Consider the following 288,358-nt stretch of genomic DNA (forward strand, 5'->3'; position numbering starts at 1 on the left):
CGCACAATTGGCCCAGCATCGTCCGGGGTAGGCCGTCATTGTAAATAAGAATGTGTTCTTAACTGACTTGCCTAGTTACATTTTTTTTTAAGTATCAACTTTGCTGTGGGGTCGTTGGAAGCTGCAGTTTTGAAATATAATTGTAACATTGTCTTAGAAGAACAATATTGGCAAGCCAATTCAAGCATTGCCAATATGCCTAACTTTACTAGTGTCTTTAGTAGAGCATTTTGGCCAGTTTTATGGTAAAGAGAATTTGGTGAATAATTTGCATGGCCTTATACATCTAAGTGATGACTGAATATTATCTCAGGGTTTCCTTTTGAAAACTTCTTAGGTCAAAGAAAAAAAATGGTTTGAAGTTATAAGACGTATGTCAGAGTTTGAACATGCAACTTCTGATTGCTGTACTAAGGTACTATGTGAAAGAATCTCACAATGATGGTCCTATTATAAGATAAGGAGTTCTTTAAAAAAAACATGGCATGCCATTGCTCCATTAAATACTGCATGATGCGTAGGCTGGAATGCTTTCAATTCTTGAATACCTGATATTATTGAGTAATACAATAAATCACTATGCTTCATAGTGATGTCACATACCAGTCAGTGAATGTAAGGAAATACAGTCTAGCCTATGAGCGTATAATGAGTTCACTTCTGTCACAAACCTTTTGACAATCCAATGAACTCAAATGACAGTGTGGCTTTAATGTTTTTCTGAACAATAAATGTACATATGTAAATTGATTATATATAAAATGTAAAGTACTGAGAACAGTTGCAAATGCAAATTGGTCTTAATTTTTAACTTGGGTCAAACGTTTCGGGTAGCCTTCCACAATCTTTCCACAATAAGTTGGGTGAATTTTGGCCCATTCCTACTAACAGAGCTGGGGTAACTGAGTCAGGTTTGTAGGCCTCCTTGCTCGCACACGCTTTTTCAGGTCTGCCCACACATTTTCTATAGGTTTGAGGTCAGGGCTTTGTGATGGCCACTCCAATACCTTGACTTTGTTGTCCTTAAGCCATTTTGCCGCAACTTTGGAAGTATGCTTGGGGTCATTGTCCATTTGGAAGACCCATTTGCGACCAAGATTTAACTACCTGACTGATGTCTAGAGATGTTGCTTCAATATATCCACATAATTGTCCTTCCTCATGGTGCCATCTATTTTGTGAATTGCACCAATCCCTCCTCCAGCAAAGCACCCCCACAACATGATGCTGCCACCCCCATGCTTCACGGTTGGGATGCTGTTCTTCGGCTTGCAAGCCTCCCCCTTTTTCCTCCAAACATAACGATGGTCATTATGGCCAAACAGTTCTATTTTTGTTTCATCAGACATTTATCCTAAAAGTACGATCTTTGTCCCCATGTGCAGTTGCAAACCGTAGTCTGGCTTTTTTATGGCGATTTTGGAGCAGTAGCTTCTTCCTTGCTGAGCGGCCTTTCAGATTATGTTGATATAGGACTTGTTTTACTGTGGATATAGATATTTTTGTACCTGTTTCCTCCAGCATCTTCACAAGGTCGTTTGCTGTTGTTCTGGGATTGATTTGCACTTTTCGCACCAAAGTACATTCATCTCCAGGAGACGGAACCTGACTCCTTCCTGAGCGGTATGACGGCTGCGTGGTCCCATTTTTATTACATTTTTAAAAACCTTTATTTAACTAGGCAAGTCAGTTAAGAACAAATTCTTATTTTCAATGACGGCCTAGGAACAATGAGTTAACTGCCTTGTTCAGGGGCAGAATGACAGATTTTTACCTTGTCAGCTCAGGTATTCGATCTTGCAACCTTCAGGTTACTAGTCCAACGCTCTAATCACTAGGCTACCTGCCGCCCCATGGTGTTTATACTTGTGTACTATTGTTTGTACAGATGAACATGGTACCTTCAGGCATTTGGAAATTGCTCCCAAGGATGAACCAGACTTGTGGAGGTCTACAATTGTTTTTTCAGAGGTCTTGGTTGATTTCTTTTGATTTTCCCATGATGTCAAGCAAAGATGCATTGAGTTTGAAGGTAGGCCTTGAAATACATCCTAAGGTACACCTCCAATTTACTCAAATTTTGTCAATTAGCCTAACAGATTTTTCTAAAGCCATGACATAATTTTCTGGAATTTTCCAAGCTGTTTAATTAAAGGCACAGTCAACTTAGTGTATGTAAACTTCTGACCCACTGGAATTGTGATACAATGAATTATAAATGAAATAATCTGTCTGTAAACAATTGTTGGAAAAATTACTTGTGTCATGCACAAAGTAGATGTCCTAACCGACTTGCCAAAACTATAGTTTGTTAACAAGAAATTTGTGGAGTGGTTGAAAAATGAGTTTTAATGACTCCAACCTAAGTGTATGTAAACTTCTGACTTCAACTGTAGGTATTCCTCTTGTCCAGATGGGATAGGGCAGTGTGCAGTGCAATGGCGATTGTATCGTCTGTGGTCCAATTGGGGCGGTAAGCAAATTGAAGTGGGTCTAGGGTGACAGGTAAGGTGGAGGTGATATGATCCTTGACTAGCCTCTCAAAGCACTTCATGATAACAGAAGTGAGTGCTATGGGGCGATAGTCATTTAGTTCAGTTTCCTTTGCTTTCTTGGGTGCAGGAACAATGGTGGCCATCTTGAAGCATGTGGGGACAGCAGACTGGGATAGGGAGAGATTGAATATGTCCGTAAACACACCAGCCAGCTGGTCTGCGCATGCTCTGAGGACGAGGCTATGGATGCTGTCTGGGCCGGCAGCCTTGCACGAGTTAACACGTTTAAATGTCTTACTCACATTGGCCACGGCGAAGGAGAGCCCAAAGACCTTGGTAGCGGGCCGCGTCGGTGGCACTGTATTATCCTCAAAGCGGGCAAAGAAGGTGTTTAGTTTGTCTGGAAGCAAGACGTCGATGACGTGGCTGGTTTTCTTTTTGTAGTGCGTGATTGTCTATAGACCCTGCCACAAACGTTTCGTGTCTGAGCTATTGAATTGTGACTCCACTTTGTCTCTATACTGACATTTCGCTTTTTTGATTGCCTTGCGGAGGGATTAACTACACTGTTTGTATTCGGCTATAACCCCAGTCACCTTTCCATGGTTAAATGCGATTGTTCGCGTTTTCAGTTTTGCACGAATGCCGCCATCCACGGTTTCTGGTTAGGGTAGATTTTAATAATCACAGTGGGTACAACATCTCCTATGCACTTCCTTATAAACTCACTCACCGAATCAGCGTATACGTCAATATTATTCTCTGAGGCTACCCAAAACTATTAGCAAGCTGGACACAGTCAAGACACTGTATGAATGTAGGTCCATTATACTTTCTACAGTTTCAATTTGGTTTAAGTCATTTTAAAATATATTGAGTTCATTTTCCTCACCCCAAAAATCCATAAGGTGTTGATTATGACGTGTCCACTGTGGGGCTCTATAGAACAGGGTTCTATAGAACAGGTATGTTTGCGGCTCTATAGAACAGGGGTGTCAAAGTTGACACGTCATAATACCCATAAAACCTAGTGGTCAAACACGTAAATGGTTACAATAGTTTTTTCACCTTTCGTTTTTCCTATAGGGGATTTCTAAACCACTTAGAACAAGGTCTGTGTTTCATGTAGGCTTTCCCTGGCGTGACATTTTGATAACCATGTAAATCTCTCAGACAAGGTGACTTATATCAATATATTCAGCTCTATTTACTGAGATTCGAAAATGCTAATTAGTATCAAAGGAGACATCGTACAAGACTACAACATCCCTGCAAGCACCTGCACACCATCTCTAGCTGGGCAGTGTGGAGTGCAATAGAGATTGCATCATCTGTGGATTTGTTTGGGCGGTATGCAAATTGGAGTGGGTCTAGGGTTTCTGGGATAGTGGTGTTGATGTGAGCCATTACCAACCTTTCAAAGCACTTCATGGCTACAGACATGAGTGCTACGGGTCTGTAGTCATTTAGGCAGGTTGCCTTTGTGTTCTTGGGCACAGGGACTATGGTGGTCTGCTTGAAACATGTTGGTATTACAGACTCAATCAGGGACATGTTGCAAATGTCAGTGAAGACACCTGCCAGTTGATCAGCACATGTCCTGGTAATCCGTCTGGCCCCGCAGCCTTGTGTATGTTGACCAGTTTAAAGGTCTTACTCACGTTGGCTACGGCGAGAGTGATCACACAGTCATCTGGAACAGCTGATGCTCTCATGCATGCCTCAGTGTTGCTTGCCTCGAAGCGAGCATAGAAGTGATTTAGCTCGTCTGGTAGGCTCGTGTCGCTGGGCAGCTCGCAGCTGTGCATCCCTTTGTAGTCTGTAATAGTTTGCAAGCCCTGCCACATAAGACAAGCGTCGGATGATTCAATCTTAGCCCTGTATTGACGCTTTGCCTGTTTGATGGTTCGTTGCAGGGCATAGCAGGATTTCTTGTAAGCTTCCGGGTTAGAGTCCCGCACCTTGAAAGCGGCAGCTCTACCCTTTAGCTCAGTGTAAATGTTGCCTGTAATCCATGGCTTCTGGTTGGGGTATGTACGTACAGTCACTGTGGGGACGACGTCCTCGATGCACTTATTGATAAAGCCAGTGACTGATGTGGTGTACTCCTCAATGCCATCGGAAGAATTCGGGAACATTTTATTTTTATTTCACCTTTATTTAACCAGGTAGGCAAATTGAGAACACGTTCTCATTTACAATTGCGACCTGGCCAAGATAAAGCAAAGCAGTTCGATACATACAACAACACATAGTTACACATGGAGTAGAACAAACATACAGTCAATAATACAGTGAAAAAAATAAGTCTATATACAATGTGAGCAAGTGAGGTGAGATAAGGGAGGTGAAGGCAAACAAAATATATATAAAAATAAATAAAAATATAAAAAGGCCATGGTGGCGAAGTAAATACAATATAGCAAGTAAAAAAACACTGGAATGGTTGGTTTGCAGTGGAAGAAAGTGCAAAGTAGAGATAGAAATAATGGGGTGCAAAGGAGCAAAAATAAATAAATGAATACAGTAGGTAAAGAGGTAGTTGTTTGGGATAAATTATAGATGGGCTATGTACAGGTGCAGTAATCTATGAGCTGCTCTGACAGCTGGTGCTTAAAGCTAGTGAGGGAGATAAGTGTTTCCAATTTCAGAGATTTTTGTAGTTCGTTCCAGTCATTGGCAGCAGAGAACTGGAAGGAGAGGCGGCCAAAGGAAGAATTGGTTTTGGGGGTGACCAGAGAGATATACCTGCTGGAGCGCGTGCTACAGGTAGGTGCTGCTATGGTGACCAGCGAGCTGAGATAAGGGGGGACTTTACCTAGCAGGGTCTTGTAGATGACCTGGAGCCAGTGGGTTTGGCGACGAGTATGAAGCGAGGGCCAGCCAACGAGAGTGTACAGGTCGCAGTGGTGGGTAGTGTAAGGGGCTTTGGTGACAAAACGGATGGCACTGTGATAGACTGCATCCAATTTATTGAGTAGGGTATTGGAGGCTATTTTGTAAATGACATCACCGAAGTCGAGGATTGGTAGGATGGTCAGTTTTACAAGGGTATGTTTGGCAGCATGAGTGAAGGATGCTTTGTTGCGGAATAGGAAGCCAATTCTAGATTTAACTTTGGATTGGAGATGTTTGATGTGAGTCTGGAAGGAGAGTTTACAGTCTAACCAGACACCTAGGTATTTGTAGTTGTCCACATATTCTAAGTCAAAGCCGTCTAGAGTAGTGATGTTGGACAGGCGGGCAGGTGCAGGCAGCGATCGGTTGAAGAGCATGCATTTAGTTTTACTTGTATTTAAGAGCAATTGGAGGCCACGGAAGGAGAGTTGTATGGCATTGAAGCTCGCCTGGAGGGTTGTTAACACAGTGTCAAAAGAAGGGCCAGAAGTATACAGAATAGTGTCGTCTGCGTAGAGGTGGATCAGAGACTCACCAGCAGCAAGAGCGACATCATTGATGTATACAGAGAAGAGAGTCGGTCCAAGAATTGAACCCTGTGGCACCCCCATAGAGACTGCCAGAGGCCCGGACAACAGACCCTCCGATTTGACACACTGAACTCGATCAGAGAAGTAGTTGGTGAACCAGGCGAGGCAATCATTAGAGAAACCAAGGCTGTCGAGTCTGCCGATGAGGATGTGGTGATTGACAGAGTCAAAAGCCTTGGCCAGGTCAATGAATACGGCTGCATGTTCCAGTCTGTGATAGAAAAACAGTCCTGTAGTTTAGCATCTGCTTCATCTGACCACTTTTTTATAGACCGAGTCACTGGTGCTTCCTGCTTTAATTTTTGCTTGTAAGCAGGAATCAGGAGGATAGAGTTGTGGTCGGATTTACCAAATGGAGAGCTTTGTATGCGTCTGTATGTGGAGTACAGGTGATCTAGAATTTTTTCCCCTCTAGTTGCACATTTAACATTTTGATGGACATTGATAGAACTGATTTAAGTTTCCCTGCATTAAAGTCTCTGGCCACTAGGAGCACCGCCACTGGGTGAGTGGTTTCCTGTTTGCTTATTTCCTTATACAGCTGACTGAGTGTGGTCTTAGTGCCAGCATCTGTCTGTGGTGGTAGCACAATTGGTTGGGCGCTTGTAAAACTGCTGCCATTTCTTCCGGCGCCATTTTAAGGAGTCTACTACTGTATGTATGTGTGAATGGTGACAAAATATTACCCCAGCTGTAGGTCCATTTGAGTGTGTGTGGTCACTTAGGCCTGCATATCAACCAGTTCTGGGAACATTCAATATTTGGGCTGCTTGAATATCTTCAGGCTTGTGTCTATAAAAGGTCAAGTACAAAATGGAGGACCTTAGTCTGTGGCTTAGGTTGAATTCAAAGTTGACACAAATGATAAACTAAGCAATAAGTTGCAACAAACTACAACACATATGAAAGACTGTACCACACAGGCCAAGTTTCCCAAAAGCATCTTAAGGCTAAGTTCATTGTTGGAACCTTCGTATGAGCATCGTTAAATCTCTGAGCTGTTTCCCAAAACCATCATTACTAAAGTGGCACTTGAAAACCGTAGCAGGTATGACTAAATAAGGTTACATAACCTTGCCTACTTGCTATAACAATGATCTGCTGTACAGAGGGTAACAGAAAACAGATCAATGTCTTCCTGCAGTAAAGTTTGTACACTGTTGACTCAAGAGAAGATGCTAATCAGCCAATCTCTTAAACCTTTCAAAATGCCAGACCAAAATAATTCACCTAACTAGGGTAGCTAAGGGTCAAATAATACTTGAAGTGCCCACCCCTCACCCACAGGCACAAACAAACGTCAAAAACACCTAGCTTCACCAGCTACATTAGCTAGATAGTTAACTAGCAAGCTAGACTGTTGGTTTATAAAAGCCAAGGAAAGCAAATTTTTATAACTAATTTCTCATACATTTAAATAGCTAGACATATAGACGGTGGGTATAATTTGTTGAACGTTCCAACAGAAATCTGTTCCAAAAACTTTGTAAATAACACGGTTGCCAACAAACAGTTGTATAGCGGCAGAATAAGATAGCGTGTAGGGAGTGGGCTATTCAATTACGTAAATACAGGCAAATGTATTGATAAACATCAAAACGTCACGCCAGGGTAAGCCTACTCGGAACACAGATGTTATTTGAAGACGTTCTAAAATCCGCTATGGGAAAAATGAATGGGGAAAAAACGATTGGAACCATTTCCGTGTTTGACCGCTAGGTTTTATGGGTATTGTGATTTATATTGCTGTACTCTATAGGCTACTACTTCTGATACCTGTAAATCTGCCCTTAAAGATTATTGAAAATAAATAAATATATTTTCGTTTCACGCCAGTGGAATTTGACAGTTCCCCTCAATTCTTTGACGTTTACCCCGCCCCATCAATCCTGGGTTGTTTACAATACTGCCACAGGCCAGGAATTGTGAGCGGCTGACGAACATACCTCGTCAACTAGCTACTTTTACGATAGAGGTCGTCTCTGAAAAGTATTAGCGCACAGGGAAAGGTGCCACGCAAGAGCGGCCCGGCAACTCGACTGCAGCACGACCTTGGATTGGAAAAGTAAGCACCAAAGAAAACAACGCCATCGCCACCCGAAAATAACAGTAGCGAGGCTCCCACTTCCTGGTAAGAATGCAGAAGTTTGCTAGCTAGCTAACGTTAGTTAAGTTTTACATGTGACAATGGTATGGACACTCGAACCTAGCTAACGTTAGCTAGCTAGCAAATTACCCCGCAATTTCGATAAGTTTGTTAACTAACGTTAGTTGGTTAACAAACTAAGCGAATTTACGGGGTAATTTGTAAATATTCCACGGAAAGTTTAAGTAAACAAGACGAAAGCAATGCGACTTCACTTTTCATCGTACTTTAACTAACTCGCTAGCAATCCATCTGTTTTATAGTTTCTTGCACGTTACTAATAACGGTATGTACTGTCAACAGTTAGCTAGCTAGGTTGTCAGGTGTTGTATAGTGATAGCTAATGTGCTACCTAGCTCATATAACGTTTGTCGTCAGTTTAGTGAATGCCAATATTTTTGCTTTTCCAAACTTTTGCCAGCCTGCCCTGTGTTTCAGTTCTCGTGTCTTGTCTGATGTCCCAATGGAAATATGGGGTTATTTCAGAACAGTTATAATTCACAGACGGGTTGGCTGACAACGCCACGAAATGATGTGGCCGGAAGGTGTGCGTTGTTATGATTCTGAACGTTGTCATGTCTAGATGGGATCCAGCATTTGTCAAATTTACCAAAAAAGTTTAGCATTTTAGCTAATCCTAACCGTAACATAATTCCCCTAACCTGCCATGTTCATTCTTCTTATATGCTGCGTACGTTCTCCTAAACCTGCTACGAAAAGTAAATCGTTACAAAAGCTTCTAGCCATGACCTCCTGCACTGGGAGCCACATTTTAAATGGAATACATGGATCAGGGTGGGAAAAAAATCGAATTAAAACAATTTAAATGTGTTTTCGGAAGGGCTGTGGTCACCATTCATGTAATACATTTAAATGTATACATCAGATAGCTCCTCAATACTATTTCATAGTTTTTTCATAGGGACATTATTTTCCTATTTCAATCCTATGCTTGGTGTGACTTTTATGGACAGAGCAGACCATCTGATATGCCCTTAAATATTATGATATGCAACCTGGAATAAAAATTTAAGAGGACCAGTGTTATATAGCGAAAAAATCTCACATCTGTGCAGTTTGCAAGCGATGTTGTTTGGCTACATTGTATTGTTGTTTCCTCTCAAGAGTGTATTGGTTGTATTGTATAATTATGCTTGACTGAGAACCACGGGTTTAGGGCTGTCCCCAACCCCCAAAAATGTTGGTCGAACGAAAGTGTTCTTTCAACTAGGAATCGGCCGATATTAGCTAAAAATTCCAACATCGGTATTGGCCCGATGTCAAAGCTGACGTGCATACCTATATAACGTAGATAGATTATGTAATGACGCCACAAAAAATATAGCGCTACAGGTGCAACACAGCATTCCTAACCTAGCCCACAATGTCTGCTGTGTGGATCGAGCAGTCAACAAGTCAAGCAGTCATTTGAAAGAGTAAGACAATTTCAGCGAGACAACTCAAGATAATGGAATTCATTGCCCTTGACAATCAACCGTTCTCTGTTGTGGAAACTTGCCTAGAAGGACGGTAGGGGGAGGATTCTATCATCAAATGTATTTCTTAGTTAGGTTGGCTATATCACAACCGGCTGTGATTGGTTGCAATTTCAGTTTAATCCACCAGAAAAGAAAAAACATAATTCGACAAAAAGTATTATTAATATGTATCACATCCGACTGTGATTGGGAGTCGCATAGGGCAGCGCACAATTGGCCCAGCGTTTCTCTCCCTCTAAAAACAGAAATAAATGTTTTGGCCATTACAAATATTATTTTGGCCTTTTATTCAGATTACAATTGCTCACTTTCGTTTTTTTGAAAATGAAATAACCTCCAAAATATCGTTCTATATTATGAAGTTGATGGCACAGTCATATAGCCCGGCACCTACATAATAAAGCTGAGTGACTCACTCATTCATGGCTTTGGATCAAAATAAATAAGTACCAACATTCTTTCTGATAGCCTTTAATAAATAAATGTTTTGATTATCCTGACCTGGACACCATGTACAGTATTATAATAGCATTCCCGATTGGCAAAATGCGTTGCTACAGATGCAAGCTCGATACCCGTGCCGTCGATACCCGTGCCGGCCGCCACCGGGAGACCAATATGTAATTATTAGCGGTCACGTCATTTAAATAAATATTTTTCGATATACTGGAGGCCTACCGTAGGCGACATGAGTCTCACTAGTGTTGAGTAATGTGCTGTTAAAAGTGGTGTAGGTCTTATTTATTTAAAACGCATATTGAAGTTAGAAGCAATAGGATTTGAAGCAATAGCCTACAACTATTTTAGCACCGTTTCACGCTGCTCTGAGACAAACATGGGGACTGGTCTTGATAAATCAATGAGATTTTTATTTTCACGATCTCCGTTTGGGTATTGGTTAGACTAGAATTAGAAAATTAGGGTGTAGAAATGTTATGCTCTTAGTGTAACCTTTTATTTAACTAGGCAAGTCAGTTAAGGATAAATTGTTATTTACAAGGACAGCCTACTCCTTCCTCCCCGTCGGGAAATTGAACCCCGGTTTCCCGCGTTCCCGCACAACACGGGGGTTCTTTAGCTAAATAGCCCAGTACTGTAGCCTACTCCGACCGTCACATTGTACAGCGCCATATTTTCCGTCCCATCCTAACGGAAACCTGGAGGGTTTGTCTTGGAATAGAAACACCTTAATCAAATGAATTAAGCAACATTTCTTAAAATCAGTCCCATATGCTATGTTCTTACAAAAAGGTTTTACATTCTATAGTACAGCCACTATTGAAGGCTATCAAATGCTTCTCAAAGATGCCCTCTGGTGGTCAAACTAGCACTAACTAGCTTTAATGGCTATAATGGCTGACACTTAAATAACGTGCCATAGAATTATGCGGCACTACGCAAGCTGTGCTGCAGAACGCTGCAACTTTTAAAGGACAAACCACTGTAGGCCTGTTTTGACGTTTCCACTGGTTCAGAGTGTCCCATTTATCGCTTTCACGCTAAGTGGTTATCAAAAGTGAGCGAGCCGGGAAGATTTTTCAAATACATTAAACTCAATGGATGTAAAAACAGACTTTGTTTGCTTGCTCTTCTGAGATGAAGAAAAAAAATTACCTTGAGAAGCTCCACAGCTCATTAGTAGTGCTGCGTTAAGCCAATCAGAAATACTATCAGACCCCCAAATTTGGCACATTTATATGCCTACATTTGTGACTCACCACCTGGATTCGGTCTTATTTTTATTTTTTTACAGTGGATAAAAGTAGAGATTCAGAGCTACAAAATTGTATATCATACACTGCATTTGAGGAACAATGGGAAAGTAATTCTGCTTTGAAAGTTGATGAACTTGTAAACTCGCTTTTGAGAGAATTTCGCCTTTTGAATGTTTTGGTATGTAGTGAATAGCTCCTCTTTGTCTAAACCCATTCAGCATCGTTCACACCCTTTTAAGCTTCAGCACCACCCATCTCATTTCGCTCTCGGAGCGCACACTTGATTTATTTACCTCCTGATAACATGAAAACAGCCTAACCAGCTCTGCTGGCAACCATTTCATTACGCTTTTTTGCAGACGTTTACTGACACCGGCCATATTCAACGGTGTTGTAGACATGTCACGTAAGGTTAGCTAACGAGCCAGCCAGCTAACGTTAGGTAGTTAACCTTTCTAGTACAGGCGTTCCGCTTGCGACGCACCTCGACAACATCCCGGTGAAATTGCAGAGCGCGAAATTCAAACTACAGAAATATAAATATTTAACATTCATGAAAATACATGTGTAATACATCAAAATAAATCTTATCTTCTTGTTAATCCAGCTGCTGTGTCAGATTTCAAAAAGGCTTTACGGCGAAAGCACACCATGTGATTATCTGAGGACAGCGCCCCGCATACAAAACCATAAAACATTTTTCAACCAGGCAGGTGCGACACGAAAGTCAGAAATAGCGATATAATAAATGCCTTACCTTTGAAGATCTTCTTCTGTTGGCACTCCAAAAGGTCCCAGTTACATCACAAATGGTTATTTTGTTCGATAAAGTCCTTTATATCCATAACTCAGTTTAGCTGGCGCGCTTCAGTCAATAATCCACCGGTTTCCCTCCAAAATGCGTACAAAATGAATCCCAAACGTTAGCAGTAAACTTATCCAAACAAGTCAAACAACGTTTATAATCAAACCTTTGGTACCCTAAAAGGTAAATATACAATACATTTTAAGACGGAGAATAGTATGTTCATTACCGGAGATAAATAACAAGGAACGCACTTTCCTCCACGCGCATGGAAACACTACAGCCAAAATGGGAGCCACTTAGAAGAACTACAACTTCTAGCAAATTTTTCCAAAAACCAGCCTGAAACTCTTTCTAAAGACTGTTGACATCTAGTGGAAGCCCTAGGAACTGCAATCTGGGAGGTTTTCGCCTTATAATAAAAGTGACAGCCATTGAAAACAGTGGTAGGCTGAATTCTTTTTTTTTGGGATGGTTTGTCCTCGGGGTTTTGCCTGCCATATCAGTTCTGTTATACTCACAGACATTATTTTAACTGTTTTAGAAACTTTAGAGTGTTTTCTATCCAAATCTACCAATTATATGCATATCCTAGCTTCTGGGCCTGAGTAACAGGCAGTTTACTTTGGGGACGCTTTTCATCCGGACATCAAAATACTGCCCCCTTGCCCAAAGAGGTTTTAAACAACAATGAATAAAGTGCCAACAATGTCTAACATTAAGCTCTAACTAGAAAAGCAAACGACTCCGAGGAAACAAATAATAGCATCCGCTAGGGAGCCAGCCAGCTAACGTTAGCTAGCTAGCTAACAGTACACTATAGCTTGAAATGAAACCCCTTTCTGTCAAATTTGAAACATGTAATTTCTGAAAATGTAGCTAGCTATCTTATCTGTATACACCATCATGCATGATGGACACGTCTCCCTGTCAGGAATGCCATACCACGTTTTCCCTTAGTTTGAAGATGTAATCCGGAGACAGGTGTTTCTCCATCTCATTAGCTATCATACTCTAATTCCACTGATTTCAAAACTTGACACTCCAGAAAGTGGAGAGCAACACTTATGCAGCTCCACTACACAATACATTTTTTTTAAAGCCGCGTTCGACAGGATTACCAACACACTGACAAGCTCAAATAGACAGCAGCCTTCAATATGGCAGACCAATCTGAACTCCCCTCTCAGCATGTCCAGCCCACTCATTATCTCAGCCAATCATGGCTAGTGGGAAGGTTGCTCACTTTTTCTGTGGCTTAACCAACAAGGCTCGTAATTTGACAATTTTATTCATATTTACAGATGGCATACAAGTTTTGTTATTTAGGCACATGAAAGTTCACATGTTCGAGAAGGCATTTCTGCCAAAAAACGCATTTTGACCAAAACATTTTTTTTTTACGTTCAAAAGGCTTTCCTGTGAAGTTGTTACTTGCGACATACGCCTAGTTTCCTGAATCAGGTCACATTTGCATACAGGCCAAGTAGCCTTTAGGCCTACTTCTATGCCTAATTAGGTGCATGTCCTTACTCAACATTGACAGCAGGGCGCAAAACACAAGACAATTACTAAATTGACAAAACTCATAAATGGAATGAAATAAACCAAAACTTGTTTCTCACACATGTAGCATAGGTTGTGTGCTCAACATCGTGTTCTCTCTGACAATGAGAACGGTAAAGACTGAAATAATAATATATTGAATGCATTAACAAAAATTACCTTAAACAAACATTGTAGATTAGACATTTTAGGAATTAACGGTAAATGTACAATCAAACTTGAACAATTCGCACACGTTATGAAACAATGAATGTGCACAAATTGGCGGGAGAGAGCTCATTCTGGAGAGAGACGTGCATTTTAGCCACACTCCCCTTCTTGGACTGTGCCATCCCCGTGGCCTCTGCAATGGATTAGTTCACTGAGATGGGCGCAAATCAGACAGGTGTCTCGTGTGCCATAAAAATATATATATATATATTTGCTACTGCTTTACAAAAAAAAAATATTGGTTGACCAACAGCGTATAGGCTATTACATGTCACTGGAGTAGGCTAGCATATAGGCCTATATTTCATTTTCTCACAGCATCTAAACTGATTGGACCAACTTCTGAAAATACCATGCTTAGATTCATAATGACATCTCCGATTGAATTCTTTGCTAACTGCGACAGTTTTGTTGCAAACAAGACAAACTGGTTTGGCATTGGAGAAATATGGTACGAAGAATATCTTTTAATAGGGTACATACGCCTATTAATATAGACCATGGTAATCTTACCACTGTAATCAAATCAAATTGATCTTATTGTCATTGAATTGATTAGCCCACTAACCACGTTAAATGTGTAGTGTAGCCCACACTGTGTAGGGCTATGAATTGGGCCGCTAGTAGGATATTGGTGACCTTTTAGTAGTGGTTTCTTTGTAGCAATTCAACCCTGAAGGCCTGATTTACGCAGTCTCCTCTGAACAGTTGATGTTGGTTTGTCTGTTACTTGAACTCTGTGAAGCATTTATTTGGGCTGCAATTTCTGAGGCTGGTAACTCTAATGAACTTATCCTCTGCAGCAGAGGTAACTCTTTGTCTTACTTTGCTGTGGAGGTCGTCATGAGAGCCAGTTTCATCATCCCGCTAGATGTTTTTGCGACTGCACTTGAAGAAACTTTAAAAGTTCTTGAAATATTCTGCGTTGATTGACCTTCATGTCTTAAAGTAATGATGGAGTGTCGTTTCTGTTTGCTTATTGTAGACGTTTGCTTACTCTAGACATATCTCCCATGTCATGTTAATGGGTAGCTGCCCATACAAATATAATGAATAGAATGGGCTTGTAGCCTCTCAACCTAGCAATTATGACTGGTAAACTCATTGTTACACTCGCAATGGCTGCATGCTATTGTGATGCAATTCCCATGGTATAGTCCCAGTCGGTATTACACAGAACATTGCAGCCCCGACCGCTAGGGCTGCAAGATTTGGGCAAAATATCTAATTGCGATTTATTATTTTTGGGCAGATATTGCAATTGTGACTATGAATTGCATTTTTTCAAACACGTAGGTGAAAACTTGGTAATTCCATCAGACATCGTTTTAAGTGTCAGTGTAGAGAATAACACTTCTAAAATGGGACCATGTGAATGAGTACATACTGTGCTAACTGAATACAAAACCAAAGGAAATAAATATTTTCCAACATTGTTATAGGCTACATATGATAGTAGATATGATTATTACACCTACATATTAACAAACATGCATTTTTAAACTATACTATGCTATACGACGCTTCTCCCCCGATTGCTCAGTTTGGCCGAGCTGCCAGCTCTAGGTAGAGTCTTGGTGGTTATAAACTTCTTCCATTTAAGAATGATGGCCACTGTATTCTTGGGGACCTTCAATGCTGCAGACAGTTTTTGGTACCCTTCCCCAGATCTGTTCCGACACAATCCTGTCTCTGGGCTCTACATACAATTCGACCTCATGGCTTGGTTTTTGCTCTGACATGCAGTGTCCTCTGTGGGACCTTATATAGACAGGTGTGTACCTTTCCAAATCCTGTCCAATCAATCAATCGAATTTACCACAGGTGGACTCACATGAAGTTGTAGAAACATCTCAAGGATGATCAATGGAAACAGGATGTACCTGAACTCAATTTCGAGTCTCATAGCAAAGGGTCTGAATACTTATGTAAATAAAGTATTTCTGTTTTTATTTTTAATACATTTGCAAGGATTTCTAAAAACCTGTTTTTGCTTTGTCATTATTATTCCATCCATTTTTAGAATAGGCTGTTATGTAACAAACATTTGAGAAAGTCAAGAGGTATGAATACTTTCCGAATGCACTGCACCTAAATAAGAGAATGAAAGGAAGCCTGTACATAATACAAATATTCCAAAACATGCAATAAAGTAAAACTGCGAAAATTGTGGCAAAGAAATTCACTTTGTGCAGAATAATAACCTAAAAAACGCAAGACAAAATGTGTACTGGAGTTGCTTACCAAGACAACCCTGAATGCTTCTGAGTGGCTTAGTTAGTTTTGACCTAAATCGGCTTAAAAATGGGGTATTGTGTTTAGGTGGGTGAGAACCCCCCAATATAATACATTTTGAATTCAGGCTGTAACACAACAACATGTGGAATAAATCAAGGGCCATGAATACTTTCTGAAGGCACTGTGTCAGGTAAGCAAACTTTGCAGTTAACATTTAATTGAGAATGTTTTTGGGGAAAATATTTCTGACGGTTATCATAAGCATCGCTAACTGGCTACATACAGAGTGATAGACAAACGCGCGCACCAAACAGACAGACGGGCAATTTTGATGGAAATGAATTGGCAGATAATGTTACGTTTGCCTTTTTAAGCCAGTTGTGGCTAACTGGGGGTCAATGTGGCATTACCTATTAAGCCCACTTCCATCTTTTGGATTCAAAATAAAAAAAGACATTTTCTGCTGTTAATGTTTCAACCTATTCATCTGGTGGTTATATCAATAACAGCTTTTATTCTAAACCAATCTTTTGTTTTATTAAGTTATTGACAATTATTTTTAAGTTCTCACTAGTAGCCAATTTCAAAGCTGCAAATTTTTTGGGGTGTTTAGGTGACCTGCAGATAAACACTTTTCTTATATTATTTGTACCGTAACCAATAATTGATCAAACTTTATGTAAAATGAAAAGATTAATGTACTGATATATGCACAAATAGGATGGCATTTCAGGGACATTTTTTTTCATGCTGGCAGTCGTGCCTGCACGCCAGAGTCACACAGTAGCAACAAGATAATAGATTTCAGCCATTCACAAGTTACATTTTTAAATGCATCTTGTCTTATTTTACTTTTAAATTAACCTGGCTTTGTTATACATGTATTACATTTGAGTAAATTTGAACATTTCTCAGGTGGGCTTAAAGGGTACAGTAGCACAAACACTCCCTGTGAATGTAAATGGCAATAAACAAATACTAACTTTGCATAATATTGTGGTTTAAAGTGTATATTTATACCCCAAACCTTTCATTTCCAAATATTAAACTAATCATATCTTGTTTGAAGTCTATGATTAGTTGAATCAGTTGTGTACTGTTTTGGCGAGAACAAAAGTCTAAGTCCACATTGATCTCTGTGGATATGATTGGACACCCCCCCCTCTTATGAGTGCTAGGCTTCATGATGAGTAGTAATGATCGGTTTATTTTGATTACTTTAGAGGAGATTATATTAAGCACTTTATGAATAAGAATGGTCAGTTTTAAGTTTTGAACATTTAGGAAATTAATTAAAATAGATGATTTAAGAGGTGGGCTTATTTGGAACACCCATGGGGCTTACAGGGTACATTCGGTATCCATTAAGCTCAGTCCAGAATTTGTTTAATCTCATGTAAAGTTTTATGAAATATGTCAATCTTTCATTTTGTCTCGACCTTTTCTTACAGAAATTAGGACAGTATATGTTAGAAATGTCTAAACTTAGATTTTGTTGGGCTTAATAGGTACACTTTCGCTAGATAGTAGATAAAGTTTATGACAGTTCGCGAGGGAACACATGAATAAGTGCATGGACTTTCAGAATTGATTGGCGGGTTACTACCTGTTGGAGACCCCTGTTCTAGACCCCTATGGTAGAAGTTGAACTATGTACCTAGGCCTTTTGTCCCACTCCCAGAACACTATATTGTGTCATACTGGATTGAGAACAATGAGCTCACCTCACAGCTCACACAGCCATTGTTTTAACAGCCCCATGTCTCTCAGCTCTATTCCATCAGTAGGCCAGAATAGAATGCAACCAAAGATTATCCAGGAGTGGCTGAGTGGTATCACATCATTCTATTGACCTTTATTATTACTCTCCCTTCTGTTTCTACATCCCCTCTCCGTCAAAGACAACAAACCAAGCCAGCATCAGCCAGGTGATGGAGATCAGATCACTGTCTGATTCTCTGAATTACACGATCAAGGATCTAGTCAAAAAACCCGATGGCTGCTCAATCAATGGCAGCCAAAAGCTGCCTGCATCAGACAGGGCTGAGCGTCAACAGGTTGTAAAATTTAGGCAGGGCCGCCTGCCAGTAACCTTGTTTTTGATTGCTGATGAGACGTGAATTGTTTTTGACAGCCTTTGGTGAAATGTCATGAATTGTTGCATTGTAAACCAGGTTATGCCTTTGTTGTTGCGTAGTCTATAAATCTGTCTCGCATAGGCTTATCTCGTTTTGTCTCATGTTTGATATCGTAACAGTTTCCGTCATTAGAGTTATGTTTTTAGATTAGACCTATATGCCAGGGCTCTATAAAATCTGTTTTATTTTTTATTTTATTTTAAAGTTTTTCCTTAAATTCTGCTTTCTCCAGGGGCCTTTTCCAGTTTTCACACTCAATCACTCTTTTTTAATAGAACATCCACAGTGCTTAAATCACATCAGGAGACTACTTTTGACATCTGGGGAAAATATGGGATATTTTGGGTGTAGTTACACTTTGTGATGGTAGAGTTTGCAAAAAAAATGCCCACGAATTAATCAAAATAATCATATCATTTTGCCAGGTAAACATAGAGCCTCGTGAAATTATGCAATAGGGCATTTCCACAGAAACCGAATTACGCTTTGACTCAGTTTTTTCCACTTTAAAATGTATGCCAAACAAAAACCATTGATTTTAAAGTTTAACAAACCATACAACTCTATGCACAATGACTACTTTTAACAATTTCCACAGGAAAAAAAGGGGAAAAAAACGAATTTAGTGGAAGAACTGTGCAGATGCAAACTTTGGTAATGAAATTACGGTAAAATCTCCCTCAGATTTTTATGCGACCTCTGAATTAAGATTCAAAGATGTCTGCAGAAAGAATGGGGTGTCAGCTATGGCCACCTAACCACTAGGCTACCTTTTGGGGCGGCAGGTAGCCTAGTGGTTAGAGTGTTGGACTAGTAACGGAAAGGTTGCAAGATCAAATACCCGAGCTGACAAGGTAAAAATCTGTCATTCTGCCCCTGAACAAGGCAGTTAACCCACTAGGCCGTCATTGAAAATAAGAATGTGTTCTTAACTGACTTGCCTAGTTAAATAAAGGTAAAAAATAAATAAAAATACAGCAGCGTAGGGTAGAGTTCAGCACAGTAAAGTGGAGTACAGTACAATATACATTTACATTTACATTTAAGTCATTTAGCAGACGCTCTTATCCAGAGCGACTTACAAATTGGTGCATTCACCTTATGATATACTTGTTGTACTTTTGCATTGTACTATTGTATTGAACTGTTCTCTACTTAAGTGATAATGCCAGTGAAGCCGGTGTCTGGAAGATATATTGGCACGGGTGTTGTGAGTCCCGAGACGAAGTCGAGGGCCGGCAAAAACAGGGGCCAATATATCCTCCAAACACTGGCTTCAAGGGCATTATCACTTTTATACAACAGGTTACCAACATATTCAAATAAAGATTAACATATTTTATTTTAAAAACCATTTTTGATTAATTTATTCATACTATTTCATCCTTCCACAAGATATAGTCCCGAAACAAATCTAGGGTTGCTACCCAAGCCGGCTGGTTGTTCGTTCTATCGGTTCGATTGCCAGAGACGTGACCCATTCGTTCAGTCTTTTTGTTCTGTATCTATGGACGCAACTCAGCTGTTCGTTCTAAATGTTCTATTGCCGTACTAGCTGGCAACGTTCTTATCCCTTGCCTGCTAGGTAGCCAACTACGGCTAACTTGCAGTCACGTCAGAATAACAACAAAGTATTTGCATTTGTTTAAGCTGATTTCTAGTGACATTTATTTGGATAAATCCATATCAATGATCTAATGATGCACGATTTCACCTGGCATGGAGAATGTGCTCTCTCGTTAGGACACAGTCGTTCAGAGGAGCTAGCCAACAACACAGCTAACACAATAACTTCAAACTGAAGCTGGAAAGACTGCAAACTAGTGGCACTTCATTTAGTTTGACTTGTTTTCTATTGATATATCTTTGTATATACACTGCTCAAAAAAATAAAGGGAACACTAAAATAACACATCCAAGATCTGAATGAATGAAATATTCTTATTAAATACTTTTTTCTTTACATAGTTGAATGTGCTGACAACAAAATCACACACAAACTATCAATGGAAATCAAATTGATCAACCCATGGAGGTCTGGATTTGGAGTCACTCAAAATTAAAGTGGAAAACCACACTACAGGCTGATCCAACTTTGATGTAATGTCCTTAAAACAAGTCAAAATGAGGCTCAGTAGTGTGTGTGGCCTCCACGTGCCTGTATGACCTCCCTACAACGCCTGGGCATGCTCCTGATGAGGTGGCGGATGGTCTCCTGAGGGATCTCCTCCCAGACCTGGACTAAAGCATCCGCCAACTCCTGGACAGTCTGTGGTGCAACGACTGTTGGTGGATGGAGCGAGACATGATGTCCCAGATGTGCTCAATTGGATTCAGGTCTGGGGAACGGGCGGGCCAGTCCATAGCATCAATGCCTTCCTCTTGCAGGAACTGCTGACACACTCCAGCCACATGAGGTCTAGCATTGTCTTGCATTAGAAAGAACCCAGGGCCAACCGCACCAGCATATGGTCTCACAAGGGGTCTGAGGATCTCATCTCGGTACCTAATGGCAGTCAGGCTACCTCTGGCGAGCACATGGAGGGCTGTGCGGCCCCCCAAAGAAATGCCACCCCACACCATGACTGACCCACCGCCAAACCGGTCATGCTGGAGGATGTTGCAGGCAGCAGAACGTTCTCCACGGCGTCTCCAGACTCTGTCACATGTGCTCATGTGCTCAGTGTGAACCTGCTTTCATCTGTGAAGAGCACAAGGCGCCAGTGGCGAATTTGCCAATCTTGGTGTTCTCTGGCAAATGCCAAACGTCCTGCACGGTGTTGGGCTGTAAGCACAACCCCCACCTGTGGACGTCGGGCCCTCATACCACCCTCATGGAGTCTGTTTCTGACCGTTTGAGCAGACACATGCACATTTGTGGCCTGCTGGAGGTCATTTTGCAGTGCTCTGGCAGTGCTCCTCCTTGCACAAAGGCAGAGGTAGCGGTCCTGCTGCTGGGTTGTTGCCCTCCTACGGCCTCCTCCACGTCTCCTGATGTACTGGCCTGTCTCCTGGTAGCGCCTCCATGCTCTGGACACTACGCTGACAGACACAGCAAACCTTCTTGCCACAGCTCGCATTGATGTGCCATCCTGGATGAGCTGCACTACCTGAGCCACTTGTGTGGGTTGTAGACTCCGTCTCATGCTACCACTAGAGTGAAAGCACCGCCAGCATTCAAAAGTGACCAAAACATCAGCCAGGAAGCATAGGAACTGAGAAGTGGTCTGTGGTCACCACCTGCAGAACCACTCCTTTATTGGGGGTGTCTTGCTAATTGCCTATAATTTCCACCTGTTGTCTATTCCATTTGCACAACAGCATGTGAAATTTATTGTCAATCAGTGTTGCTTCCTAAGTGGACAGTTTGATTTCACAGAAGTGTGATTGACTTGGAGTTACATTGTGTTGTTTGTGTTCCCTTTATTTTTCTGAGCAGTGTATTTCAACTGTCTGAGAAAAGCTGCCTGCCTGTCTCTGTCTCATCCCGACTCCAGCCTCATTCATTACTGTGTGACAGCTGTAGATCGAATTTGAATATTGAAACTATGTTGCAAATGTCGGAGAGACAGACAGTAATGTTTATACAAATCTCCGCTGTTGAAAGCCAAATGTTAGTCTAAAAGAAATGTGAGATAATGTCTAGAAGATTTTTATATTGGAGATCAAGTTTATAAATTGCCTGGGTGGGCTGATGAGACAGTGGATTGTGCAGTCAGATCGAACAGAGTAAATAGGCAATTTAACGTCATAGATTTAGCCAGTGTTAACTTGTAAAATAGACCGTCTGGAATGCAGTTTCAACCAATCAGCATTCAGGATTTCACACACATTGTAAAATGTGCTCTACTCACTGTGCTGTATTGTATTGCATTGCTGTATTCTTCTGTATTGTACTATACTGTGTGCTCACTACATTGCTGTACTGTACTCTGGGCCTAAAATGAACACCCGCTACCTGCCAAATGCGGGTATATTTTGGCATTGGCGGGTAAGCATGTCTAATTCACCAGCCAAGTTGGCGGGTGGCCACACTCGGGGCTCTACAGTGAGAGCATTTCATAAAAATAGTCAATTGTCAAGTATAGGCACATGCACGAGTTATGATTTATAGAAAAATAAATGCGTCAGTAGCGGTTTTTAAAGTATTTATGCTTTTGTTTCATATCTGGTTATCCGCAAAGAAATCCTAATCCTAAAATTATAGCAATCCCACCAGAGCAGCAACACTGCCTGTCGGAGGGCCTGTTCGTGCTGTTAATGAAGTACGGAAATATTTGTTTTTAGAAGCATTGGCACAGGCATAAAAGTTGGTCTAATTTACTTGAACGTCTACTGAAGTGAGACTTTGTCTTTGTGTTTCCTGGCTATTTACATTGTGTTCTCAAGCTAGGTTGCTTTTCAATGTTAGCAAGAGACATCATAGTCCTCTACTAGTATAATTCTCACAGGCACATTGATGACTCAAGTGGCCTGTTACCAAGGTAACCTTAAAGGGGACCTGAACATTTATATCTTATCTGTGATATTTTGTTTAAAAGACTCCATTCACAGAATATCAAATTAAGTTGAGGAATATCCCACATTTACTTCTTACTAGTAATACATTTCTTGTTTTAGAAACATTACTATGCATGCTCGTCTTATGGAAACAACAAATTGGCTGGTAAAAAAAATCTGAGTGGCTGTTACATTTTATCTACCTGCCACAGTGGATGGAATACGGAAAAGTATTATAGGCCCTGACTGTACTGTACTCGAATGTGCCCAACTCACCGGACTGTACTATCCAAACTTGTGGAACATACAGTACCAGTCAAAAGTTAGGACAGAACCCTACTAATTTCAGGGGGTTTCTTTTACTATTTTCTACATTGTATAATAGAAGACATCAAAATTATGAAATGACACACATGGAATCATGTAGTGACCAAAAGTGTTATTTTAGATTCTTCAAATTAGCCAGCCTATCACGTTTTAAGGTATGACCCAGGTGCAGACAGTGTTGAAGAAACAAAAGTTTATTCTTTAAACAAGGGGCAGGCAAATGACCGGTCAAGGCAGGAAGGTGTCAAAAGTCCAGAGAGGGTGTAAGGCACCGGAACAGCAGGCGGGGTCAGGTCAGGCAGAGGTCGGTAAATCCAGAGTAGAGACAAAGGTACAGGACGGCAGGCAGGAAAGGTCAAAACCGGGAAACTAGAAAACAGGGACTATAGTGAAGACAGGCGCAAGGGGAAAATGCTGGTAGGTTTGAAGGAACAAAACGAACTGGCACAGACAGACAGAAAACACGGGTGTAAGTACCCAGGGGATAATGGGGAAGATGGGCGACACCTGGTGGGGGGTGGAGACAAGCACAAGTACAGGTGAAACCGATCAGGGTGTGACACACCCTTTGCCTTGAGAGCTTTTCGCACTTTTGGCATTCTCACAACCAGCTTCATGAGGTAGTCACCTGAAATGCATTTTAAATTAACAGGTGTGCCTTGTTAAAAGTTAATTTGTGGAATTTATTTCCTCAATGTGTTTGAGCTAATCAGTTGTGTTGTGAAAAGGTCCGGGGGGGGGGGGGGGGGGGGGGGGGGGTGTATATAGAAGATAGCCCTATTTGGTAAAATACAAAGTCCATATTATGTCAAGTACAGCTCAAGTAAGCAAAGAGAAATGACAATGTTTAACACTTTAGGTTACTACATGATTCCATATGTGTTATTTCATATTTTGTCTTCCCTATTATTCTACAATGTAGAAAATAGTAAGAATAAAGAAGAACCCTTGAATGAGTAGGTGTGTCCATACTTTTGACTGGTACTCTACGTCTACAGTGACTTCAGAAAGTATTCACACTTTTACTTTCTTCCATATTTTGCTGTGTTACAGCCTTAATTTACAATGGATTCCGTTGAGATTTTGTCACTAGTCTACACACTACCCCATCATGTCAAAGTGGAATTATGGTTTAAGAAATGTTTACAAATGTATTAAAAATGAAAAGCTGAAATGTCTCGAGTCAAGTATTCATCCCCTTTCTTATGGCAAGCCTAACGTTCAGGAATAAAAATGTGCTTAACAAGTCACATACGTTGCATGGACTCACTCTGTTTACAATAATAGTGGTTAGAATGATTTTTGAATGACCACCTCTACAATTATCTGTAATGTCCTTCAGTAGTAAATTTCAAACACAGATTCAACTACAAAAACCAGGGAGGTTTTCCATTGCCTCGCAAAGAAAGGCACCTACTGGTAAAATGTCTTATACGCTGCTGCATAAATTATGTAATATGCCTGGGAGATATGAATACTGTAGCTAGCTAAGAAAGTAATATTAAAGTGTATGTTGTGTAGTAAGCAGTTAGTAGCCCATGTGCCTCACCCTAATAATTTGGTCCCTTTCCCCCTCATAACTTGTACATCTCAATTGTCAGTAGGAACCAACTTTGTTTAAGCAAGTCAGCCATATCCGCTATGCTTTTTTTTAAAAGGCAGTGAATGAGGCTGAATGAACTGTTTCGCTACCAGACAAGGCTCTGCTGATAGGCAGGTGTAGCAGTGTTAGATGGGCAGGTGTAGCAGTGGTAGATGGGCAGGTGTAGCAGTGGTAGATGGGCAGGTGTAGCAGTGGTAGATGGGCAGGTGTAGCAGTGGTAGATGGGCAGGTGTAGCAGTGGTAGATGGGCAGGTGTAGCAGTGGTAGATGGGCAGGTGTAGCAGTGGTAGATGGGCAGGTGTAGCAGTGGTAGATGGGCAGGTGTAGCAGTGGTAGATGGGCAGTGGTAGATGGGCAGGTGTAGCAGTGGTAGATGGGCAGGTGTAGCAGTGGTAGATGGGCAGTGGTAGATGGGCAGGTGTAGCAGTGGTAAGGATTCACTCCATGGCGCTGAAAAGAAAGCTCTGCTGTTGGGACAGCTGCTATAGTGCAAGTAATGTATTATTATTTAAAAAAAACACCTTTATTTAACCAGGTAGGCCAGTTGAGAACAAGTTCTCATTTACAATTGTGACCTGGCCAAGCTAAAGCAAAGCGACACAAGCAACAACACAGAGTTACACATAGAATAAACAAACGTACAGTCAATAACACAATATAAAAAAATGTGTTTGTGTGTTTATATATATATATATAAATTATTTTTGTTCAGTGCTGTGTAGTGTCTTTGCTGGCATGCGTACAATTTTATATTTTTAATCGTTTACACCATCAAGATTTACATGCTAAAATTGCCACTGGCGCTGTGAAATGTTATAAAACCACTTATCTATCACACAAATCTGTCTCTGTCATTCTGTCTGCTTGTGTCCCTCTCCCCGCCTCTAACTGGGTCTCAAGTTACACAACCGGCTCATGAGGCTGCTTCAAACATCGGCAAAAACAATTCTCTGATGTGATTGAGGTTGTGGCCACTTGTGATGAATTATAAAAGCAATGATCGGCTTACTTTCCAGTGAGAACTGCATGTTGTTAATCCTTTTCTGGATGTAATGAAATGATGGCTAAGATGACTGGGCACGAGTCAGCCTATCAATAGCCTATGTAGCCTTTCTCTTTCTGACCGTTCGAGTTGAGATGAACTCGTTCCAAATTCTTGCAGTGACAGTTTTTCTGGGCCGCTTCAAATTAGTTTGTTTACACTGGAGTTTGTTTTAATAAAATGACTTTATTCCAACCAGCAAATGTCTTTTAGGAAATCATGCAATCATTGCAGAATACAGGCTAATGCATAACATGGTGGTTTTGAAGATAATATTAATATTAACATTGCTGGACTGTGGGCAGGAGCTGGATGAGATCTGGTGGGATGACGGCAAATAAACCTGCGGGGAAAGCTCGTGGGAGAGGGTGGGCACGGTACCAAAAAATCTGTCCCGCGCAGACCCTTCAACCAAACCAACAGTCCTAGCTTGCCATTATGAACCTCAAATTTAACAATGCCAATATTGTTTTCAATTCGACTTTTGCTTTCAAAAGCAGCTCAAACAGAACATGTACAAATGACCTATAGCCATTGAAATCTGCAGTGCAAATAACATGCATTATAGGGAACTAATGCACGCTCTAGAATGCCCTTCAATACAACTATTCAACAATACCATGGTATAAAATACTGTCTTATATCACACATATAGGTGGGCTATATTATCTGAAAAATACAAAATAAGTGTGACATCTTGTGATACCCTTCAGCATGATGTAAAGAGCTGAAATTGTGTGGTCATGGCTCAGGCTAACCCAGTTTGTAGTCAGTTTTCCTTCGGAGCACAGCAGACCTTGATGAGAAAGGGATCAATGTTTCAGAAAATTGAACACTTTCATATCAAACTAGGAGCCGGGATGCATCCTCTAAGGATATTTGAATCTGTGAACATCAGTGACCCTCAGAAGATAGAGAGAAATTCTTGTCAAGCCTGTTCCTCAGATAGGAGAAATATTGACAGCGTAGTTGTTTGACGGGATAAAAACAGCCTACTCTTAGCACCCCACCAAATATCATGATAAGACCGTAGAGCACTTTTAGAGGCCAATTTTGGCACACAATAAGGTTGGTCAATTTATTAAGATAACATACTGTTCAGGAAAAGCCTCGTAAACGTTCTACCTATAGCCTAGGCGTAGTATGTATCATTTCTGTAGCGGCGGAGAGGGACTCTTTGACATCATGCAAAAGGCAGAACTTAATGTAGCTTAAACAGCCTCAGGAGGCTTCCTAAGTCGAACGTGCATTGAGATAGGGGAAAAAAACGAACAAAAAAATTGTTATTGTAAAATCCCCAAGGGCATGATGACTGTAAAAAGTGGTCAGATGACAAATGTCTCATCCCATCTTTAATACGATACTGAACCTCGCTGCACGGCTACAACAGGAAACTGCCACAGCAGAACAGATTTGGGAAATTCCACTGTGCCGAGGCACCAAGGCATTTGAACAATAGAAAGGGACAGGGGGATACCTAGTCAGTTGTACAACTGAAAGCATTCAACTGAAATGTGTCTTCCGTATTTAACCCAACTCCTCTGAATCAGAGAGGTGCGGAGGGCTGCCTTAATCGACATCCACGTCTTCAGCGCCTGGGGAACAGTGGGTTAACTACCTTGCTCAGGGGCAGAATGATAGATTTTTACCTTGTCAGCTCTGGGATTCGATCCAGCAACCTTTCGATTACTGGTCCAACGTCCTACCCGCCAGGCTACCTGCCGCCCCTAGAGGTGAAGCAGCACTGATTCACGGAAACCTCTACAAATATAACTGCACTGTAGCCATTTCAAAACATATTTCAATCAAACATTTAAATTTAACGGATAAAACAAATATATAATATTAGGCCAGGCACGCGGACGTAATCACAGAATACCGACATTTAAAATGGAATTCAACAATATTCAAAAATGGATTAAGCATGCTAGGGAATAAACCAAATGGATTGAATTTGCCCAAATTTATCATAAGACATTAACAGAATGTAGGGCTGTCCCCGACATAAAAAAATAATAATCTTGGTCGACTGAGTCGTCTGTTCTTTCGACGAATTAATTGGTCTACATTTTAAAAAGTGTATATTTTTTCTCTCTCTCTCTCTCTCTCTCTCTCTCTCTCTCTCTCTCTCTCTCTCTCTCTCTCTCTCTCTCTCTCTCTCTCTCTCTCTCTCTCTCTCTCTCTCTCTTATTTATATATATATATATATATATATATGCAACAAAAATATAAATGCTTTTACTGAGTTACAGTTCATATAACGAAATCAGTCAATTGAAATAAATGTTTTACTCCCTAATCTATGGATTTCATATGACTGGGCAGGGGCGCAGCCATGGGTGCACCTGGGAGGGCATAGGCCCACCCACTGGGGAACCATGCCCAGCCACTCAAAAGTAGTTTTTCCCCACAAAAGGGCTTTATTACAGACAGAAATACCATCAGCTGTCTGGGTTGCTGGTCTCAGACGATCCCGCAGGCAAGGAAGCCGGATGTGGAGGTCCTGTGCTGGCGTGTTAACACGCATTCTGCGGTTGTGAGGCCGCTTGGAGGTCAAATTCTCTAAAACAACGTTGGAGGGGGCTTATGGTAGAGAGATTAACATTCAATTATCTGGCAACAGCTCTGGTAAACATTTGTGCAGTCAGCATGCCAACTGCACGCTACCTCAACTTGAGACATCTGTGGCGTTGTGTGACAAAACTGTATGGAACATTCTGGGATCTTTCATGAAACATGGGACTAACACTTTACATGTTGCTTTTATTTTTGTTCAGTATACAGTACCAGTCACCTACTCATTCAAGGGTTTTTCTTTTGTTTTTATTATTTTCTATATTGTAGAATACTAGTGAAGACATCAACTATGAAATAACACATATCGAATCATGTACTAACCAAAAAAGTGTTAAACAAATCTAAATATATTTTAGATGTTAGATTCTTCAAAGCCACCCTTTGCTTTGATGACAGCTTTGCATACTCTTGGCATTATCTCAACCAGCTTCATGAGGAATGGTTTTCCAACAGCCTTGAAGGAGTTCCCACATATGCTGAGCACTTGATGGCTGCTTTTCCTTCACTCTGCGGTCCAACTCATCCCAAACCATCTCAATGGGGTTGAGGTTGGGTGATTGTAGCACTCCATCACTCTCCTACTTGGCCAAATAGCCCTTAACAGCCTGGAGCTGTGTTGGGTCATTGTCCTGTTGAAAACAAATGATAGTCCCACCAAGAGCAAACCAGATGGGATGGGGCATATTGCTGCAGAATGCTGTGCTAGCCATGCTGGTTAAGTGTGCCTTGAATTCTAAATAAATCACAGACAGTGTCACCAGCAAAGCACCATCACACCTCCTCCATGCTTCATGGTGGGAACCACACATGCAGAGATCATCCTTTTACCTACTCTGCGTCTCACAAAGACACGGCGGTTGGAACCAAATATCTAACATTTGAACTCATCAGACCAAAGGACAGATTTCCACCAGTCTAATGTCTGTTGCTCGTGTTTCTTGGCACAAGCAAGTGTCTTATTGGCATCCTTTAGTACTGGGTTCCTAGCAGCAATTCGACCATGAAGGCCTGACTCACATAGTCTCCTCTGAACAGTTGATGTTGAGAGTTCTGTTACTTGAACTCTGTGAAGCATTTATTTGGGCTTCAATTTCTTAGGCTGGTAGCTCTAATGAACTTATCCTCTGCAGCAGAGGGAACTCTGGGTCTTCCTTTCCTGTGGCGGTCCTCATGAGAGCTAGTTTCATCATAGCGCTTGATGGTTTTTGTGACACACTTTCAAAGTTCTTGAATTTTTCTGTATTGACTGACCTTCACATCTTAAAGTAATGATGGACTCTCTTTGCTTTTTTGAGCTTTCCTTGCCATAATATGGACTTGGTCTTTTACCAAATAGGGCTATCTTCTGAATACCAACCGCCCCCTACCTGGTCACAACACAACTGATTGGCCCACAAATGTACTTTTTAACAAGACACACCTGTTAATTGAAATGCATTCCAGGTGACTATGTCATGAAGGTACTTTGAAGAATCTCATGTATAAAATATTTTGATTTGTTTTAACACTTTTGTGGTTACTACATGATTCCGTTAATTCATAGTGTTGCTGTATTCACTATTATTCTACAATGTAGAAAATAGTGAAAATAAAGAAAAGCCCTGGAATGAGTAGATGTGTCCAAACTTTTGTGTCCAAACCGGTACTGTATATACACACCCTAATGTGTTTTAATAAAATCAGCTATATACTTGTCTGATACTGTTTGATGAAATTAAACACACATTACTCAAGAGGGAGACAGAGATCAAGATAACCAGAAGAGGAAAACCTGACCGGCAGTCCTCCTTCTGCTCCTGCTGGCTTTCGCAGAATCCACCATTACTCTCCTGAAGATCCCGGTAATAGTCAACAAGAGGAGTCGGCGACCTTTCTCATGTGGAAATGCCTTTTTATCTTAGAGTTTCTACCGATCTGCGTGCCAGTTATGGTTTTCATATGCACATTTTTCGTGGAACAGTTTCATTTCATTTATAATAACGCCTTCGTATCTCAAAATCATTGTCATGTGCTTAATCAAAGTTCTATCCAAATCAAGATCAAAATTATACAAAAACAAAAAAGTAACTTAAGTTGCCATTGCCAACTATGTAAAAATAGCCTACATAAAGCCAACAAATAAAAACATCACAGCCTGCAGGTAGAAAATATGCTCGTAAAAAATAAAAATAAAATCTTCCTATAAATCACATTGGCAACGCTTGCACTAGCAAACTTGCAATATTGTACAAATTATTTTTGCGCCCTCAGTTTCCATCGCCAGTGAGCTCAGGACAGACACAGCTGTAGGCTATTTTGCGCAAGGGATAAGAGCTCATCAGGTAGACCTATTTATGGTTCCTTTCGATCAGAGCATGTCATTTTTCCCTTTCAGGCTGCTTGGTTATCGTAAGAGAGAGAGCTGGAAAGATTTTTCAAATACATTGAGGAACTATTGTCATTCTCAATGGATGTAAAACAGACTTGTTTGCTTGCTGTTTGAAGAAAATATTACTTTGAAAAGCTCCACAGCTCATTAGTGGTGGTGCGTATAGCCAATCAGAAATACTATCAGATCCCTAAATGGGCACATTTTATATGCCTACATTTGCGCTCAACATTGACCGAAGCTCTCCAAACAAAAGACAAGGACTAAATTGACAAAACTCGTACATTTTATGAAATAAACCAGTTTCTCACAAGTGTAGCATAGGCTTTCGGCTCTGCAAACAATGTGTCCACTCTGACAACGAGGATGATAAAAGACTGGAATTATAAAATATTGAATGCATTAACATAAATTATCAGAACCAAACAAATGTTGTAGATGAGAAATTATATGATTTAACAGTAAATGTAGGCTTTTTACTGGTGATATGTAATGTGGAATTGATAGACACTAACAATCAAGGAAAAATTTCACACATTGAATTCATGAAACAATGAATGCGCACATATTGGCGGGAGAGAGACGTGCAGTTTAGCCATTCTCCCCTTCTTCCTGGACTGTGCCTCTGCAAGGGATTAGTCTCAGCCTCCGCAATGGATATGTTCACTAAAATAGGTTTCACGTGTGGCATAATTTATTTAATTATTTTTTTGATATACTAAACAAAAATATAAACTTAACATGCAACAATTGCAGCGATTTTACTGAGTTACAGTTCATATAAGGAAATAAGTCCTTATATGGGAGGCCCACCCATTTGGGGGCAAGGGCCACCCACTGGGGAGACAGGCCATGCCAGTCAGGAATCAGTTTTTCCTCACAAATGTACTTTTATTACAGACAGAAATACTCCTCTTTTTTATCAGCTGTCCGGGTGGCTGGTATCAGAAGAAGCCAGATATGGAGGTCCTGGGCTGGCGTGGTTACACGTGGTCTGTGGTTATAAGGCCGGTTGGATGTACTGCCAAATTCAACAAATCCAACCGGCTTATGGTAGAATGGTAGAACAATTAACATTTCAATTCTCTGGCAACAACTCAAGTGGACATTTTTGCAGTCAGCATGCCAATTGCACGCTCCCTCAACTTGAGACATTGTGTTGTTTGACAAAACTGCATATTTTAGAAAGGACTTTTATAGTCCACAGTATGAGGTGCACCTGTGTAATGATCATGCTTCTTGATATGCCAACTTTGTGGCAACAGTTTGGGGAAGGCCCTTTCCCGTTTCAGCATGACAATTCCCCCGTGCACAAAGCGAGGTCCATATAGAAATGGTTTGTTGAGATCGGTGTGGAAGACCTTGACTGGCCTGCAAAGAGCCTTAACCTCAACCCCATCAAACACCTTTGGGATGAATTGGAACGCCGACTGTGGGCCTAATCGCCCAACATCCGACCTCACTAATGCTCTTGTGGCTGAATGGAAGCAAGTCCCCGAATCTATGTTCCAACACCTAGTGGAAAGCCTTCCCAGAAGAGTGGAGGCTGTTATAGCAGCAAAGGGGGAGCAAATCCATATTAATGCCCATGATTTTGGAACGAGATGTTCGACAAGCAAGTGTCCACATACTTTTGGTCATGTAGTGTATATATGGCCTTGGGTTTTAGATTATTAACCTGCTGAATGGTGAATTTGTCTCCCAGTGTCTTTTGGAAAGAAAACAACCAGGTTTTCCCTCTAGGATTTTGCCTGTGCTTCGCGCCATTCAATTTTTTATTTAATAAAAAAAAAATACTCCTTAGTCCTTGCCGATGACAAGCATACCCATAACATGATGCAGCCACCACAATGCTTGAAAATATATGAAGAGTGGTACTCAGTGATGGTGAAATTCTTGTGCAGTTTCCTTCCTCTCCGACAACTGACTTAGGAAGGACACCTGTGTTTTTGTAGTGACTGGGTCTATTGATTCACCATCCAAAGGTTAATTAATAACTTCACTATGCTCAAAGGGATGTTCATTGTCTGCGTTTGTATTTTTTTAAGACCCTGAATGACGGGTCGCCACTGCACAGCGCATTTTAGACAGCGATAAAAATATTATGAAATAATTTGCGCAAGTAAAATAATATTTTCATCCCAGATTTGTCTTTCTGACCGACGCCAACAGCATGAACCATTCCAACCGTGCCACAAACTTCTCTGATGGGCGACGCGGGAGTCCCGCAGTAATACAGGGCTCTAGTTTGGTTAGCTAAACTAGCAAATCTGTTTGTTTGGTTACCACGGCAACTACTGTATTGATCTAGGAAACTACTTCAGTGGATGTTGAACACATTTCTAATGGCAAATGTGTTAAATTATAACAATGGGATAAAAGGGATAATCAACGAGGGGCTATGCGTTCTCTGGAAAATAATGCAACTTCATGGAAGTTCAGTTCTACTCCGCTAGCGCGTTGTGGAACACACCTTCCACTTTGTTCATTATTTCCAGCGAAAGCATAGCCCCTTGTTGATTATCCCTTACTAAATAGATACCGCTATTTTAGCCTCTTATACTGTGTGATTACCAATATTGCCCTAGAGTAGGCCTAATTAGGCTTTAATTAATAAAATGTTTGAAAATGAAAGAAATGATGTGTAGTAATTAAATATAATGAAGACATGATAGCAGAATAGGGTTTTCCTGATTTTATCAAGAACTTCTGACATGATCCCCCCCCCCCCCCAAAAACAAAATAAATAAATATCCTGGACCGCTGTCTAAACCTTATAGCACCTATGACTAATGAATTTAGATAAAACCTACAGAATTTCTTTATGCTTAAGCCCATATGATTTTAGTTATTTAATCTCTTTCTGTATCATTTTTATTTTATTGCTCAGACACGTGCGAGCCAGGCATAGCTGGGGTGGCAGGTAGCCTAGTGGTTAGAGCGTTGGGCCAGTAACCGGAAGTTTGCTGGATCGAATCCCCGAGCTGACAAGGTAAAAATCTGTCGTTCTGCCTCTGAACAAGGCATTCAACTCTCTGTTCCCCAGTGGGCTATCATTCTAAATAAGAAATTGTCCTTAACTGACTTGCCTAGTTAAATAAAGGTACATTTTAAATTATTATAAGACGCTGTCTGTTATCTTAACTGCAGCTCAAGCCATGTTTGTGGCAGATTGTGAACTGTGCACAAACAGATCACTCAAAAGCACAAAGTGCCTTTATTGGATGTTGTGTAGGCTAGTCCCCTTCCCTCTACATCTCTTTTGATTATCCCTACACACAGACTACAACTACCCCAGGATGCAGATTCACTTTCATGGAGTAATTACAAGATGCTACGAGCCACTGTAAGCAGTGACAGCTGCAGTATGCATTTGTCAGCATGAGACGAGACAAAGGCAGAAGGAATTTGCACTTGGAATGGCAAAAAAATAAAAAGAGAGAGGGCAGAGCATCATTCCAAATGGAGGCGTGTTTACTGTGGTGCTATGGGTGTTTGTTTCAACGTAGATGAGTCTTAATGCTTCACAGAGGATATACAGCAGAAGAGATTGACTACAGCGTGTGACTATGTAAAGGCCTGTCTATCTGGATGTTTCACCTCCTTTTGCTATTGTCAGCTAGGGAGGGACTCTTCCTCCATTTGTAACCCAACTCGGTGCAGCCTTCTCTGAGCTCTCAGGTCCTGGGTTTGGCCTGGGGGTCTGGAGCTCTTGTCAAGTCCGAGAGGCATGGAGAGAGGTTCTATAGAACCCTACTCTCCTGCCCGGCTGTCCCTAAACACTTTGGGACTCTCCTCTAGCCATGACCCCATCTCTCTGGGTCTCTGTCAGTGGCAGAGAGGTAGATGTATATCGTTTTTTTTTTTTACGCACATCCAACTTGACACAGGAGCTAGACAAAACTAGAAATAATAAAGTAATATCCACTCTATGTGGGCTTCTCCAACACGTGTTTGATACGCAAACAACATTTTGACCATCATGCTATATCAGATGAAACATTGTTTGGGTATCACATTTAGGCAAAGCTTTTATTAAAGTTGCCTTGTGGGATCAAAGGGCAAACGGTGAGCACCTGGTCTTGGATATTACTCATATATGTTTTTCTCCAGTGTGAGAGAAGATGCTTAGGCAGCCATTTCCTTCCTTGCAGTAGGCTAGGAGCTGCCGGATGCAGCAGGCAGGAGGGAGGCTGGGCTGTAGAAGCAGCCATGAGGTTCAGGAGCTGGGGCTGGCTCTGGCTCCTTCAGAAGTCCTGCCAAGCTGCGGCCGGGAGACTGAAGACCTCTGCCAGTGTGCTGCGGTCGTGGGCCAGCGAATAAAAATATTTTACAGATGTCTGAAGCCAGGCCCGGGAGCCAGCGGGGTATTTAGCTGTTGTTGAAGGTCTCAGGGTGTGTGTGTGTGAGAAAGGGTTGTGTGTGTGTTAGTTTATTAAAGTGAAAGGTGGGGCTACAGCAAACAGGAGCTTACATTGGTCAGTACTTTAGGAGCGGTTGGAGTGCCTGTTGGGGGTGAGTTTGGGGGCTGAGGAGGAGGAAGTGTGCTGTTGGAGAATAGCCTGGCTATGCCATCATACTGTGCTGGGGGGGTTGGAGTACAGTAGTGCCTCAGTCTGGTTCATGCCACCATACTGTGTTTGCTCTGCTGGGCTAACAGTAAATACATTTTAACAGTAAATATTTAAGTGGAGCAGTAGCAGGCAAGCGGCATGCGGCAGCAGGCTGTAAACAGGAGCGCGCCTCAGCCCAGCCTAGTCTTATTGAAGCCTGTGCACCAGGGCCCTTGGAAGCCTCAAAACACACCGCTTCGCTCCACGACACAGTCAAAGTTAGCGTTTCGTCAGAAGAAGGCAGGTGGCAGGGGCTGGCGGTGTCGCGACAGAAAAAGCATCCCCTGATTAAAGAAGTTGCCTGTCTTTGAACGGGAGGTCTGGTGTAGCGGCGCGGCCGGTGTCTCCAACGTGGCTCCGGGTCAAACAGTTGCCACGGAACTCCTGGAATTTATGTTTTTTTAAGCTTTTTCATGTTCAAATCGTAACACACACACACACACACACACACACGCCAGTCAAAAGTTTGTGTGTGTGCGCTTGCATAATACACACACACTCCCTACCGGTCAAAAGTTTTAGAACACCTACTCATTCAAGGGTTTTTCTTTATTTTTACTGTTTTCTACATTGTAATATAATAGTGGAGACACAAGCTAGGAGGTAGGGAGGGAAGGCCTAGTTGGTATCAGGACTGCCAGGGCTGGCACCTTCTCTATTGTGGAGAGAATCTCTCCCCCTCCCCCACTCCCTCTGCCTTCCCCTCTCCCCTGCTCTCTCCCTCCCCATCTCCTTCTATTTTTTCCCCCTTTCCATCTCTCGCCTTAGGTCATTTCTATGTAAAATGACCCATGAGCACCAACATTGGAAGTTCATAGGAGCATGTCAAATTGGGTGTCGAATTAAAGCGAAGAGTCTATTTATATATATATTTTTTAATTAAGGCATGTATATATTTTTCAACTATTTTCCATCCTAAAAATGTGGAATAAGCAAAGGCTTTGATTTCTTGTCAAACAGATGGGAAAGGGGTCTTAGAAAACATCTACCAGAAAAAGTCTTAAAAGGTATTAGAAAAGCTTCAAAACATAATAATGTTGAAGTAAAGACCCCTGCCAACTAATATCAACACTTATTTTTAGTTTATGAGAATATTTTCTGCCTTCTGTAAGTTTAAGAAACATTGCCTTGTGCCTTTTTTAATTCCATGACCAAAAACCACGTACTATATCTTTAAGATATTTTCCAATTTCTCTCCCTCATGAAGTTCACAGAAGTAACAATTAAAGGTTGACCTATTCAATGGTTATAGTGTTTTTACTGATATCAATTTTGTTTCTGAATTACTCATTTTATTTATAAATTATTAATCTGTAATAGAATATCCGAAAAATCTAACGGAATTTATGCAATTGAATTTGCTACATTGGGAAGTCATAGCAGTCACAAACCACCGTTTGGTCACCTGCTACTATCCTCACTACCACTGGCATACTGTTATGTTCAGCTCATAACTGCTTTCTTTATCTTTCTGTTGTCTTGGTCAATGCAAGTCTGGACAACCTGTCCTGTCTGTCTGTCTGTGTCTCCAATTAATGTCACCTCGTGCGGCTCTTACTGACACCTACCCGTGAGCCCCCTTTGTTTCCATTTACTGTAACCAGCATCCTCACCCACCGGACCAAATCTGAACCAATCATAGATGTCTATGTTTGGGCCAAATGAAGGCCGGTCCAGATGTCTGTGGACGTTGAAATTAAGACTGGTCTCGAGCGGACCAATAAACTACGTCTGTGGACTACTTTTGGACAACATTTTAAACTACTTTTCAACGTCCATGGACGTGTCACTGGGCAGCTCTCAGCTATGCTTCCCTTTTGTAGTCTGTAATGGTTTGCAAGCCCTGCCACATCTGACGAGCGTCGGAGCCGGTGTAGTACGATTCGATCTTAGTCCTGTATTGATGCTTTGCCTGTTTGATGGTTCGTCGGAGGGCAAAGCAAGATTTCTTTTAAGCTTTCGGGTTAGAGTCGCGCTCCTTGAAAGCGGCAGCTCTACCCTTTAGCTCAGTGTGGATGTGGCCTGTGTCATGTCTCTGACTATGATTAAATGAGATGACATGCTATTTTCAAATCGATTACCTTACGTTTAATTTTTGATTAAATAATCGGGCAATGACTAACTCATTAGGAATCCTGGGGCACCACGGAAGCATTAGTTTATGTAGAGCGGCTATCTCCCAATTCCACTCTTAAAGATCTGAAGATCTTTTATATCAATAGCAGTCACTTATTAATCGTCACCTTATTCAGTCTCATTCTGATTGTCGTAAAGTACTTGGTTATCTGTACGAACCCTAACGAACAAGTTGAATCAGCAATACACAAATTGGCTTAATTATTTATTTACTAAATACCTAAACGATCACACAGAATTACATATATATATATACAGACAGGGTAGATCATACATCGATTACTAATCATGTCATGAAAAGACCCTAGTGGGCTAACCCGATATGACTGCTGGTTACACAAAGGAAGGGGGTTGGGTTTAAATGAAAGAGTGGGAAGACTAAGAGACAAAGGGATTGGGTCTATCGGACCTTGAGAAGCTATGCAACCGTAAATACAGAATCTTATGCATTCCAATAACCGCCCATTCGAGGAAAAGGAAAATGCAAGATATATATATTTACTCTAAGCTGCGCTTCGATAAATCGGTCGAAGATGGAAGACTGGTTTTCCCAGCAAAGATCGCCATTGTCCTTTGACAAATTTTTCTGGTCGTAGAGTGGATATGTTGAAATACCCTGTCGTTCTTAAGAGATTGTCTGTCCTTTTTCTAGGCCACGTACGTTTATAGCAGCAGCTGATAACTCAACGTCTAGGATGTATCACTTCTTCTTTAGTGAATAATAGTTCAAAATTCATACCAAGATGCCATAATAAGCTCGTGCTGTATTCTGGCTGGTCTAGTTGAAATTCACCATTCCAGCGTGGTGATCGTCACCTCCACGTGATCTGGTCTCATGTAAATTTAGTCGTTAAACCATTCGCAACCACAGCTCATGCCGGGGTTTGCTTAGTCTAATGTGAATTGGGTCACGGGGGCTTTTGTACTGGGGACGAGAAGGGCGTGTTTCATCCCTCTTCAACCAATGTCTGTTCACTTGGTGTGGCCACTGAGTGAGCATAAGTTTACTTATGAAAACAATTCTCTCATTTAGAAGCTAAAATCTAATTTTCATCTTCTCACAAATAGTTTCATATTTTAAACATTTAAATTGCATAACAATTCCATGTGAATCTGATAACTAGAATGTGTGGACTTTTGAGATACAATTTATGCCATCCTATCATCAGATGTCCCAGACAACAACTGATTTGACATCATATTCTTTAAGTACCAAAGGACACTTTCAACTGGTTGAGGAAGGGAAATATTGTTCCATTCCCCAGCCTTTTGATTTTACCATATGTTCTCTGTGGTAATACAGGATTTTCCAAGAGTCCATTCTGTGTAGACTGGAGAGAAAAGGGGGAAAGGTATTTATGGGGGGGTCATGAACCTCACCCAACAGGGCAACGTCATGACACCTGTAATCCATGGGTTTTGGTTGGGGTATGTCCGTACAATCACTGTGGGGACGACGTCATCGATGCACTTATTGATGAAGCCAGTGACTGATGGGGTGTACTCCTCAATGCCATCGGAAGAATCACAGAACATATTCCAGTCTGTGCTAGCAAAACCGTCCTGTAGCTTAGCATCTGCTTCATCTGACCACTTTTCTTTATTGTCAGTCACTGGTGCTTCCTGCTTTAACTTTTGCTTGTATGCAGGAATCAGGAGGATGGAAATATGGTCAGATTTGCCAAATGGAGGGCGAGGGAGAGCTTTGTACGCGTCTCTGTGTGAGGAGTAAAGGTGGTCGAGAGTGCCCCCCCCCCCCGGTTGCGCTGGTAGAAATTAGGTTAAACGTATAAGTTTTCCTGAATTAAAGTTCCTGGCCACTAGGAGCGCCGCCTCTGGATGAGCATTTTCCTGTTTGCTTATGGCAATATAGAGCTCATTGAGTGTGGTCTTAATGACAGCATCGGTTTGTGTTGGTAAATAGACAGCTACGAAGAATGCAGATGAAAACTCTCTAGGTAGATAGTGTGGTCTACAGCTTTGGTCATGAGATGCTCTACCTCAGGCAACAAACCTCGAGACTTACTTAGATATCTTGCACCAGCTGTTGTTTACAAATATACATAGACCGCCACCCCTTGTCTTACCACAGGCTGCTGTTCTATCCTGCCGATACAGTGTATAATCCGCCAGCTGTATGTTATTCATGTCGTCGTTCAGCCAGAACTCGGTGAAACATAAGATATTACAGTTGAAAAATGTCCCGTTGGTAGGATATACGTGCTTGTAGTTCGTCCACTTTATTATCCAGCGATTGTACGTTGGCCAATAGTACCAATGGCAAAGCCAGATTAGCCACTTGTCGCCGGATCCTCACAAGGCACCCCGATCTCCTTCCGCGAAACCTCCATCTCTTTCTCCTGCGAATGACGCGGATGAGGGCCTGTTCGGGTGTCTGGAGTAAATCCCTTTCATCCGACTCATTAAAGAAAAATTCTTTGTCCAGTTCAAGGTGAGTAATCGCTGTTCTGATGTCCAGAAGCTCTTTTCGGTCAAAAGAGACGGTAGCAGCAACATTATGTACAAAGTAAGTTACAAACAATGCGAAATAACAAACAAAATAGCACGGTTGGTTAAGAGCCCATAAAACGGCAGCCATCCCCTCTGGCGCAATCTTTACTTTTTATTTTTAATTTAAAAAAATTTGACTCCGAAAGTGATCTTGACTCAAAGGTTCGTGATCACTGATTTATAGTATGACTGCACCAGCTGTTAACATGTCTGCCAGCTGTTGATTGCTCACTTAGTTACTTTAGCTTTAATTAGTGTTATTTAGATGGAAGACGTGAGCCAAATGTGGTAGCTCTACAGTTAGCTAACGTTACCGTAGACGTAGTAAGCTAGCTCTTTCACTTATCCGGTAAAGCCCTGATAATCTATGCTGGTGCTGCTGACTGTTTTGTGATCCGTTATAAGCCACATTGTTGGTTGGGACAGCATCCACTTTGAAAAGTAACGTATTGCTGAAGCCCTCCTTCCATTGTTGATAGCCATAGAAGTTTTCAAGGAGGAAATGTGCCCCTCAGATTGACGAGTAGATGCCTCATTCTCACATGTGTCCCACTTTTTATTTAGTGTTTCATATTTAGCCTCACAATGAAGTGCTTTCCCATTTTCTTTTCAGGACAACCAGGGCTACAAGTAGAACACAAAACTTTTTAAATAGTTCTATTTAAACCGCTCTAGCTCAGCCCCTGTTAATCACACAAACTAATGGTTGGTACCATCGGATACAGAAGAAATAGACAAATCCAAATAGATGAGTCCAGTGGTAAAAAGAAGTCTAGCTCAAACACACTATGTTTAAAATGGGTTAGAAGTCCAAATCGTGTCGGCGTTGCGGCGGGACTAGTTGGGTTAAATAACCCATCAATCCAATCAATCAATTTATCTGTTTTAGAATGCAGCTCTCACTCAGGTCTGACTCCTGGTAGCCTATGCTAATTGTTAGTTCATGTGTGATCAAGGTTTTCTAATTACCCTAAGGTCAGAAAACGCAAAGCTATAATGCAAGCTCACTGATTAGCATAATTTGTTGACAGTTCAATATTGCAAATGCATCTCAGTGGCTTGGGGAATTATTAAGTGAGAGATGAATAAATTAGGTATTTTAATATATGATGGTTGAGCCCAGTAACTTTAACCCTGTAGGTCAAATGGTGTTGAAGATCTGTAGTGGTGTGAAGATCTGTAGTGGTGTGTGAGTGAATGTACGGCGCCTATGGCCTTAAACTTCTTATGGCTGCAGTCCCGTTAACGGGATCGATATGACAACAGCCAGTCGAAGTGCAGGGCGCCAAATTCAAAAAACAGAAATCTCATAATTAAAATTCCTCAGACATTCATGTGTCTTATATCATTTTAAAGGTAATCTTGTTGTTAATCCCACCAAAGTGTCCGATTTCAAATAGGCTTTTCAGCGAAAGCACTACAAACGATTGTTAGGTCACCACAAAACCACAATAATCACAGCCATTTTTTCCAGCTAAAGATGGCTTCACAAAAACCAGAATAGAGATAAAATGAATCACTAACCTTCAATTATTTTCATCAGATGACACTCATAGGACTTCATGTTACACAATACATGCATGTTTTGTTTGATTAAATTCATATTTATATAAAAAAATCTGAGTTTACATTGAGGCGACTAGATTCACTAGTGGCAAGAAAAACAAGTGACTTTGCATAGCCACATCGTTTCAACAAATACTCATAAATATAGATGATAATACAAGTTATACACATGGAATTATAGATATACCTCTCCTTAATGCAACCGCTGTGTCAGATTACAAAAAAACTTTACGGAAAAAGAAACCCACGCTATAATCTGAGACGGCGCTCAAAAGTAAAACACCACAGCAGCAAAGATGGCGTCAACATAAACAAGAAAATATATGATAAATATTCCCTTACCTTTGATGATCTACATCAGAAAGCACACCAGGAATCCCAGGTCCACAATAAATGTTTGTTTTGTTTGAAAAAATCCGTTATTTATGTCCAAATACCTTCTTTTGTTAGCGCGTCTGGTTTACATATCCAAACGCTAATTCTGGTCAGCGTTATATCGGACAAAAACTTAAAAAAGTGATATTACCGGTCGAAGAAACATTTCAAACTAAGTACAGAATCAATCATTAGGATGTTTTTAACATATAGCTTCAATAAAGTTCCAACCGGAGTATTCTTTCTTGTCTTCGTGAGCAATGGAACGCAAGTGAGTACCATGAGGAAAAAGCATGATCAGAAAATGGCTGCTTGATGGACACCTGACTGATTCTGCTATCATTCTCTCCCACAACATCATAGAAGTCTCATTATAATTTCTATTGATGGTTGACATCTAGTGGAACCCCTAGGCAGTGCACAATCATTCATATCTCAAGGGGATTTCATTAGGGACTCTGGTGAATACATACAAGCTCAGATTTCTGACTTCCTGTTTTGATTTCAACTCAGGATTTTGCCTGCCAATATGAGTTCTGTTAATCTCACAGACATAATTCAAACAGTTTTAGTAACTTTAGAGTTTTCTATCCAATACTAATAATAATATGCAAATATTAGCAACTATGACCGAGGAGCAGGCCGTTTGATATGGGCACCTTTCATCCAAGCTACTCAATACTGCCCCTTCAGCCATAAGAAGTTAACTGTGCCGTTCAGTCTTCTCCATTTCAACCATGCTACCAGACCAGAATTACTCCCCTTCTACAAAAGACAGTTCCTCTGTGTCCCATAAAACATTCAGCAGAAGAGACTCTTTTAAGTTACACTGTGCATCTCTGATTAAGAGAGGAAGATGAAGAGAGCAAGAGTGAAGAAAGAGAGAGGATGAGTGGAGAAAGTGATGAGTAAAGGAGCATGGAGGAAGAGGGTCATAGGAGACAGGATTGAGGGATTTATGAGGATAGAGAAAGACAGAATGGGAAAGGAGAGGGGGTGAAGAGAGGAGAGAAGTTTCCAGAGGTAGGACTAGGGTGAAGAAACGCTGCTTTGGGTTAACAGGCCAAGCTGGCTGTGTCTAAATCAGGTAATGTGGAGCTGGAGGGCTGTAGAACACACAGCAACATCCTCTCCACAGCTGAAAAGGGAATTCCCTGCAGGAATACATAGGGCAGGAGAGAGGGGTGGGGGAAGAAAGGGGAAGAGGGGAGGTGTGACCCCTTAAGGCGTCCGCAAGCTTCCCAGCCAAAACAGTTCGGGAAGATTGGTGCATATATTATGATGCCGTTTTTGTTTGTTTTGGACTTCAGTGATGTTTTTTTCTGGCTGTTCGGGCACACACCATTTTTTCTGGAGATAAGCTGAAGTCGGTAGCCGAAGTCTATGCCCCTTCGTCAGTGATTGGTCAACAGTTGGGATTCTTCAATAAAGGCTTTGTTGTCATTCAACGAGAGACAACTCGTGTTCACACACATTTTTTCAATGAGATACTGCAACAAACATCTTAGTTAGATATAAAATTGCGCGACTAAGATCTTTTCGGCAAAAACGACCAAATGAATGACTGATTTTCTTTCTTAGATTAATTCAGACTATTTTGAGGAAGTGTGTTTTTTAAATGTATTTAACCTTTTTATTTAACTAGGCAAGTCAGTTAAGAACATATTCTTATTTTACAATGGCGGCCTACCCCGGCCAAACCCTCCTCTAACCCGGGCGACTCTGGGCCAGTTGTGCGCCGCCCTATGGGACTCCCGATCACGGCAAGTTGTGATACAGCCCGGGATCGAACCAGGGTCTGTAGTGACACCTCTGGCACTAAGATGCAGTGCCTTAGACCGCTGCGCCACTCAGGAGCCCTAAACTGGCTACGGCATCTCAAAATGGACAAACAGTACTATTGCCACTTTTTTTTTTTTTCTCATTTAACAAGCGAAGGTCTTTTTAAGAGAGTATGCAAGCACACTCGTTCGGTTCCTCTGCTAGGCGCTAACCGAACTAAATCTGCCGTCGCCTTAGGGGCAGTGTGATTCTCTGATGGTTGACTCCACTCACTCTCTCTGCAGGAGTGCTAGCCGATGCGTTCCAACGAAGGGGGTCGATTGCAGGAGAGACGCAACCTCTCGTGTGTGTGTGTTCTTGAAATCTCTCCAGTCATGTATGTGTGTTCCTAATGTCTTCATGATTCACCTCAGTAAATTATCTGAGGAGACTGGCGCAGACAACATGCTTTCTGTAGTCTGTTCATACCTCAGACATTAGGGTTGACTACCTCAGGGTTAGACTCCACTGGCTAGGTTCACTCTCTGGCCTTGACACTAGGAATAAACTCAAATGCTAAACGTTGTTCATTACATATTGACAGAAGTTGGTTTTCTTTCAAATACAGGTAGACTGAATTTGAGCCCTCATTGTGCTTCTCTTTGCTGGATCTGGTTAAGGGTGTAGGGGTGTGTAGGCGGTTGCAGCCAGCGAGGCCTACCACAGAACTAGTGGTGTAACGGTTCACCAAACCCACGATTAGGTATTGCGGTGTTGGGGTCACAATACAGTTCAGCGGAAAAATGAAATTCCTGTTATTGTAGATAATTTTATGTTATTTGACAAAATACTCAAAATTAGCCTCCCTTGTGGCGCAGTGGTCTAAGGCACTGCATCGCAGTTCTTGAGGCGTTACTATAGACCCGGGTTAGATCCCAGGCTGTATCACAACCGGCCATGACCGAGAGTCCTATAGGGCGCCGCACAATTGGCCCAGCGTTGTCCGGGTTAGGGGAGGGTTTGGCCCGAAAATCTATCACAATTCAGGTCCACACGTGTTTCCCCAACTCTGTAGTTGGTGAAGAAATGGTGCATGTAGTTGTTGACTGCGCTGCTACCCTTTTTGCCTGCCTCCCATATATATATTTTGGAATTATATTTTTGGAGTGTATATCTATCCATCTATATCCTTAATCAGTATAAATGAGGAAATGTTGCTTACTTGTTGAGCAAAATCAAAGCTGTAATCTATCCTGATGTCTTTGCTTGCTGGTTCAGTAGGGGCCCCCAGAGACAACTGCAGGTCTTGACAGGTGGTCTTGCAGTCAGCAACCATCTTCTGGTAGACAGACTGCTCACTCTGAACCAGCAGGAGATGCTGCTCTTGCTTCTTCAGCTTGGCTGACTTAACAGCTTCTGCCAGATTGGCAGATCTGAAGACCTGATAGTTGAACCTCTGGCACTGCCAACACAGGTCTGTCCTGGTCTTAGTGCTTGAGATGTGGGGCAGCAATTTTCTCCACAGATTCCTGAAGAAAGACAGCCGACTACACGTACCTCTGGAAAATACAGGAAAATGTGAGATCAATAAAGGTTGTGCCAATCATGTTGGAGGTCAATTAAATAAATAAAATGTGTTTATGCTTTACATACCAAGTGTTGTCATCGATTCCTTGTAGAGACGCCACACTGCTGCTTTTGTCACATGGGATAGCAGCAGCTTTCCACCAAAGTGTTTGTGTCCTGGGTGGCGTCCTGGTAATACTATTGCGTTATCCTCTGTTGTTGAAGTTCACAACTCACTGCAAGTCCTCAAGCTTCAGGTGTAACTTGTGCTTGCTTGGGCCAGCTCTCTTTTTGATGGGAGGCAGTAGACCATTCTCCTTGTATGACTGGTGGAGGAGAGTCAGGAGTTGTTCTACTGATGCTGAAAGATACATTTCAGATACTAACGTTACAGACACTTCATACATGTAAGTTGATGTTAGCTAGCAAGCCAGCCATCTAACCTCCGCTAACGTTAGCTAGCTAACAGCAAGCTTTAACTTAGTCTTTTGTTTAGACATGTAACGTTAGCTAGCTAGACATATGCCTAGTTTCCTAAATCGGGCCACATTTGGCAGCGATTACAGCCTTTAGTCTTCTTGGGTATGACGCTACAAGCTTGGCACACCTGTATTTGGGGAGTTTCTCTCATTTCTTCTCTGCAGATCCTCTCAAGCTCTGTCAGGTTCGATGGGGAGCGTTGCTGCACAGCTTTTTTAAATGTTTCTCCAGAGACGTTCGATCGGGTTCAAGTCCGGGCTCTTGCTGGGCCACTCAAGGACATTCACAGACGTGTCCTGAAGCCACTCCTGCGTTGTTTTGGCTGGGTGCTTAGGGTCGTTGTCCTATTGGAAGGTGAAGCTTCACCCCAGTCTGAGGTTCTGAGCGCTCTGGAGCAGGTTTTTATCAAGGATCTCTCTGTATTTTGCTCTGTTCACCTTTCCCTCGATCCTGACTAGTCTCCCAGTCTCTGCTGCTGGAAAACATCCACACAGCATGATGCTGCCACCAGCATGCTTCACCGTAGGGATGGTGCCAGGTTTCCTCCACATGTGATGCTTGGCATTCAGGCCAAAGAGTTGAATCTTGGTTTCATCAGACCAGAGAATCTTGTTACTCATGGTCTGAGAGTCTTTGGTGCCTTTTGGCAAACTCCAAGCGGGCTGTCGTGGGCATTTTACAGAGGAGTGGCTTCAGTTTGGTCACTCTACCATAATGGCCTGATTGGTTGAGCGCTGCAGAGATTGTTGTCCTTCTGGAAGGTTATTCCATCTCCACAGAAGAACTCTGGAACTCTGTCAGAGTGACCATTGGGTTCTTGGTCACCTCCCTGACCAAGGCCCTTCTCCCCCGATTGCTCAGTTTGGCCAGGTGGCCAGCTCTAGGAAGAGTCTTGGTGGTTGTAAAGTTCTTCCATTTAAGAATGGGGAGAGGGAAAGGGCGGATTCGGTGTCAGTTGTTCAACTGAATGCATTCAAATGAAATGTGTCTTCTGCATTTAACCCAATCCCTCTGAATGAGAGAGGTGTGGGGCGCTGCCATAATTGACATCCACGTCTTTGGCACCCGGGGAACAGTGGGTTAACTGCCTTGCTCAGGGGCAGAATGACAGAGTTTTACCTTGTCAGCTCGGGGATTCGATACAGCAACCTTTTGGCTACTTGCCCAGCGCTCTAACCGCTAGGCTACCTGCTGATGGATGCCACTGTGTTCTTGGGGACCTTCAATGCTGGAGACATTTTTTGGTACCCTTTCCCAGATCTGTGCCTCGACAGAATCCTGTCTCGGAGCTCTACGGACAATTCCTTCGACCTCATGGCTTGATTTTTGTTCTGACGCACTGTCAACTATGGGACCTTATATAGACAGGTGTGTGCCTTTTTCAAATCATGTGCTATCAATTGAATTGTGGAGTCCAATCAAGTTGTAGAAACATCTCAAGGATGATCAATGGAAACAGGATGCACCTGAGCTCAATTTTGAGTCTCAGCAAAGGGCCTGAATACTTATGTAAATAAGGTATTTCTGTATTTTATTTAATACATTTGCAAACACATCTTAAACCTGTTTTCACTTGGTCATTATGGGGTTTTGTGTGTAGATTGGTGAGGACATTTTTTTATTTAATCAATTTTAGAATAAGGCTGTAATGTAACAAAAAAGAGAGGGGTCTGAATACTTTCTGAATGCGCTGTATATATAGCCTACAGCAGAGCCATATACTGTTGCTGCGTGCTCACATGTGGAGTGCATGGAACATTGATTATTCTTGGAGAAAGTTACACTTTAAAATAGAGCTCATCTCTTCAATTTTGAGAATTATTTGGAAATGGTAAACATCTTACCTGCATGTGACTCTGTAGGAGAATTTGAAAAAGTAACTTTTTGGCACTCTTAATAAAACTGCTTATAACACAATCTTACAATAGACATATTTATGAAAGTCAAGGATTGAGGGGGTTATGACTGGCAGAGATTTTTTTATTCATATTTAGTCAAAATGACACATCCATATCTGTCATTTCCACGGTAACGGCGCCAGCCCTAACACACACGCAAGGTCATGCACACACACACATAGTCCTGGCCCGGTAATCCTCGACATGAGCGGTCCACCTCACGTTTGCACTCAGCTATGGAACTAGACTTGCCTGGGAACTGCTCTTCTCACGTTTTACTAATGGTTCCGACATCTTACTCTTGTTATTTTGCCTTATCCAAACTGCAACATTGATGCAGGAGAGCTACTCCTAACTACCAGGGAGAAGAAAAAAGCTGCATGGAGGGAATAGGATAGAAACCAATTGTTTTCGTCAGTGAAAAACTACCCCAAATGCCAGATGTTGTTTTTTTTCCCCTTCAAAGATGCAGGGAATAAAAACAACAACGACTTTTATCTGCTAACGCAAGCAGGCACAGACATCACATTCTAATTGGCAGAGAGTGATGAAATGAGTTGTCATCCTATTCCTTGCCTCTGGACATATGCACCAGAAAAGAACGACCGACAGACAGACAGACAGACAGACAGACAGACAGACAGACAGACAGACAGACAGACAGACAGACAGACAGACAGACAGACAGACAGACAGACAGACAGACAGACAGACAGACAGACAGAGAGGGAGAAAAGGGGGCGGGAGAGAGGGACAGACAGACAGACAGGGAGGGAGGGAGAAAAGGGGGCGGGAGAGAGGGATAGACGGGATGCTCCAGTCACGTCTGTAGGCTTGTGTTAGCATGATCGCTACGCGCCTGCGGGGCTAGCCCTCTAGCCCAGTCTAACACAGGCACCTAGCCTAGCCTGATCACGTAGCCTCGTGCCATGAAGTGTCACATTCCATGCTGGTCCCAGCTCATTTGGGGACGGTCAGCGACATGGCTCGTTTGACGACAGTCAGCGACATGGCTAAAAAACAAAACCCTGGCTGCCTGATTAGACCTGGAGGTTTGTGTGTAAGTGTTCATTTTGGTCACCTATTTTAGATTTAGTTTTCAGGACCCTGTCTTTCTAAGATAATTCGTAAAAATCTAAATATATAACTTCCGATCTTCATTGCAAAGGGTTTAAACACTGTTTCCCATGCTTGTTCAATGAACCATAAACAATTAATGAACATGCACCTGTGGAACGGTCGTTAAGACACTAACAGCTTACAGACGGTAGGTAATTAAGGTCACAGTTATGAAAACTTAGGACACTAAAGAGGCCTTTCTACTGACTCTGAACAACACCAAAAGAAAGATGTCCAGGGTCCCTGCTCATCTGTGTGAACGTGCCTTAGGCATGCTGCAAGGAGGTATGAGGACTGCAGATGTGGCCAGGGTAATAAATTGCAATGTCCGTACTGTGAGACACCTAAGACAGCGCTACAAGGAGACAGGATGGACAGCTGATTGTCCTCGCAGTGGCAGACCACGTGTAACAACACCTGCACAGGATCGGTACATCCGAACATCACACCTGCGGTACAGGTACAGGATGGCAACAACAACTGCCCAAGTTACACCAGGAACGCACAATTTCTCCATCAGTGCTCAGACTGTCCGCAATAGGCTGAGAGAGGCTGGACTTAGGGCTTGTAGGCCTGTTGTAAAGCAGGTCCTCACCAGACATCACTGGCAACTATGTCGCCTATGGGCACAAACCCACCGTCGCTGGACCAGACAGGACTGGCAAAAAGTGCTCTTCACTGACGAGTTGCGGTTTTGTCTCACCAGGGGTGATGGTCGGATTCGCGTTTATCACCGTAGGAATGAGCGTTACACTGAGGCCTGTATTCTGGAGCGGGATTGAGGTGGAGGGCCCATCATGGTCTGGGGCGGTGTGTCACAGCATCGGACTGCGCTTGTTGTCATTGCAGGCAATCTCAACGCTGTGCGTTACAGGGAAGACGACGTCCTCCCGCATTCCTGCAGGCTCATCCTGACATGATCCTCCAGCATGACAATGTCATACTGCTCGTTCTGTGCGTGATTTCCTGCAAGACAGGAATGTCAGTGTTTTGCCAGGGCCAGTGAAGAGCACAGATCTCAATCCCATTGAGCACGTCTGGGACCTGTTGGATCGGAGGGTGAGGGCCAGGGCCATTCCCCCCCAGAAATGTCCAGGAACTTGCCTGTGCCTTGGTGGAAGAGTGGGGAACATCTCACTGCAAGAACTGGCAAATCTGGTGCAGTCCATGAGGAGGAGATGCACTGCAGTACTTCATGCATCTGGTGGCCACACCAGATACTGACTGTTACTTTTGATTTTGATCCCCCCTTTGTTCAGGGACACATTATTTCATTTCTGTTATTCACATGTCTGTGGAACTTGTTCAGTTTAAGTCTAAGTTGTTGAACCTTATGTTCTTACAAATATTTACACATGTTAACTGCATTTATTTTGAGCAAACTTAACAGTGACAGGACGTTTCTTTTTTTGCTGAGTTTAGTTGAGGTTTAGTTTAGTTGAGTGAAGTGTCCTGGCTTCGCATCATTTCAAAAGATTGATGATTGACTGTCAATTCTGCCAATGAGAGGATTGCATGAAATGATTGGACAAAACGGATGAAAACAAACTTCATGTCCATTACTCTCACATGGAATTTTGTAGACTAAAATGAAAAGTAATTTGTAATAGGTATTGTTTTATTTTTTCCAGCGTGTCTTGTTATCGTCATGGTTTTAGTCAGGAAAAATAGGTTGTTGAAGAGTGTTTTGTTCGTCATAGTTATTGTTGACGAAATTACACTGATGTTTTGCGCGTGCATGTGTGTGGAGTAGCAGTGTGTTCTGGGTAGTGCTGAGTGATTAGCTCTTTTTGAGGTCTTCTTCAGTTTGTTTTTTGATTATTATTATTTTTTTTACATTAAATTATGTTTTTTAAATTATTTTAGAGCTTTTCCATTGAAATTCCAAAGATAAATATTCAGAACATTAATTTGCCACAACATTGAAAACATTCCATTGTGTTATTCCTTTTTTTGGGGGGGATGACTTTATTATTTAATTCCTTAGTCATCTCATCTCTGCTCAGGCAGTAGCAGCCAGCCAGACAGACAACTATCTAACGTTCTCTGTGCTCTGCAACGAGTCATCCTATTTAGCTAGTAGCTGCCTATGCTGAAGAGCTATCTGACAAAATCATAGTTTTTGTAGTTCTTCGAAGTAGATAGGGCATACTTTAAAGACGGCTAATTACCAAGAAGTACAACTATCAATAGGGTAGAGCTTCCGCTCGAAAGGCCTGGGCGATATGGCCAAAATATCATATAATGGTATTTGACAATATTTCATATTTTTGAATAATGAAAGTTCTAAGTATGCTTTACGACTAGTTCATGACCCTAGGGTGGCAACACATACATTACATTTTGATTTGTTTTATACTGTTAGATTTAGGTCTAAACAAATTATTTTATGCTTTCTCATCGATTTCTGCATTTCCTGCACTTTTGTTTTCATTTCCACACTTTGCCACGCATGATATGGGTATAAAATCTAGACCTAGTTAATTGGTGAACTGATGGAAATATAAAGATTATTCTAATTCTATAGTTTGAATATACTGTAGTGGGCAGCACCTTGAATACATTGTTGTTTGACAACGAATGAATAAACCAGGGAGGAATTATTGACCGGGTAGGAACCAAAGTTTTGGTCAGTGTTTCCAGGTGACCCTAATTAGAAGTAACATTGTTAACTTACCTCATGTACAGTTGAAATCGGAAGTTTACATACACTTAGGTTGGAGTCATTAAAACTCATTTTTCAACCATTCCACAAATTTCTTGTTAACAAACTATAGTTTTGGCAAGCCGGTTAGGACATCTACTTTGTGCATGACACAAGTAATTTCTCCAACATTTGTTTACAGACACAGTGAATTATAAGTGAAATAATGCATCACAATTCCAGTGGGTCAGAAGTTTACATACACTAGGTTGACTGTGCCTTTTAAACAGCTTGGAAAATTCCAGAAATTGATGTCATGGCTTTAGAAGCTTCTGATAGGCTAATTGACATCATTTGATTCCAGACCCTGCAGACTGCATGAAATGAACGGCGAGCAACTGCTCTCTCCTTGAGTGACAGAGGCAGGGCTTGGTGTGGGAAGCGTCATGCAGCAGGAGGGGGAGAAAGACTACTCAAGTAGAAAACGGAGTAAACTATAAAAACTGACACACGCCGGAGTTGCTTTTAACAAACCAAACATTGAAGGCAAAGTTAAAACCCAAACCGGTCCGTGCATCAATACCAATATATAGTAAAATACGGTATACCGCCCTACCTCACTGTCTCCATGCCTCTCGTCACTGTATACTTAAGCAATAAGGTACAAGGGGTATGTGGCCGATATAGCATTGTTAAGTGATGTTCATATGCGCGACGCAACGCAACGCGGATTGCCTGGTTCCAGCCCTTAGCCGTGGTATATTGGCCATATACCACAAACCCCCCCAGGTGCCTTATTGCTATAATAAACTGGTTACCAATGTAATTTAGAGCAGTAAAATTTACATACGTACATACCCTTAGATACTGCATGATATCCTACGCCTGTCAGCCAATCAGGATTCAGGGCTATAACTACCCAGTTTATAAATTGCTTTATCATGCGGTCTCTGTCCGGGGCCGGGAAGAACATGGCAGGCAGGGCATGCGCAATGCATTATGGGCATTGTAGTTAACATATGTTCAGTTTTTTATTGAGAAAAATGTATTTCACCTTTTATTGAACCAGGTAGGCCAGTTGAGAACAAGTTCTCATTTACAACTGCGTCCTGGCCAAGATAAAGCAAAGTAGTGCGACAGAAACAACAGAGTTACACATGGGATAAACAATCGTACAGTCAATAACACAATAGAAAATCTGTATACAGTGTGTGCAAATGAAGTAAGGCCATAAATAGGTCAATAGTGGCGAAGTAATTACAATTTAGTAATTTACACTGGAGTAATAAATGTGCAGATGAGGATGTGCAGGTAGAAATACTGGTGTGCAAAAGAGCAGAAAACACATATGGGGATGAGGTAGGTAGTTGGTTGGATGGGCTATTTACAGATGGGCCCTGTACAGCTGCAGCGATCGGTAAACTGCTCTGACAGCTAACGCGTAAAGTTAGTGAGGGAGATAAGTCTTCAACTTCAGTGATTTTTTTGCAATTTGTTCCAGTCATTGGCAGCAGAGAACTGGAAGGAAAGGCAGCCAAAAGAGGTGTTGGCTTTGGGGATGACCAGTGAAATATACCTGCTGGAACGTGTGCTACGGGTGGGTGTTGCTATGGTGACCAATGAGCTGAGATAAGGCGGAGCTTTACCAAGTAAAGACTTATAGATGACCTGGAGCCAGTGGGTTTGGCGACGAATATGTAGCGAGGGCCAGCCAACGAGAGCATACAGGTCGCAGTGGTGGGTAGTATATGGGGCTTTGGTGACAAAACAGATGGTACTGTGGTAGACTGCATCCAATTTGCTGAGTAGAGTGATGGAGGCTATTTTGTGACCAGCTCGAAAGGGCAGACACACTGAACTCCATCTGAGAAGTAGTTAGTGAACCAGGCGAGGCAGTCATTAGAGAAACCAAGGCTGTTGACTGCCCTCCAACTGCTCCTAGATCTGTGCTGAACTAGGTTGAATATTTTCCTGTTGAAAAATACAACTTCCTATAGCGTTGTCGTGTCTTTGACTGTGCCAGATTAACTGCTATGACATGCTATTCTATAAAATAATTTCTCCGTAATTAATATTACCTGATTGAACTAATCATGTAAATGTTAATTAACTAGAGAGGGACACCACGAAATAATATTTATAGAGCTGTTATCTTTCGAATAAACTCTTAAAGATTTAGTAAGATTTTACATCCATAAGTCACATTAATCGTCATTTTATTCAGTCTCATCTGAAAGTTGTAAATCCTTGATTATCTGCAAGAATCCTGGCTAACAAGTTGAATCAGCAATACAAAATTGGGTTTAATTATTTATTTACTAAATACCTAACTAATCACACAGAATCACACATACACAATGAAATCATAACTTGATCACAAATTACGTCACAGAAAACGTCCCTAGCGGGCGGAATAGATATGACAGCTTGTTACACAAAGGGAAGGGGCTGAGTCCTAGTGAAAGACCGGGAGACTGGAACATAGGCGAGCTGTGCTATCGTAAATACAGTATCTTATGCATTCTAAATTACCGCCCATTTGAAAAGGAGGAAAATGCAATCAATATTTACTCTGAGCTGCGCTTCAGTAAGTTGGTGGTAGATGGACCGTGTCGCCAACCCGAGTCCTCTGTCCTTTGAAGAATGTCTCTGGTGCCTTACTGGATACGTTGGAGGAGCGTTGTGTGTAGTAGGTGGAAGACCGTATCGTCCTTCCTAACCTGCGTTTAGCTGTTGCTAACTCAACGGCTAGGAGATATCACTTCTGTAGTGAATACGAGTTCAAAGTTCATACCATTCACAATCAAAGTCCATGCTGATGTTGGTTTAGTTCTGTAGTTATTATCTGAACCATTCTGACACCGGATCGTCATCCTAGCGTACCCGGAACAGAAAGTTATATTCTTGTCAATGGCTTTTATAGTGGAGGGAGAGGGGTGTGTCTGAAAAGTTTATAACCCATGCCTCTTCACAGGGGCGGGCCACTGTGAGCAGAGGAACACTTATGAAAGTCCAGATCTCTCATTTGGAAGCTAAAATTACATTTCACCTCTTCACAAATAATGTCATATTCAAACATTTGAATTAAACAACAATTCCATGTGAATCCGATACCTCTGACGTTTAGACTTTCCACAGTAGAGTTTGTCATTCTATCATTGAGAATGTGTCAGAGGGCAACCGAACTGACATACTATACCTTAAGTACCACCGCATATGTTCAGTTGGTCGGATTACCAGAATATAGTTCATTTCCCCCAACTTCTGATGTTACCCAGAATCTCTATGTTAACCCATGGGTTTCCTTATGTCACATCAGTTATAGTAGGGAGAGAGAAAAAGGGGGAAAGAGGTATTTATGACTGTCATAAACCTACCCACAGGCCAGCGTCACACAGTTCGTTCTTGATTTGATTTCTCTCATGCTTGTTTTGATTTCTCTTTAGAGAAACGGCACGTTGAGGTCACAAAAAACACGGAACTAAATGGAATTCAAATAATTGAACCGACTTTGGTCAATTACTTGTTTAATAACCCCAATAAAAAACATTTCGGTTAATCGCTCAGCACCAGTTCTGGGTTGTGTTGCGAGAGTTTAGTGTACCCTGAGGCAGTGCAGATATTTTCAGCCAGGGCCTGGCCATCCAGTCCTAAAGGTTAATGTAGGTTCTTCTTTTGAGAAAAAGGTTTGGCAACCACTCTCGGGACTATAGAGCTATAGATAGATAGATCCAGCCCTTCAAACCAATGTCTGGTGGTGTCATATTCAATGGAAAGATCTATGAAAGAGTGTTTGTCAGTGAATACACATTCTATGGAAAGTGTAAGTATGCTAGCCAACATACTGACATTATATATATATATATATATATATAATAGTATACCGATCTTATTGGGTTTACAGTGCCTTAAAGTATTCACACCCCTTCGACTTTTTCAAAATGATCTGTAAGGTCCCTCAGTCGAGCAGTGCATTTCAAACACAGATTCAACCACAAAGACTAGGGAGGTTTTCCAATGCCTCGCAAAGAGGGGCACTTATTGGTTGGTGGGTAAAAATGTAATAAAAAGCAGACATTGAAATATCCCTTTGAGCATGGTGAAGTTATTAAATACACTTAGAAGGGTGTATCAATACACTCAGTCACTGCAAAGAAACAGGTGACCTTCCTAAGTCAGTCGCCGGAGAGGAAGGAATCCGCTCAGAGATTTCACCATGAGGCCAATTGTGCCTTTAATACAGTTACAGAGTTAAATGGCTGTGATAGAAGAAAACTGAAGGTGGATCAACAACATGGTTGTTAAGGCATATGTCGCAGGTCACTAAGTCACAGGAGAGCCATTTGAAAGTAAACTTTTTTTTATTTTTCATCAAAATGTTTTTGTTGTATAAATGCCTCCTGGAACGTGAACTTTAATGTGCCTTAATTACATACTTGTATGCCATCTGTAAATACAAATACAATTGTTTAATTACGAACCTAGTTGGTTTAGCCACGGAAAAAGCGGGCAACCATGATTGGCTGAGATAATGAGTGGGCTGGACATGCGAAAGATGAGTTCAGATTGGTCTGCCATGTAGCGGGCTTCTGACTATAATATGAGCTGGGCAACCAAGGCATCCATGACAGAGCTGGAGAAGCATCCATCCATGTATACAGGTAAAATAGTCTAGCTAGCTAAATTTTCAAATATTACACGTTTCTAATTTTGTCAGTCTTTTTAATTTCAAGTTAAAGTGCACTGTTAGCTAGCTAACGTTAGCTGGCTGGCTCGCTAGCTCGCTAGCTAACGTTACATGTATGATCTGTGTAGTAATGTTATTTGTATCTCAGATCCATTTACATTGCTTGTTATAGCATTGAACCTGGTTGGTTAGCTACCTTCAAATTCATGCAGGGTTGTAACGTTATGAGTTGGGCTTATGGTTGATTGTTTAGCTAGCTACATGTCTAAACAAAAGACTCTGCTATGCAAGTAACCATTTCAATAGAACGTTCATGATGTCACTGCGACAACTGTTGATAGACGTTGCTGGTAAATTCGCTCTGGCGATCTACTCGGATTTGAGCACTCTCGTCTGAGTGTGCCAGAGTGCAGAATCACTGACAAATTGCCGAACGCTCAACACCTGTTGAATATGGCCGGTGTCATTTAAATGTTGACAAAAAAGTGTAATTCAATTGTTGCCAGCAATACAGTTTCAGTCACCAATGGTCTTGATAACATAAATTGTCCGTTCTTAAATTCAATTGTACAACTCTCTGAGTTTACGAACGCCCAGAAAACACTCCAGGTTTAAATTTACAAACACACCCATAGTATAAACCAGCCTTATAGTTTTGAAATCTTTGGTTGTTTAGTACATGGCCTCACATGTGAATCATTAAAGAGATGGGTGGGGCTAAAGCTTAAGAGGGTGTGAAAGATGCTGATGTGGGTGTAGACAAAGAATAGCTCACCATTAGGTGTACCAAAATATTCAAGGCCCATTTTCTCAAAAGTGAGGTTAGTTTATCAACTTTCAAAGCAGTATTACTTTCCCATTGTTAATTAACTGTAGTGTATGATATACAATTTTCGAGTCTCTACTTTGATCCAATGTAAAAAAAAACACTGTTTCAAATTTTGCTACATAAGCCCGAATCGAGCTGGTCGGTCACAATTCACCTTTCAGCAGGACAATAACCTAAAATACTAGTACAAATATACACTGCAGTTGCTTACCAAGACAACATTGAATGTTCCTGTGTGGCCTAGTTACAGTTTTGAATTAAATCTGCTTGAAAATCTATGGCAAGACTTGAAAATGGCTGTCTAGCAATGATCAACAACCAACTTGACAGAGCTTGAAGAATTTATTTTGAAGAATAATGTGCAAATATTGTACAATTCAGGTGTGCAAGGCTCTTCGAGATTTACACAGAAAGACTCATAGCTGTAATCGCTGCTAAAGGTGATTCTAACATGCATTGACTCAAGGGTGTGAATACTTATTTAAATAAGATATTTATGCATTTCATTTTCAATACATTTTCAAAAATGTCTAAAACATGTAATCACTTTGTCTCTATGGGGTATTGTGTGTAGATGGGTGAGAAAAAATCGAATACATTGTGAATTCGGGCTGTTTCACAACAAAATGTGGAATAAGTCAAGGGGTATGAATACTTTCTGAAGGCACTGTATCATCTTGACTCTTCTGGTTTTAAGATTACACAAACGCAGGCAGCCATTTTCCACCTGTTATTGAAAAATGGTACGAAATGTACCTGTCTGTATTAATTGCTAGGCTATAATGTTTGTTTCATGTTGTTTCTTTGAAACAAAATGGAAATAGACCACATTGACAGACAGTCATTAGTCGTTTTGTATCAGATACGCCTAGCTAGCTGTCATCCTTTTATGATTGCAATCATAGTTTGTCTTTACAAACACAAGTGGAATGTGTTTGTTTGTCAAGTGATCATTAGCATCCTCCTTGCCCTTCCATCTCCAGACATCAAACAGAGAGGGTCATACTCAGCGCTAACTATGCTGCCTTCTGCTGTAAGCCACCTGCAGGAGTGACGGCAGCGGGACAAAAGGCCTTCCACCACTAAATGTCCTCAGAGCTGGCCTGAAGAGGACAGGACAATAGGCTGAGAGGTGGCCTTAGCATTCACACATGTGCCAACTAGTCTGAACAACAGAGGAAAGGAGGAGGAGAAGCCTGACACCTGCATGCACTTTAGGCCTCGGCTCAATGGCAGACATTTGTACTGTATGTGGGTGGTGAGGTGGGTTGGGCAACTGAGAGGAGAGGGGGGATGGAGAGGAGCATGCATGCACAGTTTACACACACACACACACACACACACACACACACACACACACACACACACACACACACACACACACACACACACACACACACACACAGGATAATTGTGTGTGCGTTTGTGTGTAGAGGAGAGGTGCTAGAGTGAGGCCACCATTGAGATGAAGACAGAGGAGATAGTATTGTAGTGAGACTGGAGGGCTTCCAGCTTTAATGGGCTGACTAAGTCCTGTTGGCCCAGGAGACCGAGGCCAGATACTTCAAAGCTAGGTGGGGAAGGATGGAGGCAACAAAAGCCATAACACACACACACAATGTGGGCTGGTGAGCTAGTTTGTGTGGGCAGGCAGGCAGAGGCAGGGGTTTATAAATCAAGCAGGCCTCCCATGCAGCCAGGCAGGCAGCGCCATTTGTGTTGTGCTATTTACTTCTGCTGGGAAATAATGATTAGCCTATAAGCCTGTGTGTGAAAAAAAATGTAAAGGAGGCCTATTTATAGTGGGAGAGAGAGCAGTAGAAATATGGATCGCTGCTCTGTGGCCTGCCTCTTCCTTAAGGCCTCAGCACTTTTCCCTCTCTCTTCTTTCTCGCGCTCTCTCATCTTCTCCCTGCTCTGTGCTCCCTCCGGTTGGAGAGGGTGAAGGTTTAAGGAAGAATGGATGAAGGAGAAGGAGAAATAGAGACTAGTGTGTTAGCCGGTATCCAATTCTTTACCAGTTGAATATCGCTATCAGGTCAATTTGATATAATTATTGCTTTGTTCCCGTTTTATTCAGATCATTTCTTTCACTATCATATCTGATTTAACATCCGTTGTTGAATTCTGATTGAGAACTTTTGAAAGTGGAAAGTGTTTGACTGTGTCTGTGTTGCTAACTGTTCTGTGAAGCCAGTTTCAAAGCCTCCTCTCCTCTCACACCCAGAGAGACAATGAGGTCTCTCTATTTCTTATTCCATTACATCCTGAGATACCAATTGAAAGACCGCTGGTGGTGGAACGAACACACACACACACACACACACACACACACACACACACACACACACACACACACACACACACACACACACACACACACACACACACACACACACACACACACACACTTCCATCTGTACTAATGATTTTAATAGTGATTAAAATAAGTGGGAGAATGTAAAATATGTCTCACTTCTTTAATATCCCGAGCCTGCCTTCATTAGTTTGTGTGGCTTCAGTCAAAGCCTAGCTGAGCCGAGCAGCGCCATAATCAGTCCAGATGAGGCATGGGCCCATGGCTTTCATGAAGACTGACTGAAAGGTCCCTGCTTCTTGTAATCATGGGCACCACTTCCACCGTCTTCTGTTGCTCAAAGGTGCCTTTGATTCACACAGATCCTGTACTCAAATCACTGCCACAGTCACATCTCTATCTTTCTACCCCCCCCTCTTTTTCTCTCTCTTTCTCTTTACTTAGGCCTCTACTCCCTCTTTCTTTCTCTCTATTGCTCTGTATCTCTCTTGCTTTACCTCCTCCCTCCATCCTTTTTAGCCGTTCCCCGTTCTCAAACATATACACGGGTCTGGGCTGTATAGGGAGGAACGTCACTCTCTTCTCTACACCTCCCTCCCATCTCGCCTTGAGCCACTGTTTAATCCCCCTCCCTTTTTGTTTTTCTTCCCTCCTTTCTTAAATGAATAACGCAGATGGGAGGAAGTGGGGATGAAAGTGAAGCTAAAGCCAGTGTCCTCTCTCTCTCTCTCTCTCCCGGCGCTGCTCTCCATCACACTCTGAACCAGCTCATCAGGCGAACGAGGAGAGAGACTGGGGAGGGTAGGGGTTTAGGTAACTGGGTTTGGGTGGGAAACTGAGGGGTGAAATTATGTATACTTGTCCGTGTCTTTGTAGCCAAAATTCAGAAAACATTGCTCAGAGATAATTTGAGTCAAGATGGGATTGAACATAGGTGGGATTGAAAAACAGCTGTATGGACATTTTTTAGAATAAGAAAACATTATCTAGATGTAGACCTATCTTTCTTTCTTAAAAGATCTCTGAAGATTTATTTTGTCTCCCCCAGAAACATTTTTGACTGAATTGAACTGTGTGTTTGTTTGAGTGCTACATTGCTCACATGGTTTGCTCCTCCAGAGTGAGTGCTTGCCGTTAATTGTTCTTTCGTCGTTAGTGGTCTGACATAAACTAGCAGTCTTAATTGATCCTGTTAAGAGATGTAGAACCCAGATGCCTCGTGGGTATTTTGACAGGAGCCCGGGTAAGGGAGAGGAGAGGTGCTCGAGTCAGCTCCCAGTTGAAACATCAGCAGGAGAGGAGACTGATGTGTTAATAACCACTAGTGAGGGTGACTCGTGTCCCAAATAACACTCCAGCCTAGCCAAAATGTCAGGCTGGACCAACGCAGACACTCACGGCGTCCTCTCTACTAGCTTATGGACCACAGCAAGGGATCAAGAGGGGAGTGGTCCAGGAAGAAAAAGACCACATCAGTTATGGACATTTTATTTATAAAATGTTATTTTTGGCGTGGCAGAGTATGTCATTTAGCCATCTGTTTTTTTTTTTTTATAAATGTGGGCAATTTTTTGATACAAGATTTAGGGTAAGCTGTCATGCTTTGTTTCAGTTATTCCTTGATCACTTTATTCAAAAATGTCTGAGCAGATCACATTGTAAATAAAATCAAGATTGGATGGGACACAGACTGAGCTGTTCTGATGGTATTATAGTCTCCCTCTCCAGCATTTGTGTATTATTTCATACCCCTAGTTGGAAAAACCCTTTGCATTTTGAATGATGATAAATTGCTTGGAAACAAGCTTTTAAAGGGCGATTGAATCTCATGATTTGGCCTGGTTTTTCAGCAGTGCTCATTAAGAAATGCTAGCGGCCGTGACTGAAGGCAAACGAGAGTTGTCTTGAGGGTGTGGTTTGATGTGGGTGTTTCTTGGCTGTGTCTTTGCCATTTAATCACAGCAAGCAAGGCCAGAAATGAGTACAGCGAGGTAAGCTGAGCTAACTTTGCTATGGAGAGAACATAGGTTGAAGTTGAGGACTTCTCCCCTCCTGACTCGCCATCTCAAGATGGTCAGCTAATTCAGTTCTAAATGCAGTACAGTGAAATGCCTTCCTTGCAAGCTCTTTTCCCAACAATGCAGTAATCAATATCAGCAGTAAAAATATTATAAACATATGTACTATGTAGCTGATATTTCTCTGTCAAATTGGCTATGGCAAGATGGTAAAAGCCCGTGTCTTAGAATGTGTTTCATAAGACTCTCGTTTTACAACACCTTGCTACGAAAGTGGCTTGCAACTTAGGTTCATCACGTCATGTAAATGCATGTTACCGTGGAAATGGTATCACCTCCGAGTTGAATGCCCGGTCTTGGGTCAGCTGTCTTACAGCACAGCTAGTTTTGTCTCATCTCGTCCTTCCTTATGTCCTCTGTTTAGATATTTCCCTGGGAGAAAATCCCAGAACTACTTAAGTCCCTACAATGGGTGTAGGCTACATGTGGACATTGGACAAACATTACCCTGCAATGAGTTTGTTTGTGTTACAAAGACATTTTATGCTGTAAATATCATATTGTTGTGCTTATAAAGACTGTATGCCTACACTTACCTAGCAAATCAAAATAAGTTGTATGTAGAGTAACCTGTCTAACCAGAACTAGATCTTCATTCTATTTGGCTGTCTAATCACACACTGATATGCACAGCTCTCTGGGGTGAGGTTCTGTCTTCAAGTCTCCAGAGGGTGATGAAGTCCATTCCATCTATGTAATGTATTACAGGTTATGGACAGGTGGTGGCAGGAAGGGTGGAGTGCATGACAATCCCTCCTGGATATCACAGAGTGTGCCTCAACCCATGGGTCCAGCAGGCGGAGTTCAATAACTACAGGCAGATGCGAGATGCAGGAGGATGACACTCTTCTCATACCACTCTGTAGGCTACTGACCAGTTCAAGGATGCTTTGCATCGGTCAGGAGCTTACCAAGTAATATGAGAAGAGTGCAGTTGCTTCACTTACGTGGATGATCTAAACAAAGTGATTTAGAGATCCTGATTCACAGCAAATTCACAAGGGACACGTGCCAGCATGGCACTGACTTGATGGCATTGCTCACTTGGGCCAGGAGTAATAGATTGGCACAGTGGAAGGGGGCACCTCGTTGCAAGACACAAGACACATATATACACACAGCACTGATTACATTATCAATGGTGTTTCGGTGAATAACAGGACAGCTAGTATTTTGACCATTGACAAGATAAAATGTGACCAACCTGATTTTAAGTGTCTTCCATTACTCTAAATCGGGACTGGTGTCTGGCAACTGCTTCAGCCTTCTGTAACACCTCCTGATCTGGTGGTGGGGTCTCCCACGACGCTGCTGAACAACAAATCCACCAGGTTTTATACGTAACCTGTGAATGAGATCAAATATCATCACTCAATAAACCTATAGCAAGATAATTACTTTCTGTAGTTTGAAAGTAATTTATATGCTAATAGATGGACTGTAAGTACAGAATAGACACCGTTACTATGCAACCAGTTGTTTGTTGCTGAATACTTGCTGATACATTTTGCTATTTGCTGCCATAGCTATATTTGTAGTAGATAAGTACCATCCTTCATTTATTTTTGCCCTAGAAAATAAACCAAATTTTATGAGAACAGGCATGTTGTTTTGGGTAAGCAGGCTAAGCCCCAAATGCTAGGTAGCTAGCTACCTAACCTGCAAATCAACGGCTCAAACACGAGATGTATGTGGCAGGGTCTACAGACAATCACGGATTACAAAAAGAAAACCAGTCCAGTCGCGGACATATTCTTCCTCCCAGACAAATTAAACAACTTCTTTGCGTGCTTTGAGGACAATACAGTGCCACCGACACGGCCCGCTACCAAAGACTATGGACTCTCCTCCTCCGTGGCTGATATGAGTAAAACATTTTAAACGTGTTAACCCTCGCAAGGCTGCCAGCCCAGACTGAATCCTTAGCCGCGTCCTCAGAGCATGCGCAGACCAGCTGGCTGCTGTGTTTACGGACATATTCAATCAATCCCTATCCCAGTCTGCTGTCCCCACATGCTTCAAGATGGCCACTATTGTTCCTGTTCCCAAGAAAGCTAAGGTAACTGAACTAAATTACTATCGCTCCGTAGCACTCACTTCTGTCATCATGAAGTGCTTTGAGAGACTAGTCAAAGATCATATCACCTCCACCCTAACTGTCTCCGTAGACTCACTTCAATTTGTTTACCGCCACAATAGGTCCACAGACAATGCAATCCCCATCACACTGCACACTGCCCTATCCCATCTGGACAAGAGGAATACTTATGTAAGGATGCTGTTCGTTGACTACAGCTCAGAAGTCAACACCATAGTACCCTCCAAGCTCATCATTAAGCTTGAGACCCTGGGTCTCGACCCCACCCTGTGCAACTGGGTCTTGGACTTCCTGACGGGCTGTCCCAGGTGGTGAAGGTAGGAAACAACATCTCCACTCTGCTGATCCTCAACACTGGGGCCCCACAAGGGTGCGTTCTCAGCCCTCTCCTGTACTCCCTGTTCACCCGCGACTGCGTGGCCATGCACGCCTCCAACTCAATCATCATGTTTGCAGACGACACTATAGTGGTAGGCTTGATTACCAACAACGACGAGACCGCCTACAGGGAGGAGGTGAGGGCCCTCGGGAGTGTGGTGTCAGGAAAATAACCTCTCACTCAATGTCAGCAAAACAAAAGAGATGATCGTGGACTTCAGGAAACAGCAAAGGGAGCACCCCCCTATCCACATCGATGGGACAGCAGTGGAGAAGATGGAAAGTTTTAAGTTCCTCTGTGTACATATCATTGACAAAGTGAAATGGTCCACGTACACAGACAGGGTGGTGAAGAAGGCGCAGCAGCGCCTAAATGTCACCACATTCACAGATACACAATTGAGAGCATTCTGTCGGACTGTATCACTGCCTGGTACGGCAACTGCGCCACCCACAACCGCAGGGGTCTCCAGAGGGTGGTGCGGTCTGCACAACACATCACTGGAGGTGAACTACCTGCCCTCCAGGACACCTACAACACCCGATTCACAGGAATGCAAAGAAGATAATCAAGGACAATAACCACCCGAGCTACTGCCTGTTCACCCAGCTTCCATCCAGAAGGCGAGGTGAGTACAGGTGGATCAAAGCTGGGGCAGAGAGATTGGAAAAACAGCTTCTACCTCAAGGCCATCAGACTGTTAAAAAGCCATCACTAGCACAGAGAGGCTGCTGCCTACCTACAGACTTGATATCATTGGCGACTTTAATAAATGGAACACTAGTCACTTTAATAATGCTACTTTAAGAATGTTTACATATCTCCCATTACTCATCTCATATGTAAATACTGTGTCCTTCGCTATCTGTTCTTGACTATCTATTGCATCTTAGCCGCTCTGTCACTGCTCATCCATATGTTTTTGTACTTATATATTCTCATCCCATTCCTTTACTAGATTGTGTGTTAGGTTTTGTTGTGGAATTTGTTAGATATTAGGTTTTGTTGTGGAATTGTTATACTGCTTTACTGTCGGATCTAGAAGCATAAGCATTTCACTACACTCGCAATAACATCTGCTAACCATGTGTATGTGACAAATAAAATTTGTTTTGATTTCGTTAATTATATCTTTGTCTGAGTTGAAATTAGTTGGCTAGCTAACGTAAAAAAAATATCCTATTTACACTTTGTAGTGAATTTTGACACAAATGAATGTTTCTAACTTACATCGATGCAACATATGCCGTTTAAAACCAGATACGTTGGTTATAAGGGACAGATGACCTTTAATGTACATTTAAGAAGAGTACTTTTTCCCCCCCAATATAAACAAACCCAGGAGAGATTGTGTTGTGCACACTTTTTAAGAATTTCAAAGCTCGGCACTCTTAGGCAAATGAAAGCTGAATACTTGAAAACAAAAGCCTAACCAAACCAAAGTAAACAACAGTGGCGGGCGGACGCGCAGCCCTGGTGCGTGCCACACTGCCACTCAATGACGGGTTGGCAGATTGGCAGCTAATTAGCATGATTAACCTTTACTAAATCACCCTGATTCTATCGCCACGGAGACGGTGTGCCACTCAGTAACTCCTAAACTGGGCATTTTAATTGGCTACGTGGGGGAATACTGGAGCTCTGTCTTCTGTCCTGACAACCAGACGGAGATGGACAGACACTCTCACAGTGAAGGATACACACATCAACACAAGTGTGACTTGTGTGTGTGTATCTCAAGCAGTGTGTTTGAAAGGAAATGTTCGTATTGCATTCCACTCCGTCAGTGCCACAGAATAGTGTGTGTGTGTCATGCTGCAGTGGCGTGAGAGAGCCGATGGTGACAGATGGTGAGTCATTATAAATGTTGAAGCCTTTATCTACCTACAGTGCCTTAAAGTATTCATACCCCTTGACTTATTCCACATTTTGTTGTGTTACAAAGTCGGGTAAAAAAGGATTTAATTGTCATTTTTTTTGTCAACGATCTACACAAAATACTCTTTCAAAGTAGAAAAGAAATTCCAACATTAGTTTTAAAAAAGTATGAAAAATAAAACGCTTATCTTGATTACATAAGTATTCCATCCCCAGTGTCAATACTAGAATCACCTTTGGCAGTGAGCACAGCATTGAGTATTTCTGGGTAAGTATCTAAGAGCTTTCCACACCTGGATTGTGCAACATTTGCCCATTTTATTATTTAAAAAATTCTTTAAACTGTCAAATGTTTTGTTGAACATTGCTAGACAAACATTTTCAGGTCTTGCAAAGGTCAATTCATCTCCCAGTGGCTGGTGGAAAGTAGACTGAATCCGGTTTTCCACTTTGATTTTGCCTGTGCTTAGCTCCATCTCGTTTCTTTTTTTATCTTGAAAAACTCCCCAGTCCTTAACGATTACAAGCGTACCCATAACATGATGCAGCCACCACTGTGCTTGAAAATCTGGAGAGTGGTACTGAGTAATGTGTCATTGGATTTGCCCTAAGCATAACACTTTGTGTTCAGGGCACATGTTTTGCAGTATTACTTTAGTAACTTGTTGCAAACAGGATCCATGTTTTGGAATATTTGTATTATGTACAGCTTTCCTACTTTTCACTCTGTCATTTAGGTTTATTAATGTGGAGTAATTACAATGTTGTTGTTGATCCATCCTCAGTTTTCTCCTATCACAGCCATTAAACTCTAACTGTTTTAAAGTCACCATTGGCCTCATGGTGAAATCCCTGATTTGGTTTCCTTCCTCTCCAGCAACTGAGTTAGGAAGGACGCCTGTATCGTTGTAGTGACTGGGTGTATTGATACGTCATCCAAAGTGTAGTTAATAACTTCACAATGCTCAAAAGGATATTCAATGTCTGCTTATTTTTTTTACCTATCTACCAATAGGTGCCCTTCTTTGCGAGGCACTGGATAACCTCCCTGGTCCTCGTAGTTGAAATTCACTGCTCGACCGAGGGACCGTACGATTATCTGTATGTGTGGGGTACAGAGAAGTCATTCAAAAATCATGTTTAACACTTTCACAGGGAGTGAGTCCATGCAACTTATTATGTGACTTGTTAACCTCTCTGGGGGTAGTTGGGACGCAATCGTCCCACCTGGCCAATAGCCAGGGAAAATACAGAGCGCCGTATTCAAATAAAATGATATAAAAATCAAACTTTCATTAAATCACACATGTAAGATACCAAATTAAAGCTACACTCGTTGTGAATCCAGCCAACATGTCAGATTTCAGAAAGGCTTTTCGTTGAAAGCATAATATGCTATTATCTGATGATAGCACAACAGTAAACAAAGAGAGTAGCATATTTCAACACTGCAGGCACGACACAAAACGCAGAAATAAAAATATAATTCATGCCTTTGACGAACTTCTTTTGTTGGCACTCCAATATGTCCCATAAACATCACAAATGGTCCTTTTGTTCGATTTATTCCGTCGATATATATCCAAAATATCCATTTATTTGGCGCGTTTCATCCAGAAAAACACAGCTTCCGACTTACGCAACGTCACTACAAAATATCTCAAAAGTTACATGTAAACTTTACCAAAATATTTCAAACTACTTTTGTAATACAACGTTAGGTATTTTTAAACGTTAATAATCGATCAAATTGAAGACGGGATGATCTGTGTTCAATACAAAAAGAAAACAAACTGACGCATCTTTTCTGGTAATGTGCCTCTCTCAAACAATTTACTTCAAGTGACTCTCATTTAAGATGTCCGTACTTCATTACACAAAGGGAAAACCTCAACCAGTTTCCAAAGACTGGTGACATCCAGTGGAAGCAGTAGGAACTGCAAACAAGTCCCTTAGAAATCTGGTGTCCCAATGAAAACTCTTGAAAAAATTGTTTTTAAAAAAAAGAGTGACCTCAAAAAAAAAAAATTCTGAATGGTTTGTCCTCTGGGCTTTGCCTGCTACATAAGTTCTGTTATACTCACAGACATGATTCAAACAGTTTTAGAAACTTCAGAGTGGTTTCTATCCAAATCTAATATAATATGCATATCTTATATTCTGGGGATGAGTAGCAGGCAGTTGAATTTGGGCATGCTATTTATCCAAAAGTGAAAATGCTGCCCCCTACCCCGAAGAAGTTAAGCAAGTTCTCACTCTTGAACTTAGATAGACTTGCCATAACAAAGGGGTTGAATACTCAAAGCACTTCAGCTTTTCATCTTTATTTAATTTGTAAAAACATATTTCCATTTTGACGTTATGGGGTATTATGTGTTAGCCAGTGATTTAAAACAAAAATTCTCAATCCATTTTAAATTAAGGCTGTAGCATAATTTTTGTTGAAAAATGTAGTGGTGTGAATTACTTTCTGAATGCACTCGGATCAATCGATCGATCTATCTACTGTGCATTCGGAAAGTAATTCACACCCCTTGCCTTTTTCCACATTTTGTTACGTTAGACTTTTTCTAAAATGGATGAAATAATTTCCCCCCCTCATCAATCTACACATAATACGCCACAATGACAAAGTGAAGACAGGTTTCTTGACATTTTTGCAAATGTAAAAATATTTTTTTTAACAGATACCTTATTTACACAAGTATTCAGACCCTTTCCTATGAGGCTTGAAATTGAGCTCAAGTGCATCATGTTTCCATTGATCATCCTTGATGTTTCTACAACTTGGAGTCCACCTGTGGTAAATTCAATTGATTGGACATTATTTGGAAAGGCACACACCTGTCTGTATAAGGTCCCACAGTTGACAGTGCATGTCAGCGCAAAAACCAAGCAATGAGGTCGAAGGAATTGTCCGAGACAGGATTGTGTCTAGGCACAGATCTTGGCAAGGGTACCAAAAAGATTCTGCAGCACTGAAGGTCCCCAAGAACACAGTGGGCTCCATTATTCCTAAATGGAAGAAGTTTGGAACCACCAAGATTCTTCCGAGAGCTGGCCATCCGGCCAAACTGAGCAATCGGGGGAGAAGGGCCTTGGTCCAGGGAGGTGACCAAGAACCTGATGGTCACTCTGACAGAGCTCCAGAGTTACACTGTGGAGATGGGAGAACCTTCCAGAAGGACAACCATCGCTGCAGCACTCCGCCAATCAGGCCTTTATGTTAGAGTTGCCAGACGGAAGCCACTCCGTAAAAGGCACATGACAGCTCACTTGGAGTTTGCCATAAGGCACCTAAAGGACTCTTAGACCATGAGAAACAAGATTCTCTGGTCTGATGAAACCAAGACTCAACTCTTTGGCCTGAATGCGAAGTGTCTCGTCTGGAGGAAACCTGGCACCAGTGGTGGAAAAAGTACCCAACTGTAAAGATACCTTCATAGAAAATTACAAAAGTAAAAGTCGACTTGAGTAAATGTCTCTAAAATTATTTGGTTTAAAATATACTTAACTATCAAAAGTAAAAGTATAAATCATTTCAAATTCCTTATATTAAGCAAAAGCAGATGGCAGAATTTTCTTGTTGTTTTAATTTACGGACAGCCACGGGCACACTCCAACATTCAGACATCATTTACAAATGAAGCATGTGTTTTTAGTGAGTCTGCCAGATCAGCGGCAGTAGGGATTACCAGGGATGTTCGGTTGATGCATCAATTTTACTCTTTTCCTGTCTTTCTATGCATTCAAAATGTAACGAGTTCTTTTGGGTGTTAGGAAAATGTATGGAGTAAAGAGTACAATATTTTCTTAACCTTTCTGGCGCAGGCGTTATGCTAGCGACCCACCTCGACAACATCTGGTGAAATTGCACGAAGCGCGAAATTTCGCGCGAAATTCAAATGACAGAAATAGAAATATTTAACATTCATGAAAATCCAAGTGTAATACATCAAAATAAAACTTAACTTCTTGTTAATCCAGCTGCTGTGTCAGATTTCAAAAAGGCTTTACGGCGAAAGCACACCATGCGATTATCTGAGGACAACGTCCCGGTTACAAAACTATGAAAAACATTTTTCAACCAGGCAGGTGCGCCACGAAAGTCAGAAATAGCGATATAATAAATGCCTTACCTTTTGAAGATCTTCTTCTGTTGGCACTCCAAAAGGTCCCGGCTACATCACAAATGGCCCTTTTGTTCGATAATGTCCTTATTTATATCCATAAAAACTCAGTTTTGCTGGCGCGCTTCATTCAATAATCCACCGGTTTCCCTCCTTCAAAATGCATACAAAATTAATCCCAAACGTTACCAGTAAACTTATCCAAACAAGTCAAACGACGTTTAGAATCAATACTCAGGTACCCTAATACGTAAATAAACGATACAATTTAAGAATCGTTATTGTCTTTACCGGAGATAAACAACAAAGAACGCGCTCTCATCCATGCGCATGAAAACATTACAGCCAAAATGGGAGCCACTTAGAAAAACTCCAAATTCTAGCAAATTTTTCCAAAACAAGCCTGAAACTCTTTCTAAAGACTGACATCTAGTGGAAGCCCTAGGAACTGCAAACTGAGGTTTTCGCCTCATAATATACATGACAGCCATCGGAAACAGTAGTAGGCTGAAAATATTTTTTGGGGGGTGGTTTGTCCTCGGGTTTTCGCCTGCCATATCAGTTCTGTTATACTCACAGACATTATTTGAACTGTTTTAGAAACTTTAGAGTGTTTTCTATCCAAATCTACCAATTATATGCATATCCTAGCTTCTGGGCCTGAGTAACAGGCAGTTTACTTTGGGCACGCTTTTCATCCAGATGTCAAAATACTGCCCCCTAGCCCAAAGAGGATTTATTAAGGAATGTAGTGAAGTAAAAGTAGTCAAAAATATGAATAGTAAAGTACAGATACCACTTACAGTTGACGTCGGAAGTTTACATACACCTTAGCCAAATACATTTAAACGCAGTTTTTCACAATTTCTGACATTTAATCCTAGTAAAAATTCCCTGTGTTAGGTCAGTTAGGATCACCACTTTATTTTAAGAATGTGAAATGTTAGAATAATAGCAGAGAGAATGATTTATTTCAGCTTTTATTTCTTTCATCACATTCCCAGTGGGTCAGAAGTTTACACACTCAATTAGTATTTGGTAGCATTGCCTTTAAATTGTTTAACTTGGGTCAAATGTTTTGGGTAGCCTTCCACAAGCTTCCCATAATAAGTTGGGTGAATTTTGGCCCATTCCTCCTGACAGAGCTGGTGTAACTGAGTCAGGTTTGTAGGCCTCCTTGCTCGCACACACTTTTTCAGTTCAGCCCACTAATTTTCTATGGGATTGAGGTCATGGCTTTGTGATGGCCACTCAAATCAAATAAAAGTTTATTTGTCACGTGCGCCGAATACAACAGGTATTCTTATCATACAGTGAATTGCTTACTTACAGGCTCTAACCAATAGTGCAAAAAAGGTATTAGGTGAACAATAGGTAGGTAAAGAAATAAAAACAACAGTAAAAAGACAGGCTATATACAGTAGCGAGGCTATAAAATTAGCGAGGCTACATACAGACACCGGTTAGTTGGGCTGATTGAGGTAGTATGTACATGTAGATATGGTTAAAGTAAAAGAGGGGTTGGTGGGTGGGACACAATGCAGATAGCCCGGTTAGCCAATGTGCGGGAGCAGTGGTTGGTCGGCCCAATTGAGGTAGTATGTACATAAGTGTATAGTTATAGTGACTCTGCATATATGATAAACGGAGAGTAGCAGCAGCGTAAAAAGAGTTGTTGGGGGGGCTCACAATGCAAATAGTCCGGGTAGCCATTTGATTACCTGTTCAGGAGTCTTATGGCTTGGGGGTAAAAACTGTGGAGAAGCCTTTTTGTCCTAGACTTGGCACTCCGTACTGCTTGCCATGCGGTAGTAGAGAGAACAGTCTTTGACTGGGGTGGCTGGGTTCTTTGACAATTTTTAGGGCCTTCCTCTCACACCGCCTGGTGTAGAGGTCCTGGATGGCAGGCAGCTTAGCCCCAGTGATGTCCTGGGCCGTACGCACTACTACCCTCTGTAGTGCCTTGCGGTCAGAGGCCGAGCAATTGCCGTACCAGGCAGTGATGCAACCAGTCAGGATGCTCTCGATGTTGCAGCTGTAGAACCTTTTGAAGATCTCAGGATCCATGCCACATATTTTTAGTTTCCTGAGGGGGAATAGGCTTTGTCGTGCCCTCTTCACGACTGTCTTGGTGTGTTTGAACCATTCTAGTTTGTTGTTGATGTGGACACCAAGGAACTTGAAGCTCTCAATCTGCTCCACTACAGCCCACCAATGAGAATGGGGGCGTGCTCGGTCCTTCTTTTCCTGTAGTCCACAATCACCTCCTTAGTCTTGGTTACGTTGAGGGACAGGTTGTTATTTTGGCACCACCCGGCCAGGTCTCTGACCTCCTCCCTATAGTCTGTCTCGTCATTGTCGGTGATCAGGCCTACCACTGTTGTGTCGTCTGCAAACTTAATGATGGTGTTGGAGTTGTGCCTGGCCATGCAGTCGTGGGTGAACAGGGAGTACAGGAGGGGGCTGAGCACGCATCCCTGGGGAGCTCCAGTGTTGAGGATCAGCGTGGCAGATGTGTTGCTACCTTGTAAGAAAGCTAACGTTTAAGTTCCTTGCTCAGAACATGAGAACATATGAAACCTGGTGGTTCCTTTTAACATGAGTCTTCAATATTCCCAGGTAAGAAGTTTTAGGTTGTAGTTATTATAGGAATTGTAGGACTATTTCTCTCTCTACCATTTGTATTTAATAACCTTTGACTATTGGATGTTCTTATAGGCACTTTAGTATTGCCAGTGTAACAGTATAGCTTCTCCTCGCGCCTACCTGGGCTCGAACCAGGAACACAACGACAACAGCCACCCTCGAAGCAGCGTTACCCATTGCTCCACAAAAGCCGCGGCCCTTGCAGAGCAAGGGAAACAACCACGCCAAGTCTCAAAGCGAGTGGTTTGAAACGCTATTAGCGCGCACCCCGCTAACTAGCTAGCCATTTCTCCTCGGTTACACCAGCCTCATCTCGGGAGTTGATAGGCTTGAAGTCATAAACAGCGCAATGCTTGTCACACAACGAAGAGCTGCTGGCAAAATGCACGATAGTGCTGTTTGAATGAATGCTTACGAGCCTGCTGGTGCCTAGCACCGCTCAGTCAGACTGCTCTATCAAATCATAGACTTAATTATATCATAATAACACACAGAAATACGAGCCTTAGGTCATTAATATGATCGAATCCGGAAACTATCATCTCGAAAACAAGACGTTTATTCTTTCAGTGAAATACGGAACCGTTCCGTATTTCATCTAAGGGGTGGCATCCCTAAGTCTAAATATTCCTGTTACATTGCACAACCTTCAATGTTATGTCATAATTACGTAAAATTCTGGCAAATTAGGTGGCCCAATCTGTTGCATATACACTGACTCTGCGTGCAATGAACACAAGAGAAGTGACACAATTTCACCTGGTTATTATTGCCTGCTAACCTGGATTTCTTTTAGCTAAATATGCAGGTTTAAAAATATATACTTCTGTGTATTGATTTTAAGAAAGGCATTGATGTTCATGGTTAGGTACACATTGGAGCAACGATACGCACCGCATCGATTATATGCAACGCAGGACACGCTAGATAAACTAGTAATATCATCAACCATGTGTCGTTAACTAGTGATTATGATTGATTGATTGTTTTTTATAAGATAAGTTTAATGCTAGCTTGCAACTTACCTTGGCTTACTGCATTCGCGTAACAAGCAGTCTCCTCGTGGAGTGCAATGAGAGGCAGGTGGTTAGAGCGTTGGACTAGTTAACTGTAAGGTTGCAAGATTGAATCCCCCGAGCTGACAAGGTTAAAATATGTCGTTCTGCCCCTGAACGAGGCAGTTAACCCACCGTTCCTAGGCCGTCATTGAAAATAAGAATGTGTTCTTAACTGACTTGCCTAGTTAAATAAAGATTAAATATCAGTGTCCAAAAATACAGATTTTCGATTTGTTATGAAAATTAGGGCCGATTTCAAGTTAATCGGCTATTCCGATAATCGGCTATTCTGTAGTCAATTAGGCAGGTTGCCTTTGTGTTCTTGGGCACAGGGACTATGGTGGTCTGCTTGAAACATGTTGGTATTACAGACTCAATCAGCGACATATTGAAAATGTCAGTGAAGACACCTGCCAGTTGGTCAGCACATGCCCGGAGCACATGTCCTGGTAATCCGTCTGGCCCTGCAGCCTTGTGTATGTTGACCTGTTTAAAGGTCTTACTCACGTCGGCTACGGAGAGAGTGATCACACAGTCGTCCAGAACAGCTGATGCTCTCATGCATGCCTCTGTGTTGCTTCCCTGGAAGCGAGCATAGAAGTGATTTAGCTCGTCTGGTAGGCTCGTGTCACTGGGCAGCTCACGACTGTGCTTCCCTTTTTAGTCTGTTATAGTTTGCAAGCCCTGCCACATGAGAAGGGGCGTCGGAGCCGGTGTAGTATGATTCAATCTTAGCCCTGTATTGACGCTTTGCCTGTTTGATGGTTCGTTGCGGGGCATAGCAGGATTTCTTGTAAGCTTCCGGGTTAGAGTCCCGCACTTTTGAAGCGGCAGCTCTACCCTTTAGCTCAGTGCGAATGTTGCCTGTAATCTATTGCTTCTGGTTGGGGTATGTACTAGAGGTTGACCGATTAATCGGAATGGCCGATTAATCGGGGCTGATTTCAAGTTTTCATAACAATTGGAAATCGGTATTTTTGGGTGCCGATTTGCCTATTAATATTATTTTTTTACACCTTTATTTAATCTTTATTTAACTAGGCAAGTCAGTTAAGAACACATTCTTATTTTCAATGACGGCCTAGGACCGATAGATTTTTAACCTTGTCAGCTCGGGGGATCCAATCTTGCATTGATTACATTGCATTCCACGAGGAGCCTGCCTGTTAGCGAATGCAGTAAGCTAAGGTAAGTTGCTAGCTAGCATTAAACTTAGAAAAAACAATCAATCAATGACTGTCATTGCTCCAATGTGTACTTAACCATAAACATCAATTCCTTTCTTAAAATCAATACACAAGTATATATTTTTAAACCTGCATATTTAGCTAAAAGAAATCCAGGTTAGCAGGCAATATTAACCAGGTGAAATTGTGTCATTTCTCTTGCGTTCATTGCACGCAGAGTCAGGGTATATGCAACAGTTTGGGCCGCCTGGCTCTTTGCGAACTAATTTGCCGGAATTTTACGTAATTATGACAACATTGAAGGTTGTGCAATGTAACAGGAATATTTAGACTCATAGATGCCACCCGTTAGATAAAATACGGAACGGAATAAACGTTTTGTTTTCGAGGTGATAGTTTCCGGATTAGTCAAAGGTATATGGTTTAGAGAGAAATAGTCGACGCGTTATAATTCCTGTAATATCTTGCGGCTGAATTTGAAAGGGGTTCCTTCGTTATTTTACCGTTCATGTCTTCCATAGAGAATGTCTTGATCTACTTCAAATAAGGTCTGTGTTTTGTGCAGGCTTAAACCGCCTCGACGTTTTGATACCCGTGTAAATCTCACTAGGATAAGGTAACGATTGTCAACATATTTTCATAAATCCACCCTACAATTTTTTTTATCTTCGCTTATATTTAGCCAATATTGATCAGAGTTACCTTGTCCTATGGATATCTACACAGTTATAAAATTGGCACGGTGATGTAAGCCTACACGAAACACAGACCTTAATCTAAAAATATCCTATGGAATAAATGAAGGAACCGCTTTTCAGATTTTGCTAGGTGTCATGGGAATTATGACTCGCACTTTGGTTGTCAATTCTTACCATGCCCATTATTAAAATAGGATTTCCTGCATATAGAAATTAAAGTTTTTGTTTTCAACATTCATCACAGGTAACTTAAACTCTATTTTTATTCAAAGAGTTGAGAGTATTTGTCTCCTAAGCAGACTCTTCAGTATCATTGTCACTTCAGAGCTGTGTGTGTATTTATGTATTATATTAAGTTAAAATAAAAGTGTTCATTGTTCATTCAGTATTGTTGCAATTGTCATTATTACAAAAATGTGTGTGTGTGTGTGTGTGTATGATATATATATTTTAAAAACATTTTTTTTTTTAAATCGTCCGATTAATTGGTATCGGCTTTTTTTGTCCTCCAAGAATCGGTATCGGCATTGAAAAATCATAATCGGTCGACCTCTAGTATGTACGTACAGTCACTGTGGGGACGACGTCCTCGATATACTTATTGATAAAGCCAGTGACTGATGTGTACTCCTCAATGCCGTCGGAAGAATCCGGGAACATGTTCCAGTCTGTGATAGCAAAACAGTCCTGTAGTTTAGCATCTGCTTCATCTGACCACTTTTTTATAGACTGAGTCACTGGTGCTTCCTGCTTTAATTTTCACTTGTAAGCAGGAGGATAGAGTTGTGGTCGGATTTTCCAAATGGAGGGCGAGGGAGAGCTTTGTACGCGTCTCTGTGTGTGGAGTACAGGTGATCTAGAATTATTTTCCCTCTGGTTGCACATTTAACATGTTGATGGAATTATGCTAGAACTGATTTAAGTTTCCCTGCATTAATGTCTCCGGCCACTAGGGGTGCCGCCTCTGGGTGAGTTGTTTCGTGTTTGCTTATTTCCTTATACTGCTGTCTGAGTGTGGTTTTAGTGCCAGTATCTGTCTGTGGTGGTAAATAAACAGCCACGAAAAGTATAGCTGAGAACTCTCTAGGCAAGTAGTGTGGCTTGCAATTTATCACAATATACTCTACTTCAGGCGAGTAAAATCTAGAGACTTCCTTAGGATTCGTGCACCAGCTGTTTTGAAAATATGCACAGACCGCCCTCCCTCGTCTTACCGGAGTGTGCTGTTCTATCTTGCCGGTGCAGCGTATATCCCGCTAGCTGAATACCCATGTCGTCGTTCAGCCACGATTCCGTGAAACATAGGATATTACAGTTTTTGATGTCCCGTTGGTAGGATATTCGTGATCGTACCTCATCTAGTTTATTGTTCAATGATTGCACGTTGGCGAGTACTATTGACAGTAACGGCAGCTTTCCCACTCGCCTTTTCTGGGTCCTGACCAGGCATCCGGCTCTTTGTCCTCTGTACCTGCGTCGCGTCCTCTTGCAAATAACGGGGATGATGGCCCTGTCGGGTGTTTGGAGATTGTCTTGTGCTTCTTGCTTGTTGAAGAAAGAATCTTTGTCTAATCCGAGGTGAGTGATCGCTGTCCTGATGATATCCAGAAGCTCTTTTTTGCCGTAAGATACGGTTGCAGAAACATTATGTTCAAAATAGGTTACAAATAACGCGGGAAAAAAACACTTAATAGCACAATTGGTTGGGCGCCCGTAAAACTGCTGCCATTTCTTCCGGCGCCACTCCAATACCTTGACTTTGTTGTCCTTAAGCCATTTTGCCACAACTTTGGAAGTATGCTTGGGGTCATTGTCCATTTGGAAGACCCATTTGCGAACAAGCTTTAACTTCCTGACTGATATCTTGAGATGTTGCTTCAATATATCCACAATTTTCTTCCCTCATGACGCAATCTATTTTGTGAAGTGCACCATTTCCTCCTGCAGCAAAGCACCAGCACAAAATGATGCTGCCACCCCTGTGCTCCACGGTTGGAATGGTGTTCTTTGGCTTGCAAGCCTCCCCCTTTATCCTCCAACATAACGATGGTCATTATGGCCAAACAGTTCTATTTTTGTTTCATCAGACCAGAGGACATTTCTCCAAAAAGTATGATATTTGTCTCCATGTGCAGTTGCAAACCGTAGTCAGGCTTTCGCATGGCGGTTTTGGAGCAGTGGCTTCTTCCTTGCTGAGCGGCCTTTCATGTTATGTCGATATAGGACTCGTTTTAATGTGGATATAGATACTTTTGTACCTGTTTCTTCCAGCATCTTCACAAGGTCCTTTGCTGCTGTTCTGGGATTGATTTGCACTTTTCACACAAGTACGTTCATATCTAGGAGACAGAACGCGTCTCCTTCCTGAGTGGTATGACGGCTGCGTGGTCCCATGGTGTTTATACTTGCGTACTATTGTTTGTACAGATGAACGTGGTACCTTCAGCCGTTTGGAAATTGCTCCCAAGGATGAACCAGACTTGTGGAGGTCCACAATTGGTTTCTGAGGTCTTGGCTGATTTCTTTTGATTTTCCTATGGTGTCAAGCAAAGAGGCACTGAGTATGAAGGTAGGCCTTGAAATACATCCACAGGTACACCTCCAATTGACTCCAATGATGTCAATTAGTCTATCAGAAGCTTCTAAAGCCATGACATAATTTTCTGGAATTTTCCAAGCTGTTTAAAGGCACAGTCAACTTAGTGTATGTAAACTTCTGACCCACTGGAATTGTGATACAGTGAATTATAAGTGCAATAATCTGTCTGTAAACAATTGTTGAAAAAATTTGTGTCATGCACAAAGTAGATGTCCGAACCGATTTGCCAAAACTCTAGTTTGTTAACAAGAAATTTGTGGAGTGGTTGAAAAATGAGTTTTAATGACTCCAACCTAAGTGTATGTAAACTTCTGACTTCAACTGTAAGTAGCACTTTAAAGTATTTTTACTTAAGTACTTTACACCACTGCCTGGCACCATCCATATGGTTAATCATGGTGGTGGCAGCATAATGCTGTGGGGATGTTTTTCAGTGGCAGGGACTGGGAGACTAGTCAGGATCAAGGGAAAGATGAACAGAGGAAAGTACAGAGAGATCCTTAATGAAAACTTGCTCCAGAGAACTCAGGACCTCAGACTGGGGCGAAGGTTCACCTCCAACAGGAAAATGAGTCTCCGCACACAGCCAAAACAACACAGGAGTGGCTTCGTGGCAGGTCTCTGAATATCTTTGAGTGGCCCAGCCAGAGCCCGGACTTGAACCCGATCAAACATCTCTGGAGAGATGGTGATCATACGTAATTGGTGATGGACATCCACAAATTAATGCATACCATACTAAACGTAACATATCATACTAAACGGAGTGTATTGGATTTACGTACAGAGTAATGCAAAATGCTCTGAGACCAGGATGGGAAATAGCTCTAGCGCTGCAGTGAGTGGGGGGCTATATAACCACTGTGACGTACCTTTCACTCTTCCTGAGTGAAAGAGGTGCGCACTTTGACATGCAGTCCAGCAACGAGTCCGAGGGTTTTAGGAACATAGACAAATTTTCTAAATCTGCTTTCATTCCCCCGTTTAAGATAAATTACCATAATCTAAATGTGATTTCTGTCATTCTGAGCACTGTGGTTGGACGCCCTAATGGGTTATGGAAATGGGTCCATTAAATTTCCAAATAATCTGTAAAGAAAATCATCCCGGTCACGTTGTCCGGTGTCACATTTTCCTAACGGAAATCCTGGTGTGTGTCTGGAGCCTTTCAGGTCCATAGAAACCCAGCCAGCGAGGCAGATCCAGTTCTACTGCAATGTGACACCTTCTGGGCCACAGACAGACAGAGCGACAGTACTCAGGCAGCAGAGTCCTCAGCAACACACTATTGGCTCAGGCTCCGTAATGCTCAGGCTCCGTAATGCTCAGGCGATCCCCAGGAGTGTGATATTTGTTACTAGTCTGTGTATACTGTCTGTCTGGTGGCAGAGTTCTTCTGTAAAAGGTATGTTCAGGTAACAGGAGGATCTACTTATGTTTCTACCTGGTTGTGAGGGAAAAGAGTCCGGTGTTTTTGTGACTGTAACGCAGTGGTTCTTAACCTTGTTGGAGGTACTGAACCCCACCAGTTTCATATGCGCATTCACCGAACCCTTCTTAATTGGAAAAATAAAATATGATTTTTTCAAATTCAAAACATAGGTATATATTTTACTGGTGCACAAAAGGAACCGTGCATCAACATCAACACCGTGTGTTCAAAGAACAAAATCATCAAAACATGATTTTCACACAAAAACATAATAATGAATATTTACTGCAAATCAGTGTGACTTCTGCTGTTGCCTTTCAGAGATCAGTTCAGAAATGCGCGGCTTCACCTTGGCAAGTGCCACTCATGTCATTTTCGCAACAAAGTCTGTTCCTTTTCTTCATTTTTATGTCCAGCATCCTCAAAGGATTGCTCGCAAAGATATGTTGTAACAAATGGTATGAAAATCTCCAGAGCTTTCTTAGCAATAACAGGGTACGTTACCATTTGTTGACACCAAAACGTTGAAAGCGTTGTTGTTCTGAAGAGTTGCTGTTGAACCTGGCTCTGCTGAATTTCAATGAATTCATCGAGGTATTCATCATTGACATCTGTTGTCTCAACACTAAACATGAACGGCTGTCTCACCCATGCTGGATACGACTCACTTGTAGGGAAGTATCCGTAGAGATACTCATCTAAGTGCGTGGCAATTGCTTGCTTCAGTTCCGCGGGTACAGAAATGTCTCCGATTCCAGATACATCTTCGATCTTACTTACACAGTCGTCCAGCAGGGGAAAGTTTGCGAAGTTATCGTTCTCTGTTCGTCGTTTCCATGACGGTAGCTTTTTTTGAAAAGCCTTCAGGTTTTCCTCCGCTTCGATGATGTTGACTCCACCGCCCTGCATCTTTTGATTGAGATGATTGAGAGCTGCGAAGATATCAGCCATGTACGCTAAAATGAGAATGAACTCAGAATTTTTGAAGCAATCTGCATGACAATGTTGGTGCTCTTGCAAAAACAGGGCTAATTCCACACGCACGGCAAAAACACGATTCAGCACCTGTCCCCGGGATAACCACCGAACGTTAGAATGGTACAGAAGTACCTCGAATTCAGAGCCCATTTCTTTACACAGCTCACTGAAGATGCGGTGCCTCAGAGCACTAGTTCGCACATAGTTCACGCATTCCACTACAATTTTTAATACTTCTGCCAGTTTTGGAGGCAAGGTTTTTGTTGCCAACGCATGCCTGTGCAGAATACAATGCGTAACAATGATGTGTGGTGCATCGGCTTTCACTAGCGCACCAAAACCAGACTTTCTTCCCAGCATGACTGGAGCTCCGTCCGAACAAACTGCAGAAACCATATCCCACGAAAGATTGTTGTCTTTGAAGAAGTCATCCACAAGTTTCTTCACATCGGCTGCCTTAGTTGTTGTTGTAAGAGGCTTACAAAATAAAAAATCTTCCTTTATCACGTCGTCTTTCACATAGAGCACGAATACAGCAAGCTGGCTTAGATTGGAAACGTCTGTGGTCTCGTCGAGTTGAAGGCTGAATTTTGCCGGGCTTGAAATCAGATCTGCAACTACTTGAGCCAAGATGTCTTTGCTCATGTCCTCTATTCTGTCGCTGATGGTGTCATTTGAAAGAGGAATTTGGGATAACTTAACTTCAGCCTCTTTTCCCAGCATGATATTCGCCATCTTCAACACAGCTGGTTCTATGAGTGTTTCACCAATGGTGTGTGGTTTGCCCTGCTTTGCGATCAGGTAAGCAACTTCGTACGATGCTGTGAGGATCGGTTTGTTGATGGGTACAAAGCCGAGAACAGGCAGAGTAGCCTTTTCATCGAATCTGGCTCTCTTCGTGTCATCACGAATCATATGAGTCTGATGTGTGTCTTGACCTCCGCCGAACCCCTGAGACTGACTCACCGAACCCCTGGGGTTCGATCGAACCCAGGTTAAGAACCACTGCTGTAACGTTAACTGAAGGTTGTGTTTGTGTTTCCTTAGGGGTGTGAGGGATTGATCTCCTGTCACCATGGACATGGACACCCAGCCACAAGGCCAGCAGGCAGCAGTACCCGTGTTCCAGCCACAGGTAGGACCCCCTAACCCTAACCCAACCACAAGGCCAGCAGGCAGCAGTACCCGTGTTCCACCCACAGGTAGGATCCCCTCACCCTAACTTACCCTCACCCAAACCGGTTTGGCCGGTGTAGGCCATCATTTTAAATAGGAATTTGTTATTTAACTAGGCAAGTCAGTTAATAAAGGTTAAATAAAAAATATTACAACATCACTTTTACCCTAACTCTAACCCAAACACAGCAAGCTGCAGTACCTGTGTTCCAGCCACAGTACGATCCTCTTACATTTAGGTTTACTCACAAATACTCATTCATATTTAGGGTAGGCCTATACTTGAATTTTAAGCCTGTCAATTAATGTAAATTAAGTCAAGTACAAATTAGGCTACGGGCGATTCCCAGTAAAGTTGGGAACAAAATGTATGTCAAAATTACTGTATTTGTTATTTGTATTAACAATACAGGTTGTAATTTTACTAACCCCTCAATCGTACAGTATAGGCAGATGAAGGCCGGAGAGAGAATTAGTATTGATTGAAACTCTGGAGGCTTGCAGAGCTTGACCTCCCAGTGAGCAGCTTTTGATACGATAACATTCAGGTTGTTATGTTGCAAATCTGGCCACCGTTGGAATTTAATAGCAATATCGTACATAAGCTTCATCAATCTCCTTCATAGCACAAGGATGTTTCTGGCCCCACTATGTATTGAATGGACTTATAACAAAGAGGATTCGCCCGCTATCCATATCCATACGTTGAAGAGGAAACGGGAAAAAACTTTTTTTTTTGTAACGCAAATTTTTTCCCTGTTTTTCTTGTGTATGCAAAGCCAGTGCAATATTAACTGTGAAATCGCCAGGGTGTTAATTTATTTGAATATGTTTAATTACTAATTGGGTTGTGCACAGAAAAGGAAAGAACGAGAACTAGCATCCCCCACACTCGAGATATCATATTCCAATTTAACAGAGTTGTGGTAATAATGATTTCCTCTGTTTTTCACACACTATTTAGCGTCATTTCAGTTTTTTTCTCTTTCATTATTGTCTTAAAATAGAGGAAATATATTTAGAAGTAGGCCTAATAACATGCATATTATTAGTTTAAGCAAGATCAGATTTTACAGTTTGTATTTCAAACACCAGTCCTATGCAGATCCAGACATTATTTTGCTTCCTGTTAGGCATCCAGTGTCATACTGTGTCTATCAGCAGACGGATCCTTCTCTTTCAACAAGTCCTCAATCTATTTCACACGTTTTCTCAATTTAATCTGCTCGGCAAAAATTCCCCTCCTGAAAATGTGAATTGTATCACATCTCTAAGTCCCGGAGGTATGATGCATATGCATTAGGTAAAGTGGATGAGCTGGTATCATGTGCATTTTTAATGGTGCATTTGCTCTTTGAGTGGGAGAGAGATTCTCAAAATGGAATTTGAACGTCGCAGCAGGTTTTGACAGAGTCAGATCTCGTGTGTGTGTGTGTGTGTGTGTGTGTGTGTGTGAGAGACAAGGCGGAGGGTTATAAGTGAGCTAACACACCGTGGTACAGGAACAGATTGAAGAGGAGCAGAGAGAGAAACACCAGCGGGGTAGGGAAGGATGGATGGAGTGATGAATATTGTATGGCGGTGCTAAGCTGGCTGGGGCTGAGGAGAGATGTAGGTGAAAGAAGAGGGAGGTGAGGAGTACAGACCGAGGCTGGTGATGGGGAGAGGGGGGGTAGAGGGTAGGTTGGTGCTCTGTGGGAGATGGCACCCTTACTGGCTCCCGCTGGCCTTTTTCTGGCAGCCGCTGGCAGTGCCACACTGTCGCATCACACCTCACATCTCTCCCCCTCTTTCTCTTCCTCTCCCCCTCTGTCTCGCTTTCTTCATTTATTTTCATCTCCTTCCCTCTCTCTCCATCTCTCCCTCCCTCTCTCTCTGTCTGTCTCTCCCTCTCTCTTATCTTAAATTCTCTGTCAGTTGCTCTGTGTCTCTGTGTCACCACATATCACACGTCATCTATGCTTCTGTCTTCATGCCTTTTCTCTTTTTCTCTCTTCCTATCTCTCTTCTTCTCATCTCCTTGTCAGTGAGTAGCCCAGGGTGTGTGCATCTGTGTCACTGGTGGCCACCCTGTCCCTCTGCCATCTCTACAGCACAGGCACATGCTGTCCCTCACAGACATGCTTGTCCACTCCTCTACAATCCCTCACTCTTCCCAACAAGGAGGAGCTTGAGCTAGACACCACAAGTCTGATTCCCCAAAGCAGAGGCCTAACTTCAGCTCTCACCAACTAAGGGTGTGTTCCTCATTCACATTTATGGCCCAAATTCCCACGATAACTGATTGGAAATTGAGACAGAAAATGATGGACATCTCTGTTACTAACTCCTTTCAAACACGCGCACACCTCCCCTTCCGCAAGCTGCAATCTGTACAAACCTCTCCTCTCTGTGCCACTCCTCTCCTTCTCTCCTCTCCTCTTGCGGTTTGCCCAGTGACCCCTCTGTCGTCAGGGGTCGAGCTGCTGCGCCTCACCCACGTGTGTGTGTGTGTGACGCCAGTGCGGGCAATGAGACAGCCTGTCAGTCAGGAGGGCCCGGCTGCCCTTTGAAGGCCAGGCCAGGGGCCGACAAGGTGCCGCAAATGGCCTGTGAAGTTTACATACACTGCCCACTGCTAAACAGATTAGCTCTAATGAAGTGTCTAATGCCGGGCCCCCGCCTGACATAATCCTGCCTGGCAGCCCAGCCCCTCGGCTCACAAAAAATGGACCCCCTCCGGCCCTCTGCGCTCCCCCTCTCCTAGCCCTAGCCCTCCCCAGCCCTGGTTCACCCCTCGCCTAGCCCTCCCCAGCCCCTTGCCCGCTACCCAAGGCGACTCCACGTGGGAGGTGCCCGTTGTTAATCACACTGGACAGTGTGCGATCTGACATGCAAATATAGGTCATTGCATATGTAAATGTGTGATTAGGGGGCCGGCGTGCCAGAACACATTAGTGAGACTGTGCTCTCAGCAGGAGGCTGTCACAGCGCTTTACGGGCTCATGCTAACATTCGTCAAGCTACCATGCAGCGAGTGAAAGCTATGCCCTCGCTCTATTTCTAGATCTAGCTCTCTCTTTTTTCTCTCATTCCATTTCTCTCTTCCTAACCTAACACCATGGCCTCTGCTCCTCCACTCCTTCTGCTTTTCTTTGTGTGAAAAACACTGTCGTGACCACTGTTTACCTCTCTCTTTGTTCTCTGCGTTTGACCTTGGACAGGGTTCAATATAACATCTGTATAAATGGTCTTTTAAAGGTATGTGTGGGGTACAGATATTTAAAAAATCATGTTAAACACTATTATTGCACACAGTGAGTCCATGCAACTTTGTGAATTGTTTGCCACATTTTTACTCATGAACTTATTTTAGGCTTGCCATAGCAATAGAGTTAAATACTTTTTGACTCAAGACATTTCAGATTTTCATTTTTAATTAATTTGCTAACAATTCTAAAAACAATATTCCACTTTGACATTATGGGTTATTGTATGTAGTGACAGAAAATTTAAATGTAATCCATTTTAAATTCAGGCTTTAAGACAACAAAATGTTGAAAAAGTCAAGGGGTGTGAATACTTCCTGTGTGTAACCTTAATTTATACTTTTTGAAGGCACTGTAAAAAATTCATACTAAGAGGATATAGCGCTGTAAAACAGTAATGTATAACAGTAATTTACGATCTATCAGGGAGTAATGAATATTGTAATCAGATTACAGATACTTTTCAAACACTGATTACTTCTAGGATTACTTTTCAATTCAGAAAGGATGTTTGCGGGAAAAAACGGTCACCTTTCTGTCCTCTCAATGACATTCAAAGCAGCATTGGGAAAAAAAGCATAAGTGTTAAGTTTGTGCCGCCTGAGCGAGTCTGACCGCAAGTCAGAGACCACTATGATGACACACCAAATGCATTTGACGGATCACAGGGAAAAGAGCAGGAATAGGCTTTTGTAGGCTACAGTTGTCTACCAATGTTGCGACTGCTGTTGACATCCAAAGATTATCCAACTTGTATAAACGCTTTGAGAGAAGGACGAGAGCAGTGGTGTAGCCTACAGGCGATACGGATATCACATTGATATCTACAGTTGAAGTCGGAAGTTTACATACACTTAGGTTGGAGTCATAAAAACTTGTTTTTCAACCACTCCACAAATTTCTTGTTAACAAAATATATTTTTGGAAAGTCGGTTAGGACATCTACTTTGTGCATGACACAAGTAATTTGTTTACAGACAGATTATTTCACTTATAATTCACTGTATCACAATTCCAGTGGGTCAGAAGTTTACATACACTAAGTTGACTGTGCCTTTAAACAGCTTGGAAAATTCCAGAAAATGATATCATGGCTTTAGAAGCTTCTGATAGGCTAATTGATACCATTTGAGTCAATTGGAGGTGTACCTGTGGATGTATTTCAAGGCCCACCTTCAAACTCAGTGCCTCTTTGCTTGACACCATAGGAAAATCAAAGAAATCAGCCAAGACCTCAGAAACAAATTGTGGACCTCCACAAGTCTGGTTCATCCTTGGGAGCAATTTCCAAACGCCTGAAGGTACCACGTTCATCTGTACAAACAATAGTACGCAAGTATAAACACCATGGACCCACACAGCCGTCATACCGCTCAGGAAGGAGGCTCGTTCTGGCTCCTAGAGATGAACGCACTTTGGTGCTAAAAGTGCAAATCAATCCCAGAACAACAGCAAAGGACCCTGTGAAGATGCTGGAGGAAGAAACAGGTACAAAAGTATCTATATCCACAGTAAAGCGAGTCCTATATCGACATAACCTTAATAAAGGCCGCTCAGTAAGGAAGAAACCACTGCTCCAAAACCACCATAAAAAAGCCTGACTACAGTTTGCAACTGCACATACAGAACAAGTATTTGATACACTGCAGATTTTGCAGGTTTTCCTACTTACAAAGCATGTAGAGGTCTTTTATCATAGGTACACTTCAACTGTGAGAGACGGAATCTAAAACAAAAATCCAGAAAATCACATTGTATGATTTTTAAGTAATTAATTTGCATTTTATTGCATGACATAAGTATTTGATCACCTACCAACCAGTAAGAATTCCGGCTCTCACAGACCTGTTAGTTTTTCTTTAAGAAGCCCTCCTGTTCTCCACTCATTACCTGTATTAACTGCACATGTTTGAACTCGTTACCTGTATAAAAGACAACTGTCCACACACTCAATCAAACAGACTCCAACCTCTCCACAATGGCCAAGACCAGAGAGCTGTGTAAGGTCATCAGGGATAAAATTGTAGACCTGCACAAGGCTGGGATGGGCTACAGGACAATAGGCAAGCAGCTTGGTGAGAAGGCAACAACTGTTGGCGCAATTATTAGAAAATGGAAGAAGTTCAAGATGACGGTCAATCACCCTCGGTCTGGGGCTCCATGCAAGAACTCACCCCGTGGGGCATCAATGATCATGAGGAAGGTGAGGGATCAGCCCAGAACTAGACGGCAGGACCTGGTCAATGACCTGAAGAGAGCTGGGACCACAGTCTCAAAGAAAACCATTAGTAACACACTACGCCGTCATGGATTAAAATCCTGCAGCGCACGCAAGGTCCCCCTGCTCAAGCCAGCGCTTGTCCAGGCCCGTCTGAAGTTTGCCAATGACCATCTGGATGATCCAGAGGAGGAATGGGAGAAGGTCATGTGGTCTGATGAGACAAAAATAGAGCTTTTTGGTTTAAACTCCACTCGCCGTGTTTGGAGGAAGAAGAAGCATGAGTACAACCCCAAAAACACCACCCCAACCGTGAAGCATTGAGGTGGAAACATCATTCTTTGGGGATGCTTTTCTGCAAAGGGGACAGGATGACTGCACCGTATTGAGTGGAGGATGGATGGGGCCATGTATCGCGAGATCTTGGCCAACAACCTCCTTCCCTCAGTAAGAGCATTGAAGATGGGTCGTGGCTGGGTCTTCCAGCATGACAACGACCCGAAACACACAGCCAGGGCAACTAAGGAGTGGCTCCGTAAGAAGCATCTCAAGGTCCTGGAGTGGCCTAGCCAGTCTCCAGACCTGAACCCAATAGAAAATCTTTGGAGGGAGCTGAAAGTCCGTATTGCCCAGCGACAGCCCCGAAACCTGAAGGATCTGGAGAAGGTCTGTATGGAGGAGTGGGCCAAAATCCCTGCTGCAGTGTGTGCAAACCTGGTCAAGAACTACAGGAAACATATGATCTCTGTAATTGCAAACAAAGGTTTCTGTACCAAATATTAAGTTCTGCTTCTCTGATGTATCAAATACTTATGTCATGCAATAAAATGCAAATTAATTACTTAAAAATCATAATGTGATTTTCTGGATTTTTGTTTTAGATTCCGTCTCTCACAGTTGAAGTGTACCTATGATAAAAAATACAGACCTCTACATGCTTTGTAAGTAGGAAAACCTGCAAAATCGGCAGTGTATCAAATACTTGTTCTCCCCACTGTATATCGTACTTTTTGGAGAAATGTCATCTGGTCTAATGAAACAAAAATAGAACTGTTTGACCATAATGACCATCGTTATGTTTGGAAGAAAAAGTGGGATGCTTGCAAGCTGAAGAACAACATCCCAACCGTGAAGCACAGGGGTGGCAGCATCATGTTGTGGGGGTGCTTTGCTGCAGGAAAAGCATGTGCGAGCAAGGAGGCCTACAAACCTGACTCAGTTACACCAGCTCTGTCAGGAGGAATGGGCCAAAATTCACCCAACTTATTGTGGGAAGCTTGTGGAAGGCTACCCAAAACGTTTGACCCAAGTTAAACAATTTAAAGGCAATGCTACCAAATACTAATTGAGTGTGTAAACTTCTGACCCACTGGGAATGTGATGAAATAAATAAAAGCTGAAATAAATCATTCTCTCTACTATTATTCTGACATTTCACATTCTTAAAATAAAGTGGTGATCCTAACTGACCTAAGACAGGGAATTTTTACTAGGATTAAATGTCAGGAATTGTGAAAAACTGAGTTTAAATGTATTTGGCCAAGGTGTATGTACATTTCCGACTTCCAACTGTACATAGCGCATTGATGTGAATCGTGGTTGTTGTGGATGGCTGTTCACAAATGCAGATGTGTATTTTAACCCAATAATGGTTGAATTGAAGAAGTTTAAGCTGCCTATAAATCATTGTTTTTGCGAACCAGTGGACAACCAGTGAAAAATTTTCTCTTGCAACAGCTGCATAGTGCGGATCCCAGCCTGTGGAATACAAGTTTGATGGAGTTTCTACCTTCTAATCTCCTCCATGGTATTGTGCTCCATACTCTCAAACTAGCCTAACAGACACAAGCTCAAGGAGAGCAGTTGTTCCTCGACCACGAGATCATTTGCCAACCATTCCATCATCAGTCTGCATAGTCAATGCAGCAGATGCAACAATATGTTGATGACAACGATTGTGCTTTCCACTTTGCTTCTTATTATAAAGAACACAAGCGTTCTATAATTACACTTAGTTTGTGTATCTTACTATCTGCAAATAGCTAGTTTGTCTTAGCAAGTTGTGGCTAAAATAAATTGTGTAAGACACTAACGTAAATCGCTAGTTAGCTGGCTAGCTAGCTAATACATGTACCGAGTCAGAGCAAATGAAGCTAGCTAATACAGCCTGATACCAGTCCTGGTGTACGCCTAAATCAGCATGTTGTTTGTGCAACAGCATCTTCTAAATCAGGGAGGAATAGGCAAAGCGTGAATATTTTAGCTACATGATGTAAGAGAAGACATTTTAATGTATCCAAAGATTAAAATTATTTATTTTTTACAAATTATTATTATTATATATATTTTTTTTTACACCTTTATTTAATATTTTATTTAACTAGGCAAGTCAGTTAAGAACACATTCTTATTTTCAATGACGGCCTAGGAACGTTCTGCCTCGTTCAGGGGCAAAACGACAGATTTTTAACCTTGTCAGCTCGGGGGATCCAATCTTGCAACCTTACAGTTACCTATTCCAATGCTCTAACACCTGATTACATTGCACTCCATGAAGAGCCTGCCTATTACGCGAATGCAGTAAGCTAAGGTAAGTTGCTAGCCAGCATTAAACTTATAAAAAACAATCAATCAATGACTGTCATTGCTCCAATGTGTACTTAACCATAAACATAAATTCCTTTCTTAAAATCAATACACAAGTATATATTTTTAAATCTGCATATTTAGCTAAAAGAAATCCAGGTTAGCAGGCAATATTAACCAGTTGAAATTGTGTCATTTCTCTTGCGTTCATTGCACGCAGAGTCAGGGTATATGCAACAGTTTGGGCTGCCTGGCTCTTTGCGAACTAATTTGCCAGAATTTTACATAATTATGACATAACATTGAAGGTTGTGCAATGTAACAGGAATATTTAGACTCATGGATGCCACCCATTAGATAAAATACGGAACGGAATAAACGTTTTGTTTTCGAGGTGATAGTTTCCGGATTAGTCAAAGGTATATGGTTTAGAGAGAAATAGTCGACGCGTTATAATTCCTGTCATAACTTGCGGCTGAACTTGAAAGGGGTTCCTTCGTTATTTTACCGTTCATGTCTTCCATAGAGAATGTCTTGATCTACTTCAAATAAGGTCTGTGTTTCGCGGAGGAGCAGACTGACAGGGGACCATGCAGACAAGCTCTGCTTTCTGCACTACAACCTAAAACTTCTTAACTGGGAATATTGAAGACCCATGAAAGCTGGTGGTTCGTTTTAACATATGTTCTCATGTTATTTGAGACTAAATAGATTTTATTTATGTATTATATTAAGTTAAAATAGTGTTCATTGTTCATTCAGTATTGTTGCAATCGTCATTATTACAAAAATGTGTGTGTGTGTGTGTATGATATATATTTATATATATATATATTTTTTAAATCGGTATTGGCTTTTTTTGTCCTCCAATAATCGGTATCGGCGCTGAAAAATCATAATCGGTCGACCTCTACTCTGTAGTGCCTTGCGGTCGGAGGCCGAGCAAAATGATTTGGCATTTATGTGTTGCCAGCCTAGGGTCATGCACAACTCATAAAGCAAATTTAAAACTTTTATTCAAAAACACAAAATACTGTCAAAAAATGAACAATATTGTCTCATAATATTTTGGCCAAATCAAACTTTATTTGTCACATGCGCGGAACACAAGTGTAGACCTTACCGTGAAATGCTTACTTACAAGCCCTTAACTCTTCTTGAACTGCACTGTTGGTGAAGAAAATATTTACCAAATAAACTAAAGTAACATAACAATAACGAGGCTATATGCAAGGGGTACCGAGTCAGTGTGCAGGGGTACAGGTTAGAGGTTAGAGGTAATTTGTACATGTAGGTAGGGGTGTAGTGACTATGCATAAGATAATAAACAACGAGTAGCAACAGAGTACAAAACAAATGGGTCAATGTAATAGTCTGGTGGCCATTTGTTCAGCAGTCTCATGGCTTAGGGGTAGAAGCTTTTAATGAGCCTTTTGGTCCTACACTTGGCGCTCCGGTACCGCTTGCCGTGCGGTAGCAGAGAAAACAGTTCATGACTTGGGTGACTGGAGTCTCTGACAATTTTATGCTTTCCTCTGACACCGCCTATTATATAGGTCCTGGATTGCAGGAAGCTTGGCCCCAGTGATGTACTGGGCCGTACGCACTACCGTCTGTATTGCCTTACGGTCAGATGCTGAGCAGTTGCCCTACCAGGCGGTGATGCAACCGGTCAGGATGTTCTCGATGGTGCAGCTGAATAACTTTTTGAGGATCTGGGGACCCCATGCCAAATCTTTTCAGTCTCCTGAGGGGGGAAAGGTGTTGTCGTGCCCTCTTCACTGTCTTGGTGTGTTTGGACCATGATAGATCGTTGGTGATGTGGACACCATGGAACTTGAAACTCTTGACCCACTCCACTATAGCCCCGTTGATAATGGGGGCCTGTTCGGCCCGCCTTTTCCTGTAGTCCACGATCAGCTCCTTTGTCTTGCTCACATTGAGGGACATGTTGTCCTAGCACCACACTGCCAGTTCTCTGACCTCCCTATAGGCTGTCTCATCGTTGTCGGTGATCAGGCCTACCACTGTTGTGTCATCAGCAAACTTAATGATGGTGTTGAAGTCGTGTTTGGTCATGCAGTCATGGGTGAACAGGGAGTACAAGAGTGAACAAAGTACACACCCCTGAGGGGCCCCAGGTGGTAGGGGTTGTTGCCTACCCTTACCACCTGGGGGTGGCCTGTCAGGAAGTCCAGGATCCAGTTGAAGAGAGAGGTGTTTAGTCCCAGGGTCCTTAGCTTAGTGATAAGCTTCGTGGGCACTATGGTGTTGAACGCTGAGCTGTGCTGTAATCAATTAACCTCCCTGGGATCGTTCGGGACGCTAGCGTCCCATCTCGCCAACAGCCAGTGAAATTGCAGGGTGCCAAATTCAAAACAGAAATCTCATAATTAAAATTCCTCAAACATACAAGTATCTTTTACCATTTTAAAGGTAATCTTGTTGTTAATCCCACCGCAGTGTCCGATTTTCAAAAAGGCTTTACAGCGAAAGCACCACAAACAATTATGTTAGGTCACCGCCAAATCACAGAAAAATAACACAGCCATTTTTCCAGCCAAAGAGTGGAGTCACAAAAAGCAGAAATATAGATAAAAGGAATCACTAACCTTTGATGATCTTCATCAGATGACACTCATAGGACTTCATGTTACACAATATATATGTCTTGTTCGATAAAGTTCATATTTATATCCAAAAACCTCAGTTTACATTGGCGCCATGTTCAGAAATGCCTCCAAAACATCTGGAGAAGTTGCAGAGAGCCACATCAAATAACAGAAATACTCATCATAAACTTTGATGAAAGATACATGTTTTACATAGAATTAAAGATAAACCTGTTCTTAATGCAACCGCTGTGTCAGATTTCAAAAAAGCTTTACGGCAAAGCACAATATTCAATAATCTGAGTACAGCGTTCAGTCACCAAAGCAAGCCATACAGTTACCCGCCAAATTGTGGAGTCAACAAAAGTCAGAAATAGCATTATAAATCTTCACTTACCTTTGCTGATCTTCATCGGAATGCACTCCCAGGACTCCCACTTCCACAAGACATGTTCGTTTTGTTCGATTACGTCCATATTTATGTCCAAATACCTCCGCTTTGTTCGCGCGTTTAGTTCACTATTCCAAAGGCACAATGCGCGAGCGCAAAATCCAGACAAAGTCAAGAGTTCCATTACAGTTTGTAGAAACATGTCAAACGATGTTTACAATCAATCCTTAGGGTCTTTTTATAATTAATCTTCAATAATATTCCAACCGGACATTAGCGTATTCATTACAGAGGAAAAAGAAGGAACGGCGGGAAACAACGCATTGGCCTCAGCCTAGTCCACTTGTTGAAACAGCTCTTATTCGACCCCCTTCCACAATAGAAGCCTCAAACAACTTTCTAAAGACTGTTGCCATCTGCTGGAAGCCCTGGGAAGTGCAATCTGGCCCCATAGACACAGCATATTGGATAGGCAATCACTTAAATGAAACTACAAACCTCAGATTTCCCACTTCCTGGTTTGATTTGTCTCAGGTCTTTGCCTGCCATATGAGTTCTGTTATCCTCACAGACATTATTTTAACAGATTTGGAAACTTTAGAGTTTTCTATCCAAATCTACTACTTATATGCATATCATAGCTTCTAGGTCTGGGTAACAAGCAGTTTACTCTGGGCACCTTATTCATCCAAGCTACTCAATACTGCCCCCCTTTCCCAAAGAAGTTAACAGCATTCTCACATAGGTGTTCCTTTTGTCCAGGTGGGAAAGGGCAATGTGGAGTGCGATTGAGATTGTGTCATCTGTGGATCTGTTGGGGCGGTATGCGATTTTGGAGTGGGTCTAGGGTATCCGGGAGGATGCTGTTGATGTGAGCCATGACCAGCCTTTCAAAGCACTTCATGGCTACTGACGTGAGTGCTACGGGGTGGTAATCATTTAGGCAGGTTACCTTCGCTTCCTTGGCCGCAGGGACGATGGTGGTCTGTTTGAAACATGTAGGTAATACAGACTCAGTCAGGGAGAGGTTGAAAATGTCAGTGAAGACACTTGCCAGTTGGTCCGCCCATGCTTTGAGAACATGCCCTGGTAATCCATCTGGCTTTGTGAATGTTTACCTGTTTAAAGGTCTTGCTCACATCGGCTACCTAGAGCGATATCACACAGTCATCCAGAACAGCTGGTGCTCTCGTGCATGCTTCAGTGTTGCTTGCCTCGAAGCGAGCATAAAAGGCATTTTGCTCGTCTGATAGGCTTGCGTCACTGGGAAGCTCGGGTCTGGCTTTCCCTTTGTAGTCCGTAATAGTTTTCCAGCCCTGCCATATCCGACGAGCGTCAGAGCTGGTGTAGTATGATTCAATCTTAATCCTGTATTGACACTTTGCTCATTTGATGGTTTGTCTGAGGGCAACGTTGGATTTCTTATAGGCGTCCGGATTAGTGTCCCACTCCTTGAAAGCTACAGCTCTAGCCTTGAGCTCTAATCACATCAAATGATATTGGTCACGTACACATGGTTAGCAGATGTTAACTTCTCTAGGGTAGGGGGCAGCATTTGGAATTTTGGTTGAAAAGTATGCCCAAATTAAACTGCTTGCTACTCGGGCCCAGAAGATATGATATGCATAGAACTGGTAGATTTGGATAGCAAACACTCTAAAGTTTCCAAAACTGTTAAAATAGTGTCTGCGAGTATAACAGAACTGATTTGGCAGGCGAAAACCTGAGAAAAATCCATTCAGGAAGTAGGTTTTTTGTTTGTTTGTAGTTTTCTATTCAATGCCATTACAGTATCCATTGACTTAGGACTCAAATTGCAGTTCCTATGCCTTCCACTAGATGTCAACAGTCTTTAGAAATTGTTTCAGGCTTGTATTCTGAAAAATTAGGAAGTAAGAGCAGTCTGAAATGAGTGGACCCTAAAGTGTTACAAAGCTTTTTCATGCGCACGACCGAGAGAGTGCCTTTCTTGTTTACATTTTATATTGACGACGTTATTGTCCGGTTGAAATATTATTGACTATTTAGGCTAAAAACAACCTGAGGATTGAATATAAACATCGTTTGACATGTTTCTATGAACTTTACGGATACAATTTGGATTTTTTGTCTGCCTGTTGTGACTGCGTTTGAGCCTGTGGATTACTGAAGAAAACGCGCAAACAAAACGGAGGTTTTTGGATATAAAGAGACTTTATCGAACAAAAGGAACATTTGAGTAAATGAATGTCTGCTGAGTGCAACCATATGAAGATCATCAAAGGTAAGTGATTCATTTTATCTCTATTTCTGACTTGTGTATCTCTTCTACTTGGCTGGTTACTGTTTGTAATGATTTGTCTGCTGGGCTATGTTCTCAAATAATCGTAAGGTATGCTTTCGCCGTAAAGCATTTTTTAAATCTGACACAGTGGTTGGATTCACTAGAAGTTAATCTTTAAACCTATGTAAAATATGTTTTGTTTTCTGAATTTTTATAATGAGTATTTCTGTATATGAATTTGGCGCCCAGCAGTTTCACTGGCTGTTGAAGAGGTGGGACGCTACCGTCTCACGTACCCTAGAGAAGTTAATGTGAGTGTAGCGAAATTCTTGTGCTATGATAGATGCGGATGTTGCCTGTCATCCATGGCTTCTGGTTGGGATATGTACGTACGGTCAGTATGGGGATGACGTCGTCGATGTACCTATTGATGAAACCGGTGACTGAGGTGGTATACTCCTCAATGCCATTGGATGAATCCCGGAACGTATTCCATTATGTGCACGCAAAACTGTCCTGTAGCTTGTAAGCAGGAATCAGGAGGATAGAATTATGGTCAGATTTGCCAAATGGAGGGTGGGGGAGAGCTTTGTATGCATCTCTGTGTGTGGAGTAAAGGTGGTGTAGAGATTCATTTTTTTTCTCTGGTTGCACATGTGACATGCTGGTAAAAATGTGGGAAAACTAATTTAAGTTTGTCTGCATTAAAGTCCTCGGCCACTAGGCGCGCCGCTTCTAGGTGAGCATTTTCTTGTTTGCTTATGGGCTTATAGAGTTGTTTGAGTGTGGCCTTAGTGCCAGCATCGATCTGTGGTGGTAAATAGACAGCTACGAATAATATAGATGAGAACTCTCTTGGTAGATAGTGTGGTCTTCAGTTTATCATAAGGTACTCTACCTCAGGCAAGCAATACCGCGAGACTTCTTTAATATTAGACATCGCTCACCAGCCCAGCCCTAGTGTGTGTGTTGTCCTAGGAACCTCTTCTGTCGTTGCCGCAGGTCTGTGTTCTGTTCATGCAGACTTTGTTTAATTGTGAAACGAATCTGAAGTGAACACATCTAAAGCTGCTCCTTCCCTCCCTCCATCATGACACTGTGCTCTCACCCTCCTCTCCTCCTCCTTCCCAGAGTCTGCCTGCCTGTGAGGGTGTCCCCGGGTCGTGGTCGGGGCCAGGCACCGGTGACATGTGGCATTGTGATATCTGTCGCCTCCTCTCTCCCTCCACCACACCAACAGACACGTTTACAAAATGGCTGCAAAGGTCACATTCTGCTCTGTGTGTTTTCACACATCACAACCCCAAGGCTCATTCCAGCCTGTTTTCTTAGCTTTTTAATTTTAGACATTCACTGGCGAGCCGAGTTTCAGGGCGCCACATGCATCCCTTGGAAGAGGAGGGCACTGTGGGGGGGGGGGGTTTGTCGCTAGCTGACTGGTCCAACATAAGTCACCTCAAGTGCAGCAGCGTCATGTTAACTGTGATGTGCCATGGCAGACTACAGCACAGACACACACTCAAATTATTGTCCTCGTTGGACATAATAATGACCTAATAAGATTTAGTGGTTCAGGAAGAGTCAAATTTTTTCTCTGTTAAAGGGATACTTTGGGATTTTGAGTCAGATGAACTCGTTTATACCATTTTGATGTCTCTGTGTCCAGTATGAAGGAAGTTAGAGGCATTTTCCTGAGCCAATGCTAACTAGTGTTACCCACAGACTTCCAGTCAATGCGCTATCTGCTAGCATGCTAAAATCAAATCAAATTGAATTTGTCACATGCGCCGAATACAACTGGTGTAGACTTACCGGGAAATGCTTGCTTTACAAGCCCTGCCCAACGATGAAGAGTAAAATGTATGTATATATATATACATATGAGGAATTACGTTTTATTTATATATCTATATTATATATTAGATACTGTATGTACATGAAGGCAGGATAAATTGACTAGGCATCAGGATAGATGATAATACGAGCAAAATAAAGTACAGAGTAGCAGCAGCAAATGATGAGTGTACAAATGTGTATTAAAGTGTGTTTGTGTTGTGTCAGGGTGTGTGTTGTGTGCATCTGTGTGGGAGTGTTAATGTAGAGTGTATCTATATAGTCTAGTGAGTGTGCGTAGGGTCAGTGCAAGAATATAGTCAGTGCAGATAGATTGGGTACCATTAATTGACTATTTAGCAGTCTTATGGCTTGGGGGTAGAAACTATGGCTTGGAGCGGTCCGAGAGCTGATGCTCCTGTACTGTTTGCTGGACGGTAGCAGAGTGAAGCGTCTATGGCTTGGGTGGCTGGAGTTTTTGGCAATTTTTCGGGCCTTTCTCTGACACCGCCTGATATAGACGTCCTGGATGGCAGGGAGCTTGGACCAAGTGATGTACTGGGCTGTACGCACCAAGCTCTGTAGCGCTTTGTGGTCAAGGGCGGTGCATTTTCCAGACCAAACAGTGATGCAGCCAGTCAAGATGCTCTCGAAGGTGCAGTTGTATGAATTTTTGAGGATCCAAGGGCCCAGGCTAAATCTTTTCAGCCTCCTGTTTTGGACCATATTAGTTTGTTGGTGATGTGGACGCCAAGGAACTTGAAGCTCTCGACCCGCGCAACAACAGCCCTGTTGATGTGGATGGGGGTGTGCTCTCCCCTCTTTCTCCTATAGTCCACAATCAGCTCCTTGGTCTTACTGATGTTGAGGGAGAGGTTGTTGTCCTGGCAACACACTGCTAAGTATCTGACCTCCTTTCTGAAGGCTGACTCATCACCGTCGGTGATCATATATACCACCATTGTGTCGTCAACAAACTTGACAATGGTGTTGGAGTCGTGTGGGGCCACGCAGAAGTGGGTGAACAGAGAGTACAGGAGGGGACTAAGCACACACCCCTGAGGGGCCCCCTTGTTGAGGGTCAGCATGGCAGAGGTGTTGTTGCCTACCCTCACCACCTGGGGCCGGCCCGTCAGGAAGTCCTGAATCCAGTTGCAGAGGGAGGGGTTAATCCTGAATGAATTGTGAATAATGATGAGTGAGAAAGTTAGAGGTGTACTGTAAATATCATACCCCTCAAAAAATGATAACTTCCCCTGTTATTGTAATGGTGAGGGGTATGATATTTGTGCGTCTAACTTTCTCACTCATCATTATTCCCAATTCATTCAGGACTATCCGTAATCATGGTTGCATCCACATTAATGTAGAAGTGTTTAGATTCATATTATAGTCTTATTTTCAATAAAAGTGACTCCAAAATGGCAGAATAAATGTACCAATCATTTCAATTGGGCACAAAATCATCTGAAACACAACCAAAACAAACAGCCAATGCATTCAACATGTTTCCAGAGTCACAAGCTTGATGTAATCATTGTGTTCTAGGAATATGGGACCAAATACTAAACTTTTCACTATATCAATACACATATACAGTGGGGAGAACAAGTATTTGAAACACTGCCGATTTTGCAGGTTTTCCTACTTACAAAGCATGTAGAGGTCTGTATTTTTTATCATAGGTACATTTCAACTGTGAGAGACGGAATCTAAAACAAAAATCCAGAAAATCACATTGTATGATTTTTAAGTAATTCATTTGCATTTTATTTAATGACATAAGTATTTGATACATCAGAAAAGCAGAACTTAATATTTGGTACAGAAACCTTGTGAGGCCAGTTGGACGTACTGCCAAATTCTCTCAAACAACGTTGAAAACGGCACATTTTCGAGTGGCCTTGTATTGTCCCCATCAAAAGATGCACCTGTGTAATGATCATGCTGTTTAATCGGCTTCTTGATATGCCACACCTGTCAGGTGGATAGATTATCTTGGAAAATGAGAAATGCTCATTAATAGGGATGCAAACAAATTTGTGCACAAAATTTGAGATACATTTCAGGTAACTTTTATTTCAGCTCATGATACATGGGATCAGCACTTTACATGCTGCGTTTATATTTTTGTTCAGTATATATCAGGTGGGCAAAAGCTGCTGGCAGATACCCATAGACTTCCAGTCATTGTGCTAACGCTAGTTAGCAATTCACTAGCGCTAGTTAGCAACTTCCATCTCTGCACGCAGAGACATAGAAATGGTATCCACATCTAATGCTGGGGGAAGTAGATAAAAGGCCTCATTGCCAAATCCTGAATTATCCCTTTAACTGTAAATATGCATAAATAATCACTAAGTTCAATGTTGTTTTTCTGGACAGGAAATGCAATGTTCAGTAGAAAAACTAGGAGATGAGATGGATTCTGCTTTATCACACAATCTATTGTAAACGATTCCATGTTCAACATGCTGTAAAACTCAAATCATAACTGCAAGGGAAAGCATCAGGGGTGTAGGCCTACGTGTGTGTGTGTGACTGTGTGTTGTCTGTGTCGGCCTTGCAGAAGCCGCTTCAGCCGGACATGGGCCACAACTCTCTGGCTAACTTCCAGATTGAGAAGAAGATTGGGCGGGGCCAGTTCAGTGAGGTGTACCGGGCCAGGTACCTGATGGACAACACCTCCATGGCCCTCAAGAAGGTTCAGGTGAGAGAGGCGCACACACACAGCACACATCATCATTTTCCCCCCACCTTTCAAGATACCCAAGGACACATTTCAGGGGTATGATGTCACCAATTTTCCTACATATATTCTCAAACTACTTCATATTTTCTAGGTCATAGAGAAAGAATGATTTTAAATTGTATAACCGACTTAAGTCAATATCTATATCTGAATGTTTATCAAAGTTAGCTGACTAACTTCAAATTTATTAGTGTACTTGCTGAAAGCAAGACCACTCTAGAAATGTCACATACTTGTATTATTATAATTTGCCTTCTTCCACTCGCCCTAGTGCTTTAACCGTTTAAAACATTTTGGGGGCATAAAATAATTAGCACAAAATAATCCACCAACAGTAATGGTAACTCTTGAACTAGAGACACCAAACTAACTTTCACATGTTCAGGCTATCTGATCAATCAATCACTCAATCGATCAATATTTCCATCTACCTACTTTTTCAACTATAACCAGTCACTACCGTTACTACTGCAGTCATTAACACTGCTGCAACTTATTTTACAACCTTAAATACTTTAAGACAAGCTAACAAGTACACACATTTTCTTTAGGAAATATACTTTTGTCCTGCTTTGTGATTATTACTCTCTACTAGTGTATACACGATATACCGGTCCAATAATGTCCACTTCACTTTCATGCGTATCTCATGTAGAGCATCTGTGATCAGCCAGCCGATATCTCTTTCCAGCCATCACTCACCTGCATGTCTCTCCATCTGCTCTTCCTTTGCATCTATTCCTCCATCAGTTTTTAAAATATAATTTAGCCATGATGGCGAGCGGGGTTGCAGACCCTGATGTCTTCTGTTGTTACATTTGTAAATGTTTTACATTAGAGCAGTGTGCAGAGCGAGCAAAGTTGATACATTGTATAATTTCATCGCCTGGTATAACCAAGAGCACAGGCCAGTCTGAGTAGGCTTTGCAATTGCAAGTTCGCTAGTCACAGAGGAAAATGGAATGACAACTTCGCGACAGGCATGTTTGCAGCTTTACAGCAAAGAAAACGGCGTGTCTAGCCCAAAAGGTTAGAACAATGACCCATATTACCAGAGTTACCTTTTTAAAATTTCACAAACCATGTCGCAGGCCTTTTTTTTTTTTTGACCCCCTTTTTGACCCCAATTTTGTGGTATCCAATTGTTAGTAGTTACTGTCTTGTCTCATCGCTACAACTCCCATATGGGCTCGGGAGAGACGAAGGTCGAGAGCCATGCGTCCTCCGAAACACAACCCAACCAAGCCGCACTGCTTGCATCCAACCCGGAAGCCAGCCGCTCCAATGTGTCGGAGGAAACACCGTACACCTAGCGACCTGGTCAGCGTGCACTGCCCTCGGCCCGCAACAGGAGTCGCTAGTGCGCGATGAGACAAGGATATACCTACCGGCCAAACCCTCCCTAACTCGGATGACGCTAGGCCAATTGTGCGTCGCCCCATGGACCTCCCCGGTCGCGGCCGGCTGCGACAGAGCCTGGGCTCGAACCCAGAGTCTCTGGTGGCACAGCTAGCATTGCGAAGCAGTGCCTTAGACCACTGCGCCACCCGGGAGGCCTGTCGCATGCCATTATAAACTAATCCTGTTGTTCATTCATGTTACCGAGCTAGCTAACAACCTATTAGCTCTAGGCAAATTAGATTGACACGAGTAAAGTAAAATGGTCTGCTACTCATGAGATGTGCTTCAAAGGTAGGATTTATATAAGCCTAATGTAAGCCTAAACTATATGAAAAACATCTACCGCTTTCTGGTGTTCCTTAAATTCTGTTTGGTGCCTAATCCTTTTAAAGTTGGGAGAAGTTTTTGAGGGAGGGAGATTCTTCTCTATGTTAACTGAAGAGTAAAGAGGGTTTCATGCAGTGTTTTCCCCTTACTGCCACAATGACATGCAGATCATAATGCATGTATATTCCTCCAGACAAATCACGGGTAGGCCTCTGCAAATTTGAGCAAATCAGCATTTCTATGCATTATTCTATTTTACAGTGAACAGTGTGAAGTTAATTCAATATGTGTTGAATTGTGAATATCAGTTACAGGTTTTTTGCATAGCACATGCGCATTACATTTATAAAACGGGAACAAGTGTTCGGGGTATAGGGCGAAGAGGACAAGGACACTTGGCCGCTCTGAAATGTATCACAATATTTTGTGATTTTGATGGATATGATTTATTTAAGTGTCGTACACGTACCAGTGCCCAGTCCACATGGGCTTACAAGATACATAACATTTTCCTTGTACTCAAAACAAAATAACATTTGACAAATTATAGGCATACAATAATCATTGAAAGTACAGATACCATCTAGCCACACTACACAAACAGTACATTTCTCCTTCTCCTCCAGGCGTTGTGAACAAACAATACTACTTGGTTATCGTGATACTTGGCCTGGTATTGTATTGTTAGTAAAATGTTTGTGTCTTGACAACACTACTCTCTACTATCTCTGTATTTAATATTTAACCGTGTCTTTATTTGGGTGTACTGCATTATTGAAATGCTTTATTAAAATATGTATGTGTTAAACAGAGTGCTGGAAGACCGACTCGTCTAACTAGATTCAACTGTCAGTGTTCATGTCTGGTGGTGGTGTGACAGTCTTCATTTACAGATTTCATCTCTAGACTGTAGAAAGTTGGCTCAGAAAGTAGGAAACTAGTGTCTTCGGATTATTCCTTTATAACATGGGAGTGCTTGCCACACTCTAGTGACACATACAGTAGTTTCCACCATCATGTCACCTGAAGTAAATTGTTGAACACACATTTCTATGTTGTAAGGTGCATTATGGCTCTAAAAATATAGAATTCCTCTTTATGCTGATTCGCGTCGTGTGTGTGTGTTCAGACAGCGCTTTCTTTAGCAAGTCAACCCACCACAATTTACCTCCTCGTCTCAGCAACATCACAAGATGAGGTCAATGGGTTCACTTTACTGAGAACCACGCCTGTGATTCTCAATACAGCTAGCTATCAAATTTTATTTGTCACATGAGCCGAATACAACAGGTATAAGACCTTATCGTGAAATGCTTACTTACCATCCCTTAACCAACAATGCAGTTCAAGAAAGAGTTAAGAAAATATTTACTAAATTAACGAAAGTTACATAAAAAAAAAAAAAAAAACATAATAATATACAAAAATGAGGCTATATACAGGGGGTACTGGTACCGAGTCAATGTGCGGGGTTACAGGTTCGTCAAGGTAATTTGTACATGTAGGTAGGGGTAAAGTGACTATGCATAGATAATAAACAGTGAGTAGCAGCAAAGGGGGGGGGGGGGGGGTCAATGTAAATAGTCCGGGTAGCCATTTGATTAGGTGTTCAGCAGTCTTGGGGGTAGAAGCTGTTTAAGGAGTCTTTTTGTCCTAGACTTGGCGCTCCCGAACCGCTTGCCGTGCAGGTGCAGAAAGAACAGTCTATGACTTGGGTGACTGGAGTCTTTGACAATTGTTTGGGCCTTCCTCTGACACCGCCTAGTGTATAAGTCCTGGATGGCAGGAAGCTTAGCCCCAGTGATGCACTGGGCTGTACGCACTGCCCTCTGTAGCGCCTTACGGTCAGATGCCGAGCAGTTGCCATACGAGGCGGTCATGCAACCGGTCAGGACGCTCTCGATTGTTCAGCTGTAGAACTTTTTGAGGAACTGGGGACCCATGCCAAATCTTTTATTTATACATTTTTTCCACTTTTTTTTTAACCCCGGTAGGCCAGTTGAGAACAAGTTCTCATTTACAACTGCGACCTGGCCAAGATGAGGCAAAGCAGTGCGACACAAACAACACAGAGATACACATGGAATAAACAAACGTACAGTCAATAACACAATAGAAAATCGATATGCATAGTGTGCAAATATAGTAAGATTAGGGAGGTAAGGAAATAAATAGGTCATAGTGGCGAAATAATTACCATTTAGCAATTAACACTGTAGTGATAGATGTGCAAAAGATGAATGTTCAAGTAGAGATACTTAGGAGCAAAAAAATAAGTAACAATATGGGGATGGGGTAGTTGGGTGGGCTCTTTACAGATGGGCTGTGTACAGATGCAATGATCGGTAAGCTGCTCTGACAGCTGATGCTTAAAGTTAGTGAGGGAGATATAAGACTCCAGCTTAAGTAGTTCTTGCAATTCATTCCAGTCATTGGCAGCAGAGAACTGTAAGGAAAGGTGGCCATTGAGGAGTTTGCTTTGGGGATGACCAGTGAAATATACCTGCTGGAGCGCGTGCTACGGGTGGGTGCTGCTATGGTGACCGGTGAGCTGAGATAAGGCGGGGCTTTAACTAGCAAAGACTTTTAGATGACCTGGAGCCAGTGGGTTTGGCGACAAATATGTAGCGAGGGCCAGCCAACGAGAGCATACAGGTCGCAGTGGTGGGTAGTATTTGGGGCTTTGGTGACAAAATGGATGGCACTGTGATAGACTACATCCAATTTGTTGGGTAGAGTGTTGGAGACTATTTTGTAAATTACATCGCCGAAGTCAAGGATCGGTAGGATAGTCAGTTTTACGAGGGTATGTTTGACAGCATGAGTGAAGGTTGCTTTGTTGCGAAATAGGAAGCCGATTCTAGATTTAATTTTGGATTGGAGATGCTTAATGTGAGTCTGGAAGGAGAGTTTACAGTAGAGAGTTTACAGTAACCAGACACCTAGGTTTTTGTAGTTGTCCACATAAGTCGAACCGTCCAGAGTGGTGATGCAAGATGGGCGGGCGGGTGCGGGCAGCAATCGGTTGAAGAGCATGCTTTTAGTTTTAGTTGCATTTAAGAGCAGTTGGAGGCCACAGAAGGAGTGTTGTATGGCATTGAAGCGCGTCTGGAGGTTAGTTAACACAGTTTCCCCAGAAGTATACAGAATGGTGTCGTCTGCGTGGAGGTGGATCAGAGAATCACCAGCAGCAAGAGCGACATCATTGCATTGATATATACAGAGAAAAGAGTCGGCCCAAGAATTGAACCCTGTGGCACGCCCATAGAGACTGCCAGAGGTCCGGACAACAGGCCCTCCGATTTGACACACTGAACTCTATCTGAGAAATAGTTTGTGAACCAGGCGAGGCAGTCATTTGAGAAACCAAGGTCGTTGAGTCTGCCGATAAGAATATGGTGATTGACAGAGTCAAAAGCCTTGGCCAGGTCGATGAAGACAGCTGCACACTATTGTCTTTTATTGATGGCGGTTATGATATCGTTTAGGACCTTGAGCGTGGCTGAGGTGCACACACGACCAGCTCGGAAACCAGATTACATAGCGGAGAAGGTACGGTGGGATTTGAAATGGTCAGTGATTTTGTTAACTTGGCTTTCGAAGACTTTAGAAAGGCAGGGTAGGATAGATATAGGTCTGTAACAGTTTTGGTCTAGAGTGTCTCCCCCTTTGAAGAGGGGGATGACCGCGCAGCTTTCCAATCTTTAGAAATCTCAGATGATATGAAAGAGAGGTTGAACAAGCTAGTAATATGGGTTGCAACAATTGTGGCGGATAATTTTAGAAAGAGAGGGTCCAGATTGTCTAGCCCAGCGGATTTGTTGGTGTCCAGATTGTGCAGCTCTCAGAACATTAGCTATCTGGATCTGCTATCTGCTATTTGGGTGAAGGAGAAATGGGGGATGCTTAGGCAAGTTGCTGTGGGGGGTGCAGAGCTGTTGACCGGGGTAGGAGTAGCCAGGTGGAAAGCATGGCCAGTCATAGAAAAATGCTTATTGAAATTCTCGATTATCGTAGATTTAACGGTGGTGTGTTATTCCTAGCCTCAGTGCAGTGGCAGCTGGGAGGAGGTGCTCTTATTCTCCATGGACTTTACAGTGTCCCAGAACTTTTTGGAGTTTGTGCTACAGGATGCAAATTTCTGTTTGAAAAAGCTAGCCTTTGCTTTCCTAACTACCTGTGTATATTGGTTCCTAACTTCCCTGAAAAGTTGCATATCGCTGGGGCTATTCGATGCTAATGCAGTATGCCACAGGATGTTTTTGTGCTGGTCAAGTCTGGAGTGAACTAAGGGATTTATCTGTTCTTAGTTCTACATTTTTTGAACGGGGCATGCTTATTTAAGATGGTGCGATGGTGTTCCCTTTATTTTTTTGAGCAGTGTATATGCACTACATTTCAAAAGTTTGGGGTCACTAAGAAATGTCCTTGTTTTTCAAAGAAAAGCACATTTTTTGTCCTTTTTAAAATAACACCAAACTGATTAGAAATACAGTGTAGACATTGTTAATGTCGTAAATGACTATTGTAGCTGGAAACGGCACATTTTTTTTTTCCAATGGAATATCTTTATAGGCGTACAGAAGCCCATTATCAGCAACCGTCACTCCTGTGTTCCAATTGCACGTTGTTAGCTAATCTGTGTTTATCCTTTTAAAAGGCTAATTGATCATTCGAAAACCCTTTTGCAATTATGTTGTGGAAGGCTACCCAAAACGTTTGACCCATGTTAAACAATTTAAAGGCAATGCTACCAAATACTAACTGAGCTTATGTAAACTTCTGACCCACTTGGAATGTGATGAAAGAAAGAAATAATTCTCTCTACTATTATTCTGACATTTCACATTGTTAAAATAAAGTGGTGATCCTAACTGACCTAGACAGGGAATTTTTACTAGGATTAAATGTCAAGAATTGTGAAAAATTGAGTTTAAATGTATTTGGCTAAGTTGTATTTAAACTTGCGACCATCTCACTGAACTAATTCATTGTGGAGGCCGAGACTTATGCTTGATCCGAAAATGTGGTCGGAGGCAAAATATGGAGGGTATGACGGAATTGCCGAGCCTCCAGAGGCATGCAGATGCCAAATCGAGCTCCATACCACATCGCCATGCGCCTCCCAAATGTAGTAACAATGCGGAGAGCTCTGTATAGCTCCGCACTGACATGATTAGTTGACGGGAGGTGAGGGTGGTACATCCTGTAGAAAACAAACTCACTCACTTGACAACAGCTCTGCACTCAACCCTATAGAGTATGAATGCCCTGACTACAGCTGAGGCTGTATCAACGTAAATGCTGCATGGCCAATGCAGACGTCGGATTGTCCAGATGCATAATGAACTTCTCTCTACAGAATGCACTCTCTCCCGTAAATTCGTGCACTTTCATTGTTACGTAACTTCATTGTGTGAATTGTTTGCATTTGATTGTTAGTGTATATGAATTTCCATTTACATAGATCACCAGTAGTACATTTGCCGTTAATTCCTATAATTTCTAATCTACAATGTTTGTTACTTTGGTTACAATAATTTCTGTTAATGCGTTCACTATTATTATTGCGGTCTTCCTATTATCATTGCCGGAGTGGATACATTGTTTGCAGCGTGCACAACCTATGCTACACTTGTGAGAAACAAGTTTTGGTGTATTTCATTCCATCTTTGAGTTTTGTCAATTTAGTCATTTGTCTTTTGTTTGGAGCCCTCCTGCTAATGTTGAGTAAGGACTCACACGAATAGAAGTAGGCCTATAGGCTACCTGGCATGCGTGCAAATGTAGGCATATAAATATGCCCCTTTGGGGATCTGATAGTATTTCTGATTGGCTAAACGCACCACCACCACTAAGGAGCTGTGGAGCTTCTCAAAGTAATGTTTCCTTCACCTCAAACAGCAAGCAAATAAAGTCTATTTTTACATCCATTGAGAGTTACAGTAGTTCCTCAATGTATTTGAAACATCTTTCCAGCTCTCTCCCTTTCGATAACCACTCGTGAAAGGGAAAAATGTTATGCTCTGGTCATAGCAGTGCTTGACTTGGACTGAAATAGGTTCTGGTACTCATTTTGGGTGCTGGTACTGTTTTATATTTAGGTGCAGCAGAGCCACAATACTTTTGAGCGAGTACTCTATAAGAGGAACAGAAGCTCAAGCAGTAGATAATTTGATGTGCAGGTACTCCACCCCGGTGAGTTCCTGCCCAAGTCAAGCACTGCTTCTCCTTCCTTGCGCAAATACCCAAACTCACTGGTCCGGGGAAACTCTGAGGGCCCAGAGTATTTTATACAATGTTGCAAGTTCACTAGTGCAAGCGTCAGGTGGGACCCAAGTTAATAGTTGATACAATGTTTCAAGTTTGTTCCAGACAGTCCATGTGTAGTGTGAGTGATTTATAGGATATTTATTTTTAGCAGGGTATTTTCTACCTGCAGGCTGCAATGTTTTTATTTGTTGGTTTTATGTAGGCAATTTTTTACATAGTTGGCAATAGAAGTTACTTTTTAGATGTATCATTTAGATTTGGATCGAATTTTTATGAACCACATGACAATGATTTTGAGACATGAAGACATTATTATAAATTAAATTAAACTGTTTCACCATAATGTGCATATGAAAACCATAACTGGCATGCAGATCGGTAGAAATGGTAAGATAAATTGGCATTCCACATGAGAAAGGTTGCCGACTCCTTGTGTCGCCGATTACCGGCAACTTCAGGAGAGTAATGGCTCACTTAGATAATTCCTTTTATACAGCAGTAGTAATACAGGGATGTAACATATACAGAAATGCCTATGGAGGAGGTGTTGTTGCATATGTTCAGAGCCATATTCCTGTAAAGGTTAGAGGATCTCATATCTAATGTTGTTGAAGTGTTGTGGTTGCTGATTCACCTGCCTCATCAAAAGCCTCTCCTTTTGGGTGCTGCTATAGGACAACAATTGCTAACAGTCAGTATCTGGATAATATGTGTGAAATGCTTGATAATGTGTGTGATGTTAAGAGGGGCCTGTTTTCTGGGTGACCAAGCTGTCCGCTCAAGAGGAAGCTTCCTACTGTAACCAGTGCCTGTAATCTGGCTCAGGTTATCAATCAACCAACCAGAGTGTTTACAAACAGTACAGGAACTATATCATCCAAGTGTGTTGATCATATCTTTACTAATTCTGCAGAACTTTGTTCTAAAGCTATATCCACACCCACTGGATATATTGACCATAATATAGTGACTACAGTGGCTTGCGAAAGTATTCACCCCGTTTGGCATTTTTACTAATTTGTTGCCTTACAACCTGGAATTAAAATAGATTTTTGGGGGGTTTGTATGATTTACACAACATGCCTACCACCTTGAAGATGCCAAATATTTTTTATTGTGATACAAACAAGAAATTAGACCTAAAAAAACAGAAAACCTGAGCGTGCATAACTATTCACCCCCCCCAAAGTCAATACTTTGTAGAGCCACCTTTTGCAGCAATTACAGCTGCAAGTCTCTTGGGGTATGTCTCTATAAGCTTGGCACATCTAGCCACTGGGATTTTTGCCCATTCTTCAAGGCAAAACTGCTACAGCTCCTTCAAGTTGGATGGGTTCCACTGGTATACAGCAATCTTTAAGTCATACCACAGATTCTCAATTGGATTGAGGTCTGGGCTTTGACTAGGCCATTCCAATACATTTACATGTTTCATAATTAACCACTCGAGTGTTGCTTAATCAGTATGCTTAGGGTCATTGGCCTGCTGGAAAGTGAACCTCCGTCCCAGTCTCAAATCTCTGGAAGACTGAAACCGGTTTCCCTCAAGAATTTCCCTGTATTTAGTGCCATCCATAATTTCTTCAATTCTGACCAGTTTCCCAGTCCCTGCCAATGAAAAAACATCCCCACAGCATGATGCTGCCACTACCATGCTTCACTGTGGGGATCGTGTTCTCGGGGTGATGAGAGGTGTTCTCGGGGTGATGAGAGGTGTTCTCGGGGTGATGAGAGGTGTTCTCGGGGTGATGAGAGGTGTTGGGTTTGTGCCATACATAGCGTTTTCCTTGATGGCCAAAAAGCTCAATTTTAGTCTCATCTGACCAGAGTGCCTCTTTCCATATGTTTGGGGAGTCTCCCACATGCCTTTTGGCGAACACCAAACGTGTTTGCTTATTTTTTTCTTTAAGCAATGGCTTTTTTCTGGCCTTTCTTCTGTAAAGACCAGCTCTGTAGAGTGTATGGCTTAAAGTGGTGCTATGAACAGAGCTTTGCAGCTCCTTCAGGGTTATCTTTGATCTCTTTGTTGCCTCTGATTAATGCCTTCCTTGCCTGGTCCGTGAGATTTGGTGGGCGGTCCTCTCTTGGCAGGTTTGTTGTGGTGCCATATTCGTTAATTTTTTTAATAATGGATGTAATGGCGCTCCGTAGGATGTTCAAAGTTTCTGACATTTTTTTTTAACCCAACCCTGATCTGTACTTATCCACAATTTTGTCCCTGACCTGTTTGGAGAGCTCCTTGGTCTTCATGGTGCCGCTTGCTTGGTGGTGCCCCTTGGTTAATGGGGTTGCAGACTCTGGGGCCTTTCAGAACAGGTGTGTATATGTATATATATGTATATGTATATATATATATATATATATATATATATATATATATATATATATATATATATATATATATATATATATATATATATATATATATATATATATATATGAGCACAGGGCGCCAGTGGCGTCTCTGGCAAATCCCAAACGTCCTGCACCGTGTTGGGCTGTAAGCACAACCCCCACCTGTGGACGTCGGCCCTCATACCACCCTCATGGAGTCTGTTTCTGACCGTTTGAGTAGACACATGCACATTTGTGGCCTGCTGGAGGTCATTTTGCAGGGCTCTGGCAGTGCTCCTCCTTGCACAAAGGCGGAGGTAGCGGTCATGCTGCTGGGTTGTTGCCCTCCTACGGCCTCCTCCACGTCTCCTGATGTACTGGCCTGTCTCCTGGTAGCGCCTCCATGCTCTGGACACTACGCTGACAGACACAGCAAACCTTCTTGCCACAGCTCGCATTGATGTGCCATCCTGGATGAGCTGCACTACCTGAGCCACTTGTGTGGGTTGTAGACGCCGTCTCATGCTACCACTAGAGTGAAAGCACCGCCAGCATTCAAAAGTGACCAAAACATCAGCCAGGAAGCATAGGAACTGAGAAGTGGTCTGTGGTCACCACCTGCAGAACCACTCCTTTATTGGGGGTGTCTTGCTAATTGCCTATAATTTCCACCTTTTGTCTATTCCATTTGCACAACAGCATGTGAAATTCATTGTCAATCAGTGTTGGTTCTTAAGTGGACAGTTTGATTTCACAGAAGTGTGATTGACTTGGAGTGACATTGTGTTGTTTAAGTGTTCCCTTTATTTTTTTGAGCAGTATATATATACTGAGATCATGTGACACTTAAATTGCACACATGTGGACTTTATTTAACTAATTATGTGATTTCGGAAGGTAATTGGTTGCACCAAATCTTATATAGGGGCTTCATAGCAAAGGGGTGAATACATATGTACGCACCACTTTTCCGTTTTCTTTTTTTCCCATAAAAAAAAAAAAACAAGTTATTTTTTTCATTTCACTTTGCCAATTTGGACTATTTTGCCTATGTCCATTTACATGAAATCCAAATAAAAATTAATTTAAATTACAGGTTGTAATGCAACAAAATAGGAAAAACACTTTTGCAAGGCAAAATGACGCTGGGCCAATTGTGAGCCCTATAGAACTCCAAATCACGGCCGGATGTGATGCAGCATGGATTCGAACCAAGGACTGCAGTGACGCCTCTTGCTCTGAGATGTAGTGCCTTAGACCGCTGCGCTGCTTGGGAGCCCTTCAGTTGTCTTTTTCTTGTTATTTTTTTAAATAGTCGTGGTGTTCTTAGTTTAGATTTGTGTTGCGGTTCCTGTCCATTAGTGTTCTGTGTTTTGTGTGGACCCTTCTTCAGCAACTAATGGGGATCCGAATACAAATCATGAATCATATGCTGAACAATTATAGCCTCCAAGGACCTTCTCTCTCTATAAGACAGGGATGGGCTACTGTAGACCCGCGGACCAATACAATTTTATTCAAATTATTGTATTTATTTGTTTGGGGGGGGGGGGGATTCAGAGTGTCAATTTACTGTTGAGAGTTAGTATAATAGATGCACGAAGTGCAATTCTGAAATTTGGTTGTGCATCAGCAGTCGCTCAATTAGCCCATTCCAGCATAATATTTTTGTTTGATTGGCCAGCTATCTAAACTTGTAGTAAGCATGGTCGAATTACCGACTGGGGTTGGCCCATTGATAATCAGTTATCATATTAAAAACTGCCAACATTTGTCTCCACCCTATGTCAAAATGTGTAGAATTGCAGGAAATTATAGGGGGGTGTTTGCATGTGGATACGCAGACCCACAAGCCACTGTGGCCCCTCATGATGAGTTCTGTTCTTTTTGGGGCCGCACCCCCATCAAAGTAGCCCATCCCTGCTCTAAGACAATGGGTCATAAAAATGGCTCTTGACACCTAGGTGGGATACCATGTGACCTCGCAAGACAAAAAAAAGCACTGCTCCCCTCTCAATTAAATTCAAAGGTTTTCATTGGCATGGGAAACATATATGTTTACATTGCCAAATATGTAAAATAGATTTCAAAACCTCTCTTATCATTGTCTTCTCTGCCCTCCTCTGGACTCAACAGCTTCTCAAAGGAGGGAAGAAGAAACTCCGTTTAGGGGCCTTAGCAAGAAATAGTAACTGATAAGAAAGGGAAAGTAACTTTTCGGGACAGAATACCTGCAATTTAGTACATTTCTTATTGTGACTGAAGAGCCCAAGTACAAGCAGTCTCAGTAAGGACTGTAGACATCCAGGCTGTATCACAACCGGCCGTGATTGGTAGTCCCATAGGGCGGTGCACAATTTGGCCTAGCGTTGTCCGTGTTTGGCCGGTGTAAGCCGTCATTGTAAATAGGAATCTGTTCATAACTGACTTGCCTAGTTAAATAAAAAAAAGACTTAAAGAGCTAGTGAAGCCTGAACCGTACACATAAGCGAACCTTCTTCAAGGAAAGGAGAAGAAACTCCAGATCATTGCCTCTGCAACATCAAGAAGAGAGCCATCAGACAGAGCGACCAGGAACACAAGTCAAGAAGGAGCACCATAAAGGAGCACAATCCAGAGAAAAAGAACAAGCACAAGGACACTCAGATCGAGGGAAAGGACACACAGCCTTCCCCTTTTGTTCTCGCCATGCGGCCTGAACAACCAAGAGGCCACAATAGACTTTGATTACAGGCTAGAGTGTAACTTTCCTTCAATATTCATATATTCTCGAGGTCTTCACTTAGAATGAAAGATAATATTTCCTACCTGTCCTTGATCAGGGTCATTGTTTTGTAAATATTTTTATTAGTGTAATTAAATGTAGATTGTATAAATACATTGTGTTGTCTAATTATTCTGTTACAAAGTGGGCTCTATTTGATTCTCAAATAATTCATACCTTCTGGTAAATCAATTGTTTACTAGTATTCACATTTTTGTCTTATAATGTTATATTAAGTCAGGTCTTCTTGGAATACTATTTTTGTCCAATAACGGACTTGTGCCCCAATAAAAAAATTATAGTTTAAATTTTTTTTAATATATATATTAATTAGTCCTTAGAGATGAATTAATTAATAATTTATAGTAATAATTATACACTACTGTACAAAGGAGAGGACAGTAGCAGGGATGGTTTACAGCATGTGCTGAGGCAGGTGTCTCTAGCTCAGCAGGCCAACTCTCTCCTTCCTTTCCTCTCACTCTCTACTTCACATCATGTCACTTCCTCTGACACACTTACTCACTCACGCACTCACGCACCCCACACACCACACACACCAGGAAGAGAGGAGGAATACTGGATGCAGGTCTAGAAGAGAGAGATTGAAAGAAGAGAGGAGCGAGAGGTTCACCATTTCTAAGTCAATCCCAGGTTAGCCTATGGCACTTGAAGTGGGTTTTGATTTGATTTATTAGGATCCCCCATTAGCCGACGCCAATGGCGAGAGCTAGTCTTACTGGGGTCCGACACATAACAAAAAAATACATTACAGACGAAAGACTTTACAATTTACATACATTTAAAAACGTGTGTGTGTGTGCCTCAATCAGTTACACACATGTCAGTACATACACAACAAGTAGGTCACATGGGGGAAAGGTGTTGTGAGGTGTTGCTTTATTTGTTTTTTGAAACCAGGTTTGCTGTTCAATAGCGCTATATGAGGTGGAAGGGAGTTCCATGCACTCATGGTTCTGTATAACACTGTTTTCTTGAATTTGTTCTGGACTTGTGAAAAGACCCCTGGTGGCATGTCTGGTGGGGTAAGTGTGTGTGTGTCAGTGCAGTAAGTTGACTATGCAAGCAATTTGGAATTATCAACACAATGTTTTTTATAAAAACAAGTGACGCAGTCAGTCTTTCCTCAACTCTTCGCCAAAAGAGACGGCATGCATAGTATTAATAATAGCCCTCTGATTACAAGGAAGAGCAAGACATGCCGCTCTGTTCTGGGCCAGCTGCAGCTTAACTAGGTCTTTCTTTGCAGCATTTGACCATATGACTGGAAAAGAATCAAGATAAGATAAGGACTACTTTTTTCTTTTTTTTCAAAAAAAATAAATATATTTAACTAGGCAAGTCAGTTAACAACAAATTCTTATTTTCAATGACGGCCTAGGAACAGCGGGTTAATTGCCTTGTTCAGTGGCAGAACGACAGATTTTTACCTTGTCAGCTCGGGGATTCGATCTTGCAACCTTTCGGTTACTAGTCCAACGCTCTAACCACTAGGCTACCTGCCTCCCCGCTTTGTGGAGTGTGGTGTCAAAAAGCAGAGCATCTCTTTATTACAGACAGACCATTAAATCTATATGTTTTGACCGTGACCGTTCACAATCGAAGGTAACACCAAGTCATTTAGTCTCCTCAACTTGTTCAACAGCCACAGATGTGAAAGATTGTGTGCGGTAGCTATAGGTCTAATTAGCAGTATGGTAATTGTCCTCTCATAGGGGAGTTTAAATGTTTTATGAATGAATAAATGGGGTGATGCGTTATTATTGTTATTGTGGCTGAGAGCATCACTGACTGCTGCTGAGAGGTGTGTGTGTGTCGTTTAGACACTGAGGCCAACACCACCCCTCTACATACAGCATCAGCAGCCATGATGTTTTGTTGTCATTCTATTAGTGTTTTTTTCTTCTCTTTCTCCTTTCCTTGAACATGCTGCAACAATCTCTCCTTTTGATCTCTTGATAGATATTCGACTTGATGGATGCCAAAGCTCGGCAAGATTGCATCAAAGAAATAGATCTCCTAAAGGTAAAGAACCAGAGAGAGTGAGAAAACAATTGATCTGTACCAGACGCCCGCATGCGAGTGTGTTTGTGTGTGCCTCTCTCTCTTTTGTGTGTGTGTGTGTGTGTGAGACTCCTCCAGGCTTACATTGACTCTTTTTTTTATTTTTTATGCCCAAAACATTTTTTTTTTTTTCTCTCAGTATTGTTTAGAAGGGGGGCAATAGTGGATCGCCATGTAAATTTAGCAGACTCCCTTGTGTGTCTCTTGATGTTTTGTCCCCCCCCCACCCCACGCCCCACCCCACGCCCCTCATCTTTTTGTCTTTCTTCTTTTAAATGAAGTGTTTTCATTGATCAAACTAGCTTAAACATGCGTTGCTTGTCTCTGGTCTCAAAAGCTAACGAACAAATTAATGACAGGTTGAATAACTCCCTCTGTCTAGGTGATCAGAGGTGTGTGTGTTCTCCAGGTTGTTGCTAACTCTGTTCATAACACGTTACTCTCTCTTCCATACACACCTAGCACACCTCCATACACACCTAGCATTTCGCTACACCCGCAAAAACATCTGCTAAACATGTGTATGTGACCCAATACAATTAGATTTGATTTTGATTTGATGAGGTCTGGATTAGCCAACCACAGAGGAGACTAGTGTTATGCCAGGCTTAGCCACATGCCCCCTCTTTTTCCCTCCCTCCATTTCCCCCCTCTCTCCTCCATTCTAGGGCTCAGGAGGCTGATGCACAAGATATGTCACTCCATCCCTCCCCCTCTCTCTCTCCCTCACGCCTCTCTTTATCCCTCCTCCAGGAGTGTGTGTGCTTTTCTGTCTCTTCTGTGTGAGTGCTAATGGTTGTGGTGGTTAGTTCCAACAGTCTGGCTGTGTGTGTGTGTGTGTACTGGGCAGGACTAACAAGGCCAGATTGTGAACGGGGGAATCCAGCCTTCCTTCCATCTATCCATCCTTCTACCCCAGTAGACAGGACAACACGACACACAGCCAAATCAGAGTAATGAGATGCACACTGCCATGGGCCTGACACACACACACACATCTTGGCATGTACGCTCACGGTCCTCTATCTATCTGTTCATATGCTTTGTAAAGTGTAGGCTAGATGATCCTGTTGTCTTGTATGGCTCAGTTGGTTGAGCATGGCGCCTGTACCGCCAGGGTTATGGGTTTGATTCCCGGGTCCACCCATACGTAAAATATATGCACGCATGACTGTAAGTCGCTTTGGATAAAAGCGTCTGCTAGAAGGCGTATACTGTATATACATTGATGAATGACCGTTTAGACTCAATTTCAATTTGCTTTATTGGCATGACGCATTGATACATTATGCCGAAGACACAATGTTACTCGCTCACTCTCACATTTCTCTGTCCATCTCTCAGCCTTTGTGTTGTAGTTTATGTCCATCCAACCCTTACGTGAGTTCTGTGAGATGAGATGCAGTACAACCCCAGCCCAGTCCCAGTGTCCGGCTCAGATTCAATTACTCCAGTCTGTTTCACGGGCAGTCCTGAAGCCTGCTCACATTAACCTCATTTAACCTGAACTAACTGGACAGAAGCCTGGCCCCTTTCTGCACACACACCCTGTAGCTGTCCAGGCCTGGAGCTGGGGAGCCAGCATCTACAGTCATATCTCTTAGCATGGCCAGGGTCTTCATGGGTCAGTGTGAGTAGGGGAAGGAGAGAGATGGGGGGGTGACACGGATGTTTCTCTTGCTCTGAAATGACGCATCACAGAGCTGCAACCCTGATCCAAAAATACGTCTGCTGCAGTGTGTTTGTTTGTGTGTGTGTGTGTGTGTGTGTGTGTGTACAGTATGTATACATTGCTTCTCCTGTGGATCAGTCCACAGAGTGAACATTTCTTTAATCACGTCGGAGCAGTGTCATACCGCATGCCTGGGCCCTGCTATCGCTGCTCACATCACAACCCCTGACACGCAACACGTCTACTGTAGCTCTCTCTCACTCTCTCCCTCCGCTCTCTCTGTCTGACTGCCCCTGATGTGGTTAGTCACTTATTGACCGATCAACAGGAAATAATCTGTTGAGGAAATGAGAGGGTTTTCTAGATCTATTTATTTCTCTGCCAGCGGCGTGTTGAGAGCTGTGTGGAACAGAAGCCTGTTGTAATCAGACAATGGCTGTTGTTGACATGTCACACTGCTCTGTCACACACAAGGACAAAGCCATAGCCTTCTCATTCAACTACGCGGTTCTACACCGGCGTAGCCGGCCAAATGACCGACAACGTTACACATTACAGGAGCACCTGATAATGTTTATTTGAAAGGATTGCAACACTTGAACATACTCGTTGTCACATTGCATTGTATATTATATCTGTGTAAGAAGGGGTCATTGGTTGGAGACTTGGGACAAAATATGTGTTGATTTCACAAAGCTTTACAAACCCTGGGAGCCAGTTAAACAGTCATTGTTCCCTCATCTATTCTCTCTCGCGCTCTCTCTCGCTATATATCTATTTGTCCCCCTCTCTCTCTTTCCCTCTCTCACCATCTCTCTCTCTCTCTCTCGCTGTTTCTCTCTCTCGTACAGCAACTGAACCACCCAAACGTGATCAAGTACCATGCATCATTTATTGAGGAGAATGAGCTGAACATTGTGTTGGAGCTGGCCGATGCTGGTGACCTCTCCCGGATGATCAAGGTAAGATATTTGCTGTTCCCACACAGGTCAACCTTCCTCACTGGAATCCACCCTGGTGACCTACTACCCTGTTGACCCGCTGAAGTGACGATCTCTGGTGTTGATCCACTGGCGATCCACTATAGTGATGGTCCACTCCGGTGATCATTAACAGTAGGCCGCTATAGTGATCTACTCCTATGGTGATCCGCCCTGGTGATCTTCTCTGTCGATCTACTCTGGTTGATTTCTTTTTGTTTGTTGCTTAACTCTTATGTCAAATGTGTTTGCCTGCTGTAATCTCTCATACAGTACAACTCTCCACCAGAACCATAGTATTCACATTCTTCACTCATGCCAGTGTCAAATTAGTGGTATGTTATGTATGTATGTAAAACCCTGGGCAGAGCAGAGCAGCCTCTCCATGTATAAATGATGCCTAGCCAGGGTGTATCTGAGCATCTCAACAAGCTCTTAGCACTCATTTACCGCAGCTCTCAATGTCCAACCATCCAATGCTGTCTCACACTGCAAATTAGGACAGCACGATTAGCACTGCCTGCGAGAGATACCACATGGCAGGCTACACACACACTACACACACGCGGGCACAGACACGCACTGACACACACACACACACACACACACACACAGGTCTTCCTTCGCGCCTGCCTCCTGCCCTCTCTTTACATGATTTGTTTTCCTAATTGAACTGTGCCAGTCCAGGGGTTGGCATCATGACTACGAACCTCCTCGCTCCCCCTTCACTGCCCTGGCGCAATATGAAGTAAATACACCATTCTTACACTGTGCTGCCCCCCCCCCCCCCCCCCCCCCCCCCCCTCTCTCCCTTCCTCTCCCTGGCACTGGCCCTGACCATCTCAGGATTCTAATCAAATCAAATGGTCCTTGATTTGCATGCACCTACAGAATATTGCATGTGCAGTTTTTTGCGGTGGAAGGCATGGAAGGCTTTCTTCTGCTTCCCCATTGACATCAAACACTTCTCTGATATGCTAATGCGGTGCAAGGGGAAGAATGGCCCACCATGCTGCCTTTGTTTGGATGTGGGCCAAGGTCTCTCTATTTCACTCACGTGCACCTACGCAAGCGCACACACACACATGGACGCACGCTGGGACGGACGTGAGCGCACACCACACACACACACACACACACACACACACACACACACACACACACACACACAGAGAGATGCACGTGCACACACACACTTTCTTGCTATCATTCCTGTTCACTCTCTCTTTCTCAACTATTATTCCCATTTCCTCTCTCTGTTTCTCGCTATCTTTTCCGTTCCCGTCACTCTCTCTGCACTCCATTTTGCTAGTTTTTGCCAATCAGTATCCCATCCAGCACAGCAACAAAGCTAGCTCGCCAGTCCATTTCTCACCTGATTGGCTATTACGCTGCCCTAGCTGATAGTTTGCATAAACTTTATCCCATCACTCGTACCATTGATTTCCGGTAATCCTGTCGCACGGCGACTGTTTCTGTGACCTCTGAAACAGAATGAAGTCATAATCGACCGCTAGGAGCTGCTGGGAGGGTGAGGGGGTTAGGGTTGTGGGAATTGTGTGTTGTGTAGTTTGTGTGTGACTGGTTTACATATATATGTAGGAGCTATATACCAGATGTGAGCGTTTTGAACATAACCCCAAATGCCTTTTCTCTGGTTCTGAGAACTCATGTGCTTTCCATCGCAGCATAATGAAAATGAGAAGGGCCTCGGTATGAGAAAGAAAGAGTGAGGGAGGGGGGGGGGTAGAAGGAAAAAGGGACCGAGAGAGGCAGAGCGAGGGGAAAGAGAGAGGTCAGGGAGAGGGTAGCGAGAGAGGCAAAAAAGAGAGAGGTCTGCATCATATTAACGATGGAGTCAAATACATACAGAGGGACTCGAGGGGCTTAGCTAGTTAGTTGTGTATGTTAAGCTTGTGTATGTTGTCTGAAATTGTTGTGCTGTGTGTATCTGTGCAGCACTTCAAGAAGCAGCGGAGGTTAATTCCAGAGAGGACAGTGTGGAAGTACTTTGTCCAGCTGTGCAGTGCGCTGGAACACATGCACTCCCGACGGGTCATGCACAGAGGTACTACACACACACGCACGCACGCACGCATGCGTACACTTAAACCTCAACTTGAACTATGTACCCTGTCCTCTCTACAGATATAAAGCCAGCTAATGTGTTCATAACAGCCACAGGAGTGGTGAAGCTGGGAGATCTGGGACTAGGACGATTCTTCAGCTCTAAAACCACCGCTGCCCATTCTTTAGGTAAGACACGCACACACACAAACAAACACTTTTGTTTGACTATCCTTGTGAGGACCAAACAATTGATTCCCATTCAAACTCCTATTTTTCTTAAATCCTAACTCCTAAACCTAACCCCTAACCTTAACCCAAACCGTAACTTCTAACCATAAGCCTAACCCCTATACTTAATTGTAACCCTAACCTCTAAGCCTAAAATAGCCTTTTTCTTCGTGGGACCAGCAAAATTAAGCCAACTAGTCCAATTTTCATGGATTTACTATCCTTGTGAGGACTTATGGTCCCCACAAGGATAGTAAAACCAAACATCCACACCCACACAGTAAGGCGGGGATGTGTTTCATTAGCTGGTGCAGCCCAGAACCAGAACCATTTGTGTGTTATAAAGTTGGGGGGTTTAGGCCTTCTTATGGCAGCTTAGGGGCTGTCACCTCTTCATTTGCCAGTTTGTCACTTCCTGTTGCCTTGACCTCTGACCTCTGAACTGTTGTCTGGGCGGAACCTGCCTGAAACACACCTCGCCTCTGCTGCCGGATACATAGTGATGGAAAAAGTACCCAATTGTCATACTTGAGTAAAAGTAAAGATACCTAAACAGAAAATGACTCAAGTAAAAGTGAAAGTCACCCAGTAAAATGCTACTTGAGTAAAAGTCTAAAAGTATTTGATTTTAAATATACTTAAGTATCAAAAGTAAATGTAATTTAAAAATATATACTTAAGTATCAGAAGTAAAAGTATAAATACTATCAAATTCCTTATATATGGCAAACCAGACGGCATGATTTTCTTGTTTTTTAATTTACGGATAGTCAGGGGCACACTGCAACACTCAGACATAATTTACAAATGAAGCATTTGTGTTTACTGAGTCCTCCAAATCAGAGGCAGTAGGGATGAGCAGGGATGTTCTCTTGATAAGTGGGGGAATTGGAGAATTTTCCTGTTCAGCATTCAAAATGTAACGAGTACTTTTGGGTGTCAGTGAAAAATTACATTTTCTTTACTAATGTAGTGGAGTAAAAGTTGTCAAAAATATAAATAGTAAAGTAAAGATGCCACAAAACACGATTTAAGTAGTACATTAAAGTTTTTTTTACTTAAATACTTTAAACACTGCCGATACACAGCTCCGACTGCTGTTAAACAGTGGCCCACTGGCGCGTAGTGTGTTGTTGTGGGGATTGTGCCACTCTTGTCAAAAATGCTCAGTTAACATATTCTCACACTCTCAAAAACTTGCCCGGGACAGGATTTTCTCAAATAAACATGTAATGAAAATTACCATTTTAATTAAGAGAGAAAGTCATTACACAATTGTAAACTTTAAGACCCACACTGACAGTTTCCATTTCATTTGGGAAACACAAGCCACAGCGCCCTCTTCAGGTGGTCTGTGAGTAGGCTGCTTCTTCAGCCCCTTGGTCAGGGTGGGAGAGGAGAGGAGCGTTTGGTTTATTCGGATCCCCATTAGCTTTTGCCGAAAAGCAGCTTCCTAGGGTCCACAAAAAAACATAACAGAGCAAGTAGCAAAACAATGATACACTGATAAATTAAAAATACAATGATATACAAATAATACAACTAAAGAATAATGTGTGTGTTAGTGTGATTTCACTGTCCCTATTGTGCCATGAGATAATGTTTTATAAAGAAATGTAAAGGTCATTTTGCCATTTGCTTCTCTTTCATTATTAGATGTTTTATACAAAAATATGATGCTTCACTGTTCAATGTTGTCATTTCACTTCTGAGTGTTTCCATTATGCTAGTGAAATAGTCATTGAAATGATTGGCAATATCGTAAGGCTTTTTATAAATGACCCATCAACTTCAATGAACGATGGAGATGATTTGGGTTTTCTGCCCATGATATCATTTAAGGTACTTTAGTCTTTTCCCATTGTGTTTTATGACATTTCTTCTTCTTTTTGTTAAGTTTAGTCACAACATTTCTCAATTTTCAGTATGTCAACCAATCAGCTGAGCAGCCTGACTTGTTTGCCACCTCTTCCGCATAATTTTTTTGGACCGTACCATTTTTCAATTCGTCATCAATCCAGGGGTCTCAGTTTTCACAGCAAATTTTTTAACAGGTGCATGCTTGTCAGTAGTAATTGTACAAATATTTCCAATGCTGCATCTGTATTCACTTCCTCATACACATCAGACCAACATACATTTTTTACATCTTCAACAAAACATTTTGTGTGATCTATTCTAAATTACTTTAGGCCCAAACTTTGGCATTTTGGCTTTCCTTGTTATTGCCACAATTTTATGGCCACTACAGCAAATGGGAACTCATATTTCTTTGAAGCAAAGTTCTGCAGCGTTAGTGAAGATAGGATCAATACCTGTGACAATGGATGTCATAGATCCAACACAATTGGTATTCACTCTAGTTCGTTGAGTTACAACCTGGGTCATATTATAGGCATTAGTCACAATTAGAAGCTTCCTCTTGAGAGGACTGCTAGTTGTTAACCAGTCAATGTTCAGGTCACCCTGAAAATAGACCTCTGTGTTAACAGCACACATTATCAAGCATTGCACACACATTATCCAAATACTGACTGCTAACACTTGGTGGCCTATAGCAGCACCCCAAAAGAAGAGGCTTTAGATGAGGCAGGTGAACTTGAAACCACAACAATTTCGACAACATTTGACATGAGGTCCTCTCTAAGCTTTACATGAATATGGCTCTGAATATACACTGAGTGTACAAAACATTAACACATTCCTAATATTGAGTTGCACCCCCTTTTGCCCTCAGAACAGCTTCAATTCGTCGGGGGGCATGGACTCTACAACGTGTCGAAAGTGTTCCACAAGTTTGCTGGACCATGTTATGCTTCTTGCCAGGTCACCCTCGCAAAATAGGTTTTTAACCTCAATGGTTCTTACCTGGTTAAATAAAGGTTAAATAAATGGTTCCCACAGTTGTGTCAACTTGGCTGGGTGTCCTTTGGTTGGTGGACCATTCTTGATTCACAATGGAAACTGTTGAGCGTGAAAAATCCATCAGTGTTCTTGACACACTCAAACTGGTGTGGCTGGCACCTACTACCATACCCTGTTCAAAGGCACTTAAATATTTTGTCTTGCCCATTCACTCTTTGAATGGCACACGTACACAATCCAAGTCTCAATTGGCTCGCTGCCTAAAAGTCCTATGTCATGGAAAGAGCGAGTGTTCATAATGTTTTGTACACTCAGTGTATACAGCAACACCTCCCCCGTAGGCATTCCTGCCTTTTCTGCAGATGTTATATCCTTGTATTGCTACTGCTGTATCATCAAAGGAATTCTGTTAGTGAGTCTCCGAGATGGCCAGTATATCCGATCTTAGCACGTTATTGATTTCATGAACTTTTCTAAGGCTACATGTATTAATATGGGCTGTTATTAGCCCTTTTCTGGGTAGCTTATCGGAGATAGACATAATATGGAGGAAAAAATATATACAACATAAAAACATTGTTTGGCTAATAGTCAGTCAATAAGGTATTTATGAGTGCATGTGTGTGATGTTGGGCTGAAGCTACTGACCCGGAAGCTTGGCTCTCTCTCTCTTCCCAGGTTTTTGGGAGGGAGGGTGGACAATGAGCTTGTCGTAGCGGATGTAATCAATGTCCACACGCTCTCTGGCAGCTTCCATAGCTGGGATAAGATCTTTCCGCCTCTGGCGCACAGCTTTAGAGAAGTCCTCGTTGAGGAAGATGGGGGGGGGGGAGGGGAGGAGAAGAGCAGAGTGGTTCAGAGGCTAGTTTCTCCACAAAGGGTTAATCTCCCCCACGGGCATGGAGACCCAGAATCCATCCATTCCCTAAAGCCTCTCTTCTCCTCTCCGGCCCTCACCTTTCTCTCCATTGCTCTCTCCCTGTCTCCTGCTGCCTCTTTCTTTCTCTTTCCCTCTCCCTTTTTTCCCCTCTTTTTTTCTTTTCCCATCTCTTTCTTTCTGCCTCACTGTCTGTCCATGTCTCTTACTCCAGCTCTCCGTTCTGCTCTTGCTCCTTCTCCTCCATTCTCTCCTCCCCCCAACACATTTTTCTCACTCTCTCCTTCCTTCCCTTGCTCACCCTCCCTCCCTTCCTCTACCTCCGTCTCTTTGGGAAGATCTCAATTGCGTACTCCTCGTGTCGTCTCTCCTCGTCTTCTTCTCGAAACCCATTGGACGCGAAGCCCCTCTGACCTTCTCCTCCATTGGGTTTTGAGAAGGTGAGGAGAGAGGACGCCCGGAGTAATCAATTGAGATTCTTCCTTTATCTTTCGACATCGACTTTCTTTCCTGCCCCCTTTCTCCCTCCTACCCCCTCTTCCCTTTCCCCCCCTTTCTCTCCCCCTAGCCCTCTTCATCTCTCATTCCCTCTCTCCCTCCCTCTATTCTCCTTCTCTCCCCATGTCTCTCTCTGCATGGGGGCGGTAAAGTGTGTGTGTGTCTGTGTGGGGTGGGGTGTAATAAGTCAAACCACCTCAGTAGAGCAGGGAGGTGCTGGCTAGATGGAGGTCCAGGCTTAGAGTCTGTCAGCTTTCTCGCTCGCTCGCTCTATCTCCCTTTCAACTCAGCACACACACACACACACACACACACACACACACACACACACACACACACACACACACACACACACACACACACACACACACACACACACACACACACACACCACGCATCACCAGGTTCCATCCATAGATTGCTACCATGACAATATTCTCTTCTCTTCCCTGAGAATGCCACTCAGTTGTCTTAACGCTTTCTAATAATGGAAATCAATCCCAACATGACTTCTAGTTTATCCGCATGAATAAATGATTGTGTTTTAATTGGGAATGAATGAATGCTGACTGAGGCACTGTTGCTCTGCTCCTCAATACAACTATTAGCATAAGAGAGGGTGATGATCTTTAATCAGCTGGTAATGAATGTTAGGGGAACACTGTTCAAACAGCACCAGGAGACCTCCGTAGAAACGCACGCACGCAAGCACACACAGGAACGCATGTGCGCATGCACACACACACCACCAACCTGATGACCTGGGCTCTCGCAAGCCAGCTCTCTCTCTCTCTCTTTCTGTCTTTTCTCTCTCCCCCTCTCTCCCTCTTTCTGTAGTTGATGGTGGAAGTGAATGATGATTTTTAGAGTTATAGGTCACAATTCATTATAGAGACCTCACATTTACAGATAAAGAAATATTTTCGCAGCCCAATTAAAAACCACACTCTAATAAAGAGTGCTCACTTTCAATTCTGCACTGAAAGACATCAACTCTTATAGAATTCCCCGTAATAGGTTTATTAAAACTAATTTACATTATACATTGGAATATTTCCCCTCAACATGTTAATGTGTGCGTTTGTGGACGTGTTTAACTGTGCTTGTGGGCCAGATGTCCCCACAAGAATAGTAAATTGACCAACTGGGGACATTTTGTTAGTCCCCACAAGTTCAAATGCTATTTGTAAGGGGTTTAGGGTTAAGGCTAGAATTAGGTTTAGGATTAGAATTATGTTTAGGGTTAGGAGCTAGGGTTAGGGTTAAGGTTTGGTTTTCGGGTTAAAGAAAAAGGATTTTGAATGGGATTGAATTGTGGCTCAAAAGCATTAGGAAGGAAATAAATTAAACAAATTAACTTTTAACAAGGCACACCTGTTAATTGAAATGCTTTCCAGGTAACTACCTCATGAAGCTGGTTGTCATCAAGGCAAAGGATGGCTCCTTTGAAGAATCTCATATATAGAATATATTTTGATTTGTTTAACACTTTTGTTTTTGGTTAAGACATGATTCCCTATGTGTTATTTCATAGTTTTGATGTCTTCGTTGTTATTCTACAATGTAGAAAATAGTACAAAAACTCTAAGAGTAGGTGTCCAAACGTTTGATTGGTACTGTAGCTAAACCACCTGTATTTGACATATGTATTTGGTCTCTCTATCAGCCATCTTCTCCCCAATCAGGCCCACTAGCGCTCTCTGTGGTGCGGCAGTGTAACTAAACCTATCTGTACATGATCTGTGTGATTGTACTATATGATTGTGTGGTCTGGAGCTGGGCCAGGCAGCATGGCATTGAGATTATTGAGTTTCAGAGCCAGAGTGTAATGTCTGTTTGACTCCTGTTTCTGATCAATGATGAGGTATGTTAATGAGAGCTGAACCAGAGCTGTGATGTAGTGGACTAGCAGTTCGCATGCATGTGTGTGTTTGTGAGATCTCTTGGATCTCTTTTTCTGCCCTTCTCACTCTCTCTCTGAGGTTGTGTGTGTTGGGACATATGTGGTGTGCTGGAATGGCTAGGTTGGAGAGGCAACAGGCTAATGTCTCTCTCTCTCTCTCTCTCCGTCTGTCTGTCTGTTCCAGTGGGGACCCCGTACTACATGTCTCCAGAGAGAATACATGAAAACGGATACAACTTCAAATCTGACATCTGGTCGCTAGGCTGCCTGCTCTACGAGGTAACGTATACACATATACTGCACTGTGGCATACTGTACACAGAAACCCATACCCACACACATTACTGGGACAAAGGTGGATATGAGAGCTGTTGTGTGTTTGAAGCTAGCGGGGAATTCACAGTGACATGTCCATGTGGTGCAGATCAACTGGGTGGTTGTGCTGAGCACTGATACTGACTAGTAAAATTACCCTCTCAGAACCCTTTCCACCTTACAGACCACATGAGAGAGGGGGAGAGAGAGGGGGAGAGCGAGGGCGACAGGTCTTACAGGTGTGTGTGTTGGATGTAAGGATCTTGAATGTCTGTGAGGGTCATACACGTGTGTTTGAGAGAACATACATGTTTCAGTGTTATGCCTGGGGTTCTAGATGGGTGAAAGACAGACAATACCTGGCCATTGTCTCTCTGTCTGCATCTCCTATACTGTTTGATGGAGGATCGTGTGTGTGCGTGCCCACATGCATGCATGTTTTTTTGTGATGAGGTCACCCCATTATATTCACCTGACCTTGCCCACCTCCGGCATTGTGGTAACGGGACGATGCCTAGTTGCCGGGGTGGTCTCCCTTGGTGACCGGGAGGGCACGACAACAGCAGGTTGGAGATTGATGATGGCGCCGGAGAGGATGGCTGCCGTTTTATTGGCTCTTAACCAACTGGCCACTAGGAGCGCCACCTGAGGTAGAGTATCTCATTATAAGCTGTAGACCACACCATCTACCAAGAGAGTTTATCTGTATTTTTCGTAGCTGTCTACATGCCACCACAGGCCGATGCTGGCAATAAGACCGCACTCAAAACCCTTTACTCCAAACACAGAGACGCGTAAAAAGCTCTCCCTCGCCCTCCATTTGGCAGATCTGACCATAATTCTATCCTCCTAATTCCGGCTTACAAGCAAAAATTAAAGCAGGAAGCACCAGTGACTCGGTCTAAAAAAAAAAGGTGGTCAGATGAAGCAGATGCTAAACTACAGGACTGTTTTGCTATCACAGACTGGAATATGTTCTGGGGTTCTTCCGATGGCATTGAGGAGTACACAAGACAAACTAAACACCTTCTTTGCCCGCTTTGAGGATAATACCGTGCCAACGTCGCAGCCCGCTAACAAGGACTGTGCCCCTTCTCCGTGGCCGACGTGAGTAAAACATTTAAACGTATTAACCCTTGCAAGGCTGCTGGCCCAGACGGCATCCCTAGCTGTGTCCTCTGAGCATGCGCAGACCAGCTGGCTGGTGTGTTTACGGACATATTCAATCGCTCCCTATCCCAGTCCCCACATGCTTCAAGATGGTCACCGTTGTTCCTGTACCCAAGAAGGCAAAGATAACTGAACTAAATGACTACCGCCCCGTAGCACTCACTTCTGTCATCATGAAGTGCTTTGAGAGACTAGTCAAGGATCATATCACTTCCACCTTACTGGCCATCCCAGACCCACTTCAGTTTGCATACCGCCCCAACAGGTCCACAGACGATGCAATCACCATCAGACTGCACACTGCCCACTGCCCTATCCCATCTGGACAAGAGGAATACCTATGTAAGAATGCTGTTCATTGACTAGAGCTCAGAATTCAACACCATAGTACCCTCCAAGCTCATCATCAAGCTGGAGGCCCTGGGTCTCAACACCGCCCTGTGCAATTGTGTCCTGGACTTTCTGACGGGCCGCCTCCAGGTGGTGAAGGTAGGAAACAACATCTCCACTTTGCTGACCCTCAACACTGGGTCCCGCAAGGGTGCGTGTTCAGCCCCCTCCTGTACTCCCTGTTCACCGACGACTGCGTGGCCATGCACGCCTCCAACTCAATCGTCAAGTTTGCAGATGACACAACATTAGTGGGCTTGATTACCAACAATGACGAGACAGCTCATAGGGAGGAGATGAGGGCACTTGGAGTGTGGTGTCAGGAAAACAACCTCTCACTCAACGTCAACAAAACAAAGGAGATGATCGTGGACTTCAGGAAATAGCAGAGGGAGCACCCCCCTATCCACATCGACGGGACAGCAGTGGAGAAGGTGGAAAGTTCCTCTGCGTACACATCACGGACAAACTGAAATGGTCCACCCACACAGACAGTGTGGTGAAGAAGGCGCAACAGCGCCTCTTCAACCTCAGGAGGCTGAAGAAATTTGGCTTGTCACCCAAAACCCTGACAAAATTTTACAGGTGCACAATCGAGAGCATCCTGTCGGGCTGTTAAACAGCCTGGTACGACACCCGATGTCACAGGAAGGCCAAAAAGATCATCAAGGACAACAACCACCTGAGCCACTGCCTGTTCACACCGCTACCGTCCAGAAGGCGAGGTCAGTACAGGTGCATCAAAGCTGGGACCGAGAGACAGCTTCTATCAGAAGGCCATCAGACTGCTAAACCGCAATCACTAACTCAGAGAGGCTGCTGCCTACATTGAGACCCAATCACTGGCCACTTTAGTAAATGGATCACTAGTCACTTTAAACAATGCCACTTGAATACTGTTTACATATCTTACATTACTCATATCATATGTATATACTGTATTTTATACCATCTATTGCACCTTGCCTATGCCGCTCGGAAATCGCTCATCCATATATTTATATGTACATATTCTCATTCACCCCTTTAGATTTGTGTGTATTAGGTAGTTGTTGGTAAATTGTTAGATTACTTATTAGATATTACTGCACTGTCGGAACTAGAAGCACAAGCTTAAACATCTGCTAACCATGTGTATGTGACCAATTAAACATTTCATTTGACATCAGTCACTGGCTTCATCAATAAGTGCATTGATGACGTCGTCCCCACAGTGACTGTACGTACATACCCCAACCAGAAGCCATTGATTACAGGCAACATCTGCACTGAGCTAAAGGGTAGAACTGCCGCTTTCAAGGAGCGGTGCTCTAACCTGGAAGCTTATAAGAAATTGTACATATTACCTTAATTACCATGACACCGGTGCCCCCGCACATTGACTCTGTCCCGGTACCCCCTGAGTATAGCCTCACTATTGTTATTTTACTGCTGCTCTTTAATTATTTGTTACTTTTATCTTGTTCTTTTTTTTTTAGGTATTTTCTTAAAACTGCGTTGTTGGTTAAGGGCTTGTAAGTAAGCATTTCACTTTAAGGTCAACACCTGTTGTATTCGGAGCATGTGACAAATAAAATTTGTTTCGATTTGGTCACGTGTAGGTCAATATGGCGGTCTACCTGCACCCACTCCCCGGCCCAGACCTACCGATTGTAAGATGGCGCCGGAGGGGATGGCGGCCGTTTTATGGGCTCTTAACCAACCGTTCTATTTACATATTTTTTTCTCATTGTTTATAACTTATTTTGTACATAATGTTGTTGCTACCGTCTCTTCTGACCGAAAAGAGCTTCTGGACATCAGAACAGAGATTAAAGCAGGAAGAAACAGTGACTCAGTCAATGAAAAACTGGTCAGATGAAGCAGATGCTAAACGACAGGACTGTTTTGCTAGCACAGACTGGAATATGTTCCGGGATTCTTCCAATGGCATTGAGGAGTACACTACATCAGTCACTTTCAAGGAGCGGGACTCTAACCCGGAAGTTTATAAGAAATCCCACTATGCCCTCTGATGAACCATCAAACAGGCAAAGTGTCAATACAGGACTAAGATCAAATCGTACTACACCGGCTCCGACGCTCGTCGGGTGTGGGAGGGCTTCCAAACTGTTACAGACTACAAAGGGAAGCACAGCCGAGAGCTGCCCAGTGACACGAGCCTACCAGACGAGCTAAATTACTTCTATGCTCGCTTTAAGGCAAGTAACTATATGCATGAGAGCATCCACTGTTCCGGACGACTGTGTGATCACGCTCTCCGCAGCCGATGTGAGTAAGACCTTTAACCTCTCTGGGATATGTGGGACGCTAGCGTCCCAACTGGCCAACATCCAGTGAAAATGCAGAGCGCCAAATTCAAATAAATTACTATAAAAATTTTACTTTGATGAAACCACACATTCAATATACCAAATAGAAGCTACACTTGTTGTGAATCCAGCCAACGTATCAGATTTCAAAAATGCTTTACGGCGAAAGCAAACGATGCTATTATCTGAGGATAGCACCCAAGCAAACAAACACAGACCATCATATTTCAACCTTTCAGGCGCGACACTAAACGCAGAAATAAAGATATAATTCATGCCTTTGACGAGCTTCTTCTATTGGCACTCCAATATGTCCCATAAACATCACGAATGATCCTTTTGTTCGATTAATTCCGTCTATATATATCCAAAATATCCATTTATTTGGCGCGTTTGATCCAGAAAAACACCGGTTCCAACTTGCACAACGTGACTACAAAATATCTCAAAAGTTACCTGTAAGTTTTGTCCAAACATTTCAAACTGCTTTTGTAATACAACTTTAGGTATTTTTTTACGTAAATAATCGATAAAATTGAAGACGGGATGATCTGTGTTCAATACTTGAGGAAAATAAAGTGCAGCTAGCCTCTGTGTAACGTGCCTCTAACAAAGAGTACACTTCCCTCCAGCCTCATTCTGAACAGTGTTACTTCTTCATTTCTCAAAGGAAAAACCTCAACCAATTTCTAAAGACTGTTGACATCCAGTGGAAGCGATAGGAACTGCAAGAAGGTCTCTTAGAAATCTGGATTCCCAATGATAACCCATTGAAAAGAGTGACCTAAAAAAGAAAATCTGAATGGTTTGTCCTCTGGGTTTTGCCTGCCAAATAAGTTCTGTTATAGTCACAGACATAATTCAAGCAGTTTTAGAAACTTCAGAGTGTTTTCTATCCAAATCTACTAATACTATGCATATCTTAGCATCTGGGCATGAGTAGCAGGCAGTTTAATTTGGGCACACTTTTCATCCAAAATTCTGAATGTTGCCCCCTATCCTAGAGAAGTTAAACAGGTCTACATTCAAAAGGCCGCAGGGCCAGACGGATTACCTGGACATGTACACCAAGCATGCGCTAACCAACTGTCTTCACTGACATTTTCAACTTCTCCCTGTCTGAGTCTGTATTACCAACATGTTTCAAGCAGACCACCATAGTCCCTGTGCCCAAGAACACTAAGGTAACCTGCCTAAATGACTACCGACCCGTACCACTCATGTCTGTAGCCAAGTGCTTTGAAAGGCTGGACATGGCTCACATCAACACCATTATCCCAGAAACCCTCGACCCACTCCCTTGTACTCCACACTGCCCTTTTCCATCTGGACAAAAGGAACACCTATGTGAGAATGCTATTCATTGACTATAGCTCAGCATTCAACACAATACTGCCCTCAAAGCTCATCACAAAGCTAAGGACCCTGGGACTAAACACCTTCCTCTGCAAATGGATTCTGGACTTCCTGACAGGCCGCCTCCAGGTGGTAAGGGTAGATAACAACACATCCGCCTACTCTGATCCTCAACACAGGGGCCCCTCAGGAGTGCGTGCTCAGTCCCCTACTGTACTCCCAGCTCACTCATGACTGCACAGCCAGGCACGACTCCAAGACCATCATTAAATTAGCCGATGACACAAGAGTTGTAGTACATCACTGGGGCCAAGCTTCCTGCCATCCAGGACCTCTGTACCAGGCGGGGTAGGTCAGAGGAAGGCCCTTAAAATTGTCAAAGGCTCCAGCCACCCTAGTCATAGACTGGGTGACTGTTCTCTCTGCTATCGCACGGCAAGCTGTACCGGAGCGCCAAGTCTAGGTCCAAGAGGCTTCTAAACAGCTTCTAACGCCAAGTCATAAGACTCCTAAACATCTAATCCAATGGCTACTCAGACTATTTGCATTGCCCCCCCTCCTCCGTTACGCTGCTGCTACTCTCTGTTATTATCTATGCGTAGTCACTTTAACAACTCTACCTACATGTACATATTACCTCAATTACCTCGACTAACCGGTGCCCCGGCACCTTGCCTTGACTCTGTACCGGTACCCCCTGTATATAGCCTCGCTATTGTTATTTTACTGCTGCTCTTTAATGATTTGTTACTTTTATTTCTTAATTTTTTTGTATTTTTCTTAAAACTGCGTTGTTGGTTAAGGGCTTGTAAGTAAGCATTTCACTGTAAGATCAACACCTGTTGTATTCGGTCATGTGTCAAATAACATTTGATTTGATTTGACATCATGTTAGCATTATCGGCTCACACACAAGAACAAGTTTCCTCTCTGTCCTTCCCTCCCTGTTACTCTCCAACTCTCCCATCCCTAACTGTTGGTCGTCTCTAACGTGCGCTAATGTGATTAGCATGACTTTGTAAGTAACAAGAATATTTCCCTGGACATAACCATGTTTTATATGGGCAGAAAGCTTACATTCTTGTTAATCTAACCGCACTGTCCAATTAACAGTAGCTTTACAGTGACAAAAATACCATGCTATGGTTTGAGGAGAGTGCACAACAACAAAAAAACTTTTATCATGGCAACTGGTTATTTACCTCTGAAGGTAAATAATGTACTTACATTCAGTAATCTTGCTCTGATATGTCATCCTGAGGGTCCCAGAGATAAAATGTAGCATAGTTTTGTTTGATAAAATAGAATTTTATATTAAAATGTAGGAACTGGGTTCTACAGTTTGAACCCCTGCTGTGTCTTTCCCCCTCCATCTAGATGTGATGGTTAGTGTCTTTTCTGTAGGGAAGCTAATTATCCATCATTTATGACATTTCTGGGAGTGTGTAAACTATTTTTTTTTATTACCATATCATTTTTGTATGTTCTCTATAGGTATGTACTTAAAAATGTATCAGTTGACCAATTTGGTACATTTGGGTAGACTTGATACAACATTTTGAACAGTAATACAATGGTTCATTGGATCAGTATAATGGTTTACACATACACTGCTGCCATCTAGTGGCCAAAATCTAAATTGCACCTAGACTCCTAAATGATATAATAGCCTTTCTCTTGCATTTCAAAGATGATGTAACCAACAATTTTTGGGGAAAACGCATGTTTTTTTTCTTTGTATTATATTTTACCAGATCTAATGTGTTATGTTCTCCTACATTAATTTCACATTTCCCCAAACTTCAAAGTGTTTCCTTTCAAATGGTATCAAAAATATTAATATCCTTGCTTCAGGTCCTGAGCTACAGGCAGTTAGATTTGGGTATGTCATTTTAGGTTGAAAATGGGAAAAAAGGGTCTGATCCTTAAGAGGTTTTAAAGTTTTACCATCAACATGAACACACCAGTTTAAGTCTTGATGTCTCTCTCTGTTGGACCACATGTTTCTGTTTGAAACCACTCTCCCCTCACTTCCCTCACCTCCCTCCCTTCAAATATAGCTTTATGCCACTGGGTGTTTGACCTTTTTAAATGGGACACATACAAGATGAGAACATGCTAAAGATTGTTAAGAGACTTTCCATGTCCCTGTTGTGGGACATGGTGCAGCGATCTAAGGCACTGCATCTCAGTCCCTGATTCCGGCCATGATTGGTGAGTCCCATAGGGCGGCGCACAATTGGCCCAGCGTTGTCCGGGTTTGGCCCGGGGTAGGCCGTTATTGTAAATAAGAATTTGTTCTTAACTGACTTGCCTAGTTAAATAAAGGTTAAATAAAATGTTTTAATATATCAGTCATAGTAAGTACATTTTTCCTCTCATGTTAGATAACAGCTATAAGTCCTTTAAAAGCACCTGCGTAGGTCTGCTGTAAAAACAGTTTCATTTCAGATGAACTTAATTTCACTTTAACTTTTAACATATATTTAGAAAGGCTTCATATAGTATTCCAGTGTTAGTTATCCACTGAGCTTTACCTTTGTGCCTGCTCTCCCCACTCCTCTCCCTACTGTCAGAGTTTAATGTAATAGCTTAGTGAATTAATTTGTGTGTACACGAGTGCTCGTGCACACTCACATTCTCACCCTTTCCCTCTCAGCTAGGCCTGCAATAATTAATACAGTACATTAATACAGCAGATTAACGGACATAAACGTTGTTTTCCCACATAATTTGTCATGTTCTATGACTACGGAAAGAAAAATGAAAGAAAGAAAGAAAGTGATTGCATCTGAAATGTAGTTCTTTACAACAGTTGAGTCAGGAGGGAGAGGGGGAGAGCTAGATAGATAATAGAGGGATTAATGCAGAGGGATCAATATTCATTAAGAGAAGCTAGACCTCCTTATACATTCTCTTTAACACGGCAAGGGCCTCATGCTTACACACGAGCTGAACTATAGAGGACACACACGAACACACACACGCTGGACAGCTAGAGGGTAGAGGAGGAGGCAAAGAACCAGCGAGAGAGAAATTGAGGTGTTTGTGTGTGTATGTGTGCGTGCCACTAGCAGCCCCTTAGACAGACAGACAGCAGGCGTGCGTGTGCGGAAGACGACCCTGGAATACCAATGAGCTGACCCCCCCCCCCCCCCTTCCTCCCCCCACACACACACACGCACACACACACACACAGGCCCCGGAGGTCATAGAGCGAGTCAATCATTTCGCCCAACCTGAAATGAGCCTGTGTGTTCGTGTGTGTGCAGGGCCGGCAGCTGTCAGGGGCCAGGAGTAGCAGACATTAATGAACCAGATGAATAGTGCAAAAATTCCCAAATACAAACAGGACAGTTGACATTTTTCATCTGTCAAAAGAAGAAGATTCATGAAAATACCATGGTCCTTGTTTAACCCTTTACTGGCTACAGCTGCTGCCTGCCTCCCCCTCCTTTCTCTGTTTTTCTCTCTCTTTCTCCTCTCTCTCTCGTTAGCTTGCTCGCTCTCTTTCTCTCTCTCTCTCTTGGAATACATGCAGTAACCCTACATATCCCCCTGCCACACACACTGTGCTAGTGTGGGTAAGTGATGGTGCAGCGGGGGGAATGTCCAGGGGAGAGACTTCCTGCTGAGATTCTAGCACAATCATCCTTATTTCTCATTGGCCGATGTGACAGAGGCTGTCTTAACTATATCCAACACTCATTGGGCTCCTTGATCTCTATTTTATCTCCTCCTGTTGGCACTCTGAGATGGAGGGACGGGCCAAGGGATGGAGAGAGGGGTATATAGTAACTGTTCCAGTGGAAGGAATGGGTCTCATTTTCTATCCTCCCCTCGTTGCTAGGCAATTTCCCAGTTGCTTGATTAAGCGGTGGTAAATTATAAAGATGGTGTGAGGATGGGAGAGAGGACAGGGGGAGAGAGAGCGTAACATCTGGAAGAAAAGTGACACCAGTCTCAATGGCTACTTCTGCTCATGTCTGCCTCTCCTCTCCCAGCTCTTCCCTGCCTCCCCCACTTTCTCCACCCTCCCTATAGCCTCCTTTACCCACGCCTCCTCCTTCCCCTTTCCGCCACTCTTCCTCCTCTTTGTGGCTACAGTCTTCATACTGGAAACAGAGAGATAGAAATGGTATGCACAAGTTCATCTAACTCTGGGGAAGTAGATAAAGCGCCTCATTGCCAAAATCCCGATGTATCCCTTTAAGTCCCATGGTCATTGAGAAGGCCAAATTCAGATAGTGTAGTAGGGTTTCAGTAGTGTGTTATTTTGTCTTCCACTAAGCAGAAAATGTGTGTAACTAACTTATCTCTCTCTCCCTCCCTCAGATGGCAGCTCTCCAGAGCCCGTTCTATGGCGATAAGATGAACCTGTACTCTCTGTGTAAGAAGATAGAGCAGTGTGACTACCCTCCGCTCCCTTCCGACCACTACTCTGAAGAGGTAATGCTTCAACATTCACTTTACCCTCTTTCACCCGACCTTCTCTCCATCTCTCTCACCCTACCTTCTCTCTACCCTCTTTCACCCGACCTTCTCTCCATCTCTCTCACCCGACCTTCTCTCCATCTCTCTCACCCGACCTTCTCTCCATCTCTCTCACCCGACCTTCTCTCCACCTCTCTCACCCGACCTTCTCTCCATCTCTCTCACCCGACCTTCTCTCCATCTCTCTCACCCGACCTTCTCTCCATCTCTCTCACCCGACCTTCTCTCCATCTCTCTCACCCGACCTTCTCTCCATCTCTCTCACCCGACCTTCTCTCCATCTCTCTTACCTGACCTTCTCTCCATCTCTCTCACCTGACCTTCTCTCCATCTCTCTCATCCGACCTTCTCTCCATCTCTCTCACCCCCAAATCACACCTCATCATACTGTGGGGTCTGGAATTATTGACACCCTTGATAAAGATGAGCAGAAATGACTGTTTAACTCAAGTATTGAGCTATATTGTATTCAACATTTGGTAAATTATATTATTTCATACTAATGCAATTTTATACTAATGCAACATTTTGCAATGGCATGTCTCAGTCTCTGGACTTGAAACCCATTACAAACCTGTGGTTTGAATTGAAGAGGGCAGTACATAAGCACAGATGAAGGATATCAAAAATCTGGAAGTATTCTGTGAGGAGTAATGGTCTAAGATCCCTCCCAATGTGTTCTCCAACTCATAAAACATTTTAGAAAAAGTCTCAGTGCCATTATCCTCGCAAGGTGGTGTTTTGAAAGGTATTCCAAACAGGGGTGTCAATAAACTTAACCCCTATCTTTTTGAGAAAAAAAATATTACTTCTCTGAGCAATTGTACACGTATACAATAATATAATTTCCCCAATTTTTTGGGACAACAATATACATTTTTATACAGTAATTTCTGCTAATCTTTATCAAGGTGGTCAATAGTTTCAGACCTTTCAGATCCAACCATACAGATGTCGGATCTTAATTTGACACTTTTCGTTGCATGAGGGAAATTTAAATATCTGAAGAAATATTTTGAGTCACCGCCAGGGGGCAACTGGAAGCGGTGATTTTAATATGCAATGCAGTACTGTACCTACATTTTACCTTGTGTAGTCTATGTGCAGGCTACAGCACTTCTCTTGTGAATTCATATGTGGATTATAATGAATTGACATTTGTAGGGGGTAGGCGTATTTTTTTGTTCGGGAAATGTAGTTGATTTAGATCAATTGTTTTATTAAATGTTGAAGGCAAGCAATAGGCAAAATACATTTTTGGAATTGTATAAATGTATATATATTTTTTTTTATACCTTATTTACATATTTACATATGTAAATATATACATATTTACAAGTATTCAGACCCTTTGCTATGAGACTCGAAATTAAGCTCAGTTGCATCCTGTTTCCATTGATCATCCTTGAGATGTTTCTACAATTTGATTGGAGTCCACCTGTGGTAAATTCAATTGATTGGACATGATTTGGAAAGGCACACAGCTGTCTATATAAGGTCCCACAGTTGACAGTGCATGTCAGAGCAAAAACCTAGCCATGAGGTCGAAGGGATTGTCCCTAGATCTGGGGAAGGGTACCAAAACATTTCTGCACCATTTGAAGATCCCTAAGAACACAGTGTCCTCCATCGTTCTTAAGTGTAAGAAGTTTGGATCCACCACGACTCTTCTTAGAACTGGCCGCCTGGCCAAACTGAGCAATTGGGGGAGAAGGGCCTTGGTCAGGGAGGTGACCAAGAACCCGATGGTCACTCTGACAGAGCTCCAGAGCTCCTCTGTGGAGATGGGAGAACCTTCCAGAAGGACAACCATCTCTGCAGCACTCCACCAATCAGGCCTTTATGGTAGAGTGACCAGATGGAAGCCATTCCTCAGTAAAAGGCATACGACAGCCTGCTTGGAGTTTGCCAAAAGACTCTCAGACCATGAGAAACAAGATTGTCTGGTCTGATGAAACCAAGGTTGAACTTTTTGGCTTGAATGCAAAGCATCACGTCTGGAGGAAACCGAGCACCATCCCTACGGTGATGCATGGTGGTGGTAGCATCATGCTGTGGGGATGTTTTTCAGCGGCACTGGGAGACTAGTCATCATTTGTGGGGGACGACATGTTTACTGTGGCCTTGTTTAGTTCAGTTATCTTCCCTTTCTTGGGTACAGGTGGGCATTTTGAAGCAAATGGGGACAACAGACTGGGATGAGGAGAGATTGAATATGTCTGTAAACACACCAGCCAGCAGGTCTGCACATGCTCTGAGGATGCTGCTTGGGAGCTTTGCGAAGGTTCACACGCTTTAATGTCTTACGTTGGCCACGGAGATCGGGGGCACACAGTCCTCGTGAGCGGTTGGGGCCCGCGTCGCCAGCTCCATGTTTTTTCCCCTCAAAGCGGGCAAAGGTGTTTTAGCTTGTCCAGGAGCGAGGAGTTGTGTCCGCGACGTGGCTGGCTTTCCCTTTATAGTCTGTGATTTTCTGGACTCCCTTCCACATGCGTCTTATGTAGGAGCCGTTAAAATGCGGCTCAACTTTGTCCCTGTACTGTTGTTTTGCCTCATTGATTGCCTTACGGAGGACATAGATGGTCTGTTTGTACACGTCCATGTTCCCAGTCACCTTGCCATGGTTAAATGTGTTGGTTCGCTCTTTCAGTTTTGCACGAATGCTGCCACCTATCCATGGTTTTTGGTTTGCATAAGTTCTAATCATCACAGTAGGAACAACATCCTCTATACATTTCCTGATTAACCCAGCCACCGAGTCCGTGTATACGTCAATACAATTCCCAGAGGCGACCCAGAACATTTCCCAGTCCGCGTGATCAAAATAATCTTGAAGCATAGATTCTAATTGGTCAGACCAACATTGAACAGTCCTTACCAAGGGTACTTCCGGCTTAAGTTTCTGCCTTTAGTGTGTGTGCGTGCATGCGTCTCGCTAGTCGCTACCCATGAACCATCCATCTTCCCCCACCCAGCCCCCATATCACCCCTCTATCACCACATCCAGGAAAGAGAGAGATGGGAAGGGAAAGAGCGAGATATGGAAAAGAAGATGGAGGGATGGGATGGGTGTTGCCTGCAGCGACTGTCTGGATATAAACAATGCTCCTGAAGCATCGGCAGGAAACTGTCAGCTGCTCATCTTTGTTGTGTCATTTACTGTCTCCTCCGTTTGCTCCCCCCTTCTCTCCCTCCTCCACCTGACACCATCCCTCCGTCCCCCCTCCATCTCTCTGCTGCGAAGAGGCAAATCAGTATTTTACATATCTGAATCTCTTCATCGCTAAACCCCCTCTTTCTCCGTTCTGTGGGACTAAGACTGTTTGCATTTGCATCACACACACACACACCCTGACACACATGCGCACACACACACACTCACTTTTACACTCTGTTCTTTATTGAGCTGCTACTCTGTTTTTTATTTTACTCTTATTATTATTATTATTATTATTATTATTATTATTATCTATCCTGATGCCTAGTCACTTTACCCTGCCTTCATATACATGTCTACCTCAAATATCATATACCTCTGCACATTGATCTGGTACTGATACTCTGTATATAGCTCCATTCTTGTGTATTTTATTTTATTCCTCTTGTGTTACTTTTTATTTTTATTATTATTTTTAAACCCGGCATCGTTGGGAAGGGCTCGTAAGCAAGCATTTCACTATAAAGTCTACACCAGTTGTTTTCGGCGCATGTGACGAATACCATTTGATTTGATTTGACACACACCGTACGCTGCCTGACGAGGACTCGCCGAGCCTAGCGCCACGCAACAGCAGCCAGGAAGTTGGCAGGCGGTTACCATAGTGACCTTACACAGGCGCTTTCGATCTTTATTTTTTCCCCTCTTTTTTTTTAATGATGGCGGTCGCTGCTTCCACCTCTGAACCGTCTATCTGCTCCAATCAGCCGCTCCGCTCGGCTTCAAGTGTAAAGGCTGTCTCCGAGACGGTGTGTGTGTGTGTGTGTGTCTTTATGTAATACACGTGCATGTGTCTCTGCCTGATATGGCGATGTGCGAGCGACGTGTGTGTGTGTCTCTCAGGTTGGCTGAAAGTAGATTCACAAGGCCGTGGGGCAATTAACATACTTACCCACCTGCTATATTTAGTTACCGCACCTGTAGCTTGTTAGCTGCTATTGAAACAGGAAGAGGGTGCCAATGAGAGATTTGTGTTTCTGTCATTAGATTTGTTCATTTGTGTGGAATGTTCTTTTAACACGAGACTTTATGCTTTCTCTCAGGATACTGCCTAATAGCTGATATCTCTGTCTTCCTCTCTCTGTTTTCTGTCTCCATCTCAATCTCTCTCCCTCTCTCTGCCCACCCCCCTGTCGCTGTCCCTCTCTTTCCCCTCCTCTCTCCCTCTTCTTCCTCTCTCCATCTAGCTGAGGAAGGTGGTAGATATGTGTATTAACCCCGACCCAGAGAAGAGGCCGGACATCATGTATGTGTATGACGTCGCCAAACACATGCACGGCCAGACGCAGCAGGGCAGCTAAGTCTACACCTGAGGATACAATACGACCCGCATCTCTTCCTCTCTTCCCTCCTCCTCTCATCCCTCGCTTCCACATAAGGACAGGCAGACACCGATCTTGTCTTTCACACAATCATGTATTGAGAAGTTCTGCAAAAAAAAGTTCTCTAATATAAGTGTTTCGTTTTGTTTAAGAGAAGGGGGTTATGTACAGTGCATTCGTAAAGTATTCGGACCCCTTCACTTTTTCCACATTTTGCTACTTTACAGCCTTATTCTAAAATGGATTACATGTTTTTTGCCCCTCATCAATCTACACACAATACCCCATAATGACATACAGTTGAAGTCGGAAGTTTACATACACCTTAGCCAAATACATTTAAACTCAGTTTTTCACAATTCCTGACATTTAATCCTAGTAAAAAATCCCTGTTTTAGGTCAGTTAGGATCACCACTCTATTTTAAGAATGTGAAATGTCAGAATAATAGTAGAGAGAATGATTTATTTCAGCTTTTATTTCTTTCATCACATTCCCAGTGGGTCAGAAGTTTACACACTCAATTAGTATTTGGTAGCATTGCCTTTAAATTGCTTAACTTGGGTCAAACGTTTTGGGTAGCCTTCCACAAGCTTCCCACAATAAGTTGGGTGAATTTTGGCCCATTCCTCCTGACAGAGCTTATGTAACTGAGTCAGGTTTGTAGGCTTCCTTGCTCGCACACACTTTTTCAGTTCTGCCCACAAATTTTCTATGGGATTGAGGTTATGGCTTTGTGATGGCCACTCCAATACCTTGACTTTGTTGTCCTTAAGCCATTTTGACACAACTTTGGAAGTATGCTTGGGGTCATTGTCCATTTGGAAGACCCATTTGCGACCAAGCTTTAACTTCCTGACTGATATCTTGAGATGTTGCTTCAATATATCCACATAATTGTCCTTCCTCATGATGCAATCTATTTTGTGAAGCGCACCAGTCCCTCCTGCAGCAAAGCATCCCCACAACATGATGCTGCCACTCCCGTGCTTCACGGTTGGGGATGGTGTTCTTTGGCTTGCAAGCTTCCCCCTTTTTCCTCCTAACATAACGATGGTCATTATGGACAAATAGTTCTATTTTTGTTTCATCAGACCAGAGGACATTTCTCCAAAAAGTACGATCTTTGTCCCCATGTGCAGTTGCAAACCTTGGTCCGGCTTTTTTTATGGCGGTTTTGGAGCAGTGGCTTCTTCCTTGCCGAACGGCCTTTCAGGTTATGTCGATATAGGACTCGTTTTACTGTGGATAACAGTACATCCACAGGTACACCTCCAATTGACTCAAATTATGTCAATTAGCCTACCAGAAGCTTCTAAAGCCATGACACCATTTTTGGGGAATTTTCCAAGCTGTTTAAAGGCACAGTCAACTTAATGTATGTAAACTTCTGACTCGCTGGAATTGTGATACAGTTAATTATAAGTTAAATAATCTGTCTGTAAACAATTGTTGGAAGAATTACTTGTCATGCACAAAGTAAATGTCCTAACCGACTTGACAAAACTATAGTTTGTTAACAAGAAATTTGTAGAGGGGTTGAAAAATTAGTTTTATTGACTCCAACCTAAGTGTATGTAAACTTCCGATTTCAACTGTATACAAAAAATAATAATAGTATGAAATATTACATTGACATAAATATTCAGACCCTTTACTCAGTACTTTGTTGAAGCACCTTTGGCAGTGATTACAGCCTCGAGTCTTCCCATTCTTCTCTGGATTCCTCTCAAGCTCTGTCAGATTGGATGGGGAGTGTCGCTGCGCAGCTGTTTTCAGGTCTCTCCAGAGATGTTCGATCGGGTTCAACGATGAGACAGCCTATAGGGAGGAGGTCAGAGAACTGCCAGGACAACAACCTCTCCTTCAATGTGAGCAAGACAAAGGAGCTGATCCTGGACTACAGGAAAAGGCGGGCCGAACAGGCCTCCATTAACATCAACGGGGCTGTAGTGGAGCCGGTTGAGAGTTTCAAGTTCCTTGGCGTTCACATCACCAATGAACTTTCATGGTCCAAACACACCAAGACTGTCATGCAGAGGGCACGACAAAACCTTTTCCCACTCAGGAGACTGAAAAGATTTGCCACGGGTCCCCAGATCCTCAAAAAGTTCTACAGCTGCACCATTGAGAGCATCCTGACGGTTGCATCACCGCCTGGTATGGCAACTGCTCGGCATCTGACCGTAAGGTGCTACGGAGGGTAGTGTGTACGGCCCAGTACATCACTGGGGCCCAGCTTCCTGCCGTCCAGGACCTATATAATAGGCAGTGTCAGAGGATAAAAATTGTCATAAAAAATAGGATAAAAATGTCCATAACATTATCAGAGACTCCAGTCACTCAAGTCATGGACACGCACGTCAAGCGGTACCGGAGCGCCATGTCTAGGACCAAATGGCTCCTTAACAGCTTCTACCCCCAAGCCATAACACTGCTGAAAAAATAATCAAATGGCCACCGGACTATTTCATTGACCCGTTTGTTTTGTACACTGCTGCTACTCGCTGTTTATTATCTATGCATAGTCACTTCACCCCTACCTACATGTACAAATGACCTCAACTAACTTGTACCACCACACACAGACTCGGTACCGGTACCCCCTGTATATAGCCTCGTTATTGTGTTATTTTTTAATTTTATTTTTTAACTGTTCTTGAACTGCACTGTTGATTAAGGGCTTGTAGGTAAGGATTTCACGGTAAGTTCTACACTTGTTGTTTTCAACTCATGTGACAAAAAAAGTTTGATTTGAAGTCCGGGCTCTGGCTGGGCCACTCAAAGGCATTCAGAGACTTGTCCCGAGACCACTTATGAGTTGTCTTGGCTGTGTGCTTAGGGTCGTTGTCCTGTTGGAAGGTGAACCTTCACCTATCTGAGGTCCTGAGCGCTCTGGAGCAGGTTTTCATCAAGGATCTCTCAGTACTTTTCTCCGTTCATCTTTCCCTCAGATCCTGACTGGTCTCCCAGTCCCTTCCTCTGAAAAACATCCCACTGCATGATGCTGCCACCACCATGCTTCACCATAGGGATGGTATTGGCCAGGTGATGAGCGGTGCCTGGTTTCATCCAGACGTAACATTTGGCATTCAGGCCGAAGAGTTGGTTTCATCAGACCAGAGAATCTTGTTTCTTATGGTCTGAGTCCTTTAGGTGTCTTTTGGCAAACTCCAAGCGGGCTGTCATGCATCTTTTACTGAGGAGTGGCTTCCATCTGGCCACTTTACCATAAAGGCCTGATTTGGTGGAGTGCTGCAGAGAAGGTACTCCCATTTCCACAGAGTGAACTTCGGTTCTTGGTCACCTCCCTGACCAAGGCCCTTCTATCCCGATTGGGCGGCCAGCTCTAGGAAGAGTCTTGGCGGTTCCACGCTTCTTCCATTTGAGAATGATGGAGGCCACTTTGTTCTTGGGGACCTTCAATGCTGCAGAAATCTGTTGGTACCCTTCTCCAGATCTGTGCCTCGACACAATCCTGTCTCGGGGCTCTACAGATAACTCTTTCAACCTCATGGCTAGGTTTTTGCTCTGAAATGCACTGTCAACTGTGGGACCTTATATAGACAGGTGTGTGCCTTTCCAAATCATGTCCAATCAATTTAATTTACCACAGGTAGAGTCCAATCAAGTTGTAGAAACATCTCAAGGATGATCAATGGAAACAAGGATGCACCTGAGCTCAATTTCGAGTCTCATAGCAAAGGGTCTGAATACTTATGTAATTAAGGTATTTCTGTTTTTTATTTTCAAAAATGTTCACAAATGTCTAAAAACCTGTTTTCGCTTTGTCATTATGGGTTATTGTGTGTAGATTGGGGAAGGAAAAAAATGGAATACATTTTATAATAAAAAAAAAAATAAGTGTCACATTTGCCTAATACAACAGGTGTAGGCCTTACCGAGAAATGCTTAGTTACAAGCCCTTAACCAACAATGCAGTTCAAGAAAAAGAGTTAAGAAAATATTTACTAAATAAACTTTCGTAAAAAATGTAATAAAAAGTAAAATAACAATAACGAGGCTGTATACAGGGGGTACCGAGTCAATGTGCAGGGGTACAGGTTAGTCAAGGTAATTTGTACATGTAGGTAGGGGTGAAGTGACTATGCATAGATAATAAACAGCGTAACGCTGTAAAGTAACAAAATGTAGAATAAGTGAAGAGGTCTGAATACTTTTCGAATGCACTGTGTCCCAGATATATCCTCTCTCTCTTCCTGTTGCGTTTAAAGATTGCTGCGGTTAAGAAACTGTAGATTTTTCTGTTGTACCCTCCTGCCCTGCCCTGGGGTGATGGAGGACTTTCAGAGGATTAGGATCTCAAATTAGGATTTAACATTAAGTAGTCTGCTGACATCTGTGTTACTAATGTATTTTGATAAATATCAATGAATATGTACTATATACAAACACACACACACACACACACACACACGCAGCAGAATCTGAAAAATATTAATGTTGAGTATTGTTATTTTAGGAACAGAATACTGTTAAGTGTAGATTATCTGTAGATTAGATTCTAAATCGTAACAACAACCAGACAGGAAAAAATAAATTACGTGTTTTAATGATTAAATGTTGCTGCGTTGCACTTTTTACCCCGGTACTGATAGGAAGGTGTGGTAATATGGCAGTGAATGTATTACAGGAAGGATTGTGCTATGTATTTTACCAAAGAGCAGGGTAGTGAGCGAGTGAGAGAGAGAGAGAACTAGGAATGAGGTACAGTAGGTAGAGAGACGTCGCTAGTTAACAGCAAGGTTATCCATGTATGTACTTGGTAATGTACATTTTATTGCTAGATGTGCACTGTTGGAGCTAGAAACATAAGCATTTTGTTGCACCTGCGATAACATCTACAAACCGTGTACGCGACCAATACATTTTGATTTCATTTGAATGTTAATGAAATAATAACTAATATAAAAGCTTTGTCTGGGTAGTGCGGTCCATGACATGAGAAACAAAATGAAAACAGAAGTGCCTTTTAAAGTTATTAGTGATAATTCTAACTAATACTCCAACCCTATATTTTAGTTTTAAAATAAGCCCACTCTTAGACTTAGGAGTAGGCTCACCATAGATTTTAAATAGGACAGCTAGTAATCAACCATTTTGTTTTTGTGTGTGCTTTAGTTTTTTATCTGTGGTAGGGTGGTGAACTGAACTGATGCCTAAGTTGAAACAATAATCACGTTGATACATCAAATCACCATTGTGCTGATGTCTGTCGTTGTTGTTTGATTGGGGAAATGAACAACAGTGATACAATAAATTTCCATTGCACGTCTTGCTGATGTTTTTCTTTGTTTCCACAGTTCTCCACAATGTCCCACCAACTGATTGTTTGCTATATTCCATTTCAATATTCAAGTTCTGTCTTTTACAAACTCAGGCCTCTGTACACGCCATTATTACACCTTTGATGCCTTTCTCTACTCATCTTTCAGTGTCTGTAACTAATGGAAAATTAGCTGTACAGTAAGGGAGTTTTGTTAGTTACAATACATGCCTTATCAATAATGTCCTACTAACAGAATGGCTTTTGCACAGCACCATCATCAGTTTATGGAAAATGTTGCAAAGATGATACCAAATGTAAAATGGTATTTATTTGATCAGATAACAGTTAAGAGGATTGACAGTTTATTCAAGTGTCTTTTTAAATGTTTCGCTTTTCTTTCGGCTCTTGTTTTGGTAAAGATAAACATAATTTAGTCCTATTGCTTTGTAGAAGATTAAAGATGCAGTCCAGGATCTTAAGCGCTTACAAATTCGTAAAAAAATATTGTATGAATTTTAATTCGTAACATATCATATGAAATGCAAAAAAAACTGCATTTCTACAAAATGCATTATGTAGTACACAGTTTTCGGGATCCGTTTTGGCTTGTGAGCACTACTTTCAAAAATACTGGCTGAAATTATACAAAACCTCTACAGGATCACTCTAAGTAATGTATTTGCCTTAAAAAAATGTATAACCCTGTAATCACACACAGGTTGTCGTATGGAGGAAAGCACCAAGGCTCTTTTTTTAATGCTCATTGTGGGCACACACACACCGTTCTTTCGCTCGATTAGATTGCTCACAGGGGTGATGACCTCAGCTCCATTGGTAGTGTGATGAGGATACTACACTCCCCTACATATGTATTTGGACAGAGAAGCTAAAACTTTTAATTTTGCTCTATACTCTAGCTTTTTGGATTTGAGATCAAATGTTTTATGAGGCAACAGCACATAATGTCACCTTTTATTTTAGGATATTTTCATACTTATCTTTTTTACCGTTTAGAAATGAAAGCACTTTGTGTATCTAGTCCCCCCATTTGAAGGTGTAGTAAGTATTTGAACAAATTCACTTATAGTGTATTACAATTAGAGAAGTTTAGTATTTGGTCCCATATTCCTACACACAATGACAACATCAAGCTTGTGACTTTACACATTTGTTGGATGCATTTGCAGTTTGTTTTGGTTGTGTTTCGGATTATGTTGTGCTCAATAGAAATGAATGGTTAATGGTTGTCATGTGAGTCACTTTAATTGTAAATAAGAATATAATATGCTTCTGAAAACTTCTACATTAATGTGGATCCTACCATGATTAGGGATAATCATGAGTTAATTGTGAATATTGATGAGTAAGAAAGTCATAAATATTATATCCCCCACCCCTGAAAAAATGATGCTAACCTCCCATGTTATTGGTAATGGTGAGCGGTTTGTTTTTGAGTCATGAACCTTTGTGCATCTGTAAGTGAATTTGTTTGAATACTATAAGTGCATTCATGTCTAACTGCTAAAACAGATGTGTATGAAAATACCCTCAAATAAACGGTGGCATTCTGCACTGTCGCCTCATATAAAACATTTCATCTCAAGTCCAAAATGCTGGAGTATAAAACCAAATTAAAAGTTTTAGATTCACTGTCCAAATAAATACGTAGAGGAGTGTATATTATTCCTACCAGCCCTCTGAAGTTCTTATTGAAGTATTGGGAAGAAAAAATAGTTTTTGAACATTTCATGGCTGTCTTTCAAGATGTGCATCATAATTGCTTTGTATGCTAACTGAATGCAATAAAGTAAAAATGATTTTGCAACATTGTCTGGATGATAACATGTCGCCCGCATACACTTCTTTTGAATGAAGATGGATCTCAGAAAGTCTCACAACTCGTTCAGACATCATTCTATCAGTGAATGCCTTTGACTGTACAAATCAATCAAATCCTGTCACATTCTTTATACTGTACGCTGATTGTCAAATGAGAAATGCTCGCTAACACGGATGTAAACACATTTGTGTACAACATTTGAGAGAAATACGTTTTTTGTGCGTATTTGAACATTTCTGGGATCTTTTTTTTAACTCATGAAACAGGACCAACACTTATTTATTTTTTTAAATAATGTTTTTTAACCTTTATTTAACTAGGCAAGTCAGTTAAGAACAAATTCTTATTTACAAGGACGTCCTACACCAGCCAAACCCGGACAACTCTGAGCCAATTGTACGCCGCCCTATGGGACTCCCAATCACGGCCGGTTGTGATACAGCCTGGATTTCTTTACATGTTGCATTTTTGCTCAGTGTATAAACATGATTGTTTTTGTGTTATGAGAACATTTTCCACAAACTAACAAATGTTCTGGGAACTTTCACAGAACCAATTTTGGTTTGCTAGGAAAACATTACTAGTACATTGTGTTATTACATTACCTGGAAACCTAATTAGAAATTATGCGGGATGTTCTATGGTGGTTGTTACAGATGTTGTGCACAACATTCCAATGAATATTAGGATACATATATATTTTTTAAAGGGGATAGACCAGCTATGAAATTAGCAGGTAGAATTGAAGTCTATCAAATAACATTTCAAATCCTCTTATACACTCAGTGGCCAGTTTATTAGGTACACCCATCTAGTACTGGGTTCGACTCCCCTCTGCCTACAGAACAGCCTGAATTATTGGGGTATTGACATATTGCTCAATTCGTATCAAGGGACCTAACCTATGCCAGGAAAATATTCCCCACACTATTACACCACCACCACGAGCCTGTACCGTTGACATGAGGCACAATGCTGCTTATGCATATCCTGACTCTCCCATCAGAATGACACAACAAGAACCGGGATTCGTCAGACCAGGCAATGTTTTTCCACTCCTCAATTGACCAGTGTTGGTGATCACATATGATACTACTTTTGAAATGTACATCGACAGAATTCAGAACATGGGCTGTTCTTACAGTGTTCTCCCTGTACGACAAGTCAGAACCGTAGGATAAATAAAGGGGGCATTTAAACAGACAATGAAAGATCTTATAATATTCGATGATTACATTTCTCAAAACCAGGTTATAGGCTACATGTGCACCCCCAAGTCAGAACAGTAGGTGAAATTAAGAGGTGAATTTAGCTAAAATTAGGGTGAGGGTGAGGCACATGGGCTACTAACACCTTACTACATAACATCCTTAGAATGACTTTCTTAGCTACAGTATACATATCTCCCTGGCATATTACATAATTTATGCAGCAGCATACAAGACATTTTTGGACTCACCGTGTTGTGCTGTGCTCACTTGAACAGGAAGGTGGTGCGGCGGTCCTTCGTGAGAAAATTTTGTCATCAAAGTCTGGCATTCTCTGAATTTATGGTGCTTTCAAGACAACTGGGAAGTTAAATCATGATGACGTCAGTGATCTTCAACTCGTAGCTCTAGAAAGAGGCTTGAGTTCCCTATTTACAATTACGAGTTGGAGGAAAGTTCAAAACATATTTTCCCAGTCGTAGCTCATTTTCCCCGAGTTCCCAGTTGTCTTGAACTCACTGAAGTCAGATTTTGCAGTTCCAAGTTGTTGTTTTGAGCACGGCACAAATCATGCTTCATTGACAGCATGGCTAATGTTGAATGTTTATCATTTTAAACTAGGAAAAGAGACCCTTAATATTAGACTTGGGACCACACAGCCACTCCACTGAATAGCAGGCCAATGATTGCTTTGCAATGCTTGCAAATAGCAACTGATTCCTTCCAAACCACTCATTGTTGAATTTTTATGTCCAATGGCCGATGAACACTGATACGTTTTAACTATAATTTCTATTCATTATTTCTCTTCATATGACAAGGATTAAAAAGGATTTGCCAGTAGATTGTTGACTTGATTTATAATGATGACTGCGAGCTAAGATTTTGAAAGTATGATGTTGACAGTCCAATCAAAGCTACTGTAGATATAACGTAATTTTATCTGTGGCCAATGACCTTTAGTCTTCTTGGATGGGCACTTCTGATTTAACTCTATGGCAGCACCCAAGGGGCTTGAATTTTCGAGCTCTACCCTTAGACTTGGCAGCTACGTAGTGTCCCCATGAGTGACAGAACACTGAGCCAATCACAGCGCAACGCTCCATATTTTCTGCTGGCTTGCCCCACCACAGAAACACCTGCATTTTGGAGCTTCCTTGCTATGCGGCTTTATTAACTCAATGATATATATTTTTTACATTGGCAAAACAGGCCAGCCCAAAAAATCTAACTTTAAAAATATATATATTTTTTTTTTCACTGCGTGAATCACATTTTCATGAATGGGTTGGTGTACCTAATAAACTGTATGTAACTGGTAACAATTTACTTTGACTACGTATCCATAACACATTTATTACACATCTGAAAGCATTTCTTGAACGTTGTTATAACAGGTTCCTACCGCATTATTAAAAGTTAATCAAATATATCCATAGCATATCTATAGCACATTCATGTCTTGCTATGCAAGTGCTCATATTTAGGTATCTTAATAGATGCATCATTACAATGAAATATGCTGATATTCAGTGAGCTCCAAAAGTATTGGGACAGTGACAAATTGAAATGATACAATGCCTATGAGGTTAAAGTGCAGACTGTCAGCTTTAATTTGAGGGTATTTTCATCCATATCCGGTGAACCATTTAGAAATTACAGCACTTTTTGTACATAGTACCCCCATTATAGGGGACCAAAAGTATTGGGACAAATTCACTTACAGTATATGTGTATTAAAGTAGTCAAAAGTTTAGTATTTGGTCCCATATTCCAAGCACGCAATGATTACATCAAGCTTGTGACTCAACAAATTTGTTGGATGCATTTGCTCTTTGTTTTGGTTGTGTTTCAGATTAGTTTGTGCACAATTAGAATTCATGGTAAATAGTGTGTTTCATTTTGGAGTCACTTTTATTGTAAAAAAGAAAATATCTTTCTAAACACTTCTATATGAATGTGGATTCAACTATGATTACAGATAGTCCTGAATGAATCATGAATAATGATGAGTGAGAAAGTCACTGAAGCACAAATATCATACCCCCAAGACATGCTAACCTCTCTCCATTACAATAACGGGTGGCATATGATATGTGTCTAACTTTCTCACTAATCAATATTCATGATTCATTCAGGATTATCCGTAATCATGGTAGCATCCACATTAATCTGTCCACAATAATCCCAATGCCCAATGGCCCCCTCGCCCCTGGTTGGAGGATTTAAGATTCTTTCGTTTAGTTCTTCGCACTGTTTCAGCCAATCAATCACTCCAATCTTAATTCCAACCCGCAGATGTCCACAAACTTTGGCGTACATTAATACTTTTGTCTCTAATCCATACATTTTATGCCCCCTTAATGTTATCATTAGATCAGAATTTTAAAGCTAACAGTTCAATGGCCATAATAAATAAATATGGTGACAGAGGGCAGCTTTTTTTAACGCCTTTTAACAATTCAAACTTCTCAGAGTAGTAACAGTAAATTAAAGGATTGTTGTACATTACTTTTACCCATTTTATGAGAGATTCTACAAAGTTCATCCAGGCACTTATAAAAAGATTCTAGACGTACTGTATCAAAGGCTTTCTCAAAATCCCCTATAAAAATTATACTTGGTTTCCCTGCATTCTCATAGTTTTCAATAATTTATAGTAGTTTTCTAATGTTGTATCCAATATATCTTCCTTTTAAGAATCCCATCTGATCGTGATGAATAATGTTCGGTTGAACCTTTTTAATTCTATGAGCAATACATTTTGCCAGTATTTGTGCTTCGGCACATCGAAGGGTAAGGGGCCTCGAATTTTTTTTTAAGAGACAGTCTGTCTTTTGTGTGTCCAACAGGTTGCCATTTATATATGAGTAATTAAAACATGATATTAATGGCTCTTTTGGTAGTTCATAAAAAGTTTGATTGGCATGCCATCGAGGCCAGGGGTTTTCCCTTTCTGAAAGGAATCAATTTCCAACCATAGGCATTCGCAATAATTGTTTTGTGTTGAGTATAGTTTCACATGCTTGTTTTGGGAGAAGGATATCACAAAACTCATCCTCAAGTGAGGTTGGAGGAACTTGACAAGAGAAATTTGTTAAAATATTTTACTCCATTGTTTGTAACTATTTTCTGTAGGTTATTTTTGGTCGTGTTTCTGTACTGAACAAAAATGTAAATGTAAATGAAACATGTAAAGTGTTGGTCCCATGTTACATGAGCTGAAATAAAAGATCCCAGATATGTTCCATACACACACAAAGTGAGCATTTCTCCTTTGCCAAGATAATCTACTCACCTGACAGGTGTGGCATATCAAGAAGATTATTAAATGGTATAATCATTGCAGTACATCCAACCGGCCTCCCAACCACAGACCACATGTAACCACGCCAGCCCAGGACCTCAGCATCTGGCTTCTTCACCTGCGGGATTGTATGAGACCAGCCACCCGGGCATCTGATGAAACTGTAGATTTGTACAACCGAAAAATTTCTGCAGAAACCGTCTCAGGGAAGCTCATATGCGTACTCGTCGTCCTCTCCAGGGTCTTGACCTGACTGCAGTTCGGCATCGTAACCGTCTTCAGTGGGAAAATGCTCACCTTCGATGGCCACTGGCATGCTGGAGAAGTGTGCTCTTTACGGAAGAATTGCGGTTTCATCAGTACCAGGCAGATGGCATACGGTGTCGTGTAGGCGAGTGGTTGGCTGATGTGAACAGAGTGCCCCATGGTGGCTTGGGGTTATGGTATGGGCATGCATACGCTACAGACAACAAACACAATTGCATTTTATTGATGGCAATTTGAATGCACAGAGATACCATGACGAGATCCTGAGGCCCAGTTTTGTGCCATTCATCCGCCGCCATTACCTCATGCTTTAGCATGATAATGCACAGCCCCATGTCACAAGGATCTGTACACAATTCCTGGAAGTTGAACATGTCCCAGTTCTTTCATGGCCTGCATACTCACAAGACATGTCACCCATTGACCATGTTTGGGATGCTCTGGGTCGATGTGTACAGCAATGTGTTCCAGTTCCCGCCAATATGCATCAACTTCGCATAGCCATTGAAGAGGAATGGGACAACATTCCACAGGCCACAATAAACAGCCTGATCAACTCTATGCAAAGGAGATGTGTGGCACTGCATGAGGCAAATGGTGCTCACACCAGATAGTCACTGGTTTTCTGATCCACGCCCCTACCTTGTGTACCGAGTCATGTGAAATTCATAGATTAGGGCCTAATTAATGTATTTCAATTGACTGATGTCCTTTATATGAACTGTAACTCAGTAAAATCGTTGAAATTGTTGCATTTATATTTTTGTATTTGAAGGTTTTGGAAGAAGGTTTTATTCACCGTTCAATTTGCTGTTTAAAAAAAAAAAAAAAAAAAAAAATCTTTCCTGAATAAGTTTCTCAAACTCCTTTTGTTTTGCGTCTAGATTATTCAGTGCTTCTGTAGTACATTCATCAACACCATTGATGTGTAATTTTCTATTTCTGTTGGAAGTCTGTTCTCCGTAGACCAATACCATTTTAGACTGACCAGGTGAGTCCAGGTGAAAGCTATGATCCCTTATGGATGTAATTTGTTAAATCCACTTCAATCAGTGTACATTTAGGGGGGGAGACAGGTTAAAGAAGGATTTTTAAGCATTGAGACAATTGGGACATGGCTTGTATGTGTGGTATTCAGAGAATGAATGGGCAAAACAAAAGATTAGTCCCTTTGAACGGGTATGGTAGTCGGTGCCAGGCTCACCGGTTTGTGTCAAGAACTGCAACGCTGCTGGGTTTCTCATGCGCAATTGTTTCCCGTATGTATCAAGAATTGTCCACCACCCAAAGGTCATCCAGCCTACTTGACACAACTGTGGGAGGCAGTTGAGTCGACATGGGCCATCATCCCTGTGGAACGCTTTCGACACCTTGTAGAGTCCATTCCCCAGCGAATTTAGGCTTTTTTGGGGCAAAGGGGGGGGGGGGGGGGGGGGTGCAACTCAATATTAGGACGGTGTTCTTAATGTTTTGTACACTCAATCTAAGTTGATGATCTGATGGCATTCAATTCTCAATCAATACTTTTTAAACTTTTGGCACCATAGAAAAGGATACCAGAAAATCATACTAGCTTGATTAAGGCTCCAAGTATATATTTTGAGGGTTTTTAAGCCTCCAAATGTCAGTCAATTCCAACGTGTCCATAATATTTGTAATCTCTTTGTGCACCAGCAGAGGTTGATACTTGGTAGTATGATTGCCTTTATGGTCTATTGACATACTTAAAACTGTTGTAGTACCATACCATTATAATAGAGTTATTTGTATTTTGGAGACTAATTTGATTATTAGATATATTTTCAAAGATGTTTGGATCGTCATTATTTGGTCCATTTAGATTTATGAGCCATATCTGTTTATAAACAAGTAGTATATTCAATGCAATCTATCTATAGCAGAATGTACCTCAAGATCTAGATTGTTTATAATATGATCATAACAGCTTTTGAATTATTTGGCGGAAATAGATTTGACCATTTACCATCCCACTCTTTCCCCCAGGCCACTTTGAATATATTTAATGAGTTTCTTATAAACAATAAATATGGTCATCCTTGTAAACACTGCCTATAATTTTCCTATTATCAGCGAAACCATTGGAATTATAGCTAGCTATAATCAATTCACCAATTACCACGACGGGTTATATTTTGAGAGACTTACCTCTATCCTTGTCACTATTTTGACATATTTATCCATACCTACCAGAATCAATGCCTGTCTGTTAACACATAGCTGTATCATGATAGATGCCTTGCTAAACATACTGTAGCTCCAGCTGGCTCTTAAGAAGAACTCAAGTTGTCCTCCAATTTCCCACCTGCAAAAACCTCCCTCCATCCCAAGTAGGGTTGTCGTCCCTGTGACTGGCAGACCACCCCTGTACACATGGATCCTAGGGCCCTTAAGAAGTTGGGTCCCCGAGGGCCTTCCAAGTGGCACTGTGGTCTAAGGCACTGCATCGCAGTGCTTGAGGCATCACTACAGACCCGGATTCGATCCCAGACTTTGTCACAACTGGTCGTGATCGGGAGTCCCATAGGGCGGCACAGAATTGGCCCAGCGTCGTCCGGGTAAGGGGAGGGTTTGGTCGGGGGGGCTTTACTTGTCTCATCGCGCTCTAGCGACTCCTTGTGGCGGACGCCTGCAGGCTGACTTCGGTCGTCAGTTGAACGGTGTTACCTCCGACACATTGGTGAAGCTGGCTTCCGGGTTAAGCGGGCAGGTGTTAAGAGCGGTTAGGCGGGTCATGTTTCGGAGGACGCATGACTAAACCTTCGCCTCCCTCAAGCCTGTTGGGGAGTTGCAACGATGAGATAAGATTGTAATTTGATTGCAATTGGAGAAAATTGGAGAGAAAAATTGGGTAAATGGGACCCTTCCCTTGAAAAGAGGACAAGGTGCCACTTACAGAACAAAACCAGGTTAGCATCCATAAGCATTTCGAACCCTTTTGCCTCGGTTGTACTATATATAATTATTACATTTTTATCTGCATTCAGAGAATGTCATTTAAAACATATATATATATATATATATAGTTATCAAAAACTTTGAATGTTTTTGGGATGTTATCCTAATGTTAGATAAAACCCTAATGGGATTCTTAGCTAATGTTCTGGGAATGCCTGTAAGCATTGTTAGCGTGTATGAGGCTATTAACCAAATGTGTCTACTACCGTTGCCCCTCAAGACCTCCCCCACTCGTCCCCCTAGTAATCTATATAAAGTACAGTAATTTGTTATATTACAGACAAGTGTGAAAGTGAAACCATTGTTAAAATACAATAAAATACTGAGATAATGGAAAATCGAATGAGAAATGGCTGATCTTGCTCTGTTGGAAGATTTGGCACGTGGTACATTTACCAGACAGTGCATTTTTAGAGACGGGTGGGACTTTTTTGTTGTTGCAGGAAGTACAGATTGGTTTTGGGAAACAATATCTGATGAGCCAATCTTCTAGCATTTTTGCAAGGATTTAAGACCTACTTTAAAGTAGGTCATTCCCGTGCACATGTACAGTTGAAGTCGGAAGTTTAAATACACTTAGGTTAGAGTCATTAAAACTCGTTTTTCAACCACTCCACAAATTGCTGGTTAACAAACTATAGTTTTGGCAAGTTGGTTAGGACATCTACTTTGTGCATGACACAAGTAGTTTTTCCAACAATCGTTTACAGACAGATTATTTCACTTATAATTCACTGTATCACATTTCCAGTGGGTCAGAAGTTTACATACACTAAGTTGACTGTGCCTTTAAACAGCTTGGAAAATTCCAGAAAATTATGTCATGGCTTTAGAAGATTCTGATAGGCTTATTGACATCATTTGAGTCAATTGGTGGTGCACCCGTGGATGTATTTCAATGCCTACCTTTAAAACTCAGTGCCTCTTTGCTTGACGTCATGGGAAAGTCAAAAGAAATCAGCCAAGACCTCAGGAAAAACATTGTAGGCCTCCACAAGTCTGGTTCATCCTTGGGAGCAATTTCCAAATGCCTGAAGGTACCACGTTCATCTGTACAAACAATAGTACGCAAGTATAAACACCATGGGACCATGCAGCCGTCATACCGCTCAGGAAGGAGAGGCGTTCTGTCTCCTAGAGATGAACGTACTTTGTTGCGAAAAGTGCAAATCAATCCCAGAACAACAGCAAAGGACCTTGTGAAGATGCTGGAGGAAACAGGTACCAAAAGCATCTATATCCACAGTAAAATGAGTCCTATATCGACATAACCTGAAAGGCCGTTCAGCAAGGAAGAAGCCACTGCTCCAAAACCGCCATAAAAAAGCCAGACTACGGTTTGAAACTGCACATGGGGACGAAGATCGTACTTTTTGGAGAAATATCCTATTGTCTGATTAAGCAAAAATAGAACTGTTTAGCCATAATGACCATCGTTATGTTTGGAGGAGAAAGGGGGAGGCTTGCAAGCCGAAGAACACCATCCCAACCGTGAAGCACGGGGGTGGCAGCATCATGTTGTGGGGGTGTTTTGCTGCAGGAGGGACTGGTGCACTTCACAAAATGGATGGCAACATGAGGAAGGAAAATTATGCGGATATAAGCAACATCTCAAGACATCAGTCAGGAAGTGAAAGCTTGGTCTCAAATGGGTCTTCCAAATGGACAATGACCCCAAGCATACTTCCAAAGTTGTGGCAAAATGGCTTAAGGACAACAAAGTCAAGGGGTTGGAGTGGCCATCACAAAGCCCTGACCTCAATCCCATAGAAAATTTGTGGGCAGAACTGAAAAGGTGTGTGCGAGCGAGGAGGCCTACAAACCTGACTCAGTTACACCAGCTCTGTCAGGAGGAATGGGCCAAAATTCACCCAACTTATTGTGGAAAGTTTGTGGAAGGCTACCCAAAATGTTTGACCCAAGATAGACAATTTAAAGGCAATGCTACCAAATACAATTTCAGTGTATGTAAACTTCTGACCCACTGGGAATGTGATGAAATAAATAAAAGTAAAATCCTTATAAATCATTCTCTCTACTATTATTCTGACATTTCACATTCTTAAAATAAAGTGGTGATCCTAACTGACCTAAGGGATTTTTTACTAGGATTAAATGTCAGGAATTGTGAAAAACTGAGTTTAAATGTATTTGGCTAAGGTGTATGTAAACTTCCGACTTCAACTGTATATAGTGTGTGTCTTGCAAAATACAGAGCTTTTTTTTCATAATTTTGTCCCACGTGGATGAGGAAAGGCAGGAATATGGAGTTGTTTTGGAGGACGCCAAAGCCTTTTTTTCCTCCCGATTTATCAATAGTATTTGCACATTTGAAATTCTCGTGGTGCATGAATGGCAACCAAAGCTTTAAAGATATTAGTTTGCTCGTTGACAAGATTCACCAGGAAATGTCTCCAACCTCAAGAGTATACACCCTGGTTTATGATTTGAAAGCTGGTATTGTTAAAAGGTACTTTTTTATGTGTCCTAATGAATTTGTATAAACTATAAACAGGTTCAACTTAACATTTCTGTAGCTCTCAGTGCTCTAAAGGGCAACATGTTAGAGAGAGAGAGAGCGTGGGGTAGAAAGAGTGAGAAAGAGAAAGTGAGACACAAAGAGAGAGCGTTTTGATCTACAGTACTGCAACATCCGTCCTTTAACTGATAAACTGCATAGCCCAGTTGGCAGCTGGTGTCAATCCCTAACATCATCACATACACACAAGGACTGCTTATCCTTAATCTATTATGGTCAGTCCAGTGCTGAGGGAGCACAGTGAAGTACAAGCAGCCAAAATAAAATGCCAAATACCTCTCTAAAACAGTTGAGGGGTTTTAAAAGGCACGCACGGCCTGGTGCAGAAGCACTACCAGAATTTATAGAACCCCGGGCCTGTAAACAAAATTCGGAAGTATCACTGGAGCCTTCCGGAATTGGCGTTTTCACAAACTGTAACTATTGGAAACAAATGCTGTGTTAAAGTGGTTCAAAAGAAACCTGATCCACAATGTGGCTTTACAGGTGGCTGTGGTGGCGGGGCACATCTCAACCCCTCAACACAGCTGGTTTCACTTCCTGGGGGAGACTTTACTCACCCCAAACCCACTTTCTGTTGATCAGTCAGGAGAGACAGTAAATCTAAGATAAGGACACCATGGTTTTTTGGGATGTGGGTTTCTGTATGGCTTTCAATTGAGGTAAATTTGAATAAAAACAACACGTTTTGAGAAATCAGGATAAAATCTAAGTGTTTGATTTCATTTCTGGCCTCTATTTTAATCCAATTTTTGGATGTCTTACAGGTGACTTTAACGTCATGTGTCCAGCACAGTTATTATAGTAAATTAAAACTTAAACTAACCATGAAAACAATTATTAGTTCACTGAAATAAAATAATTTAAAAATCTGTTTTAAAACTAAAACTATACTGAAACTATTATCTTTGACTCCACAACTAACTAAAATAGTTCGGGGGTGGGGGGGGGGGGGGGGGGGGGGGGCTAAAGCAACCGACTAGATGGTTCATGACCTTTGATCATATCATTTTTGCAACGTTCATGCAGTCAACAATTTTTATCCCCAGAATGCAACACACTTTAAAAGGCGGTGCTACAACGTAGTAGCTACAGGACCAAAACAGTGGAGAAGTTTAGGCACGCCCTTCAATGCTCCTGAGCCCTATACTACATAACTGGTTTGAGGAGTTAGCGAGGTAAATTTGGTCAACTCTGACTTCAACTCGTTCAACTATCATTGCTCATCCATATATTTATATGTATATATTCTTATTCCATTCCTTTACTTAGATTTGTGAGTTTTAGGTGGATGTTGTGGAATTGTTAGAGTACATGTTAGATATTGCTGCACTGTTGGAACTAGAAGCACAAGCATTTTGCTGCACTCGCAATAACATCTGCTAACCATGTGTATGTGACCAATAAAATGTTATTTTATTTGATACCCAGTACCTCAAAAATGGCTCACCTTTTAGCCAGGCACATTTCTATGCCAGCAATTTTTTCAGGACTAACCTGCTCCGGGGCAGGATAACTCAAGGCTAACTCCATTTATGTCTGAGCCGCGAGTTGTGAACCAATGAAATCAGATTCCCTGCCTCTCGCAAAGATGCGTCATCTTCCTTTTCATTTGAGGAAGATGACTGATAAAATATTTTATTAATACAAAAAATGTGTGTTCGGTATTTTTACATGACTACTTATCACATTATACATTTAGTAATGACAGAATGAATTTGAACCTTCAGGCACAATAAAACTTTTCTATTTAATACAGTTATTTTATCGATAGGATTGGGGGGGGGGGAAAAGGTGCTTGTGCATTGATAAGCACACCAAAGATGGAATCAAAAATAAGTAATAAAATAAAGACTGCACTTCTAAAAACCTATTTCACATCATAGCCTGCTGAATTTGCTAAATAGCTTTTCTTTCACTTTTATTTCGGCACAAATAAAAATGTGGAACTGACACTCCCATGGATTGATGTTGCAGCATTGTCTCAATGAAGAGTTCGGCATTCAACTAGCCTCAGCTTGAATGTGAAGCTAACTGAAGCTGGCTAGCTTTAGAAAACTCTGAGTAGATCTTGCATGTATCATAGTATACCCCTCTGGTTGTTATGGAAGTTGACCCATTACTACTGTTACAATTGTCCCAGCGTCGTACGGGTTAGGGGAGGGTTTCAAGTTGCTTTAGTGACTCCTTGTAGCGTGCCGAGCACCTGCTAGCTGACTTCTGTCGTCAGTTGGACGGTGTTTCCTCCTACACATTGGTGGGGCTGGCTTCCTGGTTAAGCGATCAGTGTGTCAAGAAGTAGTAAGGCTTGGCAGGATGTGTATCAGAGGACGCATGGCTCTCGACCTCCGTAGGGGAGTTGTAGTGATGAGACAAGATTGTAATTACCAATTGGATACCATGAAATTGGGGAGAAAAAAATGGGTTAAAGTAAAAATGAATAAAAAATTAAATAGAAATGTTTTTATAAAACTTAAACTAAATAAAAACTAGTAAAACTAGATCTGAAAACTTCTTTATTTTATTTATTTTTTATTTAACCTTTATTTAACGAGGCAAGTCAGTTAAGAACAGATTCTTATTTACCATGATGGCCTAAACTAACTGAAACTAAACTGAATTTCAAATAAAAATCTAATACTAATAGAAATAAAAACTGGTGGGTCCTGCAACATTGGTTAGTACCATCAGGCAGTTTTACGGCCTCCTTAGGCCTCCTATATTTCAGCCTGTATGCCAGACTTCCTAAAGGATTTCCTTCACTGTCACGTGTCTGGGTCTAGAAAATAAGTAGTTGGCTCGTAAACCTGCCATTGAGCTGTCCCAAAATAACCACTTCTGTCAGTCTGACTTACCATGGCCCTAAAGACACATGTTCAAAGATGGAGGGAGGTTAGTCAGAGGAGGACCGAGGAGGCAGACACTCAAAGAGAATGGCTACATCAACCGGTGACATCACAATCAAATGCAAAATCTGAAATTCATGTAACAGTTGGACTGTAAACAGGAATTCAAATGGATTGAATTTAATGCGTCTTTATATGTTTACTCTAGAGGAACAACGGAGCTTTAGAAGAAATATGTTGCTTTCACTGACTAAAATGTAATGCACAACAAACCTGCTAATTTCTCCACACTGTCCAACTCTAATTCAGCGTCCTGCTTTAATACCCTTTAATACCTTTAATATCTTCCACCGTCTGTGTGTGTGTCATGGTTGGATAGGTTACTTTCTAAAACAAACTTGAACTTTTCAATGCTGAATTGAATGTCATTGAGAAAACAGAAAGCTGTCATAGTTTTTCAAAAGCATCTGTAATCTGATTTACAGCATTTTTGCTGGTAATGTAACTGATTACAGTTAGTTTTTTTGTAATCCGTTATTCCCCGACCCTATTGTGTGTTTGTGTATACACCTTGTCTCTCGTGGTGTGCATTCTGTAACTCTGTTATGATCTCCAGTAAACTAAACCACTCCCAGTGGCGCCATAGGAGATGGCTGCTGTTTTATGGGCTCCTAACCAATTGTGCTATTTTGTGTGTTTTTTCGTGTTGTTTGTAACTTATTTTGTACATAATGTTTCTGCCACCGTCTCTTACGACCGAAAAGAGCTTCTGGATATCAGAACAGCGATTACTTTTCTTTAACGAGTCGGACGCGAAGGATTTACTCGAGATACGCGACCAGGTCCAAATCCCCATCATTCGCATGAAGAGAAGACGCCGATACAGGGGACGCAGGTCGGGGTGCCTTGTGAGAATTCGTTGGCGAGTGAGTAACTCGCCTCGACCATCCGTCATATTGGCCAACGTGCAATCATTGGAGAATTAACTGGATGAGCTCTGTTCAATACTATCCTACCAACGGGACATTAAAAACTGTAATATCTTATGTTTCGTTGAGTCGTGGCTGAACAACAACATGGATTATATACAGTTGGCTGGTTTTTCCATGCATCGGCACGACAGAACAGCTGCCTCCGAAAAGACAAGGGGTGGCGGTCTGTGTCTATTTGTCAATATCAGCTGATGCACGAAATCAAATATTAAGGAAGTCTCGAGGTTTTGCACTCCTGAGGTAGAGTATCTCATAAGCTGTAGATCACACTATTTACCAAGAGAGTTTTCGTCTATATTTTTCGTAGCTGTCTATTTACCACCACAAACCACACTCAACTGTATAAAGCCAAATAAGCAAACAAGAAAATGCTCATCCAGAGGCGGCGCCCCTAGTGGCCAGGGCAACTTAAATCCGTTTGACCTAATTTATACCAGCATGTTACATGTCCAACAAGAGGGGGAAAAAACTATTGATTCCTGCAAAAACGAAAGCAGGAAGTACCAGTGACTCGCTTAATACGGAAGTGGTCAGATGACATAGATGCTAAGCTACAGGACTGTTTTGCTAGCACAGACTGGAATATGTTCCGGGACTCATCCAATGGCATTTAGGAGTATACCACATCAGTTACCAGCTTCGTCAATAATCGCATCGATGAGGGTGTCCCCACAGTGACCATACGTACATACCCCAACCAGAAGCCATGGATTAAAGGCAATATCCGCACTGAGCTAAAGGGTAGAGCTCTAACTCGGACGCTTATAACAAATCCCGCTATGCCCTCAGACGAACCATCAAACAGGCAAAGCGTAAATACCGGACTAAGATTGAATCCTACTACACCGGCTTCGACACTCGTCGGATGTGGCAGGGCTTGCAAATTATTACGGACTACAAAGGGAAGCCCAGCTGCGAGCTGCCCAGTGACACAAGCCTACCAGACGAGCTAAATGACACTGAAGCATGCATGAGAGCACCAGCTGTTCCAGACAACTGTGTGATCACGCTCGCCGTAGCCAACCTTTAAACAGGTCAACATTCACAAGGACGCAAGACCAGACGGATTACCAGGACGTGTACTCCGAGCATGCGTTGACCAACTGGCAAGTGTCTTCGCTGACATTTTCAACCTGTCCTTGGCCGAGTCTGTAGTTTGGCCGAGTCTGTAATCCGTTCCCAAGAAAGCTAAGGTAACTGAGCTAAACGACTACCGCCCCGTAGCACTCACTTCCGTCATCATGAAGTGCTTTGAGAGACTAGTCAAGGACCATATCACCTCCACCCTACCTGACACCCTAGACCCACTCCAATTTGCTTACCGACCCAATAGGTCCACAGACGACGCAATCGCAACCACACTGCACACTGCCCTAACCCATCTGGACAAGAGGAATACCTATGTGAGAATGCTGTTCATCGACTACAGCTCAGCATTTAACACCATAGTACCCTCCAAACTCGTCATCAAGCTCGAGACCCTGGGTCTCGACCCCGCCCTGTACAACTGGGTACTGGACTTCCTGGCGGGCCGCCCCCAGGTGGTGAGGGTAGGTAACAACATCTCCACCCCGCTGATCCTCAACACTGGGGCCCCACAAGGGTGCGTTCTGAGCCCTCTCCTGTACTCCCTGTTCACCCACGACTGCGTGGCCATGCACGCCTCCAACTCAATCATCAAGTTTGCGGACGACACTACAGTGGTGGGCTTGATTACCAACAACGACGAGACGGCCTACAGGGAGGAGGTGAGGGCCCTCGGAGTGTGGTGTCAGGAAAATAACCTCACACTCAACGTCAACAAAACAAAGGAGATGATTGTGGACTTCAGGAAACAGCAGAGGGAGCACCCCCCTATCCACATCAACGGGACAGTAGTGGAGAGGGTAGTAAGTTTTAAGTTCCTCGGCGTACACATCATGGACAAACTGAATTGGTCCACCCACACAGACAGTGTTATGAAGAAGGCCCAGCAGCGCCTCTTCAACCTCAGGAGGCTGAAGAAATTTGGCTTACAAACTTCTACAGATGCACAATCGAGAGCATCCTGTCGGGCTGTATCACCGCCTGGTACGGCAACTGCTCCGCCCACAACCGTAAGGCTCTCCAGAGGGTAGTGAGGTCTGCACAACGCATCACCGGGGGCAAACTACCTGCCCTCCAGGACACCTACACCACCCGATGTCACAGGAAGGCCATAAAGATCATCAAGGACAACAACCACCCGAGCCACTGCCTGTTCACCCCGCTATCATCCAGAAGGCGAGGTCAGTACAGGTGCATCAAAGCAGGGACCGAGAGACTGAAAAACAGCTTCTATCTCAAGGCCATCAGACTGTTAAACAGCCACCACTAACATTTAGAGGCTGCTGCCAACATACTGACTCAACTCCAGCCACTTTAATAATGGGAATTGATGGAAATTTATGTAAAAATGTATCACTAGCCACTTTAAACAATGCCACTTAAAATAATGTTTACATACCCTACATTACTCATCTCATATGTATATGTATATACTGTACTCTATATCATCTACTGCATCTTGCCATCTTTATGTAATACATGTATCACTAGCCACTTTAAACTATGCCACTATGTTTATATACCCTACATAACTCATCTCATATGTATATACTGTACTCTATACCATCTACTGCATCTTGCCTATGCCGTTCTGTACCATCACTCATTCATATATCTTTATGTACATATTATTTATCCCTTTACACTTGTGTGTATAATGTAGTAGTTGTGGAATTGTTAGGTTAGATTACTCGTTGGTTATTACTGCATTGTCAGAACTAGAAGCACAAGCATTTCGCTACACTCGCATTAACATCTGCTAACCATGTGTATGTGACAAATAAAATTTGATTTGATTTGATTTAATACCTACATGTTTCAAGCATACAACCATAGTCCCTGTGCCCAAGAAAACCAAGGTAACCTGCCTAAATGACTACCGACCTGTAGCACTCATATCTGTAGTCATGATGTGATTTGAAAGGCTGCTCATGGCTCACATCAACACCATCATCCCAGAAACCCTAGACCCACTCCAATTTGCATACCACCCCAACAGATCCACAGATGACGCAATCTCTATTGCACTCAACACTACCCTTTCCCAACTGGACAAAAGGAACACATACGTGAAAATGTTGTTCATTGACTACAGCTCAGCGTTCAACACCATAGTACCCTTAAAGGTCATCACTAAGCTAAGGACCCTGGGACTAAACACCTCCCTCTGTAACTGGATCCTGGACTTCCTGACAGGCTGGCCCGGTGGTACGGGTAGGCAACAACACATCTGCCACGCTGATCCTCAACACGGGGGCCCCTCAGGAGTGCGTGCTTAGTCCCCTCCTGTACTCCCTGTTCACTCATGACTGCATGGCGACGCACGACTCCAACACCCTCATTAAGTTTGCAAACGACACAACGGTGGTAGGCCTGATCACCGACAACAATGAAACAGCCTATAGGAAAGAGGTCAGAGACCTGGAAGTGTGGTGCCAGGACAACAACCTCTCATTCAACGTGATCAAGAAAAAGGAGATGATCGTGGACTACAGGAAAAGGAGGGCCGAGCACACTCCCATTCTCATCGACAGAGTTGTAGTGGAGCAGGTTGAGAGCTTCAAGTTCCTTGGTGTCCAAATCACCAACAAACTATCATGGTCCAAACACACCAAGACAGTCGCGAAGAGGGCATGACAACGCCTATTCCCCCTCAAGAGACTGAAAAGATTTGGCATGGATCCTCTGATCCTCAAACAGTTCTACAGCTGCACCATCGAGAGCATCCTGACTGGTTGCATCAGCGCCTGATATGGCAACTGCTCTGCCTCCGACTGTAGGGCGCTATAGAGGGTAGTGGGGCCAAGCTTCCTGCCGTCCAGAACCTCTATACCTGGCGGTGTCAGAGGAAGGCCCTAACATTTGTCATAGACTCCAGCCACCCTAGTCATAGACTGTTCTCCCTGCTACCTCATGGCATGTGGTACCGGAGCGCCAAATCTAGGTTCAAAAGGCTTCCTAACAGCTTCTACCCCCAAGCCATAAGACTCCTGAATAGGTAATCAAATGGCTACCCGGATTATTTGCATTAACCCCCCTTTTTATGCTGCTGCTACTCGCTGTTTATTTTCTATTATTCATGCGTAATCACTTTACCCCTACCTACATGTACATATTACCTCAATTACCTCGACTAACCTGTACCACCGCACATTGGCTCGGTAACGGTACCCCCTGTATATAGCCTCGTTATTATAATTTTATTGTTGCTCTTTTATGTTGTACTTTAGTTTATTTAGTAATGATTTTTTTAACTCTTATTTTTATTAAAACTGCATTGTTGGTTAAGGGCTTGTAAGTAAGCATTTCACGGTAAGGTCTACACCTGTTGTATTCGGCGCATGTGCAATTTTTTTTTAAATTGTATTTTATTTGATGCCACACAGGGCTGAGCCTACAGTTACAGCTGCTGTGTGTGTGTGTGTGTGTGTGTGTGTGTGTGTGTGTGTGTGTGTGTGTGTGTGTGTGTGTGTGTGTGTGTGTGTGTGTGTGTGTGTGTGTGTGTGTGTGTGTGTGTGTGTGTGTGTGTGTGTGTGTGTGTGTGTGTGTGGAGGGGGGTGTAGTGTGTGAGTAGAATTAAATTGCAGTTAATCTAAGGTCCATTTTTCACCCTGATTCTAAAAAGCATGAATTGGGGGAAGGTAAGATGATCCTAGATCTGTGCTTATGGGCCTGACATACAATACCTTCACCCCCAAACTCCAATTAACACCCTTTTCCTGGCTTCAACGCTTTCCGTAGCCGCTTTACCCATCTCTCTCTCTTTCTATGTGTGTGTGCGGATGTGTGTGTGTGAAAGAGAGAGAGAGAGTACATTGTACTGTAGTGATTGTTTGCTGCTGAAAGGTTTCACTATACTTTATCAATAACATCAAGCCATACTTAATGGAAAATGCTCAGTTAAGAAGTTAGAAGTTAAGACAAGGGCAAGTTGAAAGGCAGGACCTGGGGCACTATGTTAAAGGTGAATTTAGCTTTTTTACATCCAAAGCTCTATTTTTGATGTACATGTTATAGAAGCGTCATGAGACAATTATTTTGCTATTTCACTTGTTTTTGAGAAACGTAACCCCAACCAGTGATTCATTTCCTCATCCTTGTTGGGCAGAATGGGGGCTCTGAAAGAACATGAACGAATGCTCCAAAAACACCCAAATACGTCCTTTTAGAAACTGAAACGCTCTCAGTATAGTGATGCAGGTCTTTACATCTTGTACACATGAAATTGTGTCATTCTGAACTTTGTCCGCAATGTTATATTCCATTTTGTTGCGACTCGAGCGATACCTCTCTGTCCATTCTACAGGTAATTGCCAATATAAAGGAAACTCTTTCGTAAATTAGGGCTACAACGTATTAAAAGCAGGTGCTTCCACACAGGAAGTGCCAGAGACTTGTAGAATCTAGGCTAAGAAGCATTGAAGCTGTTCTGGTGCTTTGTGGTGGCCCAATGCCGTGTTAAGATAATTTATCTTGATATTTCCTTTATTTTGTCACTTTCCTGTAAGTTACACGGAAAATGGAACAATTGGATAGGGGAAACGGCTGGAGTCGCACAAAATCTAATAAAACATTGCGGATAAAGTTCGGAATGACACAATTTCATGTGTACAACATCTACAGCATCACTATACTGACAGAGTTTCCATTTTTAGAAGGATGTATTTGGGTGTTTTTGGAGCATTTTGTTCATTTATCTTTTTTCAGAGCCCCCGTACTGCACAATAAGACTAAGGAAATGAATCGTTGGTTGCAGTTTTTCTTTGTCAAAAACAAGTGAAATCAAAACAAAAGTGTCTGGACCCTTCTATTATATCATTTACATAAAAAATATAGATTTCTCCTTTAACTCAATGTTGTTCATGATGCAGTTGGAAGTGGTTTACCTGGAGACAGTTGTGAGAAGTTGTTTTGACACAACATAATAAATAGACAATGTGAACTTGATCATTTCACTGCATATCTAACATTTTGTTCTACGCTGAGTAAATATGCTGTGTGAAATGAGTGAAATATGCATTAATGCAAATGAACGAAGATGGAAAAGTGTTGGTTGAAGTTATATAAAGGCCAATATTAGCAAACAGAGTCCTAATGAACCCTGTGTACAGCCTCAATCCCTCAGAGTTTAACACACTCACTGCACTCTGTCCATCACACACACATGCTCACACACACACATGCACTCTGTGACAGGCCGTCACTCCACCCCTCTCACAGCACAACCAGAAGAAAGTTCAGCGCAGAGAAGCAAACATCCTCTCCTCTCCCTAACAAATCAGCATAAAGCAGCGTTGTGATGAGGATTGCGATGAGAGTGATGAGATCTAACAGGCTCAGTTTGTTGTTTACCCCGCAACGCAACGTGGCTCAGCAGAGACACACCCGCTACCTCTCTCTCTGTGACCTTGAGGCACACAGGAGTCACTTGATGCTTCTCTTGTCTCTTTGACACAAGCACACACACACACACACACAGACAGAGCAACAGCAGTCCCCCACCGTTATAAACCCTATAGTTGCACTCCGCATCCCAGCGGAGGCCATGCATCTGCGTGCCCCTCTAGGCTAGTCCTGGGGTGCATTTTCCCTGCCCCCCACACACACACACACACACACACACACACACACACACACACACACACACACACACACACACACACACACACACACACACACACACACACACACACACACACACACACACACACACACAGAGAGTAACAGCAGCCCCCCACCGTTAGAAACCCTATAGTTGCACTCCGCATCCCAGCAGAGGCCATGAATCTACGTGCCCCTCTAGGCTAGTCCTGGGGTGCATTTTCCCTGCCACACACACACACACACACACACTTCCACTGCATGGTAATGAGGGTGAGGGTTGTGGGTATAAAGGCGACAGCCTACTCACCAAATACTGACCCGCAGCTCATGGGCGGGAACGAGCACGATGGGGAAGCGTGCTGATCAGAGGGAAGCGCCACGATGCGGCTCGCTCACGCTGAAGGCACAGGCAAACCGGCTGATTAGACGCTACGATGCCGCCGCTTCAGCTGAGCTGGCTGCCGTATCTTTATTTTACATTTTTTAATGTTTGTTTTTTGCTCTCCTTTGTTTTTTTTTTTCTTTGTCCTCACAGAGACGGCGGTGGATGAGAGATGTGCGCGCGAGGGGTTTTGCACGTAATTAACTGAAATGTATTCCCATCCGAGACAAAAATTGTGCCATTTAAACTTATTATACTCGGCATTTTATTTAAAATGTATTTTTAAAGACACTGCTAGTTTTTTTTCCTTCAAAGATAAAAACCTATTCACCCAATGAAAAACAAACGGAAACTTATTGTAGGCCTATTTCCAACTTTTTAACGCCTAATGCAGAGACAGTGGATGACTGGACATCCATTTTGTGTCATCTTGACAAAGAACAATCAGACAACATGCAGATTTGGGGAAAGAAGCCTAATGAGCTTTCTGTGCAAATTGTCTCAAATTTATTGAATTCTCTGTCTCAATACTGTTTTCTCAAAGACAAAAATGTGTGAACTGAATTTCTCCTTCAAGAGATTTTAAAAGTTAATGATTTTCACCTGTCGTGTGCAGATACTGTATCTTTTGGTGCCAATCTATTCCTGCTTTAGCCAACCTGTCGGTACCTTGCCAAATGAGACAACGGTGTGCCATTATTGAGAGCAGAAACCAGACTGGCACCCAGGCTAGAGTTAGCCAGGCTGTGCCCACTCGTCTGTGCTTTTTGGCCTGGTTGTAAGACAAAGAGTAAGGGAGAGAGACAGAGGGCCAGGCCTCCCTCTCTGCCATGCGGGAGTTAACTGGCATACCCATCCTGGAACATGCAAACCCCAGCCTATCCTGGTTCAAAGTGACAGTGAGAACAATGACAAACTCTACCTTTTAGGCTCCACCACTAAAGCATTCTGGCAACGATGCTGTCTCTGGCCAAGATGGACAGATTATGGAGAAGTTGGAAGAAAGACAGGACAATGACCCATTGCAACATCCTTGAATGAGAGAACGAGAAACCGAGAGAGACCATGGCCAACTTATCTATAGCCCTGGCCAGCTTTTCATTTCTCTTTCCATATCTTCTGTAAAACTAAATTCAATGAACCCTGACCTCACTGTGACAACCCTGAGGATGTGGAGAGGAGTAAGTCTACCTTATCTGGGTGGAAAAAGTGCATGAGAGTGAGATATGATTTGGGGAGAGGGAAAGGAGTAAGAGGAGAGGGAGAGAGAGAGAGAAGAAATTGAGAGGGAGAGGGGTGAAACAGGGAGGGGGGTGAGACATGGATATGGGAGGAGAGAGGGTTAGAGGAGTGAGAGGCACAGAGGTGAGAGAAGGGGGCTGAGCGTGCCAATGTGAATTAGTGTCCAGCCCGACAGACACAGGAAAAGCAGAAAGAGGAGAGATCCTGTGAGGCAGTCTGATCAGCACGGCAGAGAAAGAGGAGGAGGAAGAAGAGGAGGAAGACGAAGAAGAGGAGAGATCTTGTAAGTCAGAGCAGTATGGCTGCCAGCACAAAGGATGGTCCTCCCTGTTATTTTCAGCCCCATTAATATCTGAACGCTGAGTACAGCCTCATCCATTATTCATTAGGATCCCAGTACGACAGAGAGGATGCATGTGTGTGTGTGTGTGTGAGAGTGACCCCGAGGCAGAGAGACAGTGGGGCCAAAGGCAGATAGAGCAGATAAATAGTCGTATAAGTGACACTGAGTGACAGAGCCTGGGGCTTTCACTGTGCTCTGTCGGCGGTGCTCTGTGGTGCACGGTGGTGCCGCGGCCAAAGGTCCAGGCTGATCCTCTGCTAACGACCTGCATGATGTATGAGTGGGGCTGGGACCGCTGACATGGGGGCTGGACGCACACTGGGCTGGGCTGGGCGACACACACTGACACATATACTGTATCACAATGACGACATGGCTTTCCCTAACACCACCCCAGGCAACCTCACTCCCCACACTCTAGCCTTGCACCCGGACCTGGGTCCAGATAGTATTTGTTATCTTTCGAAACGAACGCACCCAAAGTATTTGAAAGAAAACAAATGCTATTTGGACCCAGTTCTACCTAACACCTCCCCACCCAATGTGATATACTGTATAGCTTGTTTGATCTTTCTAGGGGTATTTTTGCGTATTACTTTAAACTTAGAGATAATAATACCCTGCCTAACCCCAGTGTATCTGAATGCAATGCGTGGGGATTTAACGATACAGTGAGTATTGACCTAGTGAACATTCACCAGTGAGGATTCAGATGATTCAATTCTATTTCAACTCATGGCGACAGACAGGGAGGGAGAGACGGTCCCTGTAGGCTTTGTGTTGCATGCCCTATTCTCCAGTGATATCGACTCCATCGGATTTGAACCCCTCTCAGCTGGAACCACATTCAGACAAACGCTCTCAACTTAACAAAGGCGGTGTGCTGTGTATGTGTGTGGCTACCTTAAAACGGACTATTAATTGTAGCAATGTGAATAGAGCTCACCTAGGGGAATACTACTATGCCATTCGGGGTTTTCCTTTATTAATTCAAATAAATTAACTGTTACCCTTCACTTCTTTGTCTATAAATCAACTGTCCTCATCGTTTGAGCTGAGAACGCGATTCTCAAGTTAATCGTAACTTATTTGTCCTGTGTCGCTCAGTTGGTAGAGCATGGTGCTTGCAACGGCAGGTTTGTGGGTTCGATTCACACGGGGGACCAGTATGAAAATGTATGCACTCACTACTGTAAGTCGCTCTGGATAAGAGCATCTGCGAAATGACCAAAAAAAGAAAAAGACTACATCGCATAATCATTGTATATACCCATTGGGCACAGACATCAGTTCAACGTCTTGTTTGGATTTACGTTTGGTTGAGTTGTCAACTAACGGCAGGTAGCCTAGTGGTTAGAGCGTTGGACTAATAACCGAAAGGTTGCAAGATCGAATCCCTGAGCTGACAAGGTAAAAATCTGTCGTTCTGCCCTTGAACAGGCAGTTAACCCACTGTTCCTAGGCGTCATTGAAAATAAAAATTTGTTCTTGACTGACTTGCCTAGTTAAATAAAGGTAAAATAAAAGAAGAAAACATAAAATCAACAAAAAATATCACCATGTCATTGGATTTAGGTTAAAAGATGGTTGAAAAAAATACAAAATTCCCTGATATTGATTACTTTTTAAAAATTCAATCACTTTTCCATGTTGATTCAACATGATCACATATACACTACCTGTTCAAAAGTTTGGGGTCACTTGTTTTTGAAAGAAAAGCAATTTTTTTGTCCATTAAAATAACATAAAATTGATCAGAAATACCGTGTAGACATTGTTAATGTTGTAAATGACTATTGTAGCTGGAAACGGCAGATTTGATATGGAATATCTACATAGGCGTACAGAGACCTGTTATCAGCAACCATCACTCCTGTGTTCCAATGGCACGTTGTGTTAGCTAATCCAAGTGTATCATTTAAAAAAGATAATTGATCATTAGAAAACACTTTTGTAATTATGTTAGCAGAGCTGAATACTGTTGTTCTAATTAAAGAAGCATTAAAACTGGCCTTTAGACTAGTTGAGTATCTGGAGCATCAGCATTTGTGGATTCGATTACAGGCTCAAAATGGCCAGAAACAAAGACCTTTCTTGTGAAACTCGTCAGTCTCTTCTTGTTCTGAGAAATGAAGGCTATTCCATGCGAGAAATTGCCAAGAAACTGAAGATCTCGTACAACGCTGTGTACTACTCCCTTCACAGAACACCGCAAACTGTCTCTAACCAGAATAGAAAGAGGAGTGGGAGGCCCAAGTGCGTAACTGAGCAAGATGATGAGTACATTAGAGTGTCTAGTTTGAGAAACAGACACCTCACAAGTCCTCAACTAGCAGCTTCATTAAATAGTACCCGCAAAACACCAATCTCAACATCAACAGTGAAGAGGCGACTCTGGGATGCTGGCCTTCTAGGCAGTTGCAAAGAAAAAAACATATCTCAGACTGGCCAATAAAAAGAAAAGATTAAGATGGGCAAAAGAACACAGACACTGGACAGAGGAATAGTTTTTAGCTGTGCTAATATAATTGCAAAAGGGTTTTCTAATGAGCAATTAGCCTTTTAAAATGATCAAGTTGGATTAGCTAACACCGTGCCATTGCTGATAATTGCCTCTGTACGCCTATGTAGATATTCCATGTCAATTCTGCCGTTTCCAGCTACAAAAGTAATTTACAACATTAACAATGTCTACACTGTATCTCTGATCAATTTGATGTTATTTTAATAGAATTTTTAAAATATTTTCTTTCAAAAACAAGGACATTTCTAAGTGACCCCAATCTTTTGAACGGTGGTATTTATTTTTTGTTGTTGAAATGACGTGGAAACAATGTTGATTGAAACAGATTTTGCCCAGTGAGTATCTATTTACCTCATCAAAGAATATGACCTTTTTCATATATTTTCACCATATGTATGTTCAGTTTATAGTTGTAATAATAGAGACTGTACCACAGTAACAATGATTCCTTATACAATTACCATGTGGGGAAACAACTGATGTCTGAACAGATACCAGTCTTCCCTTCATCTTCCAGCATCATCTTTATCTGAACAACAGAAAGAGTCTCTAATTACATCTTACTGGGCAAACACTGGTTGAATCAACATTGTTTCCACACCATTTCAATAAAATGATGTTGAACCAACGTGGAATAGACGTTGAATTGATGTCTGAGCCCTGCATGAGGATTCAGTGGGATGATTCAGTGACATCCAATCATTTTATACTGTAGGTCTACTCTGTCTATATATTGGACACTATTTTATTTAAAGTGACTGCATGTGTTCTTAGTTTGCTGGCCATTGATAAAGAGGTTGAGACTTGCCTGCTGTAAGATGGCCTTCCTTCACAGCAGGATCATTCAGTTCCAGATCAGAGTCTGGGGTCAGCTCCACTCTCATGAAATGCCTCTTGGTTTTTAAAGGCTAAGGAATAAACAGGAATGTTTAAAACTGAATTAATTGAAATGGCATCAAATGGAATGAATTAACCACCTCCCATGATTTGTGGAATATGATTGATCTTTTAGCACATCATATGAGTCAGATAAAGGTCATGTTTGATTTGAATCGCCATTTAGTGTTACAGGGAGAGATTATCTATGCTTAACATTCTGTAAAGGAGTATATTTATTTTGCGTTTTGCAGGAAAGCCCGGTTTCTCACTGTAGAGGAGATCATCACTCACCCCCGCAGCAAAAGAGAAGGCCTTTTCGGTGTCACAGGACCAATCCGCCCATCTGCCCTTGATGCCAAATGCAACACAGTTCTCTGCCCAGTGGCCAGAAAGACGGTTACTGGGTTGTCCCTCGATCCAGTTTGTGAACGAGGAGTCAATCTGGTCTGACCACATCCAGGGCTCCCTGTCCAGGCTGATCCACACCACCGGGTCACCAGCTACACCAGCTATCTCGTCGTTCTCATCCTGGTTACTCACGTGTGGTTGTCCCTGCACTGCAGTAGCTTTAAACCTCTCTGCAGCCCATAGCCTCTCCTATGTAAACACTATTCTGCTGTAGCCCGAGCTGTATGTGAGAAAGTATGTACAGTACAATCTAACACAGATTTTACTTTACATTTAGTCCCCCTTAATAAATACTTCATTAATGGTTTGTAAAGGCTGGATAAGTAGTTTAAATACTGTTAATTGTGTTTTTATAAATCAGTATAAATAAGCGCTCAATTGTAAAAGTGTCTCTGTGTGTGTGATTGTAGTTTTTGAGAGCAGAAAATATTGATTGATTCTCCCTATCGTAGCTGATGAATAAATGTTCACTGGAATATTTGCTGTCAGACCATTCAGACCACTTCGTCATGACCACACAGGACTCACTACTAGTAGTGATTGTCTACCATAGACCCCTTGCAGCTGTTCATGACATCGTCATACATCATATTGTAAAACCCTGTCTACTATAATGTCCAGCGGCCTGTCCATCTCCTCCATGTTGTTTACAGTGGCCAGGTCAGTGTACCTCTCGCTGCAGTAACTGGGCCCAGATCAAGGTCTTGAGCTCGTTCACAAAGCGGTACTCACGGGGGAGACTAGAATAGTGGGTGAGGGACCCTGTGAACAGAGGTGTCACTAAACACCCGTTTTTGGTTTACTGGTGGCAGTTCCTACAACCAAATATTGACAGTGCAGTAACATAAATATATTTTGAATGAACAAAGTCAGTTCTAGCCTGGCGTACCTAAGACCAAAAGGAGAGGAAGAATGTTCCCTCCCATGGTGATCCAACCTGGAATAGTTGCAGAAATCATATGTAAAACATATAATACACTATTTTATCAGAGCGACCAAAAGCGTTTTTTAAAGCATTGTGAGAAATAACAAGTAATGGTAAACAAAGCAGTCAACGTTATTAAGATATTTTTCTGCACAAGTAAATGTCATATAATGTTCAAACATGTCAAATGAAATGTTGACGGTCTAATATACAGCAGTGTATGAATGAATGAATGAATGAATTCATTCATTCATTAATGAATATCATTTTATTTTCGGGTCAAATCGCCAGCTGGCAACCCATCTCTTATGGGATTAATTGACACATAAACAAACATTACAATAATTCAGCGATAATTCTTCTTCCGATGTTCTCTGCAGTGCACATTGCATTAAGAGTAAAACAATTTAAGATTCAAATCAATACATAATAATAAATAAAACAATAATTATATCCCTAGAGCAGTAAAAAAAATATACATGCTTACATACATACATAACATATAAATTTAACAGAAGGCATTTGAATCCAGTCTGGCACAAAGAGAAGATTAATGTGGGAGACAAGCCTATACACAAACTATATACACACGTGCCATTTACCACATAGAAGCTAAATGTTTTTACATTTTTATTTATTTATTTTACCTTTATTTAACCAGGTAGGCCAGTTGAGAACAAGTTCTCATTTACAACTGCGACCTGGCCAAGATAAAGCAAAGCAGTGCGACGCAAACAATAACACAGAGATACACATGGGATAAACAAACGTACAGTCAATAACACAATATAAAATTGATATGCATAGTGTGCAAATGTAGTAAGATTAGGGAGGTAAGGAAATAAATCAGTCATAGTGGTGAAATAATTACAATTTAGAAATTAAACACTGGAGTGATAGATGTGCAGAAGATGAATGTGCAAGTAGAGATACTGGGGTGCAAAGGAGCAAAAAAAAAAATAACAATATGGGGATGAGGTAGTTGGGTGGGCTATTTACAGATGAGCTGTGTACAGGTGCAATGATTGGTAAGCTGCTCTGACAGCTGATGCTTAAGGTTACTGAGGGAGATATAAGACTCCAGCTTCAGTGATTTTTGCAATTCGTTCCAGTCATTGGCAGCAGAGAACTGGAAGGAAAGGCGGCCAAAAAGGAGTTGGCTTTGGGGATGACCAGTGAAATATACCTGCTGGGGCGTGTGCTACGGGTGGGTGCTGCTATGGTGACCAGTGAGCTGAGATAAGGCAGGGCTTTACCTAGCAAAGACTTAAAGATGACCTGGAGCCAGTGGGTTTGGCGACAAATATGTAGCGAGGGCCAGCCAACGAGAGCATACAGGTCGTAGTGCTGGGCAGTATATAGGGCTTTGGTGACAAAACGGATGGCACTGTGATAGACTACATCCAATTTGCTGAGTAGAGTGTTGGAGTCTATTTTGTAAATGACATCGCCGAAGTCAAGGATCGGTAGGATAGTCAAATAGGAAGCTGATTCTAGATTTAATTTTGGATTGGAGATGGTTAATGTAAATCTAACAGTCTAACCAGACACCTAGGTATTTGTAGTTGTCCACATATTCTAAGTCAGAACAGTCCAGAGTGGTGATGCTAGACGGGCGAGCGTATGCGGGCAGCGATCGGTTGAAGAGCATGCATTTAGTTTTACTTGTATTTAAGAGCAGTTGGAGGCCACAGAAGGAGTGTTGTATGGCATTGAATCTCGTCTGGAGGTTTGTTAACACAGTGTCCTAAGAAGGGCCAGAGGTATACAGAATGGTGTCGTCTGCGTGGTGGTGGATCAGAGAATCCCCAGCAGCAAGAGCGACACCATTGATGTATACAGAGAAAAGAGTCGTGCAGAGAATTGAACCCTGTGGCACCCCCATAGACTGCCAGAGGTCCGGACAACAGGCCCTCCGATTTGACACACTGAACTCTATCTGAGAAGTAGTTGGTGAACCAGGCGAGGCAGTCGTTTGAGAATCTTTGTATAATTGAATTATAGGTAGCTCCTTTTCTTTTATTAAAGGATTTATCTAAATATTCTGAAAACGGAAATTCACAATGGACAAAACAACAGTTCAGTTTCTCCTCATCGCTCAGCCACATACTGCCTGGTGTGCTTTCTGGAATAACAGCAAGCGTATATCGTGGAACATCGTATATTGTGTAATTCTAGATTTTGAACGGTCTACCACTTGTCTTGAGAGGCAATGTGGTAGAGAAGTCTCTCCAATTCGCTATCTCTCTCTCTTTTGCTCGCTCGCTCTCTCATGCAAAGTTGGACTAGTCACCATAGAAACCCTTGACTAGGAGTGGTCAGCTGTAGTCCATAGTAAGGTGACTTTGTTCCTAAAAACTGATCCAAGGTTTTGTCTTAACCAGGCCCCCAGTGCCCGGCTGGAGCATGAAGTCAGGAGCTCTGCTGGTCGGCTACTGCCTAATAACCTAGCGGTGCCAAAAGCCCTGGTCTGCCCTAGGAAGCCTATGTAAATTATGATCACCAGAATGGCCCAACATTTTTTTATGGACCCCATTTTGGACTCTAAAATAACTATATTATGAAACATTTCGATCCCCACGGTGAATTATTTTAAAGTTCACTACAAATTGTGATCCATTCTGACTACTACATGTATTGTCACACAGGCCCACGTGCTGACACAGACCAATCACGGCTACGTGGAGGCTCGTGCCCTCATGCCATAGACATTAAGGTTGACTCGCTCAGGCAGGAGTCTGTGGGTTGGCCTGCTTGTGTGTACTGGGTATTTTGTGGATTTGATTTTCACTGGGCCATTGAAAATTCCATGGAGTTGACCTATTGGAAGCACTGTGTGTTTTGAAGTATATGTTGTTTAATCAAAAAAGGGCAAAGAGTCTGTCCATTCTGTTTAAAGTGGTAATTTGGTTGTGAGCTGACATGTTTTACTCCCCCCAGTTTGAACAGAGGATAGAGCAAGTGTAAAAAGTCCTCCATGTTGAAGCTACAGTATGGTATGTAGTTATACTTACTCTAAGTACAGTGGACTGTAGTTAGTAAGCCTGAACGTTAGTGAACTGTGGTGTAATCATGTTCAAGTGGTCAAGTGCGGTCGGTCAGGAGATAAGTGGTTGGATGAATGGCAGTGACTTTGCGCCTCATTAGTGTGTGTCTGTGTGTGTGTGTCTCTTGTTAGTAATAGGTCAGTGAACTGCTGTCCACATTTCTAAATGGTCATTCAGACCAGAGCTGTTTGTGTGTGTATTACTATCAGACCACTGGGTTTGTCTGCATCTTCTCACTCAGGCTTGCTGTTTACTGCAGGAAATATATAACCTTTCTTTCAGTTTGTTTTCAGGGTAAAAAGACTGTAAAAATTTCCATATTTATCAGTTTGTTATTTACAATCAGGTATAAAGTGTGTGCTCTGGTTCTCCGTGGTCAACGTGAGTAAGTCATTTAAGCATGATAACCCTCGCAAGGCTGTCGGACAAACACCTCCGCCACGCTGATCCTCAACATGGGGGCCCCACAGGGGTGCGTGCTCAGCCTCCTCCTGTACTCCATGTTCACCCATGACTGCTTGGCGGGTTTGGTAACTCATGTTTTTATACTTCAAAAACGAAGTTAGGTGGTTCGAAAGCTTGTTTAGTATAGCTTTGTAAACAAAAAGGGAATAGTGAAGTGATCCACAGGACTTTAATGAGGACCAGCCAACCTTTTGATAGAGGATGCAGTGATGAGTATTAAAACTGTCACCTGTGATAAAGCAAAGGGCACTAAGGTAGACGGCTGCTGCATTCTGGTAAATTGTGTCACCATAGTCAAGAACTGTCAGGAAAGTTGATGGTACAATCTGTTTCCTGCTGTTTAGGGAGCAGTGGAGACTGCTGAGGGGAAGACAGCTCATAATAATGTCTGGAACAGAGCAAATGAAATGGCATCAAACACATGGAAACCACTCATTCCACTCCAGCCATTACCACGGGCCCGTCCTCCCCAATTAAGATGCCACCAACCTCCTGTGTTATGGAGAGGCAAGGTATTTTTCTAAAACAAAGCCCACTTTAAATCTTAGCTTTTTAGCTAACTCATCAGTATGTTTTTTAAACGTTGTCTCCTTGTCAATCCAAAAGCACAGATATTTATAGGTGGGAACCTGATCGATGGGAGGACCATTAACTTCTTACGGGTCATTGGGACTCTAGCGTCCCACTTCGACAACATCCGGTGAAATTGCAGAGCGCCAAATTCAAATGACAGAAATCGTAATATTAAACATTCATGAAAATACAAGTGTCATACATCATTTAAAAGCTTAACTTCTTGTTAATCCAGCCGCTTTGTCAGATTTCAAAAAGGCTTTACGGCAAAAGCACACCATGCGATTATCTGAGGACAGCGCCCCGCACACAAAAGCATTACATACATTTTCCAACCAAGCAGATGCATCACGAAAGTCAGAAATAGCAATAAAATAAATCACTTACCTTTGAAGATCTTCATCTGGTTGCAATCACAATTGTCCCAGCTACATAACAAATGGTCCTTTTGTTCGATAAAGTCCTTCTTTATATCCCTAAACAGTAAGTTTCATTGGCGTGCTTGACTCAGTAATCCACCGGTTTCCCTCGTTCAAAATGCATACAAATGAATCCAGTAAGTTACCAATAAACTTCTTCCAAACATATCAAACAACGTTCCTAATCAATCCTCAGGTACCCTAATATGTAAATAAACGATAAAATTTAAGACGGAGAATACTGGAGATACCGGATAAAAAAGAGATAAATAACGAAGTGCACGCCCTCACCGGAACGCGCAACAAACACTACAGCCAAAATGGGAGCCACTTAGAAAAACTACAAATTGTAGCTCATTTTTCAAAAAACAAGCCTGAAACTCTTTCTAAAGACTGTTGACATCTAGTGGAAGCCTTAGGAACTGCAATCTGGGAGGACTTCCTTTTATATTCCCATTCCCAGCCATCGTAATCATAGGTGAGCTGCCATATCAGTTCTGTTATACTCACAGACATTATGTTAACAGTTTTGGAAACTTTAGAGTGTTTCCTATCCAATGCTACCAATTATATGCATATCCTAGCTTCTGGGCCTGAGTAACAGGCAGGTTACTTTGGGCACCTCATTCATACAAACTTCTGAATACTGCCCCCTAACCCGAAGAAGTTAAATTAATAAATACTTTATGTAGTCCATCTAAAACATTTTTGCGAGAATTAGAGAACAATGTATATTTAGTCTTGCACACATTATGTACAAGTTTTAAACCAAACAGGGCATTTTGTAAGGCAACAAAGTCAGATTGCAGCTCTAACAACGCATTGTCTACAGTTGGGGCTATGGCATACATAACATTATTGTCTGCATAAAAATTTATATTACACGTTTTAAAAGAGAGACCAATATTATTTATATAAATAATAAAGATATGTCTCAATACATCGTAATATCCAGGAACCTATATTTAACTACTGCTGTACACACCTTTTCTATTCATATACTGTCCATACTGTCTAAACACACCATTATATATGTATAACATTGCTCGTTCTGATATTTGTTAATTTTTAACTTCTTTGATTATGTGTGTATTGTTTTCTATTACTGCACTGTTGGAGCTAGAAACACAAGCACTTCGCTGCACCAGCAGTAACATCTGCAAATGTTTTGGGCGGCAGGTAGCCTAGTGGTTCGAGTGTTGGGCCAGTGAATGAAAGGTTGCTGGATCGAATCCCTGAGCTGACAAGGTAAAAATCTGTCGTTCTGCCCCTGAACAAGGCATTCAACCCACTGTTCCCCGGTAGGCCATCATTGTAAATAAGAATGTGTTCTTAACTGACTTGCCTAGTTAAATAAATAAAAAAATATGTGTACACAACCAATAAACCTTGATTTTATTTCAAATGATTCATTATAATTGATAACTAGGGGCTAGATTAAATCATTAACGAGGAAGATCTGCATTATACCGCAATAGAAATGAGCGTTTACCATGAATAATGCAGTCTTCGTGAATGTAGGAACCTTTGCATTTAAATTGCACTATTATCGCACTTCCGCAATACAATCATATCTAATATAATATAGACTCATATACAGTGCCTTCAGAAAGTATTCATACTCATTTTGTTGTGTTCAAAATTCTAAATGTATTAAATATATTGTCTTTCTCACCCATCTACACACAATACCCCATAATGACAAAGTGAAAACATGTTTTTTTCATACATTTTTGCAAAAATGTTAGAATCCCCCAATTCCATCTGTGAGTCTTTCTGGCTAAGTCTCTAAGAGCTTTGCACACCTAGATTATACAATATTTGCACATTATTCTTTTTTTTGTTCTTCAAGCTGGCTGTTAGACAGCCATTTTCAAGTCTTGCCATAGATTTTCAAGACGATTTAAGTCAAAACTGTAACTAGGCCACTCAGAAACATTCAATGTCATCTTGATAAGCAACTCCAGTGTATATCTGGCCTTGTGATTGAGGTTATTGTTATGCTGAAAGGGGAATTCATTTCCCAGTGTCTGGTGGAAAGCAGAATGAAACTGTTATACATTTTTTACCTCCTGTTTCAGGAAGTGATGTCACTGAATACTGCCCCTATATATAGGACCTTCCACCCCCACATGGGATATGGATGCCTGATGAAGACCTAACGGTCGAAACGTTGTTGTTGTAAATAAATATCACCTTGGAGAATGAGCAGTAGTGTGCGGCATTTTCCTTTCTGTTTTCCGGAAAACAGAATGAACCAGGCTTTCCTCTAGAATTTTGCCTATGCTTAGCTCCATTCCATTTCTTTTTTATCCTGAAAACTCCCCAAGCATACCCATAACATGATCCAGCCACTGCTATGCTTGTAAATATGGAGAGTGGTACTCAGTAATGTGTTGTATTGGATTTGCCCCAAACATAACACTTTGTATTCAGGACAAAAAGTGAATTGCTTTGCCACATTTTTTTGCAGTATTACCTTAGCGCCACGTTATAAACAGGATGCATGTTTTGGAATATTTGTATTCTGTACAGGGTTCCTTTTCACTCTGTCAATTAGGTTAGTATTGTGGAGTAACTAAAATGTTGTTGATCGATTCTCAGTTTTCTCCTATCACAGCCATTAAACTATGTAACTGTTTTAAAGTCACCATTGGCCTCATGGTGAAATCCCTGAGCAGTTTCCTTCCTCTCCGGCCACTGAGTTAGGAAGGATGCCTGTATCTTTGTAGTGACTGGGTGTATTGATACCCAACGCAAAGTGTAATTAATAACTTGACCATGCTCAAAGGGATATTCAATGTCTTTTTTTTTTTTTTTTACCCATCCACCAATAGGTGCCCTTCTTTGCGAGGCATTGGAAAAGCTCCCTGGTCTTTTTGGTTGAACTTATGTGACTTGTTAAGAACATTTTTACTACTGTACTTTTTTAGGCTTGCCATAACAAAGACTCAAGACATTTCATCTTTTCATTTTTTATTTAATTTGTAAACATTACTAAAAAACATATTTTCCACTTTGACAGTGTGGATTATTATGTGTAGGCTAGGTAAATGTAATCAATTTCATATTCAGGCTGTAAAAAGTCAATGGGTGTGAATAGTTTTTGAAGGCATTGTAACTCTTCAGATACTTTGTTCCATACTCAGTGTGGTCAGTATTGCATTGTTATTGTGGGGGCAGTTGTAGTGAAATATGAATGGATATAAATGAGAGCTACAGAGCATGAGTATACAGTATTTAAGAGGCATGAATTGTGGAGGATCCTGCAGAGCTATTGTCTGACAAGAAGAGAAGCGCTGCTGCTGGAATGACTGGCAGCTCCCTGTGTCCACTCGAAGGGAGAGAGGAATAGATGGAGGGAGGGAGGAAGGGAGAGAGCGAGCGAGAATGCTGCGATGTGTGTGTGCGCCCGTGTTTGTGCGCCTCCTTGTTTGTGTGTGTTGGATCAGGCCTGGCAGTGGAAGGCATTATCTCCAGGGAGGCCTCTACTAGAAAAGGAGAGGAATAGAATGATAGAAGAGAAACGCATGGCTGCGCGTCTCTGTATGCACACATAAAAAAACGTATGCATTTCTCACACTGTATCAGGAATACGTATGGGATCCCTCCAACACACACACGCACACACACACACAGCAGCATATGTAGCCTATATGAGTGAATATGATAGCGCTTTACTGTTTCAGCTGAAATATGTATTCATCCATACTTGTTATATATTTTTGATACTGTACATCAACATTTAATGTTGCTGGGAGGGAGAAGAAGCTGCTTTATTCCGGTGAATGTAACAGATCTGTCACTGTGGGGAGAGAGAGTGTCATGGAAGTATGTCTTTCTTCAGGGTATCCATCGACGTGCTATGTTAATTGTCGTACCTTTTGTTCAGCTCCTATAGAGGAGAGAGATGACGAGAGATGGAGGGAGAGGACACACTGCTCCTGGTTCCGATCTTCAGCTCTCCAGCTATGTCGTCTCAGCGTAACTCCCGTCTATAATAACCCCACTGTGTGTGTGTGTGTGTCATTCCTATCCCTGTATCCTAGGTCGCGAATGCCTGTTTCCTAGGTGTAGGTGGTGTGTGGTATTGTGTGGTGTGGTACTACTCTATTTTGTGGCATTGTATGAGTTTGTATTTATCCCTGCAAAACAAAGCCATGACTAGCATTCTCTGTGTCGAGATACGACGACACACAGGGAGTGTGTAGATGCAGGGCGAGAGGCAGAGCTCTAGGCTGTCCTCCTAAGGAGTCTGTCAGTCAGTCAAACAACCACACTGCCAGAGATAGCCCAAACCACTGCAGCTAACACGCAAGGCAAACACATACACACACATGCACACGCACACTATAAGATGAAGACAGTACTTATTTGACCATTGGTGACTGAGGCAGCACACCACTGACTGTAGGTATGCCTTTATCTGACCAAATCTGATGTTTGCAGGTGATATGGTGGTAAGCCACTAGCAGCAGTGAATAGACATCTGCCTCACTCTTCTCTGTTTCCTATCTCAGAGAACGTTAATAGTTAGTTCAACATGGAGACACACTGCCATCTGGTGGCTAGACATGCTACTGCATCCTCAGCAATGCTTCATATTAGTGCAACGAAACGCATTTCAGGGGGGACAAAGATTTATTCAATTGAGCCTACCAGTGAAATTAGAGTTATTATTATAACTGATTATACGAGAGTGAGATCCATAAAGATCTGATAGCCATGTAGGAGATACCAAACCGGTTGGCATGCTGTCACATTCAAAACCAACAATAGTCCAGCCTACGCCATACACTCATTACAGTCCCAAGTTAATAAAAAAGACTGGCATCATTTGAATGGGATGCTCTCTTTGCTGTAACACAGGCCTTTGGACATACAAGCATATGTTCATAAGTTGGCTAAAACACCGTTGACTTTCTACAACAAGATCTTTCTACGTACAGTGTGGTCGGAAAGTATTCAGACCCTTTGACTTTTCCCACATTTTGATACGTTACAGCCTTATTCTAAAATGGATTAAGTAAAAAAAGAATCCTCAGCAATCTACACACAATACCCCATAATGACAAAGCAAAAACAGGTTTTTATACATTTTTGGAAATTTATTAAAAAAATATATACCTTATTTACATTTACGAAATTAAGCTTAGGTGCATCCAGTTTCCATTGATCATCCTTGAGATGTTTCTACAACTTGATTGGAGTCCACTGGTGGTGAATCCAATTGATTGGACATGATTTGGAAAGGCCCCAAAGTTGACAGTGCATGTCAGAGCAAAAACCAAGCCATGAGGTCGAAGGAATTGTCAGTAGAGCTTAGAGACAGGATTGTGTCGAGGCACACATCTGGGGAAGGTTACCAAAACATTTCTGCAGCATTGAAGATCCCCAGGAACACAGTGGCCTCCATCATTCTTAAATGGAAGAAGTTTGGAAGCATTAAGACTCTTCCTAGAGCAGGCCGCCCGGCCAAACTGAGCAATCGGGGGAGAAGGACCTTGGTCATGGAGGTGACCAAGAACCCGATGGTCACTGACAGAGCTATAGAGTTCCTCTGTGGAGATGGGATAACCTTCCAGAAGGACAACCATCTCTGCAGAAATCCACCAATCAGGCCTTTATGGTAGTGACCAGACGGAAGCCACTCCTCAGTAAAAGGCACATGACAACCCACTTGGGAGTTTGCCAAAAGGCACCTAAAGACTCTCAGACCATGAGAAACAAGATTGTCTGGTCTGATGAAACCAAGATTGAACTATTTGGTCTGAATGCTAAACACCATGTCTGGAGGAAACCTTGCACCATCCCTACAGTGAAGCATGGTGGTGGCAGCATCATGCTGTAGGGATGTTTTTCAACAGCAGGGACTGGGAGACTTGTCAGGATGAAGGCAAAGATGAATGGAGCAAAGTAAAGAGAGATCCTTGATAAAAACCTGCTCCAGAGTGCTCAGAACCTCAGACTGGGGTGAAGGTTCACCTTCCAACAGGACAATGACCCTAAGCACACAGTCAAGACAACACATGAGTGGCTTCGGGACAAGTCTCTGAATATCCTTGAGTGGCACAGCCAGAGCCCGGACTTGAACCCGATCGAACATAAATACATTTTAGAATAAGGGGTCTGAATACTTTCTGAAGGCACTGTATATACAGACACACCTACTCAATCAAGGGTTTTTCTTTATTTTTACATTGTAGAATGATAGTGAAGACATCCAAACTATGAAATAACACATATGGAATCATATAGTAACCAAAAAAGTGTTAAACAAATACAAATATATTTTATATTTGAGATTCTTCAATGTAGCCACCGTTTGATGGTCTGAAGAGTCCAGATGTGAGATTTTTGGTTCCAACCGCCGTATCTTCGTGAGACGCAGAGTAGGTGAACGGATAATCTATGGATGTTTGGTTCCCACCGTGAAGCATGGAGGAGGAGGTGTGATGGTGCTTTGCTGGTGACACTGACAGTGATTTATTTTGAGTTTAAGGCACACTTAACCAGCATGGCTACCACAGCATTCTACAGTGATACGCCATCCCATCTGGTTTGCACTTAGTGGGACTAATATTTGTTTTTCAGCAGGACAATGACCCAACACACCTCCAGGCTGTGTAAGGGCTATTTGACCAAGAAGGAGAGTAATGGAGTGCTGCATCATGACCTGGCCTCCACAATCACCCGACCTCAACCCAATTGAGATGGTTTGGGACGAGTTAGACTGCAGAATGGAGGAAAAACAGCTAGTGCTCAGCATATGTGGGAACTCCTTCAAGACTGTTGGAAAAGCATCCCAGGTGAAGTTGGTTGAGAGAATGCCAAAAGCTGTTATCAAGGCCGAGGGTGGCTACTTTGAAGAATCTAACATTTAAAATATATTTTGATTTGTTTAAACCTTTTTTGGTTACTACATGATTCCATATATGTTATTTCATAGTTTTGATGTCTTCACTATTATTCTACAGTACAATGTAGAAAATAGTAAAAATAAAGAAAAACCCTTGAATGAGTAGGTGTGTCCAAACTTTTGACTGGTACTGTACAACAACTTATACTTCTGATCAATGAATAATTATGGAAAGCACTGTGTAGATACAAAAGTAACATAACAATATATACAAACAACATCATTTGACATTGTTGTGTGTTCTTATGTTACCAAAAAGTAATGCAGAACATCTCTAGCCATCTCTTCATATCCTCATCTACTGCAGAGCTGTCTTTTGGATCTCCCGTTTTACTACAACATTCAAGTACAGTATTTTTAAGACCTATCCAAACTAAAGGTATTTGCAATGGAGGCTAAGGCAGAATGATAGGTTGCAAGCCGTTCAGAAGAAACAGTAGACATCCCAAGTGGAGTATTCTTTGATAAGAACAGGACAGGAGGGATCTCAGCCATGACATTTGTCTCCTATATCAGTCTCTCCGCCATGTTGGGTGATGGGTTTGGAACTGGGTCCAGGCCAGTGAGTGTGTTTCCTATATGAGTCTCCCAATGGAACAATGTCAGGACAGTTGAGTGGTGGGTTTGGAACTGGCCCCAGTCTTCTATATGGGTCTCTCCATGAGTGTCGGATGGGCTATGTCCACATCTCTACGTGAGATCCCTCTTTCTCCTGTCGGCTGGGGCTGTAGGTGCCGTGGGTGGCCCTCTGGTTTAGCGCCACCACCAGGCCCACGGAGGTACTGACCAGGGCCAGCAGCAGCAGCACAACAGACACTAGACTGACTGACAGCAACAGGTCAGAGGTTAGACCCTCAGAGGTCAACTGGAGACGGATTGAGGAGGGGGGAGGAGGGGAGACAGGGGTAAGTACAAGTACACAACAAATGGGGAAGCAGGAAAAACATGAACATCAATTAAAAGGTGCAAAAGTGCATTAACAGCATGATAAATACTGGTCAGACCAGGGAAGGAACACAGACACACGCACACTCACTCACGGTTACGTTACACAAGGCGCTCCAGTTCCAAGTGCTGTACCAGCGTCATGAGGGATCTGTCCCCGAGCCCGTAGGCAGTAGAGCTGGTACCAGGGATCGACCCAGGCTGGGTAGGAGACTGGAGGGGTGAACCCTGCCTCCATCTGCTGCTGCTCACAGATTTTGGCTGCGACCCCAACGCCAGCACCAGCAACAGGACTATCATCATGCCAACCACACACGGCACAAGCATCGCCGCCATGCGCAAGACACCTGGGGTACGCTCCGTCAGAGGAGAATCACACACCCAGAAACGCACACGCTGTGTAAACGCAATCTAAATCCAAACCACAGACAACCATCAAACAACGCAAAATCATAGCATTTTCCTAATGACCGAATATGTAAGTGAAATAATCACTGTTTTTGATACTGATTCACACTAATTTGTGTGTTGTATATCTGATGATTTTGACAAAATGTGCCATCATACTGAGCCACCGTCAAAATGCCCTTACAAATGTCATATTGCCTGGTATCATATTGGAGCCATGCTGAGGAGCTGCTGGGAGATATGACCAGTTAAACGAAGTCAACAGTTACTTCACTTCACACAGATAAAGAGTTAGCAACATGCCCCTGTGGTGCTACTGTAAAACATTCCTTAAAACAATAACACCACCACAAAATTCTGGAACAATACTACTCTATCTTGTTTAAAAAATAATATGTTGTCTGTTTACCTGTCAGATGAGAAGGGTTTACTCTCAGAGTGAATGTAACACAGAGTACCCAGACCCAGAGAACTCCACAGCCAAGGGTCTTCATCAGTCAGAGGCAGACAGGTTCAGTACTCTACTCTCTAACCAGTCTGCATTCTAAGCAGTTTCTATGGCAGAGCAAGCCCACACACACAGTCTCTCCCTGCTACACAGTACGCATCTCAGCAGCTAGGAGTCTGACAGGTAGATGTGTCCTGTACTGTGTGCCTATATATACAGTATACGTGTGTGTGTGTGTGACTGCCTCTAGATGAACGAGCATGTCTGCCAGTTAAGCTGCCCTCGTGCATTTCTGTGAAACAGTCCCAACCTGCAGGTACGCCACCAGATCAATGCTGAGTTGCACTTCAGATGGAAACACAGGCTGCTTTTAGCTGGCCAAGCACCATCTCTCTCTAACAGCCGTGCCACACAGCTCACCGGCAAACCCATGGAGTACTTACACTCATGGGTCTATGCCCGCCCGTACATACGTACATAAACAGACAGACACACACACACAGACAGACACACACACACACCTCTGCCCGGGACTTGACAAGTCTATGACCAGTGGAATAACTGTTGGCAAGTGGTTAGAGCACTCTGAAACTGTGACAAGAGAGGTAAAGTCATGGCAGGGTGTTGAAGTGACATTTATGAGGCCAGTTTTGTGAGTAGTGGCAGCTTCAAGGGTTGACTTTCCAATGTCACCAGTCCTAGAGCAGTGACAGCTACAGGACACTTCCCGCTGGGCACAGGCATCAGTTGAACAACATTTTTTGAAATTGACATTTGATTCGTTGTCAACTAACGTGAATTCAACGTGAAATCAACAACAAATGTCACCATGCCATTGGATTTGGTGTTTCAAGTGGTGTGAAAATAAAAATCCCTTATGTTGATGACTTTTTGCAATCCAATCCGTTTCCCACGTCGATTTAATGTCATCACGTAGGATTTTTTGTTGTTGTTGAAACGACGTGGAAACTACGTTGATTCAAACAGTTTTTGCCAAGTGGGATGTTTTGGAGCCGTTTCTGATGGCAAGCTTTAGCCATCCGACTTTCTCCAAAACCTACTGCTTTATTTTCTCAGATCATTGAGACGGAGAAACAATTAGGACTGGAAGAAAATAGCCAAGAGTGGTCATGTTGGATAAATTAAGACAGGTAGTGAAAGGAGGATAAACAACAGACGAGGATGAAAAAACAGGAAATGTTTATTTGAAGACAGAAAGTGGTTTAAAGAAGTAAGACATGACAGAACACCTCAGAACGGACACAGACCCGTCGAGAGCCAGATACACTACATGGCCAAAAGTATGTGGACACCTGCTCGTCGAACATCTCATTCCAAAATCATGGGCATTCATATGGATTTGGTCCCCCCTTTGCTGCTATAACAGACTCCACTCTTCTGGGAAGGATTTCCACTAGATGTTGGAACATTGCTGCGGGTACTTGCTTCCATTCAGCCACAAGTGCATTAGTGAGGTCGGGCACTGATGTTGGGCGATTAGGCCTGGCTCGAAGTCGGTGTTCAATGGGGTTGAGGCCAGGGCTCTGTGCAGGCCAGTCAAGTTCTTCCACACCGATCTCGACAAAGCATTTCTGTATGGACCTGACTTTGTGCACGGAGGCATTGTCATGCTGAAACAGGAAAGGGCCTTCCCCAAACTGTTGCCACAAAGTTGGATGCACAGAATCGTCTAGAATGGTGGTGTTAGATTTCCCTTCACTGGAACGAAGGGGCCTAGCCTGAACCATGAAAACATTATTACTCTCCACTAAACTTTACAGTTGGCACTATGCATTGGGGCATGTAGCGTTCTCCTGGCATCCGCCAAACCCAGATTAATCCGTCAGACTACCAGTTGGTGAAGCGTGATTCATCACTCCAGAGAACGTTTCTACTGCTCCAGAGTCCAATGGCGGTGTGCTTTACACCACTCCAGCCGACGCTTTGCATTGCGCATGGTGACATTAAGCTTGTGGTCGGCTCCTCGGCCATGGAAATCAATTTCATGAAGGTCCTGACGAACAGTTCTTGTGCTGATGTTGCTTCCAGAGGTAGTTTGGACCTTCCACTTCATGATAACATCACTTACAGTTGACCGGGGCAGCTCTAGCAGGGCAGAAATTTGACTAACTGACCTGTTGGAAAAGTAGCATCCTATGACGGTGCCACATTGAAAGTCACTGAGCTCTTCAGGAAGGTCAATGTTTGTCTATGGAGATTGCATGGCTGTGTGCTCGATTTGATACACCTGTCAGCAACGGGTGTGGCTGAAATAGCCAAATCCACTAATATGAAGGGGTGTCCACATACTTTTGTATATATAGTATATAGTAGACAGACAGAGAGGTGGATATATATAGAGACATACAGACAGAGAGATGGACATACAGACAGACAGATTTGTAGGTATAGACAACAACAGAGAATGTGTGACAGAATTTTGATTAGTTTAAAATTGATAAACGGTAAGTGTGATTCGCTGCCTTCAAGGGCCTAGGGGAATCCATCTAGCTACACCACTTAGAGTATCAGTATGTACAGTACCATTATCCTCAAGGAATACACAACACCAAATGGACATGAGCCTGACCATATATTGTGAGACATTTTGCTTTCAGAGACAAGATTCATCCAAGAATATATATACATTTTTTCCAAAAGTGAAAAAGTTTTTCAATAGCAAAACATTCCTTTTGGAAATGGTGGTTCTACACTGACAATTCTGTGTAATTGCAAAACCAGTGTCTTGTTTTCCGTTTGGTCCATGGAAAATAGCCATTATTATAGTTTCTGTGTAGCTTAGTCTAATGTACAATATAATGCTACCTGATCTGTGTTAGTTTAGCAACATCGCCCAAAGGATATTCACATTGTCATATCCAACAGAGAGGATATTCCAAAATCACACGACTTTTTATAAAAATTTGCTGCCCATAAAAAACGTGTTGTTTTAAGCACAAAAAACAGCTCTGTGCTCTTGTCAGAAAAGGAAGATAATACATTTAAACTTGGCTCACCTGAACAATAGAACAACAATTAAACCTATAGCTAAGTTGTACTTTTACACTCAGAGACATTAAGTCTTGTCCAGGGCTCCAATTTCTCATTGGCCCAGTTCAGGAACAACCCCTATTGTTTCTTAATTCAAGTACTTAGTGGTCAGCTGTCACAGCTGGATTTAATCCCGAAACACCGGGTATAAAGAATCCTCTCTGCTAACCCCAGTGGTAATGTAATACACAGACACAGATATAACGGCACTCACACTATTTAGATCATAGCTGTTTTTCATTGAACAGGCATTTAACACCTTAAACACCCATCACCATAAGTCTCAAGTTTATACACCACTCGAACGCACATGCACAAACACATGCACACACACACGCACTCGCTCTCTCTCAGTCGTCTTGCCCTCCCCAGTCGATCACGGGATCGTCATCGAGGTTCAGGATGAGGTAAGAGATCAGCTGGAAGAGGTTCTGCCAGAACAGAACGGCCATGTAAAAGTAAATGTCGCTCACGTCGACCTGGCAATTGTCCCCGGCGAAACTCATGTCACACACACAGTGGTACTTGTTAATGAGGTTTCGGCAGTAGCCCCCGTTCAGGCAGGGGTTGGACTTGCACTCATCCACCTCCTGCTCACAGCTACACACAGGATGAGGGTCAGATATAGAGACAGAGGCAAAAAAAAGAGACAACACACAACATCAAGATTGTCTGTGTCTAATGAATGTTTTACAAAGTTCACCTATTTTCTGGGTATATTTTTAGATGATCTCTCCCCTCCAATCTACCACCTTCCTTCTTTTTCCCCTCTGTATCCTTCTCTTTTCTCGATTTATTTATTTCTCTTACCGGTGTCCAGTGAAGCCGGGTAGACAGTCACAAGACAGGTCCCTCTCAGTGCAGTTCCCTGCGTTGAAGCAGATGTAGTTCCTGGTCTCATCTCCACAGACAGACACTGGCAGCTTGGGCCTATTGAGGAGAGAGAACCACATACAGACCACACAATCAGACAGGCACACTCCTCTAGAGGGTGTGTGTGCATAAGAGAGATTTAGATGGGAGGGGGCAGAACATTGTCTTGCTTCCGGTAGCGTGGTTGAGCGAGTGGTGGTGCGTAGAAGAAACATCACCTGACGTTAAACAATAGGGGGCAGGGGTTATTGGGTAAAGGGTGTTATTGTCTACTAATATGTGTGTGTGTGTGAACTAGGGGGAGTGGGATGTACCGTCTGTCTCCCCACTGGGAGACTACAGGATTTAGGGGGCGATCAGGATAAAGACATTTAGACCCCTGACTGCTCCTCAAGAACAGGACATTAAACCACTACTATATGACTTTAAAACATCACAGACTCTGTCCTGCTCTGATGGACGTACAATGTCCGGATATGTAGGGGGAAAACACTGGTGCTGGTTGTTATGTCATTTCTTGAAATAGGTGGGAGGAGTATCAAATAATAAAACTTACAATTTTCTGCTGTCTATGTACCATGGAATTTCCTCAATGCGATCACTGGAGAGAGAGAGAGAAAGGAGGAACAATACATAAACCCAGCAAAAAAAGAAACGTCCCTTTTTCAGGACCCTGTCTTTCAAATATAATTCGTAAAAATCCAAATAATTTCACAGATCTTCATTGTAAAGGGTTTAAACACTGTTTCCCATGGTTGTTCAATGAACCATAAACAATTAATGAACATGCACCTGTGGAACGGTCGTGAAGACACTAACAGCTTACAGACTGCAGGCAATTAAGGTCACAGTTATGAAAACTTAGGACACTAAAGAGGCCTTTCTACTGACTCTGAAAACACCAAAAGAAAGACCCCCAAGGTCCCTGCTCATCTGCGTGAGCGTGCCTTAGGCATGCTTCAAGGAGGCATGGGGACTGCAGATGTGGCCAGGACAATAAATTGCAATGTCCGTACTGTGAGACGCCTAAGACAGCGCTACAGGGAGACAGGACGGACAGCTGTTCGTCCTCACAGTGGCAGACCACATGTAACAAAACCTGCACAGGATCGGTACATCCGAACATCACACCTGTGGGACAGGTACAGGATGGCAACAACAACTGCCCGAGTTACACCAGGAATGCACAATCCCTCCATCAGTGCTCAGACTGTCCGCAATAGGCTGAGAGAGGCTGCACTGAGGGCTTGTAGGCCTATTGTAAGGCATGTCCTCACCAGACATCACTGGCAACAATGTCGCCTATGGGGACAAATCCACCGTCGCTGGACCAGACAGGACTGGCAAAAAGTGCTCTTCACTGACGAGTTGCGGTTTTGTGATGGTCTGATTTGCGTTTATCGTTGAAGGAATGAGCGTTATACTGAGGCCTGTACTCTGGAGCGGGATCGATTTGGAAGTGGAGGGTCCGTCATGGTCTGGGGCGGTGTGTCACAGCATCATCGGACTGAGCTTGTTGTCATTGCAGGCAATCTCAACGCTGTGCGTTACAGGGAAGACATCCTCCTCCCTCATGTGGTACCCTTCCTGCAGGCTCATCCTGACATGACCCTCCAGCATGACAATGCCACCAGCCATACTGCTCGTTCGGTGCGTGAATTCCTGCAAGACAGGAATGTCAGTGTTCTGCCATGGCCAGCGAAGAGCCCGGATCTCAATCCCATTGAGCACGTCTGGGACCTGTTGGATCGGAGGGTGAGGGCTAGGGCAATTCCCCCCAGAAATGTCCAGGAACTTGCAGGTGCCTTGGTGGAAGAGTGGGGTAACATCTCACAGCAAGAACTGGCAAATCTGGTGCAGTCCATGAGGAGGAGATGCACTGCAGTACTTAATGCAGCTGGTGGCCACACCAGATACTGACTGTTACTTTTGATTTTGACCCCCCCTTTGTTCAGGGACACATTATTCAATTTCTGTGGAACTTGTTCAGTTTATGTCTCAGTTGTTGTATCTTGTTATGTTCATACAAATATTTACACATGTTAAGTTTGCTGAAAATAAACGCAGTTGACAGTGAGAGGACGTTTCTTTTTTTTGCTGAGTTTAGAATAAAAAAGATTGATTTAGGATGAAAACTTTCCAGTAAAGATAGACATCTTGTCTGAAACTCGAGCTCACTGAGGGAAGTTGTTTCAAAAACGTCCTTGTGAAGGAGCGATGTGAGAGAATGTGTGTGAGCGAGAGAGAGAAAGAGAGAGTGTTGGTAGTGCAGAGAGAGTGTGTGTGTTTACAAGATAAATGGATGAAGGCATTCCCTCGATGATGCTCCGAGGCAAACGGGAGATGAGAGGCAGTAGCACTGAACCACCAGGGAGATAAATACACCACACACAGTACACGACGGTGACATACTACAGCAATGTTACTACACAGACTACAGCGACACACTAGAGCCATATATGACGTTAAGTAGAACAGAAATGCTACAACTAAAACACACGGTTCATGTGCTTTACAGAGATCTGAACATTTACATGGTTTCCTTTTTCCTTACTGTGTTATAAAGCTAAAAGGGAGTCCCACTGGTGTGCTATTGCTTTGAGATCCTTGGATTATACTTTTATCTCATTGACATATTCAAAATGCAGAATCCATGTTTTCAAAACATAAAATATTGTTTTAAGATGCTATTCTTTCAACTGTTGGTTATTAAAGCCTATTTGTGGACTGAATACTTCATATTTAGCAAATTGTGTTTAATCTCAAAGGGACTGCAACTTTGGAACACAAACTTTACAGATAAAAGGAAGGTGACTGTTTAGTTGTGTGTTCATTCCTTTGTATAAAAATAAATATTCCATTCCATTGCTAACCCCACCCATGTGACTCACTTGCAGTAAGGTCCGGTGTAGTTCTCAGCACACAGACAGGCGTACTTGTCCACTCCATGTAGACATGTGCCTCCATGAGCGCATAGATGGTTCTCACACACATCCACCTCCTCCTCACAGTCCACCCCGGTGTAGCCAAACTCACAGGCACACTCATATGCCAGCCGCTGAATGCTGCAGTTGCCATGGATACAGGGATTGGAGGCGCAGGTGTCTGTGTTGCGCTCACAGCGGCGTCCAGTCCAGCCCTCCTCACAGCTACAGTTGAACAGATTCCAGAGGTCTTGACAGCTACCTCCATTCATGCAAGGGCTGGGCTGGCACACCGGGCCTCCACTGCACCCGCTACGGGGTGGCGTGGGGGATGTCCGAAGGAACTGCTCCTCCTGAATCCGGGGCAGGTTGACCTCTAAGGGGCTGTAGTAAGGCAGGGCAATGCCCCCCACCTCCACAGTACCCAGGCACCCCTCTAGGCTCCAGCCAGCCTTGGGCCCAAGCCCCCCCAGCTGGATGTCCACCCCCTCCCTGAGGAAGTCCAGGTTGCCCCCTTTGCTGCTGGAGTTCCCAGCTTCATCCACTTCCTCATCCAGCACTAGGGTCCAGCGGGATGCCTCTGCCCATGGGGTGACCATGAAGAGGTGGACGCTGTGCCAATCCCCATCGCTGACCCCCATGCGGCTGCTCAGGGACACTGTGGACGAGCCCTCCCCACTCTGTAGCTCCAAGAAGAGAAGGCCATGCTGCACAGACACCGTCACAAACTCCGGCCCACGCTCGGCATGCAGGATGGCGACGTGGCGTTTACGGGTGCGCAGGCTGACGGTGATGCTGGCCAGGCTACGTTGGATACGGCCGTTACCGCGGTAAGACAGTACACTGCTGTCGTCAAGGAAGGTAGCACTGGAAGAGCCTGGGAAGGAAAATAAGGGATAGGTATGTAAATATGTGGTCATTTAATAAAGGCTTTAACCCTCAGCATCAGTCCAAAATGTGATGGAATATGGACCATGGAATAAAAGTAGTAATAAAGCAATAAAAAAATATACATTAACAAATAAATAGAAAATCAACCACAAGAAGGCTGAATGATGAACAAATGTGTGATGGGCAGACAATGACACTGTCTCCTCTGCTTTTTCTGAGTGACAGTGTTGTTTCTGTCTTCATTCCAGGACAGCTAATCATAGGGGTGACAGGGCAGACAGACGGCCACGTAAATCATCACTAATACAACCACAGGCTAATCTGTCCTAATCCCAGTCCTACCTCACAGACCGACGGGCAGATTTAGGGAAGAATGACTTACACTCGTATCCCTGGTTGAGGGTGCGGCACTCCGCCTTTGCGGGGCAGGGGGCTAGCTCACACCACTTGACCTTCTCACAGTGCCGCCCTGCAGTGTTGTGGGGGCAGGTGCACGTGAAGTCGTCCCACATGGGGTAGCACATCCCCCCGTTCTGACAAGGGTTCCTCTGGAGAGGGAGAGAAAAAAATACAGTTTATTAATATTATTATTATTATTATTACTACTACTAAAGGATATAGGGACATTCAGGTTATCTTTTATAATTCCTAAATTCATTAGGCTCTAATCTATGGATTTTACATGACTGGGCAGGGGTGCAGCCATCGGTGAGCCTCGGAGGGCTTAGGCCAACCCACTTGGGAGCCAGGCCCACCCACTGGAGAGTCAGGCCCAGCCAATCAGAATGAGTTTTTCCACACAAAAGGCCTTTATTACAGACTGAAATACTCCTCAGTTTCATCAGCTGTCTGGGTGGCTGGTCTCAGACGATCCCGCAGGTGAAGAAGCCAGATGTGGCGGTCCTGGGCTGGTGTGGATACATGTGGTCTGCGGTTGTGAGACTGGTTAGATGTAATGCCAAATTCTCTAAAATGACATTGGAGGCAGTTTATGGTAGAGAAATAAAAATGTCATTATCTGGCAACAGCTCTGGTAAACATTTCTGCAGTCAGCATGCCAATTACACGCTCCCTCAAAACTTCTGTGGCGTTGTGTTGTGTGACAAAATCGCAAATTCAACAATGAGTGGTTTGGAAGGAATCAGTGACTAACTGTAAAGGTTGCAAAGCAATCATTAGCCTGCTATTCAGTGGAGTGGGTGTGTGGCCTAAGTCTGGGTTTAAGGGTTTCTTTTCCAAGCTTAAAAGGATAAGAATTCAACACGATGGGCCAGAAAAGGTTGAATACATTGGCCGTGCTGTCAATCCAGCATGACTTCTGCCGTGTTCAAAACAACTGGAAACTTGGAACTGGGAAATCTCAGACTTCAGTGACTTCAAACAACTGGAACTGAGTTCCGACTAGGAAAATACATTTTGAACGGTCATCCAACTCGGAATTCCAACTCCGCCATCTTTCTAGAGCTCCGGCCTGAAGATCACTGACATCATGATTCAATCTTGTTTTTTTCCGAGTTCCCAATTGTCATGAAAGCACCATAAATCCAGAGAATGCCAGACCCCCGATTGCTCAGTTTGGCCGAGCTGCCAGCTCTAAGAGTCTTGGTGGTTCCAAATGTCTTCCATTTAAGAATGATGGAGGCCACTGTGTTCTTGGAGACCTTCAATGCTGCTTACATTTTTTGGTACCCTTCCCCAGATCTGTGCCTCGACACAATCACATCTCAGAGCGCATCTCTGACATGCACTGTCAACTGCGGGACCTTATATAGACAGGTGTGTGCCTTTCCAAATCATGTCCAATCAATTGAATTTACCATAGGTGGACTCCAATCAAGTTGTAGAAAGATCTCAAGGATGATCAATGGAAACCGGATGCACCTGAGCTCAATTTCTAGTCTCATAGCAAAGGGTCTGAATACTTATGTAAATAAGGAATTTATGCTTTATTTTTTTTTTTTTTTGCTTTGCTTTGTCATTATAGGATATTGTGTGTAGATTGATGAGGAAAACATTTATTTAACCAATTTTAGAATAAGGCTGTGGCGTAACAAAATGTTGGGTCTGGCGTAACCCATTTATACTGCCAGGCAGGGTCAAATCTACATTTGCCTGGCATTTTAGTTATCGATGTGATGTTTGGCAGTGCCTAATCAGTCAGTTTTGTACCTGCCTGGCTGAGTGGCAGTGTGAGTGGAATGAGCGAGCTCGCCTGGCAACCAGAGCCGAAACACGTGAGGAAATAAAACTTGGTAGTCTGCCTGGAAATTAATTCACAAGACCAATACATTTTTCTAATATTTTTCATATTAACGTATTTGATCATTGTCTCTTCTCCTCTCTTTTGAATTCAAGTATTTTTCAAGTACCAACTTCAGAGTTCTAAATTCAAGTACTTTAAGCACCTCAATTACTTGGTGCGAACCTCGTGAGATGGAGGACATTAAGCCATTACGGCCTATGTTATTAAATGGAGTCAAGTGCTTTAGTCAAGTAATCTAGCCCTAGCACTGATCCTAACTGAGCCCTATGGCTGCGTTCACACAGGCGGCCCAATTCTGAACTTTTCCTCTAATTGGTCTTTTTTTTTTTTTTTTTTTTTTGAGTTGAGTTTATTTTTACAGGGACAGTGCACATTAATCAACGTTTCAGTAAAAGTGCCGGTTTTAGCCAGCCGGCTAATTTTCAACCGCAGTCCCTGGGCAGGTTATTAAAAACAATTACAATATAGACAATAGCAACATAGAACAAGACATAGCAACATAGGACAAGCAAGACGTAGCATACAGACAGAGCAACATAGAACAAAAAGCAGCAAGACAAAATTCATAAAAGCGACAAAGTGTTTCCACACCTCACCATACAGACAACAGACATGGAAAGCGGCAACACACAGCTAGGGACCATGTTCACAAATCTGATTGACCTTTAGCCATGTCTTCAAGCATTTTGTGAAAGTGTGATATGTGGTGCAGTTATGTGTGTCTGATGGCAGTGTATTCCAGACATGGGAAGCTCTCACAGAAAAAGCGGATTTACTAAAGGTGCTTTTCCTTAGGGGAACTACACAGTCACCTCTCATGGCAGACCTTGTGGATCTGCTGCCATATGTTTGGGTTTTCTGTTTAACAAAAATACTGAGTGGAGGGGGAGCCAAGCCATTTAGGATCTTGAATACAAGACATGCATCGGTGTATTGCACAAGATTTTCCCAACTCAGGAGCTCATGCTTTCTGAGGATGTGACAGTGATGATGGCTATTGGGCTTCCTATCAAGCACTTTGAGAGCCTGTTTGTAGACAGACTGAATAGGTCTTACTGTTGTACAGCAAGCTTGGGCCCAACTAGTCAAGCAGTATGTTAAGTGGGGGAGTATCATAGATTTGAAGTACAGTTTTGCTACCTCTGTAGTCAAACAATTTCGTATAAATCGGAAATTAGCTAGGTTGAATTTGGTTATTTGAATTACCTTTTTCACATGCTTTTTAAAAGAGAGGTTGGAATCAAGTATGATGCCAAGGTACTTAAAATCAGATACCACCTGGAGCTTCTCCCCTGACACATAGACATCTGGCTCAGTAGCATCTGTTGCCCTCTTTGTGAAGAACATGCAAACAGTTTTTTTCACATTGAGATGCAAACACGAGTCACTGAGCCACTTTGTAACCTGGACCATTACAGTAGTGAGTTCTTGTGCAGCTTGTTGTTTGCTCTTTGCATGCACATATATCACTGTATCATCTGCATACATTTGAACTTCAGACCCAGTACAGACAGAAGGCAGATCATTAATGTACAGGCTGAACAGGAGGGGCCCCAGTATTGACCCTTGGGGCACGCCCACATCATAGCTAAGAGTGGGCGACAGCTCATTGCTCACTCTGACACACTGAGTTCTGCCTTCAAGGTATGATTTCATCCATCTCAAGGCATCGGGGGAAAAGTTGAACTTGGACAATTTTGTGATGAGAATCTCATGGTTAACAGTATCAAAAGCCTTCCTTAGGTCCAGAAACACAGCCCCAACAACGCCCCCTTTGTCCATCTTGGACTTCACATTTTCCAGAAGAAAGCAGTTGGCCGTTTCTGTGGAGTGTTTCGCTCTGAAGCCAAACTGCATGGAATGTAATGTGAAGGGGCTGTTGTTGAGGTGGGCAATCAGTTGTTCTGCTACACACTTTTCAACAACCTTTGACACCACAGGTAGTATACTAATGGGCCTGTAGTTACTCACGTCAGCAGGGTCGCCTGATTTAAAGATGGCCGTTATTATGGCCGACTTCCATACCCTTGGAAACACCCCGAGACCAATAGATGTGTTGGTGACCTTAGTAATGGGGCCAATGAGTGACTCTTTGTAGTTTTTAAGAAAGGTAGAGTCCATCCCAAACACATCTTTGGCTTTAGAGTTCTTTAGTGAGCTAATCACCTTTTCCACCTTTGACTCAGAAACCTCCCTTATGATGAAGACAGGTTGAGCATCATTTACTAGCACTGAGCCCAAGAAACCAGTGGAGGGGTTCTGTGTCAGTACCCTGACAGAGTCAATAAAGTAGGAATTGAAGGCTATTGCTATTTCGACTGCATCCTGTGTTAGATTGTTATTCACCATGATTTCTAGTCTTTTTGCAGTGTTACTATGGTCTTTCCCTGTTAACTTTTTTAGATTCTCCCAGATCAGTTTAGAATTTCCCTTTGCTTCACCAATTATGTTAATAAAAAAGTTTGCCTTGGCCAGTCTGATTTCTTTCATCACCTTATTTCTCAACATGGTAAACCTACGTCTGTTATGCTCTAATTTGGATCTTAGGGCTATTTTTAGATAATAATCTCGTTCTTTCATCAATTTCCAGATTTCTCCATTTAGCCAAGGAAGAGTGCTCTTTTGGCCAGGTTTGGATTTGATTTTCTTTAGGAAACCATTTAATGTAGTCTGGATTGTGGATAGAAAAACTTGACTATCAGCTTCCACGTCTGCATAGGACAAGAGATCATTCCAGTTAATTCCCTTAATTGCGTTTTCAAAATAGCTTAATTCACTCTTAGGTATTCTTAGTTGATCAGGCTTTCTAACAATAGAGAGGTTAAACCTGCTCTTAGACAGCTTTCTGGCTATAAGTGTCAGATTATGATCAGATAGCCCAGTAACCATATTGAATGATTTAGTCACTCTCTCTGGTTTATTACTGAACACCAAATCAATCTGTGTTTTAGAGCAGCAAGTCACCCTGGTTGGCCCTTTAACTAGCTGTGTAAGGTCAAAGGTATTAGTGATCCGTTTGAGGGTTTTCCTACAACACTTGTCTTCATAATTAATGTTAAAATCTCCCATTAAGATGACCTCTTTCCCAAAATCACATTCCCTAAGCATGTTATTAAACTGATCAAAAAACACACTTTTGGTGGAAGGTGGCCTATACATTCCAATGAGGGTAAAAGACATTTGGGGAGACAGTGTAATGTTCAGGCCAATACATTCTAGTTCATTATCACATGACCACTCAATTTGTTTACATCGGATATGTTCTTTAATGTAAATCATCACACCCCCTCCTCTTCCTTCAGTCCTGTCTCTCCTGAAAACATTGTAGCCAGGCACAATCAAAGCAGCAGATGGAGAGTTTTTATGGAGCCATGTCTCTGAGAGGCAGAGAAAGTCAAGGTTGGAGTCTGTGAGTAGATGTTGAATTTGATCACTTTTTGGAATGACACTACGAATGTTCAAGTGCCCCCCTAGTAGTCCCTTGGGCTTAGCTCGTGGGTCCCAGATGACTCGAGAGTGATTGACACATTGAAAAAAGTTAAATTTTCTGTGTTTTCTGACGGCTGGGTTTAGGCCGTTTTGTTTCGTTTTGATTAGGGGCAGTTCGGTAGCGCAATTAACAATCCCTCCCGCCTGCACTGGATGCGGGGAACTAATTAAAACAGCTTGCGTACCAGAAGCAGAGTCAGGGATCGCATATAGCGACTTTGGTATGTTTGAAGAGTCAAAATCTATCCTGGAGCCGGGTGAGTCGAGAGAAACCATAGGACCATAGCACTCACCCACTTCCACAGCGGCGACGATCAGTGGACGAGGCCATCCACCGCTTTCCACTCCGGTGCGTATCGCTGGCTCGGTGATGTTGGGCCCAGGATTGAGTTGCACATCCCCGGAGAGCAGGAGGGTAGTGAACAGGTAGTTTAACAGTTTCCGATAAATGTTGGACTTGTGTTTGTTGCGCCTAAGCGGTTCAGTAGAATAAGGAGCGAGGTAGACTTGGCCATTATTCAGAACATTATGGTATGCTGTGTACTGTCCGCTCCCGTGGAACGGTGAACCAATGTGTTTGGTGTTAATATTCTCCGGTAGTAGACTGATTGTGTCATCCCAGCAAGGACGCACTGAGATTATCAGTAGAGCAGCTACATAACTGACAATCATGGCAGAGTACTGGAGATAAAACACATAATTGCGCTTTAACTCTTTGCATGAGTTACTTAGCTGGGGTCGGCGTACACCTGATGGTTTAGATAAAATTACAGCATTCGAATGAGAAGCGGCACCTGCCGCACCACCCTGTCTTCCGTCCGCCATTTTGCCGGTTGTCTGATCTCTTCCTCTGTGTTGCTTGACTCAAGGACTGTGGGTCGGGGACATTTGACCAATCAATTCAATCATTTGGCAAAATATCAGAATTGGGCTGCCTGTGTAAACACACCCTAACAGTTGGCAGTTCCTTCTTGTCTCCCTGTCTTCTTGTCTCTTTCGTCTTCTCTACTTCACGTTAAGTACGTAACAGCATTTCCAATTAACACCCTAAACCTCACCCTTAAACACAATTTAATTTGATTGTGTGGGATTGGTGACATATGTGGCTGTCAAACGCAGTGATGGCGAGAAAGATAATGAAGGCTGAGAATGGATCAGAAGGGGCAGGGTAGTCTGACATTGGGGCATAATTGGTAGGGCAGAGGCAAGGCATGGTTGTGTGCAGAGGCAGGACTGGGTATGGCATGGGCAAAGGACAGGGTAGGGCAGGTGAAAGAAGGGGACAGAGTAGGGGTAGAAGAGGCAGGTGTAGAGAGTAGTAAGGATGCTCAGTCCACTCACACTACAGGAGTTGACCCCAGCGCAGCCCGCCGTGACATTAGCCATGAGCACCAGAGGGTATGACGTCACTGTGGTGTCCAGCCTGAAGAACTGCAGTCTCTCACTGTTGATCCTCAGGTCCTGGATACAGCCTTTAAAGTAGCCCCCGAATGCTGATGACGCCTTCTGCTCTGCCAGACCCCCCACATACACCACATCCCCCATCTGACTGTCCGTCGTCCTGACCTCCACCGAGCCCTGCTTCTGGTTGGCCACGTATAGGACCATATGCTCACGGTCCACCACCACGCTCACAAAGTGGATGTCCCCGTCGTTAACCACACTCTCACTGGTCAAGGTCTCAAAGTTATGGAGCTGAACTCTGACCCGTCCCTCATCCAGCCACAGGCGCAGGTATTGGCTGGTGCTATTGGCGAGCACCAACAAGAGGCCAGCGGCGCGGTGTGTGCGCAGAAAGAGGGAGACAGTGATGTCACTTCCTGCATCATCTGTGATGGTGAAAACGGCGTAGCTCTGAGAGTCCTCATTGCCGAAGCGGGCCGTCTCATACTCTACAGAGAAGGACAGGGAGGGAGAGGACAGAAGAGGAGGGTAATTGTTTTATTATAACATATTCACGGTTTCAACTCCTGGTTCCCAAATAGTAAAAATTATGCATTTGTTTTGTGTGACAAAAATACCAAATACAACTTCTAGTGGTATGACTTTCTCGCTCACTGTCCAAGAAGTCTATGTTATATTGTGTGTGGTAAGCAGCCAGTAGCCCATATGTTCCCATGTTACAGACGCAGCCCAGACGACACTCATCTAGTACACACTCTGATCTGTCTAAGATAGCATTCACAGCCTGCACTGTCTGCCTTTTTCCACATGACACACATACACACAGGTGCATAGACACTGAACAAATGTAATCTCTCATTGTCACCCACTTCCCGTTCCAATAGCAGATAGCAGGCTACAGGTGCTGTAATTAAATAAGGCAGGGGGGGTAATAGTGTGTTAATTGCCCCACATCCTTGTGAATCTACTTTCAGAGACACACACACACGTTGCTTGCACATCCCCAAAATCAAGCACATACACACGCACGCGTATTACATAAAGACACACACACACGTTGGTGATCTGCATGCATTTAAGAGCAAAGGGCTTGAATTATCCATACCATCTAGGATAGCAGTAGTTTAACTCTAGATCTCAGCATGTGTGTGCAGCGTTTGTGTTTCTGTGTGTCTTTTCTTGGGTACTGGCAGATTACTAATCTGCTTTCGTGGCAATTGGTTATTAATATCCCTCTCTGAAAAGAAAGAATCCAAATTACTTACCAGGGTCTGTACCCTGACTGACATTTGTGTGACTATGGTTGCAAATCAATTTTTGTTTGTATTGTGTAACTATTGTAAGTGTCGTAAGCGCTCCTGCGTCCTTGTAAGGCATTGCATTACCTCATTGTATCCAACACAGATTTTCTCCCTCTCCTTTAATCCATTCAGGGAGCTGATCTCTCATTGTGACTTCTGACTGGTCTGCTCTACGCTCTCTCTATTATGTAGGTCTACTAAGGATGTTCTACCTTATATAATGAATGACTTTGGAGGGCAGAATTGTTTCATTTTTTATTAAATATTAAAGCATTAGACCTTTCACTGAAGGCTTCAGTCACACAAAATGTATACTTAAAACTTCTTTGGGATAGGGGGGCGCTGTTTTCACTTTGTAAAAAATCGTTCCCAAATTAAACTGACTCGTACTCAATTCTTGCTTGTACAATATGCATATTATTATTACTATTGGATAGAAAACACTCTCTAGTTTCTAAAACCGTTTGAATTATATCTGTGAGTAAAACAGAACTCATTTTGCAGCAAACTTCCAGACAGGAAGTGAAAAATCTGAAATCGAGGCTCTGTTCCAGGGCCTTCCTATTCATTTGCTTCAAATCTATGGATCTACATGCACTGCATACGCCTTCCACTAGATGTCAATAGGCAGTGAGAGGTGGAATGGGGTGTATAGCTTGATCTGAGGTCAAAAGAGAGCTCTTGGAATGACATGACCCCAATTTCCTTTGTTCAGCAAGGCGCGGGAAGGAACTCTGGATTGCCTTCTGAAAAGCTTTCGTTATAGACGGCTAATATCTCCGGCTTTGATTTTATTTGATAAATGTGATAATATCATCGTAAAGTATGTTTTTTCAATATAGTTTTATCAGATTATTGAAAGTTTATCGGGAGTTTTGGCGCGTTCCGTTCTCTGCGTTTGGTGGAGATGGACAGCTTCGCGCCACTTGGCTAGCTTTGGTTGCTAATTCGACAGGAAAAAAGGACATTCTAAAACCAAACAACGATTGTTCTGGACAAAGGACCCCTTGTACAAGATTCTGATGGAAGCTCAGCAAAAGTAGGAACCATTTATGATGTTATTTCGTATTTCTGTCAAAAATGTTTAGTATTATTTTCCGCCCTGATTTTGGGCGCTGTCTCGCTATAACGTAAGCTGTATGTCGTACTAAAGTTATTTTTAGAATTCTAACACGCCGATTGCATTAATAACTAGTGTATCTTTCATTTGCTATCCAACATGTATTTTTTAGTAAAGTTTATGATGAGTTATTTGGTCAGATTAGGTGAGTGTCAGAAATATATCCGGAGATTCTGGAAAAAAGTTGCTACGTTTTCACAATGTATAACCACGGATTTCAGCTCTAAATATGCACATTTTCGAACAAACCATATATGTATTGTGTAATATGATGTTATAGGACTGTCATCTGATGAAGATTGTGAAGGTTAGTGAATAAATTTATATCTTTTGCTGTTTTTTTCGCTATCGCTACCGTTGCGTTGAATGAATGCGGTTGTGTGGCTGGCTACTGTAGTAAGCTAATATAATGCTATATTGTGTTTTCGCTGTAAAACACTTAAAAAATCAGAAATATTGGCTGGATTCACAAGATGTTTGTCTTTCATTTGCTGTACACCATGTATTTTTCATAAATGTTTTATGATGAGTTTTTAGGTATTTCACGTTGGTCTCTGTAATTGTTCTAGCTGCTTCGGTGCTATTTGTGATTGTAGCTGCAATGTAAAACTATGATTTATACCTGAAATATGCAAATTTTTCGAACAAAACATAGATTTATTGTATAACATGTTATAAGACTGTCATCTGATGAAGTTGTTTCTTGGTTAGTGACTAATTCTATCTCTATTTGGTCGGTTTTTGTGCAAGCTACCTGTGCTGTGAAAGAAATGTCTGTGCTTTTTTGTATTTGGTGGTGAGCTAACATAAATATACGTGGTGTTTTCGCTGTAAAACATTTTAAAAATCGGACATGTTGGCTGGATTCACAAGATGTTTATCTTTCATTTGCTGTATTGGACTTGTTAATGTGTGAAAGTTAAATATTTCTAAAAAATATTTTTTGAATTTCGCGCGCTGCCTTTTCAGTGGAATGTGGGCGGGGCTAGACAGGTTAAATTCGAACCTCTTCTCCAGCAGATTAGTAAGAATGTCTCACCCCATGTTCAAGAATGGCCTTTTTACATTTATTTAGATTATAACCTTTAACTTTCAGTTATTTGAAAATGAAATAATCTACAAAATATCACTATTTTTAAAACAAGTCACAGAAGTTGGTTGAAGTTGGTTGCAATTTCAGTTTAATCCACCAGAAAAGACAGAACAAATATAACAAATAAATTAAAAAAATACAAAATATAAATATAAATATTTTTTGTATAATTTTTGTAAATTATATCATAAATTGGACTGGTTGAGTTATGTCACACAAAATATATGTAAATGTCTGCTCTACTCAAAATTACAACCAACTAATTGCAGCATTACCGCAAAAATGAAAGAGACAAGTGAAAGGAGGAGAAAGTAAGGAACTTATCTGTCAGCCCTGCACTAAAGAACAAAATTGGTTAAAGAAAATTGTGTCAAAAAAAGGCATACCGCTTTAATTTAAGGACCAAAAAACTGACAGCTGTGCCATATAGATTGCAAATTAGTTGGGAAGAGGTTTTTGATGTACCGATTCCATGGCATATGGTTTATGAATGAAGCTTAATTCAAAACTTAATTTTCAATTTAAATTATTATAAATAAATATTACGACCAATAGAATGTTATATACAGACCATTCGGAAAGTATTCAGACCGCTTCCCTTTTTCCACATTTTGCTACGTTACAGCCTTATTCTAAAATTGATTAAATATGTTTTTTTAATCCTCAATCTACACACAATACCCCATAATGACAAAGCAAAAACAGGTTTTTAGACATTTTTGGAAATGCATTTAAAATAAAAAACTTAAATATTTACATAAGTATTCAGACCCTTAGCTATGAGACTCAAATCAAAATAAAATAAAATAGTATTGGTCACATACACATGGTTTTCAGATGTTAATGCGAGTGTAGCGAAATGCTTGTGCTTCTAGTTCTGACAGTGCAGTAATATCTAACAAGTAATCTAACAATTCCCCAACAACGACCTAATACACACAAATCTAAAGGGATGGAATAAGAATATGTACATATAGATATATGAATGAGCAATGGCCGAGCGTCATAGGCAAGATACAATAGACGGTATAATTGTTTTAAGAAACAAGTGAGTCTCTATGTAGGCAGCAGCCTCTCTGAGTTAGTGATTGCTGTTTAGCAGTCTGATGGCCTTGAGATAGAAGCTGTTTTTCAGTCTCTCGGTCCCAGTTTTGATGCACCTTTACTGACCTCACCTTCTGGATGGTAGCGGAGTGAACAGGCAGTGGCTCAGGTGGTTCTTGTCCTTGATGATCTTTTTGGCCTTCCTGTGACATCGGGTGCTCTAGGTGTCCTGGAGGGCAGGTAGTTGGCAGACCGCACCACCCTCTGGAGAGCCTTGAGGTTGAGGGCGGTGCAGTTGCCGTACCAGGCGGTGACTCAGCCCAACAGGATGCTCTCAATTGTGCATCTGTAAAAGTTTGAAAGGGTTTTAGGTGACAAGCCAATTTTCTTCAGCCTCCTGAGATTGGCATGGCTGTGTGCAGATCAGGGAAAGGCAGGACTGGGTATGCATGGGCAAAGGACAGGGTAGGTCAGGTGAAAGAAGGGGACAGAGTAGGGGTAGAAGAGGCAGGTGTAGAGAGTAGTAAGGATTGCTCAGTCCACTCTTACTACAGGAGTCGACTCCTGTTGTGTCATCTGCAAACTTGATGATTGAGTTGGAGGCATGCATGGCCACGCAGTCATGGGTGAACAGGGAGTACAGGAGGGGGCTGAGCATGCACCCTTGTGGGGCTCCAGTGTTGAGGGTCAGCGAAGTGGATATGTTGTTACCTACCTTCACCACCTGGGGGTGGCCCATCAGAAAGTCCAGGACCCAATTGCACAGGGCAGGGTTGAGACCCAGGGCCTCCAGCTTAATGATGACCTTGGAGGGTACTATGGCGTTGAATGCTGAGCTGTAGTCAATGAACAGCATTCCTACATAGGTATTACTCTTGTCCAGATGGGATAGGGCAGTGTGCAGTGTGATGGCGATTGCATCGTCTGCGGACTTGTTGCGGTGGTATACAAACTGAAGTGGGTCTAGGGTGGCAGGAAAGGTGGAGGGGATATGATCCTTGAATAGTCTCTCAAAGCACTTCATGATGACAGAAGTGAGTGCTACTGGGCGATAGTCATTTAGTTCAGTTATCTTTGCATTCTTGGGTACAGGAACAATGGTGGCCATCTTGAAGCATGTGGGGACAGCAGACTGGCATAGGGATTGATTGAATATGTCCGTATACACACCAGCCAGCTGGTCTGCGCATGCTCTGAGGATGTGGTTAGGGATGCCGTCTGGGCCAGCAGCCTTGCGAGGGTTAACACGTTTAAATGCCTTACTCACGTCAGCCATGTAAAAGGAGAGGGGGGCCCGCAGTCCTTGTATACATCGCGATTGTGTATTGCCCGCACGAGTGCTGCAATCAATATGCTGATAGAATTTAGGTAGCCTTGTTCTTAAATTTGCTTTGTTAAAATAAACAGCTACAAAAAATGCAGCCTCAGGATATATGGTTTCCAGCTTACATAGAGTCCACTGAAGTTCCTTGAGGGCCGTTATGGTATCTGCTTGAGGGGGTATATACACAGCTGTGACGATAACTGACAAGAATTCTCCTGGGAGATAATGTGGTCGGCATTTGACTGTAGGGAATTATGGGTCAGGTGAACAGAAGGACTTGAGTTCCTGTATGTTGTTATGAATACACCATGAGTCGTTAAACATGAAGCATACAACCCTTCTTCTTCTTCCCAGAGAGATGTTTATTTCTGTGAGCGCGACGCATGAAGAAACCCGGTGGCTTTACCGACTCCGACAACATATCCTGAGAGAGCCATGTTTCCGTGAAACAGAGAATGTTAAAATCAAATCAAATTATATTTGTCACATGCAGATGTTAATGCGAGAGTAGCGAAATGCTTGTGCTTCTAGTTCCGACAATGCAGTAATAACCAACGAGTAATCTAACCTATCAATTCCACAACTACTACCTTATATACACAAGTGAAAAGGGATAAAGAATATGTACATAAAGATATATGAATGAGTGATGGTACAGAACGGCATAGGCAAGATGCAGTAGATGGTATCGAGTACAGTATATACATATGAGATGGGTAATGTAGGGTATGTAAACATACATGTATTACATAAAGACGGCAAGATGCAGTAGATGATATAGAGTACATTATATACATATACATTATATTAAGTGGCATTGTTTAAAGTGGCTAGTGATACATTTTTGATCAATTTCCATCAATTTCCATTATTAAAGTGGGCTGGATTTGAGTCAGTATGTTGGCAGCAGCCACTCAATGTTAGTGGTGGCTGTTCAAACGAGTCACAAACCCGGATCCGGGATCCCCTCCATCAAAAAAGCTGACTAGCATAGCCTAGCCTAAAGCCACAGGGATATCATATAATAAAATGTTCATGAAATCACAAGTCCAAGACACCAAATGAAAGATACACATCCTGTGATTCCAGCCATCATTTCTGATTTTTAAAATGTTTTACAGGGAAGACACAATATGTATTTCTATTAGCTAACCACCATAGCAAAAGACACCACTTTTTTTTCCACCATTTTTTTCCTGCATAGGTAGCTATCACAAATTCGACAAAATAAAGATATACATAGTCACTAACCAAGAAACAACTTCATCAGATGACAGTCTGATAACATATTTATTGTATAGCATATGTTTTGTTCGAAAAATGTGCATATTTCAGGTATAAATCATAGTTTTACATTGCAACCACCATCACAACTCTCACCAAAGCAACTAGAATAACTAGAGAGCAACGTGAATTACCTAAATACTCATCATAAAACATTTATGAAAAATACACAGCGTACAGCAAATGAAAGACAAAGATCTTGTGAATCCAGCCAATATTTCAGATTCTTTAAGTGTTTTACAGCGAAAACACACAGCGAAAACACAATTTAGCATTATATTAGCTTACTACAATAGCCAACCACACAGCAGCATTGATTCATGCACGTTAGCGATAGCGAATAAACCAGCAAAAGATATTACATTTTTCACTAACCTTCTCAAAACTTCATCAGATGACAGTCCTATAACATCATATTACACAATACATATATTGTTTGTTCGAAAATGTGCATATTTAGCGGCACAAATCGTGGTTATACAATGAGAATAGTAGCCAAGCTGCCAACAAAATGTCGGGAGAAATCTTGGGAGAGGCACCTAATCTAATCAATAACTAATCATAAACTTGACTAAAAAATACAGGTTGGACAGCAAATGAAAGATACATTAGTTCTTAATGCAACCGCTGTGTTGGATTTTTAAAATTAACGTTACTACGACATACAGCGTGCGTTAAAGCGAGACCGCACCGAAATTAATGGCGGAATAGTAGTTTTACATTTTTCAACAGAACAATGAATTAACATCATAAATAGTTCTTACTTTTTGATGAGCTTCCATCAGAATCTTGTGCAAGTGGTCCTTTGTCCAGAATCATCGTTGCTCGGTTGTAGATTGACGTCTTCAACTTAGGAATTAGCAGCAAACATTAGCTATGTGGCCCAGACGTGCCCAACTCTTCATAACGCAGCACAAAGAAATATCCGAAAATCGCAATATACTGATATAAACTGATATAACTCGGTTTAAAATAACTACATTATGATGTCTTTAACACCTATATCGAATAAAATCAGAGCCGGATATATCTAAGGCCTATAACGAGAGCTTTTCAGAATGCCATCCTGAGGTCTGTCTTGCGCCATGACGAACGTTGAAAAGAGTGCACCCCACGTTCCAAGACCCTTTATATGGCCTCAGATCTGCCTAGCAACACCATTCCAATTCTCACTGCTTACTGACATCTAGGGGAAATCGTATGCAGTGCATGTCGACTCATAGATTACATGCAAATTAATAAACTGACCCTGGAACAGAGTGCCGATTTCAGATTTCTCACTTCCTGACAGGAAGTTAGCTGCAACTTGAGTTCTGTTTTACTCACAGATATAATTCAAACGGTTTTAGAAACTAGAGAGTGTTTTCTATCCAATAGTAATAATAATATGCATATTGTACGAGCAAGAATTGAGTACGAGGCAGTTTAATTTGGGAACGAATTTTTACAAAGTGAAAACAGCGCCCCCATATTGACAAGAAGTTTTAACAGTCGGATGGCCTTGAGATAGAAGCTGTTTTTCAGTCTCTCGGTCCCTGCTTTGATGCACCTGTATTGACCTCGCCTTCTGGATGATAGCGGGGTGAACAGGCAGTGGCTCGGGTGGTTGTTGTCCTTGATTATCTTTATGGCCTTCCTGTGACATCGGGTGGTGTAGGGGTCCTGGAGGGCAGGTAATTTGCCCCCAGTGATGCGTTGTGCAGACCTCACTACCCTCTGGAGAGCCTTACGGTTGTGGGCGGAACAGTTGCCGTACCAGGCGGAGATACAGCCTGACAGGATGCTCTCGATTGTGAATCTGTAGAAGTTTGTGAGTGCTTTTGGTGACAATCCGAATTTCTTCAGCCTGCTGCGCCTTCTTCACAACGCTGTCTGTGTGGGTGGACCAATTCAGTTTGTCCGTGATGTGTACGCCGAGGAACTTACTACCCTCTCCACTACTGTCCCGTCGATGTGGATAGGGGGGTGCTCCCTCTGCTGTTTCCTGAAGTCCACAATCATCTCCTTTGTTTTGTTGACGTTGAGTGTGAGGTTATTTTCCTGACACCACACTCCGAGGGCCCTCACCTCCTCCCTGTCGGCCGTCTCGTCGTTGTTGGTAATCAAGCCTACCACTGTAGTGTCGTTCACAAACTTGATGATTGAGTTGGAGGCGTGCATGGCCACGCAGTCGTGGGTGAACAGGGAGTACAGGAGAGAGCTCAGAATGCACCCTTGTGGGGCCCCAGTGTTGAGGATCAGCGGGGTGGAGATGTTGTTACCTACCCTCACCACCTGGGGGCGTCCCGTCAGGAAGTCCAGTACCCAGCTGCACAGGGCGGGGTCGAGACCCAGGGTCTCGAGCTTGATGACGAGTTTGGAGGGTATTATGGTGTTAAATGCTGAGCTGTAGTCGATGAACAGCATTCTCACATAGGTATTCCTCTTGTCCAGATGGGTTAGGGCAGTGTGCAGTGTGGTTGCGATTGCGTCGTCTGTGGACCTATTGGGGAGGTAAGCAAATTGGAATGGGTCTAAGGTGTCAGGTAGGGTGGAGGTGATATGGTCCTTGACTAGTCTCTCAAAGCACTTCATGATGACGGAAGTGAATGCTACGGGGCGGTAGTCGTTTAGCTCAGTTACCTTAGCTTTCTTGGGAACAGGAACAATGGTGGCCATCTCTGATGTCTCTCTGGAAGGCAACCCTTGCCCTAATTTCATCCACCATGTTGTCTCGAGACTGGACATTAGCGAGTAGTATACTCGGGAAGAGGTGGGCGGTGTGCACGCCTTCGAGGCCTGACCAGGAGGCCGCTCCGTCTACCTCTTCTGCGGCGACGTTGTTTTGGGTCGGCCTCTGGGATTAGATTCAATGTCCTAGGTGGTGGTCCGAATGAAGAATCCGCTTCGGGAAGTTGTATTCCTGGTCGTAATGTTGTTAAGTTGACGTCGTTCTTATAACCAATAGTTCTTCCCAGCTGTATGTAATAACCTTTAAGATCTCCTGGGCTTACAATGTAATAATACATTTTTTTAAAACTGCATAGTTTCCTAAGGACTCGAAGCGAGATGACCATCTCTGTTGGTGCCATCTTGCTGACTCTAAATTGTGCTTAGGTGCATCCTGTTTCCATTGATCATCCTTGAGATGTTTCTAAGACTTGATTGGAGTCCACCTGGGGTCAATTCAATTGATTGGACAGGATTTAAAAAGCTGTCTGTATAAGGTCCCATACTTGACAGTGCATGTCAGAGCAAAAACCAAGCCATGAGGTCAAAGGAATTGTCTGAAGAGCTCCGAGACAGGATTGTGTTGAGGCACGGATCTGGGGAACGGAACCAAAAAATGTCTGCAGCATTGAAGGTCCCCAAGAACACAGTGGCCTCCATCATTCTTAAATGGAAGAAGTTTGGAAGCATTAAGACTCTTCCTAGAGCAGGCCGCCCGGCCAAACTGAGCAATCGGGGAGAAGGGCCTTGGTCAGGGAGGAGATCAAGAACCCGATGGTCACTCTGACAGAGCTACAGGCTTCCTCTGTGGAGAAGGCAGAACCTTTCAGAAGGACAACCATCTCTACAGCACTCCACCAAGCAGGCCTTTATGGTAGAGTGGCCAGACGGATGCCACTCCTCAGTAAAAGTTACATGACAGCCTGCTTGGAGTTTGCCAAAAGGCATCTAAAGGACTCTCAGACCACGAGACATCAAGATTCTCTGGTCTGATGAAACTAAGATTGAACTCTTTGGCCTGAATGCCAAGTGTCACATCTGGATGAAACCCTGCACCATCCATACGGTGAAGCATGATGGTGGCAGCATCATGCTGTGGGGATGTTTTTCAGTGGCAGGGATTGGGAGAGTAGACAGGATCGAGGGAAAGATGAATGGAGGAAAGTACAGAGAGATCCTTGATGAAAACCTACTCCAGAGCACTCAGGACCTCAGACTGGGTTGAAGGTTCATCTTCCAACAGGACAATGACCCTAAGCACACAGCCAAAACAATGCAGGAGTGGCTTCGGGACAAGTCTCTGAATATGACCCCATCCAACCTGACAGAGATGAGAAGAATCGGAGAAACTCCTCAAATACAGGTGTGCCTAGCGTAGCATGATACCCAAGAAGACTCAAGGCTGTAATAGCTGCCAAAGGTGCTTCAACAATGAACTGAGTAAAGGGTCTGAATACTTATTTTATTGTCAAATATCTGTTTTTTATGTTTAATACATTTGCAAACATTTCTAAAAACCAGTTTTTGCTTTGTCATTATGGGGCATTGTGTGTAGATTGATGAGGGAAAAAAACGATTTAATAAATTTTAGAATAAGGCTGTAACGTAACAAAATGTGGAAAAAGTCAAGGGGTCTGAATACTTTCCGAATGCACTGTGTTTACAAAAAATATATATGGGGGATTGTTAATTATGCAGACAGTAACATTGATGGAAGTCACAATCTATCTGTAATATTAAAGCTGATATACAACCCCCCCACCCCACCCCCAACCCGCCGGTACGTAGCTATGCCGATAGGTGGCTATGCATGTAATGGACAAAAATGAACCCTTAAAATTAAAGGAGATCTCGACTATATCTTATACTCAGCATCCCCATCCACTCTGTCCACTCATTCCTCCATTCTTACCCTCAGCGCAGTCCTGGCCTTCATATGGCCGGGGGCACCGGCACTGGTAGCTCTGCCACAGGTTGGTGCACTGTCCTCTGTTCTGACAGGGGCTGTCTTGGCATCTGTCTCTGTGGCTGCAGCCTGTAGTCATGTTCACTGCCGAGTCGCTCAGCCACTCCCCGGGAACCACCAGCTGGGAGTCCACAAACATGTCCCGCAGACAGCCGATGAAGGCCGGGACCGGGACCAAAACCACACCTTCCTCCACCACCCCACCGATGAAGGTGTTCTGGAGGGGAGACTCTGGAGAGTCTGTCCCAGCCAGAGTGCCTGCGACCTGGGCTTCCCTCTCACAGTCCTGTTCCTGACAGACCCCGCCATCCAGGAGCCTGAGGCTGAGTAGGCCGTCCCCCAGCATGGCCTCCACAGAGTGCCACCCCCCATCAGTCACGTTAAGGGGGAGCTCCAGTGTCTGGCTAAGTTGCAGGGCCTCTCCCTCTGCCCTTCCCCCAACCGAGGCCTCCCTCCTCAGGCTGAGTCTCAGATGGCACCTCAGCAGCTCCAGACCCAGGACCAGCCTTCCACTGCCCCGCTGGAAGAGGACGGCCCTGGGCAGCACTGTCCGGAAACTCAGGGTGATGTTGCAGGAGGCCTCTGTTGACATCATGGGGCTCTGCAATAACAGGTAGCCACTCTGCTCGAAGGAGAAGGCTGTGGGGGTCTGGCAGAGAAGCCCGGTGTGGCCCGGGGGGCAGTGGCAGGAGTAGCCATGATGCCCGTCGCTTAGGAACGGAGAGCATGAGCCCTGGTTCTGACACTCATGGCCCTCGCAGCCCACCAACGCTTCGCTGCAGTTCTGGCCCCCATACAGGAACTCATCGAGGTTTTGCTGGGAGCAGTGGCACATATAGCCCCCCACAAGGCTCTGACACTGAGACCCGTTCTCACAAGGGCTGAGGTTGCACATGTCCACTACCTCATCACAAAGGGTACCTGGAAGGGAAGGGAGACTGGATGATGATGTGGGTCAATGATACTATGATTGGTACAGCTTAGTCTGTGAAGGTGTGGAAATTAAGTGACGTTATAACTTTTTCTCTAAGCGCTGCTCCCAGTTGGGAATTATTCACTCTTCACCTTTCCTGCTATTTCAGGTCAGAAAACATACTTATTCTCCTCATCTTTGAAAGCACTATCGTCTATTATGAATCATGAATAATGTATGTAACTTATTATAGTACATGACTACACTATTACTTCTTACTGGAGACATGTTAACCTTCCCTATATATGTATTGTTTATGTGCTGTGTATAGTCTATATTGGTGTGACGTTAAGTTCTAGACTAGAGGAAGCTGCCTGCGGTGTCATATACCCCATGATGCCATCTCTGAGCTGAACCTCATCATCCTCGACATCTTGTCAGGTCAACTTCGACACCTTTGTCACTGACAGGTATTTATGGCATTTATGCCTCTGCTCCATCATTGGTGGCAGTTAGCCTAGTGGTTAGAGAGGTGAAACAGCAACTGGAAGGTTGCCAGTTTGGACCCTGGGTCCGACGGGAAATATATGGTGGGAAGTGAGCTACAGTAGCAATTGGGCTACTGAGCTCAAATCCTAGATGCTCTTGTGCAAGGCACTTAATCCCCCACAACAACAGCTCCCCCGTTGCCCAGTGTGGCAGCCCCCGCAGGTTTTTGCCTGCCATATGAGTGCTGTTATACTCACATACATCATTCAAACAGTTTTAGAAACTTCAGAGTGATTTCTATCCAAATCTACTAATACTATGCATATCCTAGCATCTGGGCCTGAGTAGCAGGCAGTTTACTCTGGGCACGCTTTTCATCCGGATGTGAAAATACTGCCCCCTACCTCAAAGAAGTTAAGGAGGATTTGAAGCAGTGTTTGTGGACTATACAATGCAATAGCGTACCTAGGGCTCTATGGTTTGGGGAAGGCTCTGCAAACCAACCGACCTCATACCATCACGTATTCTAATACCCTGCATTGTCAACTGCAGTGGTCTGAGCAGCATGCTTTTGGCTTCGAGCATCACAAGTTCATGCCCAGTGCTGGGCACTTGTTTTGACACTTTGTATGAATGGAAACTAATGTTGGTGTAGCATACTGTTATTATCCAAAATACAAAAGCTGCTTCCTATCTGCATCCAAAGGCACCTACCTTAGTAGGTAGCACTTTTCCAGTAGGTTACTGCCCTTTGGGAAGGGATTAGAAGGCAGTATCATGTGATAATGCATTCACATTCCACCGAGAGCGAGACATTTGTAACCACTGTAGCAGAATGAGCAACTAGTACTAGCAATTCAGTGAATGTCTATCCCAAAATGGAAATATCTCACACGAATAACAAGTAACAGAATCGATCGCCTCAGTACCTGATAAATTAATTGTTGTGATGTTTGTTTTGTCCTATATTTTTATTGAACTTATTTCAATTTTAAATCCCATTCCCCATCCACGCAGGAAGCCTTTTGCCTTTTGGTAGGCCGTTATTGTAAATAAGAATTTGTTCTTAACTGACTTGCCTAGTTAAATAAAGGTTAAATAAAATAAATAAATGAATTTGACACCGACCAGAATAATTGGCCTCCTCTCGCATATTGCTTGGTCTGCTGCTCCATTGTTGTGGACATGACAGGTAAGCTTGCAGATTCGTCCTGCAACTAGCCATTTAAATTACCATTTACATTAACAATATTGATTTTTACTTTTAGTGTTACAGATGACTAGTTGTGAAAAGATCCATAGCCTGGAGTCCTTCATTAACCAACTGTAAACTATTTGGATTCACCCAAAAAACGTTTAACGTCAACAGAGGCATTTCCATAATCTCTAGGAACAAATTGATCAATTGTCAGGTTGAATGTGTCCCTCACTATCAAATAAGACTTAAAAACAAGTTTTTATCCAGTGTCACGCCCTGACCATAGTAAGCTGTTTTTTCTCTGTGTTGGTTGGGGCGTGATAGTGACTAGGGTGGGTCATCTAGGTTTTGTATGTCTGTGTTGGCCTGATATGGCTCCCAATCAGAGACAGCTGTTTATCGTTGTCTCTGATTGGGGATCATATTTAGGTAGCCATTTCCCCATTGTTAGTTGTGGGATCTTGTCTATGTTTAGTTGCCTGTCTGCACTATTTGTATAGCTTCACGTTTCGTTAGTTGATTTTGTTGTTTTTGTTCAGTGTTCATTCATTAAAGAGAATGTACGCATACCACGCTGCACCTTGGTCTCTCTCATACGATGATCGTGACATCCAGGGTGTTCCATTCCTAAGATTAGTGTTGATACACACTTCTTCTACATCTAGTGGCAGCAAAAAGCAGAGACCCTGAAGAACGAGCTCAGTGCTGAATAGGCCTAGTATAAAAAATTATACAAATACATTTCCTATAGCTTTTCCTTGAACTTTACGAGAAGAGGAATGGCCTATGAGGAGAGGCTTGCATAGCCTATAGCCCAGGGGTAGGCAACACTGTTCGTGGAGTGCCATAGCCACCCCCCCAAAAAATGAATTCATTGCGCTATTAGGTGCGTAATTGCGCAACAAAACAAAGACTGACATGCTTGGGTTGTAGCATATAGCCTAAACTAGAAGCGTATGCATATTAGCCCATAATTCATAAGCTCAAGGCTAAAAAAAAGTATCACATGGGCCTAATGAAATCATAGGTAGCCTACACTATTTTTCAGGATGTATCGGCTAACAGAAACATGCTAATGCAGAGACTTCTAGTGGTGCGCATATTAATTATGATAATGCGAGAGCGCAGAGAAAGTTGTATCCATAGTTTCCAGGTTTGGCTTCCGAGTTTTGAAAGCCTTTGAAAATGAGGTGGATAGTCCGTTTAGTAACTCCACTCACTACTTGTATCTGTATAGTCCGTTTGTTTGTGTTGGTCACGTGGCTGCTAGCACCGTCATGAAAAGAGGTACAATATGAGGGAAGCCCTACAACATTACGTTTTTCAAAGCAGGCAATGTTGAAAAGTAATCTTTAGACTTGTTGTACTTGTCTTAAATGTAGTTTTGTAATTGACTAAAGCAAGCGGACAAGAAAATTGTGTTTGACAAGTTTTTGATGTGAGCTAATGGAGTAACCTAGGTAACCACACGTAAGGCCTATATGTGTGCTCTGAAGGCAGCGGCCCTAACCACTAATCCACACCAGGCCACGAGTGAACTACATTTTGAGTTCATTCATAACCTTAGGATACACTAGACACTTGTATGTCGTAGCCTAGTGAAGACCAATATCTATCTTGTGTCATTAAGTTACATAAAACGTTGGTTGTTGATGTGCATAGCTGCATTTCAGAAAACATAAAGAAAATTCTCAGCAACAAAAGAGTGATCAAGTTAAGATCCGACATCTGTATGTGTCTCTTTCGGAGGGTTTGGGTTAAAAATAGAAGAGAAATTTAGGATTTTTGACCATTAAAGTAATCTTGATCTGAAATGTGAAGGCAGAGGTTTGGCCCCGTGGGCACGTTATCTGTTATACAGTTTTATTAATAATGATATAGATTTACATTTTAGACATTTAACAGATGCTCTTATCCAGAGTGATTTACAGGAGCAAAGCAGGGTTAAGTGCCTTGCTCAAGGGCACATTGACAGATTTTCACATGGGTGATTCAAACCAGCGACCTTTCGGTTTCTGGCCCAACGTATTGATTTATGATGTATATATAGTAAATTTTCCTGTATATTGTTATTTTTAGTTATTTAGTTATTTTATGCTATGTGATGCAGAGGGATTACGGTTGTTTTGTTTTGTCTATCTTGTGTGTATTCCTTCAGGGAACACGTTGGAAACAAGTAGAATCACTTTAACTTCACTAGGGTAGGGGGCAGCATTGGGAATTTTGGATGAAAAGCGTGCCCAAATTAAACTGCCTGCTACTCAGCCATAAAAGCTAGAATATGCATATAATTAGTAGATTTGGATAGAAAACACTCTGAAGTTTCTAAAACTGTTTGAATGATGTCTGTGAGTATAACAGAACTCATATGGCAGGCAAAAACCTGAGAAAAAATCCAACCAGGAAGTGGGAAATCTGAGGGTTGTAGTTTTTCAACTCTATTGAATACACAGTGTCTATGGGGTCAAATTGCACTTCCGAAGGCTTCCAGTAGATGTCAACAGTCTTTAGAACCTTGTTTGATGCTTCTACTGTGAAGTGGGGGCGAATGAGAGGGGAATGAGTCAGAGGCCCGCCAGAGAGCCACGAGCCCATCTCGCACGTTCACGTGAGAGCGAGTACTGTTCCATTGCAATTCTACAGACAAAGGAATTCTCTGGTTGGAACATTATTGAAGATTTATGTTAAAAACATCCTAAAGATTGATTTTATACTTCGTTTGACATGTTTCTACGGACTGTAATATAACTTTTTGGACTTTTCGTCCGTACTTTCACAGCTGAAAACTGTTGTGCTGATTAAAGAAGCAAAAAAAACTGGCCTTGTTTAGACTAGTTTAGTATCTGGAGCATCACCATTTGTGGGTTCGATTACAGGCTCAAAATGGCTAGAAACAAAGACCTTTCTTCTGAAACTCGTCAGTCTATTCTTGTTCTGAGAAATGAAGGCTATTCCATGCGAGAAATTGCCAATAAACTGAAGATCTGGTACAACGCTGTATACTACTCCCTTCACAGAACAGCGCAAACTGTCTCTAACCAGAATAGAAAGAGGAGTGGGAGGCCCCGGTGCACAACTGAGCAAGAGGACAAGTACATTAGAGTGTCTAGTTTGAGAAACAGAACTACTCAACTAGCAGCTTCATTAAATAGGTTTTTCTTGCCCAGGTGGGCTCGCAAAACACCAGACTCAACGTCAACAGTGAAGAGGCGACTCCGGGATGCTGGCCTTCTAGGCAGAGTTGCAAAGAAAAAGACATATCTCAGACTGGCCAATAAAAAGAAAAGATTAAGATGGGCAAAAGAACACAGACACTGGACAGAGGAACTCTGCCTAGAAGGCCAGCATCCCGAAGTCGCCTCTTCCCTGTTGACGTTGAGACTGGTGTTTTGCGAGCCCGCCTGGGCAAGAAAAACCTCTGGCCTCTAGGGCATGGAAGCCCGATGAGCTAGCTGAGGCACCCCCAATACCATTGATGGCACCCGGACCCAACGTCACCAACAAAAAACAAGGTCTCCCTGATGCCTCCAATTTTGGTGTCAGCATACTGTGAGGATCGACGCTGGAGACATTTAATAAATACCGGACATGAAACAGGACAGGAACAGCGTCTGGACAGGGGACAAAATAACGACATCAATGCTGACACAGGGATGGAACAGAGGAAACAGACCGATAAAGGGCAGGCAATCAAATCATGATGGAGTTCAGGTGGATCCATGGAGGCGCAGGTGCCCGTAACGAAGGGACAGGTATGTTTAATGATAGGCAGTCTGGTGCCCTCGAGCGCCAGAGAGGAAAAGCGGGAGCAGGCGTCAGGTAAGCCTACCCACTGGGCACAGACTTCAGTCCAATGTCTGGTTTTGATTTACATTTGGTTGAGATGTCAACGAACGTGAAATCAACGTAAAAATTGGGTGAAAAAAATATGAAATTCCCTTAGGTTGATTATTCCCTTACGTTTTCCACGTCGTTTTAACGTCATCACATAAAAAACATTTTATGACGTGCTGTCACGCCCTGACCTTAAAGATCCTTTTTATGTCTCTATTTGGTTTGGTCAGGGTGTGATTTGGGGTGGGTATTCTATGTTCTATTATTTGTATTTCTATGTTTTGGCCGGGTAGGGTTCTCAATCAGGGACAGCTATCGTTGAGAACCATACTTAGGTATCCCTTTTTCCTACCTGTCTTTGTGGGAGGTTGTCTTTGTTTGTTGGCACTATAGCCTTTAGCTTCACGGTTGTTTTGGATTGTTTGTTGTTTTTGTCGGCGTCATATAAATAAAGTAATATGTACGCTTACCACGCTGCACCTAGGTCCTCTTCATTCAACGGCCGTGACACGTGCATTGATTCAACCAGTTTATGCTCAGTGGGACTTTGCAGTTTACATTTAATTGAGAAGGTTTTTGTGGAAAGTCTTTCTTTCTACCCTCAAGATCCCAGTTATCATCGCTAACTGGCTACATACGGATTATGGATAGACAAACACGTGCACCAAACAGACCGTTGTGACTTTACTTTCATTAATCTGATGACTGTTATTTATCCAATGAACTAACTATGTTTAATTAAAGGATTCGGGGCACCACGGGAGCATTTTTTAAAAGAGTTATCATCTCCCGAATTAAACTCTAAAGATCCTTACCTATCACATCCATAAAACAGTCAACGTATTAATCATAACCTCTTATCATTTCATCATTCTGAACAGTCGTAACCTCCTTGCATCTGCAAAACCCCCAGCCTTACTTATGATTTAGTACTACACAAACGTGTTTAATTATTTATTTACTAACTAACTAAATGATAACACAGGATAACATACACATACATTAGGAAAAGGTCCCTAGCAGACTGACACAACATATGGCGGCTTGTTACACAACGACATGGAGAGAGATAGACAAAAATACTCTTATCGTTGATACATTTTAGAAACTATTCTCACAGTAATCATATACTTTGCCGCCCGTTTGGAGTAAGAAATCATGAATGTATTTACGTTGAAATGCCTTAATTCGCTGTGGGTCTCTGTCAGAACCAGCCCTCCTTAGGAAGGGTGATGGGTCTTTCAGCGGCACGCTTTTAAGGCTCTGGTTGTCCGAAAGGGGTCCAGACCTGTCTCGTCTACTGTTGTTCACTCTGGATGATGCTCCTTTGATGATAGGCTAGCCAGCCGTATCGATGGTTCCCATTGAGTGATGAGAGTAGCATACTACAGTGATTTGAGAAAAGTAGTAGAATAGGATGGTGTGAAGGGTAGTAGAATGGTCCCAATTAAATTAACTTTTCTAGATACTTTTTTCTAATCAGCTGTACCAGTGACTGTCTGAGAGGGGAGTTTTCTTCTCCATGTCGTGTTGGTATTCAGAGTTCAAACCACTTTACACACGCAGCTGCAGCCTGGAGAAATTCTGGTCTAAATGTTAATTTCTTTACCCATCCTTTTATGCACTCTGGTCGAAAGGGACGGTTTCGTCAGACTGACCTCACTTGGGGCGTGGCTACTTACTCTGCAAAGTTTATAGGAGACAAATTCTCTCTCCTGGCTCCTAAAATCACATTCCTATCTTAACTTCTACCGACTCAGAAACCCGGACCCGGGAGCACCCCCCACCCCCCCCCCCCCCCCCCCACTGATTAGCATCGCTAGCATAGCGTCACAATTAAATAGTAGCATCTAAATATCATTAAATCACAAGTCCAAGACACCAAATGAAAGATACAGATCTTGTGAATAAAGCCACCATTTCAGATTTTTAAAATGTTTTACAGGGAAGACAAAATATGTAAATCTATTAGCTAACCACGTTAGCAAAAGACACCACTTTTCTAACTCCATCAGTTTCTTACTCCATCAGGTGCTATCACCAATTCGACCAAATAAAGATATAAATAGCCACTAACCAAGAAAAAACTTCATCAGATGATAGTCTGATAACATATTTATTGTATAGCATAGGTTTTGTTAGAAAAATGTGCATATTTCAGGTATAAATCATAGTTTGCCATTGCAGCCACCATCACAAATCTCACCAAAGCGACTAGAATTACTACAGAGAGCAACGTGTATTACCAATTTACTCATCATAAAACATTTCTTAAAAATACACAGCGCATAGCAATGGAAAGACACAGATCTTGTGAATTCAGACAATATTTCAGATTTTCTAAGTGTTTTACAGCGAAAACACAATAAATCGTTATATTAGCATACCACATATGCAAACGTTACCCGAGCATTGATTCAAGCCAAAGAGAGCGATATCGTTATCATCGCCAAAATATATTAATTTTTTCACTAACCTTCTCAGAATTCTTCCGATGACACTCCTGTAACATCATATTACAACATACATATAGAGTTTGTTCGAAAATGTGCATATTTAGCCACAAAAAAACGTGGTTATACAATGAGAATAGTAGCCAACCTGGGCCGAAAATGTCGGGCGCCATTTTGGACAGTGATCTAGCCTAATGAATAACTAATCATAAACTTTACTAAAAAATATAGGGTGGACAGCAATCGAAAGACAAATTAGTTCTTAATGCAATCGCTGAATTACATTTCTAAAATTATCCTTACTGTGCAATACAGGGTTCGCCAAAGCGAAGCTACCCAAAAAACATGGCGGCTTATGCGTTTAACATTTTTCAACAGAACAACGATTTATCATCATAAATAGTTCTTACTATGAGCTGATCTTCCATCAGAATCTTGGGCAATGTATCCTTTCTCGGGTCTAATCGTCTTTTGGTCGAAAGATGTCCTCTTGTCCCGTCGAAATGGCCACTAACGTTCGACCGGTACTGGAAATGTGCCCAGCTCCTCAAAGGGCGCCACAAAGAAATGCCTCAAAATCGCACTAAACGGATATAAATTGCTATAAAACGGTTTAAATTAACTACCTTATGATGTTTTTAACACCTATAACGAGTAAAAACATGACCGGCGATATAGAAGTGCCTAAACCAAAGCTTGGAAGGAGGCCAGTCCCGACGTCCATCGTACGTCAGGCGCAGGAAGAAAAGAAAGCTACTTCCGCCTTGTGGTCTTTTATACAGGCCCTGATTGCGCAATCGACTCCATTCAAATTGTCACCTCTTACTGACATCTAGAGGAAGGCGTGTTTGTATCCTAGAGGAAGGCAGTGTTTGTATCCTCATAGCATTCACAGGGACATTAAAACTGACCTGGGACCAGAGGCCAAGATTTCTGAAATCTCACTCCCTGTCAGGAAAAGTGCTGTAGAATGAGTTCTGTTCCACTCAGAGACATAATTCCAACGGCTATAGAAACTAGAGAGTGTTTTCTATCCAATAATAACAATAATATGCATATTGTACAAGCAAGAATTGAGTACTAGGCAGTTTAATCTGGAGACCAAATTATGCTAATGCGAAACAGCACCCCCTATATTCGCAAGAAGTTAACAAAAAAACGTTCATAATTTTTCATATTTTATATACAACTTTAAGGATTGAGACTTCGTAAATGTAGTGTATATACTTTAAGTTAAAGTATTTCCTTTATAACACTTTTAAAATAACATCCCATATGACATTATTATTCTTTAGATCACATCTGACCATTCCCCACGTTAATGTTAGAAATATTGTTCCAGTATTCGCTTTTGAACGTGTTAAAGTTTCAGCGGGGAAAGTCTCTGGAGACAAAGCGCATTCCTTTGTGTATTTTGGAGAGGGAGACCCTAGATCTCCTCTCCTTTAATTTACAACAGGGTGTGAACTGTCAACCCCCCAGCAGCTCCCTCCTCCCCTCTGTGGGTGAGAGAGGGTCTGGTTACTGCCATCCATTGCCAAGCTGATCTGACCCATTCGGGTTCTCAAAGGACAGTCATGACAAGACAGAGGGGAAATGATGCTGGTAATTAATTGGCAGATATTGTGTTACGTTTGGCTTTTTAAGCCAATAGTGGCTAACCAGGGGTGGGATAATGTCAATGTGGCTTTGATTGGATAGTAGTCGGGAGTTTGTGATGGAACAACTGGCAGTGTCAACGTTGATATAGATTAGTGTATGTCACATCAGGATTAAGTCAAATTAAAAGTAAAGTAAAATGTCCATGTATAGTTTTCAATTCCATTTGATCTCAGAAAAAGAATAGTATAGGTTCTGAAACCATAAGCATCTATTCTTAACCTCTTGACGCTAGGGGTCAGATTGTTTTAAATTTTAAATAACGTTCCCATGGTAAACTGACTATTTCTCAGGTCCAGATCGTAGAATATGCATATAATTTACAGATTAGGATAGAAAACACTCCAACGTTTCCAAAACTGTCAAAATATTGTCTGTGAGTATAACAAAACTGTTTCTGCAGGCGAAAACCTGAGAAAATCTAACCCCGAAGTGATTATTTTATTTTTTATCTGTTTCCTGGCCCGTCTTTCTTCCATTTAAAGGGGTATCAACCAGATTCCTTTTCCAATGGCTTCCTCAGGCTGTGACCAGGCTTTAGACATAGTTTCAGGCTTTTATTTTGAAAAATGAGCGAGATTTTTCAAAAGTAGTCAGGTGTCCTCTGATAAGTTCCTGCGCGCGAGAGGGTAGCTCTCCATTTTCTTTTTCTCTCTTATTGAGTAGGTTACGGTCCGGTTGAAATATTATCGATTATGTTTGTTAAAAACAACCTGAGGATTGATTAAAAAAACATTTGACATGTTTCTACGACCATTACGGATACTTTTTGGAATTTTCGTCGAAAGGAACGAGGCTTTGGTTTTCTGAACATAACGCGCAACCCAAATGGCGTTTTTTTGTTATAAAAGTAATATTTATCGAACAAAAATAACATTTGTTGTGTAACTGGGAGTCTCGTGAGTGCAAACATCCGAAGATTATCAAAGGTAAGCGATTAATTTTATTGCTTTTCTGACTTTCGTGACCATGCTAATTTGGGGCTAGCTGTTCTAGCATTGATTGATACACTCACAAAAGCTTGGATTTCTTTCTCTGTAAAGCATATTTTCAAAATCTGACACGATAGGTGGATTAACAACAAGCTAAGCGGTGTTTTGGTATATTTCACTTGTGATTGCATGATTATAAATATTTTTTGTCATATTTTGCGCCCTGCAATTCAGCGGTTGTTTAGGAAAATGATCCCGTAAAAGGGATCCGTAGCGCAGAGAAGTTAATATAGAATATGTTAGTGGTAAAATACAGTACCATGGCTTCTATTCAGGCCAATAGACCCATTCAATCTTATATACAGTAGCAACCGCATAGCAACAAATTTTACTAGACTACGATATTTTCTCAATCCAGTTTACAACAACACACAGAAAAGATGGGAAGCTTAAAACACGATGACGATCAACAATAATCACTTAATTCCATTTACTTCAATGAGATTGTATAGCAATGCCATTACAAGCATGCATTGTCACTGAAACAAATAGTCACATACATAAAGCACAAAGAACAACATGTAACCATACCTGCATTTAGCAATAGAATGCTCGAAATCCATACTTCCACTTTCAGCATTGCGTTGGTTTACGAGTTTCCCACCAGTAATTGCACGCACGCCTAGATGTGAACTACCACTGTGTGTACAATCTCATTGTGACCATAGGTCATCAGGGTGTCCGGCAGTCCCTGTCCTCGTCTTCAGCCATGCACAACTAAACACAGTGCTGAGTCCTACTGCAGGCAGGAGTCTGGGAAAGCCAGATCCTCAGGATTAACACTAATGCAATTAGTGCCATTTTACAGAGTGTGGACTGGTGACTGCTAGGGAGTCAATTATAGAACAGTGTTGGGAGACGCAGCCACTAGTCTTACCTGCTGAGCCTTACAGGCAGATCACAGGCTTGTGTAAGCAGCAGGGCAACTAGAATATTCCTCTTTTGTAAAAGAAGAGTGTGAATGGGTGAAAACTGTAAATAAACCCAAGCTACAACCATACATACACATGCTTGGTACCTGTCATATAGTTATCAAACTGAGAGCTGATCATTGACTCTTGGGCGTGCCCTAAATAATAGGCTGGACCAATATCCATATCCATACTTATGGTTTTCACATTTTAAATGAGCATGCCCTAATTTGTTATGGGATTGCATAGAATCATCAAGCACCCCAGCAATTTGAACCTTGGACAAGTTTTGACAGTTCTCAATAATCGTTCATAATGTTTCTATGGGACATTACCTGTGGTTCCTGGTTGGTAGCTGCATATGAATCCTGCAGCGTGCTGTGGGTTGTAGTGGTCTGGAAGCAGAGGCTCTGAACCATACAGACTATGCCAGGACAGCTCTATACACCAGCCACCATAGAGACAGGGGCTGCTACTGCACTCACTCACATCCACATCACACTGACAACCCTTGAAACCTGAACAGGACACAGACAGAGTGTAACACATATAGAGGGGGTAGACAACACACACATGTACACATGCAGGCCCGCAGGGAGGGATGCACGCATGCACACACACACACACACACACACACACACACAGTGTAACGCATATAGAGGGGATAGACAACACACACATGCAGGCCCGCAGGGAGGGATGCACACACACACACACACACACACACACACACACACACACACACACACACACACACACACACACACACACACACACACACACACCTCTGTATTTATAAAGATAACAAATACATTTCCAACATTGTGAGAACTCTAGCTCTCATTCCTTCTCCCTCTCTCTCTCTCTCCCTCTCTCTCTCTTTCAATACCCTCCCCCTCTCTTTCTCTCTCCTACCCCCTCTTGCTCATCCTCTTCTTCCCTCTTCTCTCTCCATCCCAGCTAGCACATTTGGTTCATTGGAAGTTGTGGGAACCAGTGTTTTTGGTTTCAGTTTGGTTCCGGGAGCGAAGATTCCTGACCGGCAAAACAAGCTGTAATTTCAGGCTGTTTTTTCAAACAGCTCCTACACTAAAAGGGCATTATCGTAATTTTCACAATATTATTCCAACCTCATAGTGTGGAAATATACTGAACAAAAATGTAAATGCAAAATGCAACAATTTCAAAGATTTTACTGAGTTACAGTTCATATAAGGAAGTCAGTCAATTCAACTAAATTCCTAATCTATGGATTTCACATGACTGGAAATACAGATATGCATCTGTTGGTCACTGATACCTTAAAAAAAAGGTAGGGAGTGGATCAGAAAACCAGTCAGTATCTGGTGTGGCCACCATTTGCGTCATGAAGCGCAACAAATCTCCTTCGCATAAAGGCTGTTAATTGTGGTGTGTGGAATGTTGCCTCACTCCTCTTCAATGCCTGTGCAAAGTTGCTGGATATTGGCGGGAACTGGAACACGCTGTCGTACACATCAATCCATAGCATCCCAAACATGGTCAATGGGTGATATGTCTGGTGAGTATGCAGGCCTTGGAAGAAGTGGGACATTTTCAGCTTCCGGGAATTGTGTACAGATCCTTGTGACATGGGGCTGTGCATAATAAAAGGTGAAACATGAGGTGATGTCGGTGGATGAATGGCATGACAATGGGCCTCAGGATCTCATCACGGTATCTCTGTGCATTCAAATTGCCATAGATAAAATGCAAGTGTGTTCATTGTCCGTACCTTATGCCTGCCCATACCATAACCCCAACGCCACAATGGAGCACTTCGTTCACAACCTTGACATAACTTGTTAGGGTCCCTTTTTCAGAATTTCTGCTGACTGACATGCCCAGAATTAACTGCCTGTTACTCAGGTTCAGAAGCCAGGATATGCATATAATTGGTAGCATTGGATAGAAAACACTTTTAAGTTTCTAAAACTGCTAAAACAATGTCTGAGACTATAACAGAATTCATATGGCAGGCTCCCAGGCTCTTATTATGTAAACCTATTGTTTCTATGCATGTCCGTCACCCAGATTGCAATTCCTATGGCTTCCACTAGATGTCAACAGTCATGTTTTGAAAAACTAACAATTATTTGGAGTTTCTGTAAGGTTACCACCTGAGGCGAATCAGTCTTTCGGCGCACGCTTACGAATTTGCCTTTCCTATTGAACATACTACTTTCCGTGTGAAATATTATAGTTTATTTACATTTTAGAGTACCCGAGGATTAAATAGAAACATCGTTTCACTTGTTTGGACAAAGTTTAGCGGTAGCTTTTTGGACTCATTTGTCTGCATGTTGAACGAGTGGATTACTGAAATCAATGGCGCCAACTAAACAGAGTTTTTGGGATATAAAGAAGGATTTTATCGAACAGAACAACCATTCATGTTGTAGCTGGGACCCTTGGGATCGCAAACAGAGGAAGTTCTTCAAAGGTAAGTGATATATTATACCGCTGTTTGTGACTTTGTGAAGCCTGTACTGGTTGAAAAATATGTTGATGTGGGGCACCGTCCTCAGACAATCGCATGGTATGCTTTCGCCGTAAAGCCTGTTTGAAATCTGACAACGCAGTTAGATTAACAAGAAGTTAAGCTTTTAAATGATATGACACTTGTATGGTCATGAGTGTTTAATAATACGAATATGCATTTGAATTGCGCGCCCTCCAATTTCACCAGATGTTGGCTAGCCCAAACCACTCACCCACTCCAGACCATACACGTGGTCTGTGGTTGTGAGGCCGGTTGGACACACTGCCAAATTCTCTAAAACGACGTTGGAGACGGCAATAGCTCTGGTGAACATTCCTCCAGTCAGCATGCCAATTGTACCCAGCCTTAAAAACTTCCGACATCTGTGGCAAAATAACCATAGGACAACCACACTCTCACCAAGTTCTTAGAATGAGATCCCTGTCTTTCCCTCACTCCACCTTACTCTCATACCTTCTTAGGGGACATCTAGAGAGGGGCTGCAGGTGCTATTTCAAGAACAAATGACATGCCTACAGTGCTTTCTGTTCTGTAACTGTGTGACTGTACTGTACCTGGCCAGCAGTCACATGTATAGTTTCCCTCGTCCTCCAGACAGGTGGCGCTGTTGACATATGGCTGGGAATTGCACGGAGAGAGAGGAGTTTCACAGTGTCGCCCAGTGAAGGTGGTCTGAGAGCAGTCGCAGCTGTACCTGAACGATAACAATTTTTAGTTACAGATCTTTCAGTTTCAGTGCCAATTACTTTTCCAGTAAAAAGTGAAGCTATGCAAGCAAACATTATGCAGCCATTTCTTGTTTTACTCCACAAAAAAATACAAATCTCTCTCTCACACATCAACACCTTCAGGACACAGGGCCCCATTTTGGCATGGCTGGTCTTGGCACTCGTCAATTTCGATTTCACAGTGGTCTCCCTGGAAACTGGACATGCAGGTGCACGAGAAGCTGTAGACGTAGTCATGACAACTCCCACCCTTGAGGCAGGGCTGTGATTGACACTTGTCAATCTGGACCTCACAGGTGGCATCTGGAACATCAAACATCCAATATGGCCGACAGTCAGTCACAGGGCTCTGGTCGTATAATACACACTGGCCAAACCATCTGGACAGGTCAGTTTAGGGAAACACGAAGGGGAATATCAACATGCACCTGTGGAGATAATACTCAATGTGAAATGCTTTCATGTTGACTGGCTTACTGATCATCATGTACTGATTATTAGAGGCTCTGTTTCCTTTACTCGTGTTGTTGTTATTGTTTGTTTCTGTGTCAGTTTTGACATAAGCCCCCCTGTGTGGCTTTCATCTGTGTTCTACCATGTTATTCTGAATCCCAGATCAATCATACTGTAAACCAGAACACAGGGCGATGGACTACATAGCAAAATATTTTCTAAGTGTGTATTTAATCTTTCCTAAAATGCTCTAACGAGCTAGGATTACCTGTAGATTATCTTTAATGAGCAAATCTCTATTTCTATAACTGGATGTTATCAAGCATGGAAAGGCTATAGATATCCTGATTTTATGTTTTTGTATTTCTATTTTTAAATGTATGAGCTATAGCATAGAATAGGCTATAGAACAGAGGGTTAGATTTGAGGACTAGAGTACATAACTCAAATTGCCACTAGATGGCATCTGTTTTACTCATTGGGTCAGTGGTGCGCAATCTTCATCCTGTGACCGGGAACACACATGATACAACTTATCAAAGTTATAATTAAAAACTAGTTTATTAAGAGATGTGTTACTGCTTGGCTGGAGCAAAAGCCTGCACTCACATTCCGGACCTCTGCAGGTAAGATTGGCCACCCCTTGATCTAAACCATTTAAGGGGGTTTGCGACCTAAATTCACATAACACATGCCTGTTTCAAAACATTTTCTCCCATTTGGTAACTACTGAACAAAGCCCTGAAGGAGCTGTCTCTTCTCATCTTACCTGTAAACCCTGGGCTGCAGAGACAGTCGTACCTGCCCACCCTGTCTATACAGGTGACTCCGTTCCTGCAGGGCTGTGACACACACTCGTTCACCTCTATCTGGCAGCACACACCCTGGAACCCAGGCACGCAGAAACACGAGTAGCCATCACCACGGCTATGACAGATGGCCTGGCTGTAGCAGGGGTTGGGGAACACTGGTCCGTTACCATTACCGCTGACCTCGCCATCAGGCGAGACACACCTGGGGACAGGAAATATAGTTTGATTGATTGTCTGACTGATGTGTTTCTGTTAGCATAGGGGTGGGACGCTCCAGATCTGGAGGGCCAAGGGTTTTCTGGCTTTTGTTCTGTCCGTGCACTAACATTTCTGATTCAACTAATATTGATTGATCCCCAGGGGGAAATTGAAATGTCACAGCAGACTTTTCTGGTATATATTATTTGAATAGGTCTTTCATACATTCTCTTTCTCTTTATTACATTCTCGTACCAATATGTCAGTACCACCAGAAAATTGTATTGATATTGAAAAGGGTAAGTGTTTAGTGAGGGTGAACTGAAAGGTATCCATATTTTATTCTCTTAGCAGTGTGTTACAATGAGTCATGCTTTGCATTGTCCCACACAACCATTGTGTCCTATAATAGCCTATGACACAAAAGGTTCTCTTTCCACCTGTGAAAAAAAGTATCCTACCATTATCCATTGCAGTACAAGGACATTTGCAAACTTAAGAGCCTCACAAAGCATCACAGCGTGCCTCCATGGCAACCAATTCCACAGTTCCATTTCTGCATTGCCTCTATTGCCATAGCGACCGCAGGCAGACAGAAGTCGCTCATTTGAGGTATTTATCATTCCATTCATTCGAAGCACAGCCTCATAGCTGCTGTGGGTCTACTTAATCACACAGCACAGCAGAGCTTAATGACACACCACCTGGCCTGCCAGTCAGTCACAGTTATGTTTTTCCTCTTTTCATTTGTTTGGCTGTAAACATGTTGCCTCCAATACTAATTAGTGGATTAATCCATTCATTTGTTTTTACAAAACACATCTTAGAGGGAGGGAGGAATGAACAGCATGGCTCCTCCTAATGCCCAGCTTACAGGAATATAGAACTTCCACTCAGATGAGCTGGCATCATGCATACTGTAGATCGGGGATGGCCAACCCTTCTCCTGGAGAGATAATGTTACCTCAGGTGTGTTTTGAGTAGGGCTTGAGCAAAAGCCTCTACACCCAGTAGGTCTCCATGAGGATGAGGATTGCCTACCCCTGCTGTAGATGCTATAGCACCCATGTCATTTACTAAACAAACAAAAGCTTTCTATGGGAGCGGAAGGTTAGTAAACATGCATGCACCACCCATCCCGGCACATTGCAGATGTACTATCTCGATTAAGTAAGCTAAATCAAGCTACTACTTTAAGCTCTGACTCTGCTGCAGATCCTTTTACATTTAGGAAAACATTAGTAAATGCACATACAAATTCATCTTCTTCTCTGCCTAAGCAAGTTCTGTCTGACTCTGGCATAACTGAGAAACATGGGGTAAGTGTTGCTTTTAATCATAATTTTATCTCGGCAGACTTTTTATTTGAGAGAAATGGTGGTTTATTTGACACTGGTCAGTCAATCGATTGTTTTTCTCTCCATCTCAGGGGTTCCCAAACTATTTCACTCGGGGGCCCTCCTTCTAGCATTGGGGAACATCCCGCGCCACACCTGCGCGTGCACACACACCACGTCTATTTCTATGGGCACAAGCACTGCTCATGACACAAACTTTTCAAACGCCTCTTGTTGGTGGAGGTAATTTTGCAGGTTTAAAGCTTATTACCTGCAATTCTACACATTTTGTCATGGGGTGAAAGAAAATGTTGCAGTTTTAAAGAAAATTGTATGTATTTTGCCATGTCTAATGTGCATTCATGCGATATTTGATTGACTAAAAAGTTACAACAATATCTATGGGCTAAAAACCTAAATTAAAAAAAATTGGGTTTGGAAGGTGGTCCATATACTCCCCTTTCACAAAGGTTGTGACCCTTGTGACCTATTTCTAAACTTTCTTACCTAGCTGAAATTGTAGAATCCTTGATTAATTCTCAGCTAAGATCTTTCTTAACTTTGAAATGTATTCTCAACATACATCAGCCTGGTTTTAGACGAGATCATAACACTATCTCTGTTGCATCCCTAGCTACAGTATAAATTATGTTGTTAACTGTATGGATTAAAGGCAACATTGTGCTGCCCTCTTCATTGACCTGTCAAAGGCCTTCGATACTGTTAATCACTCACTGCTAAGTCAGACGCTTTCCTCAAATGCCCTAGACCAGGCTGCATTTAACTGGTAAAAAAAATAATTGACAGGTAGAACTCAATGTGTAACTACTGATGGTGTTAGATCAGGTTTTCTGGACATAAGGAAAGGTGTCCCACAGGGGTTGATTCTGGGTCCTGTACTATTTACATTAACAATATTGACTTGTCTGTAAAAAAATGTAACCTGCACTTGTATGCTGATGATAGCCCCACATTTTTTGTTTTGTATTTTATTAGGATCCCCATTAGCTGTTGCGAAAGCAGCAGCTACTCTTCCTGGGGTCCACACAAAACATGACATAACATTAATAGACAAGAACAGCTCAAGGACAGAACTACATGAATTTAAAAACAGCACACATAGCCTTCTTATTAATACATACCCACAAAATATATTGGTCAAATAGGGGAGAGGTGTTGTGCTGTGAGGTGTTGCTTTCTCTGGATTTTTTTTAAAACTAGGTTTGCTGCTCATTTGAGCAATATGACATGGAAGGGAGTTCCATTAAATAATGACTATATAATACTAAACTCTTTCTTGAATTTGTTCTGGATTTGGGGACTGTGAAAATACCTGGTGGCATGTCTGGTGTGGTAAGTGTGTGTGTCAGAGTGGTGTGTAAGTTGACTATGCAACAATTTGGAATTTTCAACACGTTAATGTTTCTTATAAAAATAAGTAATGCATTCAGTCTCTCCTCAACTCGTAGCCAAGAGAGACTGGCATTCATAGTATTTATATTATCCCTCTGATTACAATGAAGAGCAAGATGTGCTGTTCTGTTCTGGAACAGCTGTAGCTTAACTAGGTCTTTTTTTGCAGTACTTGACCACATTTATACTGAACAAAAATATAAAAGCAACATGTAAAGTGTTGGTCCCATGTTTCATGAGCTGAAAAAAATAAAGATCCCAGAAAATTACCATACTCTCAAAAAGCTTATTTCTCTCAAATTTGGGGCACAAATGTAATTACATCCCTGATCGTGAACACTTCTCCTTTGCCAAAAGAATCCATCCACCTGACATTTGATTAAATAGCATGATCATTACACAGGTGCACCTTGTGCTGAGGACAATTAAAGGCCAGTCACAAAACAATGCCACACAATGTCTCAAGTTGAGGGAGTGTGCAATTGGCATACTGACTGCAGGAATGTCCACCAGAGCTGTTGCCAGAGAATTTAATGTTAATTTGTCCACCATAAGGCACCTCCAATGTTGTTTCAGAAAATGTGGCATTACGTCCAACAGGCCTCACAACCACAGACCACATGTAACCATGCTAGCTCAGGACCTCCCCATCTGGCTTCTTCACCTGCGGAATCATCTGAGACCAGCCAAGCAGACAGCTGATGAAACTGAGGAGTATTTCGGTCTGTAATGAAGCCCTTTTGTGGGGAAAAAAAACTCAGCCAATTCTAATTGTTCTCTCGAGCTCATAAAAATAATCCCTGCTTACAAATACAGTGCATTCAGAAAGTATTCAGACCCCTTGACATTTTCCACATTTTGTTACGTTACAGCCTTATTCTAAAATTGATTGAATTAAATGTTTTCCTCAGCAATCTACACAAAATGCCCCACAATGGCAAAGTGAAAACAGGATTTAATTTTTTTTAGCAAATGTATTAAACATGAGATTTGAAATTGAGCTCAGGTGCATCCTGTTTCCATTGATCATCCTTGAGATGTTTCTACAACATGATTGGAGTCCACCTGTGGTAAATTCAATTGATTGGACATGATTTGGAAAGTCACACACCTGTGTGTATATAAGATCCCACAGTTGACAGTAAATGTCAGAGCAAAAACCAAGCCACGAGGTCGAAGGAATTGTCTGTAGCGCTCCGAGACAGGATTGTGTCAAGGCACAGATCTGGAAAAGGGTACCAAAACATTTCTGCAGCATTGAAGGTCCCCAAGGACACAGTGGCATTCTTAAATGGAAGAAGTTATAAATCACCAAGTCTCTTCCTAGAGCTGGCCGCCCAGCCAAACTGCGCAATCAGGGGAGAAGGGCCTTGGTCAGGGAGGTGACCAAGAACCCGATGGTCACTCTGATAGAGCTCTAGAGTTCCTCTGTAGAGATGAGAGAACCTTCCAGTAACACAACCATCTCTGCAGTACTCCACCAATCAGGCATTTATGGTAGAGTAGCGAGACGGAAGCCCCTCAGTAAAAGGCACATGACAGCCCACTTGGAGTTTGCCAAAAGGCAACTAAAGACTCTCAGACCATGAGAAACAAGATTCTCTGTTCTGATGAAACCAAGATTGAACTCCAAGCGTCACGTCTGGAGGAAACCTTCCCTATGGTGAAGCATGGTGGTGGCGGCATCATGCTGTGGGGATTCTTTTCAGGAACTGGGAGACTAGTCAGGATCGAGGGAAAGATGAACAGAGTAAAGAACAGAGAGATCCTTGACGAAAACCTGTTCCAAAGTGCTCAGGACCTCAGACTGGGGCTAAGGTTCACCTTCCAACAGGGTTACGACCCTAAGCACACAGCCAAGACAATGCAGGAGTGCCAAGCTTGTAGCGTCACAGCTAAGAAGACTCAAGGCTGTAATCGCTGCCAAAGATGCATCCAAACTAACCCTCAAGTTACCGAAATAACCCTCACCCTAATGCTCCCAATACCTCAGATACCCTCCGTTGATACCATGCCATGTCTAGCTCTAGGACACACACCAACGGGAGTTGATATCACAGAGAGGCATCTCCCCAAACATGGCAACCCAAACTTACCATAACACCCCCAGCAGAATCAATGGGACCAGATCACCAGCAGTGGCATGCCATGTAATGAGTGGAATGCATATGAAGGGATCCACAGCATTTAACACACAGGGTGTGAAGTGCACACCTGTTTTAATTTTAGTACATTCCAGTGGGCCATTCTCAAAGATGGATATGACACTAAACGATGAATGGACTGTCATGTTGTGGGTGTGCACTGCATGACACTTGTTTGAAGGTTTGGGATTTAGAATTATTTTAGGCATATGCTGGTGGCAACGTTAATTATAGGAAGACTTGGGATACATGATCCACGACAGATAGCACATCTCAGTGTCATAGGCTATAGCCTATTTTTCTATGCTAGGCCTATCTGTAAACGCTGATACATCCCGACAAAATACACCATATGAGTGGCCTAATGTAGTTTTCTGGACATTGCAAACTGTCGAAAATAAACCCATAACTGATGGGTTTAAATCAGGGCTTTATTTCGGCATGAAAAGTGAAAGGACGTTTGAGCGGTTATTCAAATTAGCCTACATCACTGCAGTTGGACAATATTTGTGTACTAACAACAATACATTCCTCAATGCACTGTGTTGTAGCCTAGGACGTAGTATTTTCAAGAAATGTACACTACACGTTCAAAAGTTTGCTGTCACTTAGAAATGTCCTTGTTTTTGAAAGAAAAGCAAATGTTTTGTCCATTTAAAATAACACCAAAATGATCATAAATACAGTGTAGACATTGTTAATGTTGTAAATGACTATTGTAGCTGGAAATGGCAATTTTTGGGGGGAATATCTACATAGGCGTACAGAGGCCCATTATCAGCAACCATCACTCCTGTGTTCCAACGGTACGTTGTGTTAGCTAATCCAAGTTTATAATTTTAAAAGCTTTATTGATCATTAGAAAACACTTTTGCAATTATGTTAGCACAGCTGAAAACTGCAAAAGCAAGAAAGCAAGAAGCAAAACAAACTTGTTTAGACTAGTTGAGTATCTGGAGCATCAGCATTTGTGGGTTCGATTACAGGCTCAAAATGGCCAGAAACAAAACTTTCTTCTGAAACTCGTCAGTCTATTCTTGTTCTGAGAAATGAAGGCTATTCCATGCGAGAAATTGCCAAGACACTGAAGATCTGGTACAACGCTGTGTACTACTCCCTTCACAGAACAGCGCAAACTGTCTCTAACCAGAATAGAAAGAGGAGAGGGAGGCCCCGGTGCACAAATGAGCAAGTTGAATTCGGATCAATTTGATGTTATTTTAATGGAGAAAAAATTTGCTTTTCATTCACAAACAAGAACATTTCTAAGTGACCCCAAACTTTTGAACAGTAGTGTGTGTGTGTGTATATTTACATTTTAGTCATTTAGCAGACGCTCTTATCCAGAGCGACTTACAGTAGAGTGCATACATTTTACATACTGAGACAAGGATATCCCTACCGGCCAAACCCTCCCTAACCCGGACGACGCTATGCCAATTGTGCGTCGCCCCACGGACCTCCCGGTTGCGGCCGGCTGCGACAGAGCCTGGGCGTGAACCCAGCCCAGCCGCGAACCCAGAGACTCTGGTGGCGCAGCTAGCACTGCGATGCAGTGCCCTAGACCACTGCGCCACCCGGGAGCTCAATGTAGCTATATATATACCTATATATATATATATATTTTATACTTTGTAAGTAGGAAAACCTGCAAAATCGGCAGTGTATCAAATACTTGTTCTCCCCACTGTATATATATATATATATATATATATTAAGCTTTAACTAGGCATATTTTTGAACATGATCTTGGATTAACTGCCTCACCACAGAGAGCAGCTTGTGGTCAAAACCTTTCCCAGTACTGAATAGTCACAGTGAATAGTCAACTTCATGGTAAATCTCTGGCCAAGACAGAGTTTTTCAATCTCTTCAACATCAATGACAACTCTGCTCCATACACTTTCCCTGTCTTACTGGGTTTGGGATTTTACACAATGCCGATTTTGCAGGTTTTCCTACTTACAAAGTATGTAGAGGTCTGTAATTTTTATCATAGGTACACTTCAACTGTGAGAGACGGAATCTAAAAAAATCTACAAAAATCCAGAAAATCGCATTGTATAATTTTTAAGTAAATAATTTGCATTTTATTGCATGGTCCAGCACCAGCCCCCACACCACCACTACCTGCCTCCGTCCCATCTGAGCCCATCAGCGGAATACCCCTGTCCCTCCCGGAGCGCTTTGACGGTGTGCCAGTGAGATGCAAGGGATTCCTTCTGCAGTGCGACCTGTACCTCACTCGCTAAGCCGAGGCTGTCTCCGGGAGAGACAGGGTTGCCACCATCATCTCGGCACTGACCGGACGGCCCTGGACTGGGGTGCGTGGTCTGGGAAATGGGCGGACCCGAGGTCGAGTCCTACGAGCTCTTCACCCTCCTCTTCCGCTCGATGTTTGATCATCCTGTGGAGGGCTGAGGGGAATGAGCGCCTACTTTGACTACGCCAGGAATCTAGGACCGCCTCGGAGTTTGCCCTGGAGTTCTGGACCATCGCGGCCTCCACCGGATGGAACGAGTCGGCTTTGGTCACCGTTTTCCGCAGCGGACTGCGGGAGGATGTACAGATGGAGGTAGCCATGATGACAACCCGTCACTTGACCAGCTCATCAGCATGGCAATCTGGGTGGACAACCTGCTGCGGTCCCGATGAAGACCTGCGCAGAATCCGGAGCCCATGGCTACACCTGCTCCGTGGTCAGAGCCGATGTCGGTGGGCTCTGCACGTTTGCCAGAGGCAGTGCGTAGGGGGAGGAGGAATCTGGGCCTCTGCTCCTATTGTGGAGAAAAGGGTCATTTCTCCCCGACCTGCCCTCTATCCACTAATAGGACGAGGAGGTGACAAGCCTGGGAATTCCCCTTCTCCAACCCAGGGAGGATGCAAGATCTACTCTCCTTTTCTGTCAACTCAACCAGTGTGTTTTCCCATTAAATGCCATGAATATCCTAGCCGCTCACTCCCGTTAGCTCTGATTGATTTCTGGAGCTGCCGGGACTGGCCACTGCTTACGCATTCCTTTGGTTCCCCTGCAGTCACCCATTCCGGTTCGAGCCCTGGATAATCGTCCAATTGGGACAGGGCTCGTACATCACATCACTGTTCCCCTTTCTCTGCTGACCCATGACACTCAATAGAACAGATCACCTTTTTGATTATAGACACCCCCACGCACCCCGTTGTTTTTAGGTCTCTCCTGGTTGAGTTGGCATAACCCTCTTACCTCCTGGTGTGAGAGGAGACTGCTGGGTTGGTCGCAGGAGTGTCAGGGGAGGTGTCTCACGATGTCTGTCAACACCACTACGTTGGAAAGTTTGGACCACGCCCCTCAAGTGTATTTACCGGAGGATTACCAGGATCTGCACTGGGTTTTCTCAAAGACCCAGGCTACACGCCTGCCTCATCACCCCTGGGACTTTACCATTGACCTGCTGTCTGAAGCAGCCCTCCATAAAGGACACGTCTACCCCCTCTCCTATGCGGAGACCGAGGCCATGGGGACCTACGTACAGGAGAGCCTCCAGCAGGGTTTTATCCACCCCTCTACGTCACCAGCTCCTTCCCCTGCCGGTTCCACAACGACCCTGGTCTCACCTCTCGGTGGACTTTGTCACTGACCTCCCCCCTCCCAGGGGAACACCACCGTTCTTGTCGTTGTGGACCGGTTTTCCAAAGCGTGTGGCATCCTTCCTCTGCCTCTGCTCACGTCGGCCATGCAAACTGTAGAGGCTGTTTTTACGCACGTTTTCTGGCTCTACGGGATCCCGGAGGATATTGTGTCAGACCGTGGCACTCACCGTACGCGTATGGAAGGCGTTCATGGAACGCCTGTGAGTCACGGTCAGTCTCCCCTCCGGGTACCATCCTCAAGCAAATGGGCAGGTGGAGAGGGTCAATCAGGAAGTGGGCAGGTTCCCGAGGTGTTAGTCAGGACTGGTCGGGGAAGTGGGCGCAGAATTCCCTTCGCCACTCCTCCACTAACCTCACTTCTTTCCAGTGCGTGTTGGGGTATCAGCCGGCCCTGGCAACTTGGCATCCGAGCCAGACCGAGGTCCCTGCGGTGGACGAGTGGTTTCAGCATGCTGAGGAGATCCGGAACTCTGCGCACACTCGTCTCCAGCGGGCAGTACATCGGTACAAGGAACAAACCGACCGCCACCGCAGTGAGGCGCCTGTTTTCTCTCCAGGCGACCTGGTCTGGCACTGGAACCTGCCTCTCCGCCTGCCCTGCTGGAAGCTGAGCCTGCGGTTTGTGGGGATGTTTAAAGTCCTGAGGAGGGTTAACTTCTCTAGGGTAGGGGGCAGCATTCGGAATTTTGGATGAAAAGCGGGCCCAAATTAAACTGCCTGCTACTCAGGCCCAGAAGATAGGATATGCATATATTGGTAGATTTGGATAGAAAACACCCCAAAACTGTTAAAATAGTGTCTGTGAGTATAACAGAACTGATTTAGCAGGCGAAAACCTGAGAAAAATCCATCCAGGAAGTAGGATGTATTTTTGTTTTGTAGTTTTCTATTCAATGCCATTACAGTATCCATTGACTTAGGACTCAAATTGCAGTTAGTATGCCTTCCACTAGATGTCAACAATCTTTAGAAATTGTTTCAGGCTTGTTTTCTGAAAAATGAGGGAGTAAGAGCAGTCTGAATGAGTGGACCCTGCAGTGTCACAGCTTTTTCATGCGCTCGACCGAGAGAGTGCCTTTCTTGTTTACCTTTTATATTGACAATGTTATTGTCCGGTTGAAATATTATCGATTATTTAGGCTAAAAACAACCTGAGGATTGAATATAAACATCATTTGACATATTTCTATGAACTTTACGGATACAATTTAGATTTTTTGTCTGCCTGTTGTGACTGCGTTTGAGCCTGTGGATTACTGAAGAAAACGCACGAACAAAACTGAGATTTTGTGGGGCTGTTCAATGTCCTCCGGAGGGTCAATGAGGTAACATACCGTTTACAGCTACCCACTGACTACCGGATCTCACCCTCTTTTCATGTTTCTCACCTCACGCTGGTGGTTCCTGGTCCCCTGGCTGATGCTGTCCCCCATGACACCCCACCGCAACCCCTGGACATCGAGGGAAGCCCAGCCTATGCTGTCAGATCCCTCCTGGATGTCGTGGGGGTTGGCTACAGTACCTGGTGGACTGGGAGGGGTACGGTCCAGAGGAGCAGTGTTGGTTAAACTCACCTTCTGCACCTGCTTTCTGACCCCCGCTGTATACGTTCCAACTCATCATTTCAAATAGGCTACATGTTGTATTAAACAGCATATAAACACTCAAAATGGGTCAAGAGCCATAAGGTGTAGTCTGAATTATTTAGGCTATATTATTAACCAATTATTTAAAATATTTCAAGTCCATATGAATTAATTGTGAAGCATTTGCGAGTGCGACACACTAGGCTGGCAGGGACATTATAGTGCTCAGCATTTAAACATTTTGTATTAAATCATTATAGTCTATAAATTGCGCATATACAGTAGGCTGTGCCTTACTTAGAATTAAATTAAACGAAAAATGCCTTATTAGGCTCAGTGCCTTTTAATACATTTTGAGGAACACGAGTTTGGTCAGAGTCTGTGGCTTCATGCGATGGTGCCTGTAGAGCAGGCCAGCAGCAGATAATACCCTCTACATGCTTGCAGAGCCACTGGGGATGCTAAACATAATTTGGGTCACTCTTACCAGGCTGGGCAGGGATGCAGAATTGTTTTAAAATGTTTCTATAGTTAGGTTTTTAGGCAAAATAACCTTATCAAAACAGAAAGTTAATTGAAAGAGGAAGTATGTCAGGCCTATTGGGCCAAAAACAATGATAGCCTATTACTGTATATAGATAATAGAATGAAAATGAACTAAACTTTTAAGAGATCAGATTTTTTATTTAGAAATAGTGTGTAACAACGACACACTTAGCTAGCTACCCACCTCATTCTTTTCTGTTAGCATGTGCACATATACTGAACAAAAATGTAAACGCAACATGCAACAATTTCAAATATTTTATTAGTTACAGTTCATAAGGAAATCACTCAATTGAAATACATTCATTAGGCCTTAATCTATGGATTTCACATGAATGGGAATACAGATATGCATCTGTTGGTTGGATATACCTTACAAAAAGGTAGGGGTGTGGATCAGAATCAGTCAGTATCTGGTGTGACCACCATTTGCCTTATGCAGAAACACAGATCTCCTTCACATAGAGTTGATCAGGCTGTCGATTGTGGCCTGTGGAATGTTGTCCCACTCCTGTTCAATTGCGAAGTTGCTGGATATTGGCGGGAACTGGAACACGCTGTCGTACACTGAGATCCAGAGCATCCCAAACATGCTCAATGGGTGACATGTCTGGTGAGAATGCAGGCCATGGAAAATGTGGGACATTTTCAGCTTCCAGGAATTGTGTACAGATCCTTGCAACATGGGGCCGTGCATTATCCTGCTGAAACATGAGGTGATGGCGGCAGTTGACTGACATGACAATGGCCCTCAGGATCTCGTCACTGTATCTCTGTGCATTCAAACGGCCATTTTATAAAATTCCTTTGTGTTCGTTGTTCGTAGCTTATGCCTGCCAATACCATAACCCCACGACACAATGGGGCACATTGACATCAGAAAACCGCTCACCCACGCGACGCCATACACTTGGTCTGTGGTTGGACGTACTGCCAAATTCTCTAAAATGACGTTGGAGGCAGTTTATGCTAGAGAAATTAACATTCAATTCTCTGGCAACAGCTCTGAGGGACATTCCTGCAGTCAGTCAGCATCCCAATTGCATGCTCCTTCAAAACATAAGACATCTGTGGCATTGTGTTGTTTGACAAAACTGCACATTTTAGAGTAGCCTTTTACTGTCCCCAGCACAGAGTGCACCTGTGTAATGATCATGCTGTTTAATCTTATTGATTAAGATTAAACATGGGACCAACACTTTATATGTTGCGTTTATATTTTTGATCAGTGTCGTAAGAACACCATCATGCTTTCAGGATAGGTGTCCTTTCAGATTCCAGAATTATTCCTTAGTTGTGGACACTATATCACAGCACTCCCTCTCTTGCTCTTGTTCCTCATTTTTGTAAGTCACCTTGATTTTGCACCTGACTTGCCTAGTTAAATAAAGGTTACATTTCTTTATGAAAATATTTAGCTAACTCCATGACAGTAGCTAAAGCAAGGAGCTATAGCAACAAATGGCCTACAAATGCATGCTGGGCCGGGTATGCTCTGAGCTCATGAATTGAGCGGAATTGGAGCTGGCGAGAAAGGTGAAGCGTCAGCCTTTGGGAAACTAAATGCTGATTGGTTAAAACCATATTCCAGCTGGTGTCTATTCCACAAGTTACCAATGGCTAAAATGCCTATTTACACTGTTCCATCTGACTGCGCAATCCATTGTCTCATCAGCCCAACCAGGCATTTTATAAACTTCTCCACTATAAAAATCATCTAGACATTATCTCACGTTTCTTTTAAACTAACATTTCGTTTTCAACAGCGGAGATTTCTATAAACCTTGCTGTCTGTCTCGCCGATATTTGCAACATTGTTTCAATATTTCAGTCCAGCTGTCCCATAGTAATGAACGTGTCAGCAGTCGGGACGAGACAGGCAAGCAGCTTTTCTCAGCCGTCGAAATCATGAATCAGCTGGCATCATTTTTATGGATATATATAAAGAAATGTCAATAGAAATGCAGTTAGTTAGCTGTCTTTCCAGCTTCAGTTTGAAGTGATTGTGTTAGCTGTGTTGTTGGCTAACTCCTCTGCTCTGAACAACAGTGTCCTGACGAGAGAGCACATTTTCTATGCCAGGCGAAATTGTGCATCATTAGCTCATTGTTATGGATGTATCCAAATAAATGTCACAAGAAAACAGCTTAAACAAACGCAAATGCAGCTACTTTGCTGTTATTCTGGCTACGCTGTTTGACGCGACTGTTTTTTAAATTACATTTTTCATTTCACCTTTATTTAACCAGGTAGGCCAGTTGAGAACAAGTTCTCATATACAACTGCGACCTGGCCAATATAAAGCAAAGCAGTGCGACAAAAAACAACACAGAGTTACACATGGGATAAGCAAACGCACAGTCATTAACACAATAGAAAAGTCCATGTACAGTGTTTGCAAATATAGTAAGATTAGGGAGATAAGTCAATAAATAGACCATAGTGGCGAAATAATTACAATTTAGCATTAACACTGGAGTGATAGATGTGCAGATGATGATGTGCAAGTAGAGATACTGGGGACTGGGGTGCAAAAGAGCAAAAATAAATAACAATATGGGGATGAGGTAGTTGGGTGTGCTATTTACAAATGGGCTGTGTACAGGTACAGTGAGAGGGCTATATAAGTCTCCAGCTTCAGTGATTTTTGAAATTCGTTCCAGTCATTGGCAGCAGAGACCTGGAAGGAAAAGGCAGCCAAAGGGGGTGTAGGCTTTGGGGATGACCAGTGAAATATACCTTCTGGAGCGTGTGCTACGGGTGGGTGTTGCTATGGTGACCAGTGAGCTGAGATAAGGCAGGGCTTTACCTAGCAAAGACTTAAAGATGACCTGGAGCCAGTGGGTTTGGCGACGAATATGTAGTGAGGACCAGCCAACGAGAGCATACAGGTCGCAGTGGTGGGTAGTATATGGGGCTTTGGTGACAAAACGGATGGCACTGTGATAGACTACATCCAATTTGCTGAGTAGAGTGTTAGAGGCTATTTTGTAAATTACATCGTGAAGGAGGCTTTGTTGCGAAATAGGAAGCCAATTGTAGATTACATTTTGGATTGGAGATTCTTCATGTGAGTCAGGAAGGAGATGTGAAAAACTGAGTTTATACAGTATGTATTTGGCTAAGGTGTATTTAACCTTTCTGACTTCAACTGTACCTTTAACTTCTGATCTAGGATCAGTTAAGATGACAGTTAAGTACTGTTCCTATTAGGATGGATGAAGTCAACTGACCTTGGATCAGTGTGTTTTGTTGTCTGAGGCCAACTATCACTTCTCTTCTATAATGTGGTCTCAGAAACAACGAGATTGAAACACTGTCTTTGTTTTGTCCTCAAATCAAATTTTATTGGTCACATACACATGTTTAGCAGATGCTATTGTGGGTGTAGCAAAATGCTTGTGTTTCTAGCTCCAACAGTGCAGTAATATCTAACAATTCACAACAATACACACAGACGTAAAAGAATGGAATTATTGAATATATAAATATTAGGATGAGCAATGTCAGAGTGGCATAGACTAAAATACAGTAGAATAGAATACAGTATATACATATGAGACGAGTAAAGCAAAAATATGTAAACATTATTAAAGTGACTAGTGTTCCATTATTAAAGTGGCCAGTGATTTCAAGAATATGTTTAAAGGGCAGCAGCCTCTAATGTGCAGGTTATATAACCTGTGATGTCTGTTTAGCAGTCTGATGGCCTTGAGATAGAAGCTGTTTTTCAGTCTCTCGGTCCCTGCTTTGATGCACCTGTACTGACCTCGCCTTCTGGATGATAGCGGGGTGAACAGGCAGTGGCTCGGGTGGTTGTTGTCCTTGATGATCTTTTTGGCCTTCCTGTGACATCGGGTGCTGTAGGTGTCCTGGAGGGCAGGTAGTTTGCTCCCGTGATGCGTTGGGCAGACCACACCACCCCATGGACCAGCATCCCTGTGGAATGCTTTCGTCACCTTGTAGAGTCCATGCCCCGACGAAGGGAAAAGGGGTGCAACTCAATATAGGAAGGTGTTCCTAATGTTTTGTACACTTGGTGTACATAAAATGTTTGTCTATGAATGGTTGCAGCAAGTTATGTGAGCCAGAGCAGTACACTGGATGGTGCTATTGGACTACTGATATGATGAACTCTGTGTTAGGGAGACTGATTGGCAGTAGAAGGATTGTGTGCGTGAGCGCATACTGGCTGTCCCCAGAGTGTTGTGAGCGTCTGGTGACGAGTGTTGTGAGCGTCTGGTGACGAGCGACGCCACGCTGGTCATCTTCGGCGCTCATCCGCAGCTGAAACCGGAGCATCCCCTGTATGGGGGTCATTACCTATGCCATCCATGTCCTCCTCAACCTCTCCTCTCCACATACTCATGCAGTGCTTTCATACAGCCACTGTGTTGTGTTGTGCCCAGGCCCATATCAATCCCATACAGGTAAAAAAATATAATTCTTATTACTTTCACTATTTCCCTGTTCAGAATGTCAAATGTTTTTTTCATAGCAATTTTTACCAAACATGAACTTTCTCTGCCTTCGTGGCTACCTTCCTTCCCTAAGAGTGTCCCCCACCCTCTCCACCAGTATGATAAGACAATCAAGGCGGTGTATGAGGTAGAGAACTCTGTGGACACGCTGCTGGATCAGCTGCAGATCTACAGGGAGAAGGCAGGAGACAAGGTGGCTGACAAGGGAGGCAACATCTTCACTAAGGCCTGCTTTCTCCTGGTCATCCTGCTGCAGGACCAGAACAGGGCTCTGGTATGGCACTACTACTACTACAACATCATGATCAGTATAATTACTTTATTTTGGAAGAGCTTGTCATACAACTAAAACAAAACATTGGTAATAAGATGAAACTCATGAAAAAGATGTGACTGATGAAGCAAGAAAAGAGTTTGGAGATTACGGGAAAATTATTAGACCACAGTCGAGGACACAGCAGTTCACCTGAAACAAGACTGAATCCAAACACTGTTGATTTTATGTGCATTTTACATTTACTTTACTTTTTGCCACATTTGTTGTTAACAAACTCAAAAAATATCTGGATACATTCAGTAACATGATAAGAATATTCCTGGAAAATGTGGGGTAGGTGCACCTACCGCACATTTTCCAGGAATATTTTTTTATCATGTAACATAAGATAAAAAATGACAAGGGTTTGAGTGAGAGGACTAACTGGTGTCTCCAATTGGCCACACACTTCTCCAAAGTGTATACACATACATAAGTCATATACGTATTCACAAGTTTATATACTGTTCAATGCACTTTTATGACCAAAAAAGTTCATTTTTGAGCTCTCGTAGCTTTGCCTTTGATGAACTAGAGCCAGCACACCTAGTTTTGTTTGGAACACAACCCTGCATCCCCGCTATCACACAATTACTGTTGTTGTTTACGCAATCCGGGTCAGATGGGCTTTATTTGAAAGCTTATCTAATGCCAACATGACTAGCTCGATACGATCTAAAATAAAATATGATCTTAGTGTTAGGCTTTCACAAGTCAATTCACAGAAATGGATCATAATTTTGGTGCGCATAGAAAGGATTAATGAGGTGCGTGTTCTAAGTAAGATTTTCTTCACAATAGACAAACAGGCTCATTCTGTTCAGAACAACCCGGAGTATGACGCCATGTCATCTTGTAACTGTACATCAAAACATAGTGATCGAAAATATTGACACTGTATATAACATACGTTTTATGAAATGGAAACGTGAACGGGTGTTTGGCTTGCTTGTATTGCATTTAAACCAGTATTTATTACCATGCTCAGGGTCTCATCTTTAAAAACACCTCAGGTCCTCTTAATTTACAGCATTTCCCTAACTCAGACAACAAATATGTAAAGGTTGCCCAATTAGCGGAACGGATGCTTGTTGCATGCAGTGCCCAATTTCAGAATGGCTGTCAGTCAAAACCCATACATCGCTGTGAAGCGCAGAGCCTGAGCTCTGACGCTATTTATAGCATGCTACTGTACAGCTACTGCGTTCCAATTTAGGCACTTATCAGTGTCCAAATCTGCTGTTTTCAACCCGTATATGGGTACACGTGTAAAGGGCTACGGGGTCCAGTGGCGACGTGTCATTCAGAGCAGGTGGGGCAGAGTTAATGAAGCCGCTGTCGCTGGTGTAGAGAGGAGTAGGCAGGAGGCAGTCGCCGGTTTAGAACTACTGAGTTTATTTAAGCACCACAGATCAAAGCGGGACGAAACCCAAAAGCTGTTGTGCTCAAAATATATCTTCATAAACAAAAAGGCACAGGGCGAACCCAAAGTGCAAAATATAAAGTGCTCAGGAAATAGTAGGAGAGATTCCTCTCAGAAAAACAAGTAACATTTGCAATGACCGACAAAGACCAATGACAGAGGGAGTATATATATACAGTGATAGAGTGGGGATTAGAACCAGGTGTGTGTAATGATGACGAGACAAGTCAGGGGTTGATGAGTGAAGGGCGTTTGCCAGCAGTAGGTTCGGCGACACCGAACGCCTGAGCTGGACAGGAGGGGGAGCCAAAGCGAAGGCTGGTGTGACATCCGCATGCAAACAGGTCTCTTTTTTGCTTTCTTGAGCTCCAAAATGCAGGTGTTTCAGCCTAGCTCAGTGCATCTGTGGTCTCTAGTTGTGCCGTGATTGGCTCAGTGTTCTGTCACTCAGGGGACACTGCATCACTGCAAAATCTATGGGTAGAGCTCGAAAATGTAACTTCTTATGGCTGCAGTCCCGTTAACGGGATCGATATGACAACAGCCAGTCGAAGTGCAGGGCGCCAAATTCAAAAAACAGAAATCTCATAATTAAAATTCCTCAGACATTCATGTGTCTTATATCATTTTAAAGGTAATCTTGTTGTTAATCCCACCAAAGTGTCCGATTTCAAATAGGCTTTTCAGCGAAAGCACTACAAACGATTATGTTAGGTCACCACAAAACCACAATAACCACAGCCATTTTTTCCAGCTAAAGATAGCTTTCACAAAAACCAGAATAAAGATAAAATTAATCACTAACCTTCGATTATTTTCATCAGATGACACTCATAGGACTTCATGTTACACAATACATGCATGTTTTGTTTGATTAAGTTCATATTTATATAAAAAAATCTGAGTTTACATTGAGGCGTTAGATTCACTAGTTGCAAAAACATCAAGTGACTTTGCATTGCCACATCGTTTCAACAGAAATACTCAACATAAATATAAATGATAATACAAGTAATACACATAGAATTATAGATATACCTCTCCTTAATGCAACCGCTGTGTCAGATTTAAAAAAAACTTTACGGAAATATAAACCATGCAATAATCTGAGACGGAGCTCAGATGATTAGCCAAATTAACCACCATGTTGGACTCAACAGAAACCAGAAAATACATGATAAATGTTTCCTTACCTTTGATGAATTCATCAGAATGCAGTCCTAGGAATCCCAGGTCCACAATAAATGCTTGATTTGTTCGTTCATGTCTGTTATTTATGTCAAATTAGCTACTTTCGAATTGTTTACCAAAAACCCTAACCAAAGTCTCAAAGCGCGACCACTATAACGTGATGAAATGTCCAAACGTTCCGTTACAGTCAGTAGAAACATGTCAAACGATGTACTGAATCAATCTTTAGAATGTTGTTAACATACATCTTGAATAACGTTCCAACCGGAGAATTAAATCGACTTCAATTGAGAGAAGGAACGGAGCTCACTCTCACGTGAACGCGCCAGTTCAATGCGTGGGCACCTCATGGCAGTGATTACTCATTCCTGTCTCCTTCGAATCACCTTCAAATTAGAGTCATCAGACTAAGTTCTATTGACATCTAGTGGAAGCCGTAGGAAGTGAAAACCCATCCATATCTCTCTTTATATTCAATAAGAGCTTGGTTGAAAATATGGCACCCCCAGAAAAAATCCAAACAGGAAGTGGAACTTCTCAGGTTTTTGCCTGCCATATGAGTTCTGTTAATCTCACAGACTTAAGCCCCTTGGGTGCTGCAATAGACTTACATTAGAAGTGCCCATCCAAGAAGGCTCAAGGTCATTGGCCACAGATAAAATGATGTCAAGTCACATATCTACCGCAGCTTTGATTGGACTGATCAAGGCAAGCTAGACAATAAGTCATCAATAATGAATCAGGTCGACAATCTACTGGCAAATCCTTTTCAATCCTTGTCATATGAAGAGAAATTATAGATTAAACGTATCAGTGCTCATCAGCCATTGGACATAAACATTACACAACAAGTTGGAAATTGCAAATTTTACATTGAGTGTTGAGGCGCGACTGCAGCATCGGGTTTGATCGAGGCTGTGTCACAGCCGGCCTTGTCTGGGAGACCCATGGGATGGCGCACAATTGGCCCAGCGTCGTCTGGGTTAGGGGAGGGTTTAGCCGGCCGTGATTTCCTTGTCTCATCATGCTCTGGCGACTCCAGGCCGGGCGCCTGCAAGCTGACTTCGGTCGTCATTTTGACAGTGTTTCCACTGACACATTGGTGTGGCTGGCTTCCGGGTTAAGCGAGCAGTGTGTCAAGAAGCAGTGTGGCTTGGCTCTCGACCTTCGTTGAGTCCTTAGGGGACTTGCAGCGATGAGACAAGATCGTAACTTCTGGTACATGGTGTTGCATGTGAATGTTTATCCTTTTTTAAAATTTTATTTACCCTGTTTTTCTCCCCAATTTCGTGATATCCAATTGGTCAAATTTGAGTACATTGGCCATGATGTCAATCCAGCATGATTTCTGCCACATTCAAAACTACTGGAAAATTGTAACTGGGAAATCTCAGACTTCAGTGAGTTCAAGTCAACTGGGAACTCGGACAAAAACTAGCTTCAACTTGGAAATTATTTTGAACGGTCATCCAACTCAGAATTACAAGTGAGCACATCACAACAAGGTGAGTTCTAAAATGTATTGTATGCTGCTACATGTATGATGTAATGTGCCAGGGAGATATGTATACTGTAGCCAAGAAAGTAATAGTAAGTGTATGTTGTATAGTAAGCTGTTAGTAGCACATGTGCCTCAGCCTAATAAGTTGGTCCCTTTCCCCCTCATAATTTAGCCTACTGTTCTAACTTGGTGGTGCACATGTAGCCTATAGCCTGTTTTAGAGAAATGTAATCATTAAATATTGTCTGCTTATATGCCCTCTTTAATTATCCTACTGTTCTGACTTGGTGTAATACTGTAAGAACGGCCCTTGTTCTGAATTCTGTCGCTGTACATTTCAAAAGTGCTGAACAATAGTTATATTGACTACATCCATCCTGACTCGGATTGCTTCTTATCCACTCGTTGTTCCCATATGCCATAGTTTGTACATCTCAATTGTCAGTAGAAACCACATTTGTTTAAGCAAGTCAGCCATGTTTTTTTTTTAAATGCAGTAAATGAGGCTGAATGAATTGTTTTGCTGCCAGACAAGGCTCTGCTGATAGCCAGGTGTAGCGGTGGTAAGGATTCCCTCCATGGTGCTGAAAATAAATCTCTGCTGTTGGGACAGCTTTAAGTAGGCCCTAACAGTTTGTGGGAACCGTTCGTCACTGTTATAGTGCAATGAATGTATGGTTTTGTGTTGTGTAGTGGCTTTGCTGGCATGCCACTAGTTTGCCGCACCAAGATTTACATGCTAAAATCGCCACTGAGGGGTCAAGTGTAATGGTTATGATGGTTAAGACTTAAAATACTGGTCATTTGAGTCACGTGGGACCACCGAAAAATATGTCAGGACTTCAGCGAGCTCCTAAAACCCACATGTAAATATTGAAATGCAACAGCATACACTTTCATTTTTGTGTTAATATATTGATTTGAAGTACAGTTTAATATAAAGTGCCGTTATTGGAATGTCGACGCGCTAAAAACTTCTCCAAGCTCACACGCTGTATTCACAGAAGGCCACATCGACTAGCAAACAAACAGCAAGTCCTCCTGAATCTCCCCACCAAGACATGGATAAACACGTAAGCCCGGAGAAATAGGTAAATCTGAAGGATATATTTGAGAAAATGGGAAAGATGAATAAGACTTTGTTGAGTGTTGTATCCGATGTCTCTGTACGATAAAAACAACAACTACTGAGCTAAAGGAAAAAGTTGATGCGATACAAGAGAGGATGGATTTTGACATTGGAGGATGCCCTCTCCAGTCTGGAGAAGGGTAATGCGAATCACGAGATTAAGGTGGACATATTGTGGAATCATATTGTGTCGTGTCGAAGAACATCAGAACAGAAGTAGGTGAGATTGGTTAATCTGAAAGAGGGGAGTGAGGCTGGCTGTGGACTAATCTTGTGTGGGCAGAAAATTACTGGCATGAATTCGAAATTGAACGAACCCATTGAAGCTCATTCGACATGCCTGATGAGAATGGGCCCCCGAGAACGGTTCTCATCCACTTCCTACAATCTAGAGCCCGGAACAAGGTACTTAAAAGCTTAGGCTATATTAGCAACACTCACCATAGTCCCGCAAATACATAGGCTACCTTAATTTGTATTGTAAACGGCATTTAATTGAACTTTTTTAATTTGATCTTGTCCCGTCTTCTTTATCTAGGCTAAACAACTTGGTCTAGCAAGAATCTCTCTGCCTCCACGTTGTCTTTTAACATAATTGTCTTTCCCATCCAAGTAAAGAGCAGGGTCGCTGGGAATGCCAGTGTAGTTGTACCCTGACATTATTCTCGTGTAGTTGTTTCTTCGCCGCTGCAAACTTTTTTTCTCTTCATTTCCAGTTCCTTGGACAGGTCCGGGAAAAAAGACAGCTGGTGGCCTTCCCACTGAAAGCCACCCATTTCTTTTGCCACTTTAAAACATCTTCAGGATTGGTGGGACCCCTGAGGGACGGTTGAGCTAATGTAGGCTAATGCGATTATCATGAGGTTGTAAGTAACAAGAAGATTTCCCAGGACAGACATATTTGATATTGGCAGAAAGCTTAAATTCTTGTTAATCTAACTGCACTGTCCAATTTACAGTAGCTATGACATGAAATAATACCATGCTATTGTTTGAGAGTGCACAGTTTTGAAGATGAAAAGTTATTAATAAATAAATTAGGCACATTTGGGCAGTCTTGATACAACATTTTGAACAGAAATGTAATCATTCATTGGATCATTCTGAAACTTTGCATATACACTGCTGCCATCTAGTGGCCAAAATCTAAATTGCACCTGGGCTGGAATAATACATTATGGCATTTCAAAGATGGTACAATTGTTTAAATTTTTTAAATTTGTATTATCTTTTACCAGATCTAATGTGTTATTCTTCTACATTCCTTTCACATTTCAACAAACTTCAAAGTGTTTCCTTTCAAATGGTACAAGGAATATGCATATCCCTGCTTCAGGGCCTGAGCTACAGGCAGTTAGATTTGGGTATGTCATTTTAGGCAAAAATTGAAAAAAAGGGGCTGATCCTTAAGCGTAAGGAATTTTGAGTTGAGACTGCAGGTTATCTTCTGCAGCATTAACCTGTTTGGGCTGCAGCCCGACGTCGGTACACTTATGACAACATCCAGCTCAAGTGCAGGGCGCGAAATTCAAAAGATATTTTTTTTTAAATATTTAACTTTCACACATTAACAAGTCCAATACAGCATATGAAAGGTACACATCTTGTGAATCCAGCCAACATGTCCGATTTTTAAAATGTTTTACAGGGAAGACACAATATGTAAATCTATTAGCTAACCACGTTAGCAAAAGACACCACTTTTTTACTCCACCAGTTTTTTACTCCATCAGTAGCTATCACAAATTCGACCAAATAAAGATATAAATAGCCACTAACCAAGAAACAACTTCATCAGATGACAGTCTGATAACATATTTATTGTATAGCATATGTTTTGTTCGAAAGATTTGCATATTTCAGGTATAAATCATAGTTTACATTTCAGCTACAATCAGAAATTGCACCGAAAGCAGCCATAATATTTACAGACACCAACGTCAAATACCTAATTACTCATCATAAAACATTTCTGAAAAATACATAGTGTACAGCAATTGAAAGACAGGCATCTTGTGATTCCAGACAATATTTCCGATTTATTAAATGTTTTACAGCAAAAACAAAATGTAGCGTTATATTAGCGTAGCCACAATAGCCAGAAACACTTGGGCGCCGACGACCAGTTCACATGCACGACAGATATTAGAAATAGCATCATAAAATGTTTCTTACTTTTGGTGATCTTCCGTCAGAATGTTGGACAAGGTGTCCTTTGTCCAGAACAGTCGTTGTTTGGATCTGGAACGGCAAATTTCCCTCTTCATTTAGCATGGGCACTTGCCAAGTGGCACGGATCTCTCCAACGTCAACAAAGTCAGAGAACGGAACACGGCAAAACTCCCGAAAAAATTTCAATAATCTGATTAAACTATATTGAAAAAACATACTTTACGATGATATGGTCACATGTATCAAATAAAATCAGAGCCGGAGATAGTAGTCATCCATAACGGCAGCTAAACAGAAGGCAATCCCACTGTCCACCTGGCGCTGCCAAGAGTACCGGAAATGAGGGACACGTCATACAAAGAGCTTGTATTCAAATTCAGATCAAGATAAACACGGAATTTCTTCTCTCACAGCCTCTTGACATCCAGAGGAAGGTATATGAAGTGCACGTAGACTCTTACGTATCATGCCCATGTATAGGCAGGAAGTTGAACAGAGCATCGATTTCAGACATTCCACTTCCTGGTCAGGAAATGTGCTGCAGAATGAGTTCTGTTTCACTCAGAGAAATAATTCAAACGGTTTTAGAAACTAGAGAGTGTTTTCTATCCAATAGTAATAATAATATGCATATTGTACGAGCAAGAATTGAGTACGAGGCCGTTTGAAATGGGCATCTTTTATCTGGCTACTCAATACTGCCCCTTGCAGCCATAAGAAGTTTTAACAACAGTTCTGTGATGATTCCTAGTTGCTTTGTTTTATTTTGGGATTGGTTTTCTAAATTTATTTGCACTGTTTTATTGTACAGCAGCAGCATATATTGTGACATTTTATATAATGATCTTCATTAGAGTTGTCACGTGTTAAATGGGACACTTAACTATAATTACACAGGCTATAACTACTCAGAGCAAAAGTGGCTGATGGTTATGGAAACATCATCTCTTGGAACATAACTTGTTGTGGTAACCAAGTGAAGAGGAAAAATATTTTGACATATTTAAAATAAAATCAGTTGGATATTGTGTTCAAACAGGAATCACATTTAACAGATACAGAAGCATGGGAATTTAGAGGCTGGGTTGCAGAAGTTTATCATAGCTCATGTATTATTCTGAAAAGCAAACTATTCCATTTTGTAATATTGAAGCAACACTGAGTTTGGCAGGCTTATCTGCATTGAGGCTCTTATAAATTATCATGTTTCAGGAGAAGACCCAGATGCAGACAGTGTCGGAGTAACAAAAGTTTATTACTGGAACAGGGGGCAGGCAAAACGACAGGTCAAGGGCAGGCAGAGGTCAGTATTCCAGATCAGAGTCCATAAGGTACAGAATGGCAGGCCGTCTCGGGGTCAGGGCAGGCAGAGGTCAATAATCCAGGGTTGTGTGACAAGGTACAGAAAGGCAGGCAGGCTCAGGGTCGGGGCAGGCAGAATGGTAAAATCGGGAAAACTAGAAAACAGGAACTAGAACTAGACAGGAGCATGTGGAAAAACGCTGGTAGGCTTGCCGAACAAAACGAACTGGCAACAGACAAACAGAACACAGGTATAAATACACTGGGGAAGATGGGCGACACCTGGAGGGGGGTGGAGACAAGCTCAGAGACAGGTGAAACATCAGGGTGTGCCATAAATGAGATTAAGGTAGTGTTTTGCAACAAATATGCTCCTAACAAGGTGGACCCTCTTTTTTTTCATGAGGTCAACATTTTACTGGGAAATATGGATGGGCAGATCATCCTTGCTGGAGACTTTAACCAAGTGATGGACAATATGATTGATAGAAGTACATTTACAGGTAACTCCACGCCAAAGGATAGACCTGCAATACATATGCTAGCTGAAAATATGGGCCTTACAGACATGGAGATAAAGAATATGCTTTTTTCTCCCACTGTCATAAGAAACACTCCATAATAGATTCCTTCTTGATATCTAATTTCATGGTTGATAATGTGATTGATTCCACGATTGGGCCCATCACCTTCACAGATCATGCTATAGTAGAGTTACATGTTGATATAAACTCCGAAAATGTGAGGAAGGGTAGATTTAGACTCAACCCCATGCTATTACAAGATTAGCTTTTTAGCCAATCACTAGCAGATTTTTAGATCCTTTTTTGAGATCAACATAAGCTTAACTTAAATGATTTCCACAGTATGGGAAACCTCTAAAGCATATACTAGAGGGAGAATAATAGCATATGCGTTCAAAAAGAAGAGAGAAGGGGCTGAAGCAGTAAAAAGATTAGAAACTGAGATACTGTATGTGTCTTGGAAAGGGATTTGGCAAGACATTTCACAGATATCACATTTCAAACTGCCTGCAAACTGAGATTTGAGTTGCACGAAATGTAAAACTAAAATGCAGAATATGCACTGTTTAGGCTTAGAAACTGTTTTTATGAAGGAGGTGAGAAGACAGGCAGGCTACTAGAAAGACATTTAAAAATGCAGAACACTTCTAATGTAATTCCAGCAATTAAGAAGGGCAATAAAAGGGCAACCTTATCCAAAAAGATAAACAGTGTGTTTCATGTTTGTATGAAGATTTATATACATCCTCCTGTTCAGCGAGTCCCATTGAAATAGATACTTTTTTTCTGGTATAAAATTACCTAGATTAGCCAGGTAGAGGACCTAGACTGTACTATAACAGAAGAGGAGGTTAGAGCCACCATTTTATCTATGCAAGCATATATCACTGTATCATCTGTATACATTGAAACTTCAGACCCTGTACAGACAGAAGGAAGATCATTAATGTACGATCTGAACATTATTGACCTTTGGGACATGCCAACATTGTAGCTAAGAGTGGGAAAAAGTTAGTTTGACTATTACGCTGATGAGACAGCACCAACTTTTTAAAGGTTTTTGATTTGTTAAACAACAGGTTTGTTTTTACAAAATGTATGCAACATGTTGAAATGATTAGATTACTGGAAAGGGGTTATTGTTTATTTTAGGTGTCAATTTCACTTAATGAAACACTGTATTATCTGATGTGTTTTGAGTAGGATTCTTTCTTCCGGGACTGATGGAAGTCACCTAAAGTATGTATGTTAAAGGAGACATAGGAGAACACGTCTCAAACAAATGTTTATTAAATGCCTGGGTTAAATATCACTGATTCCTTACGCTGAGAAATGTACTACATTTGCGACAGGAAAAATTATTACATTTAGAGGGGTAACAGGAACAATCTAGGGCGATACAGCTATCACATACTTGTTGGACATTGGTCTAGTAACGATACCAGGATAATTGTATCTAAGGGTACTGCATGTTAAATTAAGCATACATAAACATTGAGATAGATTCAAATTAATGATTTGAGGGAGTACAGTGGATCATTATTATCAGGTTTTGTTTGTAGTTTAGGGTTGCTAAATCGGTGTAGTATAATGAATGCCAACGAAGTGTTTTGTGTTTTTTTTCTGGGGAAATGGGGGTTTCATTGTCTCTCTTTGTGTCACGTCCTGACCATAGTTGTTATGTGTTTTATCTTGTTTTAGTGTTGGTCAGGACGTGAGCTGGGTGGGCATTCTATGCTGTGTGTCTAGTTTGTCTGTTTCTGTGTTCGGCCTAATATGGTTCTCAATCAGAAGCAGCTGTCAATTGTTGTCCCTGATTGAGAATCATATATAGGTGGCTTGTTTTGTGTTGGGATTTTGTGGGTGGTTGTTTCCTGTCTCTGTGTTTTGCCGGCACCAGAAAGGACTGTATCGGTTTTGCCACATTTGTTGTTTTGTAAGTGTTCACGTTTTCGTTTGTAATTAAACATGTTGAGCACTGGCTACGCTGCGTGTTGGTCCGATCCCTGTTACACTCCCTCTTCTCTTGACGAGAAGGAAGGCTGCCGTTACACTTTGAAATGTTTCCTGGGGCTATAATCTTGGGGAGAGTGAGTGAGATTGAGGCCGTAAACTACCAAATTAAATAAGGCCTGGCGTTTAAAAAAAAAAAATGTTTTACCTTAAGGTTTGCAAATACCCACACACAACACATTTGGTTTGACTATTTGTTGGTATTTAAAATACTATGTTTGATTTGTGTGTTCTATGTCCTTTGCGTTTAGTGAGTTTTCCATTTTGTCTTAGTGCCAAGGTATCTTAAAGGGGCACGCACACACATGGAATTTCTGAGTTTTAATTAAACACGTAAATTCTTTTGATAAAGGAATGTACTGTGTGGTGGCATATTTCTGCTTTACCAAATGAGGAGAGTTACAAACTACACACCAGTCCGAGTTATACTTAAACTACATCTTTAATAATAATAAGCTTTGCAATAGCATTTGACTTTCAACAATTCACTATTTCTAATGAACCGTTGAGAAGTACCACCAGAAAAGTACCAAGATCTTTTATAGTCAAGAGACACCCCTCTCAACTTACATACACACACCACAGATCTTAGGAACAGTTCACAAAGGTTAAGATTTGTATGAAAGATATCTATAAAACATAGCAGACAGTTACTGCTGTGTCAACAGTTCTCATTGTAAAGACCAGTGTCTGGCCCCCTTACTCCAAAAGGGATCCGTCTCTCCCTGGTACGGCATAGAACAGAACCATTAGCTCATGTTCTCTGGAATGCTCTTTAGGTTTTATCACCCAAAGACATCGTAAATCTCCTCTGTCAGTGCTATCTCATAGAGACCAATCCTCAGTGGAACACACACACAATACTCTATTCTATCGAATGAAACAACCATTATAATGCAATACAAGCATTATAACAATCTTGCAATTTTCCACGACAAGTGGAAACCTGGGATACAACATGCATGAAATTTTTGACTGTTTTTCATTAATTTGTCTAATATAGTAAGAAACACTACTTTGAAGGGTTTGTATGACCTCTGACCTCTGTCATGACTTTCCATTGTGGTTTGATTACCCTCATTGCAAAGCCATTTAGATGATGAATTTAAGGTAATTTGTAATACTGATTTCAAGGTCATTTGTAATATTGATAATTATGATGAAGTTTATAGTTCTTAGCCATATTTGTGATTTGGACCAATGTGGAGGAGAGGTCATTGCCTTTGACTAAGTGTAGGCTGTCTAAGTCTATTTTCCTATGACCTTATGGGTACAATTATTTTTCTTTATGGAGTTCTTCAGAGTAGTGATTTTAATTGGATCTTGTTATTTGAAATGTTTTTTTTTTTTTCTCCAGTAGTAGTGTTTTTTATTTTTTACACATTACTCACATGGAGAGTTGTGTCAAAAATGGGGGAGGGTACAGTCCAATCAGGTTTTGGATTGAAGTTTACACACCTTGAGTGATATGTAGGAGTGTATGGAGTGATATGTGAAGGAGTGTATTGTTGTGCTTGTTCTGTTCTATTCCCGATGGGTTATAGGTCTAACTTCCTGATCCTGTGGCTCTGCGATGAAGTTGACAGTGTGATGGGGAGTATAAGCCAATTTGAAAGAATACTGTCAATAGAATGTGTTATTCTCTTTGACATATGTTTAGACATTTGTATTAAGAATAATTGTTAAAAGTAATAATTTGTCATATAGTTAATGAACTGAACTAAACTGTTGTTCTGATCTGTACTCTTGAGGTTATCATGAAAAGTGACATCAGACGGTATCTTAATGCATGGAAGAGATAATTGGACTGAACAGTGTGTGTACCTCAAACCCCCCTCTAACTGGCTGAAGAAGAGCGACAAAGGCGTTCAGTACGGCCCTGTCCGCACCACTTCTACCGAGAGAAATGAGTCCGAGCCAGCAACTGGTGTACAGCATCCAATCTAAGCTATCAAGTGCATTTCTCTCTTGTCTTTTCTCAGGAGTGTGAGAGGAGTCCACGTGGAGTGAGCATGGGGAGAAATAAACTTATCTTATGTCGCTGGTATACTGGTTGACGAATGGACAAGACATAATGGGTGGTAGAGGTGATGGCGGCTCAGGTGAGACATTGAAAATTGGGACATTACCATATAATCGTGATTAAAAAGGTTAAACTGAAACTGAATGATTTTTAAAACTGAAGGATTGATTTAAGTTTAGTATGTTAAAGAACTGAGTGAAGCAATTCATGTATTAGGGATTGATTGTTTTGATTGTTGTTGTGAACTAGAGATGTTGACACTTATCAGCATGCCATGGTGAATGGAGAGGGTGAACTCTTGATCTGGAGAGTGAAACTGATCCTAATCTATTTGATCTATTAGGCATTGCCTTATAAATAGTGGAATCATGATGCTTGTCTTGGGCCATGTTCATTAGGCACCAATGGAATACATTTTACTTTAACTTGGAGTCACTACATGGATTTGTCCAACAAGATATGCTAATTTTAGTTTCTGGGATGGAAATTGTTATTTCCACCATGCTGATCCATTGGAATGTGACAGATAACTAAAGCTTATTTTATTAAACGCCATTGTTGCATGCACTGCATTATGCATTAAATATGTGCTTTTCACTGTCTATGAAGATATAGCTTTGAATCTCATAAACTGTATGCATGTTTGTTTTTCTTCATGGGTTCTTGCAGGTCTATCATGACCTTACCAGACAAATTGCTAGAGTGCTTAGAAAACGTGTTGGAGGTTGAAATGGGAGACAGTGCTAAGTTTCTTGGAAGGAGGCTGAGCCAGTGCTATAGCAGCTGGTCACATGCAGGAACCCCATGCAATGAGTTATTGTTTTTATGCTTCTTGGTTTATGTAGAATATATGCATTTTCTACATGTGAATGAATGTTCTTAAATCTTGTACTTTTCTTTTAAATTGAGAGTATTCTCAAAATGGGGGATTATGGTGGCAAAATTGCAAGATTATGTTATAATACTTTTATTGCATCAAATGGTTGTTTTAATCAACGTAATATAGTATTAACTATTGTGTGTGTGTGTGTGTGTGTGTTCTACTGAGGATGGGCCTCTGGGAGATAACACTGACAGGAGATGTATGATGTCTTTTGGATGATAAAACCTAAAGAGCATTACAGAGCATGGGTTAATGTTTCTGTTCTATGCCGTACCAGGGAGAGATGGTTCCAGTTTGGAGTCGGAGGGCCAGACACTGGTCTATAAAATGAAAACTGTTGACACAGCAGATACTGTCTGCTATGTATTATAGGTATATTTCATACAGATCTTAATATTCTATATATCTGTTGTTCATCATGTAGGTTGAAAGGAGTGTATCTTGGCTATAAAATACCTTTGTACTTTTGTCTCGGCGCTCTCAACGAATCATTTGACCGTGAATCATCGACCAGCCAACACTATCATAGAGCACTCAATCGATTCACTTTATAAGTGTGCGTTGTATTGACCTGCTCCATTATTAATAAGTGATTAAAGATTTAGTTTAAGTATAACTCTGACTTGTGTGATAAGTTTGTCTCTCCTCATTTGATAGTAAAGAAATTAACCACTACAACCTTTAAACTGGTCAACATTCACAAAGCCACGGGCTCAGATGGATTACCAGGACATGTAGTCAAAGCACGCATGGACCAACTAGCAAGTGTCTTCACTGACATTTTCAACCTCTCCCTGATTGAGTCTGTAATACCTACATGTTTCAAGCAGACCACCATAGTCCCTGTGCCCAACGAAGCAAAGGTAACCTGCCCAAATGATTACCGCCCCGTAGCACTCACGTCGGTAGCCATGAAGTGCTTTGAAAGGCTGGTCATGGCTCGCATCAACAGCATCCTACCGGATACCCTAGACCCACTCCAAATTGCATACCACCCCAACAGAGCCACAGATGACGCAATCTCAATCGCAATCCACACTGCCCTTTCCCACCTGGACAAAAGGAACACCTATGTGAGAATGCTGTTCATTGACTACAGCTCAACGTTCAACACCATAGTGCCCACAAAGCTCATCACTAATCTAAGGACCCTGGGACTAAACACCTCCCTCTGCAACTGGATCCTGGACTTGGTAAGAGTAGGTAACAACATGTCTTTCATGCTGATCCTCAACACTGGGGTCCCTCAGGGGTGTGTATTTAGTCCCCTCCTGTACTCCCTGTTCACCAACGACTGCGTGGCCAAACACAACTCCAACACCATCATTAAGTTTGATGATGACACAACAGTGGTAGGCCTGATCACTGACAACAATGAGACAGCCTATAGGGAGGAGGTCAGAAAACAGGCAGTGTGGTGCCAGGACAACAACCTCTCCCTCAATGTGAGCAAGACAAAGGAGCTAATTCTGGACTACAGGAAAAGGTGTGCCGAACAGGCCCCCATTAACATCAACGGGGCTGTAGTGGAGCGGGTCAAGAGTTTCAAGTTCCTTGGTGTCCACATCACCAACGATCTATCATGGTCCAAACACACCAAGACAGTCGTGAAGAGGGCACGACAAAACCTTTTCCCCCTCAGGAGACTGAAAGGATTTGGCATGGGTCCCCAGATCCTCAAAAAGTTATACAGTTGCACCATCGAGAGCATCCTGACGGGTTGCATCACCGCCTGGTTTGGCAACTGCTCTGCATCTGACCGTAAGGCGCTACAGAGGGTAGTGCGTACGGCCCAGTACATCACTGGGGCCAAGCTTCCTGCAATCCAGGACCTATATAATAGGTGGTGTCAGAGGAAAGCCCATAAAATTGTCAGAGACTCCAGTCACCCAGGTCATAGACTGTTTTCTATGCTACCGCACGGCAAGCCTTACCGGCACGGCAAGCCTTACCGGAGCGCCAAGTCTAGAACCAAAAGTCTCCTTAACAGCTTCTACCCCCAAGCCATAAGACAAGACTGCTGAACAATTAATCAAATTGCCACCGGACTATTACATTGACCCCCCCCCCCCCTCCATTTGGTCTGTGCACTGCTACTACTCGCTGCTTATTATCTATGCATTGTCACTTCATCCCTACCTACATGTGTTGTGGAAATATTGGTCAACATTTTTCACAGATACCGGAACTCGTGATTTCAAATAGACTTTAATACATAAGTAACAGAAGCCGAGCAATTCCAACTAACCTCTCCAGTATCAGCACTCTGCTTTTATACAGTTTGGCCCTTACATAACATACATGGTCACTCCTCTCTTTGTAAATGATTAACACGCATTTCGCCACTATTATCTTCCTGTCTCGCTTCTGGCTTGTTCACACCCACTTCTGACTTATTTATGCTCGTTTTAGATTATATTGGTGGCGTCACCATAGTGCTAATACAAAAAAGAATACATGTATTGCATATATGTTCCCAAGATAAGTGTATGTCTAATATTAGTTGATTAGTACAAAGATATATTCTTATTACAGATACATGGCTTGTGGTGCCTATATTAATTAACCCTTTCACACGTACCATCACCCGTGTGATTAGAACACTCATTTAGAACGCTCGTTTAGAACGGCCAGTTTCGAATGACGCAACAATCAGCGTTTGAGTTGGCCACACTTTTTTCAGAAACTATTTACACAAACACAGTCCTTACAAAGTTATGTCCAGAATGTGAGCAGTTTATTTTTGGATTCAATGTTCAGATATTCACAGAAGAATATATAGCATAACACAATCATCCTAACCGGAAAAATGTAGGCTACATTTGTCCTAGCGCTAACTGAGGAAAGATTGACCCAACACACGCAGTCATATTTTCTAACTCTCGGCTGACAAACTACAATATGAATTAGCTAATAGCAATTACTATGTATAATTAATCACATCACGGGTGAGCTCACCATTGATCGAAATAATTAGGTAAAGCACTTTTTAGAAATCGAAAGTAATCCGACGATTAGTTTCAGCGCGCACCCATGCATTTTTTCCTCACAGAAACCGAAGACAATAAGAGAAGACGAGATGAGTTTGGTCTGTTTATAGTATGCATGTTGAAGGGGTGTGTCATCTACCGTCGTTCGTTCACATCCCACCATTCATTTCCGGAAGTCCTCAAAAAATGAGTGAACTCTTACTCACCTCATTTTGTTATAACATCTTTGGTCAAACAGACGATTACGTGAACCCAGAATGCATTGAATGTCAACAAACATGGCTACACAGCTGGAATTAGCTTAGCTCATCATAATCAGTACAACCTTCAAAAAAGTATTTTACACACATAATATGTGCCCATTACAATCTGTGCAAGAATCGGAATGCATGATTTGTCACCTAGATTTGAAAACGTGAATAAAACCGTAAATACACAAATAATTGCCACACAAAACATTTTCTGATAGTGATTTATTGATACAAGTGGCGCGTGCCGGCAGTCAACCACGTACCCTCTCACTGTAAACCATTCAGTGTTGTTGTTTATGTATGTAACTAGTGAGCTAAGCTGAAGCATTAGCAATGTCTTTCAAAAGGAGACAACAAACAAATGTGGAAATTCTGGAGATTTTTTTAAAATTCTGACAATGAGTCAGAGTATGAAAGTCAGGAATCAGATTCTGACTGAGTGAGGAGCTGCCCCCCAACCTTGTAGCCATTGAGAACCCTGAATCTGAATTTCCCTTGTCCACTGACGAAGTCCCAGGTCCCTTTGAAGATGCTGGTGGTGATGGAGGCATACCAACAGTGGATGAAGTACAGGAGTTCTGTGGTAGCTGGAAGGCCACCAGTCATTTCACCCCTCCTGGCCCTGCTGTTTGCTTTGGCGAGTCCCAGTCTGGAGTGCAACGCCCCTTGCCATTTCCAACTGAGGCAGAGTGCTTCAAGTTGTTTCTGACAGAGGAGCTGGTGGGAGACATAGTAGAGACCAATCGCTATGCCTTGGAGCTACAAGATAAGAGAGAGCCAGGAGTGGGGGACAACCACAATTAGTGAAATGTATACATTCCTGGTGACAGTAAAGACTGCTTTCTAGTTCTGCTGCTATGACTGCATTTCATCAACGCTACTACCATCCTAAATGACCCGTTTTACAAAATAAGAAATGTTAACAGCTGGCAGTAAAGTGGCATGACAAACGAGACGTCCATGTCCTCTCCACTGTCCATACAGCAACCATGTCGGCCACAGGGAAGGTGGACCACCTGACGGGAGAGAGAAACAAACGTCCATGTCCTCTCCACTGTCCATACAGCAACCATGTCGGCCACAGGGAAGGTGGACCACCTGACGGGAGAGAGAAACAAACCAGACAGAGAACCATCAAACCAGACTGCGTGCTTGACTATTACCTCAAAATGGGGGCAGTGGATAAGGCTGACATGATAAACAGCTTTGTGGAATGCACTCAGAAAACGACCAAGTGGTAAACGATATTTTTCCAGGGTAGCGTCAAAATACAACATGCCAATACTTCTGACGCATTTAGCATTGTTTTACAGAACTAATAGAATAATGTAACTAGCTACATAAGCACGATTGAATATAACACCATAAAAGGTGAGTAACATGAGTAACGTTACCTAGCGTGTCCGCGGTTATAAGGAATATACACAAATATATTATGCTCCATTCACAGTGAGCTACAGTAGAAACGGTATAACACGACACAATAACCTAATTAGGCACTTACTTTGATAGAAACGCAGTCTTGATTTGAAGATGGGTCTCTGTAGTGACGCTTCTAGCACCTAGACGCTGTGCCACTTGGGAGTCATAAGGCCAGGGTAGCTTCGAAATACAACACATGCTAATACTTCCCTGACGCAATTAGCATTGTTTTCCAGAGCTAATAGGAGAATGTAGCTAGATACCTAAGCATTGAGTATAACACCATAAATGTTATGAAATGAGTAACGTTACATCGCGTGTCCGCGGTTATAAGGAATATACACAAAAACATGACGTTACAGTAGAAACGACATAACACGACATGCAGAAACTATTATAACGTATTAAGGCACTTTGATAGAAACGCACACATTTCCAAAGGTATTATTGGTAACGAAAACAACTTTGATTTCGATGCAGGCGACAGGTGGAAAATATGAACACGTGTATGCAGGACGACAGATGAGTAAATGTCCTGCACAAACAATTGAGAAGTGTTTGGGGAATTTTGTCCGGGTCAGAAATGTCAAAAAAATTAATTGGTCCGCAAAAGTAAAAATGACTACTTTTATGTGAATGAATGAGGCGGAACACACCTCATTTCAAACTGTTATTAGAAAATAAAAAACTTGTTTGAAAATAATTTAAAATTGACAAATAAAACAGGCTGCGTGCTTTGGTTTGAGGGCAGCGCAGATTAAATGTACTGTTACATAACAATCACATTCTTGAATGGAGAGAACGTTCTAACATCACGTGCATAAAAAAACTCACGCTGGGGCGACCGTTAGAAATATTTGGAACTCACGCATGAAAGGGTTAAGGTACACATTTTCTGCGTACGTTCTGTTTTTACATGTCTTGTGATTTACTCCATGTTGATCCAGTTCTGTACATTCACCTGGGCTCAGCCTTTATTCTGCTTACACATGTCTACTTATTAACCCTATGTTGATTCTGCTCACTACTTCTTGGAGAACAGTCTAGGTACTGGAAATTCCCCATAGTACAGGAAATTCTCCAACATGTACAAATTACGTCTAACCTGTACCCTCCTTCACTAACTCGGTAACGGTACCCCCTGTATATAACCTCGTTATGTTATTGTGTAACTTTTTGTAATTTTTTTTTTACATTAGTATATTTGGTAAATATTTTTTTAACTCTTCTTGAACTGCATTGTTGGTTAATACAAAGTGTTATGTTTGGGGCAAATCCAATTCAACACATTACTGAGTACCACTCTCAATATTTTCAAGCATAGTGGTGACTGCATCATGTTATGGGTATGCTTGTAATCATTAAGGACTGGGGAGTTTCTCAAGATAAAAAATAAACAATGGTGCTAAGCACAGGCAAAATCCTATAGGAAAACCTGATTCAGTCTGCTTTCCACCAGATACTGGTAGATGAATTCTCCATTCAGCAGGACAATAACTTAAAACACAAGGCCAAATCTACACTGGATTTGCTTACCAAGAAGACAGTAAATGTTCTTGAGTGGCCGAGTTAACCTTTTCACAAGCAAGTTCCAAATATCTCTAATGGACGCTCCAGCGTGAGTTGTTTTAAGCACGTGATGTCAAAATGCACTCTCCTCATTAATTCACATAGAAGTAGGCCATTTCAGCGTTGCGGGTAATTTATGTTTGAGGCTTTACTGAGCCAGATAAACTTCTCCCTTCCAGGAGAACCCACCACACTTCACTCATGTTTGCGCAGATCAAGTATGCATATATATGCGTTCTTGCAAGAATTTGAACATTTGCAAGAATTTGAACATTTTCAACACCTTGTGAAGATGCTGGAGGAAACAGGTACAAAAGTATCTATATCCACAGTAAAACGAGTCCTATATCGACATAACCTGAAAGGCCGCGCAACAAGGAAGAAGCCACTGCTCCAAACCACCATAAAAAGACTGCGGTTTGCAACTGCACATGGGGACAAAGATCATACTTTTTGGAGAAATGTCCTCTGGTCTGATAAAACAAAAATAGAACTGTTTGGCCATAATGACCATCGATATATTTGGAGGGAAAAGGGGGAGGCTTGCAAGCCGAAGAACATCATCCCAACCATGAAGCACGGGGGTGGCAGCATCATTTTGTGGGAATGCTTTTCTGCAGGAAGGGCTGGTGCACTTCCCAAAATAGATGGCATCATGAGGAAAGAAAATTATGTGGATATATTGAAGCAACATCTCAAGATATCAGTCAGGAAGTTAAAGCTTGGATCTTCCAAATGGACAATGACCCCAAGCATACTTCCAAAGTTGTGGCAAAATGGCTTAAGGACAACAAAGTCAAGGTATTGCACTGACCTCAAGCCTATAGAAAATGTGTGGGCAGAACTGAAAAAGCGTGTGTGTGCAAGGAGGCCTACAAACCCGACTCAGTTACACCAGCTCTGTCAGGACGAATGGGCCAAAATTCACCCAACTTATTGTGGGCAGCTTGTGGAAGGCTACCCGAAACGTTTGACCGAAATTAAACAATGAATTAAGGATTAAATGTCAGGAATTGTGAAAAACTGAGTTTAAATGTATTTGGCTAAGGTGTATGTAAACTTCCGACTTCAACTGTACTATGTTCTTACAAAAAAGTTTTTATAATCTCTATCAAGCCAATATTGAAGACAATCAAATGCTTCTCAAAGATGCCCTCTGATGGTCTAACTAGCGTTAATGGTCAAAATGGCTGACAAATAAATAACGTACAATAGAATTCTGCAGCAGCCCGCAAGGTGTGCTGCAGTCCTAGCTCACTATTTGATAGGCCGAGGTTCTAACAAATACCCAACAACCGACTTTATTGTAGAGCTGGCTGAATATGTTTTTACATAACTATTTAAGGTTTGATGATGAATACTACCTCCACAAATGTAACATCGATGCGCTACACATTCGCTCCAAGCTATGCTAGCCAATATGTGGGTAATTTTGAAGAACGTTTTGTTTTAACACTGAAAATGACAGGAGGACAGCTTCATCCCTGAGCCATTAGAGGACTTCCAAGAACCCTGTTTTTCAGACTGCACCATATATGCCACTTGTTTTGGAAATTCCAGTACTGAGAGAGACTTGGACAATTACTCAAACAACCATTTTTATTTAATATCGATTAATTATTGCAATAAGAAAAGCATCGACTCCACACTCCAAAGTGTGTTGCCGAGTGCTTAACTGATAATGAAAAAACAGATCTTACATAGGCCATAAAAATTGCTTAGTCAGTCATTTATACCCTTCCTACAAGTCACCTTGGTCCATCTCCTGGTTATCTGCACGGGATGTTGTTTTACTTCCAACTCGGCTTAGTTTCCAAGATGCCAGTAAGATGAGACAATGAGGCATTGTTCTTAAAACTCTTCCAGACTCTATCTCGGGTCACACTCACCACATCTTGTCTTTGGAATGCCAGCTTTTAGGTTTTTATCACCAAGTCATTGTCAGCTCAAGCTATCACGAGCAAAACCCATTGGCGTGTTTTATCATTGGACCCAGCTTTGCCAGCTGAATTTAAGAACCCACCACTTGTTATATATAGGAAAGGTCCCAATTTACGTGACAAATTGGTCCATGCCAACTGTCAGCCACTAAAGCAAATGATCCTGGCTCTTTTATACGCTCTTCCGAATGGTAGCTATAAATGCAGAGGTTGCGCACAGTGCAACAATATGATGAAGTGTGAATATTTCTGCCACCCACATACAGGAAAACAGTTCCATATAAATTACATTATTACGTGCTCCACCACCCATGTTACCTACATGATTAAATGTCCATGTGGGCTGTGTTATGTAGGTAAAACCTCTCGTTCTCGCAAACAGAGAATTAGTGAACATAAAAGTTAAATCAGGAGAAACGACAGGGATTATCCAGTCAGTACATTTTAATGACCAAAAACATGACATTTCTACTTTTTCGATTTTGTGGCATAGAGAAAGTCAAGATATCATACAGGGGAGGTGGTTTAAATAATACTCTGCACAAAAGAGAATGTTTTGGGATTTTCACCCTTCAGACATTATTCCCAACAAGTCTTAATGATGAAATGCCCATGTATGTTATGTTGTAAATGTGAACATGAATTAATGCAACCACTTCAGATTACTCTCACATTTTTTCTTCTATTGTACCCAATGGTATATGAAAAATTACTTGATAGGTCGATGTCATCATTGTGGTTTTACAGACGTGTTTAATACCGTGTTGACCTGACTAGATCATAAAGGAACAATAGTCCAGACTGAGGATTGAGTTTACAAATTCACGGTTTATTAACTCAACTCCACACTACTGTTTGGCCATAGCCCTTGCCAAATAAATGGAGGATACCCATAGAAAACAACCGTGACCATCTCTTGTGAAGACCGGATGTAAGAGAGAGAACAATGGCTAAACATGGCCTTAAACTTGCGATGCCCCCACCGCTCCACCAACCACCAGGATGCATTCCAGGCATTCCCGTGGTTGGCAGATAGCAGGCTGATTGGCATGTCGGACCCCGATAACACTGGGTACTGGTAAGTACAACAAAATCAACGAATAGCATAACACATAACACACAGCTGTCTGTGCGGGTTACTACAATAAGTTTTATGTAGACACTTGATTAGAATACTTATGAAATGCATATTGTTATATTTGGTATCACTTGCTTATTTTCCCTTGACTCCAACCCCATTCGATGCATTGAACGGATGTGGGTGGAGCAATGTGGGTGCAAATTATAAACGCTCACAAAAGCTCTAATGAAGGCCTTGAGGCTAATACGTAAAGCTTAATAAAGAGCAGTGTGGGGGTTTCTTGTTTTTTCTCATCTTATTCAACTGTTACCTTGCACCTGCAACAAAGATAGCTCAGATGTTCTTATGCTTATCCTTGAAAAATGCCAAAGGTCTGAAATAGACACCAAAGTCGACATACTGTACAAATAACTATCTATTCTAAGTAAAACCAAAGGATTTTGTGGTCTATTGCTCTTCTGACTAGCTAAGACAGAGAAAGGGGATGTAAGAAGCTCATGGATTGGACACAGAAGGTCTCCGATTGCGCCGGTGAACGTTAGCTGACAGTGTCTACTAGAAATAACTTGCTGCAGGAATTTGTAGTCTTGCTGATGTCTTCTCTGTTGCTAATTAGCAATTCAATTTATTTTTTGTAAATTTATGCGAATGTATTGATAAAACTCACCTTGTCCGAGAGAGAATTACATGGTTATCAAAACGTTACTCCAGGGTAAGCCTACATAAAACACAGACCTTATATGAAGTAGTCGTAAAAACCCAGACACAAAAATGAATGGTGAAAAACGATTGGAACCATTCCCGGGTTTTACCCCTAGGTTTTATGGGTATTATGATGCGTCTATTGTGCCAGACTATAGGACAATTAGGCAATGTATAGCCTATGAATATATGTAGCTACCTAGCAAACATGACACACCATGACCTGAGCCCAATAGATACGTAAATACTAATTACTGTCATCTCCATTTTGGTGGGTAGTTAGCTGGTTGTCTGTATGGCTAACTAGTGAAAGTGACAGCTGAGATTGACACTTTGCAAGTGCAACCCAAATTTACTGCCACACACAACTTTTCTTGCCTGGGAGACTAACTAGCTACATCTAGCTAGCTGCTATAGCAAGCAGCTTGGTCCGTTTCCATATGAATTACATTGGTAGAACCAAGATAAAACAACCAACTAGTTAGCTGACTAGCATTGCCCTACACCCGTAATAACATCTGATGAATATGTATATGTGACCAATAAAAATGTATTTGGTTTTAATTTGACTATTTACTGCTAAACACTGCAACTATTTCCATGAGACAGAGAGCAATCATTCAAGCTCCTGTTCCAACGCTGATGGATTTGCTATTCCCCAAGTTTCACAGCATCAAACAAGACCACCAAACATATATCTGCTGTTTCCTTATTTCACTCACCTCAACATCATCGCTTTCAGAGTGCAAGGACGTGTCCGAATCCCTGTCATTAACCAAAATAGATACAGCCTCTTTCACAGTGAAAAGTTGTGGCCGCGTCGGAGCTGTCATTTTTACTTTTAAAAGCGAAATGACAGCGTACCGTGTTTCCGGTTTCTGGTTGATGACATCAGCCATGTGAATACGATTTAATTTTGAGATATTGACACAGATATTATTTTTTGAAAAGTAAGGCCGTTCGCGGCCACTATAGTAATTTAAAGGAAGGCCGCTGATGGTCGCCATAGGTTCTAAAGGGTTAATTCCTAGGTGAGAGAGAGAGAGGCCTGTCATGTGGTCGAGTAACTCCTGTAATAAGTCTTCATTACTTGCTGCTGAGAGGGAATGAAATGATTTCTGTGTCTGATTCTCTTGCGGTACTTAATAACTTTGCACATGAATCATGTATTGGATGCCTCACATGGGGCTGAAAGGAAGACTTGTCACTTACCTCAGCCACAAAACTTTATCACTCTGGCATCACACCAATACTACATTGTATACTGTACTGTTTTAAATGCTAAATGACTGGAATGTGATAGGGTTTTTACTAAATCTATGACACTATAGTAATATGTATTCTCTATAACATTTCTTTGGCATACAGTTTTATATGTAAATTTGCACAGGATTATGATGATGTATTTAAGCAAACACAGTAAGTGTTTACAAACAGTTTATCAACTCCTGACACGTCCACCACCGCCCACCCTCCTGAAAGGTATTATTACATTTACACCTGAAGCGATCCATGTGTCAGAACAAGTCCTGAGGTATAATTCTGTCAGCGTAATTCAACAGTAATCCTGCTACATTTCCTTCTGATTTCACACAACTGGGGGATAACCAGATTATCTGCGGAATCAAACACTTCTTCTGATAATACACTTTGAATGCCTCGAATAAGACGTTGAGTAATTTTTGAACAAGAGAACGACAAAGCTCTAAATTACATCACAAAATGGTGCCGCACACTCCATGGTAGATCTCAGTCTATAGGGAGTCACTGTATGGGCTTGTCACAAAATGGAGTCATCTCGCTGACGCCATCACTAATAGTTGAAGCTTGGAGCAAGCTCAGCAGCAAACTGGAGCGAACCAGTGTATGTAAACACTAGAATGCCATAGGCCAACAGTCATTGACATTTGATTTGTAATTAAAATAATCTGCCATTTTGTCTTGGCCCCTTAAGGTAGTAATGTGTGAATAGGTGTGAATAAAACAGGTAAACAACCTAAATACTTTTCTGTTTGTGATATAAAAAAAAAAATCTGACAACTGAGCAATTTAAAATAGGCATGTTTAGGAAAATATTAGCATTTTAAATTGCTCAGTTGTCAGAATTTTTTTAATCACAATATTACAATTTTGGGAGCATACATTACGTTTGTTGAAAAGAGGAAAGGGAGATCTACATTCCAAACCTCCAACTGGTCAAAAACTGGTTGAATCAATGTTGTTTCCATGTCATTTCAACCCAAAAATGTTATTTGACGATGTTGAATGAATGTGGAAAACTGATTAGATTAGCAAGGGAATGTTATATTTTTTAAACCTAACTTAACCTAAATCCAATGACAGGGTGCCATTTTTGGTTGATTTCACATTGAATGTAAAATGTAAATCAAAGCTACAGTAGACGTTGAACTGACGTCTGTGCCCAGTGGGATATTTCTGAGTTGCTAAGTCAAGCCATGTGGTAAATTGCATCTTTATTAGGATTGGGGGGGATGGTTGTCACATGGAATGTGGGGTTGGCTGTCACTATCAACTCCATTATAACCATATTGTTTGCTATAAAGAACTCCCTTCCCAGTAAACACGAACACCTTTGGCCAACATATCAAAATGTGTTAGGAATATGTAGTGTGGAGAGTGTTTGGAGTGGGAGATGTTGCCGACACATTAGGATAGAATGTCGATGCCTGACCGACTTATAAACGACGTAGAACTGTAAAAATTAGAATGTAGTTATTCTACATACATCTGCAATCTATAAACTGCATCTTCCTGATTCATCATGTATACATCTGTTGGGCAGAGGTATCTGTGCTATCTGAGTTTGTTGCTTCTCTCTCTCACACACATTCTTTCTGTCACACACCCACACAAACTCAAAATGTAATATGTTGTTTTCAAGGCATAAAATGCTGAATTTTGTAAGGAATATCGTTAAATCAAAGAAAGGCTATTTCTAAGACTTTATGCTATATTACTTCATTTCCTGTTACAATGGAATAAGCTACTAGCAAACATTGTGACAACCAACCCCATACCGTGTGACAACCAACCCTTCGATGGGGCTGGTTGTCACAAGTGGACAGAGTGTGTTTGATGGCTTATGACCTATGTCATGTTTATGTAGGGTTCATAAATGTGGCATAACTGACAATCACCAATGTCAAATGTGACATATGATATAAACGTGCTTTATAAAGGGTGAGATGTTGTGCTGAAGGATGGCATACGCTCTAAAGTGATTACACCTAATCTCGTTCCCAGACACTTCCGCCCAACTGCACGGAAGGTCTTGTGGACCAACACATCAAACTTGGCCTTCATTAGTTAGGGTTATGCTTAAAATCAAATCTTAAGTAGGTAAATTGTGGAAATGAGCAGGGTTCAGCAATAATGATGACCTTTTGACTTTGTTAAGTAGTGACGATGACAAATTCTTTACTCAGTAAGGTCACTCCTACTAAGGCCAACTTTGAATGGTTGATATCCCAGGGTTATATGTGCCGTGTGTGCAATATCCTGGGGATGACGTTACACCAATAAACACTTACCTCGATGAAAACCTCCAACCTAAAGAAATTGAAAGTGTTCTGTAACCAAGTTACATGTTCCTCAGTACACAAATATGCGGACAACAAAAATGAAACATACCGCGTGAAGCTGGGCCCAGTCAGGTCTTTGACACATTCACCCACTTCCCCGCTGAAAGATCAGCAACAAAATGTTGGCACCATTGTAACATGTTGTAACACGTTGTAATCAAGCCCTGGTCTCCAGCATGAGAACAGAAGAGGAATACCTGGTGAGGTAGTCTCAGTTTGGAATACTCCAAATCATCTTGGTTCTGGCACACAAACACAAGTTTAGCAGGTCCATTTAAAATCCTCTTACACCCTACACTAACCTGTGAATCATGAGAGAACCTTCATAAATCAGCAGAATGTTAAGAACCATATTTATTTACACTATGTAGTGTCCTGTAATACTTAGTTGGAACATTTATGATATTTCAATTTTCTTATTTTGCTGTTGGTGATCAAGCAAGTCTCTGCCAGAACGGGTCTCTTTCTGAACACTATGGCTGTATTGTGTCCCAAGGCTTGAAGCATACATCAACGATAGCATAACAAATCCTCCGTCGCGTCATGCCATTGTTTTTTTTAAAGTGCGGAAAGAAAGCACTAAACAGTTATAGGTCCACCACTCCTCTTGAAGTATAGGCTATCCCAAGCATTTAAACACAAGCACAACCAAGCTGAATTCCAATAAGTTATACTTAAACTCAAAATGGGTCTCCAGTAGATTATTAACTTCTCTAGGGTAGGGGGCAGCATTTTCACGTTTGGATGAAAAGCATACCAAAATTCAACTGCCAGCTACTCATCCCCAGGAGATAAGATATGCATAGTATTAGTAGATTTGGATAGAAAACACTCTGACGTTTCTAAAACTGTTTGAATCATGTCTGTGAGTATCACAGAACTTATGTAGCAGGCAAAACCCCGAGGACAAACCATTCAGATTTTTCTTTTGAGGTCACTCTCTTTTCAATGAGGTTTCATTGGGAAACCAGATTTCTAAGGGACCTGCTTGCAGTTCCTACCGCTTCCACTGGATGTCAACAGTCTTGAGAAATTGGTTGAGGTTATTCCTTTGTGTAATGAAGAAGTACGGCCATCTTGAAGGAAAGTCACTCGAAGTGTCCCGTTTGTTAGAGGTGCGAGACCAGAAAGCTAGCTATAGTTGGTTTTAATCCTGTATTGAACACAGATCATCCCGTCTTCAATTTTATCGATTATTAACGTTAAAAAATACCTAAAGTTGTATTACAAAAGTAGTTTGACATTTTTGGGCAAAGTTTACAGGTAACCTTTGAGATATTTTGTAGTCACGTTTGAGCAAGTTGGAACCGGTGTTTTTCTGGATCAAACGCGCCAAATAAATTGACATTTTGGATATATATCGACGGAATTAATTGAACAAAAGGACCATTTGTGATGTTTATGGGACATATTGGAGTGACAACAACAGAAGCTCGTCAAAGGTAAGGCATGAATTATATTTTTATTTCTGCGTTTTGTGTCGCGCCTGCAGGGTTGAAATATGCTTCTCTCTCTTTGTTTACTATTGTGCTGTCCTCAGATAATAGCATCGTTTGCTTTCGCCGTAAAGCCTATTTGAATTCTGACATGTTGGCTGGATTCACAACCAGTGTAGCTTTAATTTGGTATCTTTCATGTGTGATTTAATGAAAGTTAGATTTTTATAGTAATTTTCATAGTAATTAATTTTAACTTGGCGCTCTGCATTTTCTCTGGCTTTTTGCCAATTTAGACAGTAGCGTCCGGCCTAAACTTAGATTTTTGGATATAAATATGAACTTTACCGAACAAAACATACATGTATTGTGTAACATGAAGTCCTATGAGTGTCATCTGATGAAGATCATCAAAGGTTAGTGATTCATTTTATCTCTATTTCTTCTTTTTGTTACTGCTCTCTTTAGCTGGAAAAATGGCTGTCTTTTTCTGTGACTTGGCTCTGACCTAACATAATCGTTTGGTGTGCTTTCGTCGTAAAACCTTTTTGAAATCAGACACTTTTGCTGGATTTACAACAAGTGTATCTTTAAAATGGTGTAAAATACTTGTATGTTTGAGGAATTTAAATTATGGGATTTTTGTTGTTTTGAATTTGGCGCCCTGCAGTTTCAGTGGCTGTTGACGAGGTGGGACGCTACCGTCCCACATACCCTAGAGAAGTTAACCAATCACCATCCAGGATTAGACCCACCCATTGTATAAATTAACATAACTACACAGAACAACGAAGGACCATTGGGAAATGAGAGGCCTATCTCTGTATTAAAATGTATCCCAGTGCACGACTCTCACTCTAACCCCGGTCACACTCACATCTCCACAGAGGTGGGGGATAATAAAGATTGGGTGTCTGACAGATGAGCCTGTCACATCCAGCCAGCCAGGGAGCAGAGAGGGAGGAGCGGGCAAATGGAGAAAACATTAATGAGTCACACACTAAACGACTTTAACAAACCCTTTTTACTCGCCCACATTCATCAAGTGTTAATGAACAGTGGAAAGGGCATAGGATGCAAATGCAGGGGAGGGAATGAGAGAATTAAAGGGAGGGGGAGGAGAGGGATGGATGGAGGAGACCTCGCGTTGTGGCGGATGAATGAAAGTGGATGCGGAGGCACCTGGGGGAGATCACTTAGTCATGGCGACTGGTTTCCAGTTGAGCAACACACGCTACTCCACAGCCCCGACTTCATCATTATGAGAGCCTCGCATCACAAATAACAATGTACACTGTAAAGACTTCCTCTTTGGATCAACCTAAGAAATATACTTAAACTGGTTACAAATAAATTAGTTAGGTTTTTATCTCAATTGAAAATTACTACTTTTGTTGAAACCAAATATATGATTAAATGGAAACTATTTGATTTGATTATTCTTAAACCTACAGTATATCACAAAAGTGAGTACACCCCTCACATTTCTGTAAATATTTGAGTATATCTTTTCATGTGACAACACTGAAGAAATGACACTTTGCTACAATGTAAAGTAGTGAGTGTACAGCTTGTATAACAGTGTAAATTTGCTGTCCCCTCAAAATAACTCAACACACAGCCATTAAGGTCTAAACCGCTGGCAACAAAAGTGAGTACACCCCTAAGTGAAAATGTCCAAATTGGGCCCAATTAGCCATTTTTCCTCCCCGGTGTCATGTGACTGGTTAGTGTTACAAGAAAATACAAACTAATATTTAATGTAAATACAACAAATTATTTCCTCTTGTTCCAAGTTTTTAATTTGGAATTATCTTTCCACATTTTTTTCAATTGGGTTTAACCATTTTTTCAACTACATAGATTCCCTGTAAATCAAGAAATTAAGTTGATTCACTAACTTGAAATAATGTTTCCAAACATTTAGTAGCCACAATAATGTAATCAAGCATTGGCTACCCTTAACATACCCACTGTCCTTGGTAGCACTTTAGTTAACCTCTACTTCCTCAGAAACCCGGGTCCGGGAGCACCCCCATCAGTAAAAAAGCTGACTAGCATAGCCTAGCATAGCGTCACAAGTAAATACTAGCATCTAAATATCATTAAATCAAAAGTCCAAGACACCAGATGAAAGATACACATCTTGTGAATCCAGCCATCATTTCTGATTTTTAAAATGTTTTACAGGGAAGACACAATATGTAAATCTATTAGCTAACCACGATAGCAAAAGACACAACTTTTTTTTCCCACCATTTTTTTCCTGCATAGGTAGCTATCACAATTTCGACCAAATAAAGATATAAATAGCCACTAACCAAGAAACAACTTCATCAGATGACAGTCTGATAACATATTTATTGTATAGCATATGTTTTGTTAGAAAAATTTGCATATTTCAGGTATAAATCATAGTTTACCATTGCAGCCACCATCACAACTCGACTAGAATAACTACAGAGAGCAACGTGTATTACCTAATTACTCATCATAAAACATTTCTTAAAAATACACAGCGTACAGCAATTGAAAGACACAGATCTTGTGAATCCAGGCAATTTCAGATTTTCTAAGTGTTTTACAGCGAAAACACAATATAGCGTTATATTAGCTTAGCACAGTAGCAAACCACACAACCGCATTGATTCCAGCCAAACATAGCGATAACGTATTCACCACCAAAATATATTAATTTTCACTAACCTTCTCAGAATTCTTCAGATGACAGTCCTGTAACATCATATTACACAATGCATATAGAGTTTGTTCGAAAATGTGCATATTTAGCGGCACAAATCGTGCTTATACAATGAAAATAGTGTCCAAATACTCAAGCAATCTGTCCGGCGCCATCTTGGAAAGACACCTATTCTTATCGAAAACTATTCATAAACTTGACTAAAAAAATACAGGTTGGACAGCAATTGAAAGACAAATTAGTTCTTAATGCAATCGCTGAATTACATTTTTAAAATTAACGTTGCTGCGCAATGCAGGGTGCGATAACGCAAGGCTACACTGCAAGTAATGGCGTCTTATGCATTTGACTATTTTCAACAGAACAATGAATTATCAGCATAAATAGTTCTTACTTTTTGATGACCTCGCATCAGAATCTTGGGATAGGTGTCCTTTGTCCAAAAGAATCGTTGCTGGGTTGGAGAACGTCCTCTTCCACGTTGCAATTAGCAGTAAACAATGGCATGCGAAAGAGAGATACCCAACTTTCTACAACGTCAGAAAATGAAATACCCGAAAATCGCAATATACTGACAAACTGATATAAATCGGTTTAAAATAACAAGATTATGATGTCTTTAAAGCCTATATCGAATAAAAACAGAGCCGGATATATCTAGGAGCTAAAACCAGAGCTTCTAAAACGACATGCCAAGACCCTCTCTGCGTCAGCGCGAAGATCCAAAAGGAGGGACACATCGATTCCAATCAATTTATAGACTTTCGGCTCTGCGTAGAGACTCCATTTCAAGGCCCTCTATTCGCTGACACCCAGGGGAAAGCGTATGCAGTGCATCTCAACCAATAGAGGACAGGCAAATTAATAAACTGGTCTGGGAACAGGGAGCAGATTTCAGCATACTCAATTCTTGCTCGTACAATATGCATATTATTATTACTATTGGATAGAAAACACTCTAGTTTCTAAAACTGTTTGAATTATATCTGTGAGTAAAACAGAACTCGAGTTGGAGCAATTTTCCTATGAGGAAGTGAGAAATCTGAAATCTGCAGGCTGTTCTGAGGTCGGTTTATTAATTTGCATGTATTCTATTGGTTGAGATGCATTGCATACGCCTTCCCCTGGATGTCAGCAAATAGTGAAAATTGGAATGGAGTTGCTAGGCAGATCTGAAGCCTTATAAATGGGCTGGCAACGTGGTGTCCTTTCTTTTTTCCCTTCGCCATGACGCAAGACAGACCTCAGGATGGCGTTCTAGAAAGCTCCCGTTATAGCCCTTAGATATATCAGGCTCTGATTTTATTCGATATAGGTGTTAAAGACATCATAATGTTGTTATTTTAAACCGAGTTATATCAGTTTATATCAGTATATTGCGATTTTCGGGTATTTATTTGTGCTGCGTTCTAGGGAGTTGGGCACGTCTGGCCCACATGGCTAATGTTTACTGCTAATTCCAAAGTTGAAGGCGACAATCTACAACCCGAGCAACGATTCTTTTGGAAAAAGGACAACTTGCCCAAGATTCTGATGGGAGCTCATCAAAAAGTAAAAACTATTTATGATGTTAATTCGTTGTTCTGTTGAAAAATGTAAAACTCATATTCCGCCATTAATTTCGGTGCGGTCTCGCTTTAACGCACGCTGTATGTCGTAGTAACGTTCATTTAAAAAATCTAACACAGCGATTGCATTAAGAACTAATGTATCTTTCATTTGCTGTCCAACCTGTATTTTTTAGTCAAGTTTAGGATTAGTTACTGATTAGATTAGGCGCCTCTCCCAAGATTTCTCCCGACATATTGTTGGCAGCTTGGCTACTATTCTCATTGTATAACCACGATTTGTGCCGCTAAATATGCACATTTTCGAACAAACTCTATATGTATTGTGTAATATGATGTTATAGGACTGTCATCTGAAGAAGTTTGAGAAGGTTAGTGAAAAAATTAATATCTTTTGCTGGTTTATTCGTTATCGCTATTGTTGGCTTGAATCAATGCTGTTGTGTGGTTGGCTATTGTAGTAAGCTAATATAATGCTATTGTGTTTTCGCTGTAAAACACTTAAAAAAATCTGAAATATTGGCTGGATTCACAAGATCTTTGTCTTTCATTTGCTGTACGCTGTGTATTTTTCAGAAATGTTTTATGATGAGTATTTGGGTAATTCACGTTGGTCTCTGTAGTTATTCTAGTTGCTTTGGTGAGAGTTGTGATGGTGGCTGCAATGGTAAACTATGATTTATACCTGAAATATGCAAATTTTTCTAACAAAACATATGCTATACAATAAATATGTTATCAGACTGTCATTTGATGAAGTTGTTTCTTGGTTAGTGGCTATTTATATCTTTATTTGGTCGAAATTGTGATAGCTACCTATGCAGGAAAAAAATGGTGGGAAAAAAAAGTTGTGTCTTTTGCTATCGTGGTTAGCTAATAGATTTACATATTGTGTCTTCCCTGTAAAACATTTTAAAAATCAGAAATGATGGCTGGATTCACAAGATGTGTATCTTTCATCTGGTGTCTTGGACTTTTGATTTAATGATATTTAGATGCTAGTATTTACTTGTGACGCTATGCTAGGCTATGCTAGTCAGCTTTTTTACTGATGGGGGTGCTCCCGGATCCGGGATGGTGTGCAAGTAGAAGCTAGCTAACAGTACACTTTAAGTAGACATTAGGTTTATGTAGTTTTACTACGCGATACATTTAAAAAAAAAGCCGCGTTTGACACGATTACCTAGACATACTGACCAGCTCCAATAGACAGGAGGTATATGGCAGACCAATCCAAACTCATCTCTCGGCATGTCCAGCCCACTCATTATCATGGCTAGCGGTGAGGTTGCTCACTTTTTCTGTGGCTTAACCAACTAGGCTCATAATTTAACAATTTTATTTGTATTTACAGATGGCATACAAGTTTGATATTTAAGGCACATGAAAGTTTACATGTTCGAGAAAGCATTTCTGCCAAAAAAAGGCATTTTGATAAAATATGTTTTACGTTCAAACAGCTCTCCTGTGAAGTCGTGACTTGCGACATACACCTAGTTTCCTGAATCGGGTGACATATGTAAAAAAAAAAAAAAAAAAGATAAAATATTGAATTTGTCCATTACTACTTTAACCCATAGAAACGCATTGAGTTACACAAAAATGTTCCCAGTAATACAGTAAAAAAAAGAAGTGTCCTATATCTAGGAGATACAAGAAAGCTCAGGAAATATTTAAGTTTTTTTAGACATATATATTTATCCCTTTATTTTTGTTGGCACAAAAATACCTCCATACTCCAGTACCTCCAGACATGTCCCAGGACACTTGCGTTAGGAAGCTACAGAGGTTTTTGTGAGAAGTCTCATGGTCTGACCAACACCGCTGTAGCTACCTTCCACCACAGATGCGGAAAGCCAACAAAGGCTGATGTGGCGATTGAGACGCAGCCCATATCTAGCTTAAACTGACGGATTTTGATTTATGCGTTGGGGATGCTGCACTAGACTGCAGTGTGTTCTGTGTACCACATGCGTTCAATATTTTAAACTTGTGCGTTGCTTTACCATGTGGTGGTACAAATGAAAGTTCATAAAATGTCCATGGTGGGGGTGGCACCATACACCGCCCAAATGATAGTGACTATTGTGTAGTTAGTTGATTAGAGCATATTATATTGTGCCTGTATAGACTTTGAAAACTGATGAACTGATGCATTTTGCAGGTGAATATGATTTCTGCCTTGGCATACAATACATCTATCAAATGTCATCTGTCCTGTGTTTTGTGATATGTCAGTCGCTATAGAGTCCTACGTGATTATTTGGAGGGAGAAGGGTCCAAATGTTACCTACAAAATGTAACCACTTGTGCAGGAAAATATCATATAACTAGCTGACTGGGAAAGTTCTGGTCGTTCCTTCATGAGACCAAGGTTGATGAAACTAGTTGTGGCTGTTATGCTGAACGGGAGATGGGCATAGGGAGGAGGAGGTCTGTTTGGGTGCACAACATGCTCAGGTCCCGAAAACAGCACGTGGACTTCCACCACTTGGTTTCAGAGTTATGACCGTATGGAAAGGAATTCAGATCCCACTTTCGGTTCGACCAGTGCCAATTTGAGGATCTGCTTCGGAAGAACTTTCTTGTGAAACTCGTCAGTCTATTCTTGTTCTGGAGAAATGAAGGCTATTCCATTGCTAAGAAACTGAAGATCTCGTACAACGCTGTGTACTACTCCCTTCACAGAACAGCTAAAACTGGCTATAACCAGAATAGAAAGAGGAGTGGGAGGCCCCAGCGCACAACTGAGAAAGAGGACAAGTACATTAGAGTGTCTAGTTTGAGAAACAGACGCATCACAAGTCCTCAACTGGCAGCTTCGTAAAATAGTACCAGCAAAACACCAGTCTCAACAGTGAAGAGGCGACTACGGGATGCTGGCCTTCTAGGCAGAGTTCCTCTGTCCAGTGTCTGTTCTTTTGCCCGTCTTAATCTTTTATTTTAATTGGCCAGTCTGAGATATGGCTTTTTCTTTGCAACTCTGCCTACAAAACATATTGTATGACATCTTATACACCATATTAGGCCCTGCCTTTGGAACTTTGATTTTCCTAGATATGGCTACTATATTGTGGTCATTACATCTGATGGAATTGGATACTGCTTTAAAGCAAATTTCTGCAGCATTAGTAAAGATGGTATCAATACCTGTTGATGATTTAATGCCTGTGCTGTTTGTAACTACCCTGGTAGGTTGACTGATAACCTGAACCAGGTTGCAGGCACTGGTTACAGTTTGAAGCATTTTCTTGAGTGGGCAGCTTGATGAAAGCCAGTCAATATTTAAATCACCCAGAAAATACACCTCTCTGTTTTTATCACATACATTATCAAGCATTTCACACATGTTATCCAGATACTGACTGTTAACACCTGGCGGTCTATTGCAGCTTCCCACAAGAATGGGCTTTAGGTGAGGCAGATGAACCTGTTGCCATATTACTTCAACAGTATTTAACATGAGATCCTCTCGAAGCTTTACAGGAATGTGGTTGTGAATATAAACAGCAACATCTCCACCATTGGCATTTCTGTATTTTCTGTAGATGTTTTAACCATTTATTGATACCACTGTATCAAAGGTATTATCTACGTGAGTTTCAGACATAGTCAGAATATGAATGTCATCTTTTACTAACAAGTTATTGATTTCATGAACTTTGTCTCTTAAAAACCTCTCTGGACCACCCATCCCGGATCCGGGATAACTGTCATCAGAAACGCTGACTAGCATAGCCTAGCCTAGTGCCACAGGTATATAATATAATATCATGAAATCACAAGTCCAATACAGCAAATGGAAGATAAACATCTTGTGAATCCAGCCAACATGTCCTATTAAAAAAAAAATGTTTTACAGCGAAAACACAACATATATTTATGTTAGCTCACCACCATATCCCAAAAAACACAGCCAATTTTTCACAGCAAAGATAGCTTTCACAAAACCCACAAATAGAGATAAAATTAATCACTAACCTTTGAACAACTTCATCAGATGACAGTCATATGACATCATGTTATACAATACATTTATGTTTTGTTCGATAATGTGCATATTTATAGCCAGAAATCGTGGTTTTACATTGGCGCCATGTTCAGAAATGGCTCCAAAATAGCGAAAGTAATTACAGATAGCCACGTGAATTACAGAAATACTCATCATAAACTTTGATGAAAGATACATGTTTAACATATAATTAAAGATACACTGGTTCTTAATGCAACCGCTGTGTTAGATTTAAAAAATAACTTTAGTAAAAAGCACAGCATGCAATAATCTGAGACAGCGCTCAGCCTTTCTCCGCCATGTTGGAGTCAACAGAAATACGAAATTACATCATAAATATTCCCTTACCTTTGATGATCTTTCATCAGAATGCAGTGCCAGGAATCCTAGTTCCACAATAAATCATTTTTTTGTTTTATAATGTCCATTACTTCTGTCGAATTAGCAATTTTGGCTAGCATGTGTAGTTCACGTGTCCATAGAACATTACGCTAATGAACGAAAACTTCAAAAGTGATATTACGAATCGAATACACTGGTCAAACTCAGTTGAGAATCAATCTTCAGGATGTATTTCTCATATATATCCAATAACGTCCCAAACGGAGCATTTCTTCATGTCTATATAATCCATGGCAGAGAAGGACATCACATTCCCAGTGCGCGTGACCAAGAACTGGCAATCTGCCTGACCTGTCACTCCAATGGCTCTCATCCGGTCCCACATCAAGCTAGATGCTTCATTCCACGTTCTACTGCCTGTTGACATCTAGTGGAAGGCGTATGAAGTGCATACAGATGCATAAATATAGGAGAATTGAATAGGCGATGCCTTTCACAGCGACCCATTTCAGAATTTTCACTTCCTGTTTGGAAGTTTGCTTGCCATATGAGTTCTGTTTTACTCACAGATATAATTCAAACAGTTTTAGAAACTTCAGAGTGTTTTCTATTCAATAGTAATAATAATATGCATATCATATGATCTAGGACAGAGTACGAGGCCGTTCAATTTGGGCACCAATTCATCCAAAAGTGAAAATGTCGCCCCCTATCCCTAAGAAGTTTTAAGCTACATTAGTTAACCTGTTTGGGATAGGGGGCAGCATTTTCATTTTGGATGAATTGCGTGCCCAAACTGAACTTCCTCCTACTATGTCCCAGATGGTAATACATGCATATTATTATTGCTATTGGATAGAAAACACTTAAGTTTTTAAAACTGTTTGAATTATGTCTGTGAGTATAACAGAACTCATTTGGCAGACAAAAACCTGAGAAGAAATCCAAACAGGAAGTGAGAACTCGATTTTCAAAACAGTGCCAATTGATTTCCCTGTTAGTTATGAATGTGCATACACTTCCTAGGGCTTCCACTAGATGTCACCATCTTTAGATACTGGTTGTAGGATTCTACTATAAAGGAGGGGCTCATAAGAGCTATTTTACTGAGTGGTCTGCAGAAAGCCTCGGTCTCATTATGCGCAGTCACGAGAAAGTATGCTCTCGTTCCAATGCTTTTCTTCAGACAATGAAATTCTCCGGTTGGAACCTTATTGATGATTAATGTTAAAAACATCCTAAATATGGATTGAATACATCATTTGACTTGTTTCTACGACCTGTAACGGAACTTTTTTGAGTTTTTGTCTGGAGGGATTGCTCGTGCGTCATGAAGATGGATTACTGGGCTGAACATGCTAACAACAAGTGGCTAAATGATGGGCTTTATGGAACTTTATGGAACAAATCAGTCATTTATTGTCGAACTGGGATTCCTGGGAGTGCCTTCTGATGAAGTTATTCGAAGGTAAGTGAATATTTATAGTGTTTTTGTAGCTTCTGTTGACGCCAAAATGGCGGCTATTTCTTTGGCTATTTTGGGTTCTGAGCTCCGTTCTCAGATTATTCTTTTTCCGTAAAGTTTATTTTGAAATCTGACACAGCGGTTGCATAGAGGATAAGTTTATCTTTAATTCTGTGAATAACACTTGCATCTTTTATCAATGTTTATTATGAGTATTTCTGCAAAATCACCGGATGTTTTGGAATCAAAACATTACTGCACGTAACGCGACAATGTAAACTGAGATTTTTTCTATATATATATGCACTTTATTGAACAAAACACACAATACATGTATATGACTGTCATCTGATGAAGATAATCAAAGGTTAGTGATTAATTCTATCTATATTTCTGCTTTTTCTAACTCCTATCGTTGGCTGAAAAAATTTCTGTGTGTGTTTGTGACTTGGCTCTGACCTAACATAATCATATGTTGTGCTTTCACTGTAAATCATTTTTGAAATCGGACACCATGGGTAGATTAACAAGATGTTTATCTTTCATTTGCTGTATTGGACTTGTTAATGTGTGAAAGTTAAATATTTCTAAAAAATATTTTTGAATTTCGTGCGCTGCCTTTTCAGCGGAATGTTGTGGGTGTTCCGCTAGCGGTGAGTTGCATACAATGGACTTCTTACTAGGGTACGTGTGGTTCATAGGCACATAATTACTGCATACAATAGCTGTAGCACACAATAGCTGTAGGATCAGCAGAGGGATTCAGGGCAGTGAGAAGGACATATTAGGTTACTTACATTGTGTCGACCAATTCCTCTGGGATAATGTGCCTTTGTTGAAGCATTCTGACAACTCAGCGACACAATGGTAGGGATTAACTGAGCTGGGCTTGAGTCATTGATAAGTCATTGTCTCAACGCAGCCTTATAATGCTGTGAAAGGATCCAGTAATCCAAACGATTTGGGTGGATCCCATCCTCCTTATAAAACAAGCTTTGTTTCCAGAATGTACCAAATTGTCAATAAATGTTACACTTACAAAGCTGCAAGTGTCACGTAGCCAGTAATGAAAGGATAAAAGTCTGCTTAAATGTTTAATGTCACGATTCAGGGAGGGCAAAGTGTCATGGTTCCACCTGTCATCAGAGGGCGGCAAAGACGAAGGAATCGGTTCGAGTTGACGCAACTTTGGTGCTGTGGCAGCGCCTCTCACGGCCCTAACCCGCAAGTCCCAGAACCGTTTTTACTGGACCCCCGAGGCTGACAGGGCCTTCGTGGATCTCAAGGGATGTTTCACCTCCGGACCCATCCTCGTTCATCCTGATCCTACCCATCCCTTCGTGGTAGAGGTGGACACCTCGGACACCGGAGCAGGGGCGGGCCTTTCACAGTGAAACGAGGTGGACAAGAAACTGCATCCATGTATCTATCTCTCCAAGCTGTTCTCACCAGCGGAACGCAACGACTATGTAGGCAACCGGGAGCTCTTGGCAGTTAAGTGGGCCCTGGAGGGGTGGAGACACTGGTTTGAGGAGGCGCCTCATCCTTTCGTGATCTGGACAGACCATAAGAA

At 42.1% G+C, this 288,358-nt stretch overlaps 2 protein-coding genes across 5 annotated transcripts; one reads left to right on the forward strand and one right to left on the reverse strand.

Moving 5' to 3' along the window:
- The first annotated feature begins 7,891 nt into the window (after positions 1–7,891).
- On the forward strand, positions 7,892–174,499 carry nek7 (NIMA-related kinase 7). Of its 4 annotated transcripts, none has more exons than XM_038999736.1 (10): positions 7,892–8,114; positions 81,428–81,515; positions 99,277–99,417; positions 114,542–114,604; positions 117,167–117,277; positions 119,255–119,363; positions 119,444–119,551; positions 125,921–126,015; positions 135,615–135,728; positions 173,888–174,499. In XM_038999736.1, exons 2-10 carry the CDS (start codon positions 81,456–81,458, stop codon positions 173,987–173,989), a joined length of 903 nt encoding a protein of 300 aa, XP_038855664.1. In that variant the 5' UTR covers positions 7,892–8,114; positions 81,428–81,455; the 3' UTR covers positions 173,990–174,499. The 4 variants fall into 4 exon arrangements, with proteins under 4 accessions (XP_038855664.1, XP_038855662.1, XP_038855663.1 ...); XM_038999734.1 differs by lacking the exon at positions 173,888–174,499 and adding an exon at positions 140,178–140,554; XM_038999735.1 differs by lacking the exon at positions 173,888–174,499 and adding an exon at positions 140,178–140,554 and having other exon boundaries at positions 7,892–8,048.
- Positions 174,500–187,036: 12,537 nt separating this feature from the next.
- LOC120052130 (protein crumbs homolog 1-like) lies at positions 187,037–239,567 on the reverse strand. The gene is given in 14 exon segments (XM_038998974.1): positions 187,037–187,074; positions 187,077–187,257; positions 191,718–191,844; positions 192,055–192,174; positions 192,674–192,718; positions 195,009–195,918; positions 196,315–196,480; positions 203,026–203,576; positions 214,876–215,850; positions 227,714–227,896; positions 230,454–230,593; positions 230,735–230,930; positions 231,850–232,094; positions 239,290–239,567. Coding segments are annotated over 14 exon segments (4,155 nt in total).
- Between the last annotated feature and the right edge of the window lie 48,791 nt (positions 239,568–288,358).

The sequence above is a fragment of the Salvelinus namaycush genome, chromosome 8, assembly GCF_016432855.1.
Source record: "Salvelinus namaycush isolate Seneca chromosome 8, SaNama_1.0, whole genome shotgun sequence".
In the NCBI taxonomy this organism is placed as follows: Eukaryota; Metazoa; Chordata; class Actinopteri; order Salmoniformes; family Salmonidae; genus Salvelinus; species Salvelinus namaycush.

Excerpts from the sequence above, each read along its gene's own strand:
- nek7 (XM_038999734.1), top strand. The coding sequence starts at position 81,456 with ATGGACATGGACACCCAGCCACAAGGCCAGCAGGCAGCAGTACCCGTG. Across the intron at positions 119,364-119,443 it reads CCGACGGGTCATGCACAGAG|ATATAAAGCCAGCTAATGTG; the intron begins GTACTACACACA and ends TCCTCTCTACAG. Across the intron at positions 135,729-140,177 it reads CCGACCACTACTCTGAAGAG|CTGAGGAAGGTGGTAGATAT; the intron begins GTAATGCTTCAA and ends CTCTCCATCTAG.